Below are 285,717 nucleotides of genomic sequence, written 5' to 3'. Positions count from 1 at the left end.
TTCTCTCACCCACGTCTTATACTTTTCATTTTAGTCTACAGCTTCCTCTAGATGAATTCCTATTGCGATGAATTTTCATACAACTAGAAATGCTATTTTTAAATTTTTATTTATTTGAGAGGTAGAGTAACAGAGAAAAAGAGAAATGCACCTGCTGGTTTACTCCCCAGACACCCCCACAGCCAGGGCTGGGCGGGGCCGGGCTGAGGCTGGGGCCCGGGACTTCTGCAGTCTCCCACGTGGCAGGCAGGGACCCCAAGTGCAGCCCCACAGGGGATGCAATGGCAGGAAGCTGGAATCAGCAGAGCCAGGACTAAATGTGTGTGTGTGGTTTTTTTGTTTGTTTGTTTGACAGGCAGAGTTAGTGAGAAAGGGAGAAAGGTCTTCCTTCCATTGGTTCACCCCCCAATGGCTGCTACAGCGGGGGCTGCACCGATCTGAAGCCAGGAGCCAGGTGCTTCCTCCTGGTCTCCCATGGGGTGCAGGGCCCAAGCACTTGGGCCATCCTCCACTGTACTCCCGGGCCACAGCAGAGAGCTGGCCTGGAAGAGGAGCAACCAGGACAGAATCCAGTGCCCTGACGGGGACCAGAACCCAGGGTGCCAGCACTGCAGGCGGAGGATTAGCCTAGTGAGCCGAGGCGCCGGCCTGGACTAAATGTTCTCACCAGTTCTATTTTGTGATTAAGACCCTTTCATGTAGTGGCCAGTGTGGTGGTATAATGGGTAAAGCCGCTGCCTGTAGGGCTGGCATCCCATATGGGCACCAATTCAAGTCCCGGCTCCTCCACTTCCGATCCAGCTCCCTGCTAATGCATCTGGGAAAGCAGCAGAAGATGGCCTGGGTGCTGGGCCCCCTGCATCCACGGTGGGGACCGAGAGGAAGCTCCTCGCTTCGGCCTGGCGCAGATCTGGCTGTTAGAGCCATCAGGGGAGCGAACCACTGGATGGAAGACAGCGCTCTCTCTCTCTCTCTCTCTCTCTCTCTCTCTCTCTCTGTAAATCTGCCTTTCAAATAAAATAAATCTGCTAAAAAGAGAGAGAGAACTTCCAGGTAGACAGTCACATTGGTGATTAGATTTCCTTCTAATCTTTGTCTGTTTTTGTGGTTTGATGCGTTGACTCAGTTCTCCAGTTGCCTGGTTCCAGACGTCAGAGAAAGCAGTGAGACTTCCGTCCTTAAATATGACAGCAGCTGTAGCTTTCTGTAGATGAGCTGCACCCAAGCAGGAGCCTTCCCAACGTATGTTCAGCCACGGGAAGGGGCTGGGGGTTTCCAGGAGGCCCGGGTGTGGCCGGGAGGGGATTTGAAACTGTCAAAGAGGGAAGCAGGCAGGCGTTGGCCTGGGGGTTGACAGCCTGGTCCCACAGCAGTGCCTGGTTCCAGGGGCAGCTCCAGCTCCGAGTCACTCCTGGGAGGCAGCTCACGTGGTCGCCTCCCTGCCATAGGTGGAAGACCCCCTGGCCCTGCGGGCACTTGGGCTGTGGGACCTCCATCTCTTTCCCTGCCTTCTGAACAAAAGGATGAAGAGGGATGGCCTCTGGGTGGGGGGCACGGGGGGCTCCGGGCTGCGAGCTGTGGGACAAGGCTTGGGGTGGGGCAGGGCCAGACCTCGCGGGGCCTTGGGGACAGGAGCTGGGGGTCGTCCTGCGGGCAGCTCTTCTCCCCATGCTGCCCCTGCACCCCCACCCCTGGAGTGGGGCTCCCGGGGGTAAGCAAGGAGGCCTGGTATAGCCACGACAGGGTGGCAGGTGGAGAGGGCCAGGAAGTCCCACGGGGTGATTCAATACTGACTTCTTAATTGTTGGAGAGACACACAGAGATCCCCCATGCACTGGTTCCTTCCCCAAACGCCTGCAACAGCCAGAGGCACCCGATGTCGGCTGTCGGCTGTCATGTTCTGTTAATGGGCGGCCGCTCAGGACTCCCCACCCCGTATCCAGCGCCCCCTGGAGTTGTGCCTCCTCCACCTCCCACCCGGCCTCCTGACACCGCACCTGCAAGTCGGCAAGAGATGGCCAAGTGCTGAGGCCCCCACCACGGGGCGGTGCTGGGGTGCCTGGCTTCTGGCTTCAGCCTGGTCCAGCCCTGGCTGGTGAAGACCCTTGAGGAGTGAAGCAGTGGATGGGAGAGGTTCTCTCTCTGCCTTTCAAATGAGTAATTTTTAAAGATAAAAAGATGAAATTAATTTTGCAGATGTATTTTATGTAACTAGTGTACCTGGGTACACTAGTTACATATTTACTTGAACATAAAATCAACGTAAAAATTACTGAGGTCTGTTACATTACGTTCTGGTACGTGCTGGGTCTGTACCACCCAGAGCAGCCGCATCTTGGCGCTCACGGCCACACGTGGCTACCGGATTGGGCCGGTCAGGCCAAGACTCTTATTCCACTTTACATATAAAAAACAAGCACCGAATGGCCAACACACACGAGTCACGAGCCGTCAGGAAAATCAAATGAAAACCACAGTGAGGTTTCGCTTCACCCCAGCTGGAACGCCTATCATCCAATCAAAAAATAAATGCTGGGGAGGACGTGGGGGAAAGGCCCCCTACTCCACTGCTGGTGGGAATGGAAACTGGTGCAGCCACCGTGGAAGACAGCGTGGAGACCTCAGCAACCTGAACACAGACCTGCCGCAGGCCCCAGCCATCCACTCCTGGGAATGAAATCCGCACAGGAGAGCTACCCGCACCCCCAGGAGCTAAGACAGCGACTCAGCGCAGCTGTGCATCAGCCGCGGACGGGAACGCTACTCACCCGTAGGAGAATCAAGTCCGGTCTTTGGCAACAAAGTGGGTAGCTGGAGACCACGATGCTTAGGGAAATCAGCCACACCCAAAAAGGCAAATCGCATGTTTTCTCTGATTTGTGGTAACTAATATATAGAGAGGAGGAAACGGACATCTTATGATCTGATTATTGTCATAGCCCTTGCTGATATCCCTGGGGACAGTGTCTTTCCACTTGTTGAACACTTTATTAGTGAAGCATGAAGCCTGTGGTTATGAAGTAAATTCAACGTATGTTATTGCAAAATTCAAAGAAAAGGAAGGAGCCAAGTATGCATCTTCCAAGTATGTTCTTGGGATCGTATCTTTGAAATACATGAAATCTGTTCTCTTTATAGTAATAAAAAATGCATCTTTAGAATTTTTTAAAAGAGCATTTATTTATTTACTATTTGAAAAGCAGATTGACAGGAAGAGACAGAGAAAGATATTGTGGGGCTGGTGCTGTGGCGTAGCGGGTAAAGCTGCCGCCTGCAGCACAGCATCCCATATGGGCGCTGGTTCGAGTCCCAGCTGCTCCACTTCCGATCCAGCTCTCTGCTGTGGCCTGGAAAAGCAGTGGGAGATGGCCCAAGTCCTTGGGCCCCTGCACCCGCATGGGAGACCTGGAGGAAGCTCCTGGCTCCTGGCTTCATATTGGTGCAGCTCCAACTGTTGCGGCCAATTGGGGAGTGAACCAGAGGAAGGAAAACCTCTGTCTCTCTCTCTCTGCCTCTCCTCTCTCTGTGTGACTCTGACTTTCAAATAAATAAATAAATCTTTTTTTAAAAAATATATTGCAATCTTCCATCCTCTGGTTCACTCCCCAAATGCCTGCAACAGCCAGGTCTGGGTCAGGCCAAAGCCTGGAGCCAGGAGCTTCTTCTGGGTCTCCCCTGTGGGTGCAGGGGCCCAAGCACTTGGGCCACCTTCCGCTGCTTTCCCAGGTGCATTGGCAAGGAGCTGGATTGGAAGTGGAGCAGCGGGCACTCAGATATGGGATGCCAGTGTTGCGAGCAGTGGCTTACCCACTGGGCCACAATGCCCACCCCTTTACGAGCTGAATCTCCCAGGAATGAGGTGACAGCGCAGGTGGACTGCAGGTCGGATTGTACCTTCTGCAGCCCCCACCGGCCCCCACCGGCCCCCTCGTCCCCGTGCATGGTGTCGGGGTCCCCAGCACAGCACACCAGCCTGATGGGCTGCATCTTGGACTTCTCTCGAGCGCCTCAGCCTTGCGTCCGGATGCCTGGTAGCTTCTCTGGGCCTGCGCACCTGCTTCCCGGCATGCGCGTTACTCTCTGGCATCCGAGCGCCCTGCTGGGTTTCAGTGCGAAGGCAGCTCACACTGCGCGTACATTTCACACTAGGTCCCCACAGGAGCCACACAGACCACATCGCTATTAGACTATAATCAGGCACTAAATTCCCAGCTCCTGGGTCCCAGGGCTGGCGGCAGGGGACATGCAGCCGAAGAAGGGGCCTGCATTTAGTTCTGTTTTTCTGACCCGCGCCTCCCTCACACGGGTGGAGAGGGGTCATGGAATCGGCCCTCCTTCCCTTTTACACGGAAGCCACAGCACGAGTTCTGTGGGTGTGGAAACCCGGATGCCGCCTCCGGGTGATTGTCCAAGGGAAAGGTCTTTCCAGGAAAATGTCTCCTGCCACGTGACAGGTGGGGCAGCTCGGGCAGCTGCGCCCCTGGGCCCCAGGCTCCGCAGGGGCAGCTGCTGGTCTGCCAGTCCCCCCTGCCCGCCCCCCCGCCATCCCACCGCAGCCCTAGCGCTGCACGCCCAGCCGGAGCGCCAGGGTTCTTGGGACAAATGAGGCCTGGAAGTCGCTCCCTCCCTGCAGCCGCCGCCGCCCTCTCTGGTTTCTTCCGACCCACCTGTCCTCTGCTGCTACTGATTTCGGACACGACGCCGCCCGTCGCGCTGCCGGGTCTCTGGCCGCTGTGGCTGCCTTTAACAGGGCGCCGTGTTTGTGGGGCTGAGCCCTGGGGGCTCTCGTGGACGCTGTGCAGGGCCAGGCGAGGAGCTGTTTGTTCTAGGGTTTTAGCAACAGTCTAGGGGGTGCCTGCCAGGTCTCCGAGCTCTTTCTCTACGGAGATTCCGCCTCTGCCCGCCCCCAGCTCAGCCGACCACCGGCCCCACCAGCCCCCGGGGCTCCCAACACAGATCCAGTTTGCCTCGCTGCTCCCACGGGCTCGGTCCCGCGCAACACTGCACAGGTGTCTCAGACACGTCTCATTTCCTGGTTTATGGGAGGAAAGCAAGTCAGGTGACCACCGCTCCTTCGTGGGTGTGCACGGAAGCTTCTAAACACGGTTTCCTAGATGCGTCTCTCCCGTCCTCGGTGATAAGGACTTGTACAAATGCTGGCCAGCGAGCCAACATCTGGGTCGCGTTCAGGCTCAACGTGTAGAAAACACTTTGTCTCTCCTACTTTCGCAGAGGGAAAAGTGAAGTCATTTCAAAACCCAGAAACTTAATGAGCAAAGAAAGCCAAGGATGCAATTTCATTTATAACTTAGATTAAAAAAACAAAACAACAAAACAGGCACCAGACTCAGGAGTCCTATTTCATTTAAACTTTTTTTTTAAAGTGGAAAAAAATTTTTTTAAAAAGTTTCATTGCGGGGCCAGCGCCGTGGCTCACTTGGTTAATCCTCCACCTGTGACGCCGGCATCCCATATGGGCACCGGGTTCTAGTCCCGGCTGTTCCTCTTCCAGTCCAGCTCTCTGCTGTGGCCCGGGAGGGCAGTGGAGGATGGCCCGAGTGTTTGGGCCCTGCACCTTCATGGGAGACCAGGAGGGAGCACCTGGCTCCTGGCTTCAGATCGGTGCAGTGCCAGCTATAGTGGCCATCTGGGGGTGAAACAATGGAAAAAAGGAAGATCTTTCTGTCTCTAACTCTGTCAAAAAAATAAAAATAAAATAAACTCCTTTTGGCCGGCGCCGCAGCTCACTAGGCTAATCCTCTGCCTAGCGGCGCCGGCACACTGGGTTCTAGTCCCGGTCAGGGCGCCGGATTCTGTCCCGGTTGCCCCTCTTCCAGGCCAGCTCTCTGCTGTGGCCAGGGAGTGCAGTGGAGGATGGCCCAAGTGCTTGGGCCCTGCACCCCATGGGAGACCAGGAGAAGCACCTGGCTCCTGCCTTTGGATCAGCGTGGTGTGCCGGCCGCGGCGGCCATTGGAGGGTGAACCAACGGCAAAGGAAGACCTTTCTCGCTGTCTCTCTCTCTCACTGTCCACTCTGCCTGTCAAATAAATAAATAAATAAATAAACTCCTTTTAAAAAAGTTTCATTGCCTGCAGCCACGCACTCAAACCAAGAGCTGGAAGTACATGGCAGGTGCAGAGACGCCGGGTTAGTGTCTGAGATGACGTCCCGCTTACCTGACTCACTCATCCAAGCCACAGGCGCAGAGAGCAGCGGCCTTGTGCAGGGGCAGACCGGGACTCGGCTACCCAGGGCCTCAGCACACCAGGAGCTGGGCCCCAGCCCACGGCATCTCTCCCGCCAACAGCACCGTCCGGTTTCCGGATCGACCTGCGTGGACTGGCGCCCACACTGCCCACCCCGGGCACCCAGAGCCCCGAGGGCACCCTGAGCGCTCACACCAGGGCGCGGGAAACCTGCCCCGCGTGAGAAGCACCTTTGGGCCTTGAGGTGTGCATATTTTCCTTACTCATCTGTAAGAAAATTCTCGTACGAAAGCGACGCTAACACGTCGTGCGGCATTATGCGATTTTCCCCAATCTGCCCCTTCATTTTAATGTACGGAAAAAACGTCTACCGGGGACTCGGCTTCCGCCCGGCGCTTCTCTTGACCTTGGCCCTGCCGGTGCCTGTTCTAACGCGTCACCGCCCGCGGCGCGGCTCCATCCCCTGCTGATTACGTCATTACCCGCTCGGACAGGTGCGCCCCTTCAGAATTCATCAGGTGAGGGGAGTATCAGAAATGCAAGCGTTAACGAATCTTCTCTGCATTCAAAATACCATCTTACACTGTGCTAAGTTCTCATCTGGGTCCAGTTGTGGTTTGTATATTTAATTCAATGTCTCCTCCGGTACCTTCATTACACTAATTTTTTTTTTCAAAAATGTATCGCTTCAGAAAACATCTGCTTATCTATTATTTGAAAGGGGAGAGTGGGAGGGGGTTTGGGGGTGGAGACCCTCGGTCCGCCGGTTCTCTCCCCAGAAGGCCGGGCCGGGGCGGCTTTCGGGTCCCCACGCGGGCGCAGGGCCCGCACGTGCGCCGCGGTGGACAGCGCGCGCCGCCGGACGCGGGATCCCCGCCCGCCTCTCCCGACACCAAGGCGGCTCGGCGGTGAGGGCGCGCAGGGAGCTGAGCCCTGCGCAGCGTGCGAGGCCCAGGGACGACCCGGGGGCCGCGCTGGGTCACCGGGTCCCCAGCCCCAGGACGGCCGCCTCAGGCCCGGAGAGCTGCTCGGACCGCGAGAGGGGCCGCCCTCCCCGCTCTGCGCATGCTCCGCCCGGGGGCACGCGGCGCGGCCACGCCCCCACGTGCCGCGCGGCCGTCACGTGATAGTGCTCAGACGCGCCGAGGATGGCAGTCTGCACCCGCGTCCTGGAGAGTGTCGTCTCAGCCCCGGCCTTCCCCAGGACGGCAGACTTGGGGGCTCCGGGGAGGATGGGCACGGCCGGGCCGCGCTGCGCCTTCACGAGGGCTCGCCCGCCGCGTGTGCGGAGCGGCCCCGCCTCCCCGGGCGCCCCCACCTCTGCTGCCCGCGTGCGGAGCGACCCGCCCCGCGCCCGCTTCCCCGGACACCCCCACCTCTGCTGCCCCATGTGCGGAGCGACCCCGCCCCGCGCCTGCTTCCCCGGGCGCCCCCACCTCTGCTGCCCCGTGTGCGGAGTGACCCCGGGCGCCCCGCCCCTGCTGCCTGTGTGCGGAGCGACCCCGCCCCGCGCCTGCTTCCCCGGACGCCCCCACCTCTGCTGCCCCATGTGCGGAGCGACCCTGCGCCGCGCCCGCCTCCCCGGGCTCCCCCATCTCTGCTACCCCGTGTGCAGAGCGTCCCCGCCCCTGCTGCCCGCGTGCTGAGCGACCAGCCCCGCCCCTGCTTCCTGCATGCTGAGCGATCCGCACCGCGCCCGCTTCCCCGGACACCCCCGCCTCCCCGGACACCCTCACCTCTGCTGCCCGCGTGCGGAGTGACCCCGGGCGCCCCCGCTGCCTGTGTGCGGAGCGACCCCGCGCCGCGCCCGCCTCCCCGGGCGCCCCCATCTCTGCTACCCCGTGTGCAGAGCGCCCCCGCCCCTGCTGCCCGCGTGCGGAGCGACCCTGCGCCGCACCCGCCTCCCGGGCGCCCCCGCTGCCCAGGGCGCTACGAGGGCCGGTGCTCCGCGCTGGCCGCGCCCTTCCCTTCGGCACCACCCATCCCCGTCTCAAACCGGCACTTGGCTGCTCCGTTTGGTGCATGTTTAATTCCAGTATGATTTCTTCTTGAAATCCCCCAGAAGGTGTACCTTCCTGCCGCTTACACGCACGTCGTCACGGGTCCTTACTAAAGCCGTGGGCGTAACAGGACGTCGTAAGCCAGGCGCTTGCGCTCTGACCACCAGCAGTCGGATCAGTCGCTGGTGAGGCGGCGGTGCGGGCGGGGTCTGTCCGACCTCCGCGCTCCCCGCACCACGCGTGTTCCGGGGCCGCCAGGCCGGCCCGTGTGCACAGCAGCCTGGTTAGCGGTGAGGCCCTTCACTGCGGGCCAGCGGTCACAGCAGGGTTCGAAGGAACAAAGGGACTGGCACCCGCACCCGCCACGAGGGAGGCTTCAGGTCAGAAAGCCCGGCTCAGTCGCGGGTCCCCGGAGACCGAAGATGCCGTGGAAAATGTTATAAAAAGAACCGCGGGACAGAGTGGGAGCCAAGGGGACGCCACCTGGCGCGCCTCCTCGGCGGCTCGCGGTGCTGCTCGGACTTCCCAAGCGAGGAATGTCCCTGGCCATCCATGCGCAAGTCGGAAAGGGTGTCCTGTCCCCACGAGCCCCCCTCACAGCCACGCCCACGCTGCGGGGACAACAGTTTGAGGAGGCCCAGCAAGGCACAGGAGGTCAGAAGCCACAAGAAACGCGCCCTGACAGGGTCTTGCCAAGAGCGTGCATACGTCCCGTTCGGTTCCAAAGGCAAGGTCTGGCTAGGCCGGGAGGCACCGTCACGAGACAGCAGGCCCGCTTCCGGAGAGGCAGTGTGGACGCACGCGGGTGGGGAGGCCGCGGGGCTGCCCTGGGCGCGCCCCTGCCCCCCCGCGGCCTGGCCTAGGCCCTGCAGAGCTTCAGCGGGAAGTTCTCCGTGATCAGGTGGTCGGCCTGCAGCAGCACGACGACGTTGACCTCGAACTCTGCAGAGGAGAGACGGGTTACGCCCCCGCACAGCACAGCACACCGCGGCTCCGCTGCAGGCACGGCGCGCCCCTCCCCCCCAGCACCGCGTCCCACGCCCAGCCACCTGCCCGCCGAGGTCTGCCCACCCCTGCAACCTTCCATCTCGTCACACGCGTTTAGTCATCCCAGCAGAGTGCAAACAGCCCAGGGCTGTCCGGCAGGTCTCCATCCTCCTGCGAGAAACCACTTCCAGAAAGAGCACACAGGCCATCGCTGGCCCTGCGCACATGGCCAGGTGATCTGACACCTGGTGGACCCTGGTCTCTCCACCTTGCAGCAAAGGGCTCTGTCCTCGCCAGCTCTCCAGCTGCTGTGGCTAAGGCCTTGATCACAACAGAAGGGAGGGGTGAGGAGGGCGCTCCTGGGAGAAAAGCCCCCGGTCCCTCCCCAGTGTGGCGTGGAGAGGCGGGTGGGCAAGCGTGTGTGGGCAGAGAGGACCCCGCAGGGCTCTGGGGTCCACTCCTCACGGGCGGGGCCTGAGGACCACGTCCCCGTGCGCGCCTCTGTGTGTGTGTGTGTGTGTGGCGAGTGGGGGGGCGGGGGGGATGCACTCCGCCGCAGTACCTCTGGGTTTTATAGAGGGCGCTATGACCTGTTCAGTAATGCACGCAAGTGTGTCTTCCAAGCAAACTCGTGCTGCTAGCCGGCCTTGCTCCCTCTGCCTCCGCAGGGCTGGCCTTCTGAGTCTGGGTCACCACAGCGCCTGCTGCCCTCCCTGCCACAGATGTGGGCGTCTTGACCCCGCACACTGCTGGGACAATGGAGGGCTTCATCCCAGGGTCCCTGGGCTGCCAACCCCACCATCCAGCCCAGCTCTGCGGCTCGGGTCCATAGTGCGGGCAAAGAAACAGCCAAGATGTCCCGTGCGTCAGCCAAGAGAGCTGCGAAGAGCAGTCCCTCTCTGGGGAGCCGAGCTTGGGATGCAACTGGGTGTGTGTGTGTGTGTGTGTGTGTATGTGTGTGTGTGGGTTCATAGTCCCAGTGTCAACGGCATCACCTGGAATGCTTAAAACCCTGGTGTGGAGAGGGCACTGGCCTGGCAGTTAGGAAGCCCACGCGTCCCATGCTGGAGGCCTGGATTCAGGACCTGGCTCTGGCTCTGGCTCTGGCTCCAGCTTCTGGCTAATGCCGATCCTGGGAAGCAGTGGTGACGGCTCAAGTAGCTGGGTGCCTCCCTGCCACGCACATAGGAGACCTGGACGGAGTCCGGCTCCACCCTGGCTACGTACGGTAGGTCTTTGGGGAGTGACTCAGCAGATGGGAGATCGCTACTTGTGTGCTTTGCAAAAAAAAAAAAGTGTAACTGAAAAACCATCCTCACTGGACTAATGATGAGAAAGCCCATCCTGAGACACAGGGACTGTGACACTAATAAAAACACAGCAGCCTTGGGGCCAGTCCCCACCTCTCAGTGAGGCCGGCAGCTGGTAGCAGGAGCCCTGACCGAGAGCCCTCAGCACGTCTGTGTCCCAGGCAGCCTCGGGCACGGCCCCGAGACGTCCAGGAGAGCCCGGGACTCCCTCGTGGTCTCCATCAGCCTGCAGAGGGCCCTTCCTGCTGCGTCTGTTCCACTCTGCAGCGTGGGCGACCTCGCAGCTGAACTCCATTAACAAGGTTCTCTCTAGGACAGATGGACCCTGGAAACACATGGTGAGATTTAAAACTACGGACGTGTTCAGGCAGGACGTGTTAGGGGCAGGAAGCAAGATCGGAACCTCTGTCTGGGCCGTCATTCCCATCTGGGGTCACACTGTTTACACACGGATTCGTGAAAAACGGCCAGGCACGGAAGCCGGGCTCACACTCTGCGTCTCTGCTCCAATGCACCTCGTCAGAGGCCAGAGAAGCCCACCCGCACGCCTGCACGCCCGCACCGGAGCACCTGCTCAGAGAAGCCCGCCCGCACGCCTGCACGCCCGCACCGGAGCACCTGCTCAGAGAAGCCCGCATGCCTGCACACCCGCACCGGAGCACCTGCTCAGAGAAGCCCGCATGCCTGCACACCCGCACCGGAGCACCTGCTCAGACTCACCCTTCCATGGTGGCGAGGATGACCAAGTGCCACGGGGGCCTGGCTGCTCCCCACCATGTCCCTAGCAGGTCCAGTTCCCAGTGTTGTGGGAGGGCTCACAGCTTCCCACCCACCCGCCCCACAGCACAGGCGGTGACTGACAGCTCCTTGCTCAACCACACACCGGCTGGGGCTGGTTAGGGACAGCTCTTGCCCAACCCACAGGGGTCAGGCGATTCACGTCTGACAGCAACAGCGACCCACTTGGGGACAGCTGTGGCCGGGCCGTGACGGGTTCCCTTCCCCCCTGAGCAGGGGCCAGACCTCCCATGCACCAGCAAACCAAGTACAGGAAACCCCAATTCACAATGCTGCGCTCGCTGGACACATCCGACACAGCCACAGGATGTGTCGCCAGATGACCTTTAGGTCATTATCATGTCATTACCATGGCGGGGCGGGGAGCACTCCCACTCCCATCATGCACCTGATGCCATGACACTTCCGCTACTTCCTAAAATGGGCGGTGCTTGAGCCCCACCCCTACTGAATATTCAAATGGACTCTGCCTCCAACACCCCCCTGTCTGGAGGGAATAAGGGAGGGGCCTGACTTCGTGGCAGGGGCTTTCGCGCTGCTGCAGTTCTCCTACCAGAGGGCTCTCTCTGAGGGGCTCTCTGCATCGCTGGCCATTTTGCTCATGTGCGTCTTGGTTCCTGTGATTGCACTTTCGTTCTGCTCCAGCTAACTCCTGCCCCCCCAACCCCCCCACCTCGCTCTGCCACGCCCGGGGGCAGAAGCTGTGAGCCTGGCCCGAGCCCCCTCCACGGCCACGCCGACACTCACCCACTTTGAAGTTGGTGGTCTCCAGCGTGGGGCAGGTGAAGAGCCTGGGGAAGACCATGTGGATGGGCACAGAGAGGCCCCGGCACACATCCCCGTCGGCGATCTGAATATTCTGGATCTCCGTGGCGTCGCGGGCATAGCCTTCTGCGCACCCTGGGGGAGGAGGGCGCCCCGTGGGGTCAGGCAGGCACTCGGTCACCGTCACCGAGCTGATCCACAGACCCCTGCCACGCCCACCACCACTCCAGTGCGCTCTGCGGGAATCTCGAGCGCCCCCTTTTCTTCCTCAGACACCCCCATCTGCATGTGTGCTGCAACATAACCCCCCCCCCACATTCCTAAGCTAATAGCTTGCGGAGGGGAACCTCTGGGAGGTGGTGGGCCATGGAGGCTCCGCCCTCCTGGGCAGACGGATCTGGCGTGGCCTCATGAGCCACCTGCTGGCACGCCGGCTCTGTCTTGCCACAGGACGCCTCATTCGGTGTGGGGCAGGCCCTGGCCACACACTGGGAAGAACCCGGCTCCAGGTTCTGGGACTTTGCAGCCTCCAGAATCTGAGCCAAATGAATGCCGCTCTATAAGCCACCTGGTCTGGAGTGCGCTGTTACAGCAACCGGCACGGGCCGGCCTCAGCCACGGCGTCTGCAGCAACGGGCACGGGCGGGCTGCGGTCACAGCGTCTTCGCTGTGTGACACCGTGGCAGAAGCCGTGGAGAACCTGGCGTCCCACAGTCCCTTCCGAGCCCAGCGCCCGACCCTCTTGGTCCCCCACCACACGGAAGACCGAGCCTCTGTCACACAGTGCGGAGGGCGGGCGGGCCTCACCGCAGGTCTCCACGCGGACCAGCTGCAGCTCCACACTGCGGACGGCGGCGTCCGAGCGCTCCACCACCAGCTCCCCCGTCAGCGGCTGGGTGATGGCGCAGTTGGTGGAGTTGAGGTGTCCTCGGATGAGGAATTTGGGGAGCAAGGCCCTCTGGAACAAAGGGAAAGGAAGCCCATGGTTACTGTGCTACGGACAGAATGGAAACAGAGCCGAGTGCTTGTTCACAGACGGCAATCAAGGACGGCACCTGGCCGGCAAGTCTGAACCGGCCGCCTGGGGCCGGGCCAGGTCTCTCAGACATCAGCCGAGCTGCTGCGACCCCGCAGGTGGCACGCTCCTCCTCACCAAGCTGAGACAGAAGAGACTGTACAAGTTGCCAGCAGTGTTTAAGGACAGCCAGCCACACACAGAAAGGAGATTTTAAAAACACTCACTTTGGGCCGGCACTGCGGCACAGTGGGTAAAGCCCCCGCCTGCAGCGCTGGCATCACACATGGGCACCGGTTCATGTCCTGGCTGTTCCACTTCCAATCCAGCTCTCTGCTATGGCCTGGGAAAGCAGTGGAAATTGGCCCAAGTGTTTAGGCCCCTGCACCTCCTTGGGAGGCCAGGAAGCAGCTCCCAGCTCCTGGCTTGGGATTGGTCCAGCTCCAGCCATGGTGGCCATTTGGGGAGTGTCTCTGTCTCTCCCTCTCTCTGTAACTGTCTCAAATAATCTTTTAAAATAAATAAATCAAAACAGTCAATTTTAAAACATTCCCAATTGTGAAATTCTGCACACATCTCATTCAGTTTTCTAGAACTAACTGTCTCTCTATGCTTCCAAAATAAAAAAATAATAAAATTTTTCTGGTAGTCTCACTAAAAATAAACAGGAAAATTAACCAATATATGTAGAATGTTACCACTTCTACAGCCAATCAACATAAACAACTATGACGGACGCTATACATTCTCTTTTTCATGCTGAGTCTTCGAACTCACAGCTCCTGCCAGCTTGGACCAGATGCGTCTTGAGTGACACCCACGGCTCTGGAAACTAAAGAGCACGGAGCGCTCTGCCTGGGAGCCCGGGGAGCCCAGACCTCTAAAAGACTCAACGCACCCGAGACACAGACTTTACAGTGACTGAGGTGAGAGAACTCATCTGAGAGAAGCGCAAAGCAGCAGCCATCACGTTCAAGTTCTTTCAGGCAAGGATGAGCGCCGACTGCAAAGCGCTGCCCTCCCGCCCCTCCCGGGCACAGACACAGCCCTGCACCTGCTCTCGCCTCGCCTCAGCCCTTCTGCAGCTTCTCTGCCTGTCCACGTTTCCAGCAAACCCCTTTTCTACTTAAAACCCTGGTGGTATTTTGTGAACTAGCGCTTTTTTTTTTTTTTTTTTTTTTTTTTTTTAACAGGCAGAGTGGACAGTGAGAGAGAGAGACAGAGAGAAAGGTCTTCCTTTGCCGTTGGTTCACCCTCCAATGGCCGCCGCGGCCAGCGCGCTGCGGCCGGCGCACCGCACTGATCCAATGACAGGAGCCAGGAGCCAGGTGCTTTTCCTGGTCTCCCACGGGGTGCAGGGCCCAAGCACCTGGGCCATCCTCCACTGCACCCCCGGGCCACAGCAGAGAGCTGGCCTGGAAGAGGGGCAACCGGGACAGAATCCGGTGCCCCAACCGGGACTAGAACCTGGTGTGCCGGCGCCGCTAGGCGGAGGATTAGCCTAGTGAGCCACGGCGCCAGCCCGCGATTTCGTTTTTGTATTAGTTTCCCATTTCCCCACAAAGAACACAAGTGAACCTGTCAGCTCCTTCCACGTAGGCTCCCCCAGGGACGCGGTGCTACCAAGGGTGGCAGGCCCAGGCGGGCAGGGGGGTGAGTGCCCGAGGGCCGTGGGAGGGTGGTGACTCTGAAGGGCGAGGGCGTGTGGCACAGCGGGCTAAGCCGCCGCCTGTGACCCTGTGATGCCAGCGTGCAGGTCCAGCTCCCTGCTAGTACACCTGGGAAGGCAGGGAGTTCCGGGCTTCTGGCTTCGACCTGGCCCAGCCCAAGCCCCTGCAGCCTCTTAGGGAGTGAACCAGCAGATCCAAGACCTCTCTCTCTCTCTCTCTCTCTCTCTCCCTCTCCCTCTCCCCTTTCCTGCAACTCTGCCTTTCAAATACAGAAAATAAAAATGTAAAGAACTGAGTTGAAACTACAGACTAGTCTGGGTGTAGCCAACAGTGAGGCGCTGCCTCTCGCCAGCCACTTGATTCCCAAATGAAGAGCAGCCCTCGTCCGCGGCTCACAGGGCGTCATCCCAGGCGAGGCCAGGCGCTGGGCGTGCGCGACGCAACGTGTTACCTCTTTGACGTTCTGCAAGGTCTCCGGGGTGATGGTGAAGTCCACGGGACTCGGAGTCACTTTCCCCTGCTGCGGCTGCAACAGAGGCAAAGCCGCCGTCAGCAGGGACACGGCCGCCAGCGCAGGCCCTGCAGCCGAGCGGCCCTGGCGCCCTTCAGAAAAGCCACGGCCGTGGGAGCAAGCAGCAAGGGTGCAGGCCGGGGTTCCAAACAGCTCTGCCAGGAAACGAGGCGCGCCCTGTGCGGGGCTCCCCAACCCCCACCACTCTCCCAGCTGTAAATGAGGGGGCAGGAGCTCCATCCCTAAGGTCCCCGATACACTCAGAATTTTGAAATGAGATCTAGGAACCGCAGTGGCACCTGGGAGGAACGCCTTCTCTATTTCTCTTGGAGTTAGAGCTGACCCTGGGGACTGGCATGTGCAGCTGAATGTTCACAGTGGCCCTAGAAGGTGCTGCCATGCCTCAGAGATGGGTCCATTTCACAGGTGAGGAAGCTCAGGCCCACAGCAGAGCTGAGAGTCAAATGCAGGCAGCCTGGCCCTGATGTAGCCTCTGAGCTATGCAGCTGTCTCCCTGGGGGAATCAGCCCATGAGTGAACTAGGAATGGTAACAAAATAACCAACCGTGAACCTGTCCTCATTCAACAGCTCCAGGACCACCCACACGGCGAAGCCTGGGAGTCGCGAGCATCTTCTACCCACTGGGCAGGGAACTAAAAGGCCATGAAGACCCAGTGGAGGAGGGACGCTGCCCAGTGCAGTGGTCTTGTAAACTTCACGGGAGGGGTCCGGCACTGTGGTGCAGGGGTAAAGCTGCCTGCAGTGCCAGCATCCCATAAGGGCACCGGTTCAAGGCCCAGCTGCTCCTCTTCCGATCCAGCTCTCTGCTATGGCCTGGGAAAGCAGTACAAGATGGCCCAAGCCCTTGGGCCCTGCACCTGCGTGGGAGACCCAGAAGAAGCTCCTGGCTTCGGATTGGTGCAGCTCTGGCTGTTGCGGCAATCTGGGTAGCGAACCAGCGGATGGAAGACTTCTTTCTCTGTCTCTACCTCTCTAACTCTTTCAAATAAGGAAAATAAATCTTTAAAAAAAAAAAAAAAAAGAAAAAAGAAAGAAAAGCACGGCCGGCGCCGCGGCTCACTAGGCTAATCCTCCGCCTAGCGGCGCCGGCACACCGGGTTCTAGTCCCGGTCGGGGCGCCGGATTCTGTCCCGGTTGCCCTTCTTCCAGGCCAGCCCTCTGCTGTGGCCAGGGAGTGCAGTGGAGGATGGCCCAGGTGCTTGGGCCCTGCACCCCATGGGAGACCAGGAAAAGCACCTGGCTCCTGGCTCCTGCCATCGGATCAGCGCGGTGCGCCGGCCGCAGCGCGCCGGCCGCGGCGGCCATTGGAGGGTGAACCAACGGCAAAGGAAGACCTTTCTCTCTGTCTCTCTCTCTCACTGTCCACTCTGCCTGTCAAAAAAAAAAATAAAAAAATAAAAAAAAAATAAAAAAAAAGAAAGAAAAGCAGGCTTTGGGGCCTGACTCGGCAGCACAGTGGGTTAAGCTGTAGCCTGCAGCACAGGCATCGCATATGGGCGCCAGTTCAAGTCCTGGCCCCTCTACTTCTCATCCAGCTCCCTGCTAATGTGCCTGGGAAGGCAGTGGAAGGTGGCCCAAGTGCTTGGGCTTTAGCCTGGCCCAGCTCCAGCTGTTGCAGGCATTTGGGGAGTGAAGCAGCAGATGGAAGACCTCTCTCTCTCTCTCTCTCTCTCTGTTGGTAACTCTGCCTTTCAAATAAATAATCTTAAAAAAAAAAAAAAAAAAAAAGTGGGTTCCTGAGGGGAGGCACCTACCTGGGCCAGGGGAAGTGACTCACACTTCTGGCTGTCTCAGACCCAGGAATCCCGGGTCTTTGGCCAGGATCCATGAAACAGCGAGAAGCTGACCAATCAGCTTGCTCCTCGTAGGATGGGCCCCAGACCCCATGGGAGAGCCCCGCAGTGAAGCGCGAGGACCCCAAACGCAGCTTACGGCCGAGTGGACGATGAATTCACAGGTCTTTGTCAGGTCCTTGGCCAGCAGGGACCGCCTCATGTCGCAGCGCAGCGTGTACTGGAGGGAAAGGTGGGAGAACGGTCCTTTGAGCGGGGGCGGCTTTCGTCTGGGAGCCAGAGCCAGAGACGTAGGAGGGGAGACTGCAATTACCGCGCGGCACGAAGTCCCTACACCACAGGGGGCGCTACTGCGCGCAGCAAAGGCAGTTCCAGACACAATTAGAAACAGAGCAGGGACTCTCCCTGGTACTCCACGGCTGTCCTGTGGCGAGGCCACCGGGAGACAGGTGCGCAGACTCAGCAGTGACCCGGGGGTTGGGGTGGGGGTGGGGGGAGAACGGAGTGGCAGGAGCGAGCGAGCCAGGCCCTGAGGCGCAGGGCTGGGCCACAAGTCCAGTTATCGGGCCCGCGCAGTGAGGACCGCCGCGAGGGCGTGTGGATAGCCGGGAGCCGCGCCTGGCACCCCACAGACCCTGCTCCGCACTCAGCTGAGCACCCTCCGTGCGCGGGGCACCGCGCCAGCACCGGAGCCCAGCTCACAGCCACAGCCTGTCTCCGCAAGCTTCCATTCACTGGACTGAAGATACAGGGAGAAGATTAAGAGACCAGGAGCCCCAAGCTAGCTCTTCACTCAGATATTAACCTCAGAAAGACAGAAGGCAAAGTGCTGTTTTCTTATTTTATTTTACTTTGGAAACATCAAATCTATACAAGGGTCAAGAGCAGAATACAATACAGGCCCACAGGCGGGCGAGTCGCGGCCATCCTGACTCGTCTCTGCACCCTCAGCCCACTCCCGGCTGTCCGTGCTCACTGGTGTCCTGTGTGCAGAGTAGGGGGTAGGGGAGTCGGCCCTGTGCCACAGCGGGTTAAACCCCCAGCCTGCATGTCGGCACCCCATATGGGCGCCGGTTCGAGTCCTGGCTGCTCCACCTCTGACCTGGGAAAGCAGAAGATGGCCCAAGTCCTGCGTGGGAGACCCAGCAGAAGCTCTAGGCTCCTGGGTTTGGATCGGCCTAGCTCCAGCTGTTGCGGCCATTTGGGGGGTGAACCAGCAGATGGAAGACCTTTCTCTCTCTGCCTCTCAAATAAGTAAATAAATAAATAAATCCTTAAAAAAAAATTACAGGCCTGCGCTTTGGCATACTAGACTAAGCCTCCACCTGCAGCACCGGCATCCCATGTGGGCGCTGCTTTGTGTCTCGGCTACTGCTCTCCGATCCAGCTCTCTGCTCACGGCCGGGAAAGCAGCAGCAGATGGCCCAAGTGCTTGGGCCCCTGCATCCGCATGAGAGACCTGGAGGAAGCTCTCAGCTCCTGTCTTCGGATCGGCTCAGCTCTGACCGCTGCAGTCATTTGTGGAGTGAACCGGTGGGTGGAAGGCCCTTCTGTCTCTCCCTCTCTCTGCACCTGTGGCACAGCGGGTTAGCCGGAATGTGTCAGCAGGTGATCCAATCATTGTGTGAGCACCACAGTGCACTGACATGAACTCCATGAGTAGCTCTGTAAGACAGCTACAAGATTAGGTGATATGATATTAAGGAACGACCACTGTTGGAGGGGACTTCAAAATGTTCGTGAAAAACTGGAATTAAAGATAAATAGGGGCCCATGTTGTGGCGCAGCAGGGTAAGCCACAGCTTACAATGCCGACACCCCATAGGGGCACCAGTTTGAGTCCGGGCTGTTCCACTTTTAATCCAGCTTCCTGCTAATGCACCTGGGAAGGCAGCAGAAAACGCCCCAAGCACCTGGGTCCCTGCCACCTACATGGGAAACCTGGATGGAGTTCCAGACTCCTGGCTGTGGCCTGATCCAGTCCTGGCCACTTCAGCCATTTGGGGAGTGAAAGCAGATGGAAGACCTCTCTTTCTCTGCTTCCCTCCCTGGCCCCCTCACTGTAACTCTGCCTTTACAATTAATATTTTTTAAATGAAATAAACTTGGAAGAATATTTATTTGAAAGGCAAATTGACAGAGAGGGATCAGGCAGCAGGAGCTAAGTGAGGACTCCAGGGTGGATGCCTAACGACTTCCCACGGAAACGCTCAGGAACGGCTCTTGCCGGATGCAGGACTGAGCAGGTGCGCGGCCGCGGTGGAGACGGACTCTCCGTGAAGTGCTCCCGACGTTTCGTATGCTGAAGCTCTGGCTTTCTCAAAACACTCTGCTGACAAACACACGTTACTGCCCTCCAACCATCCGCGCTTCCCCACTGCCATGACTGCGGCTCCTGATTGGACCACTTGGGCTGTGGCTGGAGCACGCACACCTCTTGGTAGCCACTGCTTTGATCATGCCTTGTCTTAAGGATTATACTGGGAAAGCCGTGGTTCATCTTTTCTCACAGTTCTTCCAAGAAACGCATCAGCATCTTGATCCTGCCTGTTTCCACAGCTGCCGCTGCAAGCTCCACTCCAGGGGCGCCAGCTGTTGTTTCTGGGGGTGGTCGTGGGCTCCAGGGCACCGGCTGTTGTTTCTGGGGCTGGTCGTGGGCTCCAGGGGCGCCGGTTGTTGTTTCTGGGGGTGGTCGTGGGCTCCAGGGCGCCGGCTGTTGTTTCTGGGGCTGGTCGTGGGCTCCAGGGTGCCGGCTGTTGTTCCTGGGGGTGGTCGTGGGCTCCAGGGCGCCGGCTGTTGTTTCTGGGGCTGGTCGTGGGCTCCAGGGTGCCGGCTGTTGTTCCTGGGGGTGGTCGTGGGCTCCAGGGCACCGGCTGTTGTTTCTGGGGGTGGTCGTGGGCTCCAGGGCGCCGGCTGTTGTTCCTGGGGGTGGTCGTGGGCTCCAGGGTGCCGGCTGTTGTTTCTGGGGCTGGTCGTGGGCTCCAGGGTGCCGGCTGTTGTTTCTGGGGCTGGTCGTGGGCTCCAGGGCGCCGGCTGTTGTTTCTGGGGCTGGTCGTGGGCTCCAGGGCACCGGCTGTTGTTTCTGGGGGTGGTCGTGGGCTCCAGGGCGCCGGCTGTTGTTTCTGGGGGTGGTCGTGGGCTCCAGGGGCGCCGGCTGTTGTTTCTGGGGGTGGTCAGTGGTTCTCCACAATCAGGGCATAGCAAGTCGAGCAGTTTCCTGGCGAGTTGACGTGGTGGTCTGCCTCTGCGGGCTGCATCTTCAGCAGCATTGTATCCTTTCTTAAGGCAACTTATCCATTTGCAAACTGACAATTTCTTGGGGGCACTGAGCCCACAAACTGTGTATAAACCATCTCACCATTCTTCCATCCAGCTTTTGCCAGCAATGACATGTTTGTCCTTGCTTCAATTTGAGAATTCATTTCAAACTGATGGCTTATGTTCCCTAGGGCCTAAGACTACAGCCTATTCAGATACGTTATCACAGTTAGTATGAGTTTATGGGGTGCAAAAAGAAAATATTAATTCATGGGCAATTTTCTCATAATGTACATTTTCCATGAACTTTTTGAAGACCTCCTGTATTTGTGGTCCATGGTTGACTGAAACACCATTCTGTGCTGCCTGTGTGTGTGTGTTCTCTACCAAGATTTTAATCTGGTCGCCTCAACCAGAAAAGCTCAGTGAGTGCTGGCACTACTCTGTGTGTGTGTGTGTGTGTGTGTACAGCTGTCCCTTGGTATCCACAGGGGACTGGTTCCAGGACTCCCTAAAGTCTACGGAGGCTTCGGTTCTTATGTAAAATGGCACAGTGTTTGCATAAAACCTACACGTATCCTCCCACAGACATCAGCTGAGGATTCCTCTTAACACCTCATTCAACATAAATGCCACGTAAAGAGGGCTGCGCTGTATTGCTCAGGCGTAAGGACAAGAAAACAGTCTGTACTGTTCTATGATGATACAGTTTAAAAATTACACAGACAGAAGGAGAGACACACACAGAGAATGAGCTTCCATCTGCTGGTTCACTTCCCAAATGACTGCAAAGGCCAGGGCTGGGCCAGGCCAAAGCCAGGAGCCAGGAGTTTCATCCAGGTCTCCCACGTGGGTGCAGGGGCCCAAGCACTTGGGCCATCCTCCACTGCTTTCCCAGGCGCATTAGCAGGGAGCTGGATCAGAAGTGGAACAGCCCAGACTTAAACCAGTGCACATATGGGATGTTGGTGGCGTAGGCAGCAGCTTAATGCACTACACCACAATGCCAGCCCCTAGAACCATTTCTAAATATGGAAAAGAATTTGCTCTCTGCAGGACTGGCCTAGCCAGTAGCTCTCTGGCAGCCAGCTCTGTTGTAGCCAGGGAGGGGCGAGCCTGCCTGAGGCAGAAGCCTGCAGCAGAAAGCCTGAGACCCCCAAGACCCCCAAAACACCTGGGGTCTTGGCAGAGCTGACATCCCGGGGCCTTGGCCAGGGACCTGGCCTCCTGTTGTCTGCTAGCTCTGCGCTCCAGTATCCCCTCCCACCCACCCCCCCTTTTTTTTGCCAAATCATGTGAGTTGGACTTGTGTAACTTGCAAATAAAAGGGTCAGTATGTGCTAAGTGTGAAAGCAAGAACTAGTGACTCAAGGCAGCTCACGCCGAGCAGGCGGGGAGCAGGTGTAACACAGGTGCAGTGGGCTCCGCCCAGGAGTGGTCCCGGCCTCTGCGCTCCCTATCGCGCTGAACTCCGACAACTCAAAGAGGAGAACCTGGGCTTCCATCCTTCAGCAGGCACTCATCCAGCACATTCTCCGAGCCAGGCACTGCGCCCAGCTCTTCACAGGATCCCCTCGCCAATACCCAGGCAGAGGTCAGAGGCTGCTGGGGTCACAGGGCTGCGATCTGCCTGCTGCCAAACCCACTCTTACAAACTCAGGCAGCTGGCAGCGGGCCTGTGACTCAAGTCTGCATCTGCCTGACCCTTCCCCAGCGTGAAGGTCGCAGGAGGGGGGTGTCGGGCTGAGCAGGCCACGGGGAAGTGCAAGACTCTGGCTCAGCTATGATCCGGATGATAGCAAGAAGGAAGGAAGGGAGACACCTGCCAATGGATGTCCAGCAGATATCTATAAAGTGCATTTTTAATAAAGATTTATTTATTTATTTATTTGAAAGACTTAGAGAGAGGGAGACACACACACACACACACACACACACACACAGAGGAGAGAGATCTTCCATCTGTTGGTTCACGTCTGAAATGGCCCCAACTGCCAGATCTGGGCCCAAGTACGTGGATCACCTACCTAGGAACTCTAGAAATTAATTCGGAGTGTGAATTTTCAGCAGACGTAGTGGTATGTGATATTTGATGTTACAGTTTAAAATCTTCCTAGCATGACCACAAGGCCTGAACAAACATAAAACCTGCCTACAACGCAAACATTTTTAAAAAGACAAGTAGCTGCACAAAGAACAAGTCGACAAGAGTGACAAATTGTCATATGCAGCGCCTAATAATAAAGGTGACAAAGAACTCAGCATGACTGAGGAGGGAAAGAGCAACACTTCCCAGTCCCTCCCCACCCCACAAGAAACGATGCGCAGACTGAGCTCTCCGAGTTAGATCTGACTCTGTCTGCCATCACATTCACATCCCACTACTACAACACAGCCCAAGTTAGAAATGAAAAACTTCTTCGTACCTATAGAACGTGACAGAGACGACTTCAGGGCTTCACAACAAAACTGCCTATGCGAAGTCGTGCACCCGTGCTAACCCTCAGAGTACGCACAGGAAGCAGCAGGTGCCAAGGGGTGGGGGCCTGGGCCCTGCTGAGGCCCACTGCTGTGGGCACAGGAGTCAGGGTTCCCCGGGCGGCTCCTGCTCTTCCAGGTCTAGAATAAGACCTGCCCAGCAGCGGAAGGAAGGAGGGGAGGGACGAACCCGGAGAAAAGGCCCCAGCGCTAGCCTCTCTGAGGAAGTGCACTGTTCAACAGACGCAGAGAGAAGCCTGAATATGAACTGGGGATCAGGTGACGTGTGGGAATCTTTGTTCATTTACAGGTCTGAAATGTTAGCCAGGATGATGGAGGAAAAGCCCCCATGTTGTTGAAGATGGAGTTGAAGTATTTTAAGATGAAGTGTCAAGACTCTATGGCTGGGGCTGGCGCTGTGGCATAGCAGGTAAAGTCGCCGCCTGCAATGCTAGCGTCCCCACATGGGCACAGATTTGAGTCCTGGCTGTTCCATTTCCGATTCAGCTCTCAGCTAGGACCTGGGAAAGCAGTGGAAGATGGCCCAAGTGCTTGGGCCCCTGCACCTGCGTGGGAGACCCAGAAGAAGCTCCTGGCTCCTGGCTTCGGATTGGTGCAGCACCGATCGTTGCGGCCAACTGGAGAGTGAACCAGCGGATAGAAGACCTCTCTTTCTCTCTCTGCCTTTGCCTCTCTGTAACGCTGCCTTTCAAATCAATAAATAAATCTTAAAAAAAAAAAATAAGGACTCTATGGATAACTGTGGGATGAGTCAGAAAAAATACAGGTGAAACAAAGATTGCAAGATACTAATAAAGGCTGAATGGCATTCAGAATCAGAGAGATTAAGTTTTGGGGTCGGCCTTGTGGCTCAGGGGGTTAGGCTACCACCTGTGACACCAGTGTCCCATACGGTGCTGGTTCAAATCCCAGCTGCTCCACTTCTGATGCAGCTCCCTGCTAATGCACCTGGGAAAGCAGCAGAAGACGGCCCACATGCTTGAGCCCCTACAACCTACGTGGGAGACCCAGATGGAGATCCAGGCTCCTGGCTGCAGCTTGGCCCAGCTCCTGCTGTTGTGGCCATTCGGGGAGTGAACCAGCAGATAGAAGATGGATGGGTCTCCCCCTAGTCCCTCCTCCCCCACCGCCTTTCAAATAAAGCAACTAAATCTTAAAAAATAAAAAAAGAATACAGGGGATACGTCTTTAAAAATTGAAGGCTAAGCTAAGGAGAGGTCTGTCAGACACTTGGGGAGGTGCACAATTCCACAACTGAGGCTAAGGCAGAAGTGGTAAAACCCGATGGCCGTAATGAGGAGGCTGGCTGGGCCGTGGGGTGGGGGACTTTCACTGAAGGACCTGTCACATTACGTCTCCTAAACACTTTCCAGTTAGACACGACCCGGGAGGAGGGCGGCGTGCAGGCCTGCGTGTGCATCCACGCGGTTTTCTTGGCAGCATCCGGAAACGGGTGAGATTTCCAACCTGCTTTTGGACACGTTTGTTTCTTTCAGTAGGGAGCGACAGGCACAGCCGCCAGGCGAGCACGGCCAGTGGCCCTGATGGCACTCCGTGGCGTGACTAAGGCACAGATCCCTGTAACATCAAACACGGAGCACGGAGAGCCACTGCGCGGACAAGGCCCAGGTGACGCTCGCTCTGCACAGGGAACAAAAGAATCTCAGAATGACACGCTCGCGAAGTCCAGGCCTGCTAACGAGGTGTCGGTCACTCCGTCTTTCATGGTGAAAGGCTGACAGCCTGGAAGGCGGGTCAGGGTGCAGGAGTATCTGCACATCTCCACGAGCTGTTCTTCTGTACCTCGCGTTGGACCTAATCGTGGCTGTGACCTCCAGCGCCTGCCCAAAGCCTTTGATATACACGTGTGCCTTGAAACAGGGGGGCCAACCACAGAGGACCCAAGCCATGCTTCCTCTGCACACAGAGACATCTGTTGCAATGCATGACGTCATATCCATGGCTTTCTTCACGGCAGATCTCTTCGGCAATTCAGAAAAGTCACAGTTGAGTACAGACAAATTATCTACTGAAAAACGCACAAGTCCCGAAAATTCCTAACCTTCGCCCTCCCCCGCGCCCCATCCAGCGGGGGGTGGCTTCCAGGCTGGGGGCACAGAAGCACCTTTCTTCCCGTGGGACAAAGGGGAGGCTCTTGGCTCCGCGCTGCTCCTGAGACGACAATGGCAGCAGTGAGCCACCCCTCACTGGCAGAGGTAGACGGAAGTCGTAAATTCACTTCCCCTCATTTGCCAGGCTTGTTCCGTGAAGAATGCAAGCCTATGTTAAAGCAGTAGCCTCTGGGTGCTCAACAAAGAGATATTTATAAGAATAAAACGGGCGGGCGAGTCGGGGCTGGTGCCACAGAGAAGTGAGGGCGATCTATTACCAAGCAAGAAGGCAACGGCCGAAGGAAACAAAGGCACGGTCAGAGGCAGCCACGGCGGAGTTCCTGTCTCAAACAAGTCTCGCTCACACATCTCGAGAGCGGAACGAGAGAGCGACACAGACGCAGGAGACGGCAGCAACGCCAAGTTCCCCTTCCCCGAGAAGACGCGCCCGCGGCGGCCGGCGCTCACCTGGATGTTGACAAACACGCCGTGGTACGTCTCGTACAGCACCTTGCCGCCCTTCACGTGCAGCGGGAACTCAAAAGGAATCTCTGTCTTGCCGCTGGGAAACTTCCCTGGCTTCACCATCTCGATGGTGCTGGTGAGAATCTGGATGGGCTGCAAAGAGAGCTGCGCTCAGTGCCTCGGCGCACAGCGCGGTGTCCTTGCCCGGAACGGCTCCGTGCCCCCCGCCCGAACGCCTGAGACGGCAGTGTCCCCGAGGTCACGTTTTGGAGGTTTGGGAACACTTGCATGTACATATGATACATGCGCTATCTCGAAGGGACCCAAGTGTAAACACCAAGTTCACAGATGCTTCCCAGACGTCTTATGTGCACAGCCCAAGGGTAGTTTGGCAGAATATTTCCAGTGTGCCCGTGTTTCGACTGTGACAGGTCCCATGAAGTCAATCACGGCGTCACGTCAACTAAAGAAACAAAGATGTTTGAGTATTTCCCAGTCTGGATTTTCAGAGCAGACGCTCAGTGTGTCCACTGTCTATTGATCATCTCCTTGAAGACAAACATGAGGTCCTGGGGCTGCGCCCCTGGTGTCCTGGGTGCCGGGGCCTGGAGGTGAGCAGTGAGTCTGCTCTCTAAGTCTCGGCCCAATAGAGGGGCACGGCCTAGGTGCTGGGGACCCAGCAGGGGCTGCATCACCATGTCCCCCCCTCCGGATACCTCACTGACCTGCTCTGCGAAACGGGCAGGCAGACCCAGCACAGGCTGGCTACCTGGCCAGCACCAGGCCGCCCCTGCCACAGCAGGAGCAGCCCTCCTCCAGCCCCGTCTGCCTGCACACACCTTCCAGCAGGAAGACTGGCCTCGCATTCGGGACCAGACTACACACAGGAACAAGGGTACTTCCAAAAGCTCATGGGAAAAAAAAAATCACAAGCTGAGGTGAGGGGCCGGCGCTGTGGCGCAGCAGGTAAAGCTGCCACCAGCAGTGCTGCGTCCCATGGGTGCTGGTTCAAGTCCTGGCTGCCCCAAGCCCGCTTACCTTCACGGAGTTGTAGAAAGCTTCAAAGACGCCCACGCTTTTGGCGCTCAGCTGGAGGTTCACGGCTCCCTCCATGGTCAAAGTCACGCCCTGGTGCTGGACTGCGTCCTTACTGGTTACGACCACCACCCCAGAGAGCATTTCCTGCGAGAGAAGACACAGATGGTCCTCAGGCGACCTCCTCCCTCGCTCCTGGTTCTCCAGGGGTCCACCTGCTTCCCCAGCAAGCTCACTGGTGCCGTCACTCACAGCCAGACGCCAGGATGGTGAAGGCCCGGCCCCTGCGGGGAGGCAGGGCTGCACACAGCCGACAGGGCGAGGAGCGTCGGCCCAGTGCTGCCTCCCAGCCTGGGGCCCAGGGCAGGTTCCCAGTGCTGCCACACAGGGGCCTGGGGCCCGACTCCTGGGAAGACAAAAGCCTTTCCTGCAGCCCCTCTCTCAGCTTTGCTGACCACAGCGACCACGCAGCTGAAATGCACAAGCAGTTGACCAGAACCAACAGTCAGCATGCTCTTCTTCCTACCCAAACACCCGCACCAGACTTGAGCGTGAGATGGCTGGTTATCAGGCCACACCACGGCCACCAGATGTCCTTGTTCTCTCGGGTCTGGCTCAGCCGGGAGGCATCTGTGCTTCCATCAGCCTGGTTCACAACGCCTTTGTTTTTTATTTTGTTTTGTTTTTTAAAGATTTATTTATTTATTGAAAGGCAGAGTTACAGAGAGGCAGAAGCGGTGGGGCGGGGTAGTCTATCTTCCATCTGCTGGTTCACTTCCCAAATGGCCGCAACAGCCACAGCTATACCAATCCGGAGCCAGGAGCCAGGTTCTTCTCCCGGGTATCCCATGTGGGTACAGGGGCCCAAGGACTTGGGCCATTCTCTACTGCTCTCCCAGGCCACAGCAGAGAGCTGGATCAGAAGTGGAGCAGCAGGGACTAGAACCAGCGTCCATATAGGATGCTGGCACTGCAAGCCAGGGCGTTAACCCGCTGTGCCACAGCGCCGGCCCCCACAAGTCCTTCACTAATCTGGAGATCCGTGCTGAGTGACAGCCGGTGCACACGCGTCTCTTCTTTACTGGACACAGCTGCTTCTCCCACTGTTCCTGGGCTCTGAGTAGAAGAGGCAGTGGAGGAGGTGGAACAGCAGCGCCCAGAACGGAGGGAGAATCCACAACAGCACTGGGAGAGGACCGCCAGTACTCAGCAGGACGCCAACGAGATGCACCTGGCAGGGAAGCGGGACCCGAAAGAGCAGAGCCACAGAAGCAAAGCAAAATTTAAGGTTGGCCTGCACAGGGGAGCGTGAGGATGCACGTCTGCCACCAGGGTGCACCTGCACGCGCCTCTTCTGCCCTCTGGTCGTCCAGGGAAAGAACTGGACCGGATTCTCACACGGGACGACCCCTGGCCGCAGGGGAGCTCTCGGACCCGTACACGGCCAGGGTACTCCGGTTTTGTTTCCGCTTCCCATCACACACTCCTGAAGCCTAAACGTGAGGAAATGCGATCATCTCCACTTTACGCAGAATTCAAGCTCATGTTGTTCCTAAGAACATGAAAAGCTCAAAAGCAAATTTAAATGCAAATTCCTCTGAGAAAATTCAATGTGCAAATTTAATTAAAATTAATTCTCTTAAATGTTTATAAAATGTATTTATTTGAAAGAGAGAGTGATGGAGGAGGGGAGAGGAGGAGCAGGAGAGAGGAGAGAGAAAGAGAAAGGTATTGATCTTCCATCTCCTCATTGACTCCTGAAACGGCACAGCAGCCGGGGCTGGAGCAGGCCAAAGCCAAGAGCGTGGAATCCATCTGGATCTCCAAGCGGGTGGCAGAGGCCACCTTCCCCTGCCTTCCCAGGCACATCAGCAGGGAGCTGGATTGGAGGCAGAGCAGCTGGGACTCAAATCAGCACTTCGATATGGGATGCCAGTGTTGCAGGTGGCAGCCTGACCCACTGTGCCACAACACTAGCCCCAGAAATCAAGTCTGTTAGTTAAGACTTTTATTTTAGTTTTAAAGATTTATTTATTTGAAAGGCAGAGTTACAGAGAGAGAGAGAGAGAAAGAGAGAGAAGAGACAGATCTTCCATCTGCTTGTTAACTCCCCAGATGGCTGTATCGGTCAGAGCTGGGCTGAACCAAAGCCAGGAGCCAGTAGCTTCTTCTGGGTCTCCCACATGGGTACAGAGGCCCAAGAATTTGGGCCATCTTCTGCTGCTTTCCCAGGCGCATTAGGAGGAAGCTGGATCGGAAGTGGAGCAGCCGGGACCTAAATGGGCACTCTCATGGGTTTCCGGCGCCACAGGCAGAGGTTCACCTCTACACTACAGCGCCGGTCCCTCAGCTCAGCTTTTGATTCAATTTTCTCATGAGCTTTTGGAAGTACCCCTGTCCCTGTGTGTAGTCTGGTCCCAAATCCATATGGGATGCCAGCGCCCACCAGGCCACAGCACCAGCCCGCAGAAGTAGAATTTTTTACCATGTAAATTCACTAGTCTATTTTTAGAAATTTACTTGACTAGTCCATATGTTCCAGAACCAGAGTGAGACAAAATACTTTAGTGCATATCATTAGCAGAACAATACAACTGCACCGGAGGAAAATTCTGGTCCGGGCAATCCTGGGCCGGCCTCATGGGAACAGGTCTCTGGGCGACCGCTAACTGGCGTGTTAGAATCGGGACATCAGCTGGGCCTGTTCCTTCCTCACTCCCTGCGGCACTCAGAAACAGCAGGGAAGCACCTTGCAAGTGAGAGAGTAAATATTTAATGGCGCAAGGGACCCTTTTTGTCATTATTTGATTTAATTAACAGCCAATCTGGTCGAGAAAATACAGATGACTAAAATACTGATAGATGGTTAGGCATGCCTACAACATGGCCTCTTCACCTCCCACCAACAAAAGGAGGACCGACAACCAGTCCAGGAACTGCCAAGGGCTTGCAAACTGCAGCTGGTTCCACCAGGAGAAAAGACAATCCTTTTTTTTTTTTTTTTTTTTTTTTGACAGGCAGAGTGGACAGTGAGAGAGACAGAGACAGAGAGAAAGGTCTTCCTTTGCCATTGGTTTACCCTCCAATGGCCGCCGCGGCCGGCGAACCGTGCTGATCCAATGGCAGGAGCCAGGTGCTTCTCCTGGTCTCCCATGGGGTGCAGGGCCCAAGCACTTGGGCCATCCTCTACTGCACTCCTTGGCCACAGCAGAGAGCTGGCCTGGAAGAGGGGCAACCGGGACAGAATCCAGAGCCCCGACTGGGACTAGAACCTGGTGTGCCAGCACTGCAAGGTGGAGGATTAGCCTAGTGAGCCACGGCGCCAAAAAAACGATTCTTAATCAATGTCGGCAAAGGAGCATGGGATGAACTAGAGTAAATGAAAATAACAGACACCAAAGACCTTGCCCAAAGCGGGGACCCTGTCAGACTTCTGTGTTGACCTGAGCGAGCAGGCAATCAGCCCCGGGCTTCGGTGGTTCTGGCCCTCCACCCACGCTAACCAGCGGTGGCCAAGACTCCCAGGAGGGACCACGGGGAGACTTGAGGAAGGCAGGAGACAAAGACCACGTGCCCCTGTGCTATCTCATGGGGAGAGGAGCCACTGCCTCTGTCATCTCATTAGCAGGGCCTCTGACTTGAGAAAGCTTAGCTCACTGGCAACCCAGAGCAGGGAGAGAAGCAGACCGGGTCTTGTGCACACAGAGGCGCCGGCCCCATCTCAGCCCTCACGGCCACTGGCAACTGTGCTCTTCATCAAAGTGGGCAACCCAGACACGGGGCGCCCGGTGTCACGACAGACTGACCCCCGTGTGAGGGGTGGAGAGCCTGCAGGAAGGCCCACAGCAACCTGGCCTTGACCACAAAGCGAAGACCAGCCTGGGAGCAGAGCCCCGCCAAGGCTCGCAGGCAGCCCTGGTCTCCCCGGCCTCGCCTCGCCCTCGGCAGACGCCACGGCAGGTTTGTCCCAGCGATGGCAGGCGACGTGACACTTTCTAACTCTGCCTTCTCTCACTGTAGAAGTCACTACCAAACAGTACAACGTTTCCCTTTCTGTTCTTGGAAATAAAATAGCAAAACCCTAACTGGGACTCGGGGTTTGAAGACGGTGGCCAAGCCTTCTCCCTTTGCTTCCTGGAAGTCACCAAAAAAAAACAAGAAAGAAAACCATCAACCCTTTTTTTTTACGCAGCAAGGAGATAGCCGAAGACCACGAGCTAGGTGGGAGAGCCACTGCAGAGGCTGTGGCGCCTGGCAAGAGCTGGCCAGCTCACTCTGGCCAGTGGGCACACAGGGGGCCCCCAGCGCAGCTCCAGCAGGGGCTCCCACAGATGCGCCCAGGCTGGAAGCCCTCGGCCCTGGGGCACTAGGAAGACACCTCAGTTAAGGACTCGCACTTAAAACCCCAGCCAGCCTGGTCCCTGATCTCCCGCAGAATGGAGCCATCGAAAACAGCCACTAGGGGGCATTGCGCAGAATGGACTACAAAGTATGAGAGGTGCTGGGAGAGTGGGAGGAGGGAGGAGAGAACCCCAAGGTGCAAATGATGCCTAAGGAAACCATCCTGTCACTTCTCCACTTCGGAGACCCCCAAGCAGCTCCCCACTCAGGGCAGGATCCTCTCCCTGCCCGCCCTCATCTGGGCGCTCCCACCCCACTCCTCCATCCGCACACCTGAGGTCCCTGCACAGCTCCCCTCCCTCACCTCCCCAGAGTTCCCACACTGTCCCCTCCCCAACACAGTACTTATTTATTTGAAAGGCAGAGTTAGAAAGAGGTGGGGGGTGGGGAGTGGGGGGAGGGAGGAGGGAGGGAGAGAGGGAGAGAGGGAGAGAGGGAGAGAGGGAGAGGGAGAGGGAGAGGGAGAGAGAGTCAGTCTTCCACCCACTGGTTCATTCCCCAGATAGCCGCAATGGCTTGAAATGCGCTGATCTGAAGCCAGGAGCTTCTTCCTGGGCTCCCACGCAGGTGCAGGGGCCCAAACACTTGGGCCATCCTCTACTGCTTTCCCAGGCCATAGCAGAGAGCTGGATCAGAAGTGGAACAGCGGGGACTCGAACTGACACCCATGTGGGATGCCGGCACTGCAGGCGGCAGCTTTACCCGCTACACCACAGCACCAGCCCCATGGCCCCTGACTTTGATCCCTGGCACTTACTGCCTTCTGAAAGGCCACAGAAGTACTTGTCTGTTGTGTTCTTCTCTGGCCACTGTTCAGTGTATGTTTACTGAATGAACAAATGGTCATTGATGGGAAAGCAACGATGCCAGCCAGATGGAAACTGTCAACGGGCGCTCACCACGGGTTTTGCCATGTGCTTGAGCTGCTGCTTCTACTAAGGATGAGCTGAGGAGTCCGAGTGAGGCAAAAGGAAGACACAGAAAGAAAAGCTCAGAGGAAAAAGTGGAAGAAAAGCAATGAAACTAGCACAGAACAGGGGCTGGGATGGCAGTGTTGCAGGCAGCGGCGTCACCCGCTGCACCACAATGCCGGTACCAAAGATGGAACTTTCAACAAATGACATCAGAAAACTGGCCACAGAACAGAAAGAAAAAAAAATTTAAGTTGGGTCTATCCCACAAATCTTCATATACAAGAAGCCCTAAATGCATCAAAGATTTAAATGCAAAGCAGAAATAAAAAAGTCTGAAGGGGCAGGTTTTGTCCCCGCAGCTGAGCAGCCAGCTGGGGGCTTGTGGCCCCCTCAGAGCGTCTGAGTTTGATCCTTGTTTGCGGCCTCTGCGGACGGCTTCCCGGGGCTGCAGACTACGGGTCTCTGCCCCTGCGTCGGACAGCTGGACTGAGTTCCCGGCTGCTGGCTTTGGCCCTGGCGGGCACGCGGGGCCTAAGGCAGTGCACACGAGTTGTCTTTCTCCATCTGTCTCTCAAATTCAAAAAAACACTTTTGGACAAAACTACAGAATGTGATTTTTTTATCCTCCTTTCTATGAATGATTCTAAACTCTGAATAAATGTGACTATGGCTAAAAATAGCTTGTTTGAAAAAAATGATTATAAGCAATATTGCCATGTAAATGATCCAGTCGGGAAAATATGACAATTTAACAAAGAGCTAATTTCCCTAAGGATTTCTACAAAAAAGAATAAATAAAAATAAAAACAGAAAAGTGACACTGACAGAGTTCACAGAAAATGGAAACTGCTCCAAAACCTAGGAAAACTGCTTGATCTCCACAGAAACATGAACGAAAGCTAGGACTTTAAGATGGGATCGCCTCGTGCTGGGGACGCCCCACAGAGTGAAAGATGAGGAACGCAGGCGTGCATCGCCACACACACACACCGTACGCACACCACACACACACCACCCACTTCCTCCCAGGAGGAAGCCGTTCTCGGGGGAATCACCGCACCGCCCCCACTCTCCTTCCTGAAGGCCATACCGCGCCCTCTGTGAAAAGGGAGACAACCAGCACCTGCGCATGGAAAGCCTTTAGGGAGGCTCTGCGCCCCAGGAGAGGACCTGGACGGATTGGGGGGCGGGGAGGGGATCTCGCTTACCCACTAACAGTCTGAATCCATCTTAAACACAATCCCAGAATGGGTGGCCCCTAGACCTGAGCGTACATGATTTAAAAAGCCTTACATTTTAAATTGATACATAATTTAATTCTACATCCCTGGGGTACAGCGTCAGGTCTCAGTGCATGTCCACAATGTGCAATGACACGTGGCCTGATTAGCATATCCATCACTCCCAACTTGGCACCGCTTTTTGTTGACAACATTTGAAATCTTCTATTTTGTAATACACAATCAATTATTGTGACTGTAGCCATCCTACTCTGCTGGCTAACACGAGAATCTGCCCCTCCTACCTGATCTTTACCCACTCACTTTCCCATCCCCTCTTCCCTCTCCGACCTGCCCTCAGCCTCCCGTGACCCCCGTTCTACTGTGGACATCCACACCCCACAGGAGCGACAGCACGTGCTGTGTGGACTTCCGTGCTAAGCCTATTTCACTTAGCACAGTGTCCTCTGGGCTTAGCCACGTTGCCATGGCCACATCCTTTATAGTTAAGTGAAATTCTGTGGTCTGAGGGACAGCGCTGTGGTACAGCGGGTTAACACCCCGGCCTGAAGCACCAGCATCATATATGGGTGCTGGTTCGAGACCTGGCTGTTCTATTTCTTATCCAGCTCTCTGCTGTGGCCTGGGAAAGCAGTGGAGGATGGCCCAAGTCCTTGGGCCCCTGCACCCCATGGGAGACCCAGAAGAAGCTCCTGGCTCCTGGATTCGGATCAGCGCAGCTCCAGCCGTTGTGGGCAACTGGGGAGTGAACCATAGGACGGAAGACCTCTCTCTCTCTGCCTCTCCTCTCTCTAACTCTTTCAAATAAATAAATCTTTAAAAAAAATTCCGTGATCTGTACACGCTGTATCTTCCTAACCCACGCCCCTGTTAGGCTGTGATGAACCCCGAGTGCGGGCAGCTCCCTCACACCCCGCAGAGGGTGCTGGGCCACACGCACATGTTGAGTTTAAGGACCCTCCACGCCGCTGCCCGCGACGCTCAGTCGCTTAGACGCTGGCAACCCCAGAGCGCAGGGGTCCTTGCACAGACTGCAGCCTCACCCGTCAGTCTCCTGCAGTGCTTCCATGCTGGGCTCCACACGGCCACAGCTGTTCTCTCCAGCACCTGCCCTCCCCAACGGTCCCAGGCACCGTCACTGCCCTACCCACCACAGCCTGTGACAGTCAGCGCACCGTCCCTCCTGCATTCCAGCTACATTCTTTGCACCCCCCCAGAGTCCCCCGACACAGCGGTCACCCACAGTGAGCTTCCCCTCCACTCAGCAGGCTCACGAGCACGGGAACAAACCACAGGCCCGTGACTGAACTGGGCACAAGACACGAGTGCGACGATGGAGCCCTGGCGGAAGCACTCGACTCCTGGTAGCGCTCAGAGACCGATTTGGGTGAAGCGTGGAAATCAGAAACAGCAGACAGCAGGGTTAGGGTCTCCATCTCCACTGTCCGTGTTATGGCTGTCTCCCACCTTACTTGAAAACCAGCATGAACAGGCCGGCGCTGTGGCTCAATAGGCTAATCCTCCGCCTTGCAGCACCGGCACACTGGGTTCTAGTCCTGGTGGGGGTGCCGGATTCTGTCCCGGTTGCCCCTCTTCCAGGCCAGCTCTCTGCTGTGGCCAGGGAGTGCAGTGGAGGATGGCCCAAGTGCTTGGGCCCTGCACCCCATGGGAGACCAGGAGAAGCACTTGGCTCCTGGCTTTGGATCAGTGCGATGCGCCGACGGCGGCCATTGGAGGGTGAACCAACAGCAAAAAGAAAGACCTTTCTCTCTGTCTTTGTCTCTCTCTCTCTGTCCACTCTGCCTGTCCAAAAAAAAAAAAAAAAAAAAAAAACCAGCATGAACAATCGCCAGATTCCTCCACGCAGGAATGGCCGTATCACGTGGTATTTACTGGAGTTCCAGAAAGGACTCTGCATCATCTGTAATCTGTCTCAAAACAGAAACGCCAGCTGCAGTGGCCACCTGGGGAGTGAACCAGCGGATGGAAGACCTCCCTCTCCCTCTCTCTCTCTCTTTCTGCCTCTCCTCTCTCTGTGTAACTCTTTCAAATAAATAAATAAATCTTAAAAAAAAAAAAGACCGCACCTGAGTGGAGTGTGCGCTTACATGCACATGCTTCCAGCACTCTCCTTCACGACACCCCGAAGGCCCTTCTACAGGCCAAGGGATGGACAGACTGCGGTCCGCCCACACGACAGACAAGTCAGCCACACAGATACCTGGGACCATCTGGGCGAGTCTCCATTGCACTCCACTAACAAGAAAGCCTGATTCGAGAGGCTTTGGGGTGCACAACTGGATTCATGCCATTTATATGACATTTGGAAAGGTACACTTGGGGACTAAAAGTCAGATGACGGGGCCGGCGCCATGGCGCAAGGTTAATCCTCCGCCTGCCGCGCCGGCATCCCATATGGGCACCGGTTCTAGTCTCGGCTGCTCCTCTTCCAATCCAGCTCTCTGCTATGGCCTGGGAAAGCAGTGGAAATTGGCCCAAGTCCTTGGGCCCCTGCACCTGCATGGGAGACCTGGAGGAGGTTTCGGATCAGCGCAGCTCTGGCCGTTGCAGCCCTCTGGGGAGAGAACCAGCAGACGGAAGACCTTTCTCTTCTGTAACTCAACCTCTCAAATAAATTTAAAAAATCTTAAAAAAAAAGAAAAAGGAAGAAAGAAAAGCAGATGGCAGCAGGGATGGAAGCTGTCTACCAAGGGACAAGGGACACAAGGGACAAGGGACAAGGGACACAAGGGACAAGGGACACAAGGGACACAAGGGACACAGGGAATTTCAGGGGTGACGGACTGTTCTGTGTCCTCACTGTGATGGCGGTCAGTCTCAAGAAGTCTACCCTGAAGAGGGTGGAGGGTCGCAGGCAACCATGCCTCCGCTTTCTAAAAAAACACAGACGTTACCAAATATGGACAGAAATGCAATGCCAAGGTCCACGTTCTGTACTACAGGGTCATATCCTAAAAGTGATCACTGTTTGAGCTAAATCTGTGAAAGCCAGCTTGCTGGCAACGGAACGGGAATCAAACACGAAGCTATCGATGTACGTGGATCGCACCGTACACCACGGCTTCAGTGTGTGCGCCAACAGCTCATGTGTTGGACACTTAATCCCCCAGGCCAGGTGCTCGGGGTACTGGAGGTGGGGCCTCCGGCAGGGCGTCAGGACTGGACGGGGTCCTGGGGCTAGGGCTGCCGGGACAGCACTGCTGGCTCTGCGGCCGGGGGGGGGGGGGGACACCTGCTCGGCTGCACCACGTCAGGGAGCAGCAAGAAGGTCCAGCACCCAGAATGTGGGCCAAGTAAACTTCCATTTGCACAAATTACCTCACCACGGGTATTCTGTTACCGCCAACAGGAAGCGTACCAAGACGGCTGACACACACTGCCAATACGACAGAAATAACAGCAGCATTCATTCAGCAAACATTGTTGGCACCGCCCCCGACGTGTGTCAGACACTGTTCCAGGCACTTGGACACGGCGCTGAACAAAACACGTAGAGCCCGTGCCCTCGGGAGCTGGGATTTGAGCACTGCTCCGTGACACAGCACTGAGGGGTCGGGGTAGCTGCGCCACGAGGGTGGCAGCACGAAGCCAAACGCGCCGGCGACAGTCAAGGCTGCAGTCTGAGGCTAAGATCTGAAGTCCGTAGTTCTGAAACTTTCTTGTGAGCGGGGAAAGGAAACTCGAGCTCCTACGTCCACGTTTACAAGAAAGGGGCAAAAGCTTGCCAGTCCCACTCACAAACTGGCAACACTCATGAAGCAGGGCAACGCGGGGTCTCTGGCCTTTCAGGGGTGGGAGCTGACACGGGAGCAGAATTCTGCGTTGAGAGACGACCTCATTTCCATCTCACAGGGCGCCTGGAAAGCTGATGCTGGTCTGGAAACAACGGCGTCGGTGCATGTGGACCCCAGACCATAAAGCAAGCCTTTCGCAGGGCTCCAATTACAAAGGAGTCTGGGAGCTGGCATATGCTAAAGCAATGACCACGGAATACGGGGAGTAGGCCAAAGAAAATGCTTCGCGTAGCCAGCCCACGGTTACATAATGAGCAGCCGGAACGGGCAGCAGATAGAAACTGCAGTCACAGTGAAAGCATGCAGGAACGATACACAGTAGTGTATCCTTCAGATCCAAGCCAGGAGACAGGCAAACGTCAGGGACAGGGGACAAGAGGCGAGCCAGCAGCAATGGAGGCCGAGGGCCTGACGGGCAGCAGCTCCACCACAGGGCACGGGAGAGCAGCCCCGGTGAGAGCAAGCCGTGCTGTGCAGGTTAACCACGCATGGGCTCCTCAGTCAGATCGCCAGAGGCCAGTGAGAACCCCCACGTGAGAGGCTGGGTGTGACGTGGTTCATCGCAGGGAGTGTTTACGGGGCAGCATGAGTACGTTACTTTCATTAGATGACTCTTAAATTTTCTTAGCAAGTAAAAAAAAAAAGTGCAATTTTAAATTTGCAATGCTAGTTTAAACTGTTTTGAACACCAAAAATAGCAGTGGGCACTGGCAGAGCGACTGAGACATCACCTGGGATGCCCGCATCAGAGTCAGAGTAGTCAGAGTACCTGCACTCCGGGGCTTCTGAGTCCAGCTTCTCGCTACAGTGCTTGGGGAGGCAGTGGACAACGACCCAAGTGCTTGGGTTCCTGCCACGCATGTGGGAAACCTGGATGGAGTTCCTGGCTCCTGACTTTGGCCTGGTCCAGCCCCAGCTGTTGTAGGCATTTTGGGAGGAAACCAGCAGACAGAAGATCTCTCTTTCTGTCTTTGAAATAACTAAAAGAAATGCTTTTAAAAAAGAAAGATCTGAAATATATGCTCAAACTAACATTAGCTTCTTCAAAATTAAAAAGATCCAGACCCAAATTTGAAAGGACTTTTATTTTTTGCCAAAGATGATTTGGGCTGCAGAGTGGCTGTTTTCAACAACCCTTTCGGACACAGTTTTGGCTGACATCATGCCTGGTACGCGACAGTAAAACTATAGCATAAATACGGATGTCGCCATGGGGGTAAGGAGAGAGCGCACCAATGGAACTCAGTCATGGTAGGAAGCACATGGTTAGGCGCCACCACGGTGCACAGCCAGAGACTCGCCCAAGACATCACAGCACAGCCAGTGCCACCCTCACACTCGGAGGGCAGCCGACCTGAGCATCAGTCACCCAGGGTCAAGACGGCTTGATCTGGGAAGGTTTCTCCCGAAAGTCAAAGGGTTATAATCCCACGCTGTCCACGCCAGGGTAGGTTCAATCATGGGTAAGGGGGGCACCGAGGAAGGCAGCCACAGCTGAGCAGCCTCTGCTGGTTCTTCACGGAGTTACACTGGCAGAGGACTCACCCAGGGCACTCGAGCGACTGCCTGGCCTGCACCTAACCTGCGCTGGAGGCCTTCCGTAAAGAAAAGCAGCAAGTTCTAGCCTTGTTTCACGCCCTGCATTTTATCTGGAAGTCGGCACAGCCCGTGAGTTCTGGCCTCAGACCAGCTCAAATGGGTTGGCGTGCATGACCGTCGGCTTTGTTGGCTCCGGCTGGTCCCTGCAGCCTCCAAACACAGCTTTTCCGGGTGAATGGTTGGGTGCCGGGCCCGTGCAGACAGCCCAGCAGCCAGGCTGGGATGTGTGGAAGACAGGGACGCACACAGACAACCTCCCTGCAAACAGAACGGCTCTCTTTTTATCTGGTTACAAAATAACCTACTCACATATGTATTATATTGATAAAGCTGCCACGTTAGAATTTCATGGAAGGCTTAATTTACTAAGATTTTCATGGCTTAAAAATTGGGGGGTGCGGGTGCGGATAATCTGTATTTTAAAAAATGTTGGTTTTGTTGTGCTGTGTACAAGGAAACACCATCTGTGATTTACAAGATGAGAAGTAACATACATTTCCCAGGGCCTTGGGAAAGGGCCCTTTCTCTGAGCAAGCGGCTGCTTCCCCACAGACAGCAGAGTGGGGGCAGCCTTCCCAAGGGCCTCGCCCAGAAAACCCGTGCGCAGCAGGGCGTTAGAGGACGACTGAGGCTGGGGAGACGCTTCACTTGGCACAGGGCTCCACCACCCTTCCATCTCCACAGGCTGCCTGGACACGGGAGCAAGGACTCACAGTGGGTGGCCGACTGCACGGGGGAGCCCCTGCCTCCTGTCTCGGGCATTCCTGGGAGTAAGTTTTACTTTTGTAATTTAAAAAAAAAAAGTGTAAACATGAAAAGAGAGAAAGCGCAGTCCCCCGATGTGGTCTGGAAACAGCTCACCTAGAAAATGTTCTGGACAGATCTGCAGTCCGCCAGATCTGACAGGCACTGCCCGCGTGCCCGAGATGACAAGGCCCTGGGAATCCAGAGGCTCTGCAGGGTCGTGCCGCTGCCAACAGAGGAAGGCAGGCCCCTGCCTGGGGCCACCGCGCCCAGCTCGCTGGCCCTACTCCTCCTCGCAGGACACAGAGCAGGCCTGCAGTAAATCCCTCTCCCAAACGGGGCAGTGTCCTGTGAGCTGTGGGAGGCTACCTTCTCCTCGCTGGTCTACTACTGTCCTTGGGATTTGTGAGCACAGCCCGCAGAGCAACACAGCCCCACGGGCTCGCTGGGAGCGGCAACGGGCAGTGCACGGGCCAAAGGCCACCAAGTCAGTCTTTCCTGAACAGCGGCTGACGCCTGCAAAAGTCCCTGGGCGCAGGGACACAGACCTGTCCGGAATCAAGTGTGGCTGAAGCGAAGTGGAAGGCAAAGGGAAAACCTTCCACCTCTTCAGGAACCTGCCTGGCTAAGCAGCAGCCCCTGCACAAGAGCCAAAGAGCAGGAAGCCGGGAGCAGAGGCGCGATGCCGACGGGGAGCAGGGGCCAGCCCGCCGCGGAGGAAGGCACACCTTTTAGGGAGACAGCACAGAGAGAGGGTGAAGTGACGGCAGCGAAGCGCTTCCTGGGAGCGGCTGCGTGTCGGATGGTCAGGAGCAAAGTCGGCGCGAGCTGGACTGGACTCTGCTGACTCAGGTGGGGCACGGAGTGGGAAAGGAGGCCGCAAGGGAGAACAGGATGCCAAGAGCTGCCCCCTCCCTAAAGCTGTCTGGGCTGCTGGCCTCCAGCCTGGGGCGCAGCACGGTCAGGCACTCAGCACCCAGGGAGCTACATGGCAGGAAGCAGGCAGAAGGCGAGCACTGCAAGTGTAGGGCCCGAGAGGGCAAAGCTGGCAGGACCGGGCATGGGCAGGGGGAAGCAGAGGAAAAGCCGATCACCCTCGCACAGGGAGGTCTCAGCCTGGGGCCAAGTCTGAGCCACCAGCCAGGGCAAGGGCACACGCGTCCTGCTGCCATGGAGTCTGGTGGTCAGGCAGCTTTGCAAAGCTCCAGCCACTGCAGCAACAAGCACCAAGCGGAAGTACCGGAACGCACTCCAACACTCAGACAGCCCCAGACAGCTGGAGGCACATCTCCGCATCCAGGGAGGACTGGGTCACGACTCAGGAGACAAGGTCTTCCGGGAGTGCCGTGTGCTCTGCGAGACATGAAACCACCTAAAGTCGAGAGGACTGTGCTTCTAAAAGGTTTACCCTTGGGGCCGGCGCTGTGGCGTAGCGAGTACAGAAGCAGCCTGCAGTGCCGGCATCCCATATGGGCGCCGGTTCAAGTCCTGGCTGCTCCTCTTCGATCCAGCTCTCTGCTATGGCCTAGGAAAGCAGCAGCAGATGGCCCAAGTCCTTGGGCCCCTGCACCCAGGTGGGAGACCCAGAAGCAGCTCCTGGCTCCTGGCTTTGGGTCGGCCCAGCCAGCCATTGCGGCCATTTGGGGAGTGAACCGGTGGTGGAAGACCCCTCTCTGCCTGTCCATAACTCTACCTTTCAAATAAGTTTAAAATAAACTTAAAAAAAACAGGTTTACACTTAGCAAAATTATGTCGGGATTCCCAGCTAACTCAAAGACCTAAGTCCCTGCAAGAGCATTCATACAATCCGTTCATTACGAAGCAGCCAGGGGGACTAAGTAGAATAACTAGGCTTTTGGAAAATTAGCATTTTAGCTCTGCAATTTTTCTTCAAAGTAACGAGCTGCTACCGATAGGGTTTCCTCTTTGTGTTTTTTTTTTTTAACAAGGAGCTGCAAGTCCAACAGGACAAAGTGCACACACAGAGCTTCTCGTGGTAACAGCAGGCGGCCCAAAGCACTTAAATCCTGTCACTGTAGCCTGCCTTTGCTGGGATGTAAGTCTCTTCTTTACGCTGTTCACAACCATAATATTTAACAGTGTCATTTTCATGAGTACATGGGCCAGGATTCAAGAATGTCAAACATTCTGGATTTATAAAAAAAATTATATTTACATTATAGGAAGTTTTTTAAAAAGATTTATTTATTTGAAAAGCAGAATTACAGAAAGGCACAGGCGGAGAGAGACTGAGGTCTTCCATCCACTGGTTCACTCACCAAATGGCCGCAACAGCCGGAGCTGCGCCAATCTGAAGCCAGGAGCCTCCTCCAGGTCGCCCACACCGGTGCAGGGGCCCAAGCACTTGAGCCATCATCCATTACTTTCCCAGGCCATAAAGAGAGCAGGATTGGAAGTGGAGCAGCTGGGATGCAAACCAGTGCCCATATGGGATGCCAGCACTGCAGGAGGTGGCTTTACCTGCTATGCCACAAGACCAGCCCCTTATAGGGAGGTTTATTGTGGGTTCTTCTACCCAGTAAGTTCCCCTAGTGTGTAATATACAACGCACTTGAATCAAACTTTCGATCAAAGAACATACCTATCTGTTGTACCGGGCAAAGAAGTATACCAAAATCAGGCTCAGCTTAAGGACCAAAAATGCTTTGCCTTGGTCACTCACCTCCTTCCTCCAAGCAGGCAGTGGGCACGTAGCTGACAACGTGTATAGCAGCTGACAAGCACTTCCTACGCCATTGGCAGAGCGTGCTTATAGCATGGGCGACACAGCAGTGCGGAGCTCGGGGGAAGTGCCACAATGCTAGCACCGCCCACTTGAGTCCTGACTGTCTATGACAAGGGTCTTAAAATGCTATCCCGATGCTCAAACCACAGTGATCGCGCGGATATCACCTCCACCCTCCCGTGAGCATCGCCACTCAAGCCACACTCAGAGAGAGGCCCTGCGAACACAAAGACACCGGCTCAAACATCTGCCCTCATCAGCGCCCCTGGCAAGTCCCCGAACGCCGAGTCTGTCTTCCCAACACAGAAAGGCTGTCCTAGGATGCTCCCTGTGAAACCGCACTGGCTAACGCGAAATCCACGCTCCTGCTGCAAAGGCCACACATTTATCACACTCGTGATCGTCTCACGCCACACACAGGGCTCTGGGAACACAGGTCAGCCTCACAGGGAAGGGAATGAGAAGATACCCACCCAAGTTGTGCAATACTTCAATCCTAACAACTCCCTGGCCCCCCGCCCCCCCCCAGCAGGATGGGGCAAGGCGGAGGGTCACGAGAGTGCTTTCCCAATCACTAACCTAAGCTGCCCCAGTCCACTTTCTGCTGCTATGGCAGAGCACTTGAGATGCAGTAATTTATAAACAAAACGTTTATCTTGGTTCCTGGTTCTAGGAGTCCAAGAGCAGGGCGCCAGCTCTGTCCAGCTTGCAGTGAGGGCCTCCTGGCGGAAGTGAACTGGGTATGGGAGGAAGGGGCGACCAGGCCCACTCCATCCACGTCTCCATGAACCAATCACCCATTAAAGGCCCCAGCACCTCTCAACACCAGTTTTGATGAGGATAAACCATATTCAAGTCACAGCATCCACAACAACCAACGTTTTTAGTGGGAACTTTAAAAGGAAACTGTATTTTTTTTAAATTAGACTACAATTAAATAAGCTCAACAGACAACTCTTGGGAGCTGGTGCTGTAGCATCGTGAGTTAAGCCACCCCATACTGGAATGCTGCTTTGGGTCTAGCTGCTCTGCTTCCAATCCAGCTTCTTGTCAATGCACCTGGGAGGCAACAGATGACGGCCCAAGGACTTCGAACCCTGCCGCCCACATCAGGGACCAGGATGGAGTTCCAGGCTCTTGGCTTCAGCCTGGCCCAGTCCCACCTGTGGCTGTCACTTGGGGAATGAACCACAAGATAGGAGATCTGTCTCTCCCTCTCTCTGTCACTATGCTTTTCAAATAAATAAACAAACCTAAAAAAAAAAAAAAAGGCAATGCTATTAAACCAATAAATCTAATCAACTGGTCAAGATCTATACCTGGCCATGTGCACCTGTGACTCACGTGCTGCACTCCACGCTGTGTGGTTCAGGGTCGGCACAGTCTGTGGCACCAGCATCGCGGCTGCGTCCTAGGTTCCAGGTGGCAGAACCCTGGCTGTGTGGTTGCTTAATGAGCTCTCAGCGCCCGTGGACAGTGCATATCTAAGTGTGATTTGCACCACAGCCCGTCCCGCCTACCTCAGTCTGCGGGCAGCAGGTGGGGCTAACGGCATACATGTTTTTCATTTTCTCTGTGCATCGCAACAGCACTGGTAGAAAATTCAATTCCTAAGGATGCGACTTATGCATGGGCTTGCCAGAGCCCGCAGTACCTGAGTTTGGTTTGCTGAGATATCTGCTACTCATTTTAGCCTGATCCTGAGTGACAGTACCCCCGGTGTGCAGTCACAGTGACTGCCATACAATGACGCGTATTTGCTCAGTGACCACAGCAGCCACCTGCCGGCCCAGCCCCGTACCGCGGGAGTACAGGTACAGGGTTCTGCAGGCAGACGGCACCACTCATGTTGTCCTGGTGAGGAAGCTGAGGCCACACCACAGTGCGGACTCTGCTCGCCCTCCTAATGACAGCGCCTGGACTCTGGACTCAGCTCCCCAGATTCCTAAGCGTGTCCATCGAGCACTGGCACGCTGCTCCTGCCCTGTGCGCTGTCCCTCTTTGTGCAGACGGACATGCCTGCTGCTTCCTGGGAGTGCTGCAGACAACACTGTGATGTTTCAATGCAGAAAGACCGTGACCGGTACACTAAATGCGTGCTGATTCTATTCCCGGGCTTTTCACATCTTAGTTGCTGGGGAAGCGTCTGGAAATGGACACCAGGGGACCTCAGTTATACCTGGGTATTTGGGTTTTTTTCTAGAAAGAAACACTCATTAACAAAGTTGTTTTTTTTTTTTTTTTTCAAATCATCATGGAAGCCTTTAAGAAATATGAACAGACTGCGAGTCACGGTAGAAAGGAGGGTGTGAAGGGGAAAGCCAAGGCCTCTCTCCTGCTACCCACCCCGTCCCTGGCACTGGAAGGGCCCACTGCTGGAGTGTGCCGTTCCACACACACGAGACAATGCCATGCGCTCTCTCTGCTTCCTAGTGAACATTTACCTTGCATCCCACGTCACTATCTTCACCAATTCCTATTCATTTTTCAGCTGTTATTTAGGCTGTCAGTTTTATTCAAGAAGAGCCTGTGGCTCTCAGGAGGTCACAGGGCAGTACACGCAGGTTAGACCCTAACAGGAAAGATGGCGGGCCCAGGGCTGGAATGGGAGCACCAGTGCCTGGGAGGGAGCAGAGCAGGTTGTTGTCATCTTGGTGCGAAAGGGAAAGCCGAGGGCCCTTCTCGTGCTTTATGCTACCTAGGTTGGCTTTTTTTTTTAATATCTTATTTTTAAATTTCTTTTATTTGAGAGATGGAGTTATAGAAGGAGAAACAAGAAAGGTCTTCCATTTGCTGGTTCACTTCCCAAATGGCCACAACAGCCAGAGTTGAGCCGATCTGAAGCCAGGAGCCAGGAGCTTCTTCCAGGTCTCCCACACCGGTGCAGGGGCCCAAGGACTTGGGCCATCTTCCACTGCTTTCCCAGATGCATTAGCAGGGAGCCTGATTGGAAGTGCAGCAGCTGGGACTCGAACTGGTACTCATATACGAGATGCCAGTGTTGCAAGCGGCAGCTTAACCGGCTGCACAACAATGCTGGTCCTCTTTTTTAAAAAATATATTGCAGGGCCCTCGCCATGGCATAGTGGGCTAAGCCTCCACCTGCAGCGCCAGCATCCCACATGGGCACCAGTTCATGTCTCAGCTGCCTCCACTTCCCATCCAGCTGTCTGCCAATGGCCTGGGATAGCAGTGGAGGATGGCCCAAGTGCTTGGGCCCCTGCACCCACGTGGGAGACCCAGAAGAAGCTCCTGGCTCCAGATCAGCCCAGCTCCAGCTGCTACGACCATTTGGGCAAATGAACCAGCAGATGGAAGACCTTTCTCTCTGTCTCTCCCTCTGTCTGTAACTCTGCCTCTCAAAAACAAAACAAAACAAAACAAAAAAACAAAAACCAACTTGTCTTTAAAAAATGAGTGTGTGTGTGTGTGTGTGTGTGTGTGTGTATTGCAGTCATCTAGTCAGAATAAATATACTGGCTTTTCTTCCACAACCACTATATAAGGTCTCCTTTTAAAACACATTTAAGAATACAGGTGACTGAAGATGGCACAACATGGCCACACTCCAACAACTGTGGATTCTGTTCTAACACCAGCACCAGGAGATGTGCTCCGGACGGCACTGCTGGCCCTAGCTGGGTGAGACACCCATGGGGTCAGCTTCCCAACTGCCCTTCCTGCATTTTTTTTAATGATTTATTTGAAAGTCAGAGAGGAAAAGACAGAAACAAAGATCCTCTATGTGCAGGGTCACTCCACAGATGGCCATGAGCCAGGAGCTTCATCCGGGTCTCCCATGTGGGTGGCAGCGGCCCAAGCACTTGGGCCATCTTGGGCTGCTTTTCTCAGGCCATTAGCAGGAAGCCGGATTGGAAGTGGAGCAGCTGAGACATTTTAAAGGATGCTGGTGTCACAGGCAGCAGTGTTACCAGCCACGTCACAGTGCTGGTCCCACTTCCTGCATCTTTCCTAAATGCACTTCTCATTATCTGCACCATCCTCGACATCAGCGAGCACCTCAGCTCTGTAGCTGGAGCAGCATCTCTGTAAACAGTCAAAACCCTAGTTCTTGGCCGGCTGCGGCTCACTAGGCTAATCCTCCGCCTAGCGGCACCGGCACACCAGGTTCTAGTCCTGGTCGGGGCGCCGGATTCTGTCCCAGTTGCTGCTCTTCCAGGCCAGCTCTCTGCTGTGGCCCGGGAGTGCAGTGGAGGATGGCCCAAGTGCTTGGGCCCTGCACCCCATGGGAGACCAGGAGAAGCACCTGGCTGGCTCCTGGCTTCGGATCAGCGCGGTGTGCCGGCACACCGGGTTCTAGTCCCAGTTGGGGCGCCGGATTCTGTCCCGGTTGCCCCCCTTCCAGGCCAGCTCTCTGCTGTGGCCTGGGAGTGCAGTGGAGGATGGCCCAAGTGCTTGGGCCCTGCACCCCATGGGAGACCAGGAGAAGTACCTGGCTCCTGCCATCGGATCAGCGCGGTACACTGGCCGCAGTGGCCACTGGAGGGTGAACCAATGGCAAAGGAAGACCTTTCTCTCTGTCTCTCTCTCTCACTGTCCACTCGGCCTGTCAAAAAAAAAAAAAAAAAAATTTGAGGGGCGAGTGCTGTAGCTTAGCAGGTAAAGCAGCTGCCTGCAGTACCAGCACCCTATACAGGCACCGGTTCAAGTCCCAGCTGCTCCACTTCCAATTCAGCTCTCTGCTTAGGCCCCTGCACCCTCATGGGAGACCTGGAAGAAACTCCTGGCTCCTAGGTTTGGATCAGCCCAGCTCTGGCTGTTGTGGCCATCTGGGGAGTGAACCAGCGGATGGAAGACCTCTCTCTCTCTCTGCCTCTAACTCTGCCTTTCAAATAAATAAATAAATCTTTAAAAATGTATTTTGAAATAGATCCCACCCACTAGTTCACTCCTCAAATGCTTGTGACAGCTGGGGCTGGGTCAAGGCGGTCACCGGGAGCCTAGGGCTCAATCCAGTCTCCCACAGGGGTGGCAGGAACCCAACTACTGGAGCCATCCCGGCTGCCTTGCAGGTCTGCATCAGCAGGAAATGGAGTCGGAAGCTGGAGCCAGGCTGCAAACCCAGGCACTCTGAGGGGACCCGGGCGTCCCATCCACTAGTCCTGGGGCCTACGTGCTCCCAGAGCCCTGGATGTCCCATCCACTAGTCCTGGGGCCTATGTGCTTCCCGGAGCCCCGGGCGTCCCATCCACTAGCCCTGGGGGCTACGTGCTTCTGGAGCCCTGGGCGTCCCATCCACTAGCCCTGGGGGCTACATGCTTCCCGGAGCCCCCCCCCAAACGCCCCATCCACTAGCCCTGGGGCTACGTGCTTCCTGGAGCCCCCCCCAAGCGCCCCATCCACTAGCCCTGGGGCTACGTGCTTCCTGGAGCCCCCCCCAAGCGCCCCATCCACTAGTCCTGGGGCTACGTGCTTCCTGGAGCCCCCCCCAAGCGCCCCATCCACTAGTCCTGGGGCTACGTGCTTCCTGGAGCCCCAGGCATCCCATCCACTAGCCCTGGGGGCTACGTGCTTCCCAGAGCCCCAGGCATCCCATCCACTAGCCCTGGGGCCTACGTGCTTCCCAGAGCCCCAGGCATCCCATCCACTAGCCCTGGGGCCTACGTGCTCCCTTAGCCCGGGGCGTCCCATCCACTAGTCCTGGGAGCCTACGTGCTTCCTGGAGCCCCGCGCGTCCCATCCACTAGTCCTGGGAGCCTATGTGCTTCCCGGAGCCCCGGGCGTCCCATCCACTAGTCCTGGGGCCTACGTGCTTCCCGGAGCCCCGGGAGTCCCATCCACTAGCCCTGGGGCCTACGTGCTTCCCAGAGCCCCAGGCATCCCATCCACTAGCCCTGGGGCCTACGTGCTCCCTTAGCCCGGGGCGTCCCATCCACTAGTCCTGGGGCCTACGTGCTTCCTGGAGCCCCGTGCGTCCCATCCACTAGTCCTGGGAGCCTACGTGCTTCCCGGAGCCCAGGGCGTCCCATCCACTAGTCCTGGGGCCTACGTGCTTCCCGGAGCCCCGGGCGTCCCATCCACTAGCCCTGGGGGCTACGTGCTTCCCGGAGCCCCGGGCGTCCCATCCACTAGTCCTGGGGGCTACGTGCTTCCTTCCCGGAGCCCTGGGCGTCCCATCCACTAGCCCTGGGGGCTACGTGCTTCCCGGAGCCCCGGGAGTCCCATCCACTAGTCCTGGGGGCTACGTGCTTCCCGGAGCCCCGGGCGTCCCATCCACTAGTCCTGGGGGCTACGTGCTTCCCGGAGCCCCGGGCGTCCCATCCACTAGCCCTGGGAGCCTACGTGCTTCCCGGAGCCCCGGGCGTCCCATCCACTAGTCCTGGGGGCTACGTGCTTCCCGGAGCCCCGGGCGTCCCATCCACTAGTCCTGGGGGCTACGTGCTTCCCGGAGCCCCGGGCGTCCCATCCACTAGTCCTGGGGGCTACGTGCTTCCCGGAGCCCCGGGCGTCCCATCCACTAGTCCTGGGGGCTACGTGCTTCCCGGAGCCCCGGGCGTCCCATCCACTAGTCCTGGGGGCTACGTGCTTCCTTCCCGGAGCCCCGGGCGTCCCATCCACTAGTCCTGGGGCCTACGTGCTTCCTTCCCGGAGCCCCGGGCGTCCCATCCACTAGCCCTAGGGCCTACGTGCTTCCCGGAGCCCTGGGCGTCCCATCCACTAGCCCTGGGGGCTACATGCTTCCGGTGTTCTGAGACCTCCTCCTGTCCCCTGGGAAGGCTCTAGGTCAGCCGTCTCACAGACGGTATAGAGCAGCGGTGCCCTTAGCACACCGCGCCAGGCAGCCGGCTCCGTCCCGGGGCAGTGCGGCGGCGTTCATCCTCGCCCTGTTAGCATAGTGGTCATCAGACTGCGCCATTAAAACGTGGATTTTCCCTTCCGTCATTTGCGATCTAGGGAGTGACCAGTGGTCATTAACGATCTAGGGAGTGACCAGTGGAATCTGGGTCAATGTCAGGTTTCCCCAAGCTCTCTCAAGACGTTTAGCGATCATTCGAGAGCTCCGACGTCGCAGCAAACGGCCAACCTCTGCTCTCAGCTTTAGGCCGAGAGAGTGGGCGCTCGATGGGATCTCGAGCTGCACACGGGAAGCCCCGCCATCGCTGGGGCGGACACAGGCGGACGGCGGACTCGGCGCTCCACCGAGTACGGGGACCTCCTGACACCCTCATCTTGCAGAGAGGAAAACCGAGGCGCCAGGGCGTTGATGGCCACCGAGGGAAGACGGCTTTGCAAGCCTGCACTGCAATAGCCATCCCGTCTGCCTGTCACCCTCCCTAAACGTGGAGGGGAAGCGACCACCGCCGGGCGTGCACCTCGCGCTCCATCACGCCGGGAGAAAGGGGCGTGTGCCCACCGGCTGCCCCGCCCCCGGGCCCGCGGCGCCCCAGGGCCAGAGCCAACCCCGGTCCGCGCGCGCCCCGCACTCGCGGCGACGCGCCCTCCCCGGCCCCAGCACCTGCGCGGGAAGCCCTGGGGCGCCCCCCGCCCCGCCCAGGCCCCTCCCGCAGACGGGACCGGCAGGCCCGCCCACCCTCCACTTACCCCGGCGTGATACACCTTATTCGCTCTTTTAATCTTTATGTCCAGGGAGGTCCCCATCTCGGATTCTCGGCAGCGGCCGCCGCTTCCGGCCCCGCGTGACCCGAGGGGAAGCCGAGTAGCCCGGGGCCCTGTCCCCGTCCCGCCCCGCCGGCAGTGGCGTCACGTGACCTCGCGCCCTACGTCCGTTCGACCCACGCCTTCCTCTTTCCGGCGCAGGGGCGGGCGACCGCTCGCCCCACCCCCGTCAAGCCTGTGAGGCGGGACCTGACTAGCACCGCCCCTTCCGCCAGGCCCGTCACGTGCCGGAAATGCACCCCCCCCTTGGCCCACGTTTAGGGGAGGAAGGGAGGACTGCTAGACTCTCCCGGCGTGCCCCGCGGCAGGGGCGGGGCCGAGGCCATCTCGAGGGCGCCCTCGCAGCAGAAGCAAGGCTCCCGTCATGCCGTGCGGCGCAGGTTCGCAGGGGCATGTGACTCGCCGATGTCCTCTCCCCAAGTCTCCTCACTCTCATCTCCAGCCCTGCCCCCCATGTCCCTGAAGTCCTGAGGAGCCGGCGCCTCCTTTATCCATCCGCAGCTCGGCTCCGCTCCCGGCCCGTCCCTCGGGAATGGTTCCGGGCACCCGCAGGGGTGCGGCCGCCGGGTGCGCGCGCGCGCGCGACCCAGCGAACCCTGATTGGCGGGCGGCTGGGCTGCCAGGCCCCCGGCCCGAGTCGGGGTGTCTGGAGGCTCGGGGTGACCCCGCTCGGCTCGGAGCCGCGGCGCCCACTCAGCTGCTCGCGGGCGGTGTGGGCGTCCCCCGGCGCGCGCCCGGGACGCGGCGCCGGCGATTGCGATGGGGCCGGGCCGGACCCCACAGCCTCGGAGCCGAAGAGTCCCTGCCTGCTCCGTGGCTTTCCAGCGGCGACTGATGCAAACAGACGCAGGACACTTGTCGTCCTTGCGTGCTTTTTTGGAGGTAGGGGCACCAAGGCGGCTTTTAGGGACCGTTTGCATTTCAGTGATGCACCTAGACTAACCCTCCAGATTCAACTGGGGAGAAATCCCTCCCGGTGCAATGCCGGGAGCCCACAGCCCAGTCGCCTGCTGGATGCTTCGTGTTCCGCGAGACTGTGTGGACTGCACACGGGGTGCTGCTGCGGTCCGAAAAGCCGCGGTTCCAGCTGCTAGCCGTGCGTTCGGTTTGCTAAGCCGGCCCCGTGCCTCTGCGTGTTGGCTTCCAAACACAAAACACTCCGTTTTCTCCAAGCGCCTCCTGTCTCCATCTTTTGCATCCCTTGTTTCTGACCCACAAAAATAAGTCCATGTCAAAACGGCAGCTTCAGTGGACCCTGCTTCCTACGTGGAGGTGAGACGGTGGAGTCGGGTCGGGCCCCCGGACGCTTCCCGAGGGTCAGCCTTCAAAGCTTGGCCGCTTCCACGTGGACGTGAAGAAGAGAGAAAATGCCCCCCACCCCCGCGTTGTCTTAGCTGACCCCTGCTTCTCTGCACAACTGGCCTTCGTTTCAAACTCCTTTCATGGACGGAAGGCCTGGAAGAGCCTCTGTGCCCCACGCAGCTCCATGGGAGGCCTCGAAGAGGCCTTAGAAACGCGGGTGGGAAACGTGTATGATGAGAAAGCTACATGGATTTCAGATCTTTCCGCACCAAAACAAACACCTTGTAATTCCTTTTTCCCACAAACTTTTGGAAGTGCTTTTGTCAGGCAGGTAACCAGGCATGAGAGACTGGGGAGGAGCCACAGACTCCTCCAGGGGTCAAACCAAGGATCCTGGGCTCCCCACCCCCAACCCCTGCCAGGACTCAGCCAACACTGCCCACTGTGCCGGTTCACTAGGGTTAAAGTACCATGATAAAGTGGAGTTCAGCCAGGAGCTGGCGTTGTGGCCCGGCAGTGCCATGTGAGCACTGGTGCAAGTCCACGCTGCTCCACTTCTGATCCAGCTCCCTGCTAACGCGCCTGGGAAAGCAGTAGAAGACGGCCAACAAGTGCTTGGGCCCTGCACCCACGTGGGAGACCTGGCCCCAGCCCTGGCTGTTGCAGCTGTTTGGGGAGTTAGCCAGCAGAAGGAAGATTCTCTCTCTCTCTCTCTCTCTCTCTCTCTCTGTGTTTACCTCTGCCTTTCAAATGTTTAAAAGGGGGAGAGGGGCTTAGACCAGATGTGCAGAGAGCCCAAAGATACGCAACTCCCTGATGTCAATCACAAATTTCAATCATGAGCATCACTGCCAGCTCACCAGTGAACACCCTAAGCTTTAGGGATAAAAGCCTCAAACCAGGGAGCACGGGTGCCGTGTGCACCCTCAACTGGCCCATTCTTTCCTTGGACTACACGTTAATAAACTTTGCCTTCCTATCCCTACTTCCATCTGCCTGAACTGTAGCTCATTCTCCATCGGCAAAAAAAAAAATCACAGGAAGCCAGCCGCCACCGGAGACCCCCTCATATCGCCTCTCCCCACTGTCAGCACCACCCAGCGCCTTCGGGGAGAGCCCAGCAAGACCATTAGAGAGCATTTTTCTTCTACAAGGTCCACGTGACTCGCAGGAAAGACGCGTCCAGGAAAGAACTGGACTTGAGTGTGCCTCGGGATCTCTCTCTCTACCCTCCCGCCCCTCTGTCATCTTCTTCCTCTGAAATACAGAAGGGACCCACTAGCAGCAGTGCCGATGGAACCGGTCACCAACAAGGAAGGAACACGGTGCTCCCCTTCCGGTCGGTTCCACCGATACCTGGGAGAGAGAGTTGCACAGCCTCCCTCGGGTCCGTCCCTTCCCTTCAGGTGCACCGTGTTTCCCGCGAGACTGACGGCCTCCTTTCGTGCCTTCCCCTGCCTTCCCAAACAGACTGGGAAGGAGGGAATTGAGCAAGTGTTTGGGGGAAGCGGGGCTGGATCTGTGAGTTTGTATGGAGTCCTGTGGAAAGTGGCCCCATTGCTAGGTGGATTTCGTTAGAAGATGGGGGGCTGTGCCTGTCGTGAGCCTAGGTGCCAATTCTGGAACCCCAGGAGAGGGCCACTGTCGCTCCCCCTCTTCGTGGAGGAACGACACTAAACCCTGCCCAGGTTTCCTATCCGAGTCACGGCACCATTATGTCGCTCCCCCTCTTCATGGAGGAACGACACAGGACCCTGCGCTGTTCTTTCGTCTGCTCGGCCCTCCCCGGGTTTGCTGCTGGTTCTTCCCGGGTTGGCTACCGTCCCTTCCACCTCCGTGGAGGGGCGGGCCCCCCTGCCACTTTCCCCACTTCCTCGGGGGAGCGGCACACCGCCGGCCGGCTCTCTCGGGGGCTGCACAGGTGTTCCTTCAGATAGATGTTCCTGGTGCATGTTGTCTCTCTCCTCCTTTGTAGTCCTCTTCCACCAATCCCAACTCTGCTACCCACACGCCGAGTACGCTGCTCTCCTCCAATCAGGAGCAGGTCCTGCTGTTTATTGGTTGAACTGGAGGCAGCTGTGTAGAAGCTGTTTCCTCCTCTCCCAGCGCCATATTGTGGGAGAGCAGATGCATAGAATAAGTCTTAATTCCAGTAACTTAGTCTAGTCCAAATTGCTCCCAGTTGCTCCCCACAGGCCACGAAGCAGCCCTAAGTGGTTTCCGTGGTTCTCAGCGGTAAGGGTTGAAGTGTGTTCCCTACACTGCCAGCACTACTGGTCTCAAAGCTTCAGCTCAGTCACTCTCCAAAACTCCCCTTAGTTCAGGAAAACCGCCCTGCCCCAGGTCATTCATGCTCCATTCTCGGGGCACCGCGAATTAACGACTCATTGATCCAGGGAATGAAAGCTTGTCCCCTCACCCCAGTTTAGGACTCCAAAGGACCCTTCCACCACGGCATTGGTACCCATTGCTGTGTAACGGATTACCCCAACGTTTAGCGGTTTAAATAACAAACGTTATCTCCAAGAAGCTGTGGGTCAGGAATGCAGACATTGGGGCCATTTGAGGAGTGAGGCAGCAGGTGCATGACCTTCCCCTCCCCCCATAAACAACCAAGCCGCTGTCCTATTTCAGTAAACTGAGCCTGATCAAAACTACCAAAACTCTAACCGCCTGGCAGTTAGACGAACTTCTCCAAAATGTTAGATCAAGGAAGACAGCAACAAGAAAAATACCCTAAGTGGCAAAAATTAGCAACGTGTGAATCCTTCATACCAAGACCTATACGGTGGGGAGTGTGGGGGCTGCCAAGTAGGACCACCTGGGACACCCACATTCTCTATCTCAGTGTCTGGGTTTGGTCTAAGCTCCAGCTGCCAATTCCAGTTCCCTGCCCTGGGAGGCAGCAGGTGATGGCTCAAGTTCTTGGGTCCCTGCCAGTCATATGGGAGACCTGAACTGAGTTCCTGGCTCTTAGCTGCCATCTGGCCCAGCCCCAGGCCCAGTCATTCCAAGCATTTGAAGACTGGGACAGGAGATCGGTTCTCTCTCTCTCTCTCTCTCTCTCTCTCTCAAATAAAATAAAAAAATGAACACCTTAAGAAAAACATATGACATACAGCCAAAGAAGGGATCCTCTAAAAAATTATTAGAAAACAGTTTGTAAATTCTGTATCTGGGACTTGCTTCAAATAACCGCAGGAGGAGAAAAAGGGGCGGGGGGGGGGGGAGTTTCAGCTGGGCCCTGGGATACTGGAGGCAAGTGATGCTCACTGCTGAACTGGGTGTCGCCGCACGGCTTGTACTGCGGCATCTTCTCCATCTCTTTGTTTACTTGAATTCCATCATAGCAGACAAGACACATGCACAGGGAGTCAATGTTTTTGAGAGATGAAGCTAACATATATTTTTAATTCCTTATAATCTCTGGTAGGTGCCCCCAACTTTCCCTCCACCAAGTTTGCACTCTAACTCACAAAAGGGGTGCTAAAGAATACTTTTTCTAGCTGGGAAGATGACCCAGAGGTCAAAGTGGAAGGCGTGTGGACAGCTGCGGGAGCTGCAGAGGATCCAGGGGCGTGGTCTGCCTGCCTGTCCCTGCAGGGCTGTCCCAGCTGGGACAGGACTGAAAACCCAGAAAACTCAGTGGGTGCCAGGCCGAGAGGTGGGCAGGATGAGGAGACCCCGGGTCAGCTGGGGGGGCTCAGGTTTACTGTGGCACTCCCTCCCGCGCCGTGCTGCCAATTAGTGCAGTGCGGGCACTGGCAGACCTTGTGTTTTGAACCATACCCCCTCTAGCCTGGCAGAACACACTGAGGTGGGGTTTGGGGAGGGAAAGATAAGGCAGAGAAAAATCCCCAGCCTAGGGTCAGTGCTGTGGAGCAGCCAGTTATCACCCTGGCTTGAAGCGCTGGTGTCCCATATGGGCGCCGGTTCGAGTCCCGGCTGCTCCTCTTCCAATCCAGCTCTCTGCTATGGCCTGGGAAAGCAGTAGAAGATGGCCCAAGTCCTTGGGCCCCTGCACTGTGTGGGAGACCTGGAGGATGCTGCAGGCTCCTGGCTTTGGATCAGCGCAACTCCAGCTGTTGCGGCAATCTGGGGAGTGAACCAGTGGATGGAAGACTTCTCTCTCTCTGCCTCTGCCTTTCTATGTAACTCTGTCTTTCAAACAAATAAAAATAAAATCTTAGAAAAAAAAGAAAGAAAGAAAGGAAAAGCCCCGGTCAGACTGATCTTCCCGCCCTCAGCAGAAATGTTCGCTGGAGAGCAGAATTAGGTTAATTTATAGAGAAATTAATACTGTTCCTTCCCGACCATTGCTGTGTTGTGCCTGTCAATTTTAAAACAGCTGCATATACAGCAATTAATAGGCATTTTATTTAATAGCAACAACCAGTTAGAAAATAGAATGGAGATAGGAAATGTAAGAATTATTGAGAGAGAGAGAGAGATCTTCCATCCACTGATTCATTCCCTAAATGGCTGCAACAGCCAGGGCTGGGCCAATCCAAAGCCAGGAGCCAGGAGCCAGGAGCCAGGAGCCAGGAGCCAGGAGCCAGGTGTTTCTTCTGGGTCTTGCATTTGAGTATAGAGGCCCAAGTACTTGGGCCATCTTCTGCTGCTTTCCCAGATGCATTAGCAGGGAGCTGGATCAGAAGCGGAGCAGCTGGGACTCGAACCAGCGCCCATATAGGATGCCGAAACTGCAGGCAGCAGGTTTATCCACTATGCCACAGCACCAGACCCATGTAATATAATTTTAATGAAGAAATTTCATGAAATTGTGGCAAAATTCTTCTGAAAAAATTAAGGGATGTTTAAAAATTACATATTTTTTAAAAAGTTGACTGTAGAGGAGACAGCCATAGTAGACTAAAATACTAAAGCTATGAGAATTAAAACATCACTGGACAGAACACATTGCTCAGAACAGATCCTAACATTTTAATGTATAAGATTTTATTTTTGGTTGTATGTATAAGTTTTTCAAAATGATTTATTTATTTGAAAGGCAGAGCACCAGAGAGAGAGAGTGAGATCTTTCATTTGCTGTTTCACTCCCCAAATGCTTCCAACAGCAGGAGGTGGGCCAGGGGGAAGCCAGGAGCCAGGAACTCCATCTGGGTCCAGCATGTGGGTGCCCAGGCCCAAGCGCCTTGGCCATCTTCCACTGCCTTCCCAGGCACGTTAATAGGAAGCTGGATCAGAAGTGGAGCAGCCAGGACTCCAACAGGCACTCCAGCATAGCTTACAGACATCCCAAGCAGCTGCGTAACCCGTGTACCACGGTGCCACCCCTAGTGACTTATACTTAATTGTAGCTAAGATTCTTATAGGTGGAAAGTGACACCACAAAACTATAAAGAACAAAGGACCGGGGTCTCTGCGTTTTGTGGTGGCTAAGCTGCTGCCTAAAATGCCGGTATCACCATGGGCACCAGTTTGTGTTCGGGCTGCTCCACTTCCGATCCAGCTCCCTGCTATGACCTGGGAAAGCAGCAGCAGATGGCCCAGGTGATTGGACCCTTGCCGACCTTGTGGGAGACCTGGAGGAAGTTCCTGGGTCCTGGCTTTGGCCTGGTCCAGTACTGGTTGCTGCGGCCATTTGGGGAGTGAACCAGCAGGTGAAAGATCTTGCTCTGTCTCTGTCCCCACCCTTGCCTCACCCCGCCATGACTCTGCCTTTCAAATAAATAAAATAAATTATAAAGAAAGAGAGAGAGAGAGAGAGAGAATTAGGGGCCTTTGCTGTGGCTCAGCTGGTTACACAGCGCCGGCCCTACCATGCCATACCCTTGGATACGATGGTAGTATTAAAGAATGTTACATCTTCCCTACTTAATTTCTAAATTTAAAGCAATACCAGGGGTGGGCATTTGGCCTACTGGTTAGCAGCCTGGTTGGGATTCCCACCGTGCCATGTTGCAGTGCCTACGCTGGAATCTCAGCTCCCCTCCAAATTCCATCTTCCTGCTAATGCACAACCCAGGAGACGGCCTGTGACACCTCAAGTACTTAGGTCCCTGCCACCTGTGTGGAAGACCTGAATTGAGTTTCTGGCTTCTGGCTTTGGCCTGGCTGAGCTCCAACTGTTACAAGCATTTGGATAACGAACTAGCAGATGCAATCTCTCGTTCCTTCTCTCTCAAATTGTATAATTTTTAAAAATAAAGGCATCCTAATAAAGTGCTATCTTTTTTTTTTTTTTTGACAGGCAGAGTGGACAGTGAGAGAGAGAGATAGAGAGAAAGGTCTTCCTTTGCCATTGGTTCACCCTCCAATGGCCGCCGCGGCCAACGTGCTGCGGCAGGCGCACCGCGCTGATCCAATGGCAGCAGCCAGGTGCTTCTCCTGGTCTCCCATGGGGTGCAGGGCCCAAGCACTTGGGCCATCCTCCACTGCACTCCCTGGCCACAGCAGAGAGCTGGCCTGGAAGAGGGGCAACTAGGACAGAATCTGGCGCCCCGACCGGGACTAGAACCCGGTGTGCCGGCGCTACAAGGCGGAGGATTAGCCTAGTGAGCCGTGGCGCCGGCCAAAGCGCTATCTTTATTTCTGGAGAATAGTAGGTTGATTTTAAAAGTTTATTTGGAGGCCGGCGCCGCGGCTCACTAGGCTAATCCTCCGCCTTGCGGCGCCGGCACACCGGGTTCTAGTCCCGGTCGGGGCGCCGGATTCTGTCCCGGTTGCCCCTCTTCCAGGCCAGCTCTCTGCTGTGGCCCAGGAGTGCAGTGGAGGATGGCCCAGGTGCTTGGGTCCTGCACCCCATGGGAGACCAGGAAAAGCACCTGGCTCCTGGCTCCTGCCATCGGATCAGCGCGGTGCGCCGGCCGCAGCGCGCCGGCCGCGGCGGCCATTGGAGGGTGAACCAACGGCAAAGGAAGACCTTTCTCTCTGTCTCTCTCTCTCTCACTGTCCACTCTGCCTGTCAAAAAATAAAAAAAAATAAAAAAAATAAAAAAGTTTATTTGGAGGGGCCAGTGCTGTGGCGCAGCACATTAACGCCCTGGCCTGGAGCACCAGCATTCTATATGGGTGCTGTTTCGAGGCCCGGCTGCTCCACTTCTGATCCAGCTCTCTGCTTTGGCCTGGGAAAGCAGAGGAAGATGGCCCAAGTCCTTGGGCCCCTGCACCCATGTGGGAGACCCAGAAGAGGCTCCTGGCTCCTGGCTTCAGATCGGTGCAGCTTCTGGATGGAAGACCTCTCTCTTTCTCTCTCTCTCTTTGCCTCTCCTTTCTCGGTATAACTCTGCCTTTCAAATAAATAAATAAATCTTTATTTTAAAAAGTATAAATAATAATAAATAATAAATAAATAGTAAGAAATAAGCAAGACTAGCTGGGATAAATCCCAATAAGAGTTGAGCAAGTGGAGAGGGAGGAGCCGGGGGCTTGTTGTACAGAGAGTGACACATGTGACTCACTTGAACCAGTTAGCCTGCAGCCAGAGTTCTGGGCATTTAAGGGGCCTGGGCACTTCTGCTTTCATGTTTGGGTGCCCAGAGTCTCTGATGCAGAGACTACAAGGAAGCACCACAGGAGAAAGGCCCTAGACCATGGGAGACAGAAATGAAAAGGGGTGGGGGGCGCTCCAGGACCCAGCATGTGAATGACACCATCTTGGAATTTCCACCCTCACTGTATGGTTGTGCCAAACGTGAAACCAGCCAGAGACCCCTCAGCTGGGTCTCAGTCAACTACAGAAGTGTGGCAGGGGGTAAAATGGCTACTGTTTTAAACCACTGAGTTTTGAGATGGTTTGTAATGCATGATCAAATAACGATTTGCTAGAAGGAGGGACAGGGCAGGGTAGAGGGTATGGGGACAGAAGCTAGACTGCTCTGAATACAGCGTGTCTTCAGATCTGGGTGGCGGAACCCTGTCGATGCTTGAGTTCATCATTGAACCTCACTGGACTGGGACTGCGACGCAGCTGGTTAAGCCGCTGTTTGGAGTGCCGACACCCCATATCAGACCAAGGCCCCCTCAACTTCCAATCCATCTTCCTGCTGATGTACACCCTGGGAGGCCACAGGTGATGGGCCAAGTAATTGAATTCCTACCACCCATGTGAAAGACCCAAATGAAGCGCCTGGCTCTTGGCTTCAGCCTGACCCAGCCCTGACTGCTGCAGACATCTGGGGAGTAACCTGTAGACGGAAGATCTCTCTGTGTCTCTGTGCTCTGTCTCTGCCATTCAAATAAATGCGTGCATATATAAATAGGTCCTTAAAAATTAGACCTCACAAAAATCTAAAAGTACAATTGCAGATTTATTTATTTTTATTTTTTCATAACTATTATTGAAGTATAATTGACAAACTTGTAAAAATTTAAGGTATACAAGGGGATGATCTGTATACATATGTTATAAAATGATTGCCATCCTTATAACTGAATTTTTACAGTCTTCAGTGGTGTTGAGGCTGGGGTTCTAACTGGAGACTGACAAAAATATCACAAAGAAAAAATAATCAGCTTAATATATAAAAATTTGGGGAGCCAGCGCTGTGGCATAGCAGGTTAAGCCACCACCTGCAGCGCCGGCATCCCTTATGGGCGCCAGTTTGAGTCCTGGATGCTCCACTTTTGATCCAGCTCTCTGCTAGGGCCTGGGAACGCAGCAGAAGATAGCCCAAGTCCTTGGGCCCCTGCACCTGCATTGGAGACCAGGAAGAGGCTCCTGGCTTCTAGCTCCTGGCTTCAGATCAGTTCAGCTCTGGCCATTGTGGCCAACTGGGAAGTGAACCATCGGATGGAAGACCTCTCTCTATTTCTCTCTCTCTCTCTGCCTCTCCTTCTCTCTTTGTTTAACTCTGACTTTCAAATAAATAAATAAATCTTTAAAAATGTATTTTACTATACATAAATGGGAAAACTCATGGTAAAAAGGAAAGGACATAATGAGAAATTTATGTAAAAATAAGGCAAGCAAAGGGCAAAACACCTTGATTATGGAAGGTGTACATGCTATATTTTATAGCTGCACTGCAAGTTATCACAAACCTAGTGACTTGAAACAGCACCTGTTAGCAGTCCACAGTTCTCTGGGTGGGTTCAACTGAGGTCGTGCAAAGCTGAGCCCGCAGTGTCTGCCAGGCTGGAAACGCTGAGGGAGGCACCCACTTCCAACTCATTCAAGTCACTGGCTTCCGGAATGAAGGTCCTGTGGTTGCGGGATGGTGGCTGTCAGCGGGGACCCTTCTCAGCTTTTAGTGATGGCTCTGGTCCTTGCACCAGCCCCTTCTGTCATCCGACTCAGCCCACGGTGTGGAGAATGCTTCCGGCGCTTTCTGTGCCTGCTTCCTTTCCTCCCCTCCTTGCTGCTACCACACAGAGGAAAGTCTCTGCCTTTAAAGGGGTTGTGATACTAGATTAGGCCCACCTGGAAAATTTCTCTATTTTAAAGAAATGCATGCTGTGTATAATGCAGTCTTGGGAGTGGTGCGTCATCCTGTTCACAGCTTCCACCCATGCTCAAGAGGAGGTGATGGCCGGCACTGTGGCTCACTAGGCTAATCCTCCGCCTGTGGCGCCGGCAACCCGGGTTCTAGTCCCTGTTGGGGCGCTGGATTCTGTCCTGGTTGCCCCTCTTCCAGGCCAGCTCTCTGCTGTGGCCAGGGAGTGCAGTGGAGGATGGCCCAAGTCCTTGGGCCCTGCGCCCACATGGGAGACCAGGAGAAGCTCCTGGCTCCTGGCTTCGGATCAGCTCAGCTCTGGCTGTTGTGGCCATTTGGGGAGTGAACCAATGGATAGAAGACCCCTCTCTCGTTGTGTGTCTCTACCTCTCTCTCTAACTCTGTCTTTCAAATAAGTAAAAATAAATCTTTTTTTTTAAAGATTATCTCTTTCTCTTCTGTAATTCTGTCTTTCAAATAAATAAAATAAATCTTTTAAAAAAATAATGGCAGATTTGTGACCAAACAGGCATTTTCATTCCCTGATGATAGCAATGTGAATAGTACAATCCAGGTAGAAATAATTTGAAAGTATATACCAAAACCTTTAAAATATTTATATTCTTTGGCCCCATTTTCTGGTGACTGTGGATCTATCTAAAGAAAATAATTGTAAATGGGGAGGGAGTCTGCACTCTATAAACACCATGATATTCACAGAAAAGTATTAATAATGAACAAAGGAAGCAAAATGGGTAATTGGTAAAATGGGTGTACGTTGACAAATTCAACCCAAAGAGGTATAAAGTAGATATTAAAACCACGGTTATGAAAACTTATCATGTTTACAGAGCTCAAGACTCAAGATGCCAGTTGTCCTCTTGGTGCAATCCCATTTAGTAATCCCTGTAGCCATTGTTGGAGGGGGGGGTGACAAACTAAGATAAGCATCCAGACGTTCGCGCAAAGGACCTGGAATAGTTGACACAATTTTGAAAAAGACCAGAACCGGAGATTTTCCAACGCTCGACTGCAAGACCTCATATACAACAACGATGGTCACGGCTCACAGACAGGAAGTCGAGAAACAAACATGAACAAAGTCATACGTGATTTCAGAGGTGCTGAGGGAGCCTCCTAGAGAGAGAAGCTTTTCCCCTGGATGGTGCTGGAACCAGATTCCCACAGGGTGAAGCAGACCACACCTCTCAACTCACACACACACACACACACACACACACACACAATTAGCTCGAAATTGATCACAGACCAAAAAGCTAGCACTATAAAGGTCCCTGGAAGAACACAGCAGAGGCAATCCTCCTATCTTTGGGGTAGACAAGGAAATTCTTAAGACATAAAAATAATTAATTATGAAAGAAAAAAATCAGTAAATTCAACTTCCACTCTTCGAAATATACCATTACTGCAAGCAACGAACTGCGAGGAAATAGTAGCAGGGCACGCACCTGACCCAGGAGTGTTCAGAATATAGGAAAAAACTCTCCCAAATCAACAGCATTAATACATGGTCAGAAGATTTGAGAAGACTTCACAAAGGGAGAAATGGGTACAGCCAATAAGCCCGTAGAGAGAGGCTCAGCCCTGGGAGCCGTTTGGAACGTGCCCCTGGGAATCACGCTGAGATCCACCACGCAGGCTGGCATTGAAAAGTCAGAGGAAGTGGAGCAGCTGGGGCTCTGACGTACTGCGGGTGGGAGTGCAGAACGAAGCCACCCTTCTGGAACACAGCTTGGCACTAGCCACGCTGGCCACATGGCTCAGCACGTTCAGTCCTAGGATTTACCCAAGGAAGTGAAAACATATGTCCAGGCGCATACTTGTACTTGTTCATCATGGCTCACAACAGACAAAACCTGGCAAAAAACCAAAGGCTCAGCAGGTAGTGAACGGACGCAGTGCAGTGTGTCCGTAGAACCGAACACTACACGATACCAAGCAAGAGCTACTGAAACACGCAGCAGCCTGTGTGAACCTCGAAACACTCTGAGCTACGAAGCCAGCCATCAGACACTATGCACTTTCTAGACCTGGTCTGTTACATTCCAAACAGGAAGCAGGAATCCCGAGTGACAGGAAGCCATCCACATGGATGCCTGGGAGGGGGTTGGGTGACTGGCTACAATAGGTCCAGACAGAATTTGTCCGGTTCTTGTTGCGGGCAGCTGAAACACAGATGATTCCCTAGTTAAAACCCAGCAACCTGTAACAGGTGTTTTCTTTTATATAAAATTTACCTCCTTAAGTTAACTTCAGAAGCTGAATAATATATCTATGAAGACCATTTTCAAACATAGCAGATGACTGTGTTAAATAACAGCTAAAGAATGACACAGAATCATTTCAATGATTATAAATGTGAAAAATAGACAGCAAAGAAAATACACATGGTGTAAGTCTATAAACACACACACACAAGGATACATCAGAAAGCTTCAGGGAGAGGGGCTGAAACTGTGGCGTAGCGGGTGAAGCCACCGCCTGCAGTGCCGGCATCCTATATGGGCGCTGGTTTGAGTCCCGGTTGTTCCACTTCCAATCCAGCTCTCTGCTGTGGCCTGGGAAAGCAGTGGAAGATGGCCCAAGTCCTTGGGTCTCTGCACCTGTGTGGGAGACCCGGAAGAAGCTCCTGGCTTTGGATCTACAGCTCTGGCCATTGCAGCCATTTGGGGAGTGAACCAGCCGATGGAAGAGTCTCTCTCTCTCTCTTTCTCCCTGCCTCTCTGTAACTATGACTTTCAAATAAATAAATCTTTTTTTAAAAAAGTTCATGGAAAAATGAAACTAAAAGAGAAGTTAGGGTGGGCATTCAGCTCAATAGTCAAACCACCCCCCCACCCCCCACTGGAGTGCCTGGTGGGAATCCCCTCCTGATTCCTGGAAGACAGCTGGTGATGGCTCAAGAACTCAATTCCCTGCACCTGTTGGGGAGATCCAGAATGATTTCCTGTCCTCTGACTTCAACCTAGCCCTGTCCTGGTTGTTGCTGGCATTTGGGGAGTGAACCAGCAGATGGAAGACCCCTCTTTCTCTTTTTCTCTGTCCTGTCTGCCTTTCAAGTAAAAAAGAAAAAAAGAAACATAAAAATATTTAAATTCATGTATTTGTGCTGCAAAAAATTTAAATCTATGTGCAGTTTTTTCTATAATACTCATATCCTGTGAACTTGTTTTTAAAAGATGTATTTATTTTATTCGAAAGGCAGAGCTACAGAGATAGAGGGAGAGACAGAGATATCTTCCAGATATCTGGTTCACTCCCCAGATGGCTGCAACAGGTGGAGCTGGGCTGATCCGAAACCAGGAGACAGGAGCTTTCTCTGGGTCTCTCATGTGGTTGGCAGGGGCCCAAGAACTCGGGCCATCTTCTACTGCTTTCCCAGGCACATTAGCAGGAAGCTGGATAGGAAGTGGAGCAACCAGGGCTGGATCCAACACCCATATGGGATGCTGGCATCACAGGTGGTGGCTTTACCGCTATGCCACAGTGCCGGCCCCATCTTGTTAAATTTTAAAAGAGTGAAAAGAAATTAACAAGGGCACAGTTAGGATTATTTCCACTGCACAAGCCAGAAATCCATGCCAAGGCCTTCAGCAGAATGGTCTATTGGCATCCCTCACTGCAGCCGGGTCCAGCGTGGAGCTGATTTCAGTCCAGGCAGACACAAAATGAAGTCGCTGGCTTCGGAGACTGCTCCTTGCAGAGAATCTTTACCATTTATAGGAGAGACATTTAAGCATCCCTGCTGTCTAGTGGTTAGGATTCAGCGCTCTCAAATAAATAAATAATTCTTGGGGCCGGTGTTGTGGCATAGTGGGTAAAACCTGAGCCAAGGACGCCCTGCACCCAGCAGGTTCACGAAAACCAGCAACACTGACAAGGAACGTGGGTAGATGGAGCCCACTGTTAACCTTCCACAAGTTGATTTATTGTAATCTGTGAGAATGAAATCCATGCAATAGAGAAAATACATGGTTTTGACTTGTTGTCCTTGGCTTTGGAGATGGCGTTCTGTGTGCTTTGGAGAGCCTGCCAGCCACTCCCACCCCGCCCGAGGGTTGTATGTTGGCGTCCCAGGCTCAGGCTCCCACAGAAGGCCTTGATAAGTAGCACAGCCCATATTCACCAAAAACATACTTGAAAACTCTGTGCTATGGGCTATAGCTAAAAATGCTTTAAAAAATAGAATGCATCATTACGAGGAAAATTTCCAAAGTGAAATTGCTCATGAGTGCCTAGGAACAGGTCAGGGAGTGGGGCTTACTGTGATTTGAACCTGACCATGGTCAAGTCCTGGGGACAAAAACACATCACAGAGTAGCCTGAGCCGGATCCCAGCTGCTGCACCTAAATCCTCCTCCCATCACTCAGAATGGCTCATTAGCCTGCACTTCTGTTTTCCTTCAAGGACCACTGGATTTTCCAAGAAATCCAGGAAGCCCAGGAGGCAAATTGGAGTCACATGATACCCCAAGCCCGCAGGGAAACTCCAGTGTTGGCCCCTGATCCACCCAGGCTGTCTCTGACCCCCAGGGTGCTGCCCCCAGGACTTCCCACCAGATAAAGTGCCCTACGTTGCCTTCAGTTCTGGTCTATAGCTTTATTTTCTGCATTGTCAGAGAGCTCTTCTTGAGCAGTTTCTGTATCAATCCTAAACTAACAAGTGTTTTATTAGATAGCATTTGCTAAATATAGTTATAAATTGAATACAGGGGAGGATTTGGAATAAGAAATGCCAAAAAAACACACATGGCTCCATGTTTTAAATTCCAGATTTAGGGGCAGGTGTTTGGCCTAGCAGGTAAGTCTCCTGCATCCCCATATCATAGTACCGAGGTTAGGTACCTGGTTATGGCTCCTGAATTCCAGCTTCCTGCTAATGCAGACCACAAAGGCAGTGGTGATGGCTCAAGTAGTTGGGTTCTTGCCACCCACATGGGAGACCTGGATTGCGTTCCTAGCCCCTGGCTTCCATCCCAACCCCGCCCTAGCCATCCCAGATATTTGCGGAGTAAACTACCAGCTGGGAGCTCTGTCAGTCTGTTGGGGGTGGAAATCACAATAGAATCATTTACTATATAATTTATAGGTATTAAAAATAACACTCTTCCATTTGGTCAGTTTTCCTACAACCATTTCCTGGATGCCAATTATACATCATGTGAAATCCTGAAGACTTAGTGAGGGGAACAGAGCCGGCCTTGCAGGGGAGAGAGGTGGTGTTGCAAGCAACCCCAGCAGGGCGGGTAGCACTGGGAGGGCGTCTTTGTGTCAGTGGTGGTGTGGTCTCTCCCCACCTCTGCCCAGTTCACTGGCTCCCTCCCACCTAGGAGCAGAGCCTCTACCCAGGCCGTCCTTAGGCGGTGACTTCAGTTCTGCCCATTGGGCAGCCCTCCGGCCAGATCCCAGCTGGTCCCAACATGGGCTAGGAGCAGGTGTTCAGGGGATGCTTAAGCTGTTTAAGGCTGACGATGGCCAGTCTCAGTTTTTCATCCACCAGTTACCAGTTGCTTTTATGAGCTAAGGGGTATGTCTTAATAAATAAACAAACAGCACGTGGTCTTAGCACGTGTGAAGCTTTCCCGGATTTCTGTGGTGCCTCCATGTGTTGCTGAACTTCTGCGTGTCTGTCATGGCACCTCCTTCCTGGTCCCGCATGAGACACACTTGCATCCTGGGAAGGTAGCGTATTAGATTGACAGGTGAAGGGATAAAGTTACCAATGCAGCGCCAGCAAAAAATTCCAGCTCATCTACCCATACCCACCTCCCTGCCTACTTTCCCCACACCACTTCTTCCAAATAAGGTCAAGTTTGCTAGCTCTAAGCGGACATGCCATTCTGGGGCAGGGTTGGGGGGAGCACCGTTCAACCCATGAGAGGTGCATATGCCCCACAACTGAGAGTCTGGCAGCACACACAGCCTTGTTAACACATATGGACTGGCTTTGCCAGAATATAATTGCCTGCTTCCTGAGTACAAACTCTCCCCTGGATCTCCAAATCGTCTGTCCAGATGACCCGGCTAAATGATTTCTTCCTCTGCTGTTAAGGAAATCAGACTGGACTGCAAGTGCAGGTGACGCAGCAACTCCTCACACGCTCCCAAATCTGTTTAGCAAGGTGCAGCCTTCCAGGCTCACTTCTGATGTGGCGTTGAAAAACGCGGGGTGCAACCAGAACAGTGGACAAGAGACTTGGTCCCGGAGCCTTATCCTGATGGGCTGACCAAGGAATTTACTGCTAGATAAATGCCCTCGCCACTCCTGCGAGGTCAGCATCACCTCCAGGACCAAGGATAAGTTTGGGGGATTCCCAAGATCACTCTCACTTTCGGTAATTCAACAGAAACTCACACAGGAGTCACGGAAGGCTGTGGAACTCGGGGCTCTCATTTCTACAGCCAAAGAACACGCAATAAGATCAGCAAAACAGGAACACGGGGGACACAGCTCAGGAAAGCTCGCAGCACAGAGCTGCCACTGGCCTCTCCCTGTGAAGTCACGGACAGCGTTGCCTTCTTGGCCCCCGTTATGCTGCCAACAGAGACGCTCACCCAAGCTTGGAGTCCACAGATCTCATGTAGTAATGATCGATTTCCCAAGTGACTGATGTCAGTCTCCAGCCACTCTGGGGGCTGAGCTAATCATCACACAATCCCAACCCCAACTCCCCTCCCCCAAATCACACTGTTTCTGCTGCGGCCAGCCTCCCTCCTTAAAAAAAAAACAAAAACAAAAACAAAAAACAAAAACAAAAACAAAAACAACTCCCATCAGGCATCGCTTTCCAAGGGCTTACAGATCTCCTACTAGCAGCTTAGGGCAAAGATGGGACTTCCCTTTGGGCACTGTGAAACGCTTTGCCACAGAGTTGCTCTTCAATAATGGAACCCCAACTTCTAATGGGGCCCCCAGAAACTAGAATCTCAACCTCGACCTCCTGTGACCAAGCGACCAAACGCTAGCCACGGGGGTGTAAGGGGAGGCGGTATTTGCCATTTTTGGGAAGTGTCCTAAAAAAGGACGGGGTTGGCTCAGCTCTGACTTCTTTTCGCTGCCCATGTGGCTTTGAGGAGCCACCTTGGCCCACAAGGTGATGCTTGGTGGAGCGACAGGTGGAAGGGAGCTGGGTCCTTGTGGACTGCCCTTCACACGAGCATTCGGCTGCTGAACCAAGGCCATCCTGTTGGTGCCACCACTGCCTCGGGGTTTCTGTCACTTGCAAGAGAGATAATTTGGACATTTGTTTGAAACTTGCATTTATACTGCCTACATCCAGGTTAGCAAAATTCTGCTCATCGCTCTTAGATTCCATCTTTAATCCAGCGAGTGCTCATGCTATCAGGTCATTGCTCCTTCATGGTAACTCTTGCTTCTCGAGAACACTGGTCTTGATTTCAAGCCTTTATCACACCCAGGCATTTCATTTTCCATTTATAGCTGAGGCATGAGGACGGCCAGGCATTGTTGTCTGGTTAAATAACTGTCATACTTTCCCTTGGCTAACCAGCTAGGGGTTAGACTGAATTTTACTTCTAAACTTTATCGTATTATATAAACTTTCAGGTCAACTTTCTTGATATACTTCTGAAAGCTGAATAACAAATACTTTAAAAATCAAAATGGTGATTTATAGACCTGATATTAGCAAAATGTGTTCGGTTGCTTTGCATTGTGCACACAGAGAGCAGGATAAACACTGAACCTTAGCTCTTTATTATTTTGATTTTGTCATTCTTTTCCTTCTTGAAAATCTTGTTGCAGCTTTTGCAAACATCTCTAAGAAATTCGTCGTTAGTCTGCAAAGGACGAACAGGTACTCCTTTGTAAATATCCCTTCCCTCACTTAAGAGCCACAGGATGCGGGGACATGGACAACATATGGCCTCTGTTGCCACCTTCACTGCCCATGGCCTTGGAATTGGAGGTTGAAAGAGAATGGAAGAAGGGGTCTGAGGACCCTAAAGACCCACTCTCCTCTCCCTACATTAATGCTCTGATTTTCTTTCTCATCTTCATGGTAAAGAGGGATAAATACGAAAGTTAATGTTCTCATTACCACCTAAACAACACCAATGCTCAAAACTTTAATACGCAGAGGGAGTGGGAAAGGGGAGGGATGCGGGTGGGAGACACGATATGGGGGGGAAGCCATTGTAATCCATAAGTCGTACTTTGAAAATTTATATTCATTAAATAAAAGTTAAAAAAAAACTTTAATACGCATCAATGACTTCTTTCTTACTTTCTCCACTATAGAGAGAAAAGTTCTATGGGTCTGACACCTGAAGAATGGACAAGTCTTCAAGCCTTAGTAGAGTTATAGCAATTACTTATTTATTTAATCTATTTTGGAAGATAGAGAGATGTAGAGAAAGAGAGAAAGAGAGATCTTCCATCCACCAGTTCACTCCCCAAATGCCTACAACAGCCAGGGCTGAGCCATACCAAAGCCAGGAGCCAGGAACTCCTCTGGATCTCCCACATGGGTGACAGGGACCCATCCACTTGAGTGATCACCTGCTGCCTCCCAGGGTGTGCGTTAACAGGCAGCCGAGCCAGGACTTGAACCCAGGCCCTCCACGGCATGGGGTGCAGATGTTAGGCAGCTTCTTAACCACCGTGCCCCTCACCTGCCCCCAGCAGTAACTATTTTGAGCAAGAGACTCTTGCCAAGGAATCATGTTTTCAGTGAAAAAGGCCTTATGGGATTTTCTTGTTGAAAGGAACCCAACAGTCCTCTGCTTTTGCAGATGAAACAATCAAGGCTTTGGGAGGGGGAAGTGCAAAAATGCACCCTGCTTGTTTGCCACAAAGCCAGACTCCGCCCCCGAGTTGTTCTGGCCCCTGGGTCAGATTCTCGATGACCATCTGTGTCCTCTTCGTGATAGCTGCAGAGGTAAGCCTAGATGGACGATCTCGCGAGTGGCAGAAGTGCTTAGAAGCGCCCTCAGAAAACAGCTGGGACCAAGCTCACTCTCTTCTCATGGGAAAGAAACTTAGACTCTGGGGAGGCAGAAGGTTTCCGACCCCAGAGCAATGCAGAAAGTATTTTTCTACCAAACCAAAACAATGCATGAAGATTTGGTTTCCCAAGTTCATCAACCATACACAGATCACCTCTAAGGAATAATGCCAAAATCCTCTCTTCTCTTGTAGGTTGCCAATTCCCTGAAGATGAGAATTTGCAAGTTTGTGTCTCGCAGCCCTAGTTGGTGCTGAAACGTCTCTCTAATGGATGAAACATACAAATCATTGCTTTACACCTTGGCACTGTGCCCTTCTGAAAGGGAGCACTTCACAGACATGTGTCTAAATTTCCTGTGCTGTCAGAAACATTATTTAATCGGGCTGTTAAAAATAAAGAACTCCAGGGCCCACTGAATTAAATTCTCCAAACCGCTAGCTGCTCTTTCCTCTTTGGGCGGCTCAGCTGTGCAGGCGGAAATGGAAGGTGGGGAGAGGAGCCACCACTCTTCTGCAAATACCCTGGAATGTTGGCTATGTCAGGAAGTGTTTGCAGAATGCCCTGAAAGCTGAGAAAACATTCCCAAAGCAATAGACACGCAAAGGTATTTGAGCCAGAGAGCAAGCACTCAGAAATAGATGTGCGGAGAACATTCGCAGACTATCAAGTCGTCACCAGGGTTAGGAGCTATAGGCCAATGCTCTGAACCCGAGAATTAATTCAGGTAACTGTAGAGCGTTAGGTGCCACACATGGTTATGCTTGCAAGAGGTCGCTAAGCTTTGTATTGGTCTTCCTAAGGGAAAATGCATGTAAAATTGTAATTAAGCTCACAGATGTGTTATAAATGTAAACTGAGAAATGATGCTAGCATGTCGCATTAAAACAAAACAAAACCAAAACCAAACTCTGCCTAGGACCTACTGTGACGCGGTGGGTTAAGCCCATATCAAAGCATCAGTTTGAGTCCTGACTGCTCCGCTTCCTGTCCAGCTCCCTGCTGCTAACGGCCTGGGAAAGCAGCAGAGAATGGCCCAAGTCCTTGGCCCATGCCCCCCACACTAGGACCCAGATGGAATTCCTGGCTCATGCTTCAGTTTGGCCCAGACCTGGCTACTGAAGCCACCTGGGGAGTGAACTAGTAGATGTAAGATCTCTCTCTGTCACTCTTTTTTTTTTTTTTTTAAAGATTTATGTTTTATTTATTTGAAAGTCAGAGTTACACAGAGAGAGAAGGAGAGGCAGAGAGAGAGAGAGAGGTCTTCCATCCGTTGTTCACTCCCCAGTTGGCCACAATGGCTGGAGCTGTGCTGATCTGAAGCCAGGAACCGGGAGCTTCGTCTGGGTCTCCCAGGAGGGTGCAGGGGCCCAAGGACTTGGGCCATCTTCTCCTGCCTTCCCAGGCCATAGCAGAGAGCTGGATCAGAAGTGGAACAGCCGGGTCTCAAACCAGCACCCATATGGGATGCTGGCACTGCAGGCGACAGCTTTAGTGGTTACGCCCCAGCCCCAGCCCCTCTTTTTTTTTTTAAAAAAAATAAGATTTATTTATTTATTCAAAAGGTAGAGTGACAGAGATAAAGAAAGAGAGACATAGAAAGAGGGAGAGAGAGATTTCCATCTGCAGGATTACTCACCGCATGGCTGCAATGTCCAGGAACGGGACAGGGTGAAGCCAGGAGCCAGGAGCTGCTGCTGCTGCTGCTGCTTCTTCTTCTTCTTCTTCTTCTTCTTTTTTTTTTTTTTTTTTTTTTGACAGGCAGAGTGGACAATGAGAGAGAGAGAGACAGAGAGAAAGGTCTTCCTTTGCGGTTGGTTCACCTGCCAATGGCTGCCAAGGCTGGTGCGCTGAGGCCTGTGCACCACACTGATCTGATGGCAGGAGCCAGGTGCTTCTCCTGGTCTCCCATGGGGTGCAGGGCCCAAGTAATTGGGCCATCCTCCACTGCACTCCCAGGCCACAGCAGGGAGCTGGACTGGAAGAGGGGCAACCGGGACAGAATCCGGTGACCCGACCAGGACTAGAACCTGGTATGCCGGCGCCGCAAGGCGGAGGAGTAGCCTAATGAGCCGCGGCACCGGCCAGGAGCTTCTTCTGGGTCTCCCACTTGGGTGCAGGGGCCCAAGCATCTGGGCCATCTTCCACTGCTTTCCCAGGCACATTAGTAGGAAGCTGGATGGTAACTGGAGCAGCCAGGACTCAAACTGGTGTTGATATGGGATGCCAGTACTGCAGGCTGGGGTTTTAACCCACTGAGCCACAGCACTGGCCCCATAAAATAAATCTTAAAAAAAAAGGAGGGGGCAGCGCTGTGGCATAGTGAGTAAAGCCGCCACCTGTCGTGTTGGCATCCCATATGGACGCCAGTTCGAGTCCTGGCTCCACTTCAAATCCAGCTCTCTGCTATGGCCTAGGAAAGCAGTAGAAGATGGCCCAAGTCCGTGGGCCCCTGCACTCATGTGGGAGACCTGGAAGAAGCTCCTGGCTCCTGGCTTCAGATCGGCGCAGCTCCAGCCATTGCAGCAACTGGGGAGTGACCCAGAGGATGGAAGACCTCTCTCTCTCTTTCCCTCTGCCTCTCTGTAACTCTGCCTTTCAAATAAGTAAATAAATCATTAAAAAAAACTTAAAACTTTCATAAACCATTATTTCTTTGTAAAAAGATATATAATGACTTTTCATTGTAAAGTAGGTACAACAAAGGAAATCTAAGAACACAAGTCAAGGAATGAAGAAACCTACCCTTCCTCTTCTTTTTTTTTTTTTTTTTTTTTTTTGACAGGCAGAGTGGACAGTGAGAGAGAGACAGAGAGAAAGGTCTTCCTTTGCCGTTGGTTCACCCTCCAATGGCCGCCACTGCAGCCGGCGCACCGCGCTGATCCTGGCAGGAGCCAGGAGCCAGGTGCTTTTCCTGGTCTCCCATGGGGTGCAGGGCCCAAGCACCTGGGCCATCCTCCACTGCACTCCCTGGCCACAGCAGAGAGCTGGCCTGGAAGAGGGGCAACCGGGACAGAATCCGGCGCCCCAACCGGGACTAGAACCCGGTGTGCCGGCGCCGCAAGGTGGAGGATTAGCCTATTGAGCCACGGCGCCGGCTTACCCTTCCTCTTCTCCACCAACCTACACATCACAATGGTAGGCAGGGCGCCTGTCCACTAATAACACTGGATAGTAAGAAATCATCTAGGTGTGGGTCTGGCATTGTGGTGCAATGGGTTAAGCCGCTGCCCTCAATGCCAGCATCCCGTATGAGTGCCGGTCTGAGTCCTGGCTGCTCCACTTCTGACCCAGCTGCCTGATGCTGCACCTGGAAAACAGCAGAACCCAACCCTGTGGAAGGTCTGGATGAAGCTCCTGGCTTCAGCCTGGCCCAGATCCAGCTACTGAGTCCACAGGAGAAGTGAACCAGTGGATGGAAGATCTCTCCTCTCCCCTCCCCTCCCCTCCCCTCCACCCCTCTTCCCTCCCCTCCCCTCCCCTCCCCTCTCCTCCCCTCCCCTCCTCTCCTCTCCCCTCCTCTCCTCTCCCCTCCTCCCCTCTCCTCTCCCCTCCTCCCCTCTCCTCTCCCCTTCCTTCCTCTCCTTCCCTCCTCTCCTCTCCCCTCCTCTCCTCTCCCCTCCTCTCCTCTCCCCTCCTCCCCTCTCCTCTCCCCTCCTCTCTTCTCCTCTCCCCTTCCTTCCTCTCCTTCCCTCCTCTCTCCTCCCCTCCTCTCCTCTCCCCTCCCCTCCCCTCCTCTCCCCTCCCCTCCCCTCCTCTCCCCTCCCCTCTTCTCCTCTCCCCTCCTCTCCTCTCCTCTCTTCTCTTTCTGTAACTCTGCCTTTCAAATAAATAATCTTGAGAGAGAGAGAGAGAGAGAGAGAGAGAGAGAGAAATGGTCTAGGTTTGGCATTTCTAGTCACAGGAAAGTTCCAGCCATGGCAATCTATTTTTAAAAAATATTTTATTTATTTATTTATTTATTTATTTGAAAGGCAGAGTGCAGAGAGAGAGGGTGGACCAGATGGCTGCAAAGGCCAGGGTTGAGACAGGCCAAAGCCAGGAGCTTCATCCAGGTCTCCTGTGTGGGTAGTAGGGCCCAAGGACTTGGCCCATCTTCTGCTGCTTTCCCAAGTCATTAGTGGGAAGCAGGATCAGAAATGGAGCAGCCAGGGGGCCGGCGCCATGGCTCACTTGGTTAATCCTCCGCCTTCGGTGCTGGCATCCCATATGGGTACCAGGTTCTAGTCCCGGTTGCTCCTCTTCCAGTCCAGCTCCCTGCTGTGGCCTGGGAGGGCAGTGGAGGATGGCCCAAGTGCTTGGGCCCTGCACCCGCATGGGAGACCAGGAGAAGCAGTGCGCCGGCCGCAGCGGCCATTGGGGGGTGAACCAATGGTAAAGGAAGACCTTTTTCTCTCTGTCTCTCTCTTTCTCTCACTGTCCACTCTGCCCAGGAAGAGGCACCTGGCTCCTGGCTTCGGATCGGCACAGTTCCAGCCGTGGCGGCCATTTAGGGGGTGAACCAACGGAAGGAAGACCTTTCTTTCTCTCTGTCTCTCTCTCTCTCACTGTCTAGAACTCTACCTGTCAAATAAATAAAATAAAATTTAAAAAAAAAAAAAAAAAAAAGAAGTGGAGCAGCCAGGATTCAGACCGCTCCCACATGGGATGGTGGTGTAGCAGCTGGCAGCCTTACTCACTACGACGCAATGTTGGCCCTGCCATGGCAAAGTAGAGCATTCTGTTTCACTCCAGAGTTAAAGAGCAAATCAAGATCTTAGAAGGGTGGCCGGCGCCGCGGCTCACTAGGCTAATCCTCCACCTGGCGGCGCCGGCACACCGGGTTCTAGTCCCGGTTGGGGCACCGGATTCTGTCCCGGCTGCCCCTCTTCCAGGCCAGCTCTCTGCTGTGGCCTGGGAGTGCAGTGGAGGATGGCCCAGGTGCTTGGGCCCTGCACCCCATGGGAGACCAGGAAAAGCACCTGGCTCCTGGCTTCAGATCAGCGCGGTGCGCCGGCCGCAGCGCGCTGGCCACGGCGGCCATTGGAGGGTGAACCAACGGCAAAAGGAAGACCTTTCTCTCTGTCTCTCTCTCTCACTGTCCACTCTGCCTGTCAAAAATAAAAAAAAATAAAAAAAAGAAGGGCCCACTCATTGCTCCTGTGTGATGAAAAGGATTGTCTCTGTGTGCAGCAGAGTGGGTGAGCCCCAGATACGTGTGCCAAAGGAGAAATGTCAGACACAGAAGACCGTGTAGGGGACAGGTGCATTGATATGGGAGATCTGGAGAAGGCAAGACTGAAGAGACATAGACTGGGCCAGTGATGGCCTGGAATCATGGCTGGGATGTACCTGGCCCAGAGGAATTCGTAGAGTGGGTAGAAGTGTTGGGAGACAGGGCCAAGGCGCTGGCTCCTGACAATAACAGGTCAGGAAAATGCATCCAACCATGCCCTTACAATGGGTCACATTTACCATCTGTCCATCATACCTCAACAAATCTGTCCTAAAAGAAAAAGGATTTTTAAAAAGAGCTATCCAGAGATGGCTTGGACGAGCAGGTGGCCTCCCGGCTCACATTCATGATGGCCTTCCCACTTCCCCAGTGTGGGAGACTCTGGAGCCGGGGAGCTCACAGGTACAGATCAAGATGCTGTGACATCAAACCAGGTTTGGTGACATTTCGAATATCACAATCAACAATTTCTAAACACAATCGCAATACCCACACCAGGGCCAAGAATACCAGTCCACTCACTGGGGGAAGCAAACAGCATTGCCTGAATTTGGGGTGGGGGGATGACAGGGAGCCAGGGCCAGCTTTGTGAGCTTTTCTTGAACTCTGCAGCTGTTTAGGGCAGTGCCTGGCACGAGCGGTGGTATTTAGGGTGTAGACTTAAATGCCTTCCCTAACAACTGTGGTATTGCTGACTGCACACATCACCGTCACCGCAGAAATGTGGGCAAATTATATTAGGAAAATTCATCTCACTCAGGGGCAAAAGAATGAATGGAACATTCTGGGTCCACCTGACTAGCGTTTCTGTCCACAGCAAATGGGTCTCCAACGGGGGTGTGCATCCACGTCCTTCTGACTTGTTCACCAGCCAGATTCCTAGGCCAGGCCCCAAGGCTGCAGAATTAAAGGTCTGGGCACAGAGGGGCAGCGTCTGAGCTCTGATGAGCCCCGGAAGTGATTAAAACACAACTCCAGGAACCCTGGGCTGCAGAAACAAAGCCGAAGAGCCTTGGCAGGCTCCTCTGTGTAGGCTCCTTGGCTGCATTTCAGATCGCTCCCTTCCAACTCTCTGCCTTTGTCTCACAGCGCGTCCCACGCTGCGCCTCGGCCCTCACCTGCCCCATACCTTTGATTTCAGGTGCAGGAGTCCCACCGTGGTGGACTAGAGACAAACAGGAGAACACTTCAAAATTCATGAAAAAAAATCGAATTAAATGGTGCAGCCAGTTAGGGCGCCAACTCCTACATTGCCTGCATCCCACATAGAGTGCAGTCCGAGTCCTGGCAGCTCCACTTCTCTTCCCGGCCCCAGCACCGGGGAAAGCAGCAGATGACGGCCCCAGTGCTTGGGGCCCACCACCCTCGTGGGAGACCAGGGTGGGGTTCCAGGCTCCTGGCTTTGTCCTGGCCCAGCCTCAATCGCTGTGGCCATCTGGGGGGTAAAGCAACAGAGAAGAGATCTCTGTCTCTCCCTGTCTGTCTGTTACTCTGCCTTTCAAATAAATCAAGCAAGTCTTTCACAAGTAAACAAACGATACGTTTATTTTGGTGCAAATATGTTTTCAGGAACTTTTGGAAGACTCCTGGTAGGAATGGATTTCAAATTTCGTGCAGCAAAATAAAGCAAAAAGCTTACTTTTTGACTCTATTTTCTACAAACTTTGTGAAGTACCCCATTACTCTAGGGTTTTCTCTTGCATCCTCCACTACAGGGCAAGACCATTTTTTTTTTTTTTTTGACAGGCAGAGTGGACAGTGAGAGAGAGAGACAGAGAGAAAGGTCTTCCTTTGCCGTTGGTTCACCCTCCAATGGCCGCCGCGGCCGGCGCGCTGCAGCCGGCGCACTGCGCTGATCTGATGGCAGGAGCCAGGAGCCAGGTGCTTTTCCTGGTCTCCCATGGGGTGCAGGGCCCAAGCACCTGGGCCATCCTCCACTGCACTCCCTGGCCACAGCAGAGAGCTGGCCTGGAAGAGGGGCAACCGGGACAGAATCCGGCGACCCGACCGGGACTAGAACCTGGTGTGCCGGCGCCACTAGGCGGAGGATTAGCCTAGTGAGCCGCGGCGCCGGCCTAGGGCAAGACTATTAAAAAAGAAAAAAGAAAAGACCTTTGAAAGGCAGAGTCTTACAGAGACAGAGACAGAGACAGAGAGAGATCTTCCATCTGCTGGTTCACTCTCCAAATGGCTGCAAAGGCCAGAGCCAGGCTGATGCGAAGCCAGGAGCCAGGAGCTTCGTCTGTTTTTCCACGCGGATAGCAGTGACCCAGAGACTTGGGCCATCTGCTTTCCCAGGCACATAGCAGGGAGCTTGGATCGGAAGTAGAGCAGCCGGGACTCGAACTGGTGCCCATGTGGGATGCCAGTGCTGCAGGCCGTGGCTTTATCTCCTATTCCACAGCACTGGCCCCAGAGTTATCATCTTTTAAAGGCTTAGTTCTGGTGAGCAGTTAGTTTTCTTGAATAATGCCGAGGGCAGGATTACTCCAGAGACTGATAGAGCCTCTGCCCATTGGCTGGTAGGGTGGTTTTCTCTTTGGAGCCACCAGAGAGGAATCCACAGGGGAGTCTTGGTTCTAAAAGCCCGTTGAGAGTGAGGGAAGTGCGGATGTGGCTAAATTTGACCTCGCAGCCCAGGAGAGCCCTGTGCAGTCACCTGCTCTCTTGTCGCGTGGGGAGAGCGCGATGGCTTCCTGCCTGGGTGGCCTGCACTCATGCTTTTCTTTATATTTATTTATTTACCCATTTGAGAGGCAGAGAGAACGCCCATCTGTAGGTTCACTCCCTAGAATGCCTGTTGGGGCTGGGCCAGACCGAAGCCTGGAGCTGGGGATGCAGCGTAAGTCTCCCACGTGGCTGGAGGAACTCGATGACTTGAACCCCTACCGTAGCCCCCCGGGGTCTGTACCAGCAGGAAGCTGGAGGCAGGTGCAAGAGCCGCATCCGATGTGGGTGGCAGGCGCCTTGATTGGCATCTTTACTGCTACGCCAAATGCTGGCCTAGCTCATTTTGGTTCCTAAGCTCCTGAGATGCTCTGCTCTGAACCCTTGGCAGTGGCACAGCCCATAACAGAAGCCCTTGATTTTCTCTGGGCGAGTCCACCCGCCCACCCCCGTGGGTATGCCGTGGGCAGCCATACTTGTAATGTGTGGCCTCAGTCACTGTCGATTGGACCAGGAGTGGCGCTCACTCACACGGAGCCCCTTTTCCTAGAAACTTGCCATTATAAGTAAGATGTTTCTACCTTGGCACGGGTTAGTTTACTCAACAAAAGAGTAGGAAAAATTCAGAGGTTTTGGGATTGCTCTTCAGCCCTGAGATGCAAGCAGTGTTAAATCAATGGTGCAGGGAGCCCTTGTTTGGGACTAAGCTTCTGCACTGGGCCCCAACACACCAGGCTAACAGTAAAGATGGAGTCACTCACGCCAAGGTTCCAGGTCGCCAACGTGAAACTGAGTGGCTACCTGAGCTTCTGAAACTCAGGGTTTGCGAGATAACAGTGAAAGTTCCCTAACCGGCCAGAGCCCAGGAGCGTGGGGACGAAGCTCCCAGCTCACTCCTTACACAGAACGGTGACCTGAAGTGACCTGACGCTTACCAAGCGCTTCTGCCTCCCTGGCCCACCTGACAGCAAGGTAGCCTTGAAACAAGCATGTTGTTTTTCTGTTCGTTACTTTTCCTTTTGTCAGCCCCGTTCTGTCGGTAAACCTAACCTGCCCGGCCCGTCCGGACACTCGCTCCACCTGCAGGACCCAGCGTTGCCTGAATCTCCAGTGTAGATTAATGTTGGTGAAGATTTCCACCCAGCAGTGCTGCGGTGTCCCTCGGCGGGCACCTGGGAGTCCCCAGGAGAGAGGCCCAGTGTGCAGAGCTGTGTGGGGCACAGGGTGGCCCTGGTGTCAGCACCACGTCCCACAGCGGGCCCCACAGGCGCCCGTCTGAGTTCCTGAGTTCATCCCGGTGTGGTCGAATAAAGGGTCTTTGATTGTTGTGGCCAGGCCTGAGTGGCGGTCAAAGAACCCTCGCTCACACAGGGCGATCACGTTTCCCTGCGCGTACCTGTCCTCATCTGAACCGGCCCCCCTCCGTCTGCAGACAGGATGGCAAGCCACATTGTCTTCCTTATGGTGCGAAATGGAAGTTTGCCGCAAAAACAGATTTGGTTTGAATTACCGACTCCGTTTGTGACAGTAGGAAATCAGTACTAATGTTTAAGTGCAAAAGTAAAAACCATGAATAGGCTTTGCTTTTTAAAACGTCCTTGTCTTTTGGAGGTAAATATTGCAATCCGTGTGCCTAAAATGAGACGATGGCGAGACTTATTGCAAACCAATGCCAGAGGACAGGGATTGGCTGCCGGTACAGGTGCAGCATGGCTGAACCTGAGTGGCTGAACTCGGTGATGAGAGTTTATTGCAAGTTCTAGTCTGCTGACTTTTGTATATGCTTGCAATCGTGCCTGATAAGAAGTTTTCGGGCTGGGGTTGTGGCATAGTGGGGTAAAGGGGCCACCAGCTACGCCAGCATCCCATATGGGTGCTGGTTCATGTCCTGCCTGCTCCACTTCTAATCCAGCTCTTTGCTAATAGCCTGGGAAAAGCAGTGGAAGATGGCCCAAGTGCTGGGCCCCTGCATCCATGTGGGAGACTAGGAAGAAGCTCCTGGCTTCTGCCTGCCCCCTGCCCCGGCCATTGCAACCATCTGGGGGAGTAAACCAGTGGGTAGAAGATCTCTTTCTCAGGCCAGCGCTGCGGCTCACTAGGCTAATCCTCCACCTTGCGGTGCCGGCACACCGGGTTCTAGTCCTGGTCGGGGCACCGGATTCTGTCCTGGTTGCTCCTCTTCCAGGCCAGCTCTCTGCTGTGGCCTGGGAGTGCAGTGGAGGATGGCCCAGGTGCTTGGGCCCTGCACCCGCATGGGAGACCAAGAGGAAGCACTTGGCTCCTGGCTTCGGATCAAATAAATCTTAAAAAAAGAAGTATTAAAAATATTGATTTGGGGAATACCTGTGAAATAAAAGGAAACCACGAGTGTTCAAACACAAAAAGAAGCTGCTTAAATTGGAGATCTAAAAGTGTGCTTCCACAACTGCTTCCCTCGACAGGCGCGCTCGTGCACTGTGCTCTGCTGGTGTGCGAACAAAGACACAGAGGCTGGGGTGAGCTTTTGGTCTAGCATTTGAGATACCCTGGCCTGCAGTGCCGGCATCCCATATGGGCGCTGGTTCGAGTCCTGGCTGCTCCACGTCCTATCCAGCTCTCTGCTGTGGCCTGGGAAAGCAGTGGAAGATGGTCCAAGTCCTTGGGCCCCTGCACCCACGTGGGAGACCCGGAGGAAGCTCCTGGCTCCTGGCTTTGGATTGGTGCAGCTCCAGCCATGGTGGCCATTTGAGGAGTGAACCAGCAGATGGAAGACCTCTCTCTGCATCTATCTCTCTCTCTAACTCTTTCAAGTAAACAAAATAGATCTTAAAAAAAAAAAAAAAAAAAGGAAGATACCCACACTGGGGTGCGTGAGTGGGATTCCCGGCTCCAGCTCCTGACTCCAGCTTCCTGCTGATGTAGACCGTGGGAGGCATCGGAGCTCCAGCAGTGGGTCCCTGCCACCCACGTGGAAGATCCAGTCTGCAGCTTTGCCCCGCCCAGCCGCGGCTACTGCAGGCATTTGAGGAGTGAACCTGTGCTTGGAGGGGGGGCTCTCTCTCTCTCTTGCTTTCTCTTCCTCTCTTTCTCACATAAATAAATAAAAATAAAAATAAAAACTCCCAGCAGGCGTGTGTCCCCTTTCCTTGGATGAACACAGCAGTTATGGCTTTGTGTTTAATTCATCTCTCATGTCATGATCCAAAATGAATCTAGGATTCAGCTTTCTTTTATACTAAACACGTATGCAGGCACACACACACACACACACACACACACACACACACGCACTTCACCATCTACTCTAGTTCTTACTTTATTAAAAATTCCTTGGTAGGTTTAAGAGTGGGAGCATGCCTAAGCTGAACATTTCCCTAATAGGTTTAAAGCATATGTGTAGAACACAGAGCATCTTGGGAGTTCTCCAGAAGCTATAAACAGCGTGATGCATCTAGGCAGACCTTATTTAGGAGACCCGTGGGAGGGAGGAGGTGGTGGGTGCGTGTCGAGTAGTTGGGAGCGTCTGAATGATTTGTAATGTATTCATTATGCCTAAGAGGGGTCTTTCCTGGGGAGTGTGGATCTGAGGGGAAAGCATCAACGCTTTGCTTTTACACTGGTGGGGTCCATGGCACAGACTTCCTGCTCATTCTCGAGTTCTGATCCTGCGTGAGGACCCAAGGGGCTCACTTGCTCCGTGTATCCTGGTCACGGTTCCACGGTTCACCTCCCTCCGAGGGCACTTCTAGGAGCTCACCCTTGAGAGCAGGAAGCCCTGCCCGCTCCTCTGATGTCCGAATGCCCGTCCTTTTCGTCGATGCTGGACCGTAGCTCCATCAGGCCTGTTTGCCCCTTCTCGCCATTCCAACCGCAGCATCCTGTACAAGGCAGTGCTCCGATGCTCTTCCCGGAACCCATATTGAAAGGTACCTGCCACCGGCAAGGTACCGGGAGGGGTGTCTTTAAGAGGTGGCTGCGTCACGGGGGCTCCCCTTTCACAGTGGGTTAGTGCGGTTCTCTCCAGAGCGGGTTAGTTATCTAGGGTGTGGTTCTGTTAGAGAAGCGAGCTGCTCACCATCTCTTGTTCTGCTCTCCCCCGTGGGTGCCTCCTCCACGGGATGACACAGCAACGAGGCCCTCAACAGGCTCTGTCCTTCGAGACTGCACTTCTCAGGCTCCAGCACTGCGAGAAATAAATGACAGGTTTTTAAGAATAAATGATCCAGGCCGGCGCCGCGGCTCACTAGGCTAATCCTCCGCCTAGCGGCGCCGGCACACGGGGTTCTAGTCCCTGTCGGGGCGCCGGATTCTGTCCCGGTTGCCCCTCTTCCAAGCCAGCCCTCTGCTGTGGCCAGGGACTGCAGTGGAGGATGGCCCAGGTGCTTGGGCCCTGCACCCCATGGGAGACCAGGAAAAGCACCTGGCTCCTGGCTCCTGCCATCGGATCAGCGCGGTGCGCCGGCCGCAGCGCGCCGGCCGCGGCGGCCATTGGAGGGTGAACCAACGGCAAAGGAAGACCTTTCTCTCTGTCTCTCTCTCTCACTGTCCACTCTGCCTGTCAAAAAAAAAAAAAAAAAAAAAAAAAGAATAAATGATCCAGTCTGTGGTATTCTGTTACAGCAGCAGAGAGCAGGCTAAGATATGCACCTTGACTGGACTTGCGATAATCCTTTTCCAACTGGTGTTTCTACTGGGGCCTCCTGCTCTTACAATACATGAGCATCCAGAGCGAGGCATCCCCTCTCCATAATGGGGCCTCCTTTGGGACCTACTCCCTGCCTCACGGGAATGAGAGTTTGTTGGTAAGAACTCTGCTCCATCTGGTGTGGTGGTGCGCCAGGTTAAGCCACCACCGGAGGTGCCAGCATCCCTTAGGGGCACTGGTTGGAGCCCTCGCTGCTCCACTTCCAATCCAGTCCTTGCTAATGTGCCTAGGAGGGCAGCTGAAGATGCTTCAAGTGCTTGGGCCCCTGCACACCCGTGGGAGACCCGGATGGATGTTCTAGCTTCTGGTTCCAATACTGACAGCCCCCATCAAACTGCTGGTGGCTGGAAAGGGATCAGAAGGGGGCCAGCGCTGTGCCGTAGCAGGTAAAACTGCCGCCTGCAGTGCTGGCATCCCATATGGGCACCGGTTCGAGTCCTGGCTGCTCCACTTCCAGTCCAACTCTCTGTTATGGCCTGGGAAAGCAGTAGAAGATGGCTCAAGTGCTTGGGCCCCTGAACCCACGAGGGAGACCCCAAAGAAGTTCCTGGCTCCTGGCTTTGGATTGGCGCAGCTCCAGCCATTACAGCCAATTGAGGAGTGAACCAGAGGATGGAAGACTCTGTCTCTGCTTCTCCTTCTCTCTCTGTGTGCTGACTTTCAAGTAAATAAATAAACATTTAAAAGAGAGAAAGAGAGAGAGAGAGAAAGAGAGAGAGAGCAAGCAGAAGATGATGCAGGTGCGTGGGCCTCTTTCACCCAACCTGAGATCTGGGTGAAGTTCCTGGCTCCTGCTCTCCGCCTGGCCTGGACTTGCTGTGAAGGCCGTCTGGGGAGAGAGCAGTGGATGGAAGATTTCTGTCTCTTCCTCCCTTGGTACAAAATGTCTTAAAAATCTTTAAAATAATAATAGAAACCACTACTCATTAAAATATTTGAATCAAGAATCCCATTTGTCTACTCAGGGGCCTGGGGAGCCTCCCCCTTGTGCCCCCAAGTGCCCATGAGTTACAAGAGACTGAAGGTTTGGAAGGACTGTAGTAGGTGACCTTTTGTTACTTTAAAATACCTGAGAGGAGTTTCTTAGGAAGCAAAACGGTTGTGAAGGTTCGCAGCCCACGGTCCATCAGTGCTGTTGGTTCAGGCGTCTGGGGAGACCTGGGAGGGGTGGAGGGACGACCACGCGGCGAGGCAGGAAGAAGAAACACGGGGGGAGTGTGGGCTTCCTCCCTGTCCGGCGTCTGCTGCTGTAACCAACACGATCTGATCACAGAGCTCACCCCTAGCGACCTAACTGAACCCAGCAGTTCCCAAGGCCCCGCCTTCAGACTCCAGATTGGGGGGAGGCTCCGCCCTAATCCATCGACTATTAGCGTTAAGCCAATAACAGAAGACTTTGAGATTTAAATGCCTGCATGAGTTTGGGGAGCCAAATCCTATACAAACCATAGCAATTACAAACATGGTATTTAAAAATATTTGATATCTAAATAATAAAAACGTTTAATATTTTTAAAGTAAAGTAAATAACACAGCTGAGTCATGGACAAGTTAATAGATGACTTTTTTCATGAAGCCGTTTCTTTTCAGAGAAGGTGTTACCAATAAGAAGTAAAACTGAGCCCAGGCCACTCATCACTTTGTCCCCAACTCAAGTTAACTTCTGTCTGAATTGTACATTTAAGACCTTAAAATAATGCTTCATTTAAAATAAAATGAATAAATAATAAGTTTAAAAGTTCAAAGAAAAATGCAAAGCCTTTCAAACCACAATTTCTTCAATGGATTGAATCTCCACACATTTCTACGAGACAAGGAACTGAAATTATTTAGAACATAGGACAGGGGCTGGCAATGTGGCGTAGCAGGTAAGCCGCCGCCTGCAGTGCTGGCATCCCTTATTGGCACCGGTTCGAGTCCCAGCTGCTCCACTTCTGATGCAGCTCTCTGCTATGCCTGGGAAAGCAGTGGAAGATGGCCCAAGTGTTTGGGCCCCTGCACCTGCACGGGAGACCCGGGGGAAGCTCTGGCTTTGGATTCACCCACCTCCAGCCCTGGTAGCCGTTTGGGAGTGAATCAGCGAATGGAAGACCTCTCTGTCTCTCCTTCTCTCTGCATCTCAAATAAATAAATAAATCTGGTTGACCACCTGCATGGCCTCTTTAAAACAAACAAACAAAAAGAACATAGGACAATGACTTAAAGTTAGACACAACAGCAATTTTGCTGAACCTATTTATTATATGAAAAAAATAATTTTATATATTAGATGAATAGATTTTTTTAAAAATTATTTATTTATTTATTTGAAAGGCAGAGTTACAGAGAGAGGAAGAGACAGAGAAGAAAGAGACAGAGACAGAGACAGAGAGACAGAGAAGTCTTCCATCCACTGGTTCACTCCCAGATGGTTCCAATGGCTGGAGCTGGGCCTATCCGAAGCCAGGAGCCAGGAGCTTCTTCTGGGTCTCCCACATGAGTGCAGGGGCCCAAGGACTTGGGCTATCTTCTACTGCTTTACCAGGCATAGCAGAGAGCTGGGTTGGAAGTGGAGCAGCCGGGACTTGAACCAGTGCCCATATGGGATGCCGGTACTGCAGGTGGTGGCTTTACCTGCTTATGCCACAGCGCCGTCCCAAAAAACACATGGTTTATATAGCAACAACACAAATATATTTTATATACAAATAAGTACATTAAACTATACAAGGAAATAGTTAACTTTCTACCTAAATATTCAGATATTTCCATTATATTCTTTTCTTCCTGTTAAATGTTTGTCATGACCCCAAAAGCTGGTTTCACAACCCACTATTGCAAAGGCGCAGTTGGAAAGCATTGCTTTTGTTGAATACGGATCTATAACAGTTAGTGAGAGCAAACAGCCATGTGGTCATCACCCGGCCCTAAGAGACCCTAACACTTTGCCATGCCTGCTGTGAATTGCGCTTTTAGATGGTGGGCGAGGCCGGCGCCACGGCTCACTAGGCTAATCCTCTGCCTTGCGGCGCCGGCACACCGGGTTCTAGTCCTGGTCGGGGCGCCGGATTCTGTCCTGGTTGCCCCTCTTCCAGGCCAGCCCTCTGCTGTGGCCAGGGAGTGCAGTGGAGGATGGCCCAAGTGCTTGGGCCCTGCACCCCATGGGAGACCAGGATAAGTACCTGGTTCCTGCCTTCGGATCAGCGTGGTGCGCCTGCCGCAGCGGCCATTGGAGGGTGAACCAACGGCAAAAGGAAGACCTTTCTCTCTGTCTCTCTCTCTCACTGTCCACTCTGCCTGTCAAAAAAAAAAAAAAAAAAAAAAAAAAAAAGATGGTGGGCGAAGGTTCCCGTGTATCCCTCTGGGGTCCAGTAGATCTCCGCTCTGGGCAGAGGCAAGCACTATGGTGAATTTGGTGTTTGTTGACCTCATGCCTGACTGTATATAATTACAGTCCCATGTCACCTAATATTGGGGGCACATCCTGCATTGTTAGGAATGCACTGTTATGGGGCCGGTGCTGTGGCACAGCAGGTTAACGCCCTGGCCTGAAGCACCAGCATCCCCTATGGGCACTGGTTCTGGTCCCGGCTGCTCCTCTTCTGATCCAGCTCTCTGCTGTGCCCCTGGGAAAGCAATAGAAGATGGCCCAAGTCTTGGGCCCCTGATCAGCACAGCTCTGGCCGTTGCGGCCATCTGGGGAGTGAACCAGCGGATGGAGGACCTCTCTCTCTGTCTCTACCTCTCTCTGTAACTCTGCCTTTCAAATAAATAAATCTAAAAAAAAAAAAAAAAAAAAAAAAGGAAATGCACTGTTAGGCAATTTTGTCTTTGTGCAGACCTTGTGGAGTGCACTCACACGAAGATGGCTGTGACATCACGAGGCAATAGAATCTTGTGGCTCACTATGGTAGGTATATGCTGTCTGTCATTGGCTGAAATGTCATATAGGGTACATGACTGTATTATAGATATATGGATCTATGGGCCATATGCGACACCTGTTTTCATGTTCAGAGATTTAAAACAAAGTTTCTATTTTATTGCAACATTTTTTCCCCGCGTGTTAAAAGTCTTCAAGAAGCTCATGGAGAATGTGCATTATCTTAAATCCTTTTTTCCAGGAGATATCTATTTTTTGAGAGACAGAGAGAAAAGGAGACAGACAGACAGACAAAAAACGCTCATCCTTGGTTCATTCCCCAAATCCCCCAACAGCTGGCAATGGACCAGGCTGAAGCTTGGAGGCAACAATGCAATCCAGGTCTGCCGCATGAGTGACAGGAGCCCAAAGACTCGAGCCCTCACCTGCCAACTCGCGGGGCGCTTGTTATTAGGAAGGTGAAATTGGAAATTGGAGCCAGGACTGGGATCCAGGTGCTCCAATAAGGGTTGCAGGCACCCTAACTGCTAGTGCACACACCATGAACTTTTTGAAGTACACTCATGTTCTGTGTTTACGATTTTCCTGTGTTGCTGCATTGTTTTAGTACATTCATTTGAATTGCTCTGTGATGTTCCACTATGTAAATATTCTATGCTTCATTATCCATTCTTCTGCTAACGCCGTCTTTCAATTGTCTATTTTATTATAACAAACAATGTGGCAAAAGCATTCTTGTGCATGTCTCATTTTGTATCCAAGATACATTTTGCAAGGATACAGACACAGAAGCCAAATGGACGGATAACAAAGTGACCTGCTACTGCCTGGGTGTGAGCTGCCACTTCCTCTACATCTCAACCATCTTGCAGAGTGTGTGCCTCTGGGTCACTGTGCCGGCTGTGGCCTCAGCAGAGAATTCCCACTTGCTATCCAGCTGAGTGCTTCTGGATGGTGTGGGACGTGATTACATTGGCTTTCAGGGTTATGGTCCACTGTGCTCCTTTTCTGCTATGAAGAGGATCCCTGGCTGGATCGGTATTCCATGGGGCTTCTTATCTGTAGATTAGGCACACACTAACCCCTGGTCAGGGGTGTGGGCTGGGGCTCTGTAAGTAGGAAAGATAAACATATGCATAGGGGCCCGGCGCCATGGCTCACTTGGTTAATCCTCTGCCTGCAGCACCAGTATCCCACATGGGCACCAGGTTCTAGTCCCGGTTGCTCCTCTTCCAGTCTAGCTCTCTGCTGCGGCCTGGGAGTGCAGTGGAGGATGGCCCAAGTGCTTGGGCGCCTGCACCCGCATGGGAGACCAGGAGGAAGTGCCTGGCTCCTGGCTTCGGATCGGTGCAGCTCCAGCCGTAGCAGCCATTTGGGGGGTGAACCAAAGGAAGGAAGACCTTTCTCTCTGTCTCCCTTTCTCTCTCTCTGTCTGTAACTCTACCAATAAATAAATAAAATCTTTAAAATCCATACACATAGTAAGAGCCATGCCTGTGAGACTGAATCACTGAGTGGAAAGGACCTAGTGTAGACTGTCGGCCGCCACGAGAGGGGTTGCTGTCTTTGATGAATGATGTCAGACCAGGGGCTCAGCGTTGTTCTCCACAGCTGGCTACTGGACAGCTAGAAGTGGCGATCGCTTGCCTGGCCTTGCTATGTGGGAGGCCATGCCATTGGATCCTCATGTAGCCTCTTCTTATGCCAGACGCTACTCTTGTTCAGGTTCCATTGCCGTGGACTGATCAACTGTGTCTCTCAACCCGCAGTGTGTGATGGTGTGAGGAGGTGAGGGCTTGGGAGAGGATTAGGCCACGAGTGGGGCTGGCAGATGAGTGTGATTATCATGAAAGGTTGTTGCATTTTACCAAATGCTTTTGTTAATTTTTTTTTCTGCATGAGACAGGGAGTAAACCAGTGGATGGAACCCTGCCTTTCAAATAAATAAATAAATAAAATCTTTAAAAATACAAAAAACTTGTGGGCTGCAGAGAATTTTATAGTAAGAAATGCATATGCAAGTATCATAAAAGAAAAACATCTAAAACCAATCATCTAAGCTTCCACTTTAGGAAACTAGAGAAAGGAAAGACTAAAGTAAGCAAAAAGGAAATGCAAATTAGGTGAGAAAGTAATGCAAGCAAAAGTAACAGGAAAGCAACAAACCCAAAACTGTGTCTCTGAACAGTCAATAAAACGATGAACTTTGAACCAAACTCACAAAGAGAAGAAAGGGAGGTGGGGAACCCCAGTTATTAATATTAGAAATAGAAAAGGAGCCATCACTACCGATCTTCCAGGCAACAAAAGACAATAAAGGAATACTATAAACAGCTCCATGCCGTGAATTTGATAACTTAAATGAAATGCATTAATTCCTTAAAATACACAAATTACTAAAATTATGCCAGAAGAAATAAATACTATGAGTAGCTCAAGAAACTGAATCAATAACTAATACTTTCTCCCCCAAAAGCCACAGGCCCAGATGGTATCATTGGTGAGTTCTAGATGTTTGAGAAATGATACCAACCCTTTGCCATCTCTTCCAGAAAATGGAATATACTGTTTATTTATTTTTCCTATTTTATCTTTTAAAAATTTAAATCTGGGGCCAGCATTGTGGAGAGAGAGGTCTTCCATCTACTGGTTCACTCCCCAAATGGCTGCAATGGCCAGAGCTGCGCGGATCCGAAGCCAGGAGCCAGGAGCTTCTTCCGGGTCTCCCACACAGGTGTAGGAGCCCAAGGACTTGGGCCATCTTCTACTGCTTTCCCAGGCCATAGCAGAGAACTGGATTGGAAGAGGAACTGCCGGGACTCGAACCGACGCCCATATGGGATGCCAGCACTGCAGGTGGTGGCTATCCCCGCTATGCCACAGCACTGGCCCCTAAAAGGTTTTTTTTTATTTGAGAAGGAGAGAGACAGAGTGAGTCAGACAGACAGTGTTCCAGTCCATTGTCCTACTCCTCAAATAACTGACACTGCCAGGCTCAGAAGCCAGGGGCTGGGGACTCATTTCTCATGAGTGGCAAGGGCCCAGCTACTTTTTTTAAAAAAAGATTTTACTTATTTATATGAAAGGTTGAGTTGCTGAGAGAGAGAAGGAGAGAGAGAGAGAGACAGAGACAGAGAGACAGAGAGAGACAGAGATCTTCTATCTGCTGCTTCACTCCCCAAATGATTGCAATGGCCAGGACTGGCTCAGGCTGAAGCCAGGAGCTTCTTCCAGGTCTCCCACATGGGTGGTTGGGCCATCCTCTGCTGCTTACCCAGGCACATTAACGGGGAGCTGGGTTGCAAGTGGAGCAGGAGGAGTTGAACTGGCCCTCATACACGACTCTGGTGTTGCAGGCAATGGCTTGACCGGCCATGCCACATGGCTGGCTCCGACCCAGACACTTGAGCCACCACCTGCTGCCTCCCAGGGTGTGCATTAGCAGGAAGCTAGAATGGGGGGCAGAGCCAGGGCTCAAATGCAGGCACTCTGGTATGGGATGTGAGTTTCCTGTGGGGAGCAACTGGGAGCAACTCGGACTAGACTGTTACTGGAATTAAGACTTATTCTACGCATCTGCTCTCCCACGATATGGCGCTGGGGAGAGGAGTAAGCTTCTACACAGCTGCCTCCAGTTCAACCAATAAGCAGCAGGACCTGCTCCTGATTGGAGGAGAGCAGCGTACTCAGCGTGTGGATAGCAGAGTTGGGATTGGTGGAAGAGGACTATAAAGGAGGAGAGAGACAACATGCACCAGGAACATCTATCTGAAGGAACACCTGTGCAGCCCCCGAGAGAGCCGGCTGGCGGCGTGCCGCTCCCCCGCGGAAGTGGGGAAAGTGGCAGGGGGAACCGCCCTTCCACGGAGGTGGAAGGGATGGTAGCCAACCCGGGAAGAACCAGCAGCAAACCCGGGGAGGGCCGAGCAGACAAAAGAACAATGCAGGGTCCTATGTCGTTCCTCCACGAAGAGGGGGAGCGACATTTCCCAATTAGCAACTGAATTGCTAGAGCAATGAACCACCCTCGAAATAGTCTTAAAGGTAGAAGATTCTATACCCAATAGACACAAAAAGCTGAAAACAAGTCAAAGTTCAACAAGAAATGTTTGAGACCCGTGAGAAGAAAACTGCTGGCATCGCTGGAGGACTCTGAGCATCTGAGCGAGGCGTCTCAGTTCTTGGGTGGGAAGGTTACACTTCCTGCACACTTGCTATGTGACAGGCTCTACGTGACTCACTCTGTACGCATCATTCCATTTAATTCTCCTAATAACCCCATGACCTGTGTGCTATTATTACTTCTGCTTTAAAGATAAGGAAATAGTCGATTCCCAAGATTAACTGCCTTGTCAAAGCAGAAGAGTTGAGTGTCTAGTGCTTGTCTTTTATTGAAATCTTACTTGAGCAGGAGAGAGAGAGAAAGAGAGAGAGAGAGAGAGAGAGAGAGAGAGATCCAGTTTGCTGGTTCACTCCTCAAATGCCCACCATGGTAGAGGCGGAGGCTGAAGCTGGAAGCCAGGCATTCTATCCAGGTCTCCCAGGTGGGTGGCTGGAACCCAGTGATGGAACCCATCACTGTTGCCTCCCAGGGTCTGCATTAGCAGGAAGCTGGAATTGGGAGCAGAGCAGGAACCTGTAGGCTAAACTCCTCCCCAAGCATGTATTTTTTAAACCATTGCGGCGTCATCCTGGCTTCTCCTTTCTCCCTAAATTGTTATAGATTCAATGTAATTTCTACCAAAATCCTAACAGAGAGTTTTTCTTTTTTATTTTTAAAGATTTATTTTATTTATTTGAAAGGTAGAGGTACAGAGAAGCAGAGAGAGAGAGAGAGAGAGAGAGAATTTATTGAGGTCCTGGCAATTGCTCTGGGGCTGGACCAGGCCATAGCCAAGAACCTAAAACTCCACTCAGGTCTCCCATGGGAATTAGTGGCAGGGGCCCCAGCACTCGGGCCATCCTCTGCTGGTTTCTCAGCTCCCAGCAGGGAGCTGGATTAGAAGTGGAGCAGCTAGAACTCTAACCTGCACCTATATAGAATGGTGGTGCTGCAGGTGGTGGCTTAACGCACTAAGCAGTGCCAGCCCCAAATGAATTGAAATTCTAAACAAATAAATAAGACCACTGAGGGAAAATATGCATAGGAATGGTCTGTCCAGCTCTCAAACCGGCGGCCATATGGGATGCCGGCACTGCAGGTGGTGGTTTACCCTCCACGCCACAGTGCTGGCCCCTCCTTGTTTTTTGTTGAGTGGAAGTAGTTACAGAAAGGACAGTGGAAAAGCTTCCTAAGTGCTTCATGGCCATCTTTTGGTTATTTACAACATGGGGATAATAATTCCTACTCCATAGAGTTGTTGAATATGAAAAACCAGATTCATAAGTTTTCAGCAGGACACTGGACAGCTTATGAGCAGCAGTATATGTTTTGTTCTTGTTATTGTTACCAGGAACACAGATTATTTCCTAATGATAAAGAAAAATATGCCTAGAAACATACAAGGCAGGAAGACTAGTGGCAAAGAAGTTATAAGGAGAGAATTTGCTAGAACACTAGGGCAGGTGACATGGCTGCTATTTTGAACTTGGTGAGTATGGAAAAAGCCCAGGCATTTTTTGCCAACCAATTTAACCTGGGTTATGCTGTCATCCGTGGTCCAGAAGCCACGTGGGTGTTCATCTGTCTCCTCGGAGGTCACTGGAGTTTATCAGCTGTTGTGTACACTTGGCATGACTCAGGAGGGTTCTGGAGGAATGTCCTTCTCGTTACAAGCACTGACAATTCAGTTCGACGATGAATAAACACAACATAACCCACGCGCAGCGCGCCCCGTCCCATGCAGAACGCGTCTTCCAGAGGGTGGAAGGCTCCGGGGTCGTCTTTATTTCTTCGAAGGATTCTTTGTTATTCACGAGCCGGGGAGCGAGGACAACTTGTTATGCCTGACAGCAGATTTCAGGGCTGGAATTTTGCGGTGTGATTCGTGGAGCTATATTTAATGTTTGCAGAGTCACAGCGTGACCTGTCACAGCCCAGCAAAGCCTCCCGCCACCCCGGGTGACTCCCTAACCCGGCACAGGCTCTGCTTAGAGACCCTTGGAGGGTGGTGCCGGGTCCCTTCTTGCTCCCTGCGGTGCTGGTCCTAGCACCGCTCCAGCGTGCAAACGCACCGGCGGCTCCCCATCAACACACAAACGTTGATAAGAATTTACTGCTCTTGACCTTGTTCAAGGCCTGTAACCAGTTCAGAATTTTTAACTCCCGGGGCCTCTGGAAGTTTCCTGAGCTCAGAGGGCAGAATCCCGGAACAAGAAAAAAGGCAAAGAAAAATCAGATTTTTTTTTCCAAAAATGTGTGAGCCTGTGAGCCTTAGGAGAGGATGTTGTATTGAAACCCACTTCTAACGTACTTGTAAACATGGATGGCATAATATTTAAATAGCAAAAGACGTGGCTTCCTGGGTTGCACTTTAAAAGCTTTCAAGGAAAGAGATAAAGGGGTAATGTGGCTGATAAAGTATTAGAAAGGAAAGAAGCATTTTCTTTTTGGCTTCACAATCCGCCTGGAAGCCTGGGAAATAAAACAACACAAAATAAAATAGCTGGGTGGCCTCAAAGGTTTTGTGTTTTTTTTTTTTTAATTTTTTTTTTTTTACCCCATACCCTTCCCCAAATAAAAACTAAGAGGGGAAATAAAATTGCTCAGAATCATCACAGGGGAACATAGGGAAGAATTAAAATATTGTAACTAGACGTTCAGGCTGCTTTTCATGCAAAGCCAGAACAAGAAATAAAGCCATAAGATAAACTCATAGGGCAATAAGCATATTTTCAGAGATAAAATACAGTAAATACAAAAGCAGCATAAAGGAGACACGGAGTCGGATGTCACTTATGACAACAGAGATACCAGAGCTTTTGCAACAGCAAATGAGATGTGAGATGTGATTCAAATAGGTGACAATATTTGCATTATTTTGCGAAATACATTATCAAGTTTCCTCTCTCTTCTCCAGTTTCCCGTTCCTTCTTTTTTGCCTTAAAAATGCAAGCGTTTATTTCTACCCAATATACCTGGGGGGGAGGGTTCCTCAAGTGAAGGAACACCCACAAAGCATGCCTTCTCCATCCTCGCTTACTGTCCAGTTAGGACGAGATCTGGCCGCCCTGGCTGTCACTTCCAACAGCCGTGTGGCACTGAGAAAGAGAATATCACCATAAACTCCGGGCGCCCATCCCTGGGCGTCCTCCGCCTGCAACCCCTCCCATCCCCACTCAAAGTGTTTGGAAACCAACACACACATTGTATCATTTCAGAAAGAAGGCCTTTCAAACCAACACCCACTGCACTGCACCGCAGTACCGTCACGGCCGCTTGCAACGACAATTCTTTCCCGTCAGCAAAATCCAGTCAGTGTTACACTTGCCTGATGGTCCTATAATTTTTTTTAAGATTTATTTTAGGGGCTGGCGCCCTGGCATAGTAAGCTAAGCATGGGGGAGTGAACCAGTGGATGGAGGACGTTTCTCTCTCTCCTTCTCTCTCTCTCTGTAACTCTACCTCTCAAATAAATAAATAAATCTTTAAAAAACAGATTAAAAAAAGATTTATTTTGCTTGTTTGGAAGGTGAAGAGACAGAGAATGAGATCTTCCACCCGCTGGTTCCCTGCCCCAGTGGCTGAAATGGGTGGAGTTGGGCCAGGCCGAGCCCAGCAGCCAGGAACTCCACCTGGGAGAGAGACGTCAGATGGGGTAACAGGCAGCGAGTGGAAGTTGGGGCGCAGAGTGCTTGCTTTCCCCAAGGGGTCTCTAGCAAGCTCACCAGCGCCTGCCTGCCCTCTCCTTGGGCTTCCAGTTTTACCGTGAGAACCCAAGGGCGTGGCCATTGCACCCTCCAGAGCTCCTGCTCAGTTTATTGGGAAAACAAGTGGCCTCTCCCACCCTTCGGGATGGCTTTTTTGTTTTATCCTGAGCAAACCAGACGGGATAAAGGATTGTAAATCACGTCTTTTGATGCATTTTTGTCCCTGCCTTATAATCGAAAGTCCATCTGATTGTCAAGTTTTTGTGCTTTTTTTTCCCCCAAAAATTGTGCTTAAAAATCTCACTACTGCTGGCTACTTCAGGTTTTTCCCTCTCTTGGAACTCCCCCACCCCACCCCCCCACCCCCCACCCCCCACCCCCCGCTTCATGCTGCTTGTAGCTGGAGGTCTTTGATGCTAATAAGTCTTGCTTTTAAATCTCTCTGTGCACTTGGAAATTCTTCTCCGGAGCCATCTTCTGCAGCTTTCCCAGTCGCATTAGCGGGGAGCTGGGTTGGACACGGCTCCTCTATATTTTTTTAACTAAGTTGGATGCAAAAGAGGTCCATTCATGGTGATGGAAAAACTGGGGGGACTGACATGGTCCCCTACACTGTCCCCTGTAGCTCCCTCTCCCCCGCCCCCTACCCCAAGGCCAGCACGTCTGACCCAGGACCCAGGGACACGTGGCCACCTCAGCTGTGGTCTCTGACCTTCTTCCCCGTCTCTTCTCTCCAGACACTTGGAGGACCTGGCAGAGATTGGAGGACCTCGCAATGAATGAGACCATCTGAATCACGAAGGGGGTTTTCACACTCCTACTCCGAGGCCTGGATCCTTCGCTGGTATCAGGAACATGAAAATCACTCCTGCGGAAATTTCTCTGGAAATAGAAAGGAGCCCTGTCGGTAATGGCATCCTTGGAGGATACCGTAGAGGGGCAGATCTTTGCAAAACGGAATCATAAGCAATTTATGTTATTACCTCCAGGGTAGCCATAAATTAAGCCAGATAATTGTTCACGGCTCTGAAAACTCCAGGACGAGAAGTGTGGCTGGGAGCCAAGCAAGAAACAAGCGGATGTGTTCCTGATGTCCACTTAAAAGAGGAAAAGCGATTAGGGAGCAGCCTCTGGGCCTGAAGGAAGGTGGAGAAACACTGTTCAGGCCACACTGGCAAAGCCGCACCGGAAGATGACCGCACAGCGAGGCAGAGAGCATTCTCCTGCCTCCCCCTCCAAAGTTTCAGAAATCACCGTGTGGAGCGGTAGAGAACTGTAGAGCCAAATTAATCTAGCACCCCCATCTCCACCCTTTTCATGGATGAGAGAATGGGGGCCTAGGTGGGCTATGAGGCATGCCCAGCATCAGTCACTTAGGAAGAAGTGAACAAGTTCATGGGAAATGTGTGTTATGAAAAACCATGCCGGGGCCGGCATTAAGGCATAGTGGGTAAAGCCCCTGCCTGCAAAGCTGGCATCCCATATGGGTGCTGGTTTGAGTCCTGGCTGCTCCACTTCAGTCCAGCTCCCTGCTAATGCACCTGGAAAGCAACTGAAGATGGCCCAAGTGCTTGGACCTCTGCCACCCACATGGGATACCCAGTTTCTGGCTCCTGGCTATAACCTGGCCCAGCCCTAGCCTTCACAACCATTTGAGAAGTGAATCAATGGATGGAAGATCTCTCTCTCTCTCTTGCTCTTTTTCTTTCTATTTGTTTCTCTCTCTCTCTCTCTCTCTCTTTTTAAGATTTATTTATTATTTGAAAGGCAGAGTTACAGAGATGCAGAGGCAGTGAGAGAGAGAGAGAGAGAGAGAGGGAGAGGGAGAAAGAGAGGTCTTCCATCTGTGGGTTCACTCCCCAAATGGCAGCAATGGCCAGAGCTGGGCCAATCGGAAGCCAGGAGCCAGGAGCTTTCCAGGTCATAGCAGAGAGCTGGATCGGAAGAGGAGCAGCCAGAACTCAACCAGCGCCCATATGGGACGCTGGTACTGCAGGCGGCGGCTTTACCTGCTACACCACAGCGCTGGCCCCTCTCTCACTCTTATTCACACTTTTGTTCTCTCTCTACCTGGCAAATAAATAAACAAATACATCTTTAAAAGAAAGAAAGAACAACTATGCAAGGATTTCAAGGTTTCTTTTGGGGGGCAGGATCAGAATAAAGTTACCTTTTTTTGATATTTAAAAAAAAATTAATTGGGACACACACACACACACACACACACAGAGTTCCCAGATACTGATTCACTCCTCAAGCATCTGCCATGGCTTGGCTGGGTTGGGGAGGAAGTTGGGAGCCAGGAACTCAGCTCAGATCTCCCAGGTGGGTGGCAGGGGCCACCTGCTGCCTCCCAGGGTCTGCGTTGGCCTGAAGCTGGAATCAGGAGGAGCCGGGAATTGAGCCCAGCCGCTCTGACACAGGATAAAGGTGTCTTCTTCCTTCCACTCTTCCTTTCTCTCTTTCTTTTTAAACATGCATTTATTATTTATGTGAATGGTAGAGTTACAGAGAGAAAGCTCTTCCAACTGCAGGTCCACTCCCCAAATGGCTGCAATGGCCAGGACTGGGCCAGCCCAAAGCCAGGAACCTGGAACTCCACGTGGCTGGCAAGGGCCCAAGCATTTGAGTCATCTTCCACTGCTTTCCCAGACACATTAGCAGGGAGCCGGACCAGAAGCAAAGCTCATAGGGAATGCCGGCCTTGCAGGTGGTGGCTTAGCCCACTGCACCACAGCACCTGCCCCAGGACGCAGGCGTCTGAACCACTAATTGCTTTTGCCCACACGCTTTTTGAAGTCCCCTCGTAGATCAGCTGACACCTAATCCAGGACACTGTCCATCTTTTCCCCCTTGTTCCTCTCAGATTCTGGGAGAGAATGTACAACAGGTTTGTCACAATTTTGAGGCGCTAACACTAGCAATAACGTCACCTGCCATCACCGACGGTCTTGAACCTGGAGTGCGGGGAAGAGCACTTCGGTCTCCCAGGCTGTGTCTCGGAGCATGGTCACACCTTGAGGTTTCTTGCACACTCGCTGCTGAACACACGCATGCCATGCATCACTGGCATGACCTCGAACCCTGACCTTCTTTGCAGCTCCTTCAGAACCGTAGCTTGAAAAGTCCCTTTCTTATCACTTATTCTAGTGCCTTCTTTTCTAGATAAGAACTCTGGAGCCTGGAGAGCCGCCAGGCTGGCTCAAGGTCACCCAGATAATGAACAGCAGGTCCACCGCGCTCTGCCTTCGGATCTGGTTCATCCTGCAGGAGAATCAAATCTACCCAGCTCTAGGGGATTTGGGCCGACGCGACTTCCATTTGTGGAGGAGATAACTGACACTCTAAGAGTTTTCAGTAACAGGATTTCTTGGGTAGATGAAGTGGGGAAAAAATCCCCACTGGGAACAAATGTAAAATGAAAAGCTGTGAAAATGCACGCATCTCCGAAAAAAAGGTGTTTAACCTCCTTCGTGGAGTGACTTGTATAGGGAGCGGGTTAGTAAGCACATGCTGACCCAGTTAACACAGGAAGGCATGCAGCTCCAGCCCCAGGCAAGCTGAGAGAGGAGTCTTCTCTCAAATACATGTGCGCAAAGGCCATCCTCGTGTCTCCATGTAAAGCTATTTATTAAAGTAATAGATGCACCTAGGAGCAGTTCCAACAGGAGCTTGAGTTCAATCCTGGGGAAACACCCAGCCTGGGAGCCACTGTGCAACGTGATGTCACTTCTCTTCAACACTGCCAACGGCACAGGAAACCAAAGCTGGCCGTGGAGAGCAAGGGACTCCCACATACTTGGAAAAGTCCAAAGACACCAAACAGCCAAGTGCAAAGTGTAAAGTGTGACTGCATCCTGGATGGAAGGGATGATGTAGACGGGCATCTGGGGCCCTCCAGGAAGCTGGGCTGTACATCACAGATCGCGGGGGGCTGACCAAGCATCCCTCCCTGTGACGAGGCCCTTCTGGGCGTGGGGTCTGTCTGGTTGTTGGGACACACCAGCTGGAGATTTATGAATGAAGAGTTGTGATGATCTCAACTCCCTTCAAATGGTTCTGGGGAAAAAAAAAAAAAAAAAACATGGGAGAATCCATGGGTAAATGGCTTCATGGTATTATTCTTTAACTTGTATATAGACGTGAAACATTTCAAAATAATTGCCGGCGGGGAGGGGGGGAATGTCTAGTGCAGAGGAGCTCTGTGCAAAAAACGAGATGGCCCTCCTGTTCCCTAGGAGGTCTACGTTCAGTGTAGCTAGTTGTTTCGCTGGTATTTACCGCCAATTAAAGATAAATGCAAATATTGCTCTTTCTTGTGCGTAGTAGGCAACAGTTTAGGTCTTTTGTGCCCCTGTTTCTTTTTTTGACAGGCAGAGTGGACAGTGAGAGAGACAGAGAGAGAGAAAGGTCCTCCTTTGCCATTGGTTCACCCTCCAATGGCTGCCGCGGCCAGCACGCTGTGGCCAGCGCACCGCGCTGATCCGATGGCAGGAGCCAGGTGCTTATCTTGGTCTCCCATGGGGTGCAGGGCCCAAGCACTTGGGCCATCCTCCACTGCACTCCCTGGCCACAGCAGAGAGCTGGCCTGGAAGAGGGGCACCCGGGACAGAATCCGGAGCCCCGACCGGGACTAGAACCCGGTGTGCCGGCGCTGCAAGGCGGAGGATTAGCCTAGTGAGCTGCGGCGCCGGCCTGTGCCCCTGTTTCTTTCACTCAATCCTTCCAGGATTTTTATATCAGGTTTTATGTTGGGGGGCAGCACTGTGGCTCAGCAGGTTAAGCTGCTGCCTGTGATGCCAGCATCCCATAGGAGCACCAGTTCGAGTCCTAGCCGCTCCACTTCCAATCCCAGTCCCTGTTAATGCACCTGGGAAAGCAATGGATGATGGCCCAGGTACTTGGGACCCTGCCACCCATGCGGGAGTGGATGGAAGGAGTTCCAGGTTCCTGGTTTCTGTGGGCCCAGGCCTGGGCAAATGTGGCCATCTGGAGAGTGAACCAGCAGATGGAAGATCTCTTTCCCTCTCTCTCTCTCTCCCTCCCTGTCTCTAAGTTTGCCTTTCAAGTAAACAAAATAAATCTTTAAAACAATTTTTATGTTTCAATCCATACTCAATGTTTTTATTGTAGATAAACTATTTAAGATCGTATAGTGATTAACAAAAGAGTACACAAAATGACTATATTTCCTTTATTGTAAAACCTGATTTTTAAAATAAAACTTAACAGTGGAAGATGGCCCAAGTGCTTGGGCCCCTTGCACCCACGTGGGAGAGCCAAAAGAAGCTCCCGGCTCCTGACATCAGATTGGCTTAGCTCCGGCCGTTGCAGCCAACTGGGGAGTGAACCAGCGGATGGAAGACCTCTCTATCTGTCTCTTTCCCTCTGTAACTTTGCCTCTCAAATAAATAAATAAATAAATAAATCTTTTTTGAAAAACTAAACTTAAATAGTTTATTTCTTTTTGTTAAACGTTCCCTCATTTACAGGTAACAATTCTGGGGCAAGTGCTTGGTTTAGTACAATGCCTGCATCAGATACTGGAGTGCCTGGGTTTGATTCCTGGCCCAGCTCCTGACTCCGGCTTTCTGATGCTGCAGACCCTGGGAGGCAGCAGTGAGGACTCAAGTAATTATGTTCCTGCCGTGCACATGGGAGACAAGGACAAAGTTCCAGCCCCCTAACTTCAGCCTGGTTATTGCTGGCATTTGAAGTGTGAACCAGCAGAAGGGAGCAACTTAATCTCTCTTTCTCTCTCTCTTTTTAAAGATTTATTTGATGGGAAGAGTGACAGAGAGGAAAAGACAGAGAGACAAATCTTCCATCCACTGGTTTATTCCCCAGATGGCCACGACGGCTGAGGATGAGACAGGTTGAACCCAGGGGAGCTAGGAGCGCCATCCTGTCTTCCACGGGGTTGGCAGGGACTCAGTTACTCGAGCCATCATCTTCCGCTTCCCAGAAGCATCAGCGGGGAGTTGATTCGGAAGCAGAATAGTCAGGACTCAAACTGGCACTCTGACATGGTGCGCGCGCATGCCGAACTGTGCTCAACTCAGAGTCACACCGCCTGCCTCCCCCACCCATCTCCCCAGTAAACAATCAAAAACCAAAAGCCAAAACAAGAGTAGTTCTGTTTAACCCCACTCAATGTCATTTCCACGGGGATCATCCCCATCCGTTTCACGAGTCTTCTGAGTCCTCTGCCATGGAGCCCTCTGACCCCGCCCCGGGCTGGACTGTCGCTCACCACAGCGCTGCACAATGATTAACTGGGGCTTTCCTTCACCACCACCCCCGGGAATTCCCATGGCTCTCTCCTGCTTTATCCCTGAGAGTCTGGGTCCCATGCTCTCCCGGCTTCCTGATCTTACAGGTGTCAGTGTTTGGTAGAGAAGTCAAATTCCATTCCAATTCCTGACCCTTACTCTCTAAAAATTCTTGGGATATTTTCTTCTGTCTGATGTCCTGAAATGACACCCTGGTCTTCTCCGGGGTTGGCCGTTTTCATTCACTAGGCGCTGAACACCTGGCGGCCTTTGCATTTGGAAGGGCGTGTTCTTCAGTCCTGGGGAAAGTCGCTGAGCTATTTATTCAATCATTTCTCCTTCCATTCTCTCTGGTCTTCATGTCATGGTGCTCAAGTTTCTGCTCGATGTGACATCAGCTCAAGAGCTAAAATAGCGTCAGATCGTGGAGCATTTAGCATTTGCAGATCAAGGACAGTCGGACAGTATGATCTATGCAAATGTTCCGAAACTGGAAACACTTCTGGTCCCAAGTGCTCCAGATAAGGGATACTAAACATGGTTTAAGGAAGAAACTGGGGGGCTAGCGCTGTGGCATAGAGGGTAAGGCTGCTGCCAGCAGTGTGGGCATCCCACATGGGCACCAGTTCGAGTCCTGGCTGCTCCATTACCGATCTTGCTCTCTGCTATGGCCTGGGAAAGCAGTAGAAGATGGTCCAGGTGCTTGGGCCCCTGCACCTGTGTGGGAGACCCAGAAGAAGCTCCAGCCTCCTGACATCAGAATGGCACAGCTCTGGCTATTGTGGCCATCTGGGGAGTGAACCAGCAGATGGAAGAGCTCTCTCTCTCTCCTCTCTCTGTGTAACGCTGCCTTTCAAATAAATAAGAATATATCTTTAAAAGAAATAAAGAATGAAATAATACAACTCAATGCATTTATATGAAGGTACTTCAAAATATTTGCAGAAAATGAAATTAAAATTGTGTTTATTTTGGTGCAAAATGTTTTCACATGCCAAACCATGTTTTTAAAGTCTTTTAAAATGCACTTATTTTTTAATTTTAGGACTTAATCATTTTTAACATTTTGCCATTTCACTTCATATGTAGAGATTATATGTATACACATATATACGAGTTTCCTTGAAAACAGAGATATTAATATCACAAGGTACAAAAATGTTTAAGTCCAGGCATAGTTTTTCTTTCTTTTAAGATTTATTTTTGGCCGGCGCCGCGGCTCACTAGGCTAATCCTCCGCCTTGCGACACCGGCACACCGGGTTCTAGTCCCGGTCGGGGCGCCGGATTCCGTCCCGGTTGCCCCTCTTCCAGGCCAGCTCTCTGCTGTGGCCAGGGAGTGCAATGGAGGATGGCCCAAGTGCTTGGGCCCTGCACCCCATGGGAGACCAGGATAAGTACCTGGCTCCTGACATCGGATCAGCGTGGTGTGCCAGCCGCAGCACACTGGCCGCGGCAGCCATTGGAGGGTGAACCAATGACAAAGGAAGACCTTTCTCTCTGTCTCTCTCACTGTCCACTCTGTCAAAAAAATAAAAATAAAAATAAAGATTTATTTTTTATTTTTATTTGAAAGTTGGATTTACAGAGAGAGAAGCAGAGGCAGAGAGAGAGAGAGGTCTTCCAACTGCTGGTTCACTCCCCAATTGGCCGCAACAGCCAGAGCTGTGCCAATCTGATGTCAGGGGCCAGGAGCTTTTTCCAGGTCTCCCACACAGGTGCAGTGGCCCAAGGACTTGGCCTGTCTTCTACTGCTTTCCCAGGACATAACAGAGAGATGGTTTGGAAGTGGAGCAGCAAGGACTTGAACCAGCACCCATATGGGATGCCGGTACTGCAGGCAGCAGCTTTACCCGCTGTGCCACAGTGCCAGCCCCAGGCATAGTTTTTCATATTACACATTTTGCCATGAACTTTCTAAAGATCCATGTATATTATATGTTCTACATAGCTTTGTATTTATTTAAAATTAGCTTTACATTTTATAACTATGTAATACATTATTTTATTATATAATTAATTACATACTGTAATAAAATATATCCATACAGACGTAGCTTAATTACAGCCAGATAACCACCACCCAGATCAAAACAGGAAAAATTTCCAACATGCCATTAGGTGGCCCTTGAAATAACCACTAAAGTCATCTCTGTGACATTCTTCAATTTTTTTCCACTGTGAACATTTAGAAATATATATATATATATATATATTTTTTTTTTTTGACAGGCAGAGTGGACAGTGAGAGAGAGAGACAGAGAGAAAGGTCTTCCTTTTGCCATTGGTTCACCCTCCAATGGCCGGCGCGCTGCAGCCGGCGCACCGCGCTGATCCGAAGGCAGGAGCCAGGTGCTTCTCCTGGTCTCCCATGGGGTGCAGGGCCCAAGTTCTTGGGCCATCCTCCCCTGCACTCCTGGGCCACAGCAGAGAGCTGACCTGGAAGAGGAGCAACTGGGACTAGAACCCAGTGCCCATATGGGATGCTGGCACCGTCCAGGTCTCCCACGTGACTGGCCGGGATGCAGGTGCTTGAGCCATCACCTGCTGCTTCCCAGGGTGCACATCAGCAGGAAGCTGATTGGAATCGGTGAGCTGGAACAAAGACCAGGCGTTCCAGGGTGGGATGTGGGCATTCCAAGTGATATCCAAACAAGGGTGCCAGATGCCCCTCTCCTCGGTAAATTTAAGTTAGATATTCTATATACTTTTGGTGAGAGAGATCACAGTGGGCATCTTAGATCTATGATGGTCTACCTTGAGTTAGTAGTGTTGCCACTCACAAACTGCAAGAATCTAGCAACAATTGAACTCTTTTAGCCCTCTGAGGGCTTTCTGCTGTGGTTACTGTGTAGCGAACGCCCGCACACTTGCATACTATGGAGTGCGTAAGACAGTTTTATTATTATTATTGATTCCTGCAGGGGACATTGCTTCAGATTTTCCCATGTACACCCCTTTTGGTGCTCTGTGATGACACTGGCATCTCTCTTTCAGAAGTAATTTTCCTCCAATTTCATAAGCTTGCTATGGTATTTCATTGAGGTCTAATGGCAATCTCCCCATTTTTCTTTGTCTAAAACAGGGATGGGATGGGGAATGTCCAGCCATGGACCTTCTCATGTCCTTCAAGTCTGTTGGTTTGGCCTTGCTAAGGCAACCACGGGCAGGACTCAAAATTCAAGAAGCAGGATAATCTGAAGCCAGGAGCTTCTTCCAGGTCTCCCACGTGGGTGCAGGGACCCAAGCATTTGGGCCATCTTCTGCTTTCCCAGGCCATAGTAGAGAGTAGGATCAAAAGTGGAGTGACTGGGACTCGAACCAGCATCCATATGGGATGCCGGTGCTGCAAGCAGCGGTTTTACCTGCTGTACCACAGTGCTGGCCCCTTCTTCTTTCCTTTTTTTAAGATTTATTTTTTATTTATTTGAAAGGTAAAGTTATAGAGAGAGGGGGAGAGAGAGAGAGAGAGAGAGAGAGAGAGAGAGAGAGAGAGAGAGAGATTCCAACCACTGGCTTGCTCCCCAAATGGCTGCAACATCCAGGTCTGGATCAGGCTGCAGCCAGGAGCCCGGAGCTCCATCCAGGACTCCCACAAGTGTGGGGGGACCTAGGCACTAGGGCCATCTTCCCCTGCTTTCCCAGGTGCATTAGCAGGGAGCTGGATTGGAAGCAGAGCACCTGAACTCAACTGATGCTCTGATGTGGGGACACAGGTCTTAACTCACTGCCCCCCATCCCAGCCCTGCCTTCATTTCTGAAGGACATTCTCACTGGGTGTAGAATTCCTTACTGTCAGGCCCTTCTCCCCTCCCCTCCCCCTGCTTTCAGCACTCTAAAGACGCCCTTCTGTAGGGCAGGCATTTAGCACACTTGTTAAGAAATTGCTTGGGAGAGTCACTTCCAGTCCAGAGTGCCTGGGCTCAAGTCCTGGTTCTGCTTTTGATTCCGGCTTCTTGCCAGTGTGCGCCTGGGGGGCAACAGGTGATGACTCCAGGACTTGGGTCGCTGCCACCCATGTGGGAGACCCAGATTGAGTTCTGGGCTCCTGGCTTCAGCCTGGCCCAGCCTGGGATATTGTGGGTATTTGGGGGAGTGACCCAGTGCATGGAAGATCTCTGTCTCCAGGTCTCCCACACGGGTGCAGGGGCCCAAGGGCTTGGGCCATCTTCTGCTGCTTTCCCAGGCCATTACAGAGAGCTGAATCAGGGGTGGAGCAGCTGGGACATGAACCGGTGTCCATATGGGACGCCAACACTGCAGGTGGCAGCCTTACCCATTGTGCCACGACACGGGTCCCTTTACTGCCTTTCTAAGAGTTACAAAACACCTAAAAAGCTGTCACCTAGAGGTTAGTGTACTGCCAGCACACACACACTCGCATCAGTGGTTGGTACACTAAGACCCAGGAACCTGTGCCCTCTTCCTTGTAAATAATGTTTTTTAGAAGGCAGTCACTTCTGCTTATGCATTGTTTGTGACTGTTTTCACACTTCAGTGGCAGATATGCCTAATATTAAATATATATTTATAATATATTTACATTATAAATTATATATGTATATATGAAATATATATTAAAGGTTTATTTATTTGAAAGGCAGAGTTACAAGAGGGAGAGACAGAGAGAGAGAGAGAGTCAGAGAGAGCTCTTCCATCTGCTGCTTCACTCCCCAATGGCCACAGTGGGTGGAGATGAGCCATGTGGAAGTCAGGAAACTGGGACTCCATGCAGGCCTCACATGGGTGGCAGGACCCAAGGACTTGGGCCATCTTTCACTGCTTTCTCAGGTTGTTAGCCGGGAGCTGGATTGAAAGTGGAGCAGCCAGGACTCGAACCAGTGTGTCATGGGATGCAGGTGTCCCAGGCAAGCAGCTCCACACGCTGCATCACAACACCAGCCCCCAAACCTAAAACATTTACTACCTGGTCCTTTACAGATGAAGTTTGTCAGTTCCCATATTAGGCCCTGGTTGCTTCTGTGCTGAACTTCTCTCTCTCTCTCTCTCTCTCTCTCTCTCTCTCTCTCTCTCTTTCTGAGAAAGGTAGAACTAGATTAAAAAGCAAAACAAAATGAAACCCAGCTGCCTTCTGCCCTGTCTTTACAAAATACCCGAGGAGCTCAGAATAGTTCCCAAGGTTGTTCCTGCTTTTTAAACACCGGAAGTGCACGTCAGGAAAGCCAAGGCATGGTATGGACGTGGCATTTAGAGAAGGAAATGGGGCTTCCATTGTCAACCAGCCTTGGCTTCCTGCGAGCAGAGAGCACACAATGCGACCCCTGGGTTCCCCACGGCAGCTGGCGGCTGGCTGACCGCCTGCAATCCCGGGAACTCACATTCTCTGTTCCTGTAGCTTGGCAGTCTCTCTCTCTGTGGCACAGGCACAGGGGCTTTATGGACCTTGAAGATTTCTCTCCTGTTTGGCCAGGGACACCTTCTAGCCTATTTGACCATCACTTTGACTCATTCAGTTCCTTTTTTTTTTTTTCCCCAAAGATGAATGAATTTATTTATTTAAAATCCAGAGTTAGATTGAGAGAGAGAGAGAGAGAGGGAGAGAGAGATCTTCCATCTGCTGGTTCATGCCCCACATGGCTGCACAGGCCAAGGCTGGGCCAGGCTGAAGCCAGGAGCTTCCTCTGGTCTCCCACGTGGATGCAGTGGCCCCAGGACACAGGCCATCTTTCGCTGCTTTCCCAGGCAGGAAGCAGGGAGCTGCATCAGAAGTGGAGCAGCCAGGACTGGTGCCCACGTGAGATGCCCGTGTTGCAGGCAGCAGTTTTACTGGCTATGCCACACCACCGGCCCCTCATTCAGGTGGTTAGCCTTGAGTGCATAGTCTGGTACCACTGAGGCAGCTGGAGCCATGGGGATTCTAATGTGTTACTCCTTCTTCTATAAAGGGTGGCTGTTTGCGTTCATCGTGGTTGGCAATGGACTAGCCTTGTCAAATGACACAAGTTTTCTCACCGGCATGAAGATGAGGAGGCTGAGAAAACGACTCAGTGTTTTTTACCCGCGTGTTTGTCAGTTTTCCACCCCTGTGGACGTAGGAGATACTAACACAAAGGAAGCCGTCTCGGAGTGTAGGATGAGTGAAAAGTCTCTCACACGGCAGAGACCTCTGCAGTCACCGTGAGTGACAGAGGGGAGGGCGCTGTCGTCTAATGCACACTGAATGCCGCTCTGTGTGTTCGTGGTGCCGGGACCTATCCCTGTGAGGCCAGAGGGGACAGGAGGATTTTCTCCCTCCTTTGATCTTGGACTTGGCAGGTGACTTGGCTGTAGCCAGAGGAGTGTGTGACGCACACGGTCAGAAGCACCAATGGCCGTCACGTGCTCTTTTCCCTGCGAGGTCCTGGACTTCAGCAGGTGTAAGGCAGGGCCGGGTGGCCTGGGAGAGACACGCATTGGAGGGGGGAGCGAGGAGATTGCTGGGGGTAAGGCACTGGGATTGGGGGGGGGTGGTTTGTTACTATAACGCGACCTCAAGAAAGCTGGACTTGAATTTTTGGCGATCTGCCTATGGGTCTCAGAGCGTTACGGATATTACATTCCCTCGGCCAAAAACAAGCAAAGTGGGGGAGAAAGGGGCTCAGATACTTTAACTTTAGTGCTACATAATCCACCAGTCATTAGGATGGGATTTACAATTTATCTGCAAAATTCACTAATGCTTCCTAAAATCCCGAAAGGCCCGTTGGTGATAACTGAACTCTCTCCTCAGGTCATTAAGGAGCAACGTGGATAATGTTACTCCTCAGTATTCCCATAATCACTTTTCATCATTGATAAAGGTAAGCTGGGGCTGGCGTTGTGGCACAGCAAGTCAAACCACCACCTGCGACACCGCATCCCATGCACACAGGTTCGAGTCCTGGCTGCTCCACTTCTGATCCAGCTTCCCGCTAATGAACCTGGGATGGCAGCATACGATGACCCAAGTGCTTGGATTCCTGCCACCTACTTGGGAGACCTGGATGGAGTTCCTGGCTCCTGGTTTGGCCTGGCCTCAGCAACTGTGACCATTTGGGGAGTGAACCAGCAGGTGGAAGATCTCTCTGTCTCTATCTCTGCCTCTCCCTTTCTCTGTAACTCTGTCTCTCAAATAAATAAATAAGTCTTTAAAAGAAAAAAAAACTTGTGCATCTTCATGTGGGACAAGCACATTTTTAAAAAAATATTTATTTATTTGAAAGAGTGATGGAGAGAGGAGAGAGGAGAGAGGAGAGAGGAGAGAGGAGAGAGAGAGAGAGAGAGAATCTTCCATCTGCTGGTTCATTCTCCCAAATGTTTTAAATGGCCAGGGCTGGGCCTGTACTCCATCCAGAGGTCTCTCCTCCCACGTGAGTGGCAGGAACTCTAGCACTTGGGCCCTCAGACTTGGCAACCCAAGCAGTGGCTTAACTCCCTGTGCCACAACGCTGGCCCAGACAAAGCCATCTTTTTTGTTTGTTTTTGTTTTGTTTTTAAGATTTATGTATTTATTTATTTATTTGAAAGCAGAGTGACAGAGAGAGGGAGAGAGAGAGAGAGCGCTCTTCCATCCACTAGTTCACTCTGCTAATGGCTGCAATGGTCAGGACTGGACCAAGCTGAAGCCATGAGCAGGGACCTCCAGGAGCTCCACCTGGGCCTCCCACATGGGTGGCAGGGACTCAAGGACTTGACCATCACCTGCTGTCTCACAGATGCATTAGCAGGGAGCTGGATGGAAAGCACAGGAACCTGACCTTGAACCAGCCTTCCAGTATGGGATGTGAGTGTCCCAAGGGGCACCTCACCCCGCCACGCCACAGGCTTCCCTGACAAGGGCATCTCAACAGCCTTCTTAGTGCAGCAAACTTATTTATTTATTTACTTACTTGAAAGTCAGAGTTACGCAGAGAAGGAGAGGCAGAGAGAGAGAGAGAGAGAGGTCCTCCATCTGCTGGTTCACTCCCCCAAATGGCTGCAAGGGCCAGAACTGGGCCAATCCAAAGCCAGGAGCCAGGAGCCTCTTCCAGGTGTCCCAAGTGGGTGCAGGGGCCCAAGCACTTGGGGCCATCTTCTACTGCTCTCCCAGGCCATAGCAGAGAGCTGGGTCGGAAGTGGAGCAGCTGGGACTCAAACCAGCGCCCACATGGGATGCCGGCACTACAGGGCGTGGCTTTATCTGCTGCGCCACAGAGCCGGCCCCAGCCAGCCACTTTGAGCACAGGTTGGGCGATGACAGTGGAAACGCCCAGCTTTACCTACCCATGGTTTTGGAAAGACCCCTTATCCTCCGACTTCTTACTTCTTCCGGTGAATCCAGAAACCCATTTCTGTTCACGTTGCACATGCTGAAACACTGAAGAGCTCATTTTCTGAAGCAATCCGATCTTTGGACTTCTTGTGACTGCCCACCTTTGGTCCCCCGCCTCCTCTCGTCTCAGGGCCCTTGGCCAAGCCCTCTCCTTGGCCTTCCAGTGTTGGGGGTTCCTCAGGAATTGTGCTGGGTTCTCTCCCTCTCTCTTCATGTCTCTCACCCATCTCCACAGCTTCCAGAGTCGTGTTAAGTCACAGGAATTCCTAAACCTGTCTCTAGCACACTCGCCTGTCTACCCAACATCTCCGTTAGGCTCAAACTCAGAGGATCACAAAGTGAGCTGGAAACAGCCCCTGGCTGACGCTGCGGCTCTCGGTGTCCCCCAGCTCAAGATGTGACGCTACTGTCTGCTAAAAGTCACCCTTGACAATTTCTCCCTTACCCTCCCAGGCCCAGCCCACCCCCATCCCTGTGCCCGTGCAGTCACCGAGGGTCGGCTCCCAGGGAGTGCAGTGCTGTCCAAGTGTCTCCCTACTGCTAGCAGTCCAAGTCAAGTTGTCATGTTTTTCGCTTTTGCTTTTTCACTCAAGCTGCTATGATCCATTATCTCCAGGCTTTCTGTAGAGTATTTCTAGGGGGAATACTGTGGTTCGAATATTTGTGTTTCCCAAAATTTCATATGCTGAAATCTAACGTCCAAGGTGAGAATTTTAAGAGGTGGAGTTGGGAAGTGATAAGGTGAGTAGGGTGGAGCCTTCCAGAATAAGATTAGAGGTGGGAACTTGGCCCAGGGGTAAGATGCTGGCTGAGATACCCAAGTCCCGTGCTGGAGTCCCTGGCTTTGATTCTCAGCTCCGGCTCCGGATTCCAGCTTCCTGCTACTGCGCATCCGGGGAGACACCAGTGATGGCTCAAGGAAGGGAGCTCTGTCACCCTCTTGGGAGACCTGGATTCACATCCTTGCTCCTGACTTTGGTCCAGCCCGACCCAGCCCCAGCCATTGCAGACATCTGGGGATGAACCATCAGATGGAAGCTCTCTCTGCCTCCCTAATAAATAAATTTTAAAAAAATTTTAAATAATATAATTAATGCCCTTGTGAAAAGGACATGGGAGGGATTGTTTATTTTATTTTTAATTTTTTTAAAATTAAAAATTTTTATTTATTTAATTTTGTTACTTGAAAGAGGGAAAGTGGGAGAGAGAGAGACAGAGAGAGAGAGAGAGAGACTCTTCCATCTGCTGGTTCACTCTCTAGATGCCTGCAACAGCAAGGGCTGGGCCAGGCTGAAGTCAGGTTCCCAGAACCCCATCTGTCTCTTACGTGGGTGGAATGACCCCAGGTACCTGGGCTGACATCTGCTGTCTTCCAGGATCAGCAGGAATCAGCAGGAAACTGGATCGGAAACAGAACTGGACTTGAGCCTAGGGACTCCAGTGTAGGATGCAGCTGTCCTGAGCCGTGTCTCAGCTGCCGTACCCAACTCATGCCCCAGAGAGCACACTTGTGAACAGAGGGTCAAGAGAGCTCTTACGTCCGCCATTTGAGGATGTAACCAAAAGGGGCCATCTGCAAACCGAGAAGCAAGCCCTCACCTGACACTGAACTTGCCAGCTTGGGCTTCTGGCCCCCAGATCTAGGGGAGATACATTTCTGCTGTTTAGAAGCCACTCAGTCTATGGTTTGTGGTAGGAGCCCACGTGAGCTAAGCCAGGGGGTACATTGGCAACATGTGACACGCGTGATACAGAATTGGAGTTGTTCTACAGATGAGGAGTCAGGTAAGCCCGGACTTCTGCCTGCTCACAGGCACAGCCTCCTGCTGGGTTCTCACGCAGCCTTCTAGACATAATCTCCGGAAATACAAGCCTTTTCCTGCGTGTTCTCTTTTAGTTCTTCATACGGTTGGAGGGTGCACTATGCATGTTTCTTCACTTGCTTTTCACTTACGTGAGCCTGCCGTATTATAGTTCACGTGGCGTCGCATTTTATGCATATACAAAATTTATTCAATCAGAACGTCGTTTAGATGGTTTCCAGTCTTCTGCTACAAACAGCGCTTCAGAGCACAGAGTCACACCTGAGACTTCCGACTCTTGTGACTGCTGTGTTTCCAATCTGGCAGACGTTTTACAAGTTCACATAGTACATTTCATCAGTCTTTTATGGTTTCAGAGTTTTGTGTCATATTTAGAAGGACCTTCCTACCAAAATTTATGTAAAATTCTTTTTTTTTTATTTTTTGACAGGCAGAGTGGACAGTGAGAGAGAGAGACAGAGAAAGGTCTTCCTTTGCCGTTGGTTCACCCTCCAATGGCCGCCGCGGCTGGTGCGCTGCGGCCGGCACACCGCGCTGATCCGAAGGCAGGAGCCAGGTGCTTATCCTGGTCTCCCATGGGGTGCAGGGCCCAAGCACTTGGGCCATCCTCCACTGCACTCCCTGGCCACAGCAGAGAGCTGGCCTGGAAGAGGGGCAACCGGGACAGAATCCGGCGCCCCGACCGGGACTAGAACCCGGTGTGCCAGCGCCGCAAGGCGAAGGATTAGCCTAGTGAGCCGCGGCGCTGGCCATGTAAAATTCTTACATATTTTCTTCTAATACTTAAAAAGTTTATTTTCGGCTTTAATATTTTGTACTTGTCAACAATTAATTTTAGCATAAAATTGAACTTCATCCTTATCCACACTACTGTTGAATAATGTGTCTGCTTCCCACTGTTTTAGGTCCTCTGGTTGGACATAAAGAACTCCTCTGTACACAGCTCTAGACTCAGTCTATTCTGGTGTGTCTGTACTTTCTTACTTTTACTTATTGTAGCTTTGTAATGTGTTTTTACATGCGATAACTTGTATTCCCCTATTACTCTTCTATTCCAGAATTGTCTTTGTTTTGGTAATGATAACTGTTTTCACCTAAACTTTAGAATTAGTTTGTACAGCTAAAACAAACAAAAAAACACAAGCAACAACAATTTAAAAAAAGCACTGGTTTTTGAGTGTTTTGTCACTTTAAGTGTGTATGTATAGGGAGCAGCTGTTTGGCCTGGCAGTTAAGACGCCGGTCTACACTGGAGGAGCCGAGTTCACTGCCCGGCTCTGGCTCCTGACTCCAGCTTCCTGCCAGTGTAGACCTTGACAGGTAGCTCAAGGTCAAGTCCTTGGATCCCTGCCAACCACATGGGGGATCTGGATTACATTCCTGGCTCTTGCCTCTGACCCTGCCTCAACCTTGGCTGCTGGTGGGCATTTAGGGAGTGAATCAGCAGATGGGAGCTCTCGTTCTCTTTCTGTTCACTCTCTGCCTCTCAAATAAATTTTTAAAAATTAAAAGCTGTAGACATGTGTGTGTGTATATATATATATACATATATATATATAAATTAGTGGAGGATTATTTATATCTTTATACTGTTAAGCTTACCTACCTAAACGAAAGATTGACTTTCCACTAGCATTAAACATTCTCTTTATCTAATCATTACTCATTTCATGGTCAGTTAATTTATCATTATTTGGAGCACTTGGAAGGGATGTCCTCCAGTAGGTTATCTTTTTGCATAAGAAGACAACAGATTTCTTTGTATTAACTTTCACCCAGCCACCTATGGAAGTCTCTTATTCCTGGTAATATTTTTTCCTCTCCTTCTTCTAGGTTTTCTAGGAAAAAAATCATATCATCTGCTATACAAATTACCTAAATCAGTATTCTCAGAAAACTCTGATATAATGGTTATGCCACAGCATCCCTATTTCACTCCTGACTTAAATAAGCGTGTGCCGCATTTAGGCGGAGACTTTAAAGATTTACAATGTTTTGAAGTAGTCTTTTTAGCTTTTATTTGATCAGGTTGTGAATTAGCTTTCTGTTATGTTTATTAAGAGTATTTTTAAAAATAAAAAATGGTTGCTACCAAGTGCTTTCTCAGAATTTATAAACGTACTTGTCCCTTTAATTCCTTGACTGCACCCCCCCCCCCATTCAGGTGTAATGCAGTGGCCACTCCTTAGTCAGGAGAATGTGTTTCAACACCACCAGTGGGTGCTGGAACCTGCCCTGATGGTCCGTGGATAGAACCAAACCCTGGACACACATAATAATGCTCTGGTCAATGACGGACCACACCTAAGACAGGCCCCGGGGATGACATTGCTGAGTGAGATCACAGCTGGTTTAGTACACTGCATGACGTTGATGCAACACAGATGTCACCTAATGGACTCTAGAATGCACCCCATCGTGAAGTGACTCCTGACTGCACTGCGTTTTCTCCAGCACATACGTAAGATAGTTACTGAGTGCTGGTTCCAGTCCCGGCTGCTCTACTTCCATTCCAGCTCCCTGCTACTGCTCCTGGAAAAGAAGATGGTCCAAGTGCCTGGGCCCCTGCACCCGTGTGGGAGACCTAGAAGAAGTTCCTGGCTCCTGGCTTCGGATTGGCACAGCTCTGGCCGTTGCAGCCAACTGGGGAGTGGACCAGCAGAAGGAAGACCTCTCTCTCTCTCTCTCTCTCTCTCTCTGCCTCTCCTCTCTCTGTGTAACTCTGACTTTCAAATAAATAAATCAATCTTTTAAAAAATAAATAAATCTTTTAAAAAAGAGTTTACTTTACAAATTAGGCACAATAAGATTTATAGCAGTAGTAAAATAGAACAATCATAATATACTCTTTTTTTTTTTTTTTTTTTTGACAGGCAGAGTGGATAGTGAGAGAGAGAGAGACAGAGAGAAAGGTCTTCCTTTGCCGTTGGTTCACCCTCCAATGGCCGCCACGGCTGACGCAATGCGGCCAGTGCACCGCGCTGATCCGAAGGCAGGAGCCAGGTACTTATCCTGGTCTCCCATGGGGTGCAGGGCCCAAGCACTTGGGCCATCCTCCACTGCACTCCCAGGCCACAGCAGAGAGCTGGCCTGAAAGAGGGGCAACCAGGACAGAATCCAGCGCCCCGACCGGGACTAGAACCTGGTGTGCCAGTGCCACTAGGTGGAGGATTAGCCTAGTGAGCCGCGGCGCCGGCCCATAAGATACTCTTTTTTTTTTTTTTGAATAGATATAATTTATTTATTTATTTATTTATTTTATTTAATGAGCGTAAATTTCCAAAGTACAGCTTATGGATTACAATAGCTTCCTCCCCCCCGTAACTTCCCTCCCACCCACAACGCTCCCCTCTCCCACTCCTTCTCCCCTTCCCCTTCACATCACGATTAATTTTCAATTATCTTTATATACAGAAGATCAATTTAGCGTATGTTAAGATTTCCACATTTTGCTCCCACACAGAAACACAAAGTGTAAAATACTATTTGAGTACTAGTTATAGCATTAATTAAACACCTAAGAGTAACTGTGTATTAATTACAGAGTTCAACCAATAGTTTTAAGTAGAATATAAAATGCATATTTTGTATTGTTGTGGCTTCCCCACCACGACCTCCCTCCCTCCCGTGGCTCTCCCCTCACCCACTCCCTCTCCCATCCCGCCCTTCATCACGTTTCATTTTCAATTATCTTCATATACTGAAGATCAACTTAGTGTATACTAAGCAGGGATTTCAACACGTTGCACTCACACAACCGAACCAGGTATAGGGTATTGTTTGGCTAGTAGTGTTGTTTTTGAGTTTCATAGTTAAACATATTAAGGACAGAGATCCTGCATGGGGAGCATGTACCCAGTGACTCCCGTTGTTGATTTAACAATTGGCACTCTTATTTATGACGTCAGCAATCACCCGAGACTCTTGCTATGAGCTGTCTAGGCTATGGAGGCCCCTTGAGTTCACCAACTCTGAATTTGTTTAGTCAAGGCCGTATCACAGTGGAGGTTCCTTCCTCCCTTCAGAGAAAGGTGCCTCTCTCCTTCATGGCCTGATCCTTCTGCTGGGGTGTTGTTCACCAGGATCCTTCATTTAGATTGCTTTTTGCCACTGTGTCATGGCTTTCCATGCCTGCGAGACTCTCATGGACCTTTTAGTCAGATCCGAATGTCCCAAGGGTTGATTCTGAGGCAGGAGTGCTGTTTTGGGCATTTACCATTCTATGAGTCTGCTGTGTGTCCTGCTTCTCCCGCAGGATCATTCTCTCCCTTTTGATTCTATCTTCCATTAGTTGCTTACACTGGTCTTATTTGTGATATCTCTTCCACACTTATCCTATCTTTTTGATCAGTTGTGTATTTATATTTGTCTCTTTACCAAGTGTGCTGGCATTGGTACCTGCCTCCTTGGTAAGGTTGAGTTGAAATCCCCTGGCACATTTCTAGTTCCACCATTGGAGGTAGGTCCGAGTGAGTATGTGCCGTCCTATATATCTCCTCCCTCTCTTATTCCCACTCCTATGTTTCACAGAGATCAATTTTCTGTTAATTTTTAAACACTTAAGAATGGTTGTGCATTGATTGCAGAGTTCAGCCAGTGGTCCTGTGTAGAGCAAACCGAGCAACAACAAAAATACTAAAGGAACAAAATAGTAAGTTGTTCCTCAACAGTCTAGCCAAGGGCTGCTCATGTCATTGTGTCTCATAGTGTCCATTTCACTTCAATGGGTATTATTTTAGGTGCTCGTTTAGTTGCCATCGATCAGGGAGAGCAAGTGATATTTGTCCCTTTTTTTTTTTTTTTTTTTTTTTTTTGACAGGCAGAGTGGACAGTGAGAGAGAGACAGAGAGAGAAAGGTCTTCCTTTGCCGCTGGTTCACCCTCCAATGGCCGCCGCTGCAGCCGGCGCACCGCGCTGATCCTGGCAGGAGCCAGGAGCCAGGTGCTTTTCCTGGTCTCCCATGGGGTGCAGGGCCCAAGCACCTGGGCCATCCTCCACTGCACTCCCTGGCCATAGCAGAGAGCTGGCCTGGAAGAGGAGCAACCGGGACAGAATCCGGCGCCCCAACCGGGACTAGAACCCGGTGTGCCGGCGCCGCAAGGTGGAGGATTAGCCTATTGAGCCACGGCGCCGGCTCTATTTGTCCCTTTTGGACTGGCTTATTTCACTCAGCATGATGTTTTCCAGCTTCCTCCATTTTGTTGCAAATGCCCGGATTTCATTGTTTTTTTACTGCTGTATAGTGTTCCATAGAGTACATATCCCATAGTTTCTTTATCCAGTCATCCATTGATGGACATTTAGGTTGATTCCATGTCTTAGCTATTGTGAATTGAGCTGCAACAAATATTGAGGTGCAAATGGCTTTTTCACCCCTTTAATTCCATTTGGGTATATTCCAAGGAGTGGGATGGCTGGGTCCTGTGGTAGTGCTATATTCGGGTTTCTGAGGATTCTCCAGACTGTCTTCCATAGTGGCTTTACCAGCTTGCATTACCACCAACAGTGGATTAGTGTCCCCTTTTCTCTACATCCTCGCCAGCATCTGTTGTTGGCTGATTTCTGTATGTGAGCCAATCTAACCGGAGTGAGGTGGTATCTCATTGTGGTTTTGATCTGCATTTCCCTGATGGCTAGGGATCCTGAGCATTTTTTCATGTGTCTGTTGGCCATTTGGATTTCCTCTTTTGAAAAATGTCTGTTAAGGTCCTTGGCCCATTTTTTTATTGGGTTGTTTGTTTTGATTCTGTGGTGTTTTTTGATCATTGTGTAGATTCTAGTTGTTAATCCTTTATCTGTTGTGTGATTTGCGAATAACGTCTCCCATTCTGTTGGTTGCCTCTTCACTTTCCTGACTGTTTTCTTTGCTGTTAAGAAACTCTTCAGGCCGGCGCCGCGGCTCACTAGGCTAATCCTCCGCCTTGCGGCACCGGCACACCAGGTTCTAGTCCCAGTCGGGGCGCCGGATTCTGTCCCGGTTGCCCCTCTTCCAGGCCAGCTCTCTGCTGTGGCCCAGGAGTGCAGTGGAGGATGGCCCAATTACTTGGGCCCTGCACCCCATGGGAGACCAGGAGAAGTACCTGGCTCCTGCCATCGGATCAGTGCGGTGCGCCGGCCGCAGCACGCCGGCCACAGCGGCCATTGGAGGGTGAACCAACCGCAAAGGAAGACCTTTCTCTCTGTCTCTCTCTCTCACTGTCCACTCTGTCTGTCAAAAAATAAAAATAAAAAAATAAAGAAACTCTTCAATTTGAGGTAATCCCATTTGTTTATTTTATCTTTGATTACCTGTGCCTGTGGGGTCTTCTCCAGAAATTCTTCACCTATTCCAGTATCTTGAAGGGTTTCCCCTATGCTCTCAATTAGTTTCATGGTGTTGTGGCACATCTCTAGTTCTTTGATCCATGTTGAGTGGATTTTTGTATAAGGTGTAAGGTAGGGGTCTTGCTTCATACTGCGACATGTGGACATCCAGTTTTCCCAGCACCATTTGTTGAAGAGGCTGTCCTTGTTCCAGGGGTTGGTTTTAGGTCCTTTGTCGAATATGAGTTGGTTATAGATGTTTGGATTGATCTCCAGTGTTTCTATTCTGTTCCATTGGTCTATCCATCTGTTTTTGTACCAGTACCAGGCTGTTTTGATTATAACTGCCCTGTAGTATGCCTTGAAGTCTGGAATTGTGATGCCTCCGGCCTTGTTTTTATTGTAAAGGATTGCTTTAGCTATTCTGGGTCTCCTGTTTCTCCATATGAATTTCAGCATCATTTTTTCTAGGTCTTTGAAGAATGACTTTGGTATTTTGATTGGTATTGCATTGAACTTGTAAATTGCTTTTGGGAGAATGGACATTTTGATGATATTGATTCTTCCAATCCATGAGCATGGCAGGTTTTTCCATTTTTTTGTGTCGTCTTCTATTTCTTTCTTTAGTGTTTTGTAATTTTCATGATAGAGGTCTTTGACCTCCTTGGTTAAATTTATTCCAAGGTACTTTATTGTTTTTGTGGCTATCATGAATGGGATTGATCTTAGTAGTTCTTCCTCGGCCCTGGCATTGTCTGTGTATACAAAGACTGTTGATTTCTGAGTGTTGACTTGGTATCCTGCTACTTTACCAAACTCTTCTATGAGTTCCAGTAGTCTCTTATAGGAGTTTATTGGGTCCCCTATATATGGTATCATGTCATCTGCAAATAGGGATAGTTTAACTTCCTCCTTTCCCATTTGTATCCCTTTAATTTCTTTTTCTTGCCTTATGGCTCTGGCTAACACTTCTAGGACTATATTGAATAGCAATGGCGAGAGTGGGCATCCCTGTCTGGTGCCAGTTTTCAATGGAAATGCCTCCAACTTTTCCCCATTCAATATGATGCTGGCCTTTGGTTTATCATAGACTGCCTTAATTGTGTTGAGGAATGTTCCTTCTAACCCCAATTTGCTTAGGGTTTTCATCATGAAAGGGTGTTGTATTTTGTCAAATGCTTTCTCTGAATCTATTGAGATAACCATAGGATTTTTGTTTCTCAATTTATTAATGTGATGTATTACATTGATTGACTTTCGAATATTGAACCATCCCTGCATACCAGGGATAAATCCCACTTGGTCCGGGTGAATGATCTTTCTGATGTGTAGTTGGATTCGGTTTGCCAGAATTTTGTTGAGTATTTTTGCATCTATGTTCACCAGGGAGATAGGTCTGTAGTTTTCTTTCTCTGTTGTGTCTTTTCCGGGCTTAGGAATTAAGGTGATATTGGCTTCGTAGAAGGAATTTGGAAGGATTCCCTCTCTTTCAATTGTTTTGAATAATTTGAGAAGAACTGGGGTTAGTTGTTCTCTAAATGTCTTGTAAAATTCGGCAGTGAAGCCATCCGGTCCTGGGCTCTTCTTTTTCGGTAGTGCGTTTATTACTGATTCAATTTCTTCCATGGTTATGGGTCTGTTTAGATTTTCCATATCTTCACAGCTCAGTTTAGGAAGGTTGTATTTGTTCAGGAATCTATCCATTTCTTCCAGGTTCCCCAATTTGTTAGCATACATCTCTTTGTAGTAGTTTCTGATGATTCTTTTTATTTCTGTTGTGTCTGTCGTTACATTTCCATTACTATCTTTGATTTTACAGATTTGGGTCTTCTCTCTCCTTTTTTGGTTAGTTGGGCCAATGGTGTGTTGATTTTGTTTATTTTTTCAAAGAACCAGCTCCTGGTTTTGTTGATCTTTTGTATTGTTTTTTTTTTGGTTTCAATTCTGTTTATTTCTTCTCTGATCTTTAGTATTTCTTTCCTCCTTTTGGATTTGGGCTTGATTTGCTGCTGTTTTTCTAGATCCTTGAGGTACATGGAGAGTTCATTTGTTTGGTTCCTTTCCAGCTTCTTGATGTAAGCACTAATTGCTATAAACTTTCTTCTTAGCACTGCTTTTGCTGTGTCCCACAGGTTTTGATAGGTTGTGTTATCATTTTCATTTGTTTCTAGAAATCTTTTGAATTCTCTTTTAATTTCTTCGATGACCCACTGTTCATTTAGGATCATGTTGTCCATTCTCCATATATTTGCATATGGTGTAGAGATTCTTGGGTTGTTGATTTCAAGTTTCACTGCGCTATGGTCTGAGAAGCTGCATGGTATAGTTTCAATTTTTTTGAATTTGTTGAGGCTCCCTTTATGGCCTAGTATATGGTCAATCCTAGAGAATATTCCATGTACTGGGGAGAAATACGTGAACTCTGTGTCTGTGGGGTGGAAGGTTCTGAAGATATCTATTAGGTCTATTTAGTCTATGGCATCAATTAGCTCTGTTGTTTCCTTGTTGAATTTCTGTCTGGTTGATCTGTCCATTGGTGACAGTGGGGTGTTGAAGTCCCCTGTTACTATTGTATTTGAGTCTATATCTCCCTTTAAATCCTTTAGTAATTCTTTCAGGTAGACAGGCACCCTGTAATTTGGTGCATATACATTTATAATAGTAATGTCTTCCTGTTGGATAGATCCTTTAATCATTATATAGTGCCCTTCTCTGTCTCTTTTAATAGTTTTTATGTTAAAGTCTATTTTGTCTGATATTAGGATGGCCACACCAGCTCTTTTTTGATTTCCATTAGCTTGGAGTATCTTTTTCCATCCTTTCACTTTCAGTCTGCGTGCATCTTTGCTGATGAGGTGTGTCTCCTGAAGGCAGCATATAGATGGATTCTCTTTCTTTATCCAATCAGCTAGTCTATGTCTCTTTGTAGTGGAATTAAGACCATTCACATTCAGTGTGATTACTGTTAAGTACTGTCTTTTCCCCTTCATGTTTCCTGAAATGAGCTGGTTATGTATTTTGAACTTTGTTTGTGGGTTACTCTACGTTCGCTTTTTTTTGCAGTGAAGTTCTTGTTTTTGTATTTCTGTGTGTAGCACGTCTTTGAGCAAGTGTTGTAGGGTTGGACGCGTGGATACAAATTCTTTCAGTTTCTGTTTGTCGTGGAAGATCTTTATTTCCCCTTCATTCATAAATGATAGCTTTGCAGGATATAGTATTCTAGGTTGGCATTGTTTGTCTTTTAAAACTTGAAATATATCATTCCATTGTCTCCTTGCCTGTAGTGTTTGCAATGAGAAGTCTGGGGTAAGTCTGATTGACTTACCCCTGAATGTGATTTGTCGCTTTTCTCTGGCACATTTTAGGATTTGTTCTTTGTGTGTCACTGAACTGAGTGTTGCCACAATGTGTCATGGTGAATTTCTCTTCTGGTGTACTCTGTTCGGAGTCCTGGCTATCTGTTGTATTTGTGTGTTGTTATCCAGCTGCCTCTGTTTGAAGTTTTCTGATATTATTTCGTTGAAGACACCTTCCAATCCATTCTCTCTTTCCACCCCCTCAGGGACTCCTATTATCCGAACATTACACCGTTTGATTGAATCTTGTAGGTCTCCGACCGTATTTTTTAATTTTTTAATTTCTTCTTCCTGTGTTTGAACTGACTGTATTATTTCTGGAAGTTTGTCTTTGAATTCTGATATTCGGTCTTCTATTTCATCTGTTCAATTTCCGAGGGATTCCACGGTGTTTTTTATATGGTCAATTGAGTTTATCAGTTCTAGTATCTCATTCTGGCTTCTCTTTAGGATCTCTAATCCTTGGGCTTGTTTTTCATTCAGCTCTTGACACTGTTTCTCATTATTTATAAGTATTCTGATTACTAATTTTCTGAATTATTTTTCTGGCATGTTTTCAACTTCTTCTTCTTCTGCCTCTTTTATGGTTGGTTTAGCCTGCTCCATTGGCAAGTTTATATGTTCTTCTATATTCTTATTGTGGGTTTTTGTTTTGTTTTTTGGCATACCATCTGGGTGATTTTTCAGGTTGATTTCCCTCTGCTATAGGCTGCTGTGAGTCTGTACCAATATCCAGTGTAAGCAGGCTGCTCTACACAGCCCGAACGTAAACAGACAGGATGGCTGCTCTCTGCCCACTGCAGCTCTGGATCCTGCCCCCCCCCCCCCCCCCCCCGGGCAGGCGCTATTCAGTTGTTGTTTTTTTTTTTTTCTTGTAACTTGAGTAGATGGGTGTCAGGGCTTTGAGCTGCCCTCCCTTGAGCAAGAAGTGTCCTGTTGTTCCGCCCATAATATATTCTTAAAACTTATGTGAATGTAGTCTCTCTCTTTCTCAGAAGAGGGAATTTCTCATTTAATAATTTTGGACTGCAGTTAACTTTGGGAAACTAAAACTGTAGAAAGCAAAGCCTCGGATGATGTGGGCACTGCTCCAGGATTCTTGCCTTGTCAGCCTTAAATTATGTGACTCTGTAATTCCCTTCCTGACTGCTGTCATAGTTGAGTTTTTATTTTAATATTAAGTTAATGTCACAAAAAAGACTTAAGGAGATTCCCATCACTTTGCAATCTAGAACAACTTACCAGTATTAGAGTCATCCAGTCCTCATGGTTGGGGAGAATTCCATTGCTCAACCACCTGGTCACAGCTATGGGGCTGAGGGTCTGGGCAGGGAGGGGGTGTGGGAGATTTGTCTGCTTTGGTTTCTGGTCTCTTCTAGTGTCAATTAAAAAAATTACTGTATTTAATTGAATAGCAGAGTGACAGAGAGTGAGGAAGAAAGAAGGCGATCTTCCATCTAATGGTTCTCTCCCCATATGACAGCAACAGCTGGGGCTGGGCTAGGCCAAAGCCGGCAGCTTGGAATTCAATTTGAGTTTCTCACATGGGTGGCAGGTACTTGAGCCGTCACCTGCTTCCATCCAGAGTGTGCACTGCAGGAAGATGGATGAGAAGTGGAGCTGGAGTTTGAATCCAGGGGCTCTGGAATGGGCTGTGAGTGTCCTAGGCAGTGACTTAAATACTGCACCCAGCGTTTGCTCCCTGAGTCACATGTTAAATGTAAAGGCAGTGATGGACCGGAAGAATAAAGATGGAAAATGACAAGCCATGTAAGCACCAACTGAAAAAGTTGCTGTGGCAAATTAATCTAAAAAAAAAAAATAGTTGGAAAAGCAAGAGGTACTGCTAGGGATAAAGAGCGGTATTTCATGATAGTAAAAGTAAGTTCAACAGAAAAACATAAGAATCACAAATGTGTATGTATCTAATAAAATTGAACAGAAAACAAAAAAGAAATAAGCAAATCCACCGTCAAGCAAACAAAAAATCAGTAACAACTCAAAAGATTTTAGTTGCACTATTAGCCAAACTGATAATTGACATTTATAACTGCAGACTAAACACTGTTTTCTTTGTTTTAATTAAAAAACAATATATTTGATTGGGGCTGGCCTGTGGCACTTGCATCCCATATGGGCGCTGGTTCAAGACCTCGCTGCTCCACTTCCGATCCAGCTCACTGCTAATGTCCTGGGACAGCAGAAGAAGATAGCCCAAGTGCTTGAGTCCCTGCACCCACATGGGAGACCCGGATGAAGCTCCTGCCTCCTGGCTTCGGTCTGGCCCAGCCACTGCTGTATGGCCATCTGGGAGTAAACCAGTAGATGGAGCTGGTGCCGTGGCTCAGCGGCGCTGGCATACCAGGTTCTAGTCCCTGTTGGGGCGCCAGATTCTTCCCAGTTGCTCCTCTTCCAGTCAGCTCTCTGCTGTGGCCCGGGAGTGCAGTGGAGGATGGCCCAAGTGCTTGGGCCCTGCACCCGCACGGGAGACCAGGAGAAGCACCTGGCTCCTGGCTTCGGATTGGTGCAGTTCCAGCCGTAGCGGCCATTTGTGGGGTGAACCAAAGGAAGGAAGACCTTTCTCTCTGTCTCTCTCTCTCATTGTCTAACTCTGCATGCCAAAAACAAAACAAAACAAAAAACCAGCAGATAGAAGACCTCTGCCTTTCAAATAAATAAATAAATAAATCTTTAAAACACACACACACACTATATATTTGAGAGGCAGAGTGATGGAGATGGAGAGACAGACAGACAGGGGAGAGCTCTCAGAGCTCTTGGGCCATCCTCCACTGCACTCCCAGGCCAGAGCAGAGAGCTGGACTGGAAGGGAACAACCGGGACAGAATCTGGCGCCCCGACCGGGACTAGAATCCGGTGTGCTGGCGCTGCAGGTGGAGGATTAGCCTAGTGAGCTATGGCGGCGCCGGCACCTTTTTTCTTAACACATACGTTATTTAGAAACGTATTTCATTCATATTTTAAATTGGGATTGGACTGAAGTCAAAGCAGACAGCCAGGAACTCAATCCAGGTCTCCCACCTGGGCGACAGGGACCCAGCTACCTGAGCCGTCACTGCTGCCTCCCAGGGTCTGCATTAGCAGGAATCTGGAGTGAGGAGGCAGAGCCGGAATCCAACTCAGGGACTGCCATGTGGGCCATAGGTCTGTTAACTGGTACCTTAAGTCACCCATGGGGGAGATCTAGGCTCCTGACTTTTACCTTGTCTAGCCCCAGCTGTTGTGGGCATTTGTTCTGGGACAAGAAGACTGAAGATCTCTCCTCTGTTGTCCAACTGACCCTGTCTTTGTTTCTGTCTCTATCCCTTTCAAAAAAAATAAAAGAAATAAATTTTAAAAAGAAACATTTAGAATTTAAATAATAATTTAAAATATGAATGAAATATTATTGGCCAAAATGTATGAGATGTAGCTACAATAGGAAAGAATTCAACACTTTAATGCACGAACTAGAAGAAAAGTCAAAAATTACTTACCTAACCTTCCATGAAAATGCTAGAAAAATAAGCCACATTTAATCCAAAGGAGCTAGAAGGAAAGAGACATTTAGAAATAAGAGTAGAAATTGGTGAGAAACAGACCAGCCAGAAAGTCAATGAGATTAGAAGTTGGTCCTCCGAAAGGATTAATAAAAGTAATATAACATTTCCAAAAAGGAGCAAAAAAAAAAAAAAAAAAGAGGAAACACAAACTGTCAGTATCAGTCACGACAATGGCAATCCACCACAGAGCTCCAGGTAAGAAAAGGAGAACAGGAGGAAATTCAGAACAGTGCTGCTTCAATCAATTCATCAGTCTAGACGACACGCGGAGACTTCAAAAAATCACTGTATCAGGACAGACATAAGGAGGAATATCACATGTGTTATCAAATCTATGAAAGACGTGGAATCTGTTGTTAAAAACAGAACCTCAGTAAAGACCGCAGTTTGCAGTGGCTTCCCCGGTAAGTTTTTCCAGACATTTAAGGAAGAAACAATACCAAGCTTAACTTTTTCAGGGAATGGGAAAAGGGGGCTATTTCCTAATGCAGTTTTTAAGGCCAGCATAAATAACTTTGATAACAGAACCTGACAAGAACAGTACAGAGAAGCTCACTTACAGACCAAGTTCCTGATGAACACAAACTTAAAAAAAAAAAAGTTAGTAAATTCAATCCAGCAATTTGTAACAAGGTTCATGGGCCGTGGGGCCAGTGATGGGGTACAGCAGGTTAAGCCACTACTGTGACACTGGCATCACATATCAGAACACAGGTTTGAGTCCCAGTTGTTCCATTTCTAATCTAGCTCCTTGCTGAGTGCCTGGGAAGGCAGCAGAGTGATGGCCCAAGTGCTTGGGTCCCTGCACCCACATGGGAGACCCAGAGGGAATTCCTGGCTCCTGGTCTACTCCTGGGCCTGCATCAACCATTATGGCCATTTGAGGAGTGAAAAAGCTGATAGATCTCTCTCTCTCTCTCTCTCTCTGTTATTCTTTCAAATAAATAAATGCATCTTTAAAAGATAAAAAAAGTTAACATACTATGACCCACTGGGTTTACCTTGGGAATACAATGTGGGTTTAGCAGTCAAAAAGGAATTATTAACAGAAAAATGCTAGTATAATATTGGAGGAAAGCCATGTGATCGTTTCAATACAGAAATCACTCAGCAAAATCCAGACCTGTTCATGACACAGACGTGTAGGACTGGATTCATGTCGCTTCTACAAAAGCCTATAGCGAATGTCATACTGAATTGTAAGCTGTGATGTACTGAAGGCTTTCCACACCGGGATCAGACAAGACAAGAATGCTGCCGTTATCACTCACATTCTGTGTTGTTCTGGGGGTTCAGGCAGCTGAAGAACAGGACAGTGCTTTATGCCAGCAGTTAGGTGCCTGGATTCCACATCAGGGGCCTGGCTTCAACACTGGGCCCTCGCTCCTGACCTCAGCTCCCTGCCCGTGCACACCTGGGGAGGCAGCAGTGAGGCCTCAAGTCATTGGGTCCCTGCCCCCCACTTGTGAGACTGAGTTGGTGGCTCCTGGCTCCGGCAGGCACAGCACAGCCCTCTGCTGTTACAAGCATTTGGGGAGCGAACCAGTAGATGGGCGTTCTCTCTCTCTCTGCCTTTCAAATACCTAAATAAAATTTACAAAAAGAAATAAAGAATACATAGTTTGAAGATTGATGGTATTGTTCACTGGTAAAATGATTATGTATTCAGAAATTTCAAGAAATTTAATAATAGTTTACGGGAACTAATCAGTGAATTAAGCAAAGAAAATCAATTGTTCCAATACAGCGCCCACAAAGAACTACAAAATGAAATACATAACTCTTATCATTTACTATAATTTTTTTTTATTTATTTGACAGGCAGAGTTACAGACAGTGAGAAAAGACAGAGAGAAAGGTCTTCCTTCCGTTGGTTCACTCCCCAAATGGCTGCCATGGCCGGCGCTGCGCCGATCTGAAGCCAGGAGCCAGGTGCTTCCTCCTGGTCTCCCATGCAGGTGCAGGGCCCAAACACCTGGGCCATCCTCCACTGCCCTCCCAGGCCACAGCAGAGAGCTGGACTGGAAGAGGAGCAACTGGGACTAGAACCCGGCACCCATAAGGGATGCCGGAGCCGCAGGCGGAGGATTAACCAAGTGAGCCATGGCGCCGGCCCCATTTACTATAATCTTTAAAGATTTATTTATTTATTTATTTGAGAGACATAGTTATAGATAGAGAGAGAGAGACAGAGCGAGAGAGGTCTTCCGTCTGCTGGTTCACTCCCCAAATGGCTGCAATGGCCAGAGCTAGGTCGATCCAAAGCCAGGAGCTAGGAACTTCTTCTGGGTCTCCCATGTGGGTGCAGGGGCCCAAGCACTTGGGCCATCTTCTGCTGCTTTTCCAGGCCACAGCAGAGATCTGGATCGGAAGAGAATCAGTCAGAACATGAACCTGCTCCCGTATGGGATGCTGGCGCCACAGGTAGAGGCTTAACCTATTACACCACAGCGCTGGCCCCGACTATAATATTTTTAAAATATTAAATATCTAGAAATTAACATAGCAAGGTCACTACACTGAAAACTAAAACTAAAGACCAAAATATAGGTGCTTTTTTAAAAAATATTTATTTATTTATTTGAAAGTCAGAGTTACACAGAGAGAGAGGAGGGGCAGAGAGTGAGAGAGATCTTTCATCTGCTAGCTCACTCCCCAATTGTCCTCAACGCTGGAACTGCACGGATCCAAATCCAGGAGCCAGGAGCTTCTTCCGGGTCTCCCATGTGGGTGCAGGGGCACAAGGTCTTTCCCAGGCCATAGCAGTGAGCTGGATCGGAAGTGGAGCAGCCCGGTCTCGAACTGGCGCCCATATGGGATGCCGGCGCTTCAGGCTAGGGTGTTAACCCTCTGCACCACAGCACCAGCCCCTAGGTGCTTTTTGACTTGTGATGGGGTTATACCCAGGTAAATTCATCCCAAATTGAACGTATCGTAAGATGGAAATGTACTGAATACTTGCAACCCACTGATGTCCCAGCTCAGCCACACAGCACACTGTTCCCGGTGTGAGTACAGGACTGACTAGGAGCTGCGTTTGCTGCCCCTGCCCAGCATCCACAGACAGGACCAGACTGCACAGCGCTAAGCTGGGAAAAGAGTCACATTCAAAATTCGAAGTTTCAACCGAGTGTGCATTGCTTTCACTCCCTGGCAAAGTCAAACTATCCTAAGTCAGGGACCGTGTGTGTTTGGAGGTAGAGGTTGTGTAAATGGGTTGGAAGACTGACTATTGTTAACATGCCGTTTACTGTTGTGGTAATGGCCCTGAACTTGATCATACCTCTCTGATTCCACGTACTTCAACAGAGCTTCGCGATGACTTGGACCTTGGTCTGTGACTTGATTTGGCCAATGGGGCGAGTAGCAAATGTGATGTGTGCAGAAACTCGGGCAGCCTTTGTGTATTGGGTTTACCTTGGTTTCCTCTGCCCCGTGGACACACCTGGTTAGCCTACTGATACATGAGAGACCATTTGGAAAGAGCTTCTTGGACAACATGAGGTCTGGTACTTTTTTTTTCCTTCTAAAATTTTATTTATTTGGTCGAAAGGCAGAGTGACAGATAGATGGAGAGAGAGAGAGAGAGACAGAGACAGAGATATTTCCCATCTGCTGATTCACTCCCCAAATGTCTGGAGCTGGGCCAGGCTAAAGCCAGGAACCTGGAACTCAGTCTGAGTTTTCCACGGGGGTGGCAGGGACTCAACCACTCGAGCCATCACCGGCTGCCTCCCAGAGCGCAAATGAGCAGGAAGCTGGAGTTCTGAACAGTCCAGGGTGGAACCCAGGCGCTTGCATATGGGATGCAGGGGTCCCACGTTGCCTTCTAACTGCGGAGGCAAACAGTGGCCCTGGTGAGGTGCTTTTCTCTGCACGAGTCGCATGGCAGTGCCAGTGACATAGCGTGAGTGATGATCTGTTCAGTTTTGTCTCTCGGATCGTCGACCAACTCCATGAGACCAAATAGGACGCTCGTTCATGACTGCACTCCAGGTACCTAGCCTTGCACCTGGCACATATGAAGGGCTCAGAACTGCCTGTTCATCGGTAAATGGGTGAGCGGTTTGGGTTCTGAAGGCCAGCCTCAGACCTCCAGCTTGGCTGCTTGGTAGCTTTGGCTTGACAGTGCTACACCTGGCTTGACACCTTCAGGTTCATCTCCTGCGACACAGGTTCTTGTGAGAAATAATCTTTATGAAAACTCTCTCCTCTTCCCCAAATTCTCACCCCCACTCTCAACTGGCCCTCCCAGGTCTGCCACACACTTACAGCTGGATGACGCGTGAGCCAAAGCTCTGGGCCATGGATGTGGGCTTCCTCCAGGCGGGGTTCAGCTGGCTCCCCTCCTCCTGCCTTGGAATCCAATGCGTGGAGTGCATTTGCTTCCATTCGGTCTTCTCCTTTGCTCTCAGGCTTTTTTAGAGCTGGAGGCCAATCTAAATGGCCCCTGTGTCTCCAGCACTGGTCAGCACAGCCTCAGGAGTGCAGACAGACAACAGAAACCTGCGAAGTGAACTAATATCTTACTGCACTTCATCGCAGCTAACCTGTCGATCTGTAGATCTGAATGGTGGCCGAGTCCTCGAGGCATCAGTAAGAGAGGCGGACAGGGAGAGGGTGAGCTCTGGTCGGGCACGTTGACACTGGTTTGTGCCATTTGTTTGGTCACTCACAGTCTTCACATCCTTTGTGAAAAGGCCCTTTAATAAACAAAATTGTGAATCGTGCATCATACTTGACTTTTTTTTCTTCTCTCCAGGGTAAATACTGCCATTACTTTTGGGGTTCCAGTGACCAGAAAACAGGCTATGTTCTCGTAAGGGTGCTATGTGAATGATGGAAGAATTAACTCCTAGAGATTCTGTTATCATATAGCTTGGGGTTTTATGGCTTAAGAATACTGCAAAATGGTGAAGTTAGCATTCTTTTTAACTTTAGCTTTTTCTTTTTTAAGATTTATTTTATTTACTTGAAAGGCAGAGCTAGAGAGAGAGAGAGAGAGAGATCCTCCATCTGCTGGTTCACTACCCAATGGTCACAGCAGCTGGGACTAAGCTGAGTTGAAGCCAGGAGCCAAGAACTTCTTTCGGGTCTCCCACGAAGTGGGGAGGGGCCCAACCACTTGGGCCATCTGCCTCTGCTTTCCCAGGCCATCAGCATGGAGCTGGATGAAAGTAGAGAAGCTGGGTCTCAGACCAGCACGCACAGGGGATGCTGGTGCCAGCTTAACCCACTACACCACAGCGTCAGCCACTATGTTTAGATTTAGGAGAGATGTACCTGTATCTTGTTGTTGGAGCTAGTGACTATTAGAGACTACGGATCAATAGCTTAGCCAAAGCTGAACATATAGTTGAAGTCATTTATCATATGGAATAAAAATTGGGTCATAGGAAGAGGTTGAGAGAAGGTTTCTTTCTTTCTTTCTTTCTTTGAAGATTTATTTATTTATTTGAAAGTCAGAGTTACACAAAGAGAGATGGAGAGGCAGAGAACGTGCGCACGAGAGAGGTCTTTCATCCGCTGGTTCACTCCCCAACTGGTCACAACAGCCAGAGCTGCGCCGATCCGTAGCCAGGAGCCAGGAGCTTCCTCTGGGTCTCCCACATGGTGCAGAGGCCCAAGGACTTGTGCCATCTTCTTCTGCTTTCCCAGGCCATAGCAGAGAGCTGGATTGGAAGTGCCCATATGGGATGCCAGCACTGCAGGTGACAGCCTTACCCACTACACCACAGCGCTGGCCCCAGAAAGAAGGTTTCAAGAGAAGGAAGAACATGTAAATGGTTTCCAAGTCCCTAGTTATGTAAAGAATGAAACAGATTTGTTGAGAGACCACCAGGCTACTGGTATTCTGAGACTTGCTGCCACATATGTTTATTTCTGAAATGAGAAGTGGGAAGAAGCCTATTCATGATATTCGAGACCTCTAAGGTCTCAGGCTGCTAGGTAAAACTATAGGAAATTGAGTTCTACTTTTTTCTTCTGATGACATATACCTGACTGTTGAAAATTAAAAAAAAAAAAAAAAATTGGGACCGGTGTTGTGGCTCAGCTGTTTAAAGCTGTGACCTGCAGTGCCAGCATCCCACATGGTACCAGTTCAAGACCCGGCTGCTTCCCTTCCAACCCAGCTCTGTGCAAAGGCACCTGGGAAAGCAGCAGAGAATGGCCAAGTCCTTGGGCCCCTGCACCCATTCGAGAGACTTGGAGGAGGCTCCTGATTCCTGGCTTCTGTCTGTCTTCAGTCCTGGCTGTTGCAGCCATTTGGGAAGTGAACCAGCAGATGGAAGACCTCTCTATGTGTATCTCTCCTTCTCTCTCTCTGTAATTTTGTCTTTCAAATAAATAAATAAATCTTAAAAAAAGAGAAAATTTGTGCCACCCAAGGTAAATGTCACAAAGATTAATTTATATATATATATGTATGATTTTTAAAGATTTATTTATTTTAAGGCAGAGTTACAGAGAGAGAGAGGCAGAGGCAGAGAGAGAGCGAAGTCTTCCATCTACTGGTTCACTCCTTATATGGCCACAGTGGCCACAGCTGGTACGGTCCAAAGCCAGGAGCCAGGAGCTTCTTCCCGGTCTCCCACATGGGTGCGGGGGCACAAATCTTTGGGCCATTTTCAGCTGCTTTCTCAGGCCATTAGCAGAGAGCTGGATCATAAGAGGAGCAGCCAAGACACGAAGCAGCACCCATATGGGATGCTGGCGCCGCAGGTGGAGGCTTAACAACTACGCCACAGCGCCAGTCCCAACTTTAATATATTTTTATGGGGGCTGGCACTGTGGCATAGAGGGTTAAGCCTCTGCCTGCAGTGTCAGCATCCCACATGGGCGCTGGCTTGAATCCCTGCTGCTCCACCTCAGATCCACTCCCTGCTAATGAGCCTGGGAAAGCAGCAGAAGATGGCCCAAGTGCTTGAGTCCCTGCACCCATGTGGGAGACCTGGAAGAAGCTCCTGGCTCCTGGCTTCGGATTGGCCCAGCTCCAGCCATTGCAGCCAGTTGGGGAATGAACCAGAGGATGGAAGACCTCTCTCTCTCTCTCTCTCTCTCTCTGTCTCTCTCTCTGCCTTTCAAATAAATAAATAAAATCTTTAAATATGTATATAGTTTTATGTTAAAGTTGAACTCACACAAAATGTACCATTTCACAACTTTCTTTCATCATTTAAAAGATGTGAATGTTGTTCACATGTTGTGAAAGTGTTCGTTATCACGTGATCAATTTCCCTCTATTGGTATGCTTTGTTTTTTCTTACCTTGGTTTATTTATTTGAAAGGCAGAGTTACAGCGAGAGAGGAAGAGCCAGAGGGAGAGAAATCTTCTATCTGCTGGTTCATCCCCCAAATGGCTGCGATGACTGGGACTTGGCCAAGCTGGAGCCAGAAGCCAGGGACTCCATCTGGGTCTCCCATGTGGGTGGCACAGGCCCAAGGACTTGGGCCATCTTGTGCTTTCTCAGGTGCATCAGTAGGGAGCTGGATGGGAAGTGGAGTCGCTGGGACTCAAACCCACAGTCTGGTATGGGATGCCTGCCTCGCCTCTGGCCCCTCACCTGCTGCGCCACAATGACGGCCCCGGTTCTAACACGGAGTCTCTGCAGGTGGCTGTACGTGTGCGGAGGGTGGGCGCTGCTCTGGGGAAACCCATTGGGCGAACTCAATGTTTTCGGAAAAAGACATTGAGCCCTGGAAAGACAAGACTCAGGCAGGAAAGTCACCGCTTTCTTCAACTGTCTGAAGGTTGTCATTTGAAAGAGGAGTGAGACCTGGTCTTGGTGGTCCCAAATGGGAAGACTTAGAGACGGGGGAGGGAAAGTGTCGGGAAGTTAATTCATGGTGTGAAAGAAGATTTGCTGTGAGTCCGGCCAAGCCACGAGGGTCTGGGCTGCTTCGGGCAGTAGCAGTTTCCAGGTCCTGAGATTACTCCAACACAGGCCCCCCAAAACCACATTCATGAGTGTAATTGTTTAACACACTCGAGGCAGACAGACCCGAGTGTGTGGGGACTGCGAAGGCAGTCACTGTCTCAGCTCTTTGTTTATAGAAAGGAGAGGTTTCAGAAGTTCACCCTGAATTCAGTCCTCGCCTTATTTACATCAGGGCTCGGCATTGATACAATGATTTACAGTCTACAAGGTGTGATGAGAATGGGCAAACAGATCCAAAGGTCTGAAGCAAACCACCCAGGTTCCCACTGCCGGAAATTGAGACCAGACTAAACCCCCTGCCCCGTCCCTTCCACCACTGTTCTCCAGTTGCTATCACTGGCGTCAAGGTCAACCACACCTTCTAGAGAAATCCAGACTCGTGGGATATCGCCTGTGTCCTGGTTCATTCTTAGTAAGCAAAACTGTCTCAGGGGCCGGCATACCAGGTTACACCTCTACCTGTGTGGCATCCCCTGTAGGCCCCAGCTCCGGTCTGGGCTGCTCCACTTCTGATCCAGCTCTCTGCTGTGGCCTGGGAAGGGAGTAGAAGATGGCCCAAGTCCTTGGGCTCCTGCACCCACATGGGAGACCCAGAAGAAACTCCTGGCTTCTGACTTCGGATCAGTCCAGCTCCAGCTGTTTTGGCCATTTAGGGAGTGAACCAACGGATGGAAGACCTTTTTCTCTGTCTCTCCTCTGTGTCTGTAACTCTGCCTCTCAAATAAATAAATCTTTTTTAAAAAGAAAAAATAAAATGTCTCCAGTGACCAATGTGAACAAAACTTCCCAGGTGAGCTTTGCTGTGTAGAAATTCCACAGCCTTCTGCCCACAGCCGGAAGAGTTGTTGACAGCTAAGGGGAGCCTCTCCCTGACCCCGACGTCTACAGGTGATTCTGGTGTAGACCACCAGGCAGCCTGGGATGATTTTACTTCTCAGGCTGGTGCTCTGCCCCACGCTCATCCTCTGCTCTTCATGTCAGAACCCCAGGGCCCTGGGCTTCAGCACTCTGCTCCACCTGTCCACTTGCTAAGCACACAGCCCAGGACCTATTCCTGTTTCCAGCACCTGCCCTGGATCCCAGCCTGCACCCTCGCCCTTCAGGCTAGACCACAAGGAGGAAACGGTGCAGTCCCCTTTGGGCTGTAAGAGGGGCCTGCCCCCGTCCGCCATAGCCCTCCCCGTGCTGCCCTCTGGGGAGTCCTTTCCCCTGGAATCTTCCAGCAAAAGCCAGCAGGAGGGTCCAGGTGACCACGCCCAGCCCCTCTGAAAGGCGTCCCCTCTCCTGGCCCTCCCTCCAGGTCCACAGCACTCCCAGGAACTTCGGGCCCAATCTGCAGGAAGCCTGGCCCCTTCAGGGCAGAGCTGGGCCGGAAGCAGATGGCTGCCCCTTCAACCCCAGAAGGAAGCCTGTTCCTCCTGTTCTGAACCATTTCCTGCCTTGAGCCGCACTCTCACTCCGCCGTGCTTGCTGTTTTGCGATTCTCTAGCGACTGTGTTCTTTCAGGAGCGTTTCTTCTGTGTGCAGCAGGCGCCGAGGGGCACATGGTCGGGGCTTCGGGCAGTGCTCTGCAAGGGCTCTGTTCTCCTGGCAGACGGGAGAGGAGGCCTTCGAGGAAAAGCAGGGACTGCGTGCTCTGCTGAGGGAACGCGGCCTGCAGGGAGCAAGAGGGGCAGGGAAGACCCCAGTGCGTTCTGGGAACCTGCACTGGGAAGTCGCAGCAGAGGCGGCCTGGGAGGTCGGGTGGGGAGGGGACTGGGGGCCAGACTAGCAAGTGCGGGAGGTGGTCCCAACGCAGCGGGGAGACCATGAGGCTTTCATGGGGCAATGGCATGATGGGATCTTAGAAAGGGTTCCCAGCCACCGAAAGAACAGGGTGACAGACAAGATGAGGGTGCTGGGACTCTTATTTTGTTCTTTCCTGATAGGTCCGGGTTTTGTAAACCACGCACTTGAATTAAAAAATTAAAAAATTAATTTATTTGAAAGGCATACACATACACACACAGATTTCTCTCTCTCTCTCTCTCTCTCTCTCTCTTTTGACAGGTAGAGATAGATAGTGAGAGAGAGAGAGAGAGACTGGTCTTCCCTCCGTTGGTTCACCCCCGAAATGGCCGCCACGGCTAGCGCTGTGCCAGTCTGAAGCCAGGAGCCAGGTGCTTCTCCTGGTCTCCCATGGGGTGCAGGGCCCAAGCACTTGGGCCATCCTCCACTGCCTTCCCAGGCCACAGCAGAGAGCTGGCCTGGAAGAGGAGCAACCGGGACTAGACTCCAGTGCCCATATGGGATGCCGGAGCCGCAGGCAGAGGATTAACCAAGTGAGACACGGCGCCAGCCCCAGCACACACAGATTTCTTATCCACAGATTCACTCCCTAAATGTGGATAGCAGCTCCAGCCAGGCCACGCTCAAGCCCGGGACCAAGAACTCCATCCAGGTCTCCTACGTGGGCGGCAGGGACCCAGTGACTCGAGCCATCACCTGCTGCTTCCAGGATGTGCATTAAGGAGGAGCTTAGAATTGGGAGGGCACTGTGACTAGAGCTCCGGCACCCCAGCATGGGGTGCGGGCCTTTTAAGAGACAGCTAACCTAGCCGCCACTCATCCTTCCAGATTTTTAAATCTTGAAGTCAATGTCATTATCTGCAAAGGTGGATGAGAGGCTCCTTTGGTCTTCGTTGTTACGCTGTCTATGTTATCCACGAAGAAGGGAAATACAACATGTGAGTTTTGCTTCTCAAAGTCTGACCGTAAATCCAGAGATGGGAGTGGACAGATACGTTTGCTGTCCTTTCATGCAAGGACTTCTGACCCTGCCCTTGAGTGGCTAACAGTGCATGCAGGGGGCAGCCTGGTAGCTTTGCAATGGGGAAGTAGACATGAAGAGACTCACTCATACCGCTGTGGGGCCTAGACCTCTGCTGGCCAGACCGCCTACGCCTGCGCGTGGTCCGTGGGCTCAGCTGCTGACGTGCAAAGACTATTTGGCTGGAGGACCTCCCCTGTGATCGAACTAAATGCTGAAGTGGTGATCGCTGGCACGACTGCACCTTCTCATGGAGTTTTCTTCTTCTGGCTCTGATGATTACAAAAGTGTTTCCTCTGGTACTAGAGCGAAGTTCTATCCATTTTAAGATAGGACAAACACATTTCTTGCTTCTGTACGATTTCTCTTCAAATTTTATGATTGTGAAAAACTTTATGTAGGATGGGGGAAAATTATCAGGGACTCCTGGTTCATTTAAAAATGCAAAATAGGGGCAGGCGTTGGGGTGCAATGGTTAAGCCCATGTTTCAGGTCTTGGCCGCTTAGCTTCCAATACAGGTCCCTGCTAATGCGCTTGAGAAGGCAGTGGAAGGTGCCAGAGTACCTGGGCCCCTGCCACCTACATGGGAGATCAGAGTGGAGATCCTGGCTCGGATTAGCCCCAGCTGTTTCGCCCATTTTGGTGAACCGGCGGATGGAAGATCTCTTTCTCTCTCTGCCTCTTCCTCTCTTGCTCTGTAGCTCTGGCCTTCAAATCAATAAAAATAAATCTTAAGAAAAAAATACAACATCAACCATACTTACAAAATGCGTTTAGGATACCAAGATGAAAATATAGGATCCCTGCCCCAAAACCACTTACAGTTAAGAAATGAACACGCAGGCCGGTGCCGCAGCTCACTAGGCTAATCCTCCGCCTGCAGTGCCGGCACTCCGGGTTCTAGTCCCGGTCGGGGCGCCGGATTCTGTCCCGGTTGCCCCTCTTCCAGGCCAGCTCTCTGCTGTGGCCCAGGAGTGCAGTGGAGGATGGCCCAAGTGCTTGGGTCCCTGCACCCACATGGGAGACTGGGAGGAAGCACCTGGCTCCTGCCTTTGGATCAGCGCAGTGTGCCGGCTGCAGCGCGCCGGCCACGGCGGCCATTGGAGGGTGAACCAATGGCAAAGGAAGCTTTCTCTCTGTCTCTCTCTCTCACTAACTCTGTCTGTCAAAAAAAAAAAAAAAAAAAAAGTGCAAATACTCCTATGGTAGAGTGAATACCACTGCATAACTACATAAATACATTTTCAATTAAACCGATGCAAAACTTGGAAACATGTTGAAGATAATAGCAGTAAATGTGCATAACAAAAAACACCCTAGGAATATTAAGTGCCATCCACTGCATACCTAGATTAAAAAGCCAAGAAAACAAGCTGAAACTCTCAAGAACCACTGCACTAACGAGCCACTGCAGGAAGTGTCTTCGTGGAAGTCTGTGCCTCCTACCTCATTTTAATTCCATGTACTTAATTGTTTTTTGCAGTTTCATTAGGGCATTTTCCCTGTACCTGTTAATTTTGAGGAAGCTATTATATTATATAAAAGTGGGTTTCTTTTTAAGGTGTCCAAAATGTTGCAACAAGGCTATTTCAAGATATTCCAAAACAATGTGAAATACACACTTTACCAACTTCATATTTTCTATTTAGCCTTTACCTTCATGTCACCGGAAGAGAAAACATTAATGATAATTCAGGACATAATATTGGTAAAATGCTTACATGATAGGATGGTAACAGATATTGTCCTGTTAAAAAAAAAAAAAAAAAGGTGCACTTGAACCACATTTGGCATAAGCCAGTCTCGTTGACAACTTTAAGATGCTGGGAGAAACGTGGCAGAGCATTTTATCCAGGTGTGTGGTGGAGAGGAAGTAAGGAGGCTTCCAGGAGGGAGAAATCCAGGCTAGCCCACTGGAGAGATGGCCTGGAGTGGCAAGAGCCACAGGACATTTGAGTGTGTGTTGGGTATATGGTGTTGATACCATAACAGCATATGGCCTTGTTTTTTTTTTTTTTTTTAAGATTTATTTGAGAGACAGAGAGAGAGAGAGAGAGAGCGCTTCCATTTGCTGGTTCATGCCCCAAATGCCTGCGATAGCTGAGACTGGGCCATGTTGAAGCCAGGAGCCCGGAACTCCATCCAGGTCTCTCAGGTGAGCAGCAGGGACCCAAGTCCTTGAGTCGTCATCTGTTGCTTCCCAGGGGATGGGTGAACAGGAAGCTGGAATCGGAAGCTGAGTGGGACCCAAATCCAGCCACTTTGATATGGAATGAGGGCATCCCAAGTGGTGTCTTAACAGCTGTTTAGGCCAAACAGCTGTTTCCTTCCGAAGTTCTTTGTCAACATGAGTCCAACTTTTTTTTTTAAGGACTTTTCTCCCTTTATCCGGGAGAAATAACTCTGTGTGTGTCTGTATATATGTTTAATATATATATGTGATGTTTATACAACTTTTTTTGTAATAACAAGAAAAAATGGAAACTTCCTTAAAATATAGAGGAGGCTTAGTGAATGACGGCTCATTCAACCGATGGAATACTAACTGCTATTAATGTTATTATTTAAATTTCAATTGTTTAATACAAAAATGAGTTCATAGCACAATTGTAATTAGACAAGGCATGAACACACCTGCTGGTGTGAAATGTGTGTCAGTGCACACATGTCTTCTTAAGAAAGTCCGGAAGGGTGGATGCTGTTATGAACATACAAAGGGGGTGTGTTCCTGAGTGATGCCTACTGGTGATCCTAGCCTACTTACTGTTTTCTGTATGGTAAAATTGTTGGTAATTACCAGAATCTAATTTTTAGTTTTTGTTTGGAACTTGGATATAGTTGCTTATTAACTTCTTGGTTCATAGCATACCCCTATTGTGAGTTTATATAGGGCCTCTCTCATTTTAACTTTGCTTCTTTTTAATAAGTTTTTATATTCATGAATTACTTTTAATGTCAGAACAACGTTTTAAAAAGATTTATTGATTTACTTGAAAGTCGGAGTTACACAGAGAGAGAGAGAGACAGAGAGAGAGAGACACAGAGAGAGGTCTTCCACCTGCTGTTTCACTCCCCAGATGGCCACGATGGCCGGGGCTGGGCCAAGCTGAAGCCAGGAGCTTCTTCCAGGCCTCCCACTTGGGTCCAGGGGCCCAAAAACTTGGGCCATCTTTGCTGCTTTCCTAGGTGCATTAGCAGGGAGCTGGATTGGAAGTGCAGCAGCCAGGACTTGAACTTGCACTCCTATGGGATGCTGGTGCTGCAGGCAGAGGCTTAACTGATTGTGCCACATGGCAGGCCCCAAAGTCAGAACAGTGAATAACGCTTGTACAAGCAGGGCGATGAAGGGCTTCACTTGTCTGTAAGAACATCAGGGGTGTCAGAAATTGTGAGCGCAGAGATAAGAACACTGGCACCAGTCATCTGGGACCAGGGCACATCATAGAGACCTCCTTTAGTCAGGGTTATCTCTGTGACAACTCTGCTTCCAAACAGTCTGCCGAAACACAGCCTTTACAGCCACACCTGGGTTTGAATTCTGACTTCCCCTGCTCACGGGTGGGCCGGCTTTGGGAGAGTCACTTCAGGGCTTGCTTTCTCAGCCGTATAACCGAGATACAATGTTATAGTGAGGATGAGACCTCTAACAGGCGTGGGAAGAAGTGCAAGCCGATAGTAACTGCCAGTTGGGGGATTCTGCTTCTCCGGATTTTCTTAGGCCATCAAACACCTCTAAGCGAAACCCACGGGGAGGGTCTCTCAGCTCTGCACCACACTGGCATCCATACCAGCGTCCTTCCTGGCTACGTGTGTTCTCTTGTTTGGTGCCAGCCATAACTTGCTGGTAGTGTTTAGGGGAAGCCCACACAAAACCCGTTGGGCACGCAGTGCGATGCTGTCTAAGGCAGTCACGCTGGGAGAGAAATGAGCAGCGTTCTACACGGGAACACTGGGGACGCCTCTGACCCCTGTGTGCCTACGACCTGAAGACTTCCCTCATCCCATGAGCCCCTCGACCCATCTGAGGCGAGGATCTACTCCCGGCGATCTTGTCCTATTCTGTCTCGGTTACTTAGATGTGCATTATGCAAGCTTCCTCCATTGCTAGCAATGAAAACTTGACTCGGGAATAACTTAGTGGTCAAGGTGGCACTTGCTCAAGTGTCCGGCAGCAGTGAAACCTTGGCGGATGGGCTGGAGTGGGGAGAAGGCAGGAGAGCAGGTGGAGGGAGGAAGGGGTTGTCTTCCAGGTGGAAGTTTGAGCTTGGGAAGCACTGGGTGACAACCTCTTTCATGAATAGGGACACTGTTGGCCACTTCCTCTTCCTTAGATGCGAAGCTGTATGCAGACCTCAATTACATTAGGAGGGCAAGTTTGAAAACACCAGCAATCCAGAACTTTTATTTTTTTTAACCAGTCATGAGAATCAGTCTGAAGCTAACCACTTGCCTAATTTTTTTTTTTTTTTTGCCAAATTTATTTAAGGTCTGGTCTGATTACTTCAGGGCCTTTGCTCATTTGAATGATCGCCTTAATATATCAGTGCTGTACCTGCAGACTGTGGGAGGGGAATTCTGCTGGAAATTTACACAGGCTGGAGGCTTTCATTGGGATTTCTCCTCTTACACCTGTGTCGTCTGTCAGATTGTGTCTGTGGCTAGTCTGTGAAGAGACTGAGCCCAAGACCCCGACACGGACACTACCTGCACACGGCAAAGTCAGGCTTAGAAATCAACCACCAGATTAGCGACTTTCGCTGCGTGCAAGCCCGGACGAACGCTGATTAAACACCATTACCTGGGGGGGCGGGGGTGGCACAGCAGACAATTCCCAGCACGCCCAGCATGGGGAGGGGTCCACGGGCTAATGCACCAGGAGCCGGATGTTAGGGAAGGGCTCCGGCCGCGGGCAGCGCAGGACGGGCTCGGCACCCACGCGGGGTCTGCAGTGGGAGGGGGCGCGCCGGCCCGGAGGCTCGGACGTGGGTCCCACGTGGCAGGGCCCGGCCGCGCGTCAGCCGCAGGGGCACCCCGGATGCGGCCGCGGCGCCCGGGATTCCTGGGATGTCTGAGGCGCGCGGGCGGCCTCCTCCCCGCCCCCGCCGCGGCCTCCGTGGGCATTTTCCGGCGAGGGGGGCCGCGAGCCCTTCCGAGAACGGCTCCTCCGCGCGGCCGTGCGCGGCCGGCGCGCTCCCCGGGAATGCAGGCGGCCGCACCGCGGTGAGAGCCCTCGGGCCCGGGCGCGCGGGGGTGGGCTTCCCGGCTTCCCGCCCGGCGGCGGCCCCGGCGCCCCGGCCCCTCTCCGCGCCCCCCCACCCCGCCCCGCGGCCGCGCGCGCCCCTCCCCCCGGCGCGGGCGGGGCTGCGGGCGCCCGACGCGGAAGCGCGGGAGGCCGCGCGCGCTCCCGGGGCCGCAGTCGGCGCGGGCGCGGCGGGCGCGGGGCGGGGCGAGGCGGCCGGGGAGGCGGCGGGCGCTCGCGCACGGGCCCGGCCGCCGCCTCGCCCCCTTCCCCTTCCCTCCCTCGGCCCGGCCGTCCCCCTCCGCACCCCTCCCCCGAGCGAATCACGCGCCCTCCTCTGACACTCGTAGCGGGCCCGAGCTCCGAATTTATCCTTCACGTGACCTGAGGGGGGTTGGGTGGTTGGCTGGGGACCGAGGGGGAGCAGGAAAGGAGGGAACGAAGTCTGCCGTTTCCCGGGCAACAAGCCCCGCCCGCCGGCTTGGGGCCGGGGGGGCGGGCGGAGGACGTCAGCACGTCAGCCGGGGTTTTGCGTTTTGATTGACAGTTGCCATAGCGACCGGGTCGGTCCGTCGCCATTTTGTTGGTTGGTTTTTTTTTAAACCCTTTCGCTTCCCGCCCGAATAATAATAAAAAGCCCCATTGGAGTGAGGCGGGGGTGGCGGCGGCAACCGCGGCGGGGGGATCCGGGGAGACTGCTGCCGTCGCTGCTGCTGATCGCGGCCCAGGTCGGGCTCGGGGAGCGGACACCCCGAGCGGGGGGTGCGGGCGCCGCCGCCGCTGCCGCCGCCGCTTCTGCTGCTGCTGTTCCTGCTGCTGCTGGTGGTGCCGCTGCCGCCGCCGGCCAGCGAGCGAGCGAGCGGGCGGGCGGGCGGGACCGGTGTGAGTGTGCGAGTGTGTGTGTGCGAGCGAGCGGGCGTGCGTGCGTGTGCGAGTGTCTGTCTGTCTGTGCGGGCGCTCGGGGGCGGGCGGTTCGGGCGCTCCTGGCGGAGAAGCCGCCGCCGCCGCCGCCGCCGCCGCCGCTCGGGCCCGGCGCTCCTCGCTGCGCAGGTTTGGAGCGCGCGCCATTTTGTGCGATTTACAAAATCCTCCTCGGGAAGAAGCCGCCGGCAGCGGCCGCCACTCGGCGCCCGGCCTCGCCGCCGCCGCCGCCGCCCTCCGCGCGGCCCCGCCGCCGGGACTCGGGGCCCGGGGACTGCGGTATTTGCCGGGGAGGGGGCTGTCGCCGCCCCGGCCCCCGGCGCCGCCGGACCCGCGAGCGCGAGAGACTGAGGAGGCTGCGGCGCGGCCAGGAGCCGGCCGCGCCGGGGGCGGCGAGAGGCGGCCGGGGCGGCGCTGGCTGCGGAGGCCGCGGCGGGAGCGCGGCGCGGGAGCCCGAGGCTGAGACTCACCGGAGGGAGCGGCGCGAGCGCCCCGCCATCGTCCCGGTGAGTGTCCGGCCCGGCCCGGCGCTCGGCTCCGCCGGGCCCGGCGGAGGGAGGGACCTGCCATTTTAGGAGGAGGCGCCGCGGGGCCCGGGGCCGGCCGCCGGGGGAGGGAGCCCGCAGCCGGGTCCCGGCGGGGCGGCGGGTGCGCGCGGAGGGAAAGTTGCGGAGGGTGGGAGCGGGGGCCGCGGCCTCCCGGGAGCCGGGCCTTCTCTGGTCGCCGGGGCGGAGGGAGGAGGCTGTGTTCCTCCTCCTCCTCCTCCTCTTCCTCCTCATCCTCTTCCCCCAGCTCCTCCCTCGTCCCTCCTCTAGGTCCCCACCAGTGTGGGAGCCGCCGGGGTTCTTCGCAAGGACAATGCACGGGTTAAGGGAAGCGGGGCCGCGCCGGGCGCCGGCGAAGGTCGGGGCCCGCTGGCTCGGCGGCCCTCGGGGGTCCGCGCCGGGTGGGGGTGGGGCGGGGGACGCGGCGTGCTCGGAAGTTGGGGCCGGAGTGCGGGGGAGCGGTGACCTGCTTAAGCCGCCGCGGAGACGCGAATTAAAATTGATACCTGTGTATTGCTACAAAACTTCGCGAGTCTATTTATAGGCACAGACCCGCCGAGGCTTCGCAGGCACCGGGGCCGCCGACTGTCTGAGCATTCGGCGAAGGCCTCCCCCCGCCCCCTCCAGCCTGAAACAGTTAAAAATGGCAAAATTAGTGAGTCAGTGGTTGCCTGTGCCTTTCGCCCGTCCCTGGATCCTAGGACTCCCATACTGCAGGTGCAGCGCTGGAATGCCAGCACCGTTTGCTTCTGGAATTCCGCCCCGACGGTCGGAAGAGACCCCCGTCTGCATTGTTTTCCGCATGTAGAGATTAGGGCAGATGGTGGCTGGCACTCCTCTCACGGCTTTGGGGATATTTTACCCCGTGTGCTGCCGGTAGGAGGTGTTAACCCATTTTACAGATGGGCACATTGAGCCCGGAGAGCGGGCAGTGACTCCTCCAAGGTCACACAGCTGGGGCTCCCGGAGCCAGGGGGCTGGCTAGGTTCTAACTAGCAAATTTCGGAACGACTTGCGTGCAGTGACTCAGGGTTCGATTCTAAGAGACTGTGTCTGTCCACTTACGGTTTCTGGCATGGGATTAACTTTGTAGTTTGCAGAAGTGGAGATGCAAAGCGGAGGTGAGCCTCTTTAATGAGACTTGCCAGCCCTCTCTCCCTGAAGAAAACCAGGCAGTCGATTTTTGAATGGAAGGAATTAATATTCCTTGGTGCTTCTTAGTCTTCACACTTAATTTTAATTATAGACATCCTTAAAGTGTTATGAGTCATAAAGTTTTGTGTAGTTATTTTCAGTCATTTTTCCCTTTGAATATTTAGATTTCTTCTGTACCTCATACATGTGCAAAGTGTTTAATAATGAATACACTTGGTACTTTGATTTCGAGGTATTTTAGTAATTCAGTGGAATTACCTTTAGCCTTTTTTTTTTAAAAAAAATTTATTCATTTGCTTTAAGAGGATATACTCCTTTCAGATAGGTAATAAATCTGAAGCTAGAGCTAAAATTTGGCACGCCAAGGTTTTAAACTGAAGAGGATTGTTTCAGAGAAACGGTGGTTTAAGGAAGAAGTTTATTTGGTTATAGTCGAGCTGTTTCATGTACGTATGACTTAGGCCTGCCTGGAGTACTCCGGGGCTTTGGGCGCATTTGTCTTGGCATAGCAGTGGTGTTTATGGTAGCTGTCCAAATTGATCTAGACTTCAAACCTTGCCAGAAAGTTAAGGACTCCTGTCAGTGTCTGCACCACGTTCCCTTGCAAAACGGGGCGTAAGCAGGGTCTGTGTGCTTGGGAGAGGCCTAGGCCAGCAGTTAATGACTGTGAGAGGAGGGGTCGCCACTGTGCACTTAGGGTGGGTATTGAAGAAATTTTAGATTTGGAGAAATAGGCTCAAATGAATGAGTCATTGGTAAGAGTGAGAGGAATCTAGTGAGATCGTACTCTTAGAAAGTTGAGATTTCACGACATTTTAGTGGTACCCATTAGAAACTTAACCAGCATGAAAAATTACTGTGTACTGGAAACTGAAACATGAATGTCAGCCCAATTTTTTAGAGGCTGTAACATTCAAGATAAATGAAAATATTCTGCTTTAGTGCAATATCTTGTTTGGCATTGTGGACAGTAAATAAAGACCCTTGAAAATTATTTCCTCTGTATTTTCTGATACCTACCACTTAGTTTTATTTATGGAAAGTTATTGTGTATTGTGTTCATGACTTAACTACGTAGGGCTGGGGAGTGTTTAAAGAACTTGGGTTTTCATAGTATTTTGAATATTTAGCTACAAAGGCAGAGTTGAAGGTAACTTATTACAAACATTGCTACAAGGACCTTTGGCATGCGTTTCGTCTTGTAACCATGCAGAGAGAATGCTGGTTTGTATTGCATTTTGACTGTTACTTGAAAACCATGTTTGGTTTTTTAAAATTATTATGCTGTCATATAACTTCATCTATAAGTACTTAAGTGTTTTTTTTTTAATTATTCCATTTATTTGAAAGGCAAAGTTATAGAGAGGCAGAGGGAGAGAGAGAGAGGAGACAGAGGAGAGAGAGAGAGAGAGAGAGAGAGGAGACAGAGACAGAGTCTGCTGGTTCACTCCCCGATGGCCGCAGCGCTGATCTGAAGCCAGGATCCAGAGCTTCTTCCGGGTCTCCCACGCAAGTGCAGGGGCCCAAGGACTTGGGCCATCTTCTACTGCTTTCCCAGGCCATAGTAGAGAGCTGGATCAGAAGTGGAGCAGCTGGGACTCAAACCAGCGCCCATACGGGATGTCAGCACTGCAGGCAGTGGCTTTGAAAAAGAAATATCTTAGAAGTTTAGTTTGCCCAGAAGTGTTTTCATGTACATGTTTATGATTGGCAGGTATCTAGCTAAGGGAAGAAAATTTGGATAGAAGTACTTGCATCAGGGGTAGGAAGGGAATAGTCTTTTACATGACATGAAAAGTAAGAGTAGTGGAAGAGGGGCGTAACTTGTGACCTTGTTGGTATCAGTAATTAGGTTTGTGTCAGTTTATTTTGCTTTGGCCTTAGCTTTCTCCTAACGGGAGAGCTTTCATATTTCCTGTGCTCACCTGTCAGTCCTCCCTCCTCCCTGATACCCCTTCCTCCCCTACCCCCAGGAAAACCTAACCATCCAAACCTATCAAGACCCCAGAACTTCATGGAGTCTTTAATCAAAAACTTGGCACTTTGTTCCCCAAATTATTATTAGTCTTATATAATATCTTACAGTCTTTTATAGAATTCTTGAGTAACTTAAACTGTGGACTAAGAGTGTTTTATTTCCTGGTGAGTGTTTTGGTAATTTTACTTCCATAAACAGTTGTCTTTTTGATTTGGAAGTAAAGATATTACTTGAAACTTGTCAAGACATGGTCGCCTGAAACTTGATCCTAACACAGTGGCCTTGTCAGAAGTGAGTTGTGCGCCTGTGTAGTAAGTAGCACTTAACGTGTACCGAGTGGCTGTGCCTTCTAACAGACTCCTCAGCACATGTTATCTTGGCCATTGGGCAATCAGTAGTTTGATGGTAATTCATAGCCCAAACTTTGCACAAATTTTGGTTAAAAATTTGGGGGAGTTAAGGTTTGTGTTTACTTACATGTAAAAACCCAGCAAATAATTTTTAAATTACCTAAAATTTCTCCTCCGTTTTCTTTCCATGAGGAAATCTTTTGAAGTCTTTCCCTTTGTCCCCTCTGTTTTGTTCAACTAGAATGAAAAAGTCCAGCCCAGGAAGTCAAGAGGCCTTAGGTTCACGTTTTGGTGTAGGAAAGAAACAGTGACTGGGAAACACTGCATCGGGTAAACCAGCTGACTGTTGTTGAAAAGTTGATGCTTTTGCTTTCAAGTCCTATTGACAGGCTCCATTATGAGTTAACATTTCTTAGTAGAGGTAGTACCTTAACACTGAACACTGAAGTGGTTCCTTGTGGGCCAGCTTTTTGCTAAATATAGAACCATTTTGGATTCTTGTCAATTAGTTCTACCACAGCTATGTGCTGTCTGTTCAAGGAGGTTTTTTTTAATATTGTTAAAACTAAGTTTTGGCAAAGTATATGCATACATGTTATGTGTATTTTTTCTGTTTGAGGACACATGCTCAGTGAGTACTGGTTTAAAATGTGTCTCGGTACTCTTGCCTGCCGATGAATTATTTTGAGTTTAATTTCCCCATAATTGAAATACTGTTTATTTTTTGGAGGGCCTAGTGAACACGAGAGGAAACTGATTTTCAGAATCATTTTTGTTTTAAGTAATAGCTCATTAAGTAATCTTAGAATTTTTCCAAGTTATGAAATTTCCAATAAAGTTTTTTTTTTTTTTTTTAAATTATGGGCATTTGTGGTTAAGGTTTGCATCTTGGCACACGGGTTTGGGTAGAAGATGCTCTAGCTGTGACACCTGTCCAGAGACTGCTGGCTGTCTCGTTATGGGTAGCAGGTGAGGCAGCATGGTCCCATGGGAAGATCTTTGCCTGGGAGTTGGTGAGCTGAGCATCCCGGGCCAGGCAGATCTGTGTGCCCCGAGCTTCTGCCGCTCAGTGGCTGTGTCAGCAGCAGACTGGCGGGTGGGAGCCACGCAAGGGTCCTTGTAAAGACTGAGAAAACGCGTGCACACTTCTTCGTAGCCTCTTCTCGCCTTTCGCTTCCCTGCTGTCCATTTATGCTCATCCTAGGGTCTCGGGGAGGCCTTCCTCAAGCCCCAGTCCAGGTGAGGTTCCTTGGCCATGCATTCTTCTTGGCCAAGAAAGGCCCTCTGCCTTTTTCTAATTATATATTACTCACTTGATGTCTGTCTCTTCCTGTCCGTTAGATTGTAAGGTCTGTTTGGACAGCAGTCCATGTTGATTATGGCTGTGACTCAGTGTCTGGCACACACCCAGTAACAGAGATTGAGGGGACTTGAGAAAGTTTGTGGAGAATAGAACTGAAGTGTTTATTTTAGTGCAAAAAGTTTTTGAAATTCACACACAATGCTTTGATAACATTCACTTCCCGTTAGCTACTTGTAGACCCATCCCATACATGGAGTTGATGAGTTGGGGAACCTGCGTGTTGAATCCTGCCTGGTTAACTCCATGATCTTCGGCAAAACAGCTTCTCTACTCGTCAGTATCCTATAAGCCAAATGTGGTTAGCACCAGTTAGCTTGCTCAGGATTTTGAGCACATAAAATGAGATACTATAATGAGATTCTTTTTAAGAGTGTAAAATGCCATATTAGTTGGAGCTGGTACAATGGTAGTAATCTCAGTTGTGGGGTTTCTATAGGAGGTTTTATTGTGACAAAAAAGGCATTTAGAGTTTTAGCTTTTCTGAGTTGATCAGTAGTGATTGCTTACTTAGTATTTCTTAATAATTTTTTTTTGACAGGCAGAGTTAGACAGTTGGCAGAGATTAATTTAAACTTTCTCTGTGCATTAGTTAGGATGCGGATGGGACTTATGTCTGACTAAATGCAGTGGCTTCCGTGGGAAGTTTATTTTTCCGTCATAAAACAACAGGATAGGTGCTCTAAGGCTGCTGTGCGGCTCCGTGACACAGGGACACTTGGTTCTCTCCTGTGCTTGAGGAGATGCCGTGTTCCTCAGCGTGAGGCTGCGCCCCAACACAGCGACGGTCCGGGAATAGGGTACGGGAAGGCACACCCCTTTCCATTAAAGACAGATCTGGAATGGGCATACGTGACTTCTGTTTATATCCTATTGGCTAGAACTTAGTTGTGTGCTATATTTAGCTGCAAAGGAGGCTGAGACTGTGGTCTTTGGCAGGGCGGCTCTTTGTTTCTACTGAAGAATGGAGAATGATGAAAAATACTGCCAGTCACACTTTCAAATGTTTTTGAAGAAACTTCCAGAAACACACTTTGAAATGACAGCTAATTGCACTAATTAATAAATCTTGTTTTCTATATTTGGTTGTTAATCTTTTGAACTATAAAGTACAAATTCAAATAGATCATCTGTTATGTAATATATGTATGTGTATATTTATGGTTAGAAAAATGTAGCTTATGCTTTCAGTATTGCATAATAACATTTTCTGATACTTTTCTGGTATAACACGATTGCTGTGATCATATCCTTTGTAAACAGTATTTGCAACCTTCAGCTTTTAGGTCATTGTTACTAGCCCACTGGACGGTGCTGTGTGTTCTTGCTCCTGTCTTCAGCAAGCAGTGCTAGAATAACCCTTGGATCTTGTCAGAATTTCAGTAAATGCTTGAGTTACTGAACATTGTAAGAAGTATGGTAGCCATGATGCTTGAAATAACTTGCTGTCCAGTATCTTTCTCTGTAGTTTCTGTGGCTTTTTTTTTTTTTAATTATTTTTTGAGAGAGATGGGGATGAAGGGGGTGAAGGAAGACAGAATCAAAGAGTCAGTCACTCCCCAGATGCCCACAACAGCTGGAAGATGTGGGGGCTGCGGAAGCGACACTGGGAACTCAGTCTGGGTCTTGATTTCACCAGTGCCTCCCACGGTTTGCAACAGCGGGGAGCTGGAGTCAGGATCCAGGGCTGGGAATTGAACCTGGGTGTGGTGGTGTGGGACATGGGTGCTCCAGCCATACATGGGCGTTAAGTAATTTCCAGGCCCAAATTGTGGGTTTGAAAAAAGAGGCAGAGAGTGGATTCCTTTGAACTCAAATGTTAAGTCTAGAGAGGACTTGGGAAAACTCTTCTGGAGAACGTGTCAGGTTACATGGTTCTCGGGCTGGCTCTTTTCTTCTCTGGGTTGGAGTGATGCTCTGGAGCTGGCGTTCCTGGTGAGGACTCCAGGCAGCTCCTCGGCGGTGGAGCATTTGAGAGGCACTGAAGGGAATGGATGCAGATAGCTGAGTGAGTGACCAGTGCCGCAGAATAAATTGGGTGCATATGGGACGGCGCTGTGGCGTCATGAGTTAAGCCACCTGCGATGCCAGCATCCCATACGGGCGCCATTCAAGACCCGGCTGCTCCACTTCCAATCTAGCTCCCCGCTAATGTGCCTGGAAAAGCAATGGAAGGTGGCCCCTGCACCGATGTGGGAGACCTGGACGAAGCTCCTGGCTCCTGGCATTTGGCTTCAGCCTGCCACAGCCCTACCTGTTGTGGACATCTGGGGAGTGAACCAGCAGCTGGAAGATCTTTCTTTCTAACTTTGCTTTTCAGGTAAATAAAATATAACCTTTAATAAAAAAAAAACAAAGAATAAGTAGTGTGGCACAGGGCTTAAGCCAACGCTTGCCATATTGGCATCCCGTATTGGAGTGCCAGTTCCAGTCCTGAGTCTGGGTTGCTTTGCTTCTGATCCAGCTCCCTGCTGACTTACCTAGGAAGGTGATGAGTGATGGCCCTAGTGCTTGGGTCCCTGCCGTCCGTGCTGGAGACCTGGATGGGGTTCTGGGATCCTGGTTTGGCTTGGCCTATCTTGGCCCTTGTCGCCATTTGGGGAGTGAAAAGATCTCTTTTTCTCTCTGTCTCTCTCTGTTTCTTTGTCACTCTGCCTTTTAAGCAAATAAATCTTAAAAAAAAAATCGGCTGGAATTAGTTTTTTTTTAAATAAAGATTTTACTATATTTGAGAGGTAGAATTACCTACAGTGAGAGGGAGAGACAGAGAGAAAGGTCTTCCTTCTGTTGGTTCAGTCCCTAGGTGGCCGCAACAGCCAGAGCTACACTGATCCGAAGCTAGGAGCCAGATGCCTCCTCCTGGTCTCCCACATGGGTGCAGGGGCCCAAGCACTTGGGCCATCTTCCACTGCTTTCCTAGGCTATAGCAGAGAGCTGGATCAGGTGTGGAGCAGCCGGGACTCAAACAGGCACCTAATGGGATGCCGGCACCACAGGCAGAGGATTAACCTACTGCGCCACAGTGCTGGCCCCTAGTATTAGTTTTCATGACTCTTGGTTCTTTGAAAAAGTATAGGGGACAAGGAGTTCTGGGTGCACTGGGATTTTGTATGGATAGATGTCATTCTAGATTACACTGCATTTTATGTATGAGCTCCTTCCTCATGAATGGTTGGCTCACTCAGCTGTCCTTTTTAGTCCTGTAGAAAAAGTGTGATTGAGTGCAATGAATACTTAAAGGTAATGTTAGTATCAGTACTATAGTGGGCAGTATGTATATCAGCATTAAGGTAGATGGATAGGTAAGTATTTTATTTGACATATTTAGAAGGCATACAAAAATAGGTCTTGTCCCCAAATTGTTACGTCCCTTTTCATCTGATTGGTCACAGTTTTCCTGGTTGAAATTCATTCCATGAGATGAAGGTAAGATCTGGATTCCCTAATTTAAAATGGAAATATTTCTAGGGGGACATTATTTACTTGTTGCTTGCTTAACACTTTTTTTTATCAATTAGCTGGTTGTCATTTTAAAAGTTGTAGATTAGCACTTTCATGTTGTAGATTAGCATTTAGCATGTTTGGAAAACATGTCCGGGAGCTTGGCACCTGTGCCCTTTGCTGAGGAGCGTGAAGGGTGTGTTGGAGAAGTTTCGGCTTGCGAGAGTCATGGGGAGGTTCCTGGGAGGCTTCTCCGATGGCCAGAGGTTGGTCTGCTCTACGTCTTCATGGCTTCCTGTTGCTGAGTGTTGGTGTTGCACTGTGGATCATTCTGCCTCCATTCCATTGGTCTTAACTGCTGGGCTAGAGGGACTGTCTCTGAGTGTTGGGTAGTTGTTTTTTTTTTAATCACTTGGTTGGGCTTCCTGATAGAGCAGTCCTAACACATACAATGTATAATTTTGATCACCTAGGACATTCCAGTTTTAAAGATGGACCAGTATTTATACTCACAGTTTACACAAAAGTCGGCTCCTCCTCCCTTCTCATGTTCCATAGCTAATAGCTCTTGAGTTTTCCTACCAGGAATTTTCTCTACATATTCATGCACAATTATATATACTTGCATATATTTTATATGTAATATGGATTGTTAAAAATGTGTTTAGTATAGTCCCTTTTGCTTTCTGTGTAAGTACATAGACATTGGGGAAGATGTGTTTATGTACACAATATCTCTGCATTTAGCAAATAAAATAAATAGATTCACACTACACAGTTTCACAACCTTAGCTTACTACCTTGCCTGCTTTGGAAATATTTGTTTTTAATCAATTGGTAGAACTTCCCTTGTTTTTTAAAATTTATCTGACAGGTAGAGCGATAGCGTACTCCCTTCTTCAGTTTACTTCCCAGATGTCTGGGACTGGGCTGAGGCATAGTCAGGAGCAAGGAACTGCATAGGTGGCAGGGACCCACCCAGTGGGCAGGCCACCACCTTCTGTCTCCCAGCGTCTTCAGTGCCAGGGAGCACTGGAAGCCAGAGTCAGGTGTTGAACCCAGGCACATGGATACAGGACACAAGACGCAGGTTTCTTTTCTTTTTAAGATTTACTTTTTACTTGAAAGGCAGAGTTACAAAGAGAGGGAGAGAAAGGGGGATCTTCCATCCACTGGTTCACCCCCCAAATGGATGCAACTGCTGAAGGTAGGCCAATCTGAAGCCAGGAGCCAGGAGTTTCATCCCATTCTCCCCTATGGGTGCAGAGGCCCAAGCTCTTGGGTCATCTTCTATTCTTCCACTTTTTTCCCAGGCCATCAGCAAGGAGCTGGATCAGAAGTGGAGCAGCCGGGGACTCAAACTGGTGCCCATATGGGATGCCAGTGCCACAGTAGCTTTAAACTGGCTGTGCCATGGTGTGGGCCCCAGGACTTGGGTTTCTTAACCACTAGGTTAGATGCACACCCCCTCCACCTCCATTTTTTTTTTTTTTTAAGATGTATTTATTTGAAAGGCAGAGTTACAGAGAGGCAGAGGCGGAGTGGGAAGGGAGGGAGAGGTCTTCCATCCCTGGTTCATTCTCCAAATGGCTACCGAGTGTGGAACTGGGCTGATCTGAATCCAGGAGCTTCTCCCACAGGAGTGCAGGGGCCCAAGGACTTTGGCCATCTTCTGCTTTCCCAGGCCACAGCACAGACCTGGATCGGAAGTGGAGCAGCCAGGACTTGAACCAGTGCCCATATGGGATGCTGGAGCTTCAGGCTGGGGCTTTACTCAGTATGCCACAACGCTGGCCTGCTCTTTTGCATTTTAAAGGATTTATTTTCATCTATTTGAAGGGCAGAGTGACAGAGACAGAGAGATCTTCCATCTGTTGTTTGACTCTCCAAATGCCTGCAATAGCCAGGCCAAAGGCAGGAGCCAGGAATTCCCCCCCAGGTCTCCTGGGAGTGGCAGGACTGCAAGTACTTGAGCCATCTTCTGCTGCCTCCGCGGATACATGGGGTCGCTGGGACTTGAATTGGCGCTGTGCTGTGGGATGAGGGTGTCACAAGCAGCGGCTTAACTTGCTGCAACTCAACACTTCCTGTTTTTGATCTTTTATTTTATTTTTATTTTTTTAAAGCAGATCCGAAGCCAGGAGCCAGGAGCTTCCTCCTGGTCTCTCACGTGGGTGCAGGGGCCCAAGGACTTGGACCAGCTTCTACTGCTTTCCCAAAGAGCTGGATCAGAAATGGAGCATCTGGGACTCGAACCAGCGCCCATTTGGGATGCTGGCACTGCAGGCAGTGGCTTTACCCGCTACACCACAGTGCTGGCTCCTTATTTTATTTTTTTAAAGATTTTATTTGAGAGGAAGAGTTACAGAGAGAGGGAGAGACAGAGAGAAAGGTCTTCTATTCTTTGGTTCACTCCCCAAATGGCCACAACGGCCAGAGCTGAGCTGATTTGAAGCCAGGAGCCTCCTCCGAGTCTCCCATGTGGGTGCAGGGGCCCAAGCACTTGGACCATCTTCTGCTGCTGTTCCTGACCATTAGCAGAGAGCTGGATTGGAAGTGGAGCAGCTGGGACTAGAACCGGCACCCACATGGGATGCTGGCACTGCAGGCGGAGGCCACAGTGCCGGGCTGTTTTTGATCTTTTAAAACAATGCTGCAGTGTTCTTCTTGTGCATATAGTTGTATTCTGTGAGTAGTTAGCTATGGAATATATGTTTATAAGAAAAACTCTTTTAATTTATGGCCGAGTTTGAGCCTTGTCAGTTGAACTATAACCCTTATATTTTGAATAATGAAATACTCAGATTTTGGTCAAATGTACAGTTAAAATATTTTGTGAATTTCCTTTCTTTGTTTCTTCTTGGATGAATAAACACTGCTGATCAATTATAAATGCCTACAGGGAAGGGCACTCTTCATTTGAGTTTCCTTTGATAAGATGAGTCAGGGCAGGAGAGAGTTTTGATTGGGGTGGGCGTTGTGACACAGCAGGTTACGCTGCTGCCTGGGATGCCTGCCTCCCACAGTGGAGTGCCTGGTTTCAGTCCTGGTCCTGCTCTCCATCCCAGCTTCCTGCTAATGTACATACTGAGAGGCAGCAGGTGATGCCTCCGGCCTGAGGGCCCAGCCGTCCGTGTGGGAGACTCGGAGGTTTGGGCTCTGGCTTCAGCCTGGTGAGCCCCAGCTGTTGCAGGCATTCAGAGAGTGAACCAGCACATGGAAGACACTTCTTTCTCTCTCCCTCTCCCTCCCTCCCTCTCTCAAATAAATAAAATGAAACGTGTGAATACCCCACATTTTTGACTACAAAAGTAAGATTAGGTTACCTGTGATTGCAGGGTTGAGATGGGTGCCTGATGGTTGCCAGCATGTTAGGGGATCAGCATGTGAGGAGCTAGCAGAGCACAGTGAGGGAAGACAGTTTTGGGGGTTTGAGCCTGCACCGTGGAGGAAATGGGACTGGATCTTGATCTGGAGGAGTGGACAGTGGCTTTACCTGGGGACTGGACATCATCTGGAGGAGGTGATGTGGGCAGCCTATGGTGGTCGAGGTGAGGGTGACAGTGTCACATGCCTGCGTGAAAGAGACGTGGTCGTGCCTGTGCTGGGTGTGCTTGGGAAGGGTTGGGGACTATTGTCGTGGGAGATGAGAGTGGTGAGATTGCAGTATCGCAGGGAATTTGAGTTTGGGGTGATTGCGGTTGGTCAGTAGGGGAACCATGACAGCTCTGTGAGCACTGTGGGGGGAGTCCGGAGGGCAAGAGCATTCTAGGTGTTGTCAGTGTGAGTGAGTCCTAGGAAGTGGTGAGAAGTAGAGGACAGATGGAGAACACCTTAAAAACTCTTCGGTATACTTAAGTATACTTTGATTTTCAGCGGAACAAAGCGGACACTTCTGGATTTGAGCAGCATTGTGGTCAGATTTTTGGTGGTGGAGGGGAGGAGAACTAAACTGTGGTGGCCTGTAGTGGCGTATGTTTTCTGCTGAGGACCTGAAGGACGGTTAAACTGAAATGGAAGTATTGCAGTTTACGCCTGCCCTCAGGCACAGGTGGGAATACTTTGCGGCACCATTAGGGGTGAGTTAGCCAGTGGGACAGTGGGAGAAGGCAGTGTTTGAAGCCGTGCATCTGGCAAGGGAGAGATAGTTGCAGATTCACAGTTTGGAAAATGTGGAGGAGATGAGCACGGAGCAGTGGGACTTCTGAGTGCCCTGCTACTAACCTGAGTCTCCCAGTCCGCTGAGCTTTACACGTGTCCTGACGGGAAAGCTGATAATCTAAAAAGCATGGTTGTCGGGGGTGATAGAACTATTTGTTGAGCCCATCTAGTGCCGAACATGGCTGCAGAGCCAGGGCATCGGTTCCGGGACAAAGGCTGCCACTGACTTTGCCATCATGGAAGTTATGTTTTGGTAGGAGAATCGTTAATAATAGTCTTGGAGTAGGCTAAGCACTCAGTCTAGAAGAGACAAGTTGAATTTTCATTAGCTGGAATATAGACTCAATAAAGTTGAATCATTTCTGATGTTGCTTTTTGAAGGTTAAGAATTTTTGGTCTTATTTCAGAGTCCTTTTGAAAGTGAAAATTTTGAGTTAAAAGTTTATTTGGATATAAGTAGGACTCCAGTCTTTAAGGCAAATACTGTCCATTTCTGATTTGATCATTTTCCCATGAAAAGACCTGTCACTGTGGTGACTTGTACTTTATATCAGATGTGTTTCCCTATTGAGAGACACCTCTTTGGTATTACAGATTGTCTTGTAAAATTTTTTCAGAACAGCAGTGGTTAAAAGCTAGTGGGGGCTGGCGCCGCGGCTCACTAGGCTAATCCTCCGCCTTGCAGCACCGGCACACCGGGTTCTAGTCCCGGTCGGGGTGCTGGATTCTGTCCTGATTGCCCCTCTTCCAGGCCAGCTCTCTGCTGTGGCCAGGGAGTGCAGTGGAGGATGGCCCAAGTGCTTGGGCCCTGTACCCCATGGGAGACCAGGATAAGTACCTGGCTCCTGCCATTGGATCAGCTCGGTGCGCCAGCCGGGGCGGCCATTGGAGGGTGAACCAATGGCAAAAGGAAGACCTTTCTCTCTCTCTCTCTCTCTCTCACTGTCCACTCTGCCTGTCAAAAAAAAAAAAAAAAAAAAAAAAAAAGGCAAAACAAAACCAAAACACAAAAGCTAGTGGGATCTCATTGAGTATTTTATAATTTATTTTTTGCATTTCCTTATCATGGTTGCATGGTACAGTTTAACACCAGAAAAGCTAGAATGCGTCGTTTTAGGAGTCGGCCTGAAGACTCATGGTTACTCAGCAGTATTAGTCAGTCATGCAGAGGGGAGACTGTTGTTTGCTGCATGAGGCAGCAGTACAGCCCTGTTAAGGATGTGGGTGCACAGGAGTCATGGGATGAAGAGAGTCAACTGAATGGGCGGAAGTGGATGAGGGATTTGAGCAAATACATGAGGACTTCAAAAGGTTTGTGGGAAGTGGGATTAAAAGTTCCTTTTGGTGCAAACAATTTTGAAATTGATGGATAGTTTTTTTTGTTTACATTGGTTTGTATTTATTTATGTTTACTTGGAAGGCAGAGAGAAATAAATTTTCTGTGCACTGGTTCACTCCCCAAATGCGCACAACAAGCAGGGCTGGGGCAGGCTGACGTCAGGAGCCTGGCACTCAGTCTGGGTCTCACGTGGGGCTGGCAGGGACGCGGGGACTAGAGGCGTCACTTGCTTCTGCTCAGGGTGCGCATGAGCAGAGAGTGGGGCTGGGAGCAGCTGAAACGTGAACCCAGGCTCTCCAGTGTGGGATGTGGGCACCCGAGTGCTGGCTTCATGCTGTGCCACACTGCCTGCTCCCATGTGCATGTTCCATAAGCTTTGCAGAAAAGATTTGTTTAGTTGTGTATTTGAATGGCAGAGTGGCACAGAGAGCATGGGCGATTGGCCCATCTTCCATCTGCTGGTTCACTCCCCAGATGGCTGCGATGCCCTGGGCCTGGCCACGCTGAAGCCAGGGGCTTGAAACGCCTCCTCCAGGTCTCCCACATGGGTGGCAGGGTCCTAAGTACTTGGGCCTGCTGCTGCCTTCCCAAGTGCATTAATGGGGAGCTGGGGTGGGAAGTGGAACGACCAAGACGGAACCAGCGCTCCTGTATGCGATGGTTGTGTCCCAAGCAGAGGCTTAACCCACTGCCTCAACAACACTGCCCCTTCCCCTCCCCACCATGGTCTTTCTGGAAGCTCCTTGTAGAGTATTGTGACCTGCAGACCTCCCTACCTGAGTGACCGGCTGCAGCCCGCAGTGTTGTCTCACAGGTCTCTGGGTCATGTGACTGCGTGTGGCTGCGTGGACTCCCGTTCTTGGCCATGTTCTTTCTTGGCTTGGAATCATCACCTCTTTTGAGTTACCTTTCTTTGTCAGTTCAGATACCCTTTTTTTTTTTTTGACAGGCAGAGTGGACAGTGAGAGAGAGACAGAGAGAAAGGTTTTCCTTTGCCATTGGTTCACCCTCCAATGGCCACCGCGGCCAGCGCGCTGCGGCCGGCGCACCGCGCTGATCCGATGGCAGGAGCCAGGTGCTTGTCCTGGTCTCCCATGGGGTGCAGGGCCCAAGCACTTGGGCCATCCTCCACTGCACTCCCGGGCCACAGCAGAGAGCTAGCCTGGAAGAGGAGCAACCGGGACAGAATCCGGCACCCCGACCGGGACTAGAACCCGGTGTGCCGGTGCCGCTAAGCGGAGGATTAGCCTAGTGAGCCGCGGCGCCGCAGATATCCTTTTGACAGCTCTCAGTTCTGATGGTCTCTTGTCTCCTGTCTGTTGGTCACAGTCACCAGTTCAGTTTTCAGTGCTTATTTGATGAGGCCTTGCAGAGATGGGGCAGTGGCATTTGCTCCCTCAGCAGTCTCAGGGCTTGTCAGGGTGCTTTTCACATGGTGAGCACTAAACGAACACTTGTTGAAGGAATCGGTGAACTAAATATTTGATCTTTACTATAAAGCTGGTCTCAAGGACCAAAGAACTACAGCAGGGGGAGGCTGCATTTGGTGTGAGAGATGAATGGTGAATATAGAAAGCCTTGAGAAAAAAAAAAGAAAAGGTGACGCTTTTTGAAAATAGAATTGGGAAGGTCTGTGGAGTTAGGAGAAAAATGGTTTCTTCCTGCGCTAACTTGACAAATGCATGTGGCACCTACTAAGTTTTAGGAGCTAGATATCTGGGAGTGTGCAGTGGGGAAATGGTGCCTTCTCTATTAAAGGAGTAGTCAGTGACCTACTGAAATCAGTACAGTGCTTACTGGAGAGCAGTCAGCCTGGATGTGCTTCATTCTTGCTGGCCAACAGTAAATTCATTCAAGAATTACAATGGGAATGCAGATCCAGTGCCTCTGGTAGTTTTGAGTGCACACTTAAAATAAGCTCCAGCTTTGATTTAATTTAAAAAGTGACAAGAAAGCTCTTTTGGCTTCAAATTCTGCTTCAGGTTTGGAGAATGAGTCAAGATGGTTGAAGGAAAGTTTATTGTGTGGACAGGTTATAAAAGAATGAGTCTAGTAGTTAGAAAATTCCTGAAGCTGTTGATTGTGTCAGGTGAATGAGCTTTTTAAAAGTTTATAAGAAATTTATACCGTAAATTTGTAACCTTTCTCAATGACTAGTTTTTCTAGCAAATATTTGCATTCATATGATTTATTAAAAGTCTGCTCTCTCTGTTTGGTCATGTGGTAGGCTCTTGGGACATAGTTGTTAATCAGATGACTACGTGGTCCCTGCCCTTGGTAAGCTTTTCCACATGGTCAGAGTGCACTGGAAAGAAACCTAAGGGAAGTGTGGCTTGGATGAATGGATCTCTCGCTACTTGTCTGTTCTTGAACTTGGTTTTGATGGCAACAGGCAACATTTTAGACTACTTTAAGCTAAATGTTGCTTTATCTGTTTACAATACATATGTATGGGTAACATTTGTAATACCAAGGTAAAACAAAAACTTCAACCTCTAGGGCAGTTATTATTTTTTTAATGATTATTTTTTTGAAAGCCAGAGTTACACTGAGCAAGAAGCAGAGCCAGAGGCAGAGAGAGAGAGAGAGAGAGAGAGAGAGAGAGAGGTCTTCCACCTGCTGCTTCCACTCCCCAGTTGGCCCAACGGCCTGAGCTGCGCCTATCTGAAGCCAGGAGCCAGGAACTTCCTCCAGGTCTTCCCACGTGGGTGCAGGGCCTCAAGGACTTGGGCCATCTTCTTCTGCTTTCCCAAGCAGGGAGCAGAGAGCTGGATTAGAAGTGGAGCAGCCAGGACCCAAACTGGCACCCATATGGGATGCCGGCACTGCAGGTGGTGGCCTCACCTGCTAAGCCACAGCGCCAGCCCCTTAGGGCAGTTATGTTTTAAAAGAAGTGTTCATAGAAGTTTCAGTTTTGTCTCTTAAAAAATAGGCTACTATTTAATCATCACGGAAGCTAATATTAGCAGATATTAACCGTTACCTGCTATAGGTCAACCACTGTGCACAGTCGTTATTAGTAACTTGGTATTTTTTGCAGTCCTACAAGGTGGTTGATGTTTCTGTTTAAGTTAGAAAAGTAAGATGCAGGGAAGTACATGTGCTTTCTTCCTAGTAGGGGGCATGTGCTGCCTCCAGATTATAAAGCCCAGTGAGCAGTGAAGTGCCCTGAGGTTAAACATTGGGAGAAAGGAAAGAAAAACGTGAAACTTCTGTAATCCATTCGTTGAAGACATGGATAAAAGTTCAAGCATGCTGGGATTGATGCCTTGTGCTAATGGTTCTTTAGTCTTTTGGATGATAAACAAGAAAATCTGATACCTTGCTTTTGTGGAATTCTTTACCACATGGCCAGGAGGTAGAGAGTTGTTTGCATTATGAAAGCCAGTTGCTCACTTTCCCTGTCTTTTGCAGTTAGCATGCAGTCATGTGACCTGGGGCGCCCACTCCTGAGTACACCTGACTTCATCAGAAGTCAGTGATTTGCAGAAGCAGGCAGAGCTTTGTAGGATCTGTGTCTGTGGTACAAGGGAGGCAGTTGGCAGCTCCCTCTGCTTTCCAGAGGCAGCAGTGACAAGAGTGTTCAGTTGCAACATTTAGTTCTTGGGGTCAGTGCTGTCAGTGCAAGCCGCAGTGACTGAATCTTGTGTTGTCTTCATTGGACCAGATTGTGGTTTGGATTTTGGGTGCTCTTTACTACGTAGCTTTCCAACCTGGTCCCACTGAAGTTTTATGAGTCGCCTAATATACTTCAATAACTTCCTTTTTGACTTAGACAAAGCCAGAGCTACATTTTGTTTGCAGTTTAGACAGTGGTAGTTAAGATTATAGACAATTCAGGTTTGCTTGCATCTAGATTGGAATTTATTAATGAGAAGAGTTTATATATTAAGTGAAATATCTAAAAAACAGCTTATTTATTGATTTAATTGACTTGCTGAATTTCAATGCCTGTTGTAGGCCAAACAGGTTCTAGGTGTTGAGGATACAGGAGGGACAAGATAGGCAAGAGCCCTGCAGTCCCAGAGCTTCCATTGTAGGATGTGGGATAAGAAAGCAAGCAGCGTAGTTTCAGAAAGTGATGAATGTCAAGAAAGTGAGGATGGACTAATGTGATTGGACTAATGTGATTGATTAGTGGGGTGTGTGTGTGTGTGTCTGTATGTTTACAAGTTGTGTCTTACACGACATTTAGTTTGTATTTTAGTGTCAGAAATCATGACTTCTCCTTTTCACTGTGAGGTGGTAGCATTCTGAATTTGCCCTCCCACCATAAACATGTGGAAGACTGGACAGAACACGCGGAATCCCTGTTTTTGGATACTGAATGACTAGCACAGGACTGTGTTCCCTGACAGATCTTGGTGTCCAGTTTCTGTTGGAAAGCAGGGAGGAGGATCCCAAACAGAGCCACGTTGGAGCAGAGACTGATATTGTGGGGGAGACCAAGAGGTTCTTCTTCTTTTTTTTTTTTTAAGATTTATTTATTTACTTGAAAGTCAGAGTTACACCGAGAAGGAGAGGCAAAGAGAGAGGGAGGGAGGGAGGGAGGGAGGGAGGTCTTCAGTCTTCCATCTGCTGGTTCATTCCCCAGATGGCCACAGTGGCCACAGCTGGGTTGATCTGGAGCCAGGAGCCAGGATCCAGGAACTTCTTCCACGCGGGTGCAGGGGCCCAAGTCCTTGGGCCTCTTCTGTTTTCCCAGGCCATAGCAGAGAGCTGGATTGGAAGTGGAGCAGCTGGGACTCGAACTAGTGCCCGCATGGGATGCCAACACTGCAGGCGGTGGCTTTACCCGCTACGCCACAGAGGCAGCCCCGGCCAAGAGGTTCTAAAGTGAGGAGTATAGCTCCGGAGAGAAAGGAGCTGTGTGGAGAAGGAATCCCATGTATCTTGCTTACTGGTATTTGACTGAGTACCAATGTACACATGTCTTAGGTGGAGTTTCATAAAGGAGCGAATTCTGGGGAAGCTATAAGCAGAACAGTTCTCAAGGAGCTTATTTGATTATTTTACAGTCAGAGTAGAAAGATGTCATTAAATGCAGGACCATTGAGACACCAGAAGGGTTAAACAAGTCCTTAAGTAAAGGCCACTCCAGGTCTGTCTGGAAATGTAGAAGGAAGCCTTAAAGGAAACAAACTAATGGGAAAGGAATGTAATTGCCAGTCGTTACAGTGTCTAGCACTCTGAAAAATAGCATTGCCACACTCCACAATGGAAATGTCCAACATCCAGTGAAAGGATACTAAATAAATAATAAACAGGTCAATGTGACTCATAATTGGAGATCCGTCAATTGAAGCCAATCTAGAACTGACATAGATACCAGCGTTAATAGACAAGAACATTATTATAGTTGTATATTTTAAAAAAGAGACATACAAGGTATAAAAAAGACCTGGATCAAATTTTCAGTGGTGAAAGCTATGACATAAAAAACTGGATTTGGCCGGCGCCGCGGCTGAACAGGCTAATCCTCCGCCTACCGGTGCCGGCACACCGGGTTCTAGTCCCGGTCGGGGCGCCGGATTCTGTCCCGGTTGCTCCTCTTCCAGGCCAGCTCTCTGTTGTGGCCCGGGAGTGCAGTGGAGGATGGCCCAAGTGCTTGGGCCCTGCACCCCATGGGAGACCAGGAGAAGCACCTGGCTCCTGCCTTTGGATCAGCGTGGTGCGCCGGCTGTAGTGCGCCGGCCGTGGTGGCCATTGGAGGGTGAACCAATGGCAAAGGAAGACCTTTCTCTCTTTCTCTCTCTCTCTCTCTCTCTGTCCACTCTGTCAAAAAAAAAAAAAAAAAAAAAAAAAAAAAAAAAAAAACAACAACAACAACAGCTGGATAGTATTAGTGGCAGATTAGACATAATAAAAGAAAAGCTTAGTGAACTTGAAGACATTGAAAGTTAAATAGAAATAAATGGTAGAGATGATGGGATTTAGTAGACAAGGTTGTTAAAACTGGTGTTATTAAAATGTAGGGTTAGTTGGGGTTAATGTTGACATTTTGGTGTAACAGTTTTGCTGAAGAGTGATTGTCACTACAACCTGAAGTTGGCTTCATGTGTAGAGTAGTTTCAGATAACTCAGCAAAACAACAGTGTATGATGGAGGAATTTCATTGTGTAACAGTGTATTTATCTCTTGTTTCATAACACAAAATTAGTGGCTTAAAACACACACATGTATTTATTACGCCAGTTTCTGTGGGTGAGGTGTCTGGGCACAGTTTAGCCGAATCCTCTGCTTTAGAATGTTAGAAGGCTGTGAAGATGTTGTTCAGAGCGGTGGTGTGATCTGAGAGTTTACTGGGAAACGTCTCTGAAGCTCACGGTCCTTAGGCTGTCAGACTGAGAGCCCCTTTGCGGGTACCTCCCCTCAGTTCTGCCCTACAGATAATCGCTTACCTCAGCTCTTAGCTGCTGCTTTGATACACTGCTCTGTTTCTTAATCAGATGCTTGCTATGTGCTTGATACTTGGTTGCGAATATTGAGACCCTTCCCTAAGGTGGCTTCAAATAAAGGGCTGTAACTCAGAATGGGAGTCTAAGGTAGAATGAGCTCATGGACAGATTGAGTTGGTGGCATAATAATGTCTCCAGGGCCTCAGGTTTTACATCTCCCTCTTGGTCGCTCAGATTAATGACCTGGCTGCTGCGTTGGCAGGAGTTGTATTCATATCCAGTGTTGTCCATAGCTTGATAAGAATGGAAACTTGACCTGGCCTTTTTTGGCAGACTTAACTCCTGGGTAAAATGCCTGTTTCTAAAACACCAAGAAAGAGATGGGATTCCATTTAGACCAGTTAGGTCTCCTCCTGGGACTGGGCACCGTTTCCCCAGCACCTGCTTGAGTGGGGGTGGGTGTGCAGGTGGGTTCTGCAGGGAGTGAGCTGCTGTCACGGAGGAACACCCGCAGTTTGGAGGCTGAGTGGGACTGATTCTACTTCAGAATTTGAAGACATTACTGACTTCTTGTTAAGATAGGTGCATATTTAACTAAGCTACCTGTGTCATATTTTTCTTCTACACATTATAGTTACAATGTTTTTTTTTGGTAACTCAATATCCAGTACCTAACTGTGACTCTGTAAATCTTTTTCACAATAAGCCAAATTTCATACTATGACTTTATTTTTCTCCTGGTACAGTTTTGTTTTTCCTAGAATTAGCAATTGTCTTATGTTTCATTTGCTTTGCTTTCTAGGTACTTGTGACTAAGTTTTCCCCAATTCCCTCTCAGTACAGTTTTGTGTAATCAGACATATCAGATGATTGGTTGTCCTCCTCTCTGCCCCCTCCCTCAGGCTGCCGGTCTGAAATTCTAGTTCTCCAGGCCCAATAGGATTCCTTTCACCTAGCTCCAGTAGGTATAGGTGTGTTCCTGTCTCTCTGGCCTTTGTATTTTCTGTTTTTTATCCATCTTTTTGCTGGAGCACATCTTTATTTCCTGAGCTGTGGGTCTTTGGGCTAGTGGTTAAGCTGTCTGGTTGGGGTGCCTGTGTCACCTGTGGGAGTGTTAAGGGTTCAGTGGCTGATTCTGGCTCCTGATTCCAGCTTTCTGCAGGTATGGTCCTTAGGGGAGGCAGCGTAGTGGTTTAGGTACAGGGCAGACTTGCATTGTGCTCCTGGCTGCCCACCAAGCCGGCCCATACAGGCATTTAGGGACTGAACCAGAAGATGGAGAGTGTTCTCTCATCTCTCTCTCTCTTGGTGTGTCTTGCTTTCTCTGTCTCTCATGTAAAAAAGAAAAATTGTGTAGTAGGTAAAGCCGCCGCCTGCATTACTGGCATTCCATATTCGGGTCCTGGCTGCGCCACTTCCCATCCAGCTCTCTGCTGTGGCCAGGGAAACCAGTTCCCTGCTAATATGCCTGGTAAAGTAGTGGAAGATGGCCCATGTCCTTGGGTCCCTGCACCCACTTGGGAGCCCGGGAAGAAGCTCCTGGCTCCTGGCTTCAGGCTTCAGGCTTCAGATAGGCCCAGCTCTGGCCATAGCAGCCGTCTGGGGAGTGAACCAGTGGATGAAGGACCTCTCTCTCTGACTCTTTCTCGCTTTCTCTTTTTCTCTTTCTCTCTTTCTGCCTTTCCTTCTCTCTCTGTAACTTTTGACTTTCAAATAAATAAATATATCTTTAAAATAATAAAAAAATTATTTGCTTGAGAGGCAGAGTTACAGACAGAGGGAGAGTCAGTCCTTTGTGTTTCCTGTTACTTGGTGGTAGCGTCTGGATGCTTGAGAAAGATGCTGCTTCTGTGTTTTTTCGGTTGGGGGTAGTGAGGGGGGAGAAATATTATAGGTAGTATATTTTCATTCAGGGACACAAAATGTGTGTGATGTTACAGCCACTAGGCGATGCATAGATGCAGAATTCATTAGGAGTTTTGGGTATGACCCTGTCTCTTCCCTCCTCTCTCTGGGGGTAAGATCTCCACTTTCTCTGTTCTGGAGTTGTGCAGTGATGTGTCTTGGCATAGGTGTTTTCTTGGGTTTGGACCTGTCCTTTCACTTTGGAGACAAAACTCCTTTAATTCTGGAAATTTTCTTACTGAATTTACTAAATGATTCCTTCTCTCTTCTCTGCTTAAGTGACATGTAGTTATTTGGAATATTTTCTGTGTTTCTTTTTAAAAATCTCTGGGAGATATTCTTCTGCTTTTATCTTCTGTTAGGATATCTTTTTGTGTTAAGATTGCTCATTTTCCCCCCACTAGCATTTAGTTTTTACTTCATAGATAGGTCCATTTTATCTCTCCAGCTGTACTTATAATATAGCTAAATTCCCTTTTTTCTCCCCTTCGTACATTATCTGAATTTCCTCTGGAATTATGTTTTCTGCATGCTTTGGTTTCTTTTCTTTTTCTTTCCCCCTACCCTTTGTCCTTCCCCTCCCTTCCGTTTCCTTTCATTTGAAAGGTAAAGAGACAGAGAAGGTCTTCCATGCACTGGTTCACCCCCAAAATTCCTGCAGCGGCCAGGGCTGGGCCAGGCTGAAGCAGGGACTCACTCTGGGTCTCCCACTTGGGTGTCAGGGACCCAACTACTTGAGCCACCACCTGCAGCCTCGGAGTGTGCTTGAGTGAGATGTTGGGTCAGACGAACAGCCAGGGCCGGAACCTAGGCGCTGTGATTCGGGATGCAGGCGTCCTAAGCAGGGACTACGCTGCTGCACAAATGCCCACCCCCGGTTTCTGTCTTTGACGTTGGCAGCTTCCTGAAGTAACTTGGGTCATGTAAGGTGGCTTGTAGTTAGGAGAAAGGTGTGATAAAGCCAGTGGAATTCCTGTGTGGAGATGAGGCTTGTTCACTGGTCTGGTGGGTGATTGAGGGACCGTGAATAGGAGTAAACGGAGGGTCTCATTGCAGGGCTTGTAGTGTCTCGCCTTCAGGTCGCAGCTCGGCGGGCAGGGAGTGTGCCTGTTGGTGATGCTCCAGGCGGACTGGGGAGGGAGCTGCAGTGTGGATTTCTTTCTTCTGCCTCAGACTGTTTTCTGTTGCACTTTCTGTCTCTGTGCAGAGTCTCTATGTCTACTTTTTTCCAGAAAATTATACCTCTGGTGTCTGAGGGCAAGGGTAGTTGCTAGCCTGTGGGATTTGGGCTGCAATTTGGGGTCTTACTACCTTAATTTGTTTTTATTGAAACTAACTGAGAAAACTTGGAGGCATAGTACTAATAACTTATTTCCCATATATTGGAAATATGACATGAAGTCTTTCTTTTTGAGTGCTGTAAGTGCATGTTTCCTGTCAACAATGGGGTGTTGATGCGTTACTGCTGTTTAAACCTGAAGACTCTATTCACCTGTTGACAGCTGCCCTGGTAGCGTTCTTCGTAGGGAAATGGTACAGTTGAGGATCACTTCCTATTTTATTGTCAGGTTTTTAAAAATTGTCTTTATCTAGGACAGTTTCTCAACTAGGCTTTCTTTCATGACATTGATTTTTTTTGAAGATATTAGCCAGTTATTTATTTATATTTTAAAAGATTTATTTATTTGAAAGGTGGAATTACAGAGGGAGAGGCAGAGGCAGAGAGAGAAGTCTTCCATCCACTCGTTTATTCCCCAAATGGCTGCAACTGCCAGGGCTGAGCTAGACTGAAGCCAGGAGCCAGGGGCTTCATCTGGGTCTCCCATGTGGGTCGCAGGGGCCCAAGCACTTGGACCATCTTCCACTGCTTTCCCAGGCCTATTAGCAGGGAACTGGATTAGAAGTGGAGCAACTGGGACGAGAACAGGTGCCCACATGGAATGCTGTCGCTGCAGGTGGTGGCTTAACCACTTCACCGGCCCCTGGCCAGTTATTTTATGGAGTCACCCTCAATGAGGGCTTGATGTTTCTTCATATTAGATGCAGGTTAGACATCTTCGGTGGGAATGATGCTGAATTTGGGGTTTTGATGAAGTCAGTTTTTTTTTAAATTACATTTTTTGCTAATGGATTATGTATTTGTTGCCAAGTCTGAAACTCTTTGCCTGGTGCCTGGTTCTTTTTAATGGAGAATGGCATTTATTTATTTATTTATTTACTTGAAAGTCAGAGTTAACACACAGAGAGAAGAAGGAGAGAGAAAGGGGTCTTCCATCCTCTGGTTCACTTCCCAGTTGGCTACAACAGCCGGAGCTGTGCCAAACTGAAGCAAGGAGCCAGGAGCTTCTTCCAGGTCTCCCATGTGGGTGCAGGTGCCCAAGGACTTGGGCCAACTTTTTCTGCTTTCCCAGTCCATAGCAGAGAGCTGGATTGGAAGTGGGCATCCATACGGGATGCCGACACTGCAGGCGGTGGCTTTACCCACTCTGCCACAGTGCTGGCTCCTGCATCTATTTTTTTTTTTTTTGACAGGCAGAGTGGACAGTGAGAGAGAGAGAGAGAGAGAGAAAGGTCTTCCTTTTGCCGTTGGTTCACCCTCCAATGGCTGCCGCGGCCGGTGCGCTGCGGCCAGCGCACCGCACTGATCCGATGGCAGGAGCCAGGAGCCAGGTGCTTTTCCTGGTCTCCCATGGGGTGCAGGGCCCAAGCACCTGGGCCATCCTCCACTGCACTCCTGGGCCACAGCAGAGGGCTGGCCTGGAAGAGGGGCAACCGGGACAGAATCCGGCGCCCTGACCGGGACTAGAACCTGGTGTGCCGGCGCCGCTAGGCGGAGGATTAGCCTAGTGAGCCGCGGCGCCGGCGCATCTATTTATTTTTAAAAATTATATATTTCTTTGAGAGGCAGAGTTAGAGAGGATACGGAGAAAGCTGGTTCACTTCCTCCTCACGTGACTGCAGTGGCCAAGGCTGGGCTAGGCCGAAGCAGGGAGCCAGGAATGCCAAGAACTCCATTAGGGTTTCTCATAGGGCATCAGGGACTGACTTAGTACTTGGGCCATCATCCGTTGCTTTCCCAAGCGCATTAGCAGGGAGCTGGATTGAAGGTGGGGTAGCCAGATCTTGAACTGGCAGTCATAAGAGATGCTGGCATTACACTGTGGCTTAACTTGTCGCACCTCAATGCCATATTTTTCTTGATGTGTAATGAATAAGCATTTGTTTCTGGTATCTTATCTGGATTTTTTTTTTTTTAAAGATTTAGTTTGTTTATTTGAAAGAGTTTCGGAGAGAGAAAGGTCTTCCATCCATTGTTTCACTCTCCAAATGGCTGCAACAGCTGAAGCTGAGCTGGTCGGAAGCCAGGGAGCCAGGAGCTTCATCTGGGTCTCCCATGTGGGTGCAGGGGCACAACGGCTTGGGCCATCCTTAACTGCTTTCCCAGGTGCATTAGCAAGGAGGTGGATCAGAAGTGGAGCATCGAAGACTCCAACCGCCACTGGTATGGGGTGCTGGTCCTGCAGGCCAGTGCTTTTACCCACTGCGCCTCCGCACTGGCCCCAAAGATGGAGTCTTGATCCACCTCCCTCCTGGTATTAACTATCCAAATTGTTAAAAATGCTGAATTATTTGTTAAAAGAAGTACGCTGATACATTTTGTTTCAAATTCAAGGAGATGAAGTATTTCAGCAGAGGCAGAATATTTACTTCCAGTTTTCAAGCAAGTCCATTGTGGTCCCCCTCCCATGTTAGCAGGTGACGTTTAGAGATTATCTATTGCTACTTCACAAACCTTGGCAAATCAAATGACTTGAAGTAACAAGTCACTTCTTCGCTCAGTGTTTCAGATTGGGTGGGGTTTGCATCGCATTCCGCATGGCCTTTGCTGGCATTGGAAAGTCCAGGATGACCTGCTCCCTCACAGGTGGTGCCTTGGCTGCTGTCATCCACGTGACCCTTTCTCTTGGCTAGCATGGGAAACAGCGTGGTTTTGGTGTGTTTGGACTAATTACAGGGTGAGTGGTTTCCTCCAGGCCTCCCTAAGGCTTATCCCTGGAACCAGCACAGTGTCCGTTTTACCAGATTCCTTTGGGAAGAATGGTTTGTTGGGGCATCTAAGCAGCGATATAGCATGCAGGCCAAGTATTTTTTTGAAGGGGAAAAATGAAAACTCACTTTTTTTGTTTTCTCTTTTTAAAAATTGTTCTTATCTTCCTTGCCTTTTTGTAATTCAGTAATGTAATTGTGTGTCTAACTCTTCTGCTGCGTTGAAATAGCTGTATAATGTTAATGCGGCCTTCAAATTCAGTTAAACTTTATGTTTGTACTTTTGATAGGGTTCATAAACAGATTTGAGAGTGGGGAAAGGGAATAAGGAGTATGTGGTGAGTTACTAAGCTCCAAGTTGCACCTGAGTTAAAGACCATCAAAGTACTAGATAAAAACCTCCTCTTGGATCACATGTTGCCAAATCCCTAGCATGTCTCGGGCATTTCTGCAGTAAGCGGGGGTTGTCCTTTGTGCAGGGGAGAAGGGGGGGCAGCACCTTCCTGTTGGAGGCACCCCCGCCGCTCCAACAGATCTCTTTCAATGCCCTGGGTGTCACAGTGTTTAACTTACTTGAACAGCTCTCGTGGTGAGTCCAGTCTGAGGGATGGCCATGCTGTGATGTTTGGGTGCACTGTGGAAGTTTGTCTCGCACTTGGAGAGCGCGTTAAGTAAGTAGTGCAGGTCCTTGAGTCCAGCCTCACGCTTGGTGCATCAGAGTTGGAGGCTCCTGCTTGCTCTGTCCCATCCTCACTGAGGAGGAGATCCCCCTCCCCCACTCCCTGCCCCGCCTGGGAGGTTGGTGTTAGAAAATAATACAGATATTACGACCATTTGTAGCCCTCTGAAAATCAGCCTTCACTTGAAAAAAAAAATGTATTTAATTTCTCTCATCAGGGAGAAATTTATTGTACTGGATTTAAATTAACTTTTTCTGGGGGTGAGGATCATCCAGAAAGAGGTTGTGAACCATTGGCCTGTAAGAATTACTCCTGTGCCACTTCTCCTGGCCTGTGAAACCTTAGGGATAGGCTTTGTTTCCTTTCTAAAAAGATTTATTTATTTATTTATTTATTTGAAAGGTCGTGTTATATACAGAGAGGAGAGACAGAGATATCTTCCATCATTGGTTCATTCCACAAATGGCCGTAACAGGTGTGACTGAGCCTGACTGAAGCCAGGAGCCAGGAACTTCTTCCAGGTCTCCCGCATGGATGAAGGGGCACTTGGGCTGTCTGCTGCTACTTTTCTAGGTGCATTAGCAGGGGGCTGGATTGGAAGCAGAGCAACTGGGGCTCGAATCGACACCCATAATGGGATGCCAGCATCCCAGGCAGTGGCTTATCCCACTGTGTCATGATGCTAGCCTCAGTTACCTGGTTTTGATAATGATGGTTTTAATGCTAAGTTTTTACCTATATGGTAAACAATTTTTTCTGCAAAAACTTAGAGGAGTGAAGGCATTTACTTTGAAATTTTGCATCCATGCCAATGGATTTTACGCTGATGAAGAAAACTCTGTTAAAATGAACTATGTTTTGGGATTTGGGACTTTTTATCTTGATAATGATAGTGTACATGGAAACATTCTTCATGTCCCCTGACTTGTTAACATAAGCCAAGGATCCTGTATGCCGTAGGGCTCCCTTAGAGACCTGCCCACGCCGTTCTTGGCTCTGCTGGTGGGGAGGCTGTTCCGTGCTTCTGTCTCCTGGATAGTGCAGGCCAGTGTGTAGGGTGGGGGAGACAGCCCCATGCCCTTGCTCTTGCTGGAGGACCGTGTAGGAGTGGTGTTGGGGGTTTGTGGTGTCTGGCCCTGGGCTAGGTGCACGTGAAGATGCTTCTGTGAGTAGTGGGGTGGAGGACCGGGGTTACTGCAGAGCAGCAGTTGTTGCAGAAGCAGAAGAGTGGCTTCTAACAGAAAACCCCCAAGTTTTGATTTGTTTTTCAGGCTATTTAAGGAGTGTTGACTCCTTGTTTTTTTGTAACTGGTCCAGGCACAGGAGAGGTAAAGATGTAGAACAGCTTGAGAACTGTAGGCCTCTGTAAGGCGCCCTTCCCCTGAAAATGCATCGCTAGGCCGCTGGCAGATGCTCAGGTACATTATTTGTTGAGTCAATGAAATTAATACAAAGGATATTTTTAAAAAAAAATCTTTTTAAAATTTTATTTTAAAGATTTATTTATTTATGTGAAAGAGAGGGAAAGGCCAGCGCCGCGGCTCACTAGGCTAATCCTTTGCCTGCGGTGCCGGCACCCCAGGTTCTAGTCCTGGTCGGGGTGCCAGGGTCTCTCCCAGTTGCTCCTCTTCCAGTCCAGCTCTCTGCTGTGGCCATGGGGTGCAGTGGAGGATGGCCCAAGTGCTTGGGCCCTGCACCCGCATGGGAGACCAGGAGAAGCACCTGGCTCCTGGCTTCGGATTGGCGCAGTGTGCCGGCCGTAGTGGCCATTTGGGGGGTGAATCAATGAAAGGAAGACCTTTCTCTCTGTCTCTCTCACTGTTTAACACTGCCTGCCCCCCCCCCCCCCCAAAAAAAAAAAAAGAGGGGAAGACAGAGCTTCCATCTGCTGGTTGGTTCACTCCTCAGATTGCTGCAATGGCTGGAGCTGGGCCAGGTGGAAGCGAGGGCCTGGAACTTCAAACAGGTCTCCCACATGTGTTCAGAGCCCAAGCACTCAGGCCATCCTCTGCTGCTTTCCCGGGCGTGTTAGCAGGGAGCAGGATCGCAAGTGGAGCGCCTGGGGTTTGAACCAGCCTTCCATATGGGATGCTGGTTTTTCAGGTGGTGTCTTTACGTGTTGTATCACAATGCTGGTCCCTCTCTCTCTTCTTAAAAGCATTTGTTTGAAGGAGAAAAAGAGACAAAAATCTTCCATTCAGTGCTTAACTCATCAGATGCTCCCAACGGCCAGGACTGGCCTAAGCAGGCAGCATCCTGAAGCTGAATGTGGGTCTCCCAGCGGGGTGGCAGGGAGGCAGCCACTTGAGCTGTCATTACTTGCTGCCTCCCAGGGTGTGCATTGGCAGGAAGCTGGCACTCCTAACCCAGGCGCTATGATATTGAGTTGTTGGCATTCTTTTTTTTTTTGACAGAGTTATAGACAGAGACCGAGAGAAAGGTCTTCCTTCCCTTGGTTCACTCCCCAAATGGCCGCTGCACCGATACGAAGCCAGGAACCAGGTGCCTCCTCTTGGTCTCCCATGTGGGTGCAGGGCCCAAGCACTTGGGCCATCCTCCACTGCCTTCCCGGGCCACAGCAGACAGCTGGACTGGAAGAAGAGCAACCGGGACTAGAAACCAGTGCCCATATGGGATGCTGGCGCCGCAGGCGGAGGATTAACCAAGTGAGCCACGGCGTCGGCCCCGAGTAGTTGGCATTCTAAGCCATGTTTTAACTTCTGGACCCAACCCCTGCCTCTTAATTTTCTTTTCTATTATTTTAGATTATATTTGAAAGGGGAGTTAGAGAGTTCTTCCATCCACTGGTTCACTCCCCATTTGGCAACATTGAAGGCTGGGCCAGGCCCCACATGGGTGGCACACACCCAGGTACTTGGACTGTTTTCTGCTTTCCCAGGTGCTTTAGCAGGGAGCTGGATTGGAAGTGGACCAGCCGGGACTCAAACTGGTGCTCATAAGGGATGCTGGCACTATAGGCAACAGCTTAACCCACTGTGTCAGAGTGCCAGCTCCAAAGGGAAGCTTTTTACTTAACATTTTTGTTTGGCAAAAAATTCTGTATTTGGGAAAGAGAGGTAATAAATTATTTTGCAAGTGAAAGATAACAATACTAAGAGTAGTGTATTGAGACACAGATTTTGAAATTAAGTAGAAACGAAAAAAAAAAAACAAACCAGCCCTAACTGATTACATCTTTCTCTCCTCAGTGTAGAAACAGTGAAGAGCATTCCTGGTACTGCTTCAAAGATTATTTATTTATTTATTTGAGAGGTAGAGTTACAGACAGTGAGAGGGAGAGACAAAGAGAGAGGTCTTCCTTCTGCTGGTTCACTCCCCAAATGGCTGCAATAGCCAGAGATGGGCTGATCCAAAGCCAGGAGCCAGGAGCTTCTTCCAGGTCTCTTACGTGGGTGCAGGGGCCCAAGCATTCTTGCTGTCTTCTGCTGCTTCCCCAGGTTATAGCAGAGAGCTGGATCAGAAGAGGAGCAGCGAAGACTAGAACTGGCACCCCTGTGGGATGCCGGCCTGGCCCCTATGCCGCAGTGACACCCCCCCCCCCCCCCCCCCGCCACCACGGTACTGCTTTAGTCCCAAGCAGCGTCTCTTCCAGGGGAGTAGCCTAGAGTGTAGTCCAGTACAGCTGCTTATTAAATAGCGTCAGGCCCCCTGGGGCTGGATTTTTATCATAAATCCTGAAATTTGGCCATGTGTCAGAATTGCCTGGGGTAGTTTTTCAAAATACAGGTTCAGGCTCTCCCCTCTGGAGATGTGATGGTGATGTCTCTGAACCTGAATTTTTTAACAAGCCCCTCAGGGTGATCTTGATGCAGCTGAGGGTGGAGTGGGAACTACTGCTACCTCAGATAGTCGACGCCTCAGTCGCCTCAGCTGTGGAAGTGCGTAGTTACACCTGCCTGGCTCCCCCACCCTCCCAGGGGTCAGAGAACAGCACGTGATGTGTAGGAAACTGTGTTGTAACTAGAGTGCCATAGAAATGCAAGGAGAATGATGACGTGCTGCTTTGCACAGTGGCCGGAGAGCTGAACGCTGCTGGGCAAGGACAGGTGGAAACCCAGGCGTCCTGATTTTGCATAAGTGAACAGGGACTCAGAAAAAGTTATCTGCTCAGGGTCACTCCCAATAGCAGAACAGATTAACAATTTACAAATAGTTGTATTTATGCGATAGCAGAAGTCAACTTGCTGCCTTCCATTAACCACATGTGCAGTGTCAGCTGTGCCAAAGCGAGTAAGAAACCGTGCCAGTGAGAAAGTCACGTTCCAGTAGGGGAGCGGAGCTGCTCGGGCAAGCCCCGTAGTCGTTCTTGAGAGTGGCTCGTCTGACCCGAGGAGGCAGCTTCGGTGGAAGAGAGCGTGGGGTGAGCTGCTGAGACAGCACAGCTTGAGTGGGGAGAGACTTCCTCCTCTTCCTTCTTTGAAAAAAAATTTTCTTTTTGACAGGCAGAGTGAACAGAGAGAGAGAGACAGACAGAGAAAGGTCTTCCTTTTTGCCGTTGGTTCACCCTCCAATGGCCGCCGCGGCTGGCGTGCTGTGGCTGGCGCATCGCGCTGATCCGAAGCCAGGAGCCAGGTGCATCTCCAGGTCTCCCATGCAGGTGCAGGGCCCAAGCACTTGGGCCATCCTCCACTGGAAGAGGGGCAACCGGGACAGAATCCGGTGCCCCGACCGGGACTAGAACCCGGTGTGCCGGCGCTGCAGTCGGAGGATTAGCCTAGTGAGCCGCGGCGCCGGCCCTCCTCTTCCTTCTTACCAGGAGGGGACAGTCTCTGTCAGGTAGCCGGAGGACTCCGCTCTCCCCTTGTGCGGTTGCTCGGACCTTGTTGGCAGTGCAGTGTTTGAGAAACTCCGGGTTAAGGAAAAGTTCCCTGCCCTGGCGTTGAGGAGAGCAGAGCTACAGTTGTTCTTGGCCACCCCACGCTCAGCCTTGGTGCGTGTCACTGCAGCCGCCCCACAGTCCTGCGAGCTGAGAGAGACGGTGTGCTTCAGTAGAGCGTGTGTGGGATTTCTGAAACCTGGAAGCAGTGGTGCCAGATCTGGATCGAGCCCAGATGCTCAGATGGCCTTGCTGGTGGGACAGCTTGGAGACACAGCAGAGCCTGCCTTTCTTTTCTGCGTGTTACATTTGGCTTGCTTTTGTCAAAGGCGTAGTTGCTGCGAACCCCGTGTGACGTCAGGGGTGGTGATCTGTGGGTTCATCGTGGAGCTGCAGGGTATAGCAAGGCACAGCCGGGCAGGGGCAGTGTGGAAACCCTCTCAGCATCTGCTGGTTGGGAATCTGCAGGTAGCAGAAGGGTTGATTGGACAGAGGTTGTGCCAGATGTTAGGAAAAAAGGACAAATACAGTTTGTGCCTTCATGTCATTGATCTTAGTTCAACATTTTAACATTTGCTGTTTGTAGTACAGTCTGTGAGAACTTTTTTGACTGGTACTGTTCAAGATTGGGTGGCTCAGGACTGGGTCTCAGTGAGCGTGAGAGTGTCGAGATTTCAAATTATAATATGTCAGTGGTTGTGTCATTTCAAAGCTCCATGGGAATCACCAGAAAGTAATAAGATTGCAAATCATTCCAAATGGGGTAGTCACATGAATTAAGCATAGTTTTCCAGCCAAGAATGTGAACCATCCAAGAATATGAATATAGGTTGGAACATTTCTCATAGATGACATTTGTAGAATGCATGTATTTTCAGAAGATTTGAAAACTTTTTTCTAAAGATTCATTTATTTGAAAGGCTGGGTTGGTGGGGAGAGAGAAAGGGGGAGAGAGGGAGATGGACTTTCTGTTCTCTGGTTCAGGGCTGGGCTGGGCCAAAGTCAGGAGCCTGGAAATAATTCTGCTCTCACACATGGGTGGCAGGGGTCCAAGTGCTTAGGCCATCTTCCACTGCCTTCCCAGGAACATCAGCAGGAAGCTGGATTGGAAATGGAATGGCCAGGACTTAAATTGGCACTCTGATACAGGCTGTGGCCTAACCCAGTGCAACATAGGACTGGCCCCGGAAGATTTGAAAATGCTTAGCAAAAACTTAGTGACTGAAAACAGCGGAACTTTATTCTCACACTTCTATAGGTCAGGGGTATAAAATCAGTATCACGGAGCCTAAATTAAGGTATTCTGCAGGGCCAGAGCCATGCTTCCTCAGGAGGCTCTGAGACCTTGACTTTTCTAGCTGCTGGTGGCTGCCAGCACTTTTTTTTTTTTTTTAAGATTTATTTATTTATTTGAAAGGCAGAGGCAGAGAGAGAGAGTGAGCGAGTGCAAGAGCAAGAGATCGAGATCTTCCATCCGCTGGTTCACTTCCCAGATGGCCACAGTGGCTGGAGCTGTGCCAGTCTGCAGCCAGGAGCTTCCTCCTGGCCTTCCTAGGCGGGTGCAGGGGCCCAAGGACTCAGACCATCCTCCACTGCCTTCGCAGGCCACAGCAGAGAGCTGGATCGGAAGCAGAGCCACTGGTACTCAAATCAGCACCCATGTGGGATGCCGGCACTGCAAGCAGCGGCTTTCCCCGCTATGCCACAGCGCCGCCCCCTGCCAGCACTTCCCAACCCATGGCTGTTCGCATTGCTTGACTTGTGGCCATATCACTTCAGGGTTGTGTCAGCTCTTCATTTGTGTCAGATCTCCTTCTCCCTCTATCTGTAAGGACACTCATGTTGGCATTTAGGGCTCACCTTGATAACACAGGGAATCTCTATCTATCCCCGCCTTTCAAATAAAATAAATGTTTAAAAAAATAGTTAATGTGGATCAGTATCCTCATCTGAAGGTCTTCATCACATCTTTGAAGACTCCTTTCCAAATAAGATAACATAAATAGGTTCTAGGAATTAGGATGATTGTAACTTTGAGAGTCCATTTTTCATTTTACCATACTCTGGTGGTTTATTTGGAAGAGTAAGAAGAGTGTTTGTGAAACAGTAACTTAGAGATATCATACGTATACTTGCAATTATATTAAGAATTCACAATATGTTTTGTAAGTTTTCAGTCTTTGCTTGGTGGTCCAAATTTGGGATCGAAATCAGGAGGCGCTCTCAATTTTATCACATGTTGTTTAATAGTTTTGAGCTACTTTCTCTATAAATAATGGAAGTTATTATTTTTTTAGTGGTGACAATGGTAACTTTTATGAAGTATTTTTAAAAAATGAGTCTAAATTTAGGGAGATGATATAAATTCTTGTAAATTTTTTTTAGCAGTTAAGAATTTTCATGACAGAAAGCAGATTTCAGAAGAGTAGCGTATGATGTGCTGAGTGTGCTTTCTCTGAAGTGGCTTGGTTAAATCAGTGTTGAAAATATGTTGTTATAGGTGAACTGTCTTTTTCCTGTTATGTTGTGTTACAGGCAGTTAATTGTGGACTGGTTTGTTTAGCTCTTTGAGCATGAGCATTTGTTCAGTGTTGTTGTGAGAAAAAGTGAAGGCATTCCTAATTGAAAGGGAGAGTTTTTGCAGCCATGAGCCAGTCCTGAACAGAATGTGTGTGTGTGTGTGTGTGTGTGTGTGAATACTTGGTTTATTCCTGAACTTGCCTATTCCTTGCTTCCCTTTAAAAAGATGGATACTTTCCTTTTAGTTCTGTAAACATGTTAAGATTATTTTGAAGACCTTTTCAGATAGTCTTCTTCTAGTGTCTTGTTTGTTAAATTTATTTAATCTGGTGAAGTAAAATTTCTATGTGTGTCTTGTAATTATTGTGTATGAACTTCACATGAACTTCTGAGGATGCTCTGTATTTTGAGGAATGTGCCCGTAAGTTTTCAGATATTGAACTCAGCATTGTTTGATTCCACTCCAGACTTGACGCTTCCTTCCCGTTGCCCACTTCTCAGTGGAAGTAGCTGCAAGCAGCACTGACCCTGACTGCTCCTCTCTGGTGCCATTGTTGCCATTTTGTACTGCTGATTTGTAAACTCCAGCTTGCAATCTTAGTATTTCTTGCTTTAAGCACCTATTTTAAACAACTTAAGAGTTTTTGTTTTAAACTGTTTTAATGAAATTATGAGAGGGGAAAAAACAGTCATTTTTGAAAATTTGACCACTTACTATTTCTGGCTCTCTTCATTCCTTTGTATAGATTTGAATTTCCATCTGGTATCATTTTTCTTCAGTCTGAAGAACACTCTTTTAGCATTTTTTTTTTTAGGTCTGCTGGCAAGGACTCTATCAAGTTTTTATTTTTTAAAATTTTATCTGCACATGTCTTTTTTTTTAGCCTTGTGTTTGAAGCTTGTTTTTACTGGATCTGGAACTCTGGATTGATGTTGTTTACCGGCATGTTAATAGGGACATTCCATTGTCTTCTGGCCTCCATTGTTTCTGCTGGGATGTCAGTAGTCATTACTGTGATTACTTCCTTAAATAGACTGTGTCATTTTTTTCTCTTGCTGCTCTTAAAATTTTCTTTCTCTTTGGTTTTAAGCTGTTTGCCTTGTGCCTGGATGTGGTTATAATTCGAGAGATTTTTAGTCAGCATTTCTTCAAATATTTGCCCCTTCATACTACTTTTTCTGATTGTATTTATGTGTGCACTAGAAAATTTGCTATTTCCCATAGATCTCAGCAGTTTGTATATTTTTGTTTAGTCTTTTTTTCCCCTTCTCTCTTTAAATTGAATTATTATTCTTGAGCCATCTTCAAATGTAGTGGACTTTAAGTCCATCCAGTGCATTTTTCATTTTTGGTTATTTTTTAATTTCAAATTTTTATAAGTTTATTTTTTTCTGCTGAGATTCTCTGTTCACACATTAAAGATCAGATGTTTCTATACATTTCTGAACAATTTCTCGTAATTCCTTGAAAGTATGGAATAGCTGCCTCAAAGTTGTTGCCAAATCTAATATCTAGTTTAATCTAACATTGGTTTTTATTTTACTCTTCCTTCTCGCCTTACCTGTGGATCACGTTTTTGTTTCTTTGTTTGCCTGCTAGGTTTATTTATTTATTTATTTATTTATTTTAAACACTGGTAGTCAATTTATTAACGGTTGGCTTAGGCATCTGCAGTGGTGACTTCCGCTTCTGCTGGCTCAGCGCTGATGGAGTGGTCTGGTTTCCAATCTCAGAAGGACTGAGTAAGTCACTGAGCGGCTTGTGGATTGTCATGTGGCGCTGATCCCAGTCTTAACCTTCCCGCAGGGTGTTTTTCTTGTAGTGATTGGCGGTGTCTGGGTAGGCTTCCGAACTGATCTTTTCACCCCGGATTCTTTTTTGGCTCCTTTGACCAGGTCAGCACAGACCTTGATCGCTGGGGCTTGACGTTGCAACTGGCCAACGTGATCTAATTCAGTGAAAGGCCATCTCTGGTTCCATGCGCGTCTTTCTGGTGTCTTTAAATCCACGTCTATGGCGTAGCTTCCTGGCCACCATGTTCCTTGGTGAGAGTGAGCAGTGGTGAGCCAGGAGCAGGAGCAGGAGCAGGCGGGGGTGAAACAGCACTCTGCAGCTGATGTTACCACATCTTTCTAGAAAGTGCCTGCGAGTTTTTGATTGAAAATTGTTTTCTTTCTCATAAAGATTATTATTAATTTTTGTTTTAGAAGTCTTGTTTGGTTACCTTGAACTTGTATAGGCTTGGTTTAGTGCTGTCTTAGGCAGGATCTATGAGAAGTTCACTGTGACTCCAGTGCCTGTCTAATGCAGTGTGGCAGGACTTCCACACTGGGTCTTCCTGTGGTTGGGTCTGATTTTAGACATTATTTGTACTGTTCTGGAGTAGGCTGCACTCTGAGATGTTTTCTTTAGTCTTTGAAGGAGGAAGGGAATTTTAAGGAGGTATGTTTTACCCAAATTTTTTCTGAGACATGGAACCAATAGGAGATACATGGTCATTTATTGTAAGGAACTGGCTCGTGTAGTTATAGACACTGAGCTGTATCAAGACACACAGATATTCTTAGAATAATGTGTGACTAAATGTGTGGACAACCTGTAGCTCAGTCAAGTTGACATATAAAATTAGGTACCACAAGATGTTAATGAGATTTTCCACCGCATCTGGCCAAGGACTCCAAAAATCCCCCAGCCCTGTCCATTCTTGTCACTTTTTGTTCTACTCTGAACCCTGTAAGCAAGTCACTTTCTGCTAAGCATCAGGTGGTGTTAAACTGGACATGTGCACTCCAGTCTCCCTGGGTCCCCTCTGCAGACTGTCGGGGCCCCTCGTACCACTCTCTTTACTCCGGTGCCTTGTGCCGCCAAGGTCCTAGCTGCTTTAGCTGCCTGCAACTCTGTGCTCTACCTGCACGTCTCCGCAGGCTGCCATGCGGCTCCTTGCAGTGCTGGGGGTCGTCCCCAGAGAACCAGGCGCTTGTGACCCTTTCTTCAGGGGCCACAGTCTTTTGCTGCCCTTTGTGCATTGTTGAACAGTTGCCTCAGATGCGATGTTCAGTTGTGCAGTTGTTTGCTGTGGGAGAGCCAGTCTCTCAAAGCCAGAAGCAGGATATTTGAAGATTACTTACTACTAAACACCTGGTAGGTGCGCAGCTCCTTTGGAACGTGTTTGGAGGAATGTGAATATTAACACGATTACGTTTCTTTTGAGCAGGGTTGGGATGGGATTGTGAAAATGCAGTGTATGGATTCAGAAGGTTCAGTATAAACTAGTATCTAGCTTCAAGGTTCCGAATTAAAGTTTTGTTCTTACTGCGTGAGAATTCTTAGAAAGTACAGAATCTGGGGGGCAAAAAAAATTAGGTTTAATGGAAGAGAGATGATTCTTCTAGGTTTTATTCTTCTGAAATCTGAAATGCTGTAAAATCTGAAACATCTTGAGCATTGCCATGACGCCACTGGTCTGGTGGCTCAGTGTTTACAGGCTTTGTTTAATGTACAGGGGTATTAGAACCTAATGTATAAAGTTACTTTTAGGCTTTGGTAAATGGTGTGTATAAAACATAAATGAATTTTGTGTTTGGATTTTTGCTGTCATCCCTAAGATACCTCATTATATATATGTAAATATTCCAAAACTCAAGGCTCTTATGATCTCAGAGGCATTGGGGATGAGGAATACTCAGCCTGTAATATGTTAGTGATGCGGGCCGTTAAGTGAAGGCCAGGCCAGCTGCTCGGATTCTAGTAAGAACCCTGCCTCCCACCTCACGGGGGAACCATGGCCACGGCAGGTGGTGTGGGTCCCAGTTTGTGCAGAGTGACTGGGGGCTGCTACTAAGGAAGCAATGCTCCTGTTATCCTGTGCCTTTTTTTTTTGATTTAGTCTCCGTCTACTTTCCTGTAACATCGTACTTATTCTTGGTTTTAGTCCTGTCTTCAACTACAGGGAGCAAGTCAGCTCATTGCTTCTTTGTGGTGCTTGTTTAATTTTTGAAAACATGTATTTCTCAGTCTTGCATTGCCTTGATCAAACAGGCTGGTACTTCCAGATCCCCAGCTACTTTTCATTTTCTCACCAGTTTTTTATGTACAAATGAAAAGAATTGTGAACTTGGAAAAGTTTACAAAGACTTCAAATTCAGGCTTACCAGTCAAATTCTTGGAAAGGCTACTTCTTATACTTCCCCTTACTCAAATCTAACTAGTTTCTCTACTGTCTCTTGTAGCCATAGCATGGTTTCCAGGGCACCACTTGGGTGATTTTGTTTGTTTCTTTCCCACATTGCACTCTGAGGGCCATGAGGGGAGGCATGGTGACAGGAAGTCCCGCCCTGTGCTTCTAGTACTTGGTGCTTATTTGTTGAAATGAATGATGGATTTAACTGTGTTCTTGTTGTGACATAATCTGATGTTCTGGAGGTCATTTGTATTCAGTGATGCAAAATTAATTTGTTTATATTAACAGGCATAAAAAAGTTCTCAATATAGAAGTTACGAAGTGTATACAGGTGTGTGTGTGATTGTCCTTAGGTCCGTTGTCTGGACTCCCGCTCTGTTGCCCCTGCAGTCTCTTTCCCATACTATTGTTAACAATTGCCTGTTATCTTTCTGGACATCTTCTGGTACATATTCATTTTTGTATAAGTGTTCTTGTTCTCGTTATATGCATATATTTAAACATCTGTGTAGCGTTGTAGTTTGATGCACAGTTAAAATGGCAGTTGAATAAATACTATTTCACTTCTGTCAGTGGTTTAATAGTCAAACCTTTTCAATGTGTGTTACTTAAAAACTCTCTTACCTTTGTTGACATTACATTTTTTTTTCTTTTTTTTAAAGGTGTATGTGTTTTATTTCAAAGAGCAACAGAGAGAGAAAGGGAGAGATAGAGATCTCTTACCTGCTGGTTTACTCCCGAAATGGTAGCAACGGCTGGGGCTGGGACAGCTGAAGCCAGGAATTCCATCCTGGTGTCCCATGTGAGTAGCAGGGACCCAGGTACTTGGGCCATCTTCCACACCTTCCCAGTGTATCAGTGGGGTGCTGGATTGGAAGTGGAGCAGCTGGGACTTGAACCAGGGCTCATAAGGGATGCCGGATCACAAGCATAGCCTGACCCGCTGTGCCACTATATGTGCTCCCATGTTGCTGTCATACACGCATCAGTAAGGCACAGAAACCTTGCTAGACCTCACTTTCCACTTCTAGTAAAGGAGTGATGTGAATGAAGCGAAATGAAAAACTCTATTTCTAAGTCTGATAAGTTCTACGTTGTTATGTGATTGATCTGTTTGAGATATCATGAAGAATGTATTATTCTGTATAATATGAAAAAGTATAGAAATCACATGTGACTGGGTAGCAAATGGAAATTGGGGAGAGGTTAAAATATGGAGGAGTGACTGCAGAGTGGCACACTGACACTAGTAGTGGGATCTGTGTGTGCTGTGGACTTGGCAGCAGGTGGTTTGAGCTGTGTGGATCCCTTCAAGGGGGCTGATGACATCCAGTTTTACTTATACTCCCTGAATTTGCTCAGTAAAACTTTACCTTTGTTAATACAAAGAATGCTTCTTTTTTATTTATTTATTTATTTATTTATTTATTTATTTATTTTTTTTTAACAGGCAGAATGGACAGTGAGAGAGAGAGACAGAGAGAAAGGTCTTCCTTTGCCGTTGGTTCACCCTCCAATGGCCACCGCTGCAGCCGGCGCACCGCGCTGATCCGATGGCAGGAGCCAGGTGCTTTTCCTGGTCTCCCATGGGGTGCAGGGCCCAAGCACCTGGGCCATCCTCCACTGCACTCCCTGGCCATAGCAGAGAGCTGGCCTGGAAGAGGGGCAACCGGGACAGAATCCGGCGCCCCGACCGGGACTAGAACCCGGTGTGCCGGCGCCGCAAGGTGGAGGATTAGCCTATTGAGCCACGGCGCCGGCTCATGGTAAATGTTTCTCTGTTTCCTAAAAGAGAGGCTAACAAAAGAACAAACAAAAAGCCCTGCAAGTTTTGCTCAGTCATAGTGTGTTTGTAAGCTCTGCTGTGATAAATGTCCCTGAATCATTAAATTTCTTTTAATTAACTGCTTTTGCCTAATAGGTCACTTATTTTTTTTAATTTTAAAAAAGATTAATTTATTTGAAAGAGTTACAGGGAGAGGTAGACACACACACACACACACACACACACACACACGGGGTGGGGGGTGGGGGAGGTAGATAGGTCTTCTGTCTGCTGATTCACTCCTCAAATGGCTGCAACACCCAGAGCTGAGCTGATTTGAAGCTGGGAGCCAGGAGCTTCTCTGGGTCTCCCATGTGGGTATAGGGGTCCAAAGACTTGGGCCATCCTCCACTGCTTTCCCAGGCGCATTAGCAGGGAATTGGATTGGAAGTGGAACAGCTGGGACTTGAACCTGGTGCCCATGTAGGTTGCCAGTGCTGCAGGCCAGGACGTTAACTTCTGCACCACAGCGGCAGTCCCAGATCACTGGTTTTATAGTTTAAGGATTGCTATACTGTTATTTGAAGATTTACTTACTTTATATTTGAAAGGCAGAGTTGGAGTGGGAGGCAGAAAGGGGTTGGGGAGGAGAGAGGGAATTAGTCTTCCATCTGCTGTTTCATTCCCCAACTGCCCATATGGGATGCTGGCATTGCAGGGGGAGACTTCACTTGCTACACCACAATGCCCACCCTCATCTTGAAAATTTAACTCACTTATTTGAGTTAATAAAACAACCCAAAGTAGATGTCTTAGCAGATGAGTTGGTGTGCTGATTATGTTTTCTTCTGTTAACAGTCAATTCTAGCTGAGGAACTGGTCTTCTGGAGGGTGAGATGAACAGGGCTTTTCCTGCTTTGGGGGCTGGATGTTAGCATACACCTGGTCAGGTGAAGGTGCAGTGGCGTCCCATGGTCATCACGGTGAGATGTCGCCTGGGAGGGGTTAGGAGGCACTCAGGTCTGTGTGAGTATGGGAAGAGACTTCACAGGGGAGAAAGCACTGGAATTGGGTTTGGAGCATGGTATTGATGGGCAGAAATGGCAAAGGAAGGTTCATGGGAGAATTTGAGCAAAAAAGTGGTATTTGGGGAGTGGGACTTTGTCCATTGTGGCTGGGGTATGGGCTGGAGCAAGTGTGTGCTCAGGGAGGAGACTGAAAAGGTGCAGCAAATAGTAATAGAAACTGTAACTGCATAAAGAAGCGAGCTTGTGTGTGTTGGAGCACCTACTTGGCAGTGTCTTAATTAAATAGGTTGCTGCGGGCTGTGTCCTGGAGAATCTGAAAGGAAGTTTTGTGGGTCCAGTTAGTGGGGTACCTGGCAGTTGAACCACAGAGGCTCACTGTGGCTCAGGCTTTGAATGCCAGGCTAAGCACCACCAGGCACTTTTCTATGGATGGTGATAACCTAGCAGGATGTTAACTGATTTTTATAAAGGAGAATCTTTGTCTATTATCACAAGCTTTTTACCTCTGTTGGAGTTTCAAAAAGTGAAACTGCTTGGTAGTTACTGTCATGGTTGTGACCTATAGCTAGATTCCATGAAGAAGTGTTATTTTATGTTAAGATGAAAGCTAAATTTCCTAGGTAAGTGAATTTCTTAGGTAATGCATATTTAGAAAAGCTATGATGCATTTGTATAGAATTTTTAGCCAGGAACATTCATTATGAGTAATTCTTTATATTCTAGAATTTTTTTTTCTGTTAATTTATTTTACTCTTTTGAGACCGTGCTTTGGGGAATGTTTTGGGAGTCCATTCCAATATAACATATGACTTTTCCCCTGATGTACAGTAGTTATTAGATGAACTTAAAATGATACACAGTGTTGTATCACGTGGGTGTAGATAATCTATATCACCTTTATGGTGAATATTTATTATTTCTAATTTATTTAAATTATTTTTATTTACCCGAAAGGCAGAGAGAGAGAGAATCGATCTTCCACCTGCTACTCATTCCCCAAATGCCTGCAATAGCCAGGGCTGGGACAGGCTGAAGCCAGGTGCTCAGAACTCCATCCAGGCTTCCCACGTGGGTGCCCGGGACCCAAGGACTGGAGCCATCACTGCTGCTTCCCATGGTGAGCAGCAGCAGGAAGTTGAAATTGGAAGTGGAGCCGGGACTTGGACTCAGGCACTCCAGTCAGTGTGTGATAAGGACATCCCAAGCAGCATCCACTACACCAGTGTCTGCCCCGTAGTTTAGTTTAAAGATTAAAATGGATTTCTAAAAGCGGAGATTCAACAGGGGCAAACTAGACTGCAAATGAAACATGAACCAGTGCTGTGGACGTAAGCACTTAAAATGAGAGAATTGTGTTGGAATAAGTACTGTTGCCAGGGCCCATGTGGGTATCAGTGTACTGTGTCTAGATTGGTAGGTCATAAATTGAGCAACAAACCATGACATTAAAACCTGTTATTTGTTAAGATTTGAGAAGAGAGAGCGAGACCCTCGCTGTTGAGCTGAAGCGGAGGAATAGATCTAGAAGGAAAGTGTTGTGTAGGCGCTGTTTTCTGTTTCTTTAGACTGCAGGAAAAACAGGGTGATCTTAAGTTGGCATGTGGGGATTTAGAATATGGTTTGTGACCAAATATTGAAAGTTACTGGAATAGTTATCAGGAGAATCCTTTGAAATGGGTAAATTTACATTGTACTTAGGATTTTATTCTGTTTAAAGAGAGACTGGTTTAATATTTTTTGAAAAGGCTATTTCAGACTTTCATTTGTAAGCTTTATATTTTTCCAGTTTTCTTTTTGTGTGTCTGTTAGTCTTAAATGGAACATAGAAAACAGTCATGCTATATTAGTGTTTTTCTATTTACTTGAAAGGCAGAGAGAGAGAGAGAGAGAGAGGGAGGGAGAGAGAGAGAGAGAGAGAGGGAGGGATATCTTTCATCCGCTGGTTCTTTCCCCAGTTCACTGCCACAGCCAGGACTGGGCCAGGCCAAAGCCAGGAGGCTCATGCTGGTTGCCCATGTGGATGGCAGAGACGCAAGCACTTCACCCGTCCTCCACAGCTTTCCTGGGCACCTTAGCAGAGGCTGTATTGGAAGTGGAGCGTCAGGACTCTAATTGGCGCTCATATGTGATGCTGCTGTTGCAGGCAGTGGCTTAACCCACTGTACCACAATGCTGGCCCTGAGTGTTGGTGGTTTTGACCGAAAGAACTACCCCAAACAGGAAGACAGAATTCCACCCGTGTAGCTAGAGATCATGTCCATGTGTATTGAGTTGCTTTCTAAAATTGAATATTCAGTTTATTGATACCAGTAGAATTTGAAGTATGAATGTGGAAATGTTGACATTAACAAATAAATCGTGTGTGTTAAGATTGTGTGACTGCTGATACAGTGCCATGCCTAATCACTTTTATAGAATTTTCATTGATCACTAAAATTCTAGGTTAAAGATTTTGAAGTTCAAGATTGTGTTTTATTACAAAATACACATTCATTGTAGAAAATTTAGAAAATGTAGAACAGAATAACAGTTTTCTGCAGTTCCTTTCTGCAGAGATAACAACTATTTGCATTTTGTGTAAATGTAAATTCTGCCAATTTCTTCTGTGCATAACTTTTTCCTAAAAAACAAATAAATACCACATGGTATCTGAATACTGCTTTTTTTTTTTTTTTTAAGAATCAGTTCTTTTATTTTATTTATTTATTTGAGAGATAGTTACAAATAGAGAGAGAGAGAGAGAGGCAGGCCTTCCATCTGCTGGTTCACTCCCCAAATGGCCGGAGCTGGGCCGATTGAAGCCAGGAGCTTCTATTGGGTCTCCCACGTGGCTGCAGGGGCCTAAGCACTTGGGCCATCTTCTACTGCTTTATGAGGCTGTAGCAGAGAGCTGGATTGGAAGTGGAGCAGCCGGGATTCAAACCTGTGCCCACATGGGATGCTAGCACTACAGGTGGTGGCTTTACCCGCTACGCCACAGCGCCGGCCCCTGCATGCTGTTTTTATAACCCATTTTTTGTACACAAGATGAATCTTTCCTTTGTTTTTACTCCTCAATGTCAGTCTGTTTGTGGAACATGTACTGTGATATGAAAGGATATGAGACCTAGTAGTACGTCTCACCAAGCAGTAGATATCACTTGACTGTGTATACAAAATAGCTTCCAAGGACTATTGGTAGACAACTAAACACAAGTTCAGAGGATGGGATGGAGTGACTTTAAACTGATGGAAGGGACTTGACGTGATCTTGAAGATGGTTAAGCTTAGGTAAATAGTGGGTAAAGTTTACATGGCGAAATGGCTGGGCCATTGTGGGTATGAGGAGGTTATGTACATTTTATGTAATGATAGAATGCCACCTTGAATTCTGAGTTCAGCACAATAAGACTTGGTCAGATGCTCTTACATGATGAAGGGATTAGACACAGGTTGAAAGTCATGTTTCAGGAAGGTAGTGTAGCAGCTACATGCAGAGTGGACTGAGGCAAGGGCTAAGATGGCTTTAAAACTCAGTGGTTCCCAACTGGTTGTCTTGAGGAATCACCTAGAAGGTTGTTGTTATTTTATTTTTTAATAAATTCTCGTGTCCTTGTCCATCCTTCCTGAATCTGGATCTTTAGAGTGGAGTCTGAAATCCAGTTACGGGAACTCTCCCATATTGCTTCTCACACACCAGCAAGCCTGGGTTGTACTTAATTCCAGAAAGCATCTGTCATACCTTGGGCGTGGAATAGAGTGCAGAGGGGTGCTAAGATTCAGCAGTAGATGCAGAAGTCAGCAAGTGCTAATGAATTCTTGCACGGATGGTGGTGCTGGGGGGTAGAGATGGGGAGTTAGACCAGATGCATTTTGGACATAGTGAATTGAGAGGCAGCTGTCCAGCAGCTTGTTGACATTAAGTAAGGAGTTAGAGAAAAGAGGTCAGAATCATTAGTTCAGAGTAAACCTTTGAAAATACTTCTTCTGGGCCGGCGCCGCGGCTCACTAGGCTAATCCTCCGCCTTGCGGCGCTTGCACACCGGGTTCTAGTCCCGGTCGGGGCGCCGGATTCTGTCCCGGTTGCCCCTCTTCCAGGCTAGCTCTCTGCTGTGGCCAGGGAGTACAGTGGAGGATGGTCAAAGTGCTTGGGCCCCGCACCCCATGGGAGACCAGGAGAAGTACCTGGCTCCTGCCATCGGATCAGCGCAGTGCGCCGGCCATTGGAGGGTGAACCAATGGCAAAGGAAGACCTTTCTCTCTGCCTCTCTCTCACTGTCCACTCTGCCTGTCAAAAAATAAAAAAAAAAAAATTGATAAAAAAGAAAGAAAATACTTCTTCTGAAGGGAAATATGTACAGAGAAATGATAGAGGGCCAAGGATAGAATGAGAGATAACAATAGGTTACAGGTACATGTGAAGGAGAGATGGACAATTTGGAGGATAACTGATTTCCCAAAATAGTGACATACATTTTAAGAATTTTCTCAAAATGTTTGTTTGTAGATTTATTTTCATTTTTTTATATAAAGGACACAGAGAGAGACTGAGATCTTCTGTCTACTGGTTTCCTTCCCAAATGCCTGTGACAGCTGGGGCTAGGCCTGACTGAAGCAAGGAGACAGGAACTCAGTCAAGTCTCCCAAGTGGGTGGCAGGGACTCAAGTACTTGAGCCATCACCTGTTGCCTCCCACGGTGTGCATTAGCAGGGAGCTGAAATCACAAGTTGGGATTTGAATCCATGTTTTGAGCATTTGAACATGTGTCCAAGCAGCATTTTACCTGTTGTACTAAAAATCCACCCCAAATTTTGATAATTTTTAAGAGGGTGGAATTTCTATACAAGTTAGAGGGTAGCAAACAAAATTAGTAAATCTAAACTACTTTTGCTACCCTTAGCAATGGACTTGGTGGAGGATATATAATCTGTTAATGATATATTTTTTTAAAAGATTTATTTATTTGAAAGGCAGAGTTAGAGAGAGGTAGAGGTTTTCTATCTGCTGGTTCACCCCCGACATGGCTGCAACAGCCGGGACCTGGGCCAATCCGAAGCCAGGAGCCAGGAGCTTCCTGTGGGTCCCCCACGCAGGTGCAGGGGCCCAAGCACTTGGACCATCCTCTACTACTTTCCCAGGCCATAGCAGAGAGCTGGATTGGAAGATGAGCATCCGGGACTCAAAATGGTACCCATATGGGATGCTGGCACCACAGGTGGTGGCTTTACCTGCTACGCCACAGCATCTCGTCTTGATGTGTTTTTGGTTAGTTCTGGGTCTGGTGGTTTTTCTGTTCTTTTGAAATGCAGAGATAATTAATAGCAGTGGCTTATAAAACCATATATAATTATATACCTATAAAAGTACCTAGAACCAACTAGATATATTCATGTACTGAAATAAATTAGTTATATATTTTATATAGAAAACTGTATATATTTGTATATGTTGCACATTAGACAGTTCTGTTTAGGAAATTCAGTTCTTGCAGAAAAAAGAGAATAGGGCAATTTTCCAGTGCATTTTTTAAAAGCTAGTTATGAGAAGGGCCTGCAGGCTACTGGTTGAATATAATCTTCACATCTCTTCTGTCTGATACAGTGCTTTGTTTAGGGAATACATGCATAAATGGAAGTACCTAGCACCAAGCACAGAATTGAATCTTGATTCATTCCCAGAGCACCCAGAGGTTAGCAGTCATGGCTTTTAAGTTTCTCTTGTGATCTAGAACTGATTTGAATAATAGAGTTTAAGCACAGGGCAGGTGTTTGGCCTGCTGGATAGGGCACTGGTCATGATGCCTATGTCCTGTGTTGGAACACTTGGATTTAAGTGCTGTCTCTGGCTCCTGATTCCTCCCTCCCTGCTGATACAGATCTTGGGAGGCTGCTATGATGGCTCTGTTGTGCTACTGCCACTACACTGGTGATCTAGATTGAGTTCATGAAACACAAAATGAAAAAAAAAGTGGCAGTAAAAAGATTTGTAAGCACCACATCAGTATGAGATTGAACTGTGGGCAAGCTTGTTTCATTCTGTGTATAACTAAAATAGTACTTAGTGTTGACTTTAAGCAAACTTAGAATTGAACCTTCTGGAACTTAGGTCTGAATCATGGGGATATTTCCTGGTCTGTATCCTAGGTCTGTACCCCAGGGATATTTCCTGGTATCTAATGTATATGGTACTCTGTGGTAGTGGGAGTTTTCCTGAAGAGTTCTGTGGTCTGAGAATTCATGTTGGGAGGAACTCAATAGAAGCAAATAGATAAATATGTTGATAGCCATGGGTTATTGGAAGCCTATGCAAATCATTATAGATGTTTTTATATTTACTGATGGGAGACAAAGATAGCAAACAAAACAGAATGTCAGTGGTAGTTTGCACATTTTGAATTTTAGTGACATGGTATCTGGTCTTTATGCCAACTGAAAGTTGTCAGTTTCTCAATCTTCCCACTAGTTTGAGAAGACGTGTTTGTCAGTGAATCATACATTGTTGCAGATAATGTGCTGTCCCTTTTCTCCATGAGTTGCTGTATCCCAACACTTCATACCTGATTCAGCCTCAGTGGGCCCAGATGCAGTCCTGGAGACTGAGTCATATACCTGAGATAGCAAAAGTTGTGGTCAAAATTAATTAATTAAGAAGATTTATTTATTTATAAGATTTATTTATTATTTGAAAGGCAGAGTTACAGAGACAAAGAGACAGTGAAGGAGAGAGAAAGGTCTTCCATCCACTGGCTCACTCCCCAAATTGCCACAACAGTCAGAGCCAAGCCAATCCAAAGCCAGGAGCCAGGAGCTTCTTCTGGGTCTCCCATTTGGGTGCAGGGGCCCAAGGACTTGGGCCATCCTCCACTGCTTTCCCAGGCACAGCAGAGAGCTGGATCGGAAGTGAGCAGCCGAGGCTTTATTTGTGTGAAAGTCAGGGAGAGAACGAGAGGAGCACGAGCACTTCCATCCACTGGTTCCCTTCTTACAGCCGCAGTTTCCAGGGCCGGGCCAGGCTGAAGCCAGGAACTTCTTTCAGGTTTCCCCTGCTGTGCCACAACACCGGCCCACTAGAATTTATTTAATCCACTCAGCTGTTCTCGAACCTCCTCCCTAGTGCTTAGTGGAGATTATATGACTTCTTCTCATGTAATTTCATGACAGATCCCATGCAAGTTATTTTCAGCTACTCTCCGCTCTCTAGATGCCATTGCAATAGCATAATCCTAAGACCCAGGTGTATCATCCTTTATGTTCTTGCCCAAGACTTTCATGCAAAAAAGAAACAAAAAGACTCATCTGCCATTGGTTATTGCTTTTTCATAAACAGAATATATAATAATTGTTTTATTTTGGAATAAAAATTTCTCTACTGTCATTGAGACAGAAAGTGAGTATGGGATCTGAAACCAGCCTTCGACACGTTGTTCTTGCATCTTTGTGATTGTCCTCACAACCATTTCTGTGATCTCTAATGAATGGAAGCTTCTTTGTAGTATGTGATGGAGCTTGCAAACTGCACCCTTACACTGGTCAGATTCTTTCTGACCCTTGCTTTCCATTTTGGTGAGGTGGGAGTAACACTGCAACCTACTTGTGGGGCTGTTTGGAGATGTGATGTGTCAGCACCTGCACAGCCTCTCTGCTGAGTCACTGGTTTGGAAGGCGTGTTCAAGCCGTGTCTGCTCCCTGTAGGTTACTAATGATTTTGGTGGAATAGCACATTTCTAAAGTCTTAGGCGTTCACTGCCCTCTCCTGCTGAAGGTTGTGACTGTCCAAGGGATTTTGTTGAGCACGGTGAATGTTCGTGGCTTTAGGATTTCACTTGAAATCCCCGGTTAGTATACTTTTCTCTGTAATGCCGCTTGACCTTCTTACTGAGAATTAGAGGTAAGGATTTCTGTTTTCTTGTGTGTTAGGTAGAAAAAAACCATGACATTTCCCCATTTTTTTCCCTTTGACCATTAGAATTCTAGAAAATCTATTTCTAATCTTACTACGTAGAAAAAGAAGCCTTATTTTCTTGTCACTTTAATCTGTTAGTGTAAATGAGCCAAAGTTTATAAGGGATTTAAGTTTTAATTATTGAATTTTTAAAAATATTTATGTATTTGAAAGCAGGAGGCAGAGAGAGGAGAGGCAGAGGCAGAGAGAGAGAGGTCTTCCATCTGCTGGTTCACTCCCCAGATGGCTGCAATGGCCGGAGCTGGGCTGATCTGAAGCCACGAGCCAGGAGCTTCCTCCTGGTCCCCCACGTAGATTCAGGGGCCCAAAGACTTGGGCCATCTTCTACTGCTTTCCCAGGCCATAGCAGAGAGCTGGATCGGAAGTGGAGCAGCCGGGACTGGAACCGGCACCCATATTGGATGCCGGCACTGCAGGCAGCAGCTTCACTCGCTATGCCACAGCGCCGCCCCTGCACTTGCCATTTTAGTTCCATTTCTCCTCGATTAGTCTGGACTTGCTATATCACACCAATGCATTCATTTCAGTCACAGTCTTGCCCCTCTAGATGTTTGTGGATTTGTATTATAAATATCAGTCACCGATGCTTTTGTATTTGTTAAACTTGAGAGAGGGAAAAAGAGCAAATTCCCTTCCAGTGTCTTCACTTTCCAGAGACCTGTGCTGGCCAGGGCAGGGCCAGGAGCTGGGAATGCAACCTCGGGCTCCCATGTGGGTGCCTGAAACCCAGCTGCTTGAGCCATTACTGGTTTCTCTCAGGGTCTGCCTTGATAGGAAGCTGAAGCTGGGCAAGAGGTGGAATTGAACTAAGGCACTGTGATGTGGGGTGGGGCTAAACGCCTGCTCCTGTCGGTACTTTTTAATTAGGTGTCTTGTCCATGACCCCCACCTCCAACTAAGCTGGCTACTTACCTGAGCATAACATGTGTTTATTAACGGGATGTTGAAATTGCACTGTCCCTGAAGATAAGCTGCATACCAATTTTATGCAGTGATTTTCAGACAACTAAAAATGGTTTGTAAGTTTTGCCTCAAAAAACCACTCCTGTTCCTGTGGTAAAGATCAAAGATTTTTTTTTTTTATTAGCATCTAATTGTTACCTGACCATTTGTGAATGACTACAAAGTAGAAATGATGAAAACTTACTGTATGTTTTTCTTTGAAAAAACTTAGAATATGGCTAGGTTTGTAAACTTGTTTAGGAAAATATTGTGCATACAGTTTGTAAAATATTTGGTGTTTGAAATCATCTACTTACTTTCATAAACTAATGTAATACAAGCGTTGTTTCTGAAGAGCAGTTAGAGGACTGGTGTTGTGGTATAGTGGGTTAAGCTGTGACCTGTGGTGCTACCATTACTGCTGAGCGCTACCAGTTCGAGTCCTGGCTGCTCCACTTCTGGTCCAGCTCTCTGCTGATGCCTTGAAAAGCAGCCTAGACCAGCACTTGGGCCCCTGCTACCTACATGGGAGACCTGATTGGAGTTCCAGGCTCCTGGCTTCTGCTGTTTAGGGAATGAGTCTCTTTCTGACTTTAAAAAAGAAGAAGAAGAAGAGTGGTTAGCCTGAAAATGAGGAATCATCAGCAGATCTAAGGAGCTTATCATTACTAAGTATGAGATAGCATAGCTGCTGTATGTCAGCAACGTATTTTATAACTCATGGAGATATTATGCCTTTCGCTAAAGAGTCCTTTCCAAATGAGCTAATGATTAATGGGTGACATTTCTAAAAGGTGTCAGAAGATTTTGATGTATATTTTTCTCAAAAATTTTTAAAATTTATTTTCATTTCGTGGAGGGCAGGAGGGAAGAAAGAGAAACAGATCTTTCATCTACTGGCTTACTCCCTAAATGCCCACCAAGCTGGGCCTGGGCCTGCCAAAGCCAGAAGCTTTGGAATTCAGTCTGTTCCCCATGTGGGTGGCAGGGACCCAAGTGCTTGGGGCATCACCATTGCCTCTGCAAGAACAGGAAGCTGGAACCGAAAGAGGGCATGGTGGTGCATCTCAAACCCAGTCGCTCTGGTATGGAACGGGAGGGTTCTGAGCAGTGTCCTAACTGCTGTCTGTCCCTGATGTCTGTCTGTTGCCTTTGATATTCAAAACAGTAATGACCAAGTACTTTGGCCCCTGCCACCTGTGTGGGACACCTGGATGGAGTGCTTGGCTCATGGCTTCTGCCTGGCCCAGCCCTGGTTGATGGGCCATTTGGGTGATTTTCAGATGGATAGTCTCCCTCTGTCCCTCTCACCTCCTTCAAATATGTGAATAAATCTTAAAAACAAAGGGGTAAATCTTGAAGCCCAGTAGTGTGATATCTTACTTGATTTAGCTTTCTTCATCTAAAGAGCTTTTTTGTCAGTTATTTATTTCCATTGAAACCATTCAGGTTGTCAGGATGTAAGTAGCATTGTACAAGTATTTTATAGAGGTATAGATGAAGAAAATGTTGTTGAGAACCTAAAGGATTTAACTGTCCATAGTGCTCACAGCTAGTGATTGAATTAATATTTTCTTTTTTTTCCCGTGATGCCAGAAATTTTTTTTCTTTTTTTTCTTTTTTTTGTTTTTTTGTCTTTTTTTCTTTTCTTTTTCTTTTTTTTTACTTTTTCTTTCGTTTTTTTTTTCTTTTTTTTTTTTTTTTCTTTTTTCTTGTGTGATGCCAGAATTTTAAAGACTAAACCATTCCCTGGTGAAGATTTGTTAGAAAACGGTGCCTTTTCTGCCCAAATAGTATAATCTCATTGATTTGATTATTATTATTATTATTATTTTTTTTTTTTTTTGACAGAGTGGACAGTGAGAGAGAGAGACAGAGAGAAAGGTCTTCCTTTGCCATTGGTTCACCCTCCAATGGCCGCCGCGGCCGGCGCACCGCGCTGATCCGATGGCAGAGCCAGGAGCCAGGTGCTTTTCCTGGTCTCCCATGGGGTGCAGGGCCCAAGCACCTGGGCCATCCTCCACTGCACTCCCTGGCCACAGCAGAGAGCTGGCCTGGAAGAGGGGCAACCGGGACAGAATCCGGGGCCCCGACCGGGACTAGAACCCGGTGTGCCGGCGCCGCAGGTGGAGGATTAGCCTAGTGAGCCGCGGCGCCGGCCGATTATTATTTTTTAGTAGATTTTTCTCAAAGGCATAGTGATAGGGCTGAGGGCGGGGAAGGAGGGGGAGGGGAAGGTTGGGATCTCCACCTGTTTGATTTCTCAAATGCCCACAACAACTGGGGCTGGACCAGGCTGAAGCCAGGAGCTAGGAGCGCCACCTGCTACAGGATACGCTGCAGGAAGCTGCACAGAGGCGCGGTGGCCTCGCTCGAAGGCGCTCCAGCAGGAGTGTGGCTTCCGTCGCCGTGCCCATCGCCCACGCCTTGATTATTATTTTCACAAATGAAACTACTCTGATGCAGGACTGTAATATTCAGCCACCCATCTCTCCACACAACCCCAAAACTAGGCCCCAGTTACTTCTACCTCTAAGGTTTTACTTGACTCCATAGCAACTTCTGGCAGGAAAGAGAATTCTTTAGTAACACAGTCTGGACTATACGTAATGGTTTCAGACACAGGCAATTCCTAATTTAAAAACAATCCCTGCGTAATCCCCTGGCCTTGAGCTTCACCTCAAGTGCTATTTGGAGTACAAAGTTGGAGCTTTAAGTTTTCAAAGTAGTAGAAAAATAAGTGATTTTGGAGCAACAAATACAGAGTCTATATTAAGACCTGTAGGCCTAAAAATTTTATTCTTCAAGCTACCTTCTTTTTTTTTTTTTTTTTTTTAAGATTTATTTATTTGAAAGAGATTCTCTGTCTGCTCATTTAGTCCCCAGACGGCCAGGCCTGTCAGAGCTGGACTCTATCAGGGTCTCCCATGTGTGTTGGGGCCCAACCTCTTGGCCATCTCCTGCTGCTTTGCCAGTCACATTAGTAGGAGTGATGCTCTTATGGGATACCATCGTCGTAGATGGTAGCCTAGCCTGCTGTGTCACTGTGCAGGCCCCAAAAGATTATTAGTATTATTATTTTTAAATTTTGCACCACTATTTGGAATTTACCAATAAGAGGTTCATTTGGGCTAACTGGCATCCTTGATGGAAATTGCCAATACAAGTACTGATGTGAGTTGTTTCAGTCTGGTTGATTTCTTTCCGTAATCTATCTGAAAAGAACTACACTGAGGCAGTGAGAGTTCTGGATGGTGATTTAAGCTGTGCGACAAGTTAGGGACAAACATTAAGCAGGATGATTGGGGTGCCATAGTGTATCATTTAGGGAGTTACAGGCTTCGGAAATTCAGAGTGCTTTCAAAGGAAAACAACTTAGTTTTAGGATTTGTCCTGAGGATCTAGAATGGGAGAGTTGTTGTATTTCTGCTGCAGGGTCCTCAGTGCTGTGACTAGTAATGTCTTTTGGGTTCAGTAGATTTCTTTTTGATATCTTGGGAACATAAGCAAAATTTGATTTGGAATATCTGTTTTATTCTATGGTATTAATTTAAAAAATAATTTTCCCCACTCAGTTCAATTATAAGCTAGGTTTAAAACTGTTCTTTGCTTCTCTTGTTTTTCTCAATTGATAACAATGAGAGTGCTTTCACTGTCCCATCAGTCATTATGGAATTTGCTGGTTGATTATAAAATATCAGTGGAAGCAGTAAGTAGGAAGTACTGTAAAAGAATTAAAGTAACACAAGAGAAACCACTTGGAGGGTGGGAGAGGGCTCGTGGACTTGTGAGAAGTGACTAGGACTTAATTTCCAAGCAACCTGTAGGTTCATGTGTTCTCTGGGTACAGCACCTTGTTACCCCTGGTACATTTATAGTGAGTTGTGATGTGATGAAGATCAGGGAGTGTAGATCCTCCGTCCCTGCTAAATTAAATGGAGTAATAGAATATTCTGGTTTGTTTGATACCTAGAGGACCTGAAATTTTCAGTGGTAATAGGCACATTTTGGAACCGTTTTTCCTTTTTACTCACAGTTGAACACATTTTATATATAGTTGATTTTGACTAGTGAAGACTAGTGAAAATTATTTTCAAGTAAGGTTATTAGTTAGCAAATTAATTTTGCAAATGTAGAGTAATTCTCTGTATGTGTTTGGGGATTCTAGCTACGTTAGATGCTCTTCAGGTAGGGGTAATTGTTTTGCATCATTATGTCTTATCATAATCTGTTTTTCTTCACACAGTGTTGTAGTTTTGCCGCTGGACTCTTCCCTCCCTTCCCCCACCCCATCAGGATGATATGAGACTTGAAAGAAGACGATGCATACAGGTGACTCAAGTTTTGAAATACAGTAAAACTATGGCTAAGAGAATGTGGGAACTGCTGGTGTATTTTGAATTCGGGAGCTTTCTGATAATTAGCATTGTTGGGGGGATTATTTAGATCAATAAATGCAAACATAGCTGGGATATTTTTGACTTTGAGGCTCAGAAAGATAAGCAGTGATTTATAGTGATAATACAAATACAGCATTGTGGTTGCTAATACTGTAACTTTGTAAAAATTGTCTAATACTCTGGGAATTGAAATTTCTGATAATAAAATAAATATTATATTCACTTTTATTATTGAACCCATATCTAACCTAAGTTCCTATGAGCATACAACATTTTAATAGGACTAGATGTTAGTTTATGAGACTCTTGACAACTAAGTTAAGGATATTATACCCATATTATGGTTCCTTAACAAAATGTGGTCTGGGATTTTGTTACTTCTTTGTTTCTTCCCTACCTGTGTCTCTGTCTTGCTCTTTTTCCCCCACCCCTCCCTTCTTTCTTTTACCATTTGTATTTATATATAAGTATAGCAATGTGAAGATGTTTTTGAAAGAATAATTTTGGTTGCTTTTTTATTAATTGAGGTGATCTTATTCATATATGAAAAATAGAGACTATTCCATATGTGGCAATGTTTAAACTGAAGATGCATTGTAGAGTGGGTGAACTTGTATGTTCTTAAATAGGCATTCTGTGAAAACAAGTGATTATATTTTGTAGATGTTGTTAGGGGTAGTTTCAGCTTGATCATATTTATGACATAATGCTTGAATATGCTGTCTTTAAATTTAAAATAAGTAATTACATAAATCTTGAATAGGCATCTAATTACAGTAGTGGTATAGTTGTTAATGCTTTGGTTGGTTTTAACTTTTGGTGATTTGGAATTTTTAAAAGGAAAAAAATATCTTTTGACTTTAGAGTGCGATTTTAAAAAGTAATGTTTCATGTGTGCCAATTTGTTTGAAGAAATGTGCTTGAATATGGTATTTATAAGTTATAGATCAAATAATTACATTCTTGAAGGAGTCACGCTTTGTGAGACTATGCTGGTAATTCTGTTTTAAGTCCAAGGTGATTGAGTAATTATCTCCCTAATGCATCTGTCATGTGCACACAGGTGTGCACTAAACATGCCTGTGCATGTTACAGGCGTGCTAGAGACACATTCTGAGTGGCTGATCATTGAAATCAGTGTGATGTTGCTGAATAGCAGCATCATAGAAAATACATAGGAATATCTGCAGAAGCATTTTTAGAATTTGATGAACATTTTGTTGTCAGATTTTACACGTTTGACCTTTTGGTGCAGGAACAGTTTCTCAGCACTGTCAGCTCGCGGCTTGCTCCTTGGGCACTACCCTGCACATGGGCTATACCAAGTAGATGCTCACTTTCAACTGAGGTCAGTAGAGGAACAAAGTATTTTTTTTTTTGATATCTCATAGATTTATCTATGAATGCTAATGCTTTTGGAGATTTCCCTCATGAAGTCTTGAGGTGACAAAGTGGCTACTTTTCCTCACAGGATATGAAGGGTTTCCAAATAGCTCTTTTTCTTGAGAGGTTTCTGGCCTCGATGGAATGAAATAACTGAAGAGCAAGTACAGTTTCATGCAAGTTCACTGGCTAGTTTTCGGAATGCTAGCGCAAAAACACTTTCTGTGCATGAGGTTCGTGATCTGCTGAGGTTGCTTGCTTGGCCTTGTTTCCCTTCAGAGGAAAAGATAACCCAAGAAAGACGCTCTAGCTCTCTTATATATGTACCAGCTGTTGGTGTATTTCCCTTTCTGACAATTTGGAGGTTATAATTGGTTTTGAATAAAAATTAGCATCTTTCTTAGTCATTAATTAATGCAGCAGTTTGCTCTTAGATTACTATGCACACATTTATTCAACTGATAGAATTTTAACACAAAAAAGTTCTTGAGTTTTTTTACTGACAGTTATTTCTAGAACACGTATGCGTATTTGCAAATGAATATTCTGCCTTCCACAGGCCTTGTCTGCTCTCCGGGCATTGTTGGCGGTGCTGACTGTCACGCAGGTTAGGTGGGACAGTAACTGTCTCACACCATGGCAGTGATGCGTCCCAGGTCCAGGGATGCTGAAGAGAATGTTAAGTCAGCGTTGGCTGACTGACCTTTTACATAATACATAGATTTTTATGAGAATGATGTGAGGTGATGGATATGTTAATTAGCTTGATTTTGGGAATCAGATTACATCCACATAGCAAAACAGTTGTATGTCATAAATATATACAATTTTAATTTCCCAGTTATACCTCTGTAAGACTGGAAGTGAAAGAGGAGTAACAGGTATCTTGTGAACACCAAGCCAAAGCCTAACTTTGGATCTCCAGGACATACGTGGATGGGTGTTCCTGTACTTGCTAAATTTGCAGGGCTTTGTGTCATAGTTTTAAATGTAATTAGACCAAGAGTGAAGTAAACTCAGATTTTCTTTCTGAGTTTTGGAAGACAAATCACTGCTAACAGGCATGTATCCAGCTAACATGTGCTTCGTAGAGGTCCTGTCAAGGGTGCTCCGCCCCATGGATTCCTGCGCTTCGGGGCGAGCAGGGGCTGGATATGTAAACAAGTGAAACGATGCCGTGACCTTGTTGGGTACACTGCTGGGACTTCCCTACTGGATACACTGCTGGGACTTCCCTACTGGATACACTGCTGGGACTTCCCTACTGAGTTCAAGGCCTTTAGAGTGAAGGTGGAAACGCTCGTGGGTGATGACATTCACAGTGATGCTTCAGCTGACGTCTGTAGCTCACGTTACCAGAACCTTTGTTTGTGTCCCAGCGGCTCTCCCAAACACCACACTCCAGGAACTGTCTCCTGGTGCTGCTCCCACACACGCCCTCCCTGCCCTTCTGATTGCCTTGGTGATGAAGATGCCCCGTTCCACCCAAGCACACCATCATCCTGGGAACATACAAGTAGACAAATTCAGGTTCTTCGGGATATAAATTCACTTATCTGGGACTGGATTCGGAAAACGCATTGCCTCAGAAGTTACCGAGCACGTTGACATAACGGCTCTTGTTTGAAGGGAACCTGCTTAAGCCAGCAGGTTTGAAATTTGTTTGAGTAAGGGACTTCCCTTCTCTTTTATTTTTAACTTATATGTATTAACATCCCATGGAACATCATTGGAAAATATTACTTGGATACAGCAATTGATACCACTTTTTGTTCTGTTGAAATGGACTTCTTTAGTATCTAAAGTTGTTTTCCAACAATGATAATGCTGGTCGCTTTAGAATTTGAAATAGTGCCAGAATACTTAAGAGTATAACTTTTTGAAAATGAATAACTGTAGAAAATTATTTAAAATGTGCTGATTTGTTCATATTGATTTTGTCTTAAGTTTTGTATAGGAGAACTTAAGTGCTTAAACCCATTGGTGGCAGTTTTAAATTTACATTCTATAACTTGTTTTAAAGCGTGAACTTGTGGGACAAAATTGATTACACTCAGTGATTACAGAAATGTGACATATTCATTACAGAGCAGTTGGGATCCAGTGATCATAGACACGTAATCTGTTAAGGTAGAAACCTTAGCCTGTGGGTTGTTCTTTACCTCCTGTCACCTGGGCTTTCTGTATGTCTCTGATTCACTAGCTCTCATTTAGTTCTTGACGTAAGCAGTTTGAGTTTACTTTTACTGATTTACTGAATTTCTTCTGTTTTTTCTTTTCTTTTTTGGTAAGTGATAAAGGTCAGTGGATTTGTTTTGCTGTCATGTTTTTACTTTCTGACTGTATTTCTGAAATCTGTTAGTCTACCAGCTTGTACTCACTCACATGACAGGAATGTGTCTCTTTATCAGGAGATAGTCTGTTGTATATTTATATCAACATTTACATATTTACACATAATTTGTGGGCCTTAAAAAACTTTGAACTTAAAAATTAGCCTGTTATAGATTTATTGAATTTAGAATGGTGCCTATGGTTGCCTTGGCAAGGCTGGACTGAATGATTTCATGGATTTTACAAGGCCCGTGGGCTGAATGTTCCCCCTCTGTGCTTTATATCCTAGTATTGAAATGGCTGCAACAGCTGGAGCTGCGCTGATCCAAAGCCAGGAGCCAGGAGCTTCCTCCTGGTCTCCCACGTGGGTGCCAGGGCTCAAGGACTTGGGCCATCTTCTACTGCTTTCCCAGGCCATAACTGAGAGCTGGATCAGAAGTGGAGCAGCCGGGACTTGAACCGGTGCTTATATGGGATGCCGGCACTGCAGGCGGTGGCTTTACCCGCTATGCCGCAGCGCTGGCCCCAGAACATTTGATATTTATAGGAAAGATAATGGGAAACCTGAGGTTTGACATATTGTAAAGTTGAATTTCTTGGGCATTAGTGCTTTTATGAAGACCCAGGTGAGTAGATTTAAATTAATTAGTTTAGACTTTCAGATTGCTTTTTAAGTGTATTTTTAAAAGAATGAGTTCTAGGAAGATGACAGTGGAAGTTTTTTCATCTTTCCAGTTTTTTGTAGAAACAGCAAGTAGGATGGCAGAACCAAAAACTGACAAGACTAGGTGAACACTGTTGTCCCCACAGACCCAAATACAAATGGTGGAGCAAGTCTCCCAGAGCTCCGCGATCTGTGTGGTACCGGCATTTGTGCAGAAAAACATTCTTAGGCAACCAAAAGACTATAGGAACATTGAAGTGAGGGGACCATCAAATAGGAACTTAGGGGATTTAAACCGAGTGATGGTTATGAATGTGATGGTGTATGGAATGGCTGTGTCTGGGCAGTGAGAATCAAGGTCAAATACGAATGGCAGAGGAAGAATGAGGTTGCTGAGTGCTTCGTAGTCAGATAAGAGTGAAAAGATCTCAGATCAGATGCTTAGGGGAGATGAAGGCAGAGGAGGAAAGGCTGCTAAACTACATCTCAGTGTTGTTCTTACATTGGGAATCAACTCTACCGTTAGACGTGTAATGGCGTAGAAAGGCACACAGAAGGGGTTGTGGGTGTGACACACAGGCATTGCTGCCAAGGCAGCCGTGAGAACAGAACAGAAGTCTGAAGATGCAGTTTGTTCATGTGGAGAATCAGCGGCAGAACAGTGGCGATCATGCCTCGCCGCACACTCCCGCCGCAGACAGCGCGTGCCCGCTGGACAGGCTTTATTTCTGTGCGGTTGTTGCTGTGTAATTGGTGCAAGTTTGGAGCTGCGCTTCTTAAATTTCCCATTTATTTGAGAAATTAATGTATGAAATTACGTGTTAACATCTCATTTTATTTGTTCTTCTCATGTTTGTTACCATACTTAACTATTCAAGTTCAAATTCATATCATTTGCATAATTTAAAATTTGTGTTGATGGGCTATTCTGTTTAGTAGGCACTATCATTATGCTGATTTTTCTATTTATCTGACATTGCTTTGTGGCCCATGATTTAGATCTGGGTTCATTCAGAAAGGATTACCAGGAATAGGGTTAATAGGGAAAAAAATGTGACCTCAGTGAAGGATTTCTGGGAAACGAGTTAGCTGAAAAGTTATTTGTTTTTCATACTGATTCAGTTGAGCTGGTTCACTTGTAGAACCCATTTTTGCATGAATATGGTAGAAAAATGTTTTGTTGAAAGAGACCTGAAATACTTAAGTTCTCACTGTCCCCATTTAATATAGCATGTTTGTAGTTTTTTCTATCTTTGAGGGTTTTTTTCACCTCTCACCTCTCTAGTAAATTGTGTATATGTGTATGCACATTGTATAAAAATCCCTTGAAACATAATTTCCCATGAAATTTACCTACTTTACAAGAAAGGTGGCATTCTTGGTGAATTTATATAACTGTGTTTCTGTCATCACCACGGTCCAGCTTTAAATACATATTTTAACTGAAAATAATTGAAGTTCCAAGGGGGGCATTGGGCCTAACAGTTAGGATGCCAGTGTGGATGCCTGTATTCCGACGGAGTACCTGAGATTTGAGTCCCTGCTCCACTCCTGATTCCAGCTTCCTGCTCGTCTGTGTTCTGGGAGGCAGCAGGTGTTGACTGAAGTGCTTGTCTCGTTCCTCACTTCAGCCTGGTCCTGCCCCAGCTTCTGTGGGCAATTGTCGGCCGGAGCTCTCTGCCTGTCTTTGCTGCTTTGCTGTCTTTGCTTTGTTATATATAATAACATTCAGATAGAACATTCGTGTAAAAACAGAAATAAATTGCCTATAATCATAGTTTCATTATATTTTTGTAGATGTTTGCTCATTTCTTCATGTATGTTTGACCCCTTCAAAGAGTATTTGAGAAACAAATTGGTATGATATTTTACATTTTGTTGTCTGCTTTTCATACTTAAAGATTTCCCTCATTATTATTATTTTACAGCATTATTTTAAATAATATTAGTATTCTATAAATCAGTTAATATTTAACCTTTTCCCCATTTTTGCTAATTAGCTTATAAATAATATTTAAGTGGACAGCATTGTGACAGTCTTTGTGGTTATCTTTGATTTACTGCCTTAGGTCTAGTCTCTAGAATTTGTTGAATTAAAGGGTATGTTTTTAGGACATTTAATACATACTTTCAGGTATCTTTACAAAATAGAATTTCTGCTACTATTAGCTATATCAAAGTTTTTCTTTCTTTTTATTTAAAGATTTATTTTTGTTTATTTGAAAGAGTTACAGAGAGGTAGAGGTAGAGAGCTGTCTTCCAGCCGCTGGTTCACTCCCAAGATAGCTGCAATGGCCGGAGCTGAGCTGATCTGATCCACAGTCAGGAGCCAGGAGCTTCTTCCGGGTTTCCCACGTGGATGCAGTGGCCCAAGGACTTGGGCCATCTTCCACTGCTTTCCCAGGCTATAGCAGAGAGCTGGATTGGAAGAGGAGCAGCCAGAACTAGAACCAGCCCCCATATGGGATGCTGGCACTTTAGGCCAGGGCGTTAACCTGCTGAGCCACAGCACCGGCCCCATGTTTTTCTATGCTCTAAAATCCTATCTTTTAAAAAATTCCAGTTTGATAGACAAAGCATAATTTAGTATTTTAATTTAGATTTAAATATTAATGGACTTGACTAGGTCTCTAGATTTGTTACTTTTGTGAGCTTCCTTTTAGATTTTGCTTTACATTTTAATTTTTCTCTAAATCTATAAGAGTTCCTCAGTGGATCCTTACTATATGCCACAGGCTGTTCTCAATGATTTACGTGCATTAACACATTTACTCTTGATGCTGACTTGGCCTAGGTTAGGTAGCCTGCCCCAGCTGCCGCAGCCGTGAGGATGGGCTGGAGTGCAGATCTGGAGTAGGACTCGTTACTCGGTTAAATGTCAGCCTTGATTACTGCTGATAGTTCTTCCAGTTTGTACTTGTCTTAATTTTCTTCATAGTATATTTTACTTATTTTTAAATTTTTATTGGTATACATAAGAGAAAGAGAGACAGACAGATGAACACACACAGATCCCATCCACTGGTTCACTCCCCAGACGCTTGCAGTGGCCCACCTGGGGCTGACGTCAGGCACTGGCAAGGCGGCCCAGCTCTCCCACCTGAGTGGCATGAGCCTGATTACCTGAGCCATCACTGCTGCCTCCCAGGGTCTGCAGGAGAAGGAAACCGGAGTCAGGAGCCAGAGCTGGCAGTTGGGAATTGGAGCTCTGTGTGTACTCCAACATGGAATGTGAGCTTACTAGTCACCGGGCCAGACACTGGCTCCTACAGTACGCTTCTATATACGAGGGTTAGGCTTTTGTATGGAAGGATTAGATTTTACTAGTGTAACATATTAGCTTCTCACATATCTTTCTTGAAGAAGTGAGAATAAAACCATTAACAGTCTGTTCTTGGTGATGACCTTTTGTGTAATATATTTTCACTTTTAAGGGCTTCCTAATAGCTTCATAACTAGCTTGCTCAGTCTGATCTTTTCTGGAAGTTGTGTGGAAATCACTGTTTTAAGAAGGAATGTATGTTTTTAGAAAAGCAAATAGGAATTGTAAAGATTATATAATAACAATGATTTGAATTGTAAATTCAGATGACATGTCATACTCTTTGGTTCTAGGAGTAATTTGATTTTTTTGCTATTTTTAGAAAATGAGTAGATTTGGCCATTGTTCAAAAAAAGTTCTGAATATGTTTTGCTTTAATTTTGAGGTAAGATTCTTTTTTAAAAGGAAGGTCAAAAACTACAAACTTAATATAAAAAGTTAAATTATTTAAGGTTTGGATTATGTAGAATAACTTCTGAAAAGCTGTAATTTTTTATTTGACTTTTCTAAGTACTCTTTTTCTTTCTTTCTTTCTTTCTTTTTTTTTTTTTTTTTTTTTGAAAAGATTTATTTATTTATTTGAAAGGCAAAGAATTAACAGAGAGTCAGAGAGAGGTCTTCCATCTGCTGGTTCACTCCCCAAATGGCTGCAATGGCCGGAGCTGGGCCGATCTGAAGGTGGAAGCTCAGAGCTTCCAGGTCTCCCATGCAGGTGCAGGGGCCTGAGTACTTGAGCCATCTTCCACTGCTTTCCCTGGCTGTATCTGAGAGCTGGATCAGAAGTGGGGCAGCTGGGACTTGAACCCGCGCCCATATATGGGATGCAGCTGCTGGCTGCAGCTTTACCCAGTGTGCCACAGCACTGGCCCCACTCCCTTTTCCTTTCATTGATTGCTACTAGGCTGTTTAATGATGTCTCTTTAATTTGATCTGGGCCCTTGTATCCTTTAGTTATGTGGGGTGTATTGAGTGCAGTGGTTGAGTCACACACACATCCCATATTGGAGTGTCTGGTTCCAGTCCTGGCTACCCCACTTCCGATCAAGCTTCCTGTCGATGTGCACCCTGAGGGGCCTTCAGTGTAAACTCAAATAGTTGGGTTCCTCCGACCCACATGAGACACCTGTATTGAATTTTATGTTCCTGGCTTCAGCCTGGGTCAGCTCTGGCTGTAGAGTCATTTCTTGGAATGAACCAGTTGATGGAAGATCTCTCTCTGCTTTTCAAATTAAAAATGAAATTAGAAAAATAAATGGCCGGCGCCACGGCTCACTAGACTAATCCTCCGCCTGCGGTGCCGGCACACCAGGTTCTAGTCCTGGTCGGGGCGCCGGATTCTGTCCCGGTTGCCCCTCTTCCAGGCCAGCTCTCTGCTGTGGCCCGGGAGTGCAGTGGAGGATGGCCCAGGTCCTTGTGCCCTGCACCTGCATGGGATGCCAGGAGAAGCACCTGGTTCCTGGCTTCGGATCAGCGAGGTGTGCCAGCCGCAGCGGCCATTGTGGGGGTGAACCAACGGACAAGGAAGAACTTTCTGTCTCTCTCTAACTGTCTAACTCTGCCTGTAAATAAATAAATAAATAAATGAGTGAGTGAGTGAATGAATGAATGGACTGGTGCTGTGGCGTAGTGGGTAAAGCCGCCGCCTGCAGTGCCGGCATCCCATATGGGTGCTGGTTTGAGACCTGTCTGTTCCACTTCCCATCCAGCTCTCTGCTGTGGCTTGGGAAAGCAGTAGAAGATGGCCCAAGTCCTTGGGCCCCTGTACCCGTGTGGGAGACCTGGGGGAAACTCCAGGCTCCTGGCTTCAGATTGGCCCAGCTCTAGCCGTTCAGCCTTTTGGGGAGTGAACTAGTGGATAGAGGACCTCTCTCTTTCTCTCTGCCTCTGCTTCTGCCTCTCTGTAGCTCTTTCAAGTAAAATAAAGAAACCTTTTTTTAAAAAAAAAAAGAATATATTAAACACATTTGTATTAGAAATAAAAGGTCAATTTATTTAAAAATATTAGCTTATGAAAGTTCTGGGAGTGATAGGGAACCCGATGTATATGCCACCTGTGCTGGGTGTAAAACGTGACGGACAATTTGTTTTTAATTTTTTAAGGAATACAAATTTCACAAGTACAAGTTTAGGATTATAGTTATTCTTCCCACCATAGCCGCCCTCCCACCCACATTCCCACCCCTCCTCCTCCTCCTCCCTCTCCCCTTCCCAGTCCCATTTCCCCATTAAGATTCATCTTCAATTGACTTTATACACAGAAGACCAACTTTATACTAAGTAAAGATTTCAACAATTTGCACAAACATGGACACACACACAAAACTGAGAACTAGTTTTACAGTTAACTCTCACAGTACAACTCATTGAGGACAGAGTTCCTGCATGGACAGTTAGTGTACAGTGATTCCTGTCGTTAATTTAACAATTAATACTCTTATGTATGACGTCAGTGACACCCGAGACTCCTGACATGAGCTGCCTATGCCTAGGCTGTGGAAGGAAGCCTGTTGAATCCAGACTCTGACTGACAGTTTTTGACCCCTTCTGCCATTAAAGGTGGAAACTCAATTCCCTTCTTCTTGCATGTGGGCTGGCCCTAGTGACTGTCCTAATGAATGGAATACGGTAGAAAAGATGCTGACATGCATACTGCTACCTCTGTGTTGTGCGGAAGCCAAGCAGCCACATGGGAAAACCATGTGTAGCCATCTGGCCCAGCCCCACCGAATGTCCCAATCAGCCACTGGCCATGTGGGTGAGCAGGCCTCAGCTTTTCCTGACCTCAGTCTTCAGGCCATCTGACCAGCACCAAGTACAGCAGAAATCATTGTTCTTGTCGAGCCCTGCCTAGATTTCAGATTCTAAGTTTGGGGCGACTGCTTCCACAGTAACAGAGAACAGCAGGTCTGTGGCTGAGAGTGCCACCTGCACTGTGCTGCAAGGGTGCTGCGTGGAGGTCCCCAGGCCACCCTTGTTGGGCCTGTGAGGAGGAAGAAGACAGGGCAGCCAGCCGACAGAGTCCACATGCGAGCAGGATGGCCAGGCTCTGCAACCTTGGGCCGGCTTCCTAGGCGTTCAGGGCCGCAGTGTCACTTTGAAGGAGAGCAGGAGTGGTACTTGGTTTATGGAGTTGTGAGGATCAAACAATGAAGACTTGGGAAGGATGGGCATGCTGCTGGCTCCCCCATCGCTCTTCTCCAGTGAAACTCTTTCCTTCATAGCTGTTACCACTGTGTGATCTCATCTGATGGGTTTATCTGTTGCTTCTCTGCCATCTGCCTTCCACCTTCCTTCCCAAGGGTTGGCAGCTTGATTCTGGAAAGGCATTTTTTCTGTCATTGGACTTTGGTGCTGGGAAGAGTGTCTGTTGAGTTCATGCCACACCTTCAGTGGGTCCGTTTTGAGCCGTGAGTGGAGAGACTGAGGTCATGGTCAGAGGGCAGAGACAGGTCCTCACCTAATGCGAGTGCAGAGTGAACCCATGAGAGGACGGCAGGCCACAGGGTTCTGGAAAGGAAACAGACCCTACTAATTGAGAGGCTAGGAAAGGCTTTGGGGGAGGCGTTCTGCGGGGAAGAAGGCTCTCAGGAGCTGAAGATGTGGGGGAGACGTGACTGCAGGGAGAGCATGTGGGAGCCTGAGCCCCTGTGGGAACGAAGCATGCTTCACAGACGCCAGGGTGCCCCAGGCTGGTCCTCGGGCAGCAGTGGGGGCCGCGGCCAGAGCTGTCAGGTGTGTCTCTGGAGGGTCAGGCACTCCAGTTTTCAGGCGCAGGACCCTGCCCCCAGCTCCATCTGGACTTGACCCTTCCCATGCCTTGTGATCCTGGAGTGATCTGTGTGTCACCCTCGGGCCTGGAAGGATCCCAGGAGCTTTCATTCCCTCTTTTTATTAAAAAAGATTATATTTATTTATTTGTGGTAGAGTTACAAAGAGAGGGAGAGGCAGAGAAAGGTCTTCCACCCTCTCGTTCACTCCCCAAATGTCTGCAATGGCTGGAGCTGCGCCGATCCAAAGCCAGGAGCTTCCTCCAGGTCTTCCATGCGGGTGTAGGGGCGCAAGCGCTTGGGCCATCTTCTGTTGCTGTCCCACGCCATAGCAGAGAGCTGGATCGGAAATGGAGCAGCCAGGACTCAAATCGGAGCCCATGTGGGATGCCGGCACTGCAGGCGGAAGCTTAGCTCACTATGCCACAGCACCAGCCCCTCTTTGCTTTTTTTTAAGAAGATAAAGTACAGACATTGTGTTTTCAGTTCTGAATTCTGATGAAGAGAAGACTTCCCACCTTTGGAGCCGTGAGGCTCTCCCAGCGCCATTGACACCCGTGCAAGCCAAGCACGTCTCCAGGGCTGTCCACAAGTGGCCACGTTCTGCATATTTATCAGGGGGATGTGTCTTCTCATGGGGACGTGTGGGACACAATGGGAACAAGTGTTTTCACCTTGTTCATTCAAAACCAAGCTTGCTTGATACAAAATCACAATCAAAAAGTTGTTGAGTACCAGCTGTTTGGACAACCTAGTGGTTATAGCCGTTCTTGTTTCCTCCTACTAGCAGGGTTATTCTTCAGGCTGTGGCCTGGAGATTTGTGCTCTATATTAAGCATTAATGATTTAACGAATGTTTGTGTTATTACTGGGAAGTAAAAGTTGAAAATTTCTCTTTTCCTCATTCTTACTCTTCGGGCCAGCCCCTCTTAACTCTTCAGTGTTTGAATTCTCATGGTTTCTTCCATCACTGTATGTACAGTGACATGGTTGTAGCTCTGGTTTATCATTTAAGAAACTACCTACTGTCATCTCAGATATCTGACACCAAATAGTTCTGTAGGCTACCTTGTTTTCTGCAGTTTCCATTTTTTAAAGATTTATTATATTTATTTGAAAGATAGTTACAGAGAGAGGTAGAGACAGAGAGAGGTCTTCCATCTGCTGGTTTACTCCCCAGATGGCCACAATGGCTGGAGCTGCGCCGATCCAAAGCCAGGAGCCAGGAGCTAGGAGCTTCTTTTGGGTCTCCCATGTGGATGCAAGGGCCCAAGGACTTGGGCCATCTTCTACTGCTATCGCAGGCCATAGCAGAGAGCTGGATTGGAAGTGGAGCAGCCGGGACTCAAACCTGCGCCCATATGGGATGCCAGTGCTTCAAGCCAGGGCTTTAACCCAGCCACAGAGCTGGTCCCAATTTCTATTTTTTTTTAAAATTTTCTTTATTATTAAAATTTTGTAAAATTGATCTAACTTTTCCTTGACCCATTGATTTTGGACAGTTATTCTTGATTTCCCAAGATAAGGAGAGCTTTAATTCCCTTTACATATATTTTTAAAAGGTATTTTTTAAAAAGATTTTATTTATTTGAGAGGCAGAATTAACAGACAGAGGGAGAGACAGAAAGGTCTTGCATCTCCTGGTTCACTCCCCGAATGGTCACAACCGCCGGAGCTGGGCCGATCCAAAGCCAGGAGCCAGGAGCTTCTTCCAGGTCCCCCACGCAGGTGCAGGGGCCCAAGGACCTGGGGCCTTCGCGGGCCATGGCAGAGAGCTGGGTTGGAAGGTGGAGCAGGTGGACTTGACCCTCTGCTCGGATGGGGTCTGGCGCTGCCGGCGGGAGCGGCCTGCTCTTCCTCAGTGCTGGCCCGGTTCCCCTGTAGTCTTACCTCAGCCCTTGCCTAGCAGCTGCTTTTCCATTGCATATGGATCTGTACACGCATACAACTTTCGTCACCTAAAACTGAATTCTATGTTTCAGTCTTAATATTTTCAGAAAATTGAAAACAGAAAACCATTCTGGAAGGACTCCTGGTGTATGGGCCCATAGAGAGGGAGGTGTGAGACTGTCCCCAAGCTTGTTCCAGAAATGGGCAAACTATTGATGTTGGGATGGGGTGTAGTGCAATGTAATTATTTAAAAAAGGATTTAATTGTATGACGTGTGTTCTTTAAATCTACAGTGCTTAGTGATGGTTGATGATTTTTCATCTGTGAGCCACACACGGCTTTTTTCAAAGTAGTCTAAGAACAGATTCCTACTGACTCTAATCGCCCAACTCGAGCAGAACTTCCCGTGCCATCCTCTTCTTCCCTCCCAAGTGAGGAGATGGAGCACAGGTTAGATGTTCTTCGTGGCTGAGACATGCGGACTGAGAGGCTCATTTAATGTGAACGAATGGGACCCTGGCAGGAAGATTCACTTCCATTTGTTGCTAGGGTGAGGTGGCTTGGCTCCCTCCAGCAGTGTGGGCCCATGCTGTTGCTGCTGTCTGACCCTGCATAGGCAGGTGGGCATTCCTCTGGCTTCGGCCTGGGATGACTGTTAATCTGAGGTTGAATGGCTGGGACGCAGCATGTTGACTGGTGAGTGGATCATCTCTTCAGAGCCGTAGGTGGCGGCTGGCCATGCAGCAGTTAGTTGCTCAGTAAAGCAAGCCACCGGGAATTGACTAGCCACATCCCCTGTGATGCTTGGTGCCAGCTGTCAGCTCTGTGTCTCTGACATGTCTTCAGTTACTGGAATGATCTCCTTTGCTCTTTGTTCTGCACAAAGCTGTCAGAGTCTCATTTACTGGTATGTCTGCACCCCATGCTTTAATTCATTTTGTTTTGTGGTTCTTGAATGCCGTTTTGGTGGGTATTATGGAGCATACGAATCCACATGTTTAATCTGCCAGGGCTCTAGATTTTTTGGATTGAAGAACCTCTTCCAGTTTATGAAAGTGAGCTCCCAGGTGTGCTGTTGACTCTTGCTGTTGGTGTTACAGGCGGTCTTTTGTAAACTCCACTACAGTGTGGCCCTCTTTGGTTCTTACTTACCTGGGAGTTCTGGAACTTTCTTGTCTAGCGACTTTTGGTTTGGGCTCTGTGTGTGCAAGCAGTGTTGTTCTCTGTCCTGATCTTGTTGAAATCTTTGGCCCATTACTTCTGACGTTGCCTGTCTCTCTTCAGTGCTTCTCACCCCAAAGCTCTTGAAAAATGAATTTTTTTTGTATTGTCCCTTTTTGCACATCAGACCAGATGTACTCCTTAAATTTGTTCACAGGTTTTTGTGTGGTATGAGAATAGACGAGAAAATACTCAGTGCGATTTGTATAGATGAAGATGCTTGAGAATGATGGCACTGTTACTATGTATTGCCTTGATAAATTTAGTACAAAAAGGATTTTTAACTCCCCAAATGAATCTTTGTTTTAGTAACATACTGTTATAACTTTTAGCTGAGTAAAAATTTAGCCAGTCAACTTTCATATTCCTGCCATACCTGGATGAAAGAACAAAAGTATGTTTAATGTGCAAAGTATTCATGATGTTCTGAGTGATGCTTTTGTTTTGGGAAGGGAGAAAGGAAGAGTAGGCAAGCATTCCCCAAACGTGCATTACGTTGTCCAGAAGAGTAAAAGACCATTCCAGCATTTACAAATTTGAATGCTTAATCCATGTTTAAATAACAGTTTAGCTTCTGACTTTGTAACTCACAGAGTTTGAGAAGTGAGGGGGAATAAAAGCATCAGTATTGTTCCTAAGTTGGAGAGTATAGACACCTGATATGCTTAATCTGTTGTAAAAGGTGCCCAGCAAAATTATATTGTGGCACCCTCACTTTGTGGAGTGAGATTGTGGCCCACAATTTTTGGAATGTTTTTCCAAATAAGATGCTTGAAATTAAGATAAAAGAAAATTTACTTTGATTTTTCCAAAACTATTGTTACATTGTATAAGTATTTCTCCTCAAAATACAAGATTACTGGTGTGATATGATTTCTGATTTGAGATAATCTTGGAAAATACATCACTGGGCATAACAGTAGCATTATGATTGAGAGGATGGAGATTGTGTTTCTGTATCTTGAGCTTATTAACTTTGAATGAGAAGTAACAGTTACTCTGAATATATTTCGTGTTACAATATAGGGAAGAAAACATCCGGATATTATATTTTTTAAAAATGTATGATTACTCATACCTACAACACTTGTTTTCTTTACCAGGAGTTCTAATTTATATATTTTATGTGAACATTTTAAATGTTCGACTTCTGATTCTAAAAGTAGTATTATTGATTCTTTCTTACACTCCTTAGGAAGAGTTTTTGCTGAGCTGAACAACATTGACATTCAGTGTTTCATGCCACACGGCATCTGTCACCAGGCAGGCGGTGTTTCCTTGTGTCTCTGCTCCCCAAAGGAAAGTGGGAGCGCCAAGGTTTTAATTTTTTCCCCTTCAAGGACAGGAGAAATTTGTGATGTGAAAGTGTTTAGGAGGTGGAGCAGAACAGTCCTTGTTTTTATGGAAAATGCCCTTTTTACTCTTGTATGTTGGAAGACAGGCTGGGTTAGGAGCTCTTTTTCAGTGTGGAGGAAGTAAGAACCTGGGAGAAACTACCAAAATACTAAAGGTTTGTGGATAAGGGGATGAGTGAAAGTTTAAAAATCTTTCTCTTTTATTTCTCCTCTTGTTTTTATCCTTTTTAATTAAAGGAGGCTCCTAAGGGTTCCAGTGGTTCACAAACAGACCAAGTAACGTTCAGAGTTTGCAGTAGTAAGATTGACTCTTTCAGGGAATGGATTGAATACTCTGGGCGTGAGCGTGGTTTTCAAGCCTTTCTTAAGCCTGATTAGTAGATATTTATGACAGCAGGGGCAAGATTCTGTCCTGGGCATGTTTGAGCATTCACATGGAAATAGATGTTTCATATGGATAAGAGACTTACTGATACCTGGCTGATGATTGATTTTTTTCTCATAGGTAGCTGTTAGATGATAATTTGAAAGGGCTTTGGTTTTATCTGTAGTGTCGGACCTCTATTTTATGTACAATGTTTATAAAAATGTAGTTTTTCTTTTAAAAAAAAAATAGAGTGAGGGGTTAGTATTGGTTAATCATTGAATTTCCTTCCAGCTTTATAAAGTTGTTGTTGGTCCCTTTTCACCCTTTAAGAAGCAGACATTTTCAATCTTGTTTTCTGGTTTTCATCCAGAATATTTCAGTAGAGAAAACATAGAAACGGAAGACAGTTGTAGGTGCTGGGTGGTGGGGGCAGGTTGGAGATGGTGGAAGGTGGCTTCCGTTTTCTTAGAGAAGAAGATCCCAAGAATCTCATGCTCAGAATTTGCTCTGTGTCTTAATCTATTTTTGCAAAATCTAGAAGTCTGGAGACATTACAGGCATTCTGTGGAAAATACATTTAAAAATCACTAACATGGCATAGGAAGAGTCTGTATTCCATTTAGGAGGAGATAATTGCTAGGGTAGGTGGGACAACTTGATATATTTTAAAATACAACTGTATCTTTTGTAAGGTGCAGATGGGAACTGTGTCTCCTTGACATGTTTAAAGTATTTCTCTGAATATGTGAGATTAAAGAAATCCTCTCAATCACTTAGAATTGTCAGACACTGATGTTCTTTATCGCTGTAGCTGTTAGTATGTTCTGACAGAGTTGAATTTTAAATGTTTTATTCATTATTAGAAATTGTACATATGGATATAATAATGTGTTTATGTTATGGTTACATCTTAATTGAACTTGGTTCCCATATAATGGATATTATTTACTGGTCCAGATTTGTGTATTTTAAGCCCTGTGATTTAATGCTTAATCTGGATTTTATTATTTTGAAATTATACATTGTATAATGAGCTGTAATTGCATATTATTGCACATTAAGGGATGTCATGATAAAAAGCAAAAGTTATGTTTCTTGAACCTGAGCAAAGCTTATTGGAGACGTTAGTGAGCCATGCTTTCTGTTGTGCCCACCCCTTATTTAGTGTGGTATTTCCAGTAGAAAGCAAAATGCCTTGTAGGATTTCTCAAATGGTCGTGTTTAAGAATCTGGTTGAATGTATGGAAATGCATTTACATAATGTTTTGAGTAGGTGGGGGGAAAAGTTGAAATGCTGATGGCAGCAGCTGTTAGGAAAACTCCTATCTGTGTAGTAGAAACAAATGCGGTGCTGTTACTGTATTCTGTGTGTATTGCGATTGGATTGCCTTTAGAGTGAAAAGTAGAATATGATTTTAATCCTTTATAGTTCAAGTTAATTTTGTTCTAAACCTGAAAGTGTTAACAGCAACTTGAAAATGTGACAAAGCTCAATTTTATTTCTTGTTTATTACTTGTTTTCCTATTGGACAATTGGAAGTAGCTCTGCCCTGGCAACTGAAATCGGCTATTTGCATAACCTCGTTTGATTGGCTAGCGGCCTGACTAACAGTTCCAATCATATGGTGTCGGTTTGGTGGTAGGCTATGCTAATTAGCCGCTGTTGCTGGGGTTCAGGATGGTTTCTGTGTGCTGTTCTGCTGCATTGTGTTGCCTGGTGAGAGACATTGATAAATGAGTGTTTAATGATCTGCAGCAGTTCCCACTCACTGCGGGCAGGCGGATTTTAGAACAGAAGTGGAAATAAGGATTTAATTGCTCTGTTAAATACCTGTAACTAAAATATGGGTGTTAAATTATAGAAATTAAGTGGTATAAAATCTTTATCTGATTTAATAGTTTATAACAGAATCAGGAAATGCCTTAGCTTTGTTTTTCTCTTAAAATACAACTCTTAGGTAGCAGTACTCACGCAGGCATTCTAAAGTTCTATTTAGTGAAAGTGATCTTTTTTCTTCCAGATTGAAATAGTTCTGTCACAATAAGTAGCGTATTTGATTTTCCTCATTATTTTGACCTTTTGGAAAGATGTATGTTTTATATAAATTGATGCAAGCTTTTTTGGGGGAATGTATCTTGTGCTACCCATGCAGCGTAGGCAATAGGAGCATGAACTTGAATTCCCTGTTCGCGTTGTCCTTTTCAGTTTGAAGATCAGTTTGCTATTCAGCACCTCCTGCTATTACTACCTTCCTAATTTAAGTCAGATGTTTTAACTCTTACGAGTACTGCTATCTTTAGTGTACATTAAGTTTTTATTTGGTGCTGCTTGGTGGGAGGTTCTTCGGGAAATGGAAAACTCAGTTCTTTGCTCGAGGCCTGTAAATGAAGAGTGAACACACGCAATGTGAAGTCTGACTGTAAGATGACCATACAGGAGTGCTGTGCAGGTCTGTCTGGAGGGGAGGAAGGGCAGCACCAGCCGGCTGTCAGCCTGCAGGGACGTGGAGAAATGGATTGAGTAGTCTAGGAAGGTCTTCGAGGAAGCATAGATCTTCCGTTAAGGTTTTAAATATGATTCAGGATTCAAATAGCCAAAGAGTTAGGGGCTGGAAGAACATTTTAGGGTGAGGAATAGAAGAGCAAAAGCAACATTTCTAATACTGGATTCTCAAATGCACTTGGTTGCAACTGCGTTGTGTTTTAGGTGCTTCAGCGCGTGAGCCTCCAAGGAGGCTGGAGTCACTCGTTTCCTTCAAGTGGGAGGAGGCGTCTGAGTGTCCAGCCAGCCTTCAGCGCTTTACTTGGTTAAACACAGAACTCTTTTACCTCCCTCCCCTTGGCCCTAGAGCAGTGAAACACAGTCACTGAAAATAAATCTTTGTGAATTTAGATGTTTTTATTAGATTTTCTAAAAAGTTTACCCGTTTAATTGTTCTGTTCTTTATTTAAGAGCCTAAGTTAGACAGATGAACTAATTGGGACACTCTTATAATCCTGCAAAGAACAAAAACAAAATTAAACCTTAACATGTGATTATCAATTGGGCATAGTACTGGAAAAGTAGTTTCAAATAAATTTTAAGAGATGCTTTATTCAGACACAGAGTCTGAGAGAACTGATAACTTAATGGAGGTGTGTGAAGTATGTCTGCACGTAACTGCGACAAGGTGGAGTACTTGTGCTGCCAGAGGCAGACATTGGGAGAGGGAGCGATTTTTGGTGGAGATGGTATTTCACACGTCTTACAGAGCAGGTAGGATTTTCACAGGTCGCGTGGTATGGAAGATGTTGCAGCAGCTGAAGGTGGACGCCTGTTTAGAAAGTTGAGTTTTTTAAGGGAAGGAGACTGTTGTTGAGGAGCTTACCTTAAAGATTGTATAACATAGACTTCGAAATTTTTCTTATAAAAACTGGAGAATTTTTGAAGTTAAAAAAATATTTATGAAAGAGAGAACTCCTATCTGCTGGTTTATTTCCCAAATGCCTACAACAGCCAGAGCTAAGCCAGGCTGAAGCAGGAGCCAGGGACTTCATATGGATCTCCCAAGTGGGTGGCAGGGATCCAATGCACTTGACCATCACTGGCTGCCCCCCTGGGGTGAGCAGTAGCAGGAAGCTGGAATTGATCTCCAACCCTGGCATTTGATACGGAGTTCTGATATCCCACACTGTGTGTTAACCACTGCACCATCCCTGATTTGGAATTCTTTACAGCATTGTCTTAACCAGTGTAAATAAAAAAGCACATGCCCAGTGTGTTTGCAAATTTCAAAATAGACATTTCTTCATTTTTATATAGGAAAAATATATTAATTCCAATGTGTTTGGTTTAAGCAGTAGGAATACCATCTGAGATGCGTAGACCGTAGGAGAGACAGATTGGAGGGGCGAGGATGTGCACTTAGAGGAGTAAAAGTTTTGAATGATTAAAAAAATTTCTAACCTGATTGTGTTAAATTTGGCATTTAGTGAATTTCATGTGACAGCCATATAATTTGATTAAATTTACAGGTATTGTGCCAGAAACTTTGGACACAATTGAGATAACAGACATATTTCATCCCCTCAAAGTTTCTGTATGCCTTAATGTAATCCTCCTCCTCTCCCCTGACTCTGTCCCTAGCTAACTGTAGATATGCCTCTTTTTTTTTTTTTTTTTCTGACAGGCAGAGTTAGAGTGAGAGAGACAGAAAGAAAGGTCTTCCTTTGCTGTTGGTTCACCCCCCAAGTGACCACTGCAGCCGGCGCACCGCGCTGATCCAAAGGCAGGAGCCAGGTGCTTCTCCTGGTCTCCCATGGGGTGCAGGGCCTAAGCACTTGGGCCATCCTCCACTGCACTCCCAGGCTACAGCAGAGAGCTGGCCTGGAAGAGGGGCAACCGGGACAGAATCCGGCGCCCCGACCGGGACTAGAACCTGGTGTGCTGGCGCCACAGGCGGAGGATTAGCCTGTTGAGCCGCGGCGCTGGCTCTGTAGATATGCTTTTTGTCATGAATCATTACTTCACCTTTTCTAGAATTTTATCTAAATAAAATCAAACGTTTTCCTTTTCAGGCTTTTGTTTTACTTAGTATGATTTTTTTAGTGTCTTTGTGTTATATATAGTTCATTTCCTTTATAGCTGAATAAGTAGTTCATTGTGTGGCTGTACCACAGTTTATCCGTTTACTTGTTGATGGACATTTGGGATGTTTGCAGAGTTGTTAAGGACAAGGCTGTTACGAATATTAATATACTACTCTTCTTATGGATGAATCTTTACTTCTCTTGAGTAAACACTTTACAGTGGAGTGACTTGAACATGGTGGGCATATGCTTTAAGAAAACTGCTGGTTTGTTTTCCAGTGTGGTATCACCATTTTGCCCTCCCGCAGCGGTGTAGGACAGTTCTGGTTCCTGTCTGTCTTGCTGTATTTGGTGGTCGGTCTTTATCATTTTAGACCTTGCACAAGTGGCGTAGCGATGCTTCATTGTGGATACCAGTCAGTGACGGCTGAAGCCGGCCATCTTTGCGTGTGCAAATTTGTCCTCCACGCCCTCTTGAGTGAAGTTCGGATCTTTGGTTAATTTTTGTTACTGTGGCTTGAGCTGTGCGTTCTCTTACTTATTTTGGATGTGAGTCCTTTACTGAATGTGTGGTCTGCATGGCATTTTCTCTGTCCTTTGGCTAACCCTTTTTCTCCTCTTGGAATTGTCTTGAAGATCAAATGTTTTAAAATTTTTATTAAGCCTAATGTATCAATTTGTTCTCTTATGAATCATGCCTTTGAAAAAGCTTTTCCCTAATTGTCCCAGCACCACAAAGATTTAGTTCTGTGGTTCCCCCCTAGATTTACAGGTTTAGATTTTACATTTCAGTCTGTGATCCATTTGGAGTTAATATTATAGACGGTGCTGCAGAGTAGAGATCAGAGATCACTTGTTTTTGGACAGATGCAGATCTAGTTTGGTAAAACTGTTCGAAGAATTGTCCTTTCTCCACTGAATTGCTTTGTACTTCTGTTGAAAATCAGTTTTCCGTATATGTGTGGGATGGCTTAAGAGGACTTATTAATGTTTGTCTTTGATATCAGTGCTGTAGTATATTGATTACTGTAGCCTTATAATACGTGTAGTAGTAAGGTAGTGTTAACCCTGCTGCTTTTTTTTTTTTTAAGTTTTTTTTCTTTTTTAATTTGGGAGTTAAAGTTACAGATAGAGAGGTCTTCTATCCACTGGTACACTCCCCAAATGTCTGAAATAGCTGAGGCTGGGCCAGGCTGAATCCAGGAGCCAGGAGCTTCATTTGGGTCTCTCCACATGGGTGTAGGGCCCTAAGTACAGGGACCATCTTCTGCTGCTTTCCCAGGCACATTAGCAGGGAGCTGGACTTGAAGTGGAATACTTGTACTGATAGTTGGTGGTTTAATGTGCTATACCACAGCACCGCCTGGTCTTTATCTTTTTTTATACATTATTGCTATCATTTTTAAAGATTTATTTATTTATTTGAAAGGCAGAGTTATTGGGGGGGGGGGAGGGAGGGAGGGAAGAAGAGAGGGAGAGATCTTCCATTCACTGGTTCACTCCCAAATGTCCAGGAGCCAGGTGCTTCTTCCAGGTCTCCCACACGGATCAGGGGCCCAAGGACTTGGACATTCTTCTACAGCTTTCCCAGGCCATAGCAGAGAGCTGGATTGGAAGAGGAGCAGCCAGGACTCAAACCGGCGCCCATATGGGACGCCAACACTGTAGGCGATGGCTTTACCTGTTTTGCCACAGCGTCAGCTCCTAGCAGAGTTCTTTAGACTACAGTATGCTTTGATATTGATATAGCCATTCTGCCTTAATTTTGATGTTAGCATGATAATGCCCTTCCCAGCTGTTCACTTATGTTTTAATTTGGGAGGGAGAGAGAATGACAGCAGGCCACATAGAGATCTCACTTCCACTGGTCACTCCCCTAATTCCCTGCAGTGGCCATGCTCAGGCCTGAGGTAGAGGCAGGAGCCAATCCAGGTTTCCTAGGTGGGTGGCAGGAGCCAGAGTCAGGAATTGAACCCCCTGGACACTCAGATGTGGGACTGGGGCATCTCAGCTGCTAGGCTAAAAGCACCTGTCTCCTCTCCTTTTGTTTATGTTTGAAATGTGTTTCTTGTAGGCAACATAAAAATGTGTGGGTTTTTTATTCTTCCCAATCCAAAAATCTCTGTTTTTCAGTTTTGATATTTAGACCATTTGCATTTAATGTGATTAGTGGTATGTTTGGTTGAAATATATCTTTTAATTTTCTGTTGGTTCCCCCCCCCTGCTGCCGCCTTTGGCCTAGCTGTGTGATATTTGTGACTTGATATTTTCCCTCCCTCTTTCTGCTGCTTATTACTTCTTTTTTTTTTAAATTGAGGGGCTGCTCCTTACCTTGTCACAGTCTGCTTTCAGTGATCATTTCACAGAGGACACTACATTCCTTGCAGGTGTATTGGCTTTATCATAATATATTTAATACATTTGAAATTCTCTCATCCTAGTCTTTTCAGTGAGTTTTCATAGGTTTTGTTTGTGCATATGATATTCACACTGTCTTATTGTTTAAACAGTTAAATGAAAAAACATTTAAAAAATCATGTAGCTTTTTAAAAATGATTTAATTCTTTGGTGTGTGTCCATAGTTTTGGTGTAATTTTTCTTCATTCTGAGCATTTGTTACATTGTTTTGTAATGCAGGTCACTAGTGACACATTGTTTCACCTTTTGTACTTGTGGAAATGTCTTTTTTGCTTTTGACAGATACTTTCACCAGCTGTAGAATTCTAGGTGGTCAGGTTTTTTTTTAGTAATTTACATATTTTACTCTACTGTCAACTTACTCGTATTGTCTCCCTCTCTTTCTCTCTCTCTCTCTCTTTTTTTTTTTTTTTTTTGACAGAGTGGACAGTGAGAGAGAGAGAGAGAGAGACAGAGAGAAAGGTCTTCCTTTGCCGTGGGTTCACCCTTCAATGGCCGTCGCGGCTGGCGCGCTGCGGCCGGTGCACCGCGCTGATCCAAAGCCAGGAGCCAGGTGCTTCTCCTTGGGCCATCCTCCACTGCACTCCCTGGCCACAGCAGAGAGCTGGCCTGGAAGAGGGGCAACCGGGCAGGATCCGGTACCCTGACCGGGACTAGAACCCGGTGTGCTGGCGCCGCAAGGCGGAGGATTAGCCTAGTGCGCCGCGGCGCCAGCCTCGTATTGTCTCTTACTAGAAGTCTCCTGTTCTGGCTGGCACCCTGGTGCACTAGACTAATCCTCTGCCAGCGGCGCCAGCACCTCGAGTTCTAGTCCGGGTCGGGGCGCCGGATTCTATCCCGGTTGCTCCTCTTCCAGGCCAGCTCTCTGCTGTGGCCCGGGAGTGCAGTGGAGGATGGCCCAAGTGCTTGGGCTCTGCACCCCATGGGAGACCAGGAGAAGCACCTGGCTCCTGCCTTTGGATCAGCACAGCGCACCGGCCACAGCGGCCATTTTGGGGTGAACCAACAGAAGGAAGACCTTTCTCTCTCACTCTCACTCCCTCTCTCTCTCTCTCTCTCTCTCTCTCACTGTCTAACCCTGCCTGTTTAAAAAAAAAAAAAAAAAAAAAAAAGTCGTCTCCTGTTCCTTTGGGTGTAGCTCTCCTCTCCCCCAAGCTCCTTTAAAGGCTGTGCTGCTTGTGTTCTTTGTTGGGCAGTGTGTGCTGTGCTAAGTCGCTTTCTTTGTGCTTGAGGTTCCTACAGTTCTGGGGCTGTTGATCTGTAGTTTCTGCCAGATTTGAAGAATTTTTTTTCGGCCACTATTTTTCCAAAGCTGTTTGTTCTCCCCCTGTGTATCTGGGCCTTTGCTTACACGTACGTTAGGGTGTGTGAGGTTATCCCAGAAATCAGTGAATGTCTGTGAAGTACTTTATTTCTCCAGTTTCGTGTTTTCTGTTTTGACACCCAGTCTCAGTGGTTAAGTCGTCATTTGGAATCCTGAAATAGCTGTTCCTGCTGTGTCTTCACAACCCGTAGTCTTCTGCAGTGGCACTGTAGTCACTCCTGTCCATTCTGCTCTTATCTTTCCGATTGTGTCTTTTCTTTCTGCAAATTCAGTTTGGGTGCTTAGATAGCAGTTTCCTTACCTAGCTTTAGATATTTGATTATGTGGAGTACAGTTAGAATATCTATTACAAAGTCCTTGTGTGTTAATTGTGACAGTTCTGTTGATTCTGGGATTTGCATTGATTCACACTCTGTGCCCCGCCGCCATCCCACCGGGTTGTGTTTTTCCTGCTACTCTGCACGCCTGATAAAGTTTTGATTGTGTACAGCTCTTTATGAGTTTTGTTGGACGTTGAGTCCATTATATTCCCGCAACTTTTCTTGATGTTTATTCAGAAATAGACAACTTGGACATCTTTTTACTCTTCCATTGCAGATTTTGTAGGTGTTTTGGCCAATGATAATTATTCCCACTGGGGAGAAAATACTGCCCTGTGCAATTTATCTGATGCTCTGTGGGTCTTGATGCTTCGCAGTCTGCTTGGTGGGTCTTTGACCTCGCTTCTGGGGTTTTGCTGGCAATCCTGGGCCTCCCCAGGCTTCCAGGGGATGCATCACCCCATCTCTGCCTCCATCCTCACTTGGTGTTCTCCCTGTGGATATGTGTCTGTGTGCCCAAATTTCTCTGTTTTATAAGAACACTAGTCATGTTGGATTAGTGCCTACCCTGATGACCTCATCTTAACTAATTACATCTGCAGCTAAACTGTTTCCAAATAAGGCCACATTCGGAGGTACCGGGAGTTAGAATTTCAACATATGAATTTTAAGAGGACACAGTTGAACCTTGTAGCCCTCCTCCTCCCTGCCAAGGCGTGTTTTCTTTGTGTGCCACTTCTGTGTTCTTGGGTGTGTACCTGTCTTCTCACAGCTTGCTTTGCCACCTTTTCCTTTCCTCTGCTTATCTTGCTTAAAAAACAGTTGCTAATTAGATGTAATTTAGGAGATTTAAAAAACTGTGCTGTTTATTGTGAATATTTATGTAGGTAATTCTTGTTTGTACAACATTACTTGAAACGTTTTAGAAGAATTGGATGGAGTCTGTCCCATCCTCCCCTCCCCCCCACCTGTAAGACTTCGTAACTGGTGGTTACTTGAAGTGAATTCCCTAGTAAGTAGTGTGTGTGAGCCATCGAGTTGGAGGATTGAGACATTGTGAGAGACATGCGCGGCTTCAGGAGGGACTGCAGGTTTAGTGTTTGGAGTTAGAGAATTCATTTGGGTGGAGTTTATAGTAAATCTGGCATAACTTGGTTAACATTAATTCAGCCAATCAAGTATGGAACCTTTTCCTGGGATTCGAAGTATACCTGCAAAAATACCAGTCTGCCTCTGTCCTATGGACCTCACTTTGCTGTGAACAATTAGGAGGTGAAAGAAGAGAGAGAATGAAGATGAAGGGTTTTCCCAAGGAACCTAGAGAGAAGGTGGAGAATGATTCACCATGCTGGGGACAGGACGGGGTTTTTAGAAAATGAGAAGCCTGGATGAGTGAGAGAGGATTGTCGTGGAAATGGAGAGCCAGGAGAAGGTATTTGTCATTGCAGAAGAGAGAGAAAGTAGTTTGCTTCTTGGGAAAAATGGGGAAAAGGTCTAAGTAGAAATTTCAGATTGCAGACAATTCAAAATTAATGGTGAATTGGTAGACATTCTTGCTGTGCCACGAAAGGGTGGCAGGTGAGAGAGAAGAGCTGGGTGGAGGGGGACGAGCATTGTGATTTTTCTGGTAGATGATGTACCAGATATGTTTGAAGAAAGATTGAAAGTAGAGCCGGCGCCGCGGCTCACTAGGCTAATCCTCTGCCTAGCGGCGCCAGCACACCGGGTTCTAGTCCCGGTTGGGGCGCCGGATTCTGTCCCGGTTGCTCCTCTTCCAGGCCAGCTCTCTGCTGTGGCCAGCGAGTGCAGTGGAAGATGGCCCAAGTGCTTGGGCCCTGCACCCCATGGGAGACCAGGAAAAGCACCTGGCTCCTGGCTCCTGCCATCGGATCAGCGCGGTGCGCCGGCCGCGGCGGCCATTGGAGGGTGAACCAACGTCAAAGGAAGACCTTTCTCTCTGTCTCTCTCTCTCACTGTCCACTCTGCCTGTTAAAAAATTAAAAAAACAACAACAACAAAAAAAAGAGAAGTGGGAGGTGACGCGATGATGGCTGACTTCCCAGAGGAGGAAGGCAGGGCACAGCGAGGTGAGGACAGGGATCAGCAGCTCAGCTAGCACGTGGGGTCAGGGTCAGCCCTGGAGCTCCCAGCGCTGGGGCCTGTTCTCTGTGGCACCACCTCCTGCTGCCTCTACTATGTTGTTTTAAAGAAGCCCTTCACTTATTTTATATGTAGTGTTTCTTTGAGGGAAATTAATGTTATGAAGTTGCAACATTAGCCTCATTTGTTGCATTCTATAACTTTTCTTGCCTCTCAGTTTACTCATTTTACATAAAATGGATGACCCAGCCCTGTCTTACTTTAGCCTCTCCAGAGAAGTAATGTCTCTGGAAGCATGGCCTGATAACTTCTTGTGGAACACATTGAAGTAACTGCAGTACTGTTACGATAAATACTGCAGTGGGTGCGACTCAGAAAACAAAGTTAATACATTGCATTAGGAGAAATTCATAATGAAAACAGATATGTGGGAATTTTTTATCATTTCAATATATTGTTTTTATCCTATTTAATGAAAGTCACTGATGGGGAAATTGGCACTGCTTTCCAGATTTTAACATATTCCTACATCTCCACTATATAGGGATCTCTACTGAGCCTTGGAAGAAGTTAGGATCACACAGTGAATTAGTGGAGCTGAGGCTACAGTTGGTTTATTCTGTCCAGTGTGGTGTTTGCTGAGTGCATGTTATAAGCTGACGTTACCAGAGAGATCAATAGTGCTAAGTCCTGTGCTGGTACTACTGCTTATGGCTGACAGGGTGTAGTCTCCAGAAAGGCGGCAGTTTTGTTCTCGACGTACTTATTTAATTTTTTTAAGATTTTATTTTATTTGAAAATCAGAGATAGAGAGAGAGAGACATAGAGATCAAGATCTTCCATTCGCTGGTTCACTCCTCAAATGACAGCAGTAGCTGGGTTAGACCAGGCTGAAGCCAGAAGACAGGAGCTTCATTTGGGTTTCCCAGTGGGTGGCAGGTGCCTGTGTACTTGGACCATCTTCCACTGCTTTCCCAGGCGCATAAACAGGGAGCTGGATCAGAGTGGAGCAGTGCACATACAGGATGTGAGCATCTCAGGAGGCAGTTTGATCTGCACCACAGCTCCTGCCCCCATGTGTTTACTGTGGTCTCCAGGTATGTGTTAATTCTGTGTGCATTAAGGTAGGTCAGCTGGTGTGGCAAACATACTTACCTAACGTTTTAGTACATGTTTGTTTCTAATGACTGTCACATGAGAAGGTATCGGCACTGTTCTCCAGTTATTTGGAGACCAAACTGTTGACTTATTTCCTGTCTTAAATATAACATTATCCAAAGGTTGTTCTGGGTTTTGAGTCGTTGAATGGAGGTCGCCTGGAAATTTTCTCTTGGGAAGTTTTGGTGGATCAGGCCTACTAGTGCTGTTACTTCTGTTGACATTCCATTGACCATCTGTGGTCACGTGGCTCTGCTAACTGCAAGGGAGGCTGGGGACGTAGTCTGTGTCAGTCAGGAAGAGAAATGCTTTTAGGTATCAATTAGCAGTCTTTAGATGTGGAAATGTAGTGACTATAAACATCACCAGCAAGACATTGGCATGTGGTGTATCTCAAGTCTGCATAATTACTTTCTTAGCTTCCCTTGATTTTGCTGAATTATCCCTCCCCCATCACTCCACACTGGTCCCGTTTTTGGAGGATTGTGTCCTCCATTGTTCATTTACATGTGATATTCAGATCGCTTGGTTGTGGTCAACAGAAACCCATCCCTTTCTAACTTGGGCAGAAAATGAATTGATTGCAAGGTTAAAAGTCGTTCCACAGAATAGAATCTGAAGCTGAAGACTGCTAGAAAAATAAGTGCAGTCCAGAGTGGCAGGTTAAGGGACACAAGCAGGCCTGATTGCTCCATAGGTCAGTCCAGGCAGGGGCTGTACCTGGTGTGTGGCATGGGATTGCTGCGTGAACCTCAGCCTTCCTGCCCCCGCTGGGGACGTTCGTTCTCTCTCTCTCTCTCTCTCTCTCTCTCTCTCTCTCTCTCTCTCTCCCCACACCTGGTAGCAGTGACCTCCCAGGATGCAAGTCCTGAGCAGAAACACGGGGCTGTCCAAACTTCTCATTGACCAAGCCTTGGAGATTGTACTAGGAGGCATGGCTTTCCTGCCTCCCACGATTCCTGTCTGCAAGCTATTCAGACATCAGGTGCCCCCCAAATGACAGATACCTGCTTGAGAGCCTTTTTTATCAGGAGAAGTATTTTGTAGGGTAGGAAATTGTGTTCCTCTTGATTTTGCTACTGACCATTTGGGGTAAGTTTGTTTGTTTGTTTGTTTGTTTGTTTGTTTAAGATTTATTTACTTATTTGAAAGAGTTACACAGAGTGAAGGAAAGACAGAGAAAGAGGTCTTCCATCTGCTGGTTCACTCCCCAATTGGCCGCAACAGCCGGAACTGCGCCCATCGGAAGCCAGGAGCCAGGAGCTTCTGGGTGTCCCACATGAGTGCAGGGGCCCAAGCACTTGAGCCATCTTCTACTGCTTTCCCAGGCCACAGCAGAGAGCTGGATTGGAAATGGAGCAGCCAGGTCTTGAACCGGCACCCATCTGGGATGCTGGCATTGTAGGCGGTGGCTTTACCTGCTGTGTCACAGTGCTGGCCCCTGGAATAAGTTGTTAAATCTCTTGATTGCTGTTGCCCTCTGCATAAGTTGAGACGGGGGATTTAGATGTCTGACAGTGTCTGTTCACTTATTCACTGATGGAGTAAATACTTAGTGAGTGTCTCTCATGTGTTGGCAAAAAGAATTGAGTACCAGACCCTTACCTGTTGTGGTGGGCCGGTGAGCAGAGTCGTCGTTCTAGTACAGTTGGGGTGACGTGTTCCAGCAGTCCAGCCCCGGATGCTGTAGGACCTCACAGGGAAGAGTGTTGTGGCAGGGGATTCAGGGCTCACTCTGCTGCTTTCACTGGTTCACTGGTTGTCTGCTTTAAGCCTTTGTGTTGTTGCAGTTGTGGGAACATAGCAGTACAGGAGACCAGTGCCCTCCCTCCAGGCACTAATTGTGGGGCTGTACTGACAGTTGTGGCCGGCAGCTTGCTTGGTGCTGTGGCGACTTTGAACAGCCCGCTAAGGATGGAGCAGGGGAGCAGTTCCCTTTAGGACTGTGGGAAGTTTCTTAGACAAGATGACGTTTGCTCTAGTTCCTGGACTTTGAGCTCGAGATTTCGAGGAGCATACAAGAAGCGAACAGGGACTGCTGTGCTGGCGCTGTTGCAGAATGGCGGTGTTGGTTCACCAGATGGAAGGGGTGTCACGGGAGAGCAGGAGAGCAGCAGGGGGGCCAGTGCGGTGACAGAGATGTCGACTCTCCCCTGAAGCCTTTGGGTGTTTAACGTGTCATGGATTTGACCCTTTTTTCAGGCCATGAGCTTCGATGGCAGTGGGGAGAATGAATGGAAGGCACGGGGTCTGCGTAAGGAAGTCTCTGCAGAACCCCCCCTCAACACACACACCCCGGGCCGGCATCTCGTGAGATTTTCACAGAGTATGGGCATAAGCAGCTGGGGTTGTGAGACATTCCAGAGGCCAGAGTCACAGAATGTGGTCAGACTGGAGGAAAGGGATTGGAGAGGTGGAGCTGAAAAAGTGATAGAGGGGTGGAGATGCCGTTTATAGAACTGGGTCAAACTTGGCGCTCCTGCCCGCTCCCAAGCCTAGGCAGACGTGGTTAAATATAGTATGCCGTGCTTTCCAGCTGAGGCTGAAGTTAGCTTTGGAATCTTTTCTATGATAGTGAGCGCTCCAGCCAGCCACTGCCGGTCGGGGCACTTCACTGCTGAGGGCCATGCCTGGGAGGGAGTGTGGGGGAAGGATCTCACCACTTCTGGTCCCCTTTGGCCCTGTTTTATTTTCTTCAGAACACTCATCGCTTTCTGCAGTTGTCACATTCCTTTTTTTCTGTTGTTTTTGTTTATTGTCTGAGGATTGCACCCCCCGGTAAAACACAGTGCGTGCCGGAATGCCTGAATCCCACCTGTCGTCTTCACATTCACATCCTGAACGCTGAAAATAGTGTTGAGAATGACACTGTCCAATAGAAATACAATAGAAACCATTTATGTTACTAAATAATTTTTACCAGTCATATTTAGAAACAAGTAAAAAGTATATGGAAATATTATTTTAATTTGAAATTTGAACAGATGATAATGAGATCATTCACATCCTTTTTTGGTCCCTCTCTGAATCTTGTAGTTGTACATCTATAGCACGTCTCAGCTTTGACAACCTCGTGTCAGGTGCTCAGTAGCCACGTGTGACTGTTGGCTACCACATAGAATGGTGGAGGTCTGAAGTATAGCAGGGATTTGATAGGTGTTAAATACATGAATTTGAGACGAGAATTAAAGGCTGCATATAGAATCGAGGAAGGAGTCTGCTTTCCTGGTGAGGCAGTTGAGCGTATTGATGTGCTCACGCTAGAACTGGGAGAGTGAGCCGGAGAGAGGAGGACGTGGGACACTAGCTGGAGGAAAACGGGCCTGCGGAGGTCGCCACTGGGCCGGAGATCTGCAGCCTGTTGCTGCCTGTGTCTTGCCGTCTCGTCTCTTTTGAAGAGCGTCTTCAGTTACATTTTAGAGAACTAAACCCAAGTTATTTAGCATAATTTTTTTTAAAGATTGATTTTATTTGAAAGGCAGAGTTACAGAGTGAGGGAGGGAGAGAGATATCTTCCATCTGCTGTTCACTCCCCAAATGGCTGCAACGGCCAGGGCCAGGCCAGGCCAGGCTGAAGCCAGGAGCTTCTTCCGTGTGGTGGGTCTCCCTTGTGGGTGGCGAGGGCCCTGGGACTTGGACCAGCTGCTGCTGCTCTCCCAGACACGTTAGCAGGGGGCTGGATGGGAAGTGGAGCAACCAGGGCTTGAACCGAAGCCTATACGAGAAGCCGGCATCGCAGACTTTTTACACCACAGTACTCGCCCCTAGCACAAACTTTTAATTGGATTGGATTTACTGTTCCCTGCATTTTAGATATTAGATAGTTTAGGGTCATTTTAAAAGCCCTTAAGTATTTTCCTTGATGACTTAAAAGACAAAACAAACATTTATTTTTTAGTCAGGAGGTTGGAAAAATGCTATTGGCTTGTATCAGTGTTTTTACTTTGGGTACCATTCCACTAGAAAAAAGTACTTTCTGTATTAAAATGTTTATTGACTCAGATTTTTGTCATTGTTTATGTTGGGAATTATTTGAAGTCTGTGTATTGCATGTGTCTGAACATTCTCCCAAATGGTGCTGGTTAGGACGCCACGTCCGTGTCAGAGCGCGAGCCTCGGTGTCCTCCGGCTGCACCTTGGCTTCCTACTGATGCTCGCACTTAGTGGCAGGGGTGGCGGTTCAAGTAGCTGGATTCCTGCGCTCTGCTGGGAGACCTGGGTTGAGTTCCCAGCTCCTGGCTTTAGCCTCCAGGTTGTAGAAGACGTTTGAGGAGTGAACCAGTAGATGGACTCTCTCCTTTTGTGTCTCTGCCTCTCAAAACAAAACACCAGAGACTGCCTCAGAAAGGGTGCTTTGGAGATGTGGGAGGGAGGGTGTTCTGTTTATTTTGACAAAGGGACAGCGATCCTGTGCGTTATTTGCGAGGGACTCGGGCTGTTTGGACAGGTGATGTGTGTTTTTCAGTATCACGTAGCTGACCTCAGGAGCCAGGACTGCAGAGGCGCTGGACCTGCGTGCCCCGGGCCAGCTTCATTTCCCTGCCAGTGCCCTTTCCTTTCTGATGTGACGTCTTGGCTGTTGCATGCCTGCTGAGATGAGAGCTGCTGGGACACACGAGGAAGCTGCCTTTGGGCTCCGAGTGCAGGACAGTAGGAGGGTCAGCACCCGCTTTAGCCCGGTCTGACTTTGTGATAGTCACCACCACTCTTCCCGGTCGCCTGACCTTCCCCGCCTACACAGGTTTCCCAGTCCTGTCAGTTCTGACCTCTCCTTTTTCCTCTCCCGAAGGTCTGGGTCCCATGTCTGGCCTGTGGAAGTAAGCACCTACCTGACCTGTGCAGTTACTCCGTTTGCATCAGCACTGTTGTTTCTGTACGCCAGATGCCATGCTGATTGTTAACTCTTCAGTTTTCTTAGGACTCTCGAGATTTAAGTACTGTTATTAACCCATTCTGCAGATGGAAAAATAGACACACATTTCACTTACGCAGTCACGCAGTGGCCAGCTGGTGCTCCTGAGTGGCCAGACTGAATCCAGACATTTCAGAGTCGTCGTTACTGTAGCCAAAAGCATAACTGGAGCTGACACCCTGCAAAGCCTGTTCACAAAATCCAGATTCCTTCCTCAGGCTGCCACTGAGGCTCCTCTGACCCTGCCTACCTTTCTGGCCTTAATCTGCTCCCCCATCTGTATGGTCTGTTCTGCAGCCGAGCTTGAGCTGCTATTTAAACCACTACTTGAAAGAGAGCCGGTGGTCCAATAGGCAAAACCGTTGGAGGGCTAGCAGAGAATGTGCTGGAGAGCAGCTGCGGCCGCCGTGCAGGAGCTGCAGCCTCCAGAGGTAGCGTCAGCCCGCTATGTTCTCCCGGGTGTTTTTGTGAGCTGGTCACAAGACTCATGGGTACTAAGTAACTAGCTCTTCATTTTAAAATTTTTGTTATTATTTGAGAGGCAAAAAGAGAAGGAACATATGCTGGTTCACTCCCTAGATGCCCACAACAGCTGGGAACTCAGTCCGGGTCTCCCACAGGGATGGCAGGAACCCAGTGATTTGAGCCATCAGCGTTGCTTCCAAGGGTCTACATTAACAGGAAATTGTGAGTCAGGAGCTGGGGCCAGGTACTCTGATACGGGCTGCAAGTGTCCCATCTGGTGTCTTCAACTCCTAGGCTGAAGGCCTGCCCACTCTGATTTTTTGGGTAATTTCTAAAATTTGATATAAAGTTTATTTTTTCTTGGACTCTTTATTTTTTAAAAATTTAATTGTGCAGTTTTGAGAAGTACAGTGTGATACTTCAGCAGGTTTATGTGTGTGTAATCTTCAAATCTGGTAGCTAGCATTTCCATCTCCTTAACCTTCAAGCTTCTTAATGAACATGTGATTGTTGCACTTCAGATTGGTTCTGGGCATCCTAATTGCGCTCCTTTTTGGCCAGCGGTCTTTTCACCTGAGTTTGGGAAGGACATTCTCAAGCAGGATGCTGTTTCTTAGGCACCTGCTGGCTCTCTCCCCGTCGTCTTTCCTCTGCAAGGGCTGCACAGTCTTGTCTTTGAGGAGGGTTTCCCACAGGTCGCAGTGGCAAAGCAGGCAGACCTAGAGATGCAGTCCGGGGAGTGCTGTGTGGGCACTATGGACTGGGGGCTGCCACACTTATGGCTGCTCGGGGCTCTGCACCTCAGTTTGTTCCCATGTAGAATGTAACAAATACTGCCACAATACGACCAAATCCATGGGGCTTTGAGGGTATAAGATATGCTGGTAGCAGTCTGGCATGGGGTAAGGGTTCAGTGAATGTTATTACTGAATCTTTACTTTGTAACTGCAAAACTACCCAAAGACTCTGATTAATGGTCCTAGAAACTTTTTTTTTTTTTTTTTTTGACAGGCAGAGTGGACAGTGAGAGAGAGAGAGACAGAAAGGTCTTCCTTTGCCGTTGGTTCACCCTCCAATGGCCGCCGCGGCCGGCGCACCGCGCTGATCCGATGGCAGGAGCCAGGTGTTTCTCCTGGTCTACCATGGGGTGCAGGGCCCAAGCACTTGGGCCATCCTCCACTGCACTCCCTGGCCACAGCAGAGAGCTGGCCTGGAAGAGGGGCCACCGGGACAGTATCTGGCACCCCGACTGGGACTAGAACCCGGTGTGCCGGCGCCGCAAGGCGGAGGATTAGCCTAGTGAGCCGCAGCACCGGCAGAAACATGTTTTATCCATGCTGTTACTGAGGGTATTTTTTCTGGTTTTCTTTGAGGTTAAAGATTAAATCTGTTATTTTACTACTTTCTTTTTGTTGTTTTTGTTACTACTTTTTAAGAAAAGATGTATTAATTTATTTTTGAAAGAGTTACAATGAGAGAGAGAGAGAAAGAAAGAAATCGATCTGTCTTTTGGTTCACGCCCAGATGACCACAACCCCCAGGGCTGGGCCAGTCTGAAGCCAGGAGCTTCAACTGGGTCTCCCATGTGGGTGGCAGGGGTTCAAGCGCTTGGGCCATCTTCTTCTGCTTTTTCCAGGCCATTTGCAGGGAGCTGGTTGGGACGTGGAGCAGCCGGGACAAAAACTCGTGCCCATATGGGATGCTGGCATTGCAGGCAGTGGCTTTAACTGCTATGCCTCGACGCTGGCTCCTATTGACTGGTGATTAGTAAGTTTGAAAGTGTGGCCATGTACTTACTGGTTTGTGAGAATTAAGTTTTTTCTTCTCCTTTCCCCTTGCATCCCCCTTCTAGTAGGAGTGAGGGACCCTGGTGTTTTAAGCTGTATTGTTAAAGTGCTTTCTTTGTATGTTAAGGATATTGGACCACAACATTTGGTGGATCATTTTGGTTTAGTGTAGAACTGAGATACTGCTCAGTGAGTTAACCACTTTCGCATAGTATATAAGAGAGAGGAAAGAGGGAAAATTATAAGCTTTAAAATTATGTGCTTGTTTACTCTCTAAATATACGTTTAATGAAGGGCTACTTTTCTAATAAATTTTAGAATCATTGTTGAACAATTAATTTGCCTGTGCTTAGCTTTTAAAATGTCTCTGGTCAGATGAATATCTTGCCCTGTAAGTAGTTTGTAATGGAAAATTCCCATAAATATACTGTGTTTTAATTGGAATTACCATGCCAAATGAGTGCCTCATTGGATAAATTTAAGTATTAAGCTGCAATTCAATATAGGTGCTCAAGTACTTAACTGAGCTTAAAAATGTCTTCTGTGTTGAACAGCTGTTTAGCTCTACCTAAAAAAGAGTAAGTAAGGAGTATGTGCATGGTCCCCCTCTTGTTTCCCTGGGAAGAAAGAGGGGGAAAAGTAAAAAAAAAATTCCCCCCCACAGCTGCCGTTGCTGTGTCTGCTGTTGAAGAAGACAGCAGAGGTCAGGGAGGCTCGAGGCCCTTTCCTTTCCCAGGAAGCCTTATGCGCGTGAACCTTGGTAGCACCTGGAGACCCTTAGAGTCGCATGGCTGTGGCCCGTGCAGGTCCCGGGCCTGCGGGAGGTACCATTTCTACCTGCTGGAGTAGTGCGGTCAGCTCCGCACATGCAGTGGTGCGGTGCTGTGGCCTAACGGGCCTGGCTCTGACACGACTGCCATCCAGGGAGCTGCAGTCTCGGTGGGGGACGGCAAGTCTTCAGTCATTACGTTTGTTTATATACACACACGCACACACACACACACGCATTATGTGTGCATATTATTTAAAAATTTGATTGTTTTTACTGTCTTTGTTTAGATTTTTAAAAAATGAACTAAGTTGGAGTCTTACCTATCATTTGTTAAAAATCTCTCCTTTAAACTTGAATCAGAGGCCGGCGCCGCGGCTCACTAGGCTAATCCTCCGCCTAGCGGCGCCGGCACACCGGGTTCTAGTCCCGGTCGGGGCGCCGGATTCTGTCCCGGTTGCCCCTCTTCCAGGCCAGCCCTCTGCTGTGGCCAGGGAGTGCAGTGGAGGATGGCCCAGGTGCTTGGGCCCTGCACCCCATGGGAGACCAGGAAAAGCACCTGGCTCCCGGCTCCTGCCATCGGATCAGCGCGGTGCGCCGGCCGCAGCGCGCCGGCCGCGGCGGCCATTGGAGGGTGAACCAACGGCAAAGGAAGACCTTTCTCTCTGTCTCTCTCTCTCACTGTCCACTCTGCCTGTCCAAAAAAAAAAAAAAAACTTGAATCAGAGACTCCAGGTCAGCATGTAACATTTCCTGTCTGTGGTGTTTGCCAGGGGAAAGAGGACTTTGGGCTTGTGTGTGATTGGATGGGATGAGTCCTGTCGTTTCGCATGTGAGGAGATGCACTGACTGTGGGCTGTGTTGACACAGGTCCCAAGGCGAGCAAGAAGAATCTCTTCACTCCAGCCCCATGGATTTCCACACAGCACACTGAACCTTCCAGATGTGTTTCTTGTTTTGTCTTGTAAACAGCTCTGCGAATCAGAGGCAAGGCACAGGCGTGCAGTGTGCGCATGAGCAGCCGCAGCCTTACTTGCGTGTTCCTGTTGTGGGTGCTGTCCCTCAGCGGTCGCACAGGCGACTCTGACCGTGCAGAAGCTCTGATGACTGAAATGGCGGGGGCCTCGACCTGGAGTTGCCCATCAGGCTTGCCGGTTTCATGTGCTGATGACTGCTTTTATGTGTGTGTGTGTTTTGAGATTTATATATGGGGGTTGGCACTGCGGTGTAGCGGTTAAAGCCGCTGCCTGTGGTGCTGACATCCCATATGGGCACCTGTTCAAGTCCTGGCAGCTCCACTTCCGATCCAGCTCTCTGCTATGGCCTGGGAAAGCAGTAGAAGATGGCCCAAGTTTTTGGGCCCCTGAATCTACGTGGGAGATCCAGAAGAAGTTCCCAGCTCCTGGCTTCAGATCAGCCCAGTTCCAGCCATTGAAACCAACTGGGGAGTGAACCAGCGAATGGAAGACCTTTCTCTGCCTCTCCTTCTCTCTTTAACTCTGACTTTCAAATGAATAAATAAATCTTTTTTTTTTTTTTTTTAAACAGGCAGGGTTAAAGAGTGAGAGAGAGAGAGAGAGAGACAGAGAAAAAGATCTTCCTTTTCCATTGGTTAACCCCCTAAATGGCTGCTACAGCTGGTGCGCTGCGGCCGGCGCACTGCGCCAATCCGAAGCCAGGAGCCAGGTACTTCCTCCTGGTCTCCCATGCAGGTGCAGGGGCCCAAGCACTTGGGCCATCTTGTGCTGCCTTCCCAGGCCATAGCAGAGAGTTGGACTGGAATAGGAGCAACTGGGACAGAATCCGGCGCCCCAGCTGGGACTAGAACCCGGGGTGCCGGCAGCGCCGGCCTCTTTTTTTTTTTTTTTTTTTTTTTTTAAAGACTTCTTTATTTGAGAGGAGAGAGAGGGAGAGAGATCCTCTTATCTTCTGGTTCACTCCCCAGATGTCCGCAAGGGCTAGGGCCCAGCCAAGCCAAAGTCAGGAGCCAATGACTTCTTCCGGGTCTCCCAAATGGGTGCAGGGACCTAGATACTTGGGCCATCTTCCGCTGCTTTGCCAGGCACATTAGCCCTACCATCCACTAGTTCATTACCCAAAAGCCTACAACAGTGGGGGCTGGGCCAGGAATGCAATCCAGGTCTCCCACAGGGGTGGCAGGAACCCAACTACTTGAGCCATTACTTGCTGCTTACCAGAGTACACATTAACAGGAAGCTGGAGTTGGGACAGAGCCAGGACATGGACCAAGGCATTCTGATGTAGTATGTGGGTATCTCAAGTGGCTGCCTAACCCACTGTGGCACAACACATGCCCCATTGTGAACTTTTTGAGCAGTTTGGTCATGTCTGTAGAAGATTGAATATACTCTTTTGGCTAGGGGGATGTGTGTGGGCGGGGGGGGGGGGTTGGAAAGTGTGTGTGTGTGCGCGTGTGCGGGTTGCAAAAGTACCTGCGTTCTGTAGTGACATATCTTGGCCACTAGAGGGTAATAAGAAATCAGTTGATTCTTCCCTGACATGAGATCAGTTACTAGCTACTCCCTATTAGCTATGCACATAGTCCCTTTGTAGTTTCACTTTAATTTATATCAGTATTAATGTATTTAATTAATATAGTGGAGTCATACCATACACTCCATGCTTGAGATACAGAAGGGAGCAAGATGATTGATGAGATGCGACTGTTCTTTATTTCTGACTCCTAAGTCCCTTGTTTTCAAAGTATTTTTTCACTCTTATCCTTTTCAACTCCCTCCTCCCTTTCTCCACGGTTTCTTCATAGTCTAAGCACTGCTGATGGACTGAGTTTGTTCTTTGAGTGCACAGTTACTGAGTCCTGCCTTGTTCCGGCGCTGTTCTCGGTGCTGGTGATGCCATGGGGCACACACCTGACTCACTCTCGGACTGGGCTCCTCACGTGCCTGTATTTCAGCTGTCCCTTCGACTTCTGTCCTCTTCACAAGGGACCTTGCAGGTTTCTCCCTTGTAAGCTGGGCCACCCATCACCCCTCTCCTTAGAACCTTGCCCTCGTAAGAGCTTCTGTATTTGGATACTATTGTTTTACCTGAATGACCTCCTTTTTGTCAGTTATTCTTTCATTTAGCTGTTTGTCTTTAAACTCTGATATGCATTAATAATGGCACAGGAATGACCCCCTGGCAACGTTCTCACTAACACGCTCAAGTTAGCTAAGTCGTGCACATTGCGACCCACAATAGCTGTTTGGACTTGTCATTTTACTCAGTGTCTTCTCCTAGGCTCATTTGCTATTCCCTCTGTGTGTCCCACTATCTTTTTGGGTCTTACCATGTCCCAGTGTTTGAGATCTCTCCGTGAAATACGTGGCTGTTGACTAAATGCTGCTCCCTTTTAATACTATGGTCTCTACCTATTACAGTTTTTTGGTAAACAATAGTTACTTGACTGAAGTGAGAAAACTACTTTTTTTTTTTAAACTAAGATACTTAACAACAAACCTTCTATGAATTTGAATTTTTAGGAATTCATAGAAACGTGCTCATGGTAAAAATGATCCCTACAGTTAAGTAGGATATAAATAGTGCATGAGACCCAGCGTGCATGCATTGCCCCCAGCTTGCTGTTTACACTATCTGACAGTAATTACAAATATTTTGGTATTGAACTCCAGACAGATAATGATTTTGAAGATTGTTTTATATTAAGTATGTTTATTATACGTTGTAACATCTGATATCGTGATATGTATTGTATGTTCCCGGGCTAAAATGTAATAGCTAATTTTTTGTTTAGTTTAATAATAAAGATTATGTGTAACATGGTAGATACCAAGTTGAACCATACGAAATTGTGTTTTATAGACCAAACTGGGTCAACTATCAGCAATTTCAAAGGATTCCATGTGATATTTTATTATCATTTTTGCTGTAATCTAAACTGTATCCTCTTTTCCCATTACATTTAAATTAAAAGGGAAAATAGAAACTTAGAGTGCAAATCATGTGATTTGCTTAGAAAGTGGAGTTGATAAGAGAGAAATGCCTATATCGTCTGTCTTGTTTAAGTCCTTCATAGGAAAGGCTGGCTGAATGAGTGGCCGTATGGGGGAAATTAGATTTCTGGATGTCATGCATGGCACCTGAGCTAAGAGAGGGGACAGTGCACATGGGGTAGGCACACCTGTAGGGAGGGTCACTAGTGTCCCTGAGCTAAGAGAGGGGACAGTGCACACAGGGCCGGCACACCTGTAGGCAGGGTCACTAGTGTCCCTGAGCTAAGAGAGGGGACAGTGCACACAGGGCCTGCACACCTGTAGGCAGGGTCACTAGTGTCCCTGAGCTAAGAGAGGGGACCATGCACACGCAGCAGGCACACCTGTAGGCAGGGTCACTAGTGTCCCTGAGCTAAGAGGGGACAGTGCACACAGGGCCTGCACACCTGTAGGCAGGGTCACTAGTGTCCCTGAGCTAAGAGGGGACAGTGCACACGCAGCAGGCACACCTGTAGGCAGGGTCACTAGTGTCCCTGAGCTAAGAGAGGGGACCGTGCACACGCAGCAGGCACACCTGTAGGCAGGGTCACTAGTGTCCCTGAGCTAAGAGGGGACAGTGCACACAGGGCCTGCACACCTGTAGGCAGGGTCACTAGTGTCCCTGAGCTAAGAGGGGACAGTGCACACGCAGCAGGCACACCTGTAGGCAGGGTCACTAGTGTCCCTGCTGCCCCTTGCAGAGGCTTCATTCATCTTGCACTTTACTAAGCAGCTGATTGTTACTAGCTATGTATGGTAGATGGTATAATAGCTTCAAATCCCAGAAATGCAAAACAAAAATGATTTATTAGTCCACATTCAGACTACCCCCACAAAAATTTAAAAGAACATTGCATTGTCACCTAGCACACCAATCTTATACATAGGAATATGTTTTGGGCTTAATATTGGGGAAGAAAGTCTTTTAGTGTGTTACGTAGTCAGAATACAGTGACTGTATTAGTCAGACAGCTTGTCTTAGGTGCTACTCAAAACAGCATTGGCTTCATTCAGTGGCTTCCTAGAGATTTAGACTCTGAAGCCCTAACTATATCTACTGAATCAGAATCTACATCCTAAACAGGAATCAAAGACAGTTTGTAAGCTTACTAAAATTTGAGAAGTGCTGTTTTAGCTCATGAATGGCATTGTGGCTCCCATGAGACAATGCCAGTGTAGCCCCCAGAAAGTAAGTACTTGTTGAATTTAATGCATGATTACTGAATCTAGGTTGAGAAAATGAACTAAGATTCTCATCATCGTCGTCATCATTGAAGAGCTGCCTTTCTTGATGTAATCCTTTCCTGGCTATCTGGCTAAAAGGATTATCATCTGCCCTTCCAGAAGCATCCTGGAGTCAGAGTCTGCCCATACCAAGTGGTCAGTTTGATGTCTTATGAAAATACTAAATTCATATATAATTGAGAGCTTATGAAAATAGAAATTGAGGGGTTGGCACCGTGGCACAGTAGGTTATTCCTCTGCCTACAGCGCCAGCATCCCATGTGGATGCCGGTTCTAATCCCAGCTGCTCCTCTTCCAGTCCAGCTCTCTGCTGTGGCTTGGGAAAGCAGTGGAAGATGGCCCAAGTCCTTGGGCCCCTGCACCCACATGGGAGACCAGGAAGAAGCTCCTGGATCCTGGCTTCGGATCGGCACAGCTCCGGACGTTGCAGCCATTTAGGGAGTGAACCAATGGAAGAAAGACCTTTCACTCTGTCTATCCCTCTCACTGTCTGTAACTCTACCACTCAAATAAATAAAATCTTAAAAAAAGAAAATAGAAATTGATAATATATATATAAATTAAGGAAGCAAATAAGTTTTAGTGCGTAAAGAAATGTGTAATCCAATGTGACGTAAGGTAATTAGAAGTCATGTGTATGTGGGAACATAAAAAGCTTAGTTGAACACAAGGTAAGAAAGGAACAAAACAGTTGGAGCAAACAGAAAGATTGTTGGTGTTCTCACATAATTAAAACCCAGCTGCATGCTGTTTATAATAAGAAGCATACCTAGAACATTAGGAAACAGGAAGATTGAAAGTAAAAAGATGGGCAAAGCATACTACGCAAAACTTGAAGAAGACATAGCTTGATGTAGTCACACTGATATCAGCAAAGCAAAAACATTATTGGAAATGAAGAGAACAGTTTATAATGATGATAGATTTAATTAATCAGAAAAGTGTAGCAGCTCTAGATTTGGGTTGTCCAGTAACATAGCTTAAATGGGAGAGTTTTAACACACCTGTTGGTAACTGATGGAATAAGATGAGAGCAGAAATAAAACAGTGCGCATGCGTGCGCACACACACACACACACACACACACACACTCATTCTTCCCCTCTGTTATTTGACATTGAGGTTTCTGGTTTTTTTTTTTTTTTTTTTTTTTTTGCTGTAAAAAACATTGGGAGCAAAGTTGCTCCATGTAATTGAATCAACCGAATGTGTTTTTCGTTTGTTTATTTAAGAGGCAGAGTTACAGACGGAGAGACAGAGAGCTCTTCCTCCTCTGCTTCGCTCCCCCAAAATGGCTGCAATGACCAGAGCTGGGCCGATCCAAAGGCAGGAGCCAGGAGCTTCTTCTGGGTCTCCCACGTGGGTAGCAGGGGCCCAAGCACTTGGGCCATCTTCCACTGCTTTCCCTGGCACACTAGCAGGGAGCTGGACTGGAAGTGGAGCAGCTGAGACCCGGACCGGCGCCTGCATGGGATGCCGACGCACCGCAGGTGGAGGCTTAACCTACTGTGCCCCAACGCCTACTCCGTGTTTTTCATTTCTGAATAGTGAAATGATTAGAAAGGTCATGCTATCTGTCATCGCAGGTCCTCTGCTCTTTCACTCACTTAGCAGGTATTTACTAGTCACGCAGCGTGGGTCAGTTAGGGTCTCACAGCACCCGAGTCATGGGGAGAGACAGAAACTGCGCTCAGGGCAGGTGGTACTCAGACTGGAAGGGGTGCGGAATTCAGATGTGTGTCTTAGAACACTGTAGCCATCCATGTGGAAGACACACAGAGCTACAAACAGGCAGAACAGAGAAAGCTATTGGATGCCTGCTTTGATCATCTTAGACCTGTGATGATGAGGATGGGAGAAAGGGTTGTATTTGAATGCTCTTGTACGAGATGGAACCAGCAGAATGAGTGGCATGAGGTGAGCTAGGGAGGAAAAAAATTCTAATGCGATTCCTACCATGTGATTCTGGTCAACTGCATGGTGTTTGCTGTGGGAGAAAATAGAAGCAGAAGTGTCTGGAGGCAACTGAGCTTTGCTTTCTTCAGTTTGCAGAATCTGTGCAATGTTCAAGTAGTGGGTCTGCTCTGCAGGAACAGGCGCCATGCCCATGTCCTTAACTACATCACAGGATGCTCACAATGTGGTACGGTTACTAACTGCATTGATTGTCAGTGCTGTTCTGAGTACTCCCATGTGTTAGAGCACTTAGCCCCAGTCTCCACTGCAGGTAGGTATCACCGATACTAGCAACTAGCAGGAAGGTGGGTGTGCACAGCCATGCAGCCCCGGAGTGGTGTGGAGCTGGCACGTCTCCCCTGGCAGCCTGGTTGAGAGCCGGTGGTCTCACTGTGGAACCCATGCTGCTGCTGCATGTGTCAGAACAGTGGGCATCAGAAAAAGTGTCCTGGTGCTGGACAGTGTGGGCTGTTGAGGGGTGGGAGCTAGTTCGTCCTGTGTCTAGATTTTGGTGCTTTGTTTTGGCTGAATGTAAGAACACAGGTCTCTCTCTGTTCTCTTGCTGAAGGAAGAATTACCTTTTATTAGTCAGCTACCAATACTTTTATGGACGCCATTTCTACCATGGATATTATGGTCATGGTTCTGGTCTACCCATGGGCTATTTATTAAGATTCTTATTATTTTTATTTACTTGGTGGCGAGCTTGCCAGGTCTGGGTTCTCTGAGGACTGTGTTGGAGAGGTCCCTCAGAGGAAGCCACCATCCTTGAGTTGAGAATTGTAGTTCTGTGCTTGTGTGTGTGTTTCTCCAACCTTTCGTGACCTGTAACAGTAGGATGGGGTTCCCCTCTGGTTTGGAGGATGCTAGGAATACCTGGCAGGTGCAGAACAGCATCTCAGCGTTGTTTCGAGTTGATTTGTGAGCAGCGGATCCGTTGGAGTCTCCCTTCTCAAGAATTCACAGTATCACTCACATAGTGCTTCTCCGTTGAGAAGTCTTGTATGTGAAAAATAAGTATGAAAGGTTACTGCTGGTGCTTTACAAAAAAGGTTTTCTTAGTATTTCCTTGGCACAGATTTATAGATAACTTGTTTAAATCACTATATTTTTGCCATTTAAAATATATAATATTTATGTTGAGTGGCATATAACTGTAGCTGTAAAGGTTTTTTTAATACTACTGAGCATTTTAATGTCCTTGTTTAAAAGAAATACCAGAATGTCAAGCAATACAAACATTAGGAAATGAATATCTCCTTAAACCCCATGTATCTTCTTGTAGGAGGAGAGACTTCAGCATGCAAACCTTCATCTGTTCGGCTTGCACCGTCATTTTCATTCCATGCTGCTGGCCTTCAGATGGCTGGACAGATGCCCCATTCACATCAGTACAGTGACCGTCGCCAGCCAAACATAAGTGACCAACAGGTTTCTGCCTTATCGTATTCTGACCAGATTCAGCAACCTCTAACTAACCAGGTAAGTTCATGAAGCATAAGAAAGGACCATTGGAGTGTTAGTTTATATCCTAAAAATTTTGAGACATTAATTGGGCAGAATGCTTTGTTTGTTTTAGGTTGTACCTGCTATATGGGATTCTGAGTTGACAAATCACTCTGTATTAAAACAGTTTGTTGATATTTTCTTTTACTTCATATTTTACTTTATTACCAAACAGTCATAAACATATCCATGGTCTCTGATTCTGGAATAGAGGAAAATGTCATTTCCAAAGGAAGAGAAAGCTTACTTTTTATGGAATATTGGCAAAGTAAAAGCCAAAAAATCAAACAGAAAAAGCTAACTTACAGGAAAACAAGATTCAATTACAGCACATTTAAAGAACCAATTTTAGTGTTATTATACATTACTTGGGCACATTGAAAAGTTCATGGATAATGGAATAGAAACATGCATTTCCTATGAATTTTTGGAAGTATCCTCATACAAAAACAAAAGTAAAACTCTTTAAAAAAACAGCTATGCAAGTTAACCATGCTATTCATTCTAATAGACTAGAAATTCAGTTTTCCATAAAGTAGATGGTATTAATGAGAATAAATGCTGGTACATCTTAATAAAGATAGATAAACATCTTAATAAACATACAAACATAGACACAATGTGTGTGTTTTAAATATCTTTATGAATGAATGAACTTGACTCTTTGCATTGATTTTTGGTTTGAGGAGAATTTCCTTTATGTTTTATTTTTTTAAATTTGAGAAGGATGGAGAGTTGAGAGAAACCCAGACTCGCTTGTGCAGTCCTCAGCTGATTGCAGAGACCAGGCTGGAGCCATGAGCTGGATGGCAGGAACCGACAGCTACTTGAGCCAGCGTGGCTGCATCCCAGGGTCTGCCCAGGAGCGGGAGCCAGCTGTGGCGTGTGGGCCTCTGAAGCAGTAGCTGAACCACTAGACCAAGGGCCTGCCCTGAGGAGGATTTTCTTATTAGCTATACCCGAAAAGAAGTTTCTTTCCCCACAGGGTTGCATGTGTGATGAACACTGAAAATGACTGCCCTTCCATTGCCAGTATTTAGGTGGCTGATAACAGGAAGTAATGATCAAAAGCTTCCAAAGTTTCTCACGTTTCATTAGAAGGCATCATCTTTCCTCTAATTCAGTGATACAAGGTACTCCAACAGGTTTAGGAAACGGACTTAAAAAAAGAGATTGATTTATCTATTTGAAAGGCAGAGTCAGAGAGAGAGCCCTTCCGTCCGCCGACCCACCTCTAAATGGCCGCAACGGCTGGAGCTGGGCCGATCTGAAGCCAGGAGCTTCCTCCAGGCTTGGGTGCAGGGGCTCAGGCACTTAGGCCAGTGTCCAGATGGGTGCTGGCACTGCAGGCAGAGGCTTCTCCTATACCACAGTGCCGGCCCTTGCATTATGCTCTGAAGAAACAAAGCATGGTTGGATTAATTTTCCAGTTGTTTAGAAGTAGCCTGTCAAGCAAAGTGCTATTTGTGATGGACTTTTCCAGCTGAAGACACTGGGCCCCCCTTGTGGCTTCTCCAGTGTGCAAGCAGTCAGCTTCGGCATCCAGCCCAGGCTTCCGTCTTCAGATACTGTACTGTTTGACATCTAACTTCTGGGAGCCTCAGAGGCCGAGACAAACTCCTAGTATGTTAAAGTTATTTTAGTAATTTAGTTAGAGTGCCAGCCTTTATATGCAGCTAACATCTTGTTTGGGTTTGGATTATTTAAAACATGAGAGATATTTCACTTCGTATATGTACTTTAAGCTGTAAAACATTTAAAAAGATCCATATGGTATAAGAAACTTGCCTTTTAAGTAATAATAACCAGCCAAATATTTGTACCAAAATCCTCAAGTTCCTGAGCTGATAACTTACATTAGAAGATAGCTTTCTCAGAACTGACAAAGTGGCTGACGTAGTATGGCCTACAAGGCACAGGCTGTGGGCTCCTGTCTTTGAGTCGGGTCAGCGTGGACCCTTCAGATCTGTTCCTTGAGTGTGAAATTGGTACCCTAGACCGCACCCCCTGAAGCACCTTGTAGTACAATTTTCTGTGATTTCACTGTGACTTGTATTGATTCTTGTCATCCTGTCAGTGTCTTTCAAGTAAGATTTCTTGTATATCGAAATGAACTTCATTATTTTTAGAAAGATTTGGGTTTTTATTTATTTGAAAGGCAGAGTAAGAGAGAGAGAGAGAGAGCGTTTCCAGTTGCTGGGTCACTCCTTGGATGGCCTTGGTGGCTGGGTCTGGGCCAGGCTGAAGCCAGGAGTCCATAGCTTCTTTGGGTCTCCCTCCTGAGTGGCAGGGGCCCAAGTACTTGGGCCATCTCCCCTGCTTTTCTGGGTGCATTAGCGAGGAGCTGGATCAGAAGTAGAGCAGCCAGGTCTTGAATCGATGCCCAAATGAACTGACTTTAACTTTTAATTCTGGTGGTTAATCTTTGTTATATGAAAAATTTTGTCCAAAAATAAATTTTGGAGACAAGATAAATGTAGTAAAGGTAGTGTGGAAGAGCAAGGCTGGTGTTTGGAATGCCGAGTGTCTTTGGGCTCCCCCGGTTTTCTGCCAGTACCCTAGACATGTGTGGTAGATGCTAGTCAGCTTTAGTAATAGCTCTCAAAATAGCAAGGCCGGCAGGATATAGTGTTTCTGATTCTTTGTTACATATGAGATATGAGGTCAACAGAAATGAAATGAATGAAATAGATATTAGCAAACTAGAAATAACTTTTGATAAAAGTCCTAGGGCTTTCATTGTAGAATATTTTGGAAAAAAGGAGTTAAAGGTTGTTTTAGCTTTTAATACTGACATAAGGAAGTGCAGGTGTTCTTTCGCTTTGTGGTCTGTGTGAAGAGACCAGGCAAGAGATGTGAGCACTGTGGGCGGGTGTCCAGTGCTGGCAGTCGGGGAGCTGAGGCCGTAGGTGACGTCTCATCCAGTTTCCTGTCTGCACGTGGCTCTTGTGTTGGGTCCTTTGTGTATCATGGGCTTGCTTTTCAGCTTTGGAAGGGAGGGAGGAGGGGAGCCACTGACTGCATCACTCTGTTCTCTTGAGTTGTGACTGTAAGAAGCAGGAGGTGGGGAACACACCCAGCGCTTAAGGCGGACCTTGAGTCTTGGTATAGATGTGGAATTGATATTTAGAAAAGTTGTTTTCTAATTCTGGATTTGTACTTCTGTCATTGCAGCAGTACAAAACAAAATTTGGTTGATTAGTATGAAACCCCAGTAGAAAGGGAGTGCTGTTACTTAGTAGAAATTAAGTTGTCCTTTCCTTGTATTTTGAGCCCTCTGTACAAGGTAGTGTTTGACGCACTGAAATAGACTCTGGTCGTGTGCATGGTAGGCATCTGCTTGATACATACAGATGCCCCCAAAATAGTAACTTCTGTTGCCAGGACCGAAGTAAAGTGCTGGGCAGCAGCCACTGGATTTGGCCTTGCAGGTGGATTTTGAGCAGCAGGCCAAGGCTAGTGCCCTTGGGAAGCGCTGACATTTGGGCAGAAGTGTGATCACAGGACACGGTGCTGCTGATGTGGCTTTGTGTGTGTACTGTATGTGTGCCATTATTTTCTTCATTGGAATTTTGGTGTTCTCAGTGAGCATCATTACCCCTGGATGTAGCCACTGATTATTTTTTCATTTAGTTGCAATACCAGTGGGACTGTAAATGGGTCAATTAAGAACCTGAAGATTTTGACTTTTTTTACCTAATTAATTTTATAGGTACATATGCTTATTTCATGTATGCCTCAATTATTTTGTCTAGCAAATAGCCTAAAAATGACTTACCTAAGATAGAAGCCTAAAATTGGAAGGGAGCTGCTGGCCAAGGGCCGGTTCCGGCAGGGCTTGGCAGGGTCACCTGAGCCGCCTCTGCTGGACTCCTTGCTGGCTGTAGGCGCGGTGGTCAGGTCACTTCACTCAGAGCTTCAGCTTTCTCTGTGAGCTGGTGGCCGGAATAATACTTCCTCATGGTGCTGTTGGGTTGCATGCCGGCCATGTAAAGATGTGCATGCTAAAAACAGTGTTTACTAAATACTTGGCCACTGTTATTTTATTATTGACAAGTTAGTTAGTTGGCTTCACCAGTGGTAATACTTCCTGTCAGCTTTTATTTTGGAAGTAATGAAAGATTTCACTGGTTAAGATGTTGTGAAACCTCACACTGAGGCCATGCTGTAGAAGTCCAAACAGGGGCTTTGTTTGCAAACAATGTCAGGAACTTCAGTAACTTAAGCAAAAAACAAAAATGGAAACTTTGTTCGTTGCCTTAAATGCTTATATTGTTCATTTTCATAACATGAAAAGAATTGACATGTTGATCATTGATATTTTTCTTTTGATAAAGGAATATATAAAATATCCTATGAATTTAGCTTCACTTATTGTTTCCTTTTAGAAAAATAAAACAATGTGTATCTGAAAAATTAAGTGACTCAGGTTGATTCTGATGATCTGTTCAGACAAATAATTAACAATCCTGGAGGGTTTCCATCCCCTCAGACCTTATTTGGAACTGTAAGATCCTAAGATGCTCTCTTGGGAAGAGATATTATTAACTTCATTTGATAATCCAATGAGTTTGCCACCGGGATAACAGCTTTGTAGGCTGAGATCCCTGCAGAGAAACTGCGGTTAACACTGGTGGAGGAGGCAGCACCTAGGTCAGAGGTAGCGGCACTGCAGCTCTTCAGGCGCAGGGATGGTGCGGTGTCCTGCTCTGCCCTGTCGGAGCCCTCCCTTCCTTTGTTGTTAGTGTAGGTTAGCTTAGCAGAGACATTTCTGTGAGGTCTTGGTATGACGGGTTTGTTCTTACTCTGCTCCTGAAGTTGACCCGAGTGTCCTTTGAAGAAGGCCTGTGGTGTGGACTTCTGGCCCAGTAGACTTCGTGGTATGAATGTGTTTAAGAGCTGGAGGCAGGAACACGAGCATGGGCGAGGGCGCCTTGAGTGGAGGTCGCAGGTTTTGAGGATCTCTTGACTGCTCAGAGCCCCTTTGGGAACCACATCACTTGGGCATGGCATTTATGGGAAGAACGGGCCTTGGACAGCGGCCTGAGGTCATAGACAGGCTGATAGATTGTTGAGAGGGTGCTGTCTTCATTATCGCAGTGCACATGTGAAGCAGGAGCCCCTCCCTGCCTACTGGATAATGGAGGGAACTGTGGTTTAGGGATAGGTAAGAGGGAGAAAGGTGTGAGGGAAAGGTTGGGGTACTCCTGTGGGTGGGATGTTTTATTTACTTCATTGTATGGGAAAATGATGGCAGGGCCTGATGGTGTCAGGAGCTGTAGTTCTTCAGCCCCAGAAGTTGGAAGGAAGGGGGCTCTACTGCCAGCTTGTTTTGGGGGGCTAATTGGATCTTGAAGTTCTGTTTTAGGAAACTGGAAGTTGCTTCCAGTGGCTGTTTTTTGTTTCTGTGTTTTGTATGCCTGTTGCAAACCAGGTCAGATTTGGAATAATTCAGAAGAAATTTTTCTGTAGGCTAATTATGTAGTTAGGAAGCCCTGTTTCTCTCCTCTACCCCGTTTTAGAACGAGTAAAGGTTTTTTATTAGTGCTTTAGACTGACTCATAATTGTACATATTTATGAGATGTGATAGTGGTACTTCAGTACAAGTATACAATGTGTAATGACCAGATCAGCTATTGGCATATATACCACTGCAAACACTGATCATGTCTTTGTTTTAGGGACATTCAGAATCCTTTCTTGTAGCTATTTTGAACTATAAACAGATTATTGCTGACTGTAATCACCCCACTGTGCTTACGGAACACCAGAACTTACTCCTCCTCTTCTCCAGGCAGCCCCTCTAGGCAGCATTGCGTGTGGCTCCTGCATAAAGGGCATGTCTGTGATTCGCTGTTTAAATTTCAGGGCAGCAGGTTGAAGCCTTGGGCAACTGTGTGTGTTATCTTCTAATTCCATTTATTTATTTCAGTCGTCGTCATTTATTTATTTCAGTGGGATCCAGATGAAAGAGATACCTGACAGAGAATGTATAATCTTGTAATTTAGAAATCTGTTTTTTTTTTTTTTTAATTTATTTATTAATTTATTTTTTTAGTAGTAACATGCAGGTTACTGAAGAGGGAATTATGCCAGTGCAGTCTGGTTAAAGAGTTAGTCTTTTCTGTCTATTTAAGGTGATGCCTGATATTGTCATGTTACAGAGGCGGATGCCCCAAACCTTCCGTGATCCAGCAACTGCTCCCCTGAGAAAACTTTCTGTTGACTTGATCAAAACATACAAGCATATTAATGAGGTAAGACTACTGATTGATTCCAGTGGCATCTATCTTGCCATAGGTCAGGGGTAAAGAGTTATTTTGTGGCCTCTTTAAACATCCTAGACTTGGTTTATTCCTACAGATTGTCATATTGGTGGTTATTTAAAAGGCCTGGTTAATGGTTTATAGATACTATAATTATAACCATGTTAAAAGGTGTACTGACAAGGACTGCTAAAAATAGATAATAATAGATACCTAATCTTTTTCAAAGGTGTATGTAATATGCTGAGTTATCATTTTTTTAAAGATTTATTTATTTTACTTGAAAGTCAGAGTTGCGGGGCCGGGGGGTGGGGAAATCTTCCATCTACTGGTTCACTCCTCAATTGGCCGCAAAGGCCGGAACTGCACCAATCCAAAGCCAGGAGCTTCTTCTGGGTCTCCTACGAGGTAGCAGGGGCCCAAGGACTTGAGCCATCTTCTACTGCTATCCCAGGCCATAGCAGAGAGGTGGATCGGAAGTGGAACAGCCGGGTTTCGAACTGATGCCCGTATAGGATGCCGATGCTTCAGGCCAGGGCACTAACCCGCTGCGCCACAGCGCTGGCCCCTGAGTTATCATTTTTATAACTGTTCTCCAAAACAAGGAAGAGAAGGAATAATGGCTGTAGAGTACTCATGAGTTGAGAGTTTTGCTTAAGTTAGGTCTGTGCATTTCTTTCCACTGTGGCCATGAATGTCAGAAGCTCTGAGAGACATTTAAGACTCAGTTACAGGCATTTGGCTAGTTTCTTCGATTGGTCTGTATTTCTGTAGTTTTATTGTCTTCTAAAACTTTGTGTATGTTCTTTTCTATCTTTTCATGATGGAAGAAAATAAAAACAGCAAGCACTTTGAATTACTAGTCTTATAATTGGATATTTGCCACCAAAAATGATTTTCCTGGTAATTTAGACCTTTGATTGACTGCCGTTTTCTTCTGGCCTTACTCAGCTCTGGGATTAGTTATGAAATAAGCCTTTCGAGAAGAGAAAAAGAGGAGCCCCTGCTTGCTTTTCTCTTCAGTAGGAGCCCTGCTTTGACATGGAAGACCTCTGCTATCTTTAGAGCCACTTAGCTAAGAAGATGTTCTTACATCACCGTATTATTATATTAGCTATATATTGTGGCAATGAAAAATCACAGTGCACTCAGTAACATTTCTGGGTTAGATTTTATGCATATATACATATACATATACATATATATATAAAATAAAAGATATACCAAACTTCTTAGAATTACCAGAAATACATAATAAATTATTACCAATATGGTAATATGAGTTGGCTAATATCTGATAAATTGTTGTCAACAAAGCGTGAGATTTATTTATGTATTTATTTGAATGGCATAATGTCAGAGAAGGAGATATGCACACACACACACACACGCACAAGAGACAGAGATGGAGACAAACAGCCACGGGTTCTTACTGCTACTGTTTCACTCCCTAAATGCCCATGACAGCCAGGGACTGGTATAGGCTGAAGCTGGGAACCAGGAACCCATCTGGATCTCCCATGAACATGGCAGGAACCCCTATACTTGGACCATCACCTGCTGCTTTCCAGGTGCATTAGCAGGGAGCTGTGTCAGAGGCATGGAGGAGCTGGGACTCAGACCAGGCATGCCAGTGTGGGATGTGGGTATCTAAACAGTGGCAGTGAGATGGGCATGACTTTTATGTTAATCTTATTATTGACTTGAGAAACTGAACCTGTCTCAGTGGGCCTTTTTTATTTCATCTACATCAGGGATGGGAAGTGCTGGCCCACGGCCTGTATAAGGCCTGTGAATGGACTTTCCTTGCCAGAGCAACTACAGACGGGACTCAAACTTCCATGCAATGTGGCATGCTAATTTTTAAGTTGATAATTTTGTGTGGCCCACAAATGATGTTATAAATACTCAAATGGCCCTTGGCAGAAAAAAGTTTCCCTACCCCGATCTACATTGAGACTTTCATTTTTAGTCTTTTCCATATGATGGGCACAAGAGCACTTGGGAATGTGAGGCTGTGAAAGGGGGTTTCTGCGGTCTGACGTTTGCTGTTGTATCGCAGACAGATCTGTCGCTGTACCTCGCCTTGCCTAAATTAGACCTTAATCTAACAAGCAAAGGCTCACCAGCCCCTCTGTTCTTTCTGAATGGGATGCTTTGGGCCAGTCATTTGATATCTCCTGTTTATAAAATAAATAGGCAGTATAATTATAAAGTGAATCTCATTGAAAACATTGTTCATTGATTATATCTAACTCAAATATTTGTCAACTGTAGAAAGCTTTTTCATCTTCTGTATTTGTTACAAAAAATAGCGACTCAGCAGTTTCCTGCTGATAGATTTATCTGTATGAACTTGACACATGTTCTCTACCTTAAAGTGGTTTACATTATTTACTTAACACCATGTGTTCTCATTTCAGGTTTACTATGCAAAAAAGAAGCGAAGACACCAGCAAGGCCAGGGAGACGATTCTAGTCACAAGAAGGAGCGGAAGGTTTACAACGATGGTTATGATGACGACAACTACGATTATATTGTAAAAAACGGAGAAAAGTGGATGGACCGTTATGAAATTGACTCCTTGATAGGCAAAGGTTCTTTTGGACAGGTAACTTAGTGGAAAATGCTGCATTTCATGCATTGGAAGGAATTCCTAGTGAATCTTTCCTCATTGTACACTTCAGTATTTTTAAAATGATCTAAAAAGGGCTTTCTAAATATTTGTGTTATCATAGTTCTCCATAGATGCTATGATTGCATCAGCTGTAAAAACTCCATTACTTTTTTAAACTTTATATGACTACCAAGTGCTTATTTTACTAATGAACAAGTTGTTACTATTTTTATTTACGTTTTGATTTTGTTTATTTGAGAAGGGGAGAAAGCACACATGCTCCCCTTTCCACAGTTCATGCCTCAGATGTCCCCAGCAGCCGGTCCACGCTTAGGCCTGGCGGCCAAGAACATAATCCAAATCTCCCGTGTGGGCAGCAGGGACCCAACCACTTGAACCTTCACTGCCGCCTTCTAAGGTCTGCGTTAGAAGAAATCTGGAATTGAGAGCAGAGCTGGGCCTCAAACCCAGGTGCTCTGAAATGGGATCTGGGCCTCTCAGTTGGTGTCTTAACCACCAGGCCAAATGCCCAGCCCAACTTAGTGGTGGATTTTAATCTTTCATTTGAACTTTTTATAGTTTGTGGATGATTCCTCATTGTCTGCGTTAGAGATACTTGCCTTCCTGTCTGATAGACCTCTTCATAGAGAAAAGTATTCACATTTCCAGATGGCACGGTGGTTGCCACCTAACTTTTCTGGAGGTTTCGATGTCTTGGACTGTGCCCTAAGTTTCTCTTCTACCCCATCTTCGAATTATGTTTGCCTCTGATCGGTAGCTAGGCTCCCGTCCCCAGAGACCAGCACTGCCGCTGCGCTTGGGCTAATTCTGATGGTAAGGATCATGCCAGGAAGGGGTTCACAACAGACCTGTTTTATTTTCTTCATTCTTGGCCTCTCTTTTCCACCTGCTGTTCTTCCCTCCTTACCTGCCACCCGACCTCTGTGTAAAGCACAAAGCTCTAGATGACGTTGGTCCCTTGGATCATAGTATCCAGACCAACACCTCCAGTCAGTCCCAGCTCCCCAGCTGTTCCCGTTGGTCACTCCTGTGGCATTGACTCAGAGCTTGCTGCTGTTTCAGGTCAGCGTGATCTGTCGGAGAGGCAGGTACTGACCTACGATGCAGAGATTGTTGACTTTCAGTGATGAGGGAGAAGGGGCTCACAGTGACTTTTCCTTTTCCTTTAAAAAAGATTTTATTTATTAATTATTGAATGTCAGAGTTATAGAGAGAGAGCTTGTGTTCACTGGTTCATTCTCCAAGTGGCTGTAATGGCCAGAGCTGAGCCAGTCCTAGCCAGGAACCAGGTGCTTCTTCCTGGTCTCCCACATGGGTACAGGGGCCCAAGTACTTGGGTCATCCTCCACTGCTTTCCCATGTGCTTTAGCGGGGAGCTGGATCCTAAGTGGAGCAGCTGGGACTTGAACTGGCACCCTTATGGAATGTTGCCATTGCAGATGGCGGCTTAACCTGTTGCGCCACAGTGCCGGCCCCCTCAGTGGCTCTTTCTAAATTGCCATTTGTTTGGGGTGGGGGTGGTTTTTTGTTTTGTTTTGTTTTGGTTTGGTTTTTTTTTTTTTTTTTTTTTTTTTTTTTTTTTTTACTTGTGGAGCCTGCATATGCTTACTCCTCTGTTTCTATCCCAAGAGAAGGTAAAGGTATCTGCCCCTTTTCATCCTTTGAGGGAAAATTCCTCATGTGTAAACTGCAACCACCCAGGACAGAAAGTCCTACAGGCCATGTGCAGTCTGAACTTTGGAGAATCTAAGCTGTTAAACATGTAAGAAAATATGAACAGGCATGTTAGAGGTCCTGTCACTCTGAGGTGGCCCTGGGATCGTGAGCATGACATGTCTGCGCCTTCCCACAGCGTGAAGGAGCCGTGGCAGTTGTACATAGTCTAGGGGTCTTTTCCTTGATTTGTAGCCTCTTTTCTCCCGAGTAAGGAGTTTCTCAGTGCTTGTAGAGTCCTTTAGTATGAAGGGATTCCCGTTGTGTCAGATGCAGCTTCTGCCTCTCTGTCCCAGCCTCTCAAGAAACAAAAGCATTTCTTATGACCAGCGCTTAACCAAGAATGTGAACACCCTAGATCTAGAGATTGTCATCACCACCTTGACATTGAGCCAGTGTTTGGGCTGTGACTCTCAGCTGTACATTTCAGTATACTGTGACTTCCACCTGAAAATTCTGGCCATACATTCGAATCCCTTAGTTGAGTTGTCCTTGACTGACTGCTCAATCTCCGTGAATAGTTAGGTTTCCCCCCTCTCCTTGCACCTTAATTTTCTCAGAGTATAGCACATCTTTGAAAATTTGGGCCTATTTGACATTACACTCCTCATGAAGTCAGACTGAGTGTGTCCTGGGCTGAGATGTTGTGCAGCGTCCATGTGTTCTGGTTCAGGACCTATCACTCACCAGAATAATACCTTCATATTGACTTGGTCAGGCTTTCTCAGATTTTGCCAGGTCCTTGTCAAGTAAGGGACTTCTCCAATTCTGTGGCTAGTTAACAATCCTGATTATACACACACACACACACACAAAATGACCTGGGACTGATAACTCAGCTCCAAACCAGTAAACAGAATCCTTGTGGCTGGGTTCTGGGTGTTTATTTATTTTAAATCCCTTTTGAATTTATAATTCAGGATCAGAAAACACTGCTTTCACATTTAGCCAGTTAACTATTTGTCAAGTCAGTCAGTACTGGGGTCCCTCTGAGTGGCCTTTGTCCTGGACACCATTAGGATGTGAACACTGAACTCCAGCTCTTAGGCAGTCAGTACCTCAGTGACTCAGAAGACAGAGGTTTACGTGGGTAACCTCCGATAGAAAAGGTGTGGGAGGATTGGGCGAAATACAAGCTACTGCTGTTGATCTGTTTATAACCTGTCGTTCACACTGTATTTAACCTTGATGGTTATAGATCTTGGAGTATTCTCTTCCTCAAATTAAATGGTCCCCAGCCTATACATTGGAGTCATTTGGCCTTTGACCCCCACCCCCAGACTTTTTGAAAGTACAGGAAAATGTATCTGGAATGATCACCTGTTCAGGCTGTATCTGCTATTAGAAGTGTAGTTTACATTCAGTCAGTTAAAATGCTACCTTCTGCTTAGAGAGTCTTGAAACTGTCATGAGCTCTGAGTGTGAGAATACACTATAGAATTTTTCTGGTGATTTGTATTACTTTTTTTGTAAGTGTAAACTAAATTTTTTTTAATATACCTGTGTTATATGCAAAAAATCTAACTTCAAGCTACGAAGTTTCTGCTTTCTGAGATGAAATTGAACGTATTAAATATCTCGTATATACTCTTGGGTTTTAAACTAGGTTTTTCTCTCATTAGAAGAGTAGTTGGATGAACTGTTTTATAGTGGTACTTAGTAAGAAAGACAAAAGACCAAACCACTTGTCAAGATTCATAATTTATTTCTGAAGGAGGAAAACAAACTAATTTTTTTTTGAAAAAATTGCCTATTATGGATATTTAGAAGTATTGAAAGGCTGAGAGAAGAAACTCAATTCATAAGGTTGACTGAATATTACTGTATAAATAGATCATACATTGAATAGAAACAAATAGGATGTTTTCTACTTCGGAAAGTCAGAAGAAAGAATTAGAAAACAGTTAAGTGAGAAGGAGGTATGGTAGCATTGAGGTGAACTGTGAACTGCTGCGGAATTGTTGCATTGATGAACTAGGAATGACTCATCTTTTCCTCTTTTAGGTGGTAAAGGCCTATGATCGTGTGGAGCAGGAATGGGTTGCCATTAAAATAATCAAGAACAAGAAGGCTTTTCTCAATCAAGCCCAGATAGAAGTGCGACTTCTTGAGCTCATGAACAAACATGACACTGAAATGAAATATTATATAGGTAAGCAAGTAGGCAAGCAATGCTGTGTGCCCCAGCCTCGACCGGATGTGTGAGTTCATGGTTATTTTTGTATCAGAATATGTGGATTTTATCTTAAAGTGGTTCATTAAAGATTTTGTTATTTTGGTTAGGGGGCACACATCTGTTTATGTAAATTACTTATCTGGCAGTAGTATTCCACAGCTCGGGGAATGTGCGTTGCAGACAGTGTATGATTTCGAAATAGGAGCCAGTGTCCTCCTGCACTGCACAACTGAACAAGAGCCATTGTGGGTGTCGGTGATGCCCTTTCATCCAGAGGGTCCTCTTTCTGAAAACCTGGGCCATTTCTGATCTGCCTCAGACACTAGACAGTCATCCCTGGCTGTGGGCCCCTTTCTGGAATATCTGAACCAGCTTCTCCCCAGGCTATTGTCAGTTTGGCAGCATTTGAAGCTGTTAGAGTTACCACAGCAGAAACGAGGTAACAGCCCCACTTCCTGAATGCCCGCCGTATTCCTTTTGCTTTTCTTCTGTCGCCTGTAATAATCATAGCAGTCTTATAAGGAAGATGGGGGAATCCTGAAATACTGTACAAGAAGTAGTATACCCAGGGTCACAGGCCTTGAGCTGGGATTGGGCTCTACCCCGTCTAACTCCACACCCACATTTGTTCCATTGTCGCACAGTCTTCCTTCTAAAAACAACAGGGCCAAAGGATACATGAACAAAACATCTAGTTATACCTTCTTTCCTACTATTTTGAATCAAATCTAAGATGTCAGTGATTTTAAGACACCATTATTTTGGCTGGCGCCGTGGCTCACTAGGCTAATCCTCTGCCTAGCGGCACCGGCACACCGGGTTCTAGTCCCGGTCGGGGCGCCAGATTCTGTCCCGGTTGCCCCTCTTCCAGCCCAGTTCTCTGCTGTGGCCAGGGAGTGCAGTGGAGGATGGCCTAGGTCCTTGGGCCCTGCACCCCATGGGAGACCAGGAGAAGTACCTGGCTCCTGCCTTCAGATCAGCACGGTGTGCCGGTCGTGGCGCCATTGGAGGGTGAACCAACGGCAAAGGAAGACCTTTCTCTCTGTCTCTCTCTCTCACTGTCCACTCTGCCTGTCAAAAAATTAAAAAAGACACCATTATTTTATGTCCTACCATGAAGAGTATCACTGCCACATTGTTTACGTATAAGATACCATCAACTTTAAGATACAGAACTTAGGATCAGTAAATTACAGAGTTCCTGCCGGCACAGGTACTTAGTAACTCATGTTCAGAAATACTGTTTCTTGCTTGATAAACTGAAGTTTACATTTTATTTACCAGACTCCTTTATAAAGAACAGGGAAGTTCCTCCAACTAGTTGAAACCAGTAGCAGAGGTTTAAAGGTACAAGCTTCTGGGATTTACATCAGGTTTCATGTGTGAGATTTGCTTCCTTCCGCATCCGCAGCAGGGATGAGTTGCACCATTCATTCCCCTCTGTGAATACATGCTGTAAGCCCTAAGAGGAACATTGTCTTCTGAGACTTTTCTCATCACGTTTGCCGAGACTCTGCTGATCACCATCGTTTGTGAGTTAGTAGGGTCGAGCCTGTTTCCATTCAAGGAGGCATTCCAAGGATGCTTGACTATGAACGGGTCTCTGGATGCCACCGTCATCTTCCTCCTCACACTAGGGTGTAGCGGGCAAAATGTTAATAGCATTACTATAACATTTTCATTTTGTGGTATTTAAAGAAAATGTGGCTGCCGTGGAGTAGGTTTTCAAACCCATGTCAGCTACTAAGTAACAGGATAATGGTTTTCGTTTTTGTGTTTAAAGTAATCAGTGCATGTAATTCTGAAAGTTGTAGTATTTTACCTAAGAACGTTGAGAGCTCTTTGGAGATGATGTTAGCCTAGGCTTCTCGCTGAGTGACCAGGGTCATGTGGACCCCACCTCTGGCGTCCGTCTCCAGCTTCTTGCTAATGCCGCCTCTGGGAGGAGGTGCTGATGACTCAGGTAGTTGGATTTCTGCCTCCAGCATGGGAGACCTGGACTGAGTTCCTGGCCCAGACTCACCTGATGTCCTTTGGGGACTGAAACAATGGATAAGGGCTGTTGAACTGGCACTCATAGTGGATGCTGGCACCACAAGTAGCGGTTTTATCTGCTACACCATAGTGCTGACCCCTCTACCTTTCAAATAAATAAAAAATAAGCCTTTAAATAATTCTACTTCTTTACCATACAACATTATTTCTTACCTGGGCTATGTAATATCTGCCATGGTCTCATTAAAAGAAAGTTCAATTTAGGTAGGGATCAAATTCTTGCCAACTCCCCTTCTCTCCAAAACTCAATTTAAAAAAAATAAAGACATAAGTTTGTGTTGAGCTTTCTTTGACAGTGTGTTGTATTCAGGACATTGGAGGTACTTGGTAAAAACTTGGCATTGTGAGGTGACACCGAAGGAACTGAAGGAGGATTAGCAGGAAGCTCAAATTGGAAGTGGAGAAGGGATTTGAGCCCAGGCACTCTGATACGGGATGCAAGTGTCCCAGGCTGTGTCTCGACCACTAGATCCAACGCCTGCCCCGTTCTTAGTTTTAAATCTGTGAACTGAAGTGACTAAGAGTGTATATTGTACATTCTTGTGTCTGGCAGTGGGATAGACTTACATAGCCGTGCACTGTTTTTATTGTGTCGCTTACCCCAACCCCAGATGACCTGTATCACGAGTGGTGTGAAAGCTATGTTTATTACCAGAAACACAGCACTTGCACAGTGCTCAGTTTGTAGATACTGAATACTGTTGTGTGAGTGAAACACCCAAACGAAGGAACCTTCCTTGACAGATGATTGCTATGTGGTTCCAGTGGAGTTACAGGTGCTCATTTTGGTATATGGAAGAATGTAGTGAAGGGCAGCATTTTTCTGTATTGAAATAACCTAAACTGCCAGCCAGCACTGTGGCGTAGTGAGTAAAGCCACCGCCTGCAGGGCCGGCATCCCATATGGGCCCCAGTGTGTGTCCCAGCTGCTACACTTTTGATCCAGCTCTCTGCTTTGTTCTGGGAAAACAGTAGAGGATGGCCCAAGTAGGTGCACCCACATGGGAGACGCACAGGAATTTCTGGCTGCTGGCTGCAGATCGTCATAGCTCTGGCTGTTGTGGCCATCTGGGGAGTGAACCAGCAGATAGAAGACCTCTCTGTCTGACTCTGCCTCTCTGTGACTCTCTGCCTTTCAAATAAATAAATAAATCTCTAAAGAAAAGAGAAGACATAACCTAAACAGGTGTGAAATCAGTGCTAATACTTTCTAAGACGCAGCCTTTGGAGCAGTTTAGTGAGGATTAAGCCTTCTTAGGGGGTCAGCAGTTGTTGATACCATGTTTTCTATTATTTACTCATTCACAAGTCTATTCATTTCTTCTTGTGGTTAAGTTTTATTTTGAAGCGTGGCCAAGCATCAGTCATTTTTGTTTGTTTGTTTGTTTTGTTTTTTAAGATTTATTTATTTGGCTGGCACCACGGCTCAATAGGCTAATCCTCCGCCTGCAGCGCCGGCACACTGGGTTCCAGTCCCGGTTGGGGTGCCGGATTCTGTCCCGGTTGCCCCTCTTCCAGGCCAGCTCTCTGCTGTGGCCAGGGAGTGCAGTGGAGGATGGCCCAAGTACTTGGGCCCTGCACCCCATGGGAGACCAGGAGAAGCACCTGGCCCTGCCTTTGGATCAGCGCGGTGTGCCGCTGCAGCACACCGGCCACAGTGGCCATTAGAGGGTGAACCGACGGACAAGGAAGATCTTTCTCTCTGTCTCTCTTTCTCACTGTCCACTCTGCCTGTTTAAAAAAAAAAAATTAGAGGAGAAGCAGAGAGAGAAGTCTTCCATCCACTGGTTCACTCCCCAACTGGCTGCACCAATCTGATGCCAGGAGCCAGGAGTTTCCTCCAGGTCTCCCACATGGGTGCAGGGGCCCAAGCACTTGGGCCATCTTCCACTGCTTTCCCAGGTCATAATAGAGAGCTAGATCAGAATTGGAGCAGCTAGGACTCGAACTGGCTCCCATATGGGATTCTGGAGCTGCAGGTGGTGGCCTCACCTGCTATGCCACAGCGCCGGCCCCAAACCTTCAGTCTCATATAAGATTTTTTCATGTGCCAATTTCATGATCAGAATCAGATTCCTTGAACATGAACTTCTATACCTTCCAAAGCATGATTTTCAAACACTGGCACATTTGCCTTAAAGTAAAAATTGTATGCTAATTTGGTGATCGTTAGAGGAAATGACTGGTTAACACTATTACTGCACACAGTTATATGCTCATAGATGGAAACCCATACAAGAGAAGGCTGCCTCATACACAGAGCAGAGTGTCTAGTCGGTGAAACAGTGCAGGTTGTGAGGTAGCAGCACTCTCAGGAAGTAAAAAATGTTCTCTTTAAAAGGAAGTTAAAGTTGCTGAACTATCCTCTGGATTGTTTGTTCATTTGTTAGCTTGCTGCTCGTATCCTTTAGATCTGACTTTGTGTTTTGGTGTGTGCGATTTTGGTGGTATTTCTTGTTTGTGTTGCTCATTAAGAGATGTTGCACCCAGTTGATTCAGCAGAAGAACAGTTCAGATTATTCTTAATAAAGATCTCCAAGCTTTAACTTGGCTCTCACTCTGCACTTGACATTGTGATGCTACAGATTGAGAGTGCATGTGAGTGTAACACTCATTTTATATCGAGTGTATAATTTAAAATGAAATTTTATTCTCTTTCAGTGCATTTGAAACGCCATTTTATGTTTCGAAACCATCTCTGTTTAGTTTTTGAAATGCTGTCCTACAACCTCTATGATTTGTTGAGGAATACCAATTTCCGAGGGGTCTCCTTGAACCTTACGCGCAAGTTTGCACAACAGATGTGCACGGCACTGCTTTTCCTGGCAACTCCAGAACTTAGTATCATTCACTGTGATCTAAAACCTGAGAACATCCTTCTTTGTAACCCCAAACGCAGTGCAATCAAGATCGTCGACTTTGGCAGTTCTTGTCAATTGGGGCAGAGGGTAAGTATGATTTCAAGACTTGGCAAATTAAAATACCATGAGGTGTGACAGTGCGGTTAGATGAGAAATGTAATTAATGTGTATACAGTTTGGAGGCAATCACAGGATGGTTATTTATCTTGGAAATGTTACATTTGAATCACCTTATGTTGATACCTGTTTTGGGAGAACTGCCTTTTAAAAGGTGAATAGTCATACTTTGAATCTGAAGGTAATGATTTTTCAAAGTGAGTATATTTTAAACTGTGTATGCTAAAAGATTGAAAGAGAATACAAAGTGAGAGAATGAAACGTTAGATGATTCCTAACTGTATTTCCCAACGAGAAGTTTTAGTATAAATTTGGGGGATATTCTAGTACTACAATGGCCAGTCAAGATAAATGTTTTTCCCCTAGGACTGATGGGTTTAAAAATAGAGTAATTTTTCATTGGTCATGGTGCCATCGAATAGGAATTAAACAGTGATAGACATTCCTATTTTGATAAGTTTATATCTTATTTCTCCTGTAGTAATTTAGAATTTATATAAATTCTGACACATGTCCAAGCTGATTTTCTTTGGACTGCTAAAAACAGACATGTTGATGGTGATAAATTGTCTAGCTGATATAGGAAGTCAGATTTTTCCGACTTTGAAAACTATTCTAACAGTGTGTTTTGCATGTAAAATAGAAGTTCTCTTCTTGAAAGAATCATACTTGTTAACATTTTACCCATTTTCAGCAATTAGATTTCCTTGAGAGTATTTAAACTGTGTTTCGTTAAAGTAGCTAGTATTCAAATGTTACTGCTTCATGTAGTCTTTTCCATTCTTGTTTTTGCTAGTTGGAGTTTTCTGTCCTGCCCAGCTCTTGTCCAGGCCACACACAAAGCAGGCTGATTTAATCGCCCAGGTTCTGGCCACTGAACAGGATTGTCTGTCATTTTCTGCAGGTTATCTTAGCGTAGGAATGCTATGATCATTGAAATAATTTTTATTAATTGCACCAGGGGGCCGGCGCCACAGCTCACGAGGCTAATCCTCCGCCTGTGGCGCCGGTACTCTGGGTTCTAGTCCCGGTTGGAGCACCAGATTCTGTCCCGGTTGCTTCTCTTCCAGTCCAGCTCTCTGCTGTGGCCTGGGAAGGCAGTGGAGGATGGCTCAAGTCCTTGGGCCCTGCAACCCACATTGGAGACCAGGAGGAAGCACCTGGCTCTTGGCTTTGGATTGGCGCAGCGCGCCGGCCGTGGTGGCCATTTGGGGGGTGAACCAACGGAGGGAAAACCTTTTTCTCTGTCTATCTCTCTTACTGTCTAACTCTGCCTGTCCAAAAAATTAAAAAATAAAAATTGTACCAGGGAGCAAAGTTTATGGTTTCAAATGCCTATGAAAAATCAAGAGGTTCTCATACTTAATACTGGATAAGAATACATTATAAATGGGGGAAAAACACGCTGTGTTGAGAGTAATTTTAATACAGTTTAGACTTGGGAAATTTTTTCCCCTCTTTAAACCAAATCATTTGTTCTGTCCTAATATCAGAATTTATTGTCAGCTGAACTGTGTTGGCTGTCCATTTATGTAATTTGGTGAGTTTTAAACTATGTGCGTTAAATTGCTTGGAGGGGCTGGCACTGTGGCATAGCAGGTAAAGCTGCTGCCTGCAATTCTGGCACCCCATGTGGGTGCTGGTTCGAGTCCTGGCTGCTCCACTTCCGATCCAGCTCTCTGCTATGGCCTGGATGGCAGTGGAAGATGTCCCTACTGCTTGGGCCCCTGCACCCATGTGGGAGACTTGGAGGAAGCTCCTTGTTTCAGATCAGCCCAACTCTGGCTGTTGTGGCCATTTGGGGAGTGGGCCAGTGGATGGAAGATGTCTCTCTGTGTGTCTCTCTCTCTCTCTGCCTCTGCAACTCTGCCTTTCAAGTAAATAAATCAATCTTTTAAAAATATTTGCATGGGAAATAATTTCCAAAATACCTAGTAGTGGCCCTGCCCCTGGATCTGTTGCCCCAAGAATCAGAAGGTAGCAGGGCAGGAGTGTTGTGTGAAGTAGTTCCTTGCCGAATTTTGGTGCACAGTGTTATGTCACAGGCCCTGCTGTAACCACACTGAACGGGAAGTGATGGACTGTGGGTGATGGCTGTGCGATAAGGCAGTCTCAGTAGCAGAGGGTTCATGGCTGAGAGTGACAGGGATTTGACTTTGCAACTTGGAAATAGAATATACTAACCCATTCCACAATGTTTGGAACTGGAAGTATTTTCAGATTTTAGAATTTTTTGGACTTGGGAATATTTGCATAGCCTCTACCAATCAAGTAGTGCTAATCTGAAGATACAAATTGCTCCCAAATTCAGAATTTCCTGAGCTATGGTGTTGGTGCTAAGAAAGTTTCATATTTTCAGATTAGGGATTTTCAACCTTTTTTTTTTTTTTTTTTTTGACAGGCAGAGTGGACAGTGAGAGAGAGAGAAAGGTCTTCCTTTGCCGTTGGTTCACCCTCCAATGGCCGCCACGGCTGGCGTGCTGCGGTCGGCGCACCGCGCTGATCCGATGGCAGGAGCCAGGTGCTTCTCCTGGTCTCCCATGGGGTGCAGGACCCAAGCACTTGGGCCATCCTCCACTGCACTGCCTGGCCACAGCAGAGAGCTGGGCTGGAAGAGGGGCAACCAGGAGAGAATCCAGCGCCCCGACCGGGACTAGAACCCAGTGTGCCGGCGCCGCAAGGCGGAGGATTAGCCTAGTGAGCCACGGCGCCGGCCAAATAGTCTTTCTTCTTAAGATTGAGTTGGTCGAGGCTGGCACTGTGGCGCAGCGGGTTAACGCCCTGGCCTGAAGTGCTGGCATCCCATTTGGGCACCGGTGCTAGTCCCGGCTGCTCCTCTTCCTATTCCGCTCTCTGCTGTAGCCTGGGAAAGCAGTGGAAGGTGACCCAAGTTCTTAGGCCCCTGCACCCACGTGGGAGACCCGGAGGAAGCTCCTGGCTCCTGGCTTTAGATTGGCATAGCTCTAGCCATTTCAGCCATCTGGGGAGTGAACCAGCGGATGGAAGACCTGTCTCTCTGTCTCTACCTCTCTCTCTGTAACTCTGTCTTTCGAATAAATAAAATAAATCTTTAAAAAACAAAAAGATTGGGTTGGTCAGCCCGTGGAGGCCCGGGACAGTTCTTAACATCCTGGCTGCAGTCCTCACTGATCCCAGGGACGGTGAGAAGTTTCATGGCAGACAGCCCGGCTGCTGTCCTCACTGGTTCCTGGGGAGAAGCACAAGTTCTCATAGCTGCATGGTTTAATGTTAAGATAGAAAGTGTAGGAGGAGGATTTTGTTTCTTTTGTTAATGACACTTCTAGATACACATTTATAATGAGTGAGTGAATTGAATCGGTCTGTTAAGGCATTCTCAGATTATTTCACTGAAAATAGTCCATTTCAGGATTTTCTATCTCTACATTGTCTTGAATTGAGGTAGATGGGGATGAAATAGAAAAGAAATGACAATACAGAAATGACTCCCAGTTGACTCTTTAGGTAACGACATTTAGAGGATTTACCTGTGAGCTGGAGTACTAGTGTCTGAATTGTAAATCAGATTGTATTGAAGTTATTTGGCTCATAATTCTGAAATGCTTTCTTTACGTTAGTGTGGGTAGAGTTTAGCTGTTAATAGTAAACCAAGTGTCAGTCCTAGCCGAAAGGAATGATTAATATGGAAAAAAATCATTCTAAATATATATTCTTCTAATAAGGCATAATTTTTTATTAGGATAGGTTAAATGAAAGGGCTTTAATTTTTATATATTTTGCATTTCAAATAACCAGTCCCTTGAAAATTGCTGACTCTTTAAGCAATATTGATAGTCTAATGTTAAAAATCAGTAATTAAGTCCGTCCTTACTAACGTTCTCTGCTAAATCAGGCCAGTATTCTGAATCCAGCATTGAGCACAACTATACACAGCCTGAGTGATTGCTGTTTGGAAATCTTTCAGATATACCAGTATATTCAGAGTCGCTTCTACCGGTCTCCGGAGGTGCTGCTGGGGATGCCGTACGACCTCGCTATTGACATGTGGTCCCTCGGGTGTATCCTGGTCGAGATGCACACCGGAGAGCCCCTGTTCAGTGGCGCCAACGAGGTGGGTTGCACGCCGCTTCAAAAGTGGCTTTGTTTTTACCATTTCTTTCAGCCCTTCATCTGTGATAGTGTAACCCAAAAGTTGTTTACCGGCCAATCATTCAGATGAGAGGTCACTGTTGAACTTACTTCATGTTACCCAGTCTGTCATGTCATTTATCATACAGGTAGAAGTGAAAACATGTTAACTGCTGATGAAGAACAGTGAATTAGAGTGTGTTTAGTATTTTGCTGTGTGCTTTGTGGGTTTTATGTTGAATAACAGAAAGCTTAATGATAAGAATGATAGAGAAAGGGGCACCCTGAAACGTGGGGTAAACGTCAGTGTACACTTTGAGCTGGGATTTGGAATTACAGTAATGGTTTACAGACTCAATGGACACTTGATCTGCATAATTCAGCACAAACTAGGGTCTCCCCGCTGTAGGGCTACAGAGACCATGCAGTTAGTTCTGTCCCCGGTTTTCAGCTGTGTTTCGGAGACTTTGGTTCGAGATAGAGGCCAGGAGGTAGTACAGAGACCTAGCTCCCCACAGTCAGAAGAACTGAGCTTTCAAAGGAAAAGTGGCCTCTGTCGGTGCTGCTGAGTGTTTTCCTTTATAGATGAGAGTGAAGAGGCCAGCGTGTGGACTGAGGTGTGCTGGACACTGCAGCGTGAGCAGGGGTCCAGAAGCTTGTCCTTTCCCTTCAGTTCAACTTGAGCAGCTGCCATTGTGTTTGTTTTTGTTTCCTTCTTGTATAAATGACTTTACCCTGCAAATTAGTATCTTGGGTTTAAAGAATATTAAAATTACCTAAAACTGGAGTGGCTTTCCACGTGGCTCAGTGTAAAACCCGAGTCCTTGGCACAGCTCACACAGCCTGCTCTGTGGTCTGGGGAACCCTCGTCCCAGGTGAAGCCCTTTGCGTTTGTTTTCCCTTGTTTTTGAAACAGTCTTTTCTAGATGGCAGCTGTCTGCTCCGTCCCTGACATAAAGTCTCGCCTCCAATGTCGCCTTCTCAGGAGAAGCCTTGTACAACCCCCGTTTAAAGCCGCAGGATCCCTTTTCCCATCCCCTCTTAATTTTCTCAAGAGTTCTTAGTCATCCTCTGATAAAATATATTTAATTACTATGGGCCTTCCCTATCCTACGGATTCAATCAACATTGGATCGGAAATATCTGAAAAAATTCTGTCTGTAATGAGCACATGTAAACTTCTATCCTTGTCATTATTGCCTAAACAATGCAGTACAACAGCTAGTTACATACTGACATTTGATTAGGTACCGTATGTGGTACAGGAATGATTTAAAGCCTGCAGCAGGGTGTCAGCACCACGCCTTGCCATATAGGGGATGTGAGCACCCACAGACTTTGTTACTGTCCTTGGGGTGCTGAAATCAGCCCCCAGGACCTCTCGGGGTGACTGTTTCTCTGTATCGTTGTTCTCCTTCCCACTGTAATAGAGACTTGTTTCTGTCTGTGTGACTTGCTGCTGTATTTTGCTGAGGGTTGTGTCTAGAAAATAGTAGACCCTCAGTAATGGAGTGGATGATTCTGCACTTTTTAAGAAGAAGTTGGGTGCACGCTGTATTATGCGTGTGGGTTTCCATCTATAGTGGTTTATAACTAAAATGGGAACCTTCCGCCTTCCGCCCACCTTTCCTTGTCCTCGTATTTGTGACCCCTGACGTACCGCATTGACGTGTGTGTCTGAGTTTTCTGCCTTACCTTTTGTGGAGCGTTCACTTTCTGGGGAGCAGAGACTTGATGTCTCTTAGGTTCGTTGCTATGTGTTCAATGCCGAGAGGAGTGCCTGACACATAGAAGATGCTGAATTTACTTTTTTATAAATGAATAAATGAGTGGATGAATTGATGAGCATCAGTAAGATTACAGTAGCAATTATAGGCTTTATTTTTATTTTTATTTTTAATACAGGTAGATCAGATGAATAAAATAGTGGAAGTTCTGGGTATTCCACCTGCTCATATTCTTGATCAAGCACCAAAAGCAAGAAAGTTCTTTGAGAAGTTGCCAGATGGCACTTGGAACTTAAAGAAGACCAAAGATGGAAAACGGGTAAAGTTAGAGCTCCTTAATGTTTAAGCCTGTTATTTCTTCACCAGGGCTGTCCTTTTTTATAGCTCCTTTTGTATTTACTTGAAATCAGGTTTCAAGTTAACTAGGTAGACTTTTTATTCAAAAATTGAATACAGTTTGAACTATCTGTATGGACTAGTGTTTGCTTAATGCTCAGAGTTTTCTCTCTCTCTCTATCTTTAAAGATTTATTTTATTTTTTTAATTTTTATCTTATTTTTTTAAGATTTTATTTATTTATTTGAGAGACAGTTACAGACAGTGAGAGGGAGAGACAGACAGAAAGGTCTTCCGTCCATTGGTTCACTCCCCAGGTGGCCGCAACACCCGGAGCTGCGCCTATCCGAAGCCAGGAGCCAGGTGCCTCTTTCTGGTCTCTCATGTGGGTGCAGGGGCCCAAGGCCCTTGGCCACCCTCTACTGCTTTCCCAGGCCATAGAGGAGAGCTGGATTGGAAGAGGAGCAAACGGGACTAGAACCGGTGGCCATATGGGATGCCAGCGCTGCAGGCAGAGGATTAACCCACTGTGCCACGGCGCCTGCCCCAAAGATTGATTTATTTTATTTGAAGGTAGTTAGAGAAAGAAAGAGAAAGAGATCTCCCATCTGCTGGTTCACTCCCTAAATGGCCCCAACAGCTGGAGCTGGGCCAGACTGAAGCTAGGAGCATCTTCCAGGTCTCCCATGTGGGTGGTGAGGGACCCAAGCATGTGGACCGTCTTCCATTGCCCTCAGGCACGTTTGCAGGGAGGTGGATCGGAAGAGGAGCAGCTGGGACACGAATCAGGGCCTAATATGGGCTACTGGTGCTGCAGGTGACAGCTTTACCCACCACACACAGCACTGGCCCCCAAAGTTCTCTTTTAAGCTTCATTTTAAAAACCATATACCTGTATTTGAGATATCTGATCATATCACTTGCTGGTTTCAACATTAGAATCAGGAACTTTGCCATTCGTCACTCATAGCTTGGCAACTTAATGAAGTCACAACTGACAATATACCACAGCTGTGGACAGAAGTTACAATTTGTAGTGAGTTTTGTCTTGTTTTAATTTAGCTGGTGAAATATGTAAGAAGAGAATTTTGAGCCATTTTTTTTTTAAGGATATAATTGACTCTGATCCTCTGATAGATTTCAGATTGCTAGCTCAGTGACCCAGATAGCAGGAATTTCACATCTCTAAAATCTTCAGAAGTAAGGTATTTTAAAACACTGGGTTAATTTTAGAAATTTTCTTTTATCTGAGGGCTTTTTTCAGATGTCTACACTGTCTCAACAATAGAATAAATGATGGCAGTGTTGCGTCTTGATTTTCACTTTTGTTTCTGTATCTAAGTTTGCATATATATTTGTGATCTGGTTTGGTTGCAGTACTGGATGACTACTACATAAATAAGTGACTGACTGTGGCATATGTGTTTTATATGCGTGTACACACACATCCTCTTGGGCCTCGGTGCTGCATTTCAGCATTTCGGGGACTTTAACTTGACCCCACTTTACTGCTTTTGGCTCTTGCATTTTAGTGATGCTGCCACCAGGTGTCATTTTTAGTGAACTGAAGATGCTGGTGATTTGCTTTAACTCATTGACACATAGCTATGGAATTTTAACTGTTGATATCAAACAATATACTTTATAATATTCAAAAACATACATGAAATTGTATTTCACAGCTGATTTGTGACATATTGCCTTCTGCCTTATTTAAAGTCGAAGGCAGCACAATTTCCAGTTGCTAAATTATGCCTGCTTCCCATATCGTTAGCTTTATCCAGATAGCGTACAAGAACATAGCGCGGGAATGCTTAGCGTCACTGCCGGTCAGGGTGGCTCCTGCAGTGGAGTCGGTGTGGAGGGTTTGAGACATCCTCTGTGCTTTCTCTCGCTGTGGTAAAGGCTGGGACTACTTTCTGCGTTTTTGATCTTACTTACTTATTTATATTTTTGCTCCTACTATTTTTTTTTCTAAATAAAACTTTGATTCCATTCCATCTCTCAAATGTCTCTTAAAAAACAAAGTCAGGGCCGTCGCCGCGACTTACTAGGCTAATCCTCCACCTAGCGGCGCCGGCACACTGGGTTCTAGTCCCGGTCGGGGCGCCAGATTCTGTCCTGGTTACCTCTCTTCCAGACCAGCTCTCTGCTGTGGCCAGGGAGTGCAGTGGAGGATGGCCCAAGTGCTTGGGTCCTGCACCCCATGGGAGACCAGGAGAAGCACCTGGCTCCTGCCATTGGATCAGCGTGGTGCGCCGGCCGCGGCAGCCATTGGAGGGTGAACCAACGGCAAAGGAAGACCTTTCTCTCTGTCTCTCTCACTGTCCACTCTGCCTGTCAAAAGTCACAAACAACTGTGGACTGTTGCCTACCATTTCATCCCAACTGAACTGTAATTATATTTAATTAGTTCAGGATATTTCAGAAATGAACAGATCAGTCTTTCCCATTTATATTGAAAGTAAGTATCTTAATTAATATGTATTAATGTAGATTAACTGTATTTTTGTGAGGTTTCCCTTAGTTTCACTTAGCAATTGACTTAAACTTAATTTTTGAGTATGAAATAATTAATATCTTAACGGAAACATTTTTGTAACAAGAAATGCAGTCTGTATTCAGACATATTACAAAGGATACATGAGGGATTTTAAGCAGAGATATAAATAAGTGCACACACATTATCATTGGTTATCTTCGTGTACTTTATTCACATAGTGATTATGTTTCTATTTGTATCATTTTGTGTTTCAAAAGTACACATCAGAGTTTTCCACAAATGAAATCTATACCTACTATGTGTTCTTTTCTTTTGATGGTGATGAGGGATGAAGAAGTAAGACTCTAAATGATGTTCTTTTGTTGAAGAATAATTTATAGACAATTCTAATATTCTAATGCTGTTTGTTGAGTTTGAACCTCTGTACTGCATCCACTGACTCACATGAGAGAAGGGTACTTCCATGATCCCAGAGTTGTCTTGGGGCCTTTTTATGTCTCCCCATCCCTGCTCTGTCGTTTCTGTCATCATAGATTGGTTTGCCTATTCATTGGCAAGCTTTATAGAAACAGAATCATACAGTGCTTTTTATTTTGTTTTCTCTTTCACCTAACAAAACGATTGTTTTGGAAGTTTCATTCACATTATTGTATGTCTCCACAGTCACTTGATACCTTCCTAGTTTCTTCACTGAGTGTATCGTAACGTATCTGCATTGACATGGAAGGCATGTGTTTGTTTCCTGTTTGGGACTGTTAGGAATAAGGTTGTTACTAGAAAATTCTCATGCATGTTTTTGTGCATGTGTGTTTTTATTTCTCTGGCAGCACTAAGAGTAGCCCTTCCTGGTTGTAGATACATATGTGTTTGCCTTCTTTTTTTAGTTTGTTTAATATTTAAATTATTTTTAATTAAAAAAAATTTTCATTTACCTGAAAGTTCCGGAAGTCTGGAACTCAGTCTGGGTCTCCCAGGTAGGTGGCAGGGACCCACGTACTTGACCATCACTGCTGCCTCCCAGGGAGCTGGGTGGGAAGCAGAGGGACTGGGACTCAGACCAAGGACTCCAGTGTGGGACGTGGGTGGCCCAGATGGCATCATCACTGCTGCCCCAGATGCCTGCCCTGATTGACCTTCATGAAACTATCAAAATTGTCTTACCTGTTTGTATCCTCAGGATGTATGAAGAAGTCCTCATCATTTGATAGCTGGTCTAACCATTCCTGTTAGCTCTGTAGTGGTTTGTCTTTGTGTTTCTCCATGACTAATGAGAATGCCTTTTTTTAAAGATTTATTTATTTATTTGAAAGTCAGAGTTACAGAGAGAGAGAGGAAAGAGGGAGAGAGAGAGAAAGGTCCTCCGTTCACTGGTTCGCTCCCCCAGTGGCCGTGATGGCCTGCGGTGAGCTAGCTGATCAGGAGCCAGGAGCTTCCTCTGGGTCTCCCACACGGGTGCAGGGCCCAAGCACTTGGGCCATCCTGCACTGCTTTCCCAGGCCACAGCAGAGAGCTGGATTGGAAGTGGAGCAGCCGGGTCTTGAACCGGCGCCCACATGGCACCCCAGCAGGCCTGAGACTGCCTTTTCATGTGCTTTGTGTTGAATCTTTATAATCCTTTGCCCATTTATTGTTGGGTCTTGAGTATTAAGTTGTGAGGATTCCTCTTATAAACTGAGTGTAAATACTTTGCCATTATATGTCAGTATTTTCTGCTACACTATGACTTTGCCTATTCCTTTTCTTAATATCTTGATAAGCAGGAAATTCTAATACTGATATTGTTAGATTTGTCAAACTTTTTGAAAATACACAATTGTGTAGCTGAGAAATCTTTGCTGCTTACTTGTGAGGATAGTCTCCTGTCTGAACATCAGTGTAGGTCAGATGGCTTGTGTTCTTCCGTCTTTGTATGTCTAGATGCTTTTCTGTGTGTCTGAGAGAGGAGTGTACATCTTTACTTAAATTTTGGGATTTGTCTTAGTTTCTGTTTAGTTATATGTACTTTCTGAAACTCGATTGTGTATACCAATTAATTTTTGTTTTTTTAAATATTTATTTTATTTATTTGAAAGAGAGTTACAGAGAGGAGAGGGAGGGAGGGAGTTCTTCCATTGCTGGTTCCCTCCCCAAATGGCCACAATGGCTAGGGCTGCGCCAGTCAGAAGCCAGGAGCTTCTTCTGGGTCTCCCATGTGAGTGCAGGGGCCCAACGACTTAGGCCATCTTCTGCTGCTTTCCCAGACCACAGCAGAGAGCTGGATCGGAAGTGGAGCAGCCCGATCTCGAGCTAGTACCCATATGGATGCCAGCACTGCAGGCCAGGTCTTTAATCCGCTGTGTCACAGCACCGGCCCCACCATTTAATGTTGTTACGACTTACTAATAGATTGATCCTGTTATCTTCATGAAATGCCCATCTCTGTAATATTTGTCTTTAGGTCTACTTTATCTGTTTAATTTTACTACAGTCATTGCAGCTTTCTTATTTCTTAGATTATCATGCCATGTGCATGTACACATGCTTACCTTTTACTTTAAACCTGTCAGTACTTTATATTTAAAGTGATATAAGGTGTGACTTGTATAGGCAAGTTATGGTTGGGTCCTGTTTTCTAATCTAGTCTCTTCTGCAGTCAGTATTCAGTCTATAGGCTTGTGTTTAATTGTTTATTTATTTATTTGAAAGACAGAGTTACAGAGAGGCAGAGACACAGAGCTTCCTTCAGCTGGCTCACTCCTTGAATGGCTGTGATGGCTAGAGCTGGGCCAGGCTGAAGCCAGAAGCTGCTTCTGGGTCTCCCATGTGGGTACAGGGGCCCAAGCTCTTGGGCCATCCTCCCCTTCTTTCCCAGGTGCATTAGCAGCAAACTAGATTGGAAGTGGAACAGCTGGGACTTGAACCGGCGCTCGAGTTGGGATGCTGGCGTTGTAGGCGGTATGGTGGCTTTACTCCCCACACCACAGCACTGGCGCCATAGGCTTGTGATTGACTACTGTCTTATCTGCACTGCCTTAACTGTTCTTGGTACCTTGTTCCTTTTTTCCTGTCTTCTTTTGGGTTTATTGAATACTTTCTAGTATTGTATTCCATTTGCTCTGTGGACTTTTCCTTACTCCTTTAGTGTGGTGTTTTTATACACCTTTACAGGCAGAGTGGACAGTGAGAGAGAGAGACAGAGAGAGAAAGGTCTTCCTTTTGCCGTTGGTTCACCCTCCAATGGCAGCCGCTGCAGCCGGCGCACCGCGCTGATCCGATGGCAGGAGCCAGGAGCCAGGTGCTTCTCCTGGTCTCCCATGGGGTGCAGGGCCCAAGCACTTGGACCATCCTCCACTGCACTCCCTGGCCACAGCAGAGAGCTGGCCTGGAAGCGGGGCAACCGGGACAGAATCCGGCGCCCCGACCGGGACTAGAACCCGGTGTGCCGGCGCCGCAAGGTGGAGGATTAGCCTAGTGAGCCACGGCGCCGGCCTGAGTTTTTATACACCTTTAATATCATTTGTTTTAGAATAATACCACTCAATATCACTGTGTAGCAGTGATTCTCTCAAACCCTCTAACTCTCTTCTACCTCTTGTGTACCTGTTGATGTACATTACTTCTATGTAAGTCATATTCCTCGTGATACATTATTAACTACTTAAATAAAAGTGAAAAATAGACTGTAAAAAGTTTTGAAACACATAGGAATTGTGCTTATTTTCATTCTTCCTGAGGTTCTTTGTTTCTTTTTGCAATTCCTGGCTTTCATCTGATATTATTTTCCTTCAGCCTGATGATCTTTATTTAGCTTCTTGTTAAAGCAATCAATTATCTGAAAGTATCTTTATTATTTTTAAGAAAATATTCTCTGGCCGGCGCCGTGGCTCAATAGGCTAATCCTCCGCCTAGCGGCGCCGGCACACCGGGTTTTAGTCCCGGTCAGGGCGCCGGATTCTGTCCCGGTTGCCCCTCTTCCAGGCCAGCTCTCTGCTGTGGCCAGGGAGTGCAGTGGAGGATGGCCCAGGTGCTTGGGCCCTGCACCCCATGGGAGACCAGGAAAAGCACCTGGCTCCTGGCTCCTGCCATCGGATCAGCGCGGTGCGCCGGCCGCAGCGCGCCAGCCGCGGTGGCCATTGGAGGGTGAACCAACGGCAAAGGAAGACCTTTCTCTCTGTCTCTCTCTCTCACTGTCCACTCTGCCTGTCAAAAAAAAATAAGAAAATAAAATAAAATAAAAAAAAGAAAATATTCTCAGTGAGTCTAGATTTGAGTTTTCCAGCAAAGGAGAAAAGTGTTAGAGCTTACTTTCTGGATTACATTGTCCTGAAGAAGAGTCTGTGTTTCTTTCCTGGCTGATTTAGTGCTGGCTTTCGGTTTCATTTTCAGCAATTTGTTAGTTTATCTACATCTGGTTTCTTTGTTTTTTTCTCCACGGACTTGTCTGAGTTTCTTGGATCTGTCGATTGGCCTCTTTCATTAGTTTTTGGAATTCTTCAGACATTATCTTTTCAGATGTTTATTCTGCTTCAATCTTTCCTTGTTCTCCATCACTGTCTTACAACACATGGTGTTATCCCGGAGGTCTCTGAGCTGTCCACTCTCTTGCCTTTTGAGTTTTTATTTTGGATAATTTCTTTGCTCTGTGTTCTAGTTCACTGATTTTTCCCCCCATTTATTGAATCCAGACAGTTTGCTGGTAAAACCATTAGATTTTCCTCTTTTGATATCATATTTCTTATACATTTCTTTCTTTCTTTCTTTTCTTTTTTTTTTTTTTTTTTTTTTTTTTGACAGAGTGGACAGTGAGAGAGAGAGACAGAGAGAAGGGTCTTCCTTCCTTCCTTTGCCATTGGTTCAACCTCCAATGGCTGCCGCGGCCGGCGCGCCGCGCTGATCTGAAGCCAGGAGCCAGGTACTTATCCTGGTCTCCCATGGGGTGCAGGGCCCGAGCACCTGGGCCATCCTCCACTGCACTCCCGGGCCACAGCAGAGAGCTGGCCTGGAAGAGGGGCAACCGGGACAGAATCCAGCGCCCCGACCGGGACTAGAACCCGGTGTGCCGGCGCCGCAAAGCGGAGGATTAGCCTAGTGAGCCACGGCGCCAGCCATATTTCTTTTTTTTTTTTTTTAAAGATTTTATTTATTTATTTGACAGAGTTATAGACAGAGAGACAGAAAAGTCTTCTTTCCATTGGTTCACTCCCCAAATGGCTGCAATGGCCGGAGCTGCGCCGATCCGAAGCCAGGAGCCAGTGCCTCCCCCTGGTCTTCCATGCGGGTGCAGGGGCGCAAAGACTTGGGCCATCTTGTGCTACCTTCCCAGGCCATAGCAGAGAGTTGGACTGGAAGAGGAGCAACTGGGACTAGAACCTGGCGCCCGTATGGGATGCAGGTGCTACAGGCAGAGGATTAACCTAGCGTGCCATGGCACCGGCCCTCTTACATATTTCTGCTTGTCCTTTTAAAAAAATATATGTTTTTCTTCTGAAATTTCCCTTCTATTCATAAATATTGTCCACCTTTTGAACTGAATGCATGTACTTGGAAGTGCCTCACTACCAGTTTCAACATGTGGGCCGTTTATTGATGTGGATCTTCGATTAAGTGTTTCTCCAACTTGGTTATGGACTCTGTTTTTCTGTTTGGTCCATGTGTCTTTCATTGTTGTTAATGTATGCTGAACTTTGTGTTTAGAAACAAACTGTTGAGGTGGAAGTGCACCGTACTTCCTGTTGCACAGAGGCATACATCTTGCTCGGCAGGGTGCTGGTGTGGGGCGGGGTCAGTCTTGTTAGCAGCTTCACTGCTGCTGGCCTTGCTCAGCCTCGATTTCACTACTCTCTTGATTTTTTTTTAAGATTTATTTATTCATTTGAAAGTCAGAGTTAGGGAGGAGAGAGATCCTTCATCCAGTGGTTCGCTCCCCAGATGGCTACAGTGGTCAGCACAGGGCCGATCCAAGGCCAGGGTCAGGAGCTTCCCTTGGGTCTGTCACCTGGTGCAGGGGCCCAGGCACTTGGGCTCTCTTCCGCTGGTTTTCTCAGGCCATTAGCAGGGAGCAACTGGGATGTGAACTGGCACCCATATGGGATGCCAGTGTCACAGGTAGTGGCTTTACCCATATGTCACAGTGCCAGCCCCTCCTGATTTGTTTTGAGGTGGAACCAGTGTGTGTCCTGAGCACCAGGGAGAGGCAAGCTGTCGGCATGTTTCTGCCCAGCCACCAGCCCCCTCTGCTGACTCACGCCTGGGAGCTGCTTCTGCTGCTCTGCGCCATCCACACCGGCTTCCTCCCAACACAGGTCCCTTCTCTCTGGAGAGAGGCCTCTCTAGACTTCAGTTCATTCTGGTTCCTTTGGATGCCTAGCTCTGGTGCGTTCCTAGTAAGCCATGATTTTGTGACCAACCTCACTTGCTCTTGCTTTTAAAATGGGGAGTTATCTTGTAAATTTCTACATCGCCACTAGAAGCAAAAGTCCAGTAGTGCTATTCTGAATAAATTCAGTATTTGTAGACATTTTAAAGATTATACCATTATCTATTTAACAATGAGTTTTCAGAAATCTCCTCTGGTGTTAAAGAGATGCATTATTGAGTGTATTTTCTGAAGGGAGACATAGAGAGCAACCTGATTTTTTCACCCTGGACAGGTAGGGTTAGACCAGTTCTTTTCCCTCCAGTGAGCCGCTGTTGTGAGGCAGGTGTGTGTGAGCGCAGGTAGAAAATGCGTTGGCTGGCTCAGTGTGCTTTTGGCCTGTTCTCTGACGTTGTTTGTATTCCCTGTGAGAGTACAGAAGCCGGTGTGGCTGCAGTCGCACCCAGACAGGCGCTGGGTCAGGGCCGCGTTTGCTGACTTCTGAGATCTTCACACTCACCTTTGGTCTCAGAGGAGCACTGAGTGAACGTGCAGGGGATGTGAGCACAGCACATGCCGCACGCCATCTGAAGTCATTATGTAGGCTTTACCTGTCCATCCAACTTAGAGAAAGCCTCTCTCTTCTCTTCCAGGAGTACAAGCCACCAGGAACCCGTAAACTTCATAATATTCTTGGAGTGGAAACAGGAGGGCCTGGTGGGCGACGAGCTGGGGAGTCGGGTCACACGGTAGCTGACTACTTGAAGTTCAAAGACCTCATTTTAAGGATGCTTGATTATGACCCCAAAACTCGAATTCAACCTTATTATGCCCTGCAGCACAGTTTTTTCAAGAAAACAGCTGATGAAGGTACAAATACAAGTAACAGTGTGTCCACAAGCCCTGCGATGGAGCAGTCCCAGTCCTCAGGCACCACCTCCAGCACGTCGTCCAGCTCAGGTGTGTGCCCCTCGCCCAGCCAGGCTGCGCATGCGGGGTGTTCTCTGCTCGGGGTCGGAGTCTCTCAATGTGCTTATAAGCTGGTGAATGAGATCACGAGGAATTAGTTTATTTCCATCTGTTTTTCGTGGTTTGTTGCAAATTCATCTCTCTACTGGATCCCTTGTTTAATCACGCACAAAATAAAACCTCCTTGGTAGTTGGAAGCAAGTATTTATTAGCCAAGTTTTATCTTATGTATTTGAAAGGCAGAGAGACAAAAAGAGATCTCCTATAAACTGGTTCAATCCCAAAATACTTACAACAACCAGAGATGGACCAGGCTGAAGCCAAGAGTCAGGAATTCTGTCTGGCTCTGCCACATGGGTAACAGGGACACAACCACTTGAACCAGAAGCTGTTCCCACCTTGTATGTTCCTGTTAGCAGGAGGCTGGTGTGGAGAACAGAGCGGGGTTTGCACTCTGACACTCTGATACGGGATGCAGGTACCCCACGGGATGGCTTAACCACCGTATCGAATGCTCATTCCTGAATTCTTTTTCTAATGAAATTGTTTTATTCACATCCTTTAATTTTCCTGTAATTGAAACCAAACTTGATTGTATTTTGATTCACTGGATTTTTTTCAGAGATTTATTTTATTTATTTGAAAGAATTACAGAGTGATCCATCTGCTGGTTCACTCCTTTAATGGCCACAACAGCTGGACTGGGCCAGATCAAAACTAGGAGCCTGGAACTCCATCCGGGTCTCCCTCATGCGTGGCCGGGGTCCAGGTACCTGGGCCATCTTATGCTGCTTTCCCAGGTGCGTTAGCAGGGAATTGGATTGGAAATGTAGCAGCTGGGACTGGAAGTGGCTCTCCTGTATGATGCTAGTGTTGCAGCTAACTACTTAACATGCTGTGCCACAATGCTGGCCCTGGCTCAGTGGTTGATTTGGGAGAACTTAGAGAAACTGATGACTTTACGATATACTTTAAAGTTAATATTTAAATTTTTTAATTATAAAAAATTTTTGATTGGCAGTCACTGTACCTATTTGTGTAGTGTGATAATTTGATACATGTATACTATATGCACTGCTCAAGTGTGCTTTGAGTTTTAAAGTCACAAGTTGCTTTGTGTCGTGGTGTTGAAGGTGGATCATCGGGGACGAGCAACAGTGGGCGAGCCAGGTCGGATCCAACACATCAGCACCGGCACAGCGGGGGCCACTTCACGGCCGCCGTCCAGGCCATGGACTGCGAGACACACAGTCCCCAGGTAAGCTCTCACGTCGCCCGCGTTGGACGCAGAGGCTCTAGAATGACTCCCTCATGTGCCCCTGTTTGTCTTGTGGAATCTGGCTCTTGCAGCGCCTCTCCTGTGAAGGGCTGGCTGGTGCTGTTGGGTGTGCACCTGTTGTCCCGCATGCTTTCTTCCTGTGTTCACCTATTTACTGTCTCAGCGACGTCTGAGACTGCCTGGGTTAGGTGACTTTCCCTGATCCCCATCTTAACTACTACCCCTCTGCCTTCCAGGGCCTGGTACTCGTCATACTCCTGGATTCTGAGTCTGTGTGATAAGATTTTAGCCCATGTTTTTGTCTATGCTTTTTAAACCTTTTAAAGAAGTAATGTTTAAAATTGGGGTGAGGAGGCAGATGGTGATGGTGAAAATATTTAAATACTCCTGTAAAGTAGTAAGTTAGTTCCCCCTGAGCCTTGCTCTGTGACATGGGAGGCCAGCCTGTAGTTCCGGTCACTGCCCACTCCCCAGACTCGGGCTGAAAGTGCTGGCACAGCCGGGAGGCTCCCAGGACGCCTCCAGTCACCATCTCTCTTCCTGCCTCTTAGCAGTCCTTGCTCCCCTTGCCTGGAGAGGGAGCTCTGCCTCCGTGTGTGCACTCGACCACATTTCTCCCTCACCCTCCCCAGCGCTGGGGCGGGCCTCCTGCTCCCCTGTCGCCCGGGCTTTCTTGGGACTGTGCTCTTGGTCACCCTCTCTACCCTGTTCTTGGCCTCTCCCTCTTATTTCCTGTTGATCAACATTTGATGAAACCCGGTCTCTGCCATCTTGAGCAGAACCTCTGTCTGACTGCCTGTCTCTCTGACTCTGCCTTCGGCCACTGTCGTCTCCGTCTCCTCACCGGCTAAGGTCTGCCACATTAGTGTCCTGCCTCCTGCCCCACTGCCACCCTTGAGTCCAGTGGACGCCTAATGCCATCTAATGTTTTGCTTCCTGGCCATGTTGGATGCTGTTGACTTCTCCCTGTCCTCTGAGGGCCACCTCTGGTTTCCATGGCAGAATGTCCACTACCCCCACTTCTCCGCCCTCTGCTTCACTGACCCGGCTTGTAGCATCTCCTCTCCTGTTCCCCTGGACACCTGGCGTTTCTGGAGGTCCAGCCTGTGACCCGCCCCTTCTGATGACTGCAGTCACCACCACGTCTGTGATTCCTAATCTGCTTCTGGCCGAGATTTCTTCCCTGAGCCCCAGTGCCTTTATTTCTGAGTTTTTAAAGATTTATGTATCTTCATTTTACTTGAAAGGCAGAGAGACAATGAGACATGACAAGAGCTGTTCCACTCGCTGGTTCACTCCCCAAATGCCTGCAGTGGCCGGAGCAGAGCCAGGCCAAAGCCAGGTACTTGGGCCATCTTATGTTAGCACTCCATCTGGGTCTCAGACTCACGTGGGTGGTAGGCCCTGAGTGTTTGGCTTTTCTGCCTCTCATACCCTCTCTAGCATTCTGCTGAGTCGTCGTACACCCAGTTCCGTTGGCCTGTACCACCACTCTCACCCCTGCAGCCGAGTGAGGCTGACCGAGCAGACTGAGCTCACTGTTCTCTCTGCGTTGAACCACTCTTCGCCTTCCCCTTGCACCTAAAATGCAGCTCAGACCTCTTGCCAAGGTGCCCAGGAGTCCACGCCCTGGGCCCATGCAGGCTGCTCCTCCTCCTTCCCACTGCACTCACACTGCTGCTTGTGTGCCGCGTGTCACGGCTCTTCCTCTGCTGCCTGGGCCAGGTCTCGGCCTGGGTGCTCTGTGCTGCTCAGTCTTCTGCTCTAGGTCTTGACTTAGCATCGCTCCTGCCAGGGACTCCCCTGATTCTCCATCCTTCCCCCTTCTCAGTACAGCGAAGACGGAGACACCAGGAGCACCCACCCGTGTGCCTCCCACTCCTTCATTGCTCAGTGTCTGGACGGTTGATGCAGTCATGGTGAAAGGCAGTCAGTTTTATGGAGGACTCCATGAAGTTGGCCTTTGTTCCATGTCCTCTAGCCACCCAACTCTAATAAAAACTAACATTAATTAGGGTTTTGTAGCCATTTTTGGTATCTCTTATGCATACACCAGCAAGTATGATTGTCACCCAGTTTCTGTACACAAATAGTAACACACCATACACTCCTTTTAACATCTTAGTTTGTCCACATTTGATAATATATTTTGGAGCTCTTTTTTATTTTTTTAAATATTTATGTAATTATTTGAAGGAGGGAGTTCTTCCATCTGCTGGTTCAGATGCCTGCAATGGTCAGGGCCAGGCCAGGCCAGGCGAAAACCAGGAGTTTAATCTGGGTGTCCCACGTGGGTGGCAGGGGCCTAAGGACTTGGGCTATTTTCTAGTGCTTGCGCAGGTGCAGTAGCAGGGAGCTGGATTGGAAATGGAACAGCCAGGACTCGAGCTGGCGCCCGTGAGGGTCTGGCGCCCTGGAGCCCTTCTTTGTCAGTAAGAGACAGGTGCTGCAGCCTTCAGAGGGCTGGGGGCGGAGTTGCAGGGTTCTACACTGTTTAGATATTCTCTAGGTCGTGCTGCTGTTTCCCTGTTACTGAATATTTATTTCATTTCCAATATTTTTTTACTATTATAAATAATGGTGCAATCATCCAGAGTATCTCAGTTCTGGGAGACTCAAAAAATTCATGGAAACTGCCTGCCCCGAGAAAAGCATGCATGGATTTCAAAAATCATCTTTTCATTTCGTTTTCCATGAACACAAAAGACCTCTCCATAGAGGCACACGTGTAAGTGCCCTGTGGTGGGGATTGCCGGGTCAGGGGTAGTGTCAGCTCCAGGAGTCGATGCCGAGTTGCCTCCCACGTGATCGCCCATTCAGCGACTGGAACGGCTGCAGCGTTTAACGTCCTTGGCAGTGGTTCTCCCATGTACCTATGGTGAACTGTGGCCCAAAAATCTAAAATGGAAAATTACTGAAACGGTGTGTAAGTTTGAGATTCTGCAGCATTCTGAGTCGTGTGCCGGACTCTCGCCAGCCTGTCTGGGACCTGTGTCATTGTCTCCTGGCCGCATCCGTGCCCCGGGTGCTGCCTGTTCGTGAGTCCCTCGGTAGGCATCTTAGTGTGACAGGTGCCACTCAAATGTGGTGCCTGTGTTCAGGCAACCCTGGTTTTACTTAGTAACGACCCCAAAGCTTGGGATTGGGTGCTGCCAATTCAGAGACGCCAAGGAAAACCGTAAGCGCCACCTTCAATGAGCAGGTCAATGTACACCAAGCTATTTGGAGAGAGCCCTTATTCACGTAACTTTCACTACACTGTGTTGTGTATTCTGTTACTGTTGGTTACTAGCGATCTCTTACTGCACCAAGTATACTGTCTAAGCTCAAGTATCACACAGGGCGGTGCTGTGAGAAAAAGCACGGTGCAGTCAGCCCCCGTGGCTGTGGGTCCGTAGCCACCGACCCCCAGCTGCAGAGCGGAGACACTTGGCAGACAGTTGGATGGATGTGGGCTAGACGTGCTCAGACTTTTTTTCTTGTCATCATTCCCTAAACAATACAGTAGAACAGCTGTTTGCATACTATTTACACTGTGCTAGAGGTGATTCACAGGGAATGGGAGTGCATGGGTTTGTGCCCACTTCCCAGCACGGACTTGCACGTCCGAGAATTTGAGTATTCATGAGGTGGGAGGGAGGCTTCTGGAGCCAGCTCCCCCCAGGTACCGAGGGACCCCTGTTACATACGGGGTTGATGCTAGTCACCGTTTCCTGCGTCCACTGGGGGTCTTGGGACATCCCCCTCATTTACAGGGTGGCTGCTGTTGTGTGTTTTATCTGAGAACTGCCAGTTACTCTATTGCACTGTTTTCAGTGGTGTCTCTGAAAGTTTGGTTCTCAGGCCATCTGTGTTGAATGAAACTTAACCAGTTTGCACTAGTGACTGGTTACAGACAAGTCTTTGCCTTCCTAGAGTTTACAGTGACATAAGTAAATAAATTACAAGTAGGCCAAACTCTGGGGCTGGTGTTGTGGTATAGAAGGTTTATCCCATATTGGAGCACCCATTCAATTCCTGGCTCCTCTACTTCTGCTGATCCAGCTCCCTGTAATGCACCTGGGACGGTAGCAGATGATGGCCCCAAGAGCTTGGGCCCCTGCACCCATGTGGGAGACTTGGACGGAGCTCCTGGCTCCTGGCTCCTGGCTCTGGCCTGGCCCAGCTCTGGCTGTTGCAGCCATTTGGGGAGTAAATTGGCAGGTGGAGACATGGTCTCTCTACCCTCCCCCCAGTCTCTCTTTCTCTTTCTCTTTCTCTTTCTCTTTCTCTTTCTCTGATGTTCTGCTTTTCAAATAAATCTTTTTAAAAAAATGTCGAACTCTGATCAAAAGATAGCCCCCAAAATGTGTTAGCTTAAAGGCACGAAGTTTCTTTTTTTTCTTTTTTCTTTTTTTTTTTTTTTTTACTCTAATAGCACAGGGTAGACATTCAGGTTAGTGGCATATCTGCCTTTCTGTGTGTTGGTCTCAGACCATTTTGTGACTCCACTGTCCCCTGAGGCCTGGTTGTCCACTGCATTCAGCAGGCACACATGAGAGGAACTGTGTGCCAGGCTAGCAGTGACCTCCATGACGTTCATTTGTATCCCATGCCACGCTGAGTGCAAGGGGAGCTGGGAAGTGTAGTGTGGCCCTGTGCTCAGGTACACGTGTGCGCACGTGTGGTGTGCGCTGTCAGCAGGTGTCTTCCACAGACTGAAAGAGGCATCCTGGCAGAATAGAAGGAAGCGCGTGCTAGGCAGAAGGGCGCTGTGAGTGTGAACACCCCGTGGCGCTTGAAAGCTCTCAGCCAGTGGAAGAATGCAGACAGCGCCCTCTGTGCTTGGAGCCCACAGCCGGGGTGGGGTGGGGTGCTGGCTGGAGAAGCAGCCGTGGGCCAGGTCACGCAGCTGTTGCGCGTTTGGATCATTTCATTCCTGCAGTTGTAGCGAGCGGCCTTTGAGAAAGATTTTAAAAGGAGAGATTGGGTTTGTGTTTGTAGGAGATTGTGCCTGCTGCCCTTTGGTGCGTGAGCTGGAGAAGGGTCAGGACAAAGGTGTTAGTGTAGGCCTAGCCGCAGGTGGCTTGGAAGGAGAGAGGGTGGAGGAGTTGGAGGAGAGACCGGGTTGGGATCTGGTTTGAAGGCCGGCTCGGCAGTACTTCCTGATGGCTCGGATGGAGGGATTGTTAAGCACTGGATAGGACCAAGACAGACGGGGAAAGGAGGGGCTTCGGGGGAGGTAGCGAGTTCCTTCTGAGCCTTCTAGAAGTGCTGTCTGGCCCTTAACTAAGGAAGGTCGTGAACAGGACTCCTGTCACCAGTACCGCTCCCAGGAAAGGGGCAGCGCTCGAGGTGAAATGTGTCACTCTGGAACCTGTTTTCGATTTGTGTTATAGAACTGTGTAGTGTTAGAAGTTTGAAGCCCATCTCTGATTCATGTAAATGTGAGCGTCAGCGCTTATCGGGGGAGGAAGGCTGAGAAGCAGTGCTCTAGTAACCTTGTTCTCAAACTGTGCTCGCAGGTGCGTCAGCAGTTCCCTGCTCCTCTTGGTTGGTCAGGCACTGAAGCTCCTACACAAGTCACTGTTGAAACTCACCCCGTTCAGGAAACAACCTTCCACGTAGCCCCTCCGCAGAACGCACTGCATCATCACCATGGAAACAGTTCCCACCACCACCACCATCACCACCACCACCACCACCACCATGGACAGCAAGCCTTGGGCAACCGGACCAGGCCGAGGGTCTACAATTCTCCAACGAATAGCTCCTCTACCCAGGATTCCATGGAGGTTGGCCACAGTCACCACTCCATGACATCCCTGTCTTCCTCAACGACTTCTTCCTCGACATCGTCCTCCTCTACTGGTAACCAAGGCAACCAGGCCTACCAGAACCGCCCAGTGGCTGCTAGCACCTTGGACTTCGGACAGAATGGAGCTATGGACGTCAATCTGACCGTCTACTCCAATCCCCGCCAGGAGACTGGCATCGCTGGACATCCAGCATACCAGTTTTCTGCTAACACAGGTCCTGCACATTACATGACTGAAGGACATCTGACGATGCGGCAAGGGGCCGACAGAGAGGAGTCCCCCATGACAGGAGTGTGTGTGCAGCAGAGTCCTGTAGCTAGCTCGTGACTACATCGAAACTTGAGTTTGTTTCTTGTGTGTTTTTATAGAAGTGGTGTTTTTTTCCAAAAACAAAGTGCAAAGCTGCTTGAGTCAGAAGGAGATTAACAGACACACTGAACCGCTACAAGAGGGCAAAGCTGGCTTCTTTTTTAACTTGAAAAGATTGCAAAGGGACAATGAAGTTTTTACAGAGCCATGTCCAAGCCCATCTTCACGGGTCGCTCCGAGCTGTCCTCGTTCAGCCTCCCTCATTTCACTTGCCACATCCCCGTCATCGTGGGTTTTTTTGTCTTTCTATTCAACAAAAGTTAATGTTCAGATGTTGGTCTTGGTCATTTGCCAACTAATTTTAAAATAAAAAGGCACTGCACATAATTTGCATAAAGGGCCCCATAAGGGTGATACTTTTTCCCCTCCTATTTTGCCCCTTTTTTGTTTTTGTTTTTGGTTTTGGTTTTGGTTTTGGTTTGGGTTGGGGGTGGGCTGGGGTGGGAACTTTGGGTTTTTAAGTCCTCTAAACACTCTCCCGGGCACGGAAACCCAGTACTGTAAGGAAGAGGGCCTCCAGCTTCCACAAGCGTCGTCTTCGGCTGTGTGCGGGGCCGGTTGTGTTGGAGTGTGTCGGGCGCACTGAGCGAGCCGAGTGGCGGGGCTCAGGACTCTCCTGTCTGAACCTACTGAGGAGCAAAGCAGCAGTGACACGGGATCCTGTGGGTCTCCTGTGCAGACACCACAGTGAGATAGGAACGGACGTGACTGGTCTCCCAACCAAGGTGCACTGAGAAGCAATCAGCGGGTCGCTCGTGGCCAGTCCTGGGGAGGTCTGAGTGGTGGTCTTTGGGATAACCTTTGGCCTTATGGATTTGGACTCGAAACTAGAAGAGCCTACCATTTCAGATGCAATCACTTCGGACATGCGTTCGCAGACAGTCCTTAATGCTGAAAACACAGAGAATGGGTAACTCAAGAGGCCTTTCTTTTAGAATAGACTTTGTGACCCACTAATTGTAAGGTATCGCAAGGTCACTTTGCGTGTGTCATAAAGCTGGCTTCCTTATTGGTTGAAGGTCACAGAAGTAGTGGTTTGCTTTGATGGAAATAGCTACAGCTGTGTCCCTTCCCGCTTTTTCCTTTTCCTTCCTTCGGCTTTTTCTCGGCACGTGGTATCTCCACCGTTTCTTCTGCACAAAGATGTCTTCTGTTCATCCTGAACATTTTTAAAGAAATGCAGAATTTTATGTGACTGCTTTTTTGCCTCACAATTATGCTGTGAATTTTACAAAAATTTATTTTCTTTTTTGATAATTTATTGTACCAAAGCTGTTTTTATAGCACATAGATGTCTGTAACCAATAATGTAGCAGTTCTGCACTTTGACACAAGGTGTAACTAGACCATTTTTAAATGTCAGTTGAAAATTATGGCTGTACTATTGCTTAAACAAAACTGGAACTGTTGTCGAATCCATAGCCAATACATTTACAGCAATCTGTGTACTGAACATAATAGATTGACACCTAATTCAAGATTACCACATCTGTTACATTCTCAGTGTGTTCAGGCTTCTGAGGGTAAAGGGACACTGGGTCCAGAAGCTGTGGAACAGCAGTCGATTCTTGCATTCCTGAGTAACCACTCGTACACTCGAGAGCAAGACCTTGATGGCACCCGCAGGTCCCCCCGAGAGCGGGAGGGAAGCAGACCCCGCGCGTGAGCCGAGCGCGAAGGCTGGCACTTACCAGGCGCCTCGTCTTCGACTACGCTGCCTTAATGTCACGCAGTCTGGCGGCTGCTCACATTTGACTTCCCATTTTAAATTGGCCAATTTGAGGGTGTTAGCCTTCGGAGCAGTTCAGTCGGGAGAAGGAAGAGAAACAGTTTTACTTGTCCAGGATCAAAAGGAGCAGTAATCTACCTCTGCCGAGAACCCTGTTCAGAACAGCGCAGCCCAGCACCGCGGTTCTTTTCATTGGTCAATTCCATGTGGCTGACTAGGTCAATTTTTTCTGAACAAAAGCAGGTTTTTATATGTGAACAGTGACAAAAGGCTGAAAACTATGTAAATGTGAATGAAACTTGGAAATACCCGTTTTTATAAACCACAGACATTTTTCGTTGTAGATCAGGAAGTCCATATTTATTTTGTAATTCAGCGTCAAGCCTGTGGATGATTTTTTTTTAACTGGGTAGTTTACCGCGAGTGAAAGGATATCCTCTCGAGTCTAGCAATGCCGAGGAGTTCAGTAGTTACTGCTGCGTGGGAATGTAAGGCTAAGATCTTACGTGGGTCAGGTCATTTTTTTTTTCCTGTGCTGGTTGCCACATCTTAGCAAGCACCAAAAAAACAAACAAAAACCTAAAGCAGTTTTTAAACCGATACTTACATCAAGGAGATGGTGAGATGCAAGGCTTCTGCATACTGTGTCACGTCACAGTCCAGTTTTGTGTGCTTCACTACACAGTTTGGTTACAGGACTTCTGTGCATTGTAAACATAAACAGCATGGAAAAGGTTAAATACCTGTGTTCAGATTGTAAGATCTAGTCCGGACTTGCTGTGTATATTGTAACGTTAATGAAAACAGAACCCCCCTTTGTATTATAGTCATGCGGTCTTATGTATGATAAACAGTTGAATAATTTGTCCTCAGACTCTTTACTATGCTTTTTTTAAAACTAAGTTAAGAAAAATGTAAACCCAGTAAAAATCTTCCTATGCAGTTACGCTGGTCCAGGTCTGGTAGGTCCGCGGAGGCGCAAGGCGGCGCTAGCACAGGTTTCTTGTCGATTTCAGGTCGATTTCTCGGAGGGGTGACCAAAGCCACAGAAGTCCTCTGGGATTCGGAGTGCTACTATTCCCCCGGGGGGCGTGCCCGGGGGTGTGACCTGCTTGTGACCTTGCGGGCTTGGACCTGCTTGGGTGAAGGAGGAGTCTGGGTACCCTTGTCCCCGCCCCGGCCCTCACCGTACTCCACACCAGGGACTTGGTAGAGCTGCCAGTGAATCGGTGTCGCACCTGGTGTCCTCTCTTTCTGCGTAGATAGATATTAAGGTGGCTCTCAGAAGGTAAGACGTTTTAAGGAATGAGGTTTGGGCTTCATAAAAGTTGAACTAGCCACATTGTGAGAAAGGGAAACAACTTTAGTATTTTCTTAGGGCGTAAGAATTTTACTTAGATAAGCACCTTTTGTGATACTGTAGGAAAAAACATCAGAACTGAATTTTTATTTAATGAGTGGTGTGACCACGTGTATAAAATCATTACCTGCGGCGCAGAGTGACAGCTGTGTTTGCCCCTGTGCTGGGTCCCAGCTTGGACGCAGCTTAGCATCGCGTTCTTAATAGGAGACACGCGCAGACCCGTGAAGGTGCGGCCGGAACACCGCGGCGCGTTGGGCGCGCTGCCCAGTTTCCTCTCGCTGTTGCTTTCTTTTGTTAGCCCACACACCCCAGGCTCGGCGCTCCACTTCCTGGCCCTGTTTTTGTCTTTGCCTTTGCTGTGTGTGTGTGTGTGATGGTGTCCATAGTAACAGAGCGGATGGTTCGTTCCAAATCCACGGCCTGGCCTTGGTGCCACGTGTGGGCAGGACACGGGCTGCGCACAGACTGGGCACATCGTGGCCGTGCTCGGCCGTCTTCCATGTACTTGGAGCAGTGTTGCAGACGTGGAACGTTCTTTGTTGTCAGGCAGCGAGTCCTGACCTAGGCTTGTCTCCCAGGATGAAGACATCGGCCCTAGAAGAAACCCTGAGAAAATAGCTTATTTTGTTTGTTATCATCCTTTGAATGCCTGAAAGATGCTCCGTAAGTGCCTCCACCAAGAGCCATCCTGCGGGTGCCAGCGCGGCCCTCCCCTGCACGGGGAGTTCTCCCTGGTCCCTGTGGGACGCACTGGGTGCTTGCTGGGAGGAGACGGGATGAGTGTGGTGAGAGGCTCCCCGCGTCGCCGGCTCCCAGAGAGCCTGTGCCGTCAGGGGACGGGATCAGGAAGCAAGCCGTTCCTGTAACTAAGAATACTGCAGAGCACTGGCAAGTGGGGGCGTGTGCGGGCACCTTAATGGCCTCCTAATTCCTCACCTTAAATCTTCACCCAACGGCGTTTCTCCAGGGGAACTGATTTAAGACACACATAGGCACCACCCACAGATTTCAATACACTGTTTACCTGAAAAAAATTTTTTTTAAGATTTTTATTTATTTCTTTGAGAGGTAGAGTTACCGAGAGGGAGAGGGGTCTAACATCTGCTGGTTCACTCCCCAGATGGTCCGATCAGGAGTTAGGAGCTGCTTTTGGGTCTCCTCCGCGGGTGTCGTCTTCCACCGCCTTCCCAGGCCATAGAGAACTGGATGTGGATAGGAAGAAGAGCAGCTGGGACACGAACCAGCGCCCATTGGAGACGTTGGCGCTGCAGGCGGTGGCTTAGCCCACTACGCCTCAGCACTAGCTGTTTTTAAAGTCTTACGGGTGAAACCCAGCTTCTATCACTGGCTCACTCCCCAAGGGGCCCCATCAGCTAAGTCTGGGCCAGCAGTTCCATCCAGGTCTCCCACGTGGGTGGTAGGGACCAGACTCCTCGGGCCATCCCCCACTGCCTTCCCAGGCACGTTAGCAGGGTGCTAGATCCCAAGCGGAGCAGCCTGGACCAGTAAGCAACAGCTTAACCTGCGGCAGCACCACGCCAGGCCCCTGCGGACTTTTGTCTTCATAATTT

General features: G+C 48.5%; 2 protein-coding genes and 1 non-coding gene across 14 annotated transcripts; 1 reads left to right on the top strand and 2 right to left on the bottom strand.

The window, feature by feature from the left end:
• Positions 1-95: 95 nt before the first annotated feature.
• Positions 96-7,609, bottom strand: LOC127487596 (uncharacterized). Its single transcript, XR_011387684.1, has 2 exons — positions 1,998-7,609; positions 96-1,900 (listed from the first exon to the last, which is right to left on the bottom strand). It is a non-coding gene; the product is annotated as an uncharacterized protein (transcript).
• Positions 7,610-8,217: 608 nt separating this feature from the next.
• On the bottom strand, positions 8,218-50,000 carry VPS26C (VPS26 endosomal protein sorting factor C). Of its 3 annotated transcripts, XM_008274876.4 has the most exons (8): positions 49,470-50,000; positions 26,450-26,593; positions 25,415-25,564; positions 17,218-17,298; positions 15,204-15,278; positions 12,875-13,025; positions 12,050-12,202; positions 8,218-9,149 (listed from the first exon to the last, which is right to left on the bottom strand). In XM_008274876.4, the coding sequence occupies exons 1-8, from the start codon at positions 49,524-49,526 to the stop codon at positions 9,067-9,069; spliced, it is 894 nt and encodes a 297-aa protein (XP_008273098.2). In that variant the 5' UTR covers positions 49,527-50,000; the 3' UTR covers positions 8,218-9,066. The 3 variants fall into 3 exon arrangements, with proteins under 3 accessions (XP_008273098.2, XP_017206285.2, XP_008273099.2); XM_017350796.3 differs by lacking the exon at positions 17,218-17,298 and having other exon boundaries at positions 49,470-49,672; XM_008274877.4 differs by lacking the exons at positions 15,204-15,278; positions 17,218-17,298 and having other exon boundaries at positions 49,470-49,673.
• An 88,235-nt stretch (positions 50,001-138,235) lies between these two features.
• On the top strand, positions 138,236-283,655 carry DYRK1A (dual specificity tyrosine phosphorylation regulated kinase 1A). 10 transcript variants are annotated; one of them, XM_070071823.1, is made up of 14 exons: positions 140,387-140,490; positions 179,544-179,683; positions 194,805-194,890; positions 196,214-196,306; positions 239,584-239,780; positions 245,943-246,062; positions 248,495-248,683; positions 252,428-252,575; positions 257,316-257,602; positions 261,576-261,722; positions 263,645-263,785; positions 273,293-273,599; positions 274,742-274,866; positions 280,392-283,655. In XM_070071823.1, the coding sequence occupies exons 5-14, from the start codon at positions 239,661-239,663 to the stop codon at positions 281,010-281,012; spliced, it is 2,205 nt and encodes a 734-aa protein (XP_069927924.1). In that variant the 5' UTR covers positions 140,387-140,490; positions 179,544-179,683; positions 194,805-194,890; positions 196,214-196,306; positions 239,584-239,660; the 3' UTR covers positions 281,013-283,655. The 10 variants fall into 10 exon arrangements, with proteins under 10 accessions (XP_069927925.1, XP_008273100.1, XP_069927926.1 ...); XM_070071824.1 differs by lacking the exons at positions 140,387-140,490; positions 179,544-179,683 and adding an exon at positions 138,236-139,044; XM_051833624.2 differs by lacking the exon at positions 196,214-196,306 and having other exon boundaries at positions 140,388-140,490.
• The last annotated feature ends 2,062 nt before the right edge of the window (positions 283,656-285,717 follow it).

Source organism: Oryctolagus cuniculus, chromosome 4, assembly GCF_964237555.1.
Source record: "Oryctolagus cuniculus chromosome 4, mOryCun1.1, whole genome shotgun sequence".
Lineage (NCBI taxonomy): Eukaryota > Metazoa > Chordata > Mammalia > Lagomorpha > Leporidae > Oryctolagus > Oryctolagus cuniculus.
This window is presented reverse-complemented; position numbering and strand designations above follow the sequence as displayed.

Excerpts from the sequence above, each read along its gene's own strand:
- VPS26C (XM_008274876.4), bottom strand. The coding sequence starts at position 49,526 with ATGGGGACCTCCCTGGACATAAAGATTAAAAGAGCGAATAAGGTGTAT. Across the intron at positions 25,565-26,449 it reads CTTTCTACAACTCCGTGAAG|CCCATCCAGATTCTCACCAG; the intron begins GTAAGCGGGCTT and ends CTCTCTTTGCAG. Across the intron at positions 9,150-12,049 it reads GACCACCAACTTCAAAGTGG|AGTTCGAGGTCAACGTCGTC; the intron begins GTGAGTGTCGGC and ends TCTCCTCTGCAG.
- DYRK1A (XM_008274878.4), top strand. Across the intron at positions 273,600-274,741 it reads CAGCACGTCGTCCAGCTCAG|GTGGATCATCGGGGACGAGC; the intron begins GTGTGTGCCCCT and ends GTGGTGTTGAAG. Across the intron at positions 274,867-280,391 it reads GCGAGACACACAGTCCCCAG|GTGCGTCAGCAGTTCCCTGC; the intron begins GTAAGCTCTCAC and ends CTGTGCTCGCAG.